The following is a 275,368-nucleotide window of genomic DNA, read 5'->3' as shown; positions in this document are numbered from 1 at the left end:
ATGTCGAAGTCGAGCAGCCTCAATTAGAGTTTACTTGTTTATATTCTTTTCAAATATTCTCTCCAATTTGATTTAGGTTTCTGTTATGCCAATCGATATCACAATATCATAGAAATTCAGAGTCATCGGAGATCAAACTGCATTAAACCTAGTTACATTCCATCAAAAGTCAGAGCTGCTGCTGCTCCATCAGTTCGTCTTGTTGTTGTTGTTGTTTTCGCCTTTGTCTTGCCACACTCGGTGGTGGTGCCACATTGTGAAGCGGGTCGAGTAAATCTCTTTGGCTTTTAGCCGATAAAACGCCGCGTGTCGATTGTTCCATTTATCCGTGTCACTGCTAAAAATAATAAATGAAAATCGAGAAATGCAGTTAATACCATTTATTTGTTCGCTTCTCTCTTCGCTCTGCTTTGCTTTATTTACGTAGTCTTCTTGATCTTCCTCTTCTTTGTGGACTACAAACATTTCATTAGGTTTTACAGCTTTTTTGTTTTTTGGTGGGGCATTGCAACATTTTCATCTTTCATGGCATTTGGCAGCTGCCTCCGCTGCCTCCGTTGCCTCTGTGTGCCAATATTTAATTTAAATATTGTTCTTAACCAGCCTCACGCACTGTGTTGCAATGGACGACGTCTAATTTGTTTGGATTTGTTCAAGGTTAGCCGTGCGCTGGAGCTGAAGTGGCTCGCCTCAAATATTGCGCATACGCATTAAGTATACGCAACATAGTCGTGCCTAGTTTATACTATTCTCTATTCTATTCTATTCGATTCTTTGTTGATGCGATGAACCAGGCTGCTGAAAGGCATTTGAAGCGTTTCAAGTTTGTTGTGCTTATGGCCCTTCCTCAAGTGGATTCGATTCGCATACGAAATTTATGGCGAGCAGTAAAAATGAGTTTTAGATCTTTGGCTGCCTAAAGATTTATTGGGCAAACTTCTGTGCATTATTCTGATTTCTATTGAGCAGCTTTTTTTGCACCTCAAATATGCCGCCAAAAAGCTTGACAAACTTTTGTTTAAATTTAGCCACAAAAATGTATTCAAGAAAAGTTTTGCCCAGGCGTTGCCAGCCGCGAAATCAGAAAATTGCGACGAAAACAAAGCAAAGCGAAAAGAACAAGTTGAAACGAACGTGAGAATTATAAATAAAATTGCGAGATTCAGACGCAACTGGGCGAGGAAATTGCGAAAAAAAATCTAAAGTGTGGAAAAGTGCGTGCCAGATAAAGAATGAGAAAATCCTAAGTAAATTAAGCAGTGGCAGATCTTTCTATATATCTATCTACATTTATTTATATTTACAAATGTGCCCACCGACAGTTGACGATGGTGCTGCTCCTGATTCACCTGCGTCGCCTCATTCTGCTGCTGAGCGTTGTCTATCTGAGCGGCGCCGTGTTTCGCCGCCTGCTCACCGAACGGCACCATGCCCATGTGCTGCAGCCCAACGGACTGGGCGGCCTGATGGCTGGCGGTGGCCGTTGGGCCAAAGATCCGTTGCACTTTCAGTGGTGGGCCTACATTTACACCTGCTATGCGTACGTGGTGCTGGTCAACTATGTGAGCATGCGACGTTTGACCAATCTAATTGAGTTTTTCTTCACCTAATATAAGTTAAATATATTAAATTGTTATGTTTATGCAATTAAAATGATTAGTAGACCATGTTAATCTTAAGAGAAAGACATGTTTATTAAGATATTGTCAGATTTTTTTGATAATAAAGATCTGCGTCACAATAACTTGTTGCCTCACACAGCGCCACCTATGTGTCAATGCTTGAACTGCGCTAGGCTGTTGTCTTAGCTGCGAGACAACAGCCGCGCTGGTTTGTGTCTTTGCTAAAGCTGCAATGCTAAAGTTTTTGAAAATGAATTAAAATAAATGCGGCAAAACACCGAATTTGAAATACGCTATATAAATATATGATATTCAAATGAGCAATATAATTCTGTATTTAATTAAGCAATAACTTATAATAGTTATTTTTAGAATAGCTTTTTATAGCATAAATAAACAAAAGATTCATTCGAATTGCTTATTTATAGACAGACAGATTCAGACATATACGATATATATCCTTCCTATTCTCAAGCAATGCAAATCCAAATATATATGTGCCATAGTCTATTTAAGAGTCCAATGACGCAAAAGCTAATGTCCAATCGAAAAAATAAAAATAAAATCAAACTCTTTGGGCAAGTTTTTTTGCATTTTGATTCAAATCGACAGAGAAAAATATGCAAACCGCTGACATTAATTAAATTCCCATTGCATTTATCGCTGACAATCGCAAATATGTTTTGATGATTAATCAGGCTGTCCGAAAATGTGTGCAGCGCCCAAGAAAATTCGAATTGCATAAAATTATAATTTATAATCCAACATGTGTGCAGCTGAGATCCAACATCGATACGACAGATATTATATAAATATAGAATTATAGAGCTGTAGCGAAGCATATTTTTTATTTAGTGTAGAAACACAAGCAGATTCGCAGGTAGATAACAAAAAAATAATGTTTACATAAGTTGAATAATTTTTATACATATTTATGAGCTGAAAAGATTTGAAATTTTGTTGGTGAGAAGTTCGTCTTGTTCTTCTTTCGTCTATCTCAGCAGGAGCTACCAATTTGTTGAATTGATTCTTATATACAAAAATTTAGAAATTCTGAGTTAGCAGTTGAGACTATTTAAGTTAAATCACCTACAGTTCCCAGGTGTGAGCAGGTGCTTTAAGTAAATCTCCCAGATTGTGCAATGGTAATTTCTTTTGCTTAAATCTTATTAACTTTGCTATAATTATTGTATACATAATTTTAAAATATATCATAATATTTTTATATGTATCAATAAAAATCATATATTATATCATATGCAAGAAATTTCAATTGCAAAACGAATTTATTTATACGCAAATTTTCAATAAACGCTGTAAATTTGTTTATTGCATTTTCATGTGCTTTTGGCCAAGTTTGTAGCAGCAGCACCCACATAGACATTAGATATTTATACCAAGCCACTAAACCATATAGTATCTGAACCATATAGACACGACTATACGGGCAAGTGAGTCACAGGCTTTTGCCTTGGCAGGGCACACGTCACAATGTGTTGAAAAATCAAATAAACAAATATACAGACGTAAGTATATATATATTTGGTATAGACTACATGTGTATCTATATGCGTGTGAATCATCTAGAATTCGGATTTGAAGTTGTCAACGCTGCGAGAGAAGAGCAACACAAATTGTTCGCGAAAACGGGAAAATGCATTAAGGTGCGTTTGGGAAAATGCTCTTCGTTTGTTTTCCCAAATGCATTAAGTGGCATTTATTTATGGCATCTCTGTTGGAATTTCGAGTGGAGCACGCCCCCACTTGAGCTTAGCTGGTTAGCTGGCTGGCACTTAGCACACGGCTCGATGGGGCATGCCCCAAGTGTGATCTTGGTGCGGCAGCCGAGGTGAGTGAGTGAGACTTCAAGTGAGCCATGCGAAAAGTCGAAAGTCGAGTAAATAAATAGAATATAAAAGCGAAGCGCGGTGCAGCACTCGTCAAATGGGCACACACACACTCACGCACACACACACACTCTGTAAAGCAGGAAAACACCTCATAGAGGCTGTTCGCTATATATAACTGCATAGCAGGCGTGCCTGTGCGTGTGCGTGTGTGTGTGTGATCATAACAATTTTGACCCAATTTTGACGAAACATGAAACACGAAGAAGATCAAGCGAGCCAGTGTGAGTGTGAGTGTGAGTGAGAAGACAGCTACGCTCCCTCTACTCCTGCTGTTACTTCACCTCCTGCCCGACTCATCTCCTGCTGCTGCGATGCAACCATCGGCTCTCCTGCTCAGCACTGACCTCAGCGCATCTGTAAAATGCTGAGCAATGAGCCGGATACCCGAAGACAGGTGTGCGCTATCAAAACTTATTGTATTTACCTGTAATTTCCCTCAAAATTCACGTTATTCTCACCTCAATTTTTCAATTTTTCTGATAAAGCATTCAGCTATATTTAGCCGACTTATTTATCTTTTTTTTGTTTCTTCTAGTGCTTTGCTACATATTCGCCATGTTATTTTTAAATTATTACACATTCCAAAATGTGGCAAGCGCACAAAATCTTAAATATTATTCGAGAGCCCAGAAAAGTATATACACACATGCATAAAATAAATAAAATTATGGCCAGCGCTAAGTATCTAGAAGATACGAAATGGCCAGCCAACTCTATATACACACACACACATACCTACATCATGTGTGTGTGAGTGTAGTCGTGTCTATATGGCCTCTGCTGCTGTGTATCTATACACTCAGGTAAAATGTGTGTGGAAAATGTAGATGATTATGAGCCGAAAGCCGAAAAGCGGGAGGAAAAAAAAAACATTTGAAAATAACGCTAAATTCAAGTGCTAAAAATAAGCGAAAAATCATTTTTAAGTATAGCGTGTGTGTGTGTGTGTGTGAGTGTAGCACACTTTGCACAGGTGTGCGAGTTTGCTCATTGAGTCGAATTCGTTTTCAACTCAAAAGAAAAGCTCTTTTTGGAAAACTGAGCCAACAAACGCGTCTATTAGATACACATATAGATAAATCTGTACATTTATCTATATCTTGTCGGCTGGCCATTAAATAACAATTGTAAATATGACAGCCAGTTGTCTGCTTGGCAATATTGGCCAATAAAAGCAGCTAATGAGCCAAGCCAAACAGATCGCATGGCATGGCCAAGGATTCGCTCAATGCGAGCATGCCAGCATGTCTTATGCCCGCTCACAGAGTGATGATGGGAGTGTATTGGTTGAAGATATATGAGGCACAAACAAGTTGGACTTTAATGTAGAAGAAGTAGAAATCCGTTGATCAACTGAGCGTATAACGTATAACGTATAACGTATAACGTATAACGTATAACGTATAACGTATAACGTATAACGTATAACGTATAACGTATAACGTATAACGTATAACGTATAACGTATAACGTATAACGTATAACGTATAACGTATAACGTATAACGTATAACGTATAACGTATAACGTATAACGTATAACGTATAACGTATAACGTATAACGTATAACGTATAACGTATAACGTATAACGTATAACGTATAACGTATAACGTATAACGTATAACGTTAGAAATCCGTTGATCAACTGAGCGTATAACGTATAACGTATAACGTATAACGTATAACGTATAACGTATAACGTATAACGTATAACGTATAACGTATAACGTATAACGTATAACGTATAACGCAATTACGCCATTACGTAAGACGTATTACGTAAGACGTATTACGTAAGACGTATAACGTAATTACGTAAGACGTATAACGTAATTACGTAAGACGTATAACGTAATTACGTAAGACGTAATTACGTAATTACGTAATGCGAATAACGGTATACGTTATAACGTAAGACGTATTACGTAATTACGTAAGACGTATTACGTAATTACGTAATGCGAATAACGTAATAACGTAAGGCGAATAAGACGTATTACGTAAGGCGTATAACGTAAGGCGAATAACGTAAGACGTATTACGTAATTACGTAAGACGTATTACGTAATTACGTAATGCGAATAACGTAATAACGTAAGGCGAATAAGACGTATTACGTAAGGCGTATAACGTAAGGCGAATAACGTAAGGCGAATAACGTAAGGCGAATAACGTAAGGCGTGTAACGTAAGGCGAATAACGTAAGGCGAATAACGTAAGGCGTATAACGTAAGGCGAATAACGTGAGCGAGCATTCTGCAGTCAATAAAACTTTTGAGTTCGGTTTTTTATCTGATATTTATAAGCACACAACATAATGTAATTGCTGCCAAATGTTTTTTAACAGACCTTGCAATAAGAGAATAGAAATTTTGCAAATGAAAAATTTTAATTTAAAACAAAAAGAAAACATGTCGAAATTTATTAATAGTAAATGAAATGTGCGATACTAAATTGAATAATTATAAATTATATGTATGCATGCCAGCAAAAGTTAAGTAAACTTATGGAAAATTAAAACAACAAGTTTATGATAAAAAGTCAATCAAATTTCTAAAAAATAATTATGGAAATAAAATCAGAGAATGTAAAAATATGAAATAAAAATATAAGAATAAAGGAATATAAAAAAAAACAAAATAAAATAAAATGAAATGAAAAAAAAAAAAAAAACAACTTATTGAAAAATATTTATTAATAATTTACTATTTCTATATTTCAGTTGCAAAATATGCTGCCTTAATGGTAAAGTATATAATTATCTGAATATAAATATATACATTTGTTATATTATTTTTAAATATATATAAATTAGTATTTCACCTGTAAGTTATAACTAGAAAAAGAAAATGTATAAACTTAGAGAAAAATTCAAAAATATATATGTATATATAAATAAAATAAAAGAATTTGTTCGATATTTCTATCATGTAGGAAGCACACAATTGGAAAGGCAGATACACAAAATGAAAGCCGCAAAGCCCAAACACACGCACTCACACATGTGTACAGGTAGAGGTGTGTGCGTGTGTGTGTGTGTGTGTATGACATCGGCTAATTACAGGTAAGCAAAAATAAGAAAACAAAAACAACATTGGAGTTTATTTTGGTTGCTCCGCCAACTGACGTGAAAATGCGTTCACACTCGGGCGGCAGGCAGCCAAAAAACAACAAAAACAAAAAGCCGAAAAGAAAATTCAAAATCAAAGAATTTTCCACACAACTGAGCAATTAACACGCGCATAGCGCAGAGCAGAAAAAACTCACTCGACAGAGATTCACTCAAAAGGAAAATACTGCCGAAAATAAGCGCGTCGAGCAAAAGGCAAAAAGCACACTCAGGAAAAAAAAAATAAAGAAACGAGCAGAAAATTAGAAAATCGTCGAGCCGAGCGGCCAAAGCTGTTCGGATTCGTTGAAATAGACGAATCCACTAGCGACCCGCGACCAAATAAACGAAATACTCTTTATTCGAACGACAACGGGATCTCTTGTTCAGTAGATCACCAGCCTTACTCCGACGTTAATTACGAATTTATTCGGTGACTCGGTGACAACTACACAACTGCGTGCGGTGCTGTAGAGATTTTCATTTGAAGCAACCAGAAATCAATCCATTGAATTGAGAGAAGCGCGTAACGCATCCAAATCAAATATCTCGATTAACGCAATTTTGAAAAATCTGACATAAAATGTCGTCATCGCAAGCTGTACGCTCCTCGAAATACTCCTACCGGGCCACATCCACCGGACCCGGTGCGGCCGATGTGAACATCGAATACATTACCGACACGAGCTCGCTCTCCCGCTTGGAGGTAAGGATCGAGGCAACAAACCAGGAAGAAAACTACTAAAAAAACATATAACAAAAAATAAATAGAGAAAAAAAAAAGAAGAAAAATTCAAGTGTGCAATAAAACTAGCATCTCGAAAAGTTGAAAAGTATCTGTGACTGCAAAATCTATCCAAGATATGTACAAATGTGTATCTGAGTATGCATGTGTATGTATCTGTATCTGTGTGTGTGTGTGTGACTGTGCCGTGGAAAAATAAAATTCGTGCGAACAAAAATATCTAGATATACATACCTATATATACATATATATATGCGTCGGTGAAAATTATGTAACAAGCACCTCGAGATACACATTGAAAAATGCGATAAAAAAAAAATACACATATATACATATATATACGTAAATTTTGTGCGAAAAACTCTGCAAATTTGTGTGAAAATATGTCAAGAAAATTGCTGCAAAATATTGAAATTGAATATAAAAATTGAAGCTAAAACTGAATACAAAATATGAATTTTCTTGCAGGATAAGATCCGTTTGCTCCAAGATGATCTTGAAGTTGAACGTGAGCTGCGTCAAAGGGTAAGTGTTAATTACTAAGCTATAGTTGGTATAAGCTAAACATAAGCTAAGACAACAAAACCAACAACAACAACAACAACAACTGTCTATTGGTACTGCTCTCACCTGCTTTGGAAGGCGGCAAGTTGGAAATTCCTAACTGCGTCTAGCAAGCGCCATGCTAACGAAATTTCACTTTTGTCGCTCTGCGCAAATGTCACCCTAAAAACAGCAAAATATGTGGAAAAGCAAAAGGCAGAGAAAACAAGAGTAGAAAAAAAAGAGACGGCCAAATAGAAAAGCGGGCAAAAACAATAGAAACGAACCGCAAATTGTTGCACTTAGAGAGAGGCTAAGAATAAATTACCCTTCGAGAGTTTTGTGCGTCGAACCGAATGATAATGATGTGCATTGAACTTCAATCGCTGCTTGGCTCTATAACATTTGATAAATGGTTTTTATTTGCTTTTGCCTCGTTGCGTCTGTGTTTTGGCTGTCTTTGCAAAGGCAGAAAGAAGCAAGAAGCAAAAGCAAATGCAATTGCATTTTGATTTTTGCTTTTCACTTTTCACTCTTTTCTAACTTTTGCATTTTTGCATTTGCCGCGCGCACTTCATTCAGCTGCAGGCGACGCGTTCCTCTTGTTGTTGTTGTTGTTGTTGTTGTGGGGCACCTAGTCTGTTCCTGTTTGGGTCTTTACAAATTTAGAAAATGCGGCCCGGCCCGGCCTGGCAGAGGCGGGGCCAGAGACAGAGGCATGGCCAGGGCAAAAGTATTTGTAAATATCTCTCACTCACTCACTCTCCCTCTCTCTGTCTCTCTCTCTGTATGCATATATTTTGTGGAAATAATTTTAATTACTTTTGCTTTATGGATCAGCAAGCCTACACACACACACTCACACACACTTCAACACATACTCTCACTCACTCACACACTCACAATATGGAACAAAATGGCTAAAATTAGCGCACGACATTCAATACACAAGCAATGATTAACTTGAAGCAAAACAACAAAAATATGAACCACGGCAGCAACAACAACAACAACAGCAAAAAGAATAGAAAATAAAGTAGCCACAAAAACATGATAATCATGAGCAGCAATGCTCATTATGATGACGATGATGATGATCATCCTGCTCATCAGCAAAAGCAAAAGAAAATTCGCTGGCACAGCTGAACATTTTTCTATGTGGGCTGCCTTCATACATGTGTGAGTGTGTGTGTTTGTGTGTGTTGCCTTTAAATGTGTGGGAAAATTAAATAATTTTCTTGCACATTAAAAGTTTTCACAGCGCAGACAGAGTCTGCCACACACACATACACACAAATGTATCTATGCGGCAAATGTATCTACAAGATACATATGGCGCAAATGGATTTACGTTTGTACTTACGTGGCCTTTGGCCAGCCTTCTTTTTGTTATTATAATAAAAAAAAAACACCCCATTATACACACACTTTGCTTAAAGCAAACGAAACTATATAACTTTAGTTTTTACCTTAGCTGGAAGCACCTGGAAATTCTATTTGAGTTTCAGCTGAAAGCAACGAAAATTCTTTTCAAAAGTTTTTCGCCAAGGAAAGAAATGCGCTCATCCGCCCGTCCAGCTATACGAAATTGCATCTGACAGCACCCAATTTCGTTTTGCCCGAGAAAAGCACTGAAAATATATCAAATTCTTTTTAATTACCTAGAAGAAGCAGATGCAAACTATTCGCAAATTTGCAGATCTTAAATTGGGTCAGCGCAAAGGAACGGTTTTTGTTGTTCTTGTCTCTCAGTTTTGGAAATATATTTAGAGTTCGACTGAAAAGCGTCTAATAAAAATTCCTTAATGCAATTCTTATTTGGAAATGCAATGCATATATATATATATATATATATAGATATAGATAGGTATATATTTATATCCATATATCCATGTCTGCACTCAGTTATAGGTAGCTGCTCGCTTACCTATGGCGATCTTTTGGCATTTTGCCATTGTTATTTTGGGTGTTACATGCGCATAATTATTTCTGACTGATTAATTTGATTTATATATTTTATGGGCCGTTTGAATTAGCTGCAATGCATCATGGTCTATGCACTGCGTGTGGGATGGCTGCAAATGCCATCAGAAATAGATGCAAATTAAAATTATGAAAAAAAGCAGAGAGAGATAGACAGAGAGAGAGAGAAATAGAGAGAAAATTATGAAAAATTATGAAAGGTGTGTCTATAAATTACGTCCAAATCAATTACACAATAAGTCTAAAAAATAACGTAAATATATATTATTATATATATCTCTATAAATCTCTTACCCCTTTGCAGATCGAGCGCGAGAAAGCCGACCTCAGCGTTCAGGTCATACAGATGTCCGAACGTCTCGAGGAAGCTGAGGGTGGTGCTGAACATCAAGTGAGTTGAGCATATACATTGATATACTATAATAACTCTACTCTAGAGCACGTTTCGCCATTGCAGTTTGAAGCGAATCGCAAGCGCGATGCCGAGCTGTTGAAGCTGCGCAAGCTGCTTGAGGATGTTCATCTTGAATCGGAGGAGACCGCCACGCTTTTGAAGAAAAAGCACAACGAAATTATTACGGATTTCCAGGAACAAATTGAAATCCTAACGAAAAATAAGGCTAGGTAGGCAAACACACACAGATACACACACACACACACACACACAATCGCACATGCATATGCACTTCATCTTGAACGACCTCATTCTCTCATGCTTTGACCTTGTTTTGGCCATACATAAACATTGCATATACATACGTACATACATACATACATACATACATCTATCCATGTTTGATTGTTTATCGTTCTGATGCTGTGTTTGATGAAGTGCCATCAGCTGGCGCTGACTCTTCAATGTCTCTCACAATAGTAATATGTTAAATACCAAACAACAACAACAACAGCAACAACAATAAGAGCAACAGCAACCTTGCTTGCCCCGCTGACACCAAAACTGAAATCAGATCATAAACAATTCATCAAAATGCCATGACAAGCAGAAAAGCTGAAAAGCCGCAAAAGCCGCTACGGAAAATATTCCAACTTGCATCGCTTGCAAGTTCTATTGACACAAATTTCTCAGACGAATGTAAAATAAGCAAAAGCAAAAAAATATAGTCAAACACACAAACACACACACGCACATACACTGACAGAGAGAGAGAGATTTTTTGCTTGCTTTTGCTTTTGCTACTCATATTTCCAAATCAAATATCCAAAAATAAATTGCAAAGGAATTTTCGTATTTCAAAATCAAATCAAATTCAAGGCTGTCGCACGATCAAAGCCAATGCGGCGCACGCGGCGTATGCGTAATGTCAACCGCTTATTTATCCCTTCTGGCTAAGCCAGTTAGCCCTTATGGGCTTAGCTAAACAGTTCGTTGTGCTCAGGTAGACGAAAATTCGGAATATTCACATCAAATGTTGCTGGTGCTTCTTCTTCTTGTTCTTGTTCTTCTAGTAGTTGAGGTGCGCCCGAGTTTGCGCAGTTTTCGCCCATAGACAAAGCAGTTTTCTCGCTCGCTCGTCGCGAAGCTTAAAGGAAGCTTTTTTTGAGAACTGAACAAATTGAGAAATAAAAGAAAAGTTTTCAACGTTTTCCGCACGCACGCAACCATATGTTATTCCACAGCAACAACAACAACAACAGCCACTACAACAACTTAGAAGAGTAGCGCATATTTCGGCATTTATTTTTAGAAGAACAAAATTTTTAATTTTCATCTACATTCTTGAGCGTTAAGTAGAAGAGAGCCGCATTGCTCTTACCTCGTTGTCGTTGTTGTTGTTGTTATTGCTCTCTCATTTGCACCAACGCCCGATCCAAATATGTCTTTGATTGAATCATATTCAAAATGTGATGATTGTTGTTGTTGCTGTCTCTTTTCGTCCAATTGAATTTTATGGAAATTCGATACGTTTTTCGCTTTTGCAACTTGTAGCTGGTTCAATATGTATACATATGTATATATACATATTCAATATATGTATATATGTATATTGTTTTCTGCTAATTAATCTAATTACTTAAATTCCTCCTCCTCACAAGCGAAAAGTGAAAAATGTTTGGAATTTCTTCAGCTACTATAAAATCAAATTATTTTATTGAAATTAAAACTAGCTTGCTTCCAGGCACATGCACTTAACCTTAAACCTTTCCAGAGCTTTTGCAAGTCGATCGAAAAGCTTTCTGTACTTGTTGCCAGCAAAAGCTTTGGCTCCAGCCTGTGCTTTCGCCTGCCAACAACCGGCAAAACGGCCACAGATCGCTTTCATCGATCGGCTAGCAAAAGCTTTCTTTCTGTGAGCTTGGACCGATCTCTGCCTTAGCTTGCTCCTAGCAAAAGATTTTCAGCTTGGCTATGCGCTAAACGCAATCAATATCTACATATATACATAAATATAATGAAATCACAGCTTGGTCGATCACCAATGCCGATCTCACAAAACCATGCCTAAGTATTGACAGTATCAGTGAACTGAGCTTGTATTGAATACGAAAACAAACAAAAATTTGATCGAATGCTTACAGAGCCGAAAAGGACAAGGCCAAATTCCAGGCCGAAGTCTACGAGCTGCTCTCCCAAATCGAATCCTACAACAAGGAGAAAATCGTATCGGAGAAACATATCCAGAAATTGGAAGTCTCCATTACTGAGCTGAATGTGAAGATCGAGGAGCTGAATCGCACCGTCATCGATATCACTTCGCACAAATCTCGCCTCTCGCAGGAGAACATTGAGCTGATCAAGGACGTCCAAGATCTCAAAGTTCAATTGGACACAGTCTCGTTTTCCAAGAGCCAAGTCATCTCTCAGCTGGAAGATGCACGCCGCCGCCTGGAAGACGAAGACCGTCGTCGCTCAATGCTCGAATCTTCGCTGCATCAGGTTGAGATCGAATTGGATTCAACTCGTTCTCAACTCGAGGAAGAGTCTGAGGCGCGCATTGACTTGGAACGTCAGTTGGTCAAGGCCAATGCCGATGCCACTTCGTGGCAAAACAAATGGAATGCCGAAGTGGCAGCCCGTGCCGAAGAGGTTGAGGAGATTCGTCGCAAGTACCAAGTGCGCATCACCGAACTGGAGGAGCACATCGAAACCCTCATTGTCAAGGTCAACAATCTGGAGAAGACCAAGACCCGCCTCGCCAGCGAAGTGGAGGTGCTCATCATCGATCTGGAGAAGTCCAACAACAGCTGCCGCGAACTGCAGAAGGCCGTCAACACCCTCGAGAAGCACAATGTCGAACTGAAGAGCCGTCTAGATGAGACCATCGTACTGTACGAGACCAGCCAGCGCGATCTGAAGAACAAGCAAGCCGATCTGCAGCGCACCGTCCACGAACTGGACAAGGTCAAGGATGCCAACGGTCAGCTGGGCCGCGAGAACAAGAAGCTGGGCGGTAAGTGGAATAAAAGCAGATCTACTTGAAGTGCTCAGCCCATTGAACTTTTCCCCTTCCCTTCGCTAGATGATCTGCATGAGGCCAAGAGCGTCATTAACGAGCTGAACCGTCGTCTGCACGAACTGGAACTGGAGCTGCGTCGCTTGGAGAACGAGCGTGATGAGCTGACCTCTGCCTACAAGGAAGCCGAGGCTGTAAGTACTCGAGGAATTTTATCTTCCTACACCATATATTACTGATCCTCTCCATGTCCATCTACTCTATAGGGTCGCAAGGCTGAGGAGCAGCGCGGACAGCGTCTGGCCGCTGACTTCAACCAGTACCGTCACGACGCCGAGCGTCGTCTGTCCGAGAAGGACGAAGAGATTGAGGCTATTCGGTAAGTGTGCCAAGCAGCTATTAATTCACTGGGCTCGATCGTCTCGCCCCCTGGGGAAGTTGCCTCTGCGAACGACGCCGCTGGCACAAACCTTGCGGCTAGCTCTGCCAAAACGGAAGTGATTCGATTCAATGTGCAAGTCAATCGATTGATTTGCAATCGTCGGCTAGCCGTTGCCAACAATTGATATCAAATTGACCCATTTAGCCAGTCAGTACGAATTCAATAGTCGCGCCCAAAGCAACGGCATTAGTTTCTCGTCACAGACCGTTGCCTTAAGTCCTTAAGTCCTGTCCAGCCGCTTGAAGTCGAAGTTGGTTCGCATACGAAAAGCCAAACCGAATGAGGTACTCAAAGACCTCGCTTTCTTTAATCATAAAAAATCAAAGAAATTTTCAACAGAAAATTGCGCAGTTGTTGTGATTACATAATCGGAAGTACTTAGTGTCCGAGTGAGAGCTGCCAGTCCTAGGACTGGTCGAGTGCCAGCTAGGTAGGTGAGTCTGGACCTCCGTGCAGCATTCGTTGAGCTTGGCAGGTGTTTTGCGGGCTTTGACTGATCGCCCAACATGCGGCTATTGCGTAAAAAGTGTGTGACATTTTGTCATAGTCTATGCGCTGGCTGCCAAAATGGATCAATCATAGCCCGAGAAAAGAACACACAAAAAAAAAAAAAAAAAGAAATCATTGACTGCCAACGCCAGCGATGCTCATGATGATGTTTTGCACGTACATTGTCGTCATTATGTTGATACCTTTTTGCCGCAACAACAGCTGAACAAGAAATTGCAATCTTTTTATAGATTTCGACAAATTTGAAAATTTATTTGCGAGGCAGCAGAGCCGCAGCCGCAGCAGCAGCAGCAGCAGCAACTGTTGCCAAAACTGAGGAAGCCAAAAGCAGCAGCAGCAGCAGCAGCAGCAGCAGCAGCTACAAAGCGACAAAGCGACGGGCCATATTCCTTTACTATCTTTAATAAGAGATATTTATAGACTAAGAAGTAGCAGAGCAAACTCATCTATCATAAGCCCTACCTTCATAATCCATACTCCATAGTTGATTCTCCCATCCCACTCACTTTGATATAAGCGAAAATGTCGCTCGCCTTGAAGCAGCGTCCATCGCGCTTCCGTCATGGCACCACATACGATGATAATTATGGCTATACGATGAATTTCTATCAGCCAATGCTGGACTATTTGGACGCCAAGGCGAAAGGGCTGAAGGTGGAGCAGCCGCATCTGCCGTGGGTGAGCGAGCGGGGCCTCAAGCAGTATCGCTCCTCGAACGCCGTCCGGCAGTATAATGCCGATGAGATCGTGCGCCTATCGCGCACCTGCGCCGCGAGGGCTGATGAAATTCTGCTTAGCTTTCGGGCGCAGAAACGATCGCCGTTCAGTGTGCAGAAGCTCGTCGACGCAACGCGTGTGGCCAAGCACATTGAACCGGACACAGTCGTTGAGAGATCGCGCCAGCGTCGTCGTCGCCGTCAGGAAGAGCTCGAGGATTTAATCAAGCGCGATACGTTAAAGATATTGCAGCGCATACGTAAAATCGAGCTAGATAACGAATACGATAAAATGTCCGACGATTTCAAGCGTTCGATACGCGGCAAGTCCGCCAGTGCCATTGCCCAGGCGCTGCTCTCCGAATCGGAGCGCAATATCAAAACTGCCAAAAAGGAGGAGGAGGACTTTATAGCCCAAACTCTGGTTCGTTCAAGTCGTGCCGCGTCTCGTGCTCGTTCCACCTCACCGTTCGATGGTACCGCCGGCGGTTCGTTGCGTGCCCATGCCGTGCACATGGAGCTGATGGACGAGCGCCTGGTCGACAAGCTCGACCATCGTGTCTCCTCCTCGCTGCACAATGTCAAGCGTCAGCTGTCGACCCTCAATCAGCGCACCGTCGAGTTCTATGCGGATAGCAGGTGCGGTATAGAGGATAAGTGCTGGATCTGTCGCAAAGTGATGCGCACACATCCCAAGCTCAAGGACTATACCTATGTCTATTGGCAGCACTAAACTCGCAAGTCCCAAAGCCCCAAGCCCCAAATAGATCCCACATAAATCCCACTGAATAACATACGACCTGATCGAGTCTCTAGTCGAACCATACAAATCCTGCATCTCAGCATCTCATAGATTTCGCATCATTAATAAGTTTGCTACGAACGAATCTCGGGTGAATTTCAATTGAGATTCTGCCCCAGACAAATTTCTGAATAAATGCGAATATTTTCTTTTCATTTTTTACTTTTCATTTTGAACGTTTAGCTCAATTTTCTTCTTTAATTTGTTCTTTTTCTAATGCCCACACAAATCTTATGTCTATCTCTCTCTCTCACTCTCACTTGGGACGATGTTGTCTGGTTTTTGCAACAAAATTTATTTTCGTTTCTAGACGCTTCTTTTCGCTTATTTCCCTTGGCTTTTTGGCTTGAATTATTGTCTAATGTTTTCTGCGTTCGCCGATGATCAACTCTGGCATTGTGTCCATTGTTTCTTGCTCGTGTCGAAATTATTTTCTGCCACAAATTTTCGTCTTGGCTAATTGCAATGCAACGCTGACTATTTGGCTAATGCCATTTGCAGCTGACCATCATAATTGTCACAATCCGATGGGTAAATGGGAATTGAGAATTTTTTAATTTATGAACGATTGACTAAATATTGGATAATATGTTTTGGCAAAGAATTGCCATTGATAGAATTCATATGAAGAAGTAAGAAGAACTCTTAAGCTGATTAGATGGGAAATGAAAACTTAAACTAAACTCACTTATTCTATATACAAATCATACAAAACTTCATGATATAAACTGCTTTTTGTGCTACAAAATAATCCCATATTCATAGATTCTTAGGAGACTCCAATTTGAATGAATTTCATACATGATGTAAGCAGTTCAGCTAACAAATGACTATCATATGTTCCCCATTCGATTCATTTCAATTCAATTCACTTGGACAGTTGACATATGTAGTTTCCATCAGATTAGACGTTTGCCAACTGCTGGCTCTTTCAATTGGATTTCCAATCCCAAATGAAATTGTCTTGGCATCAACATGAAGACACAAGTGTTCTATATGTTCGTCTGCATTTCATATAGACACATTTAGTGCACTTTATAATTCACTTAGTGTAAGATCCATTAAACTATTCCCACCCGCACACACATAGTGAAATACCTTTCAGGTATTTCTGTTGGCTGCGTTTGGCAAAGTGTTTGGCCATTGTTTGACGTGTCCTTCACGAACAAATATCTCACTTTGTTTTTCTCGCACTGAAAATTGATGTGCATGACAGCAAAAAGCCAGAAAAAAAACTATATATATATAAATGAAAAGAAAAAAATTCATCACATATTTCTGCGTAGACAATAAACATTGCAAAATGAGGCAAACAAAAAAAATAAATAAAAAGAAGAAAGAAATGAAAAAGAATTAAAATTAAAATGAAAAAATACTTACGTTCGCAAGCGAAACTCAAGCTAAATACCTTGGCAAAGCGACAACAATGAGCACACATAGATTAAGTAACTAAGAAATGGGCTAGTACACAGCGAGAAAAATGAGCAGAGAATATAAATAAAGACAGCGAAATAAAGATGATGAACTATTGATGCGTAGCAAAGGTGGCAGGAGGTGGAATCACATGAAACACCAATGTTATGTATAAATGGGGTTTCATTTAAGAACTGTGGAGAGATACTATGGGAGATATAACAGTTAGAGCTTGGCTAGCAGCTGGCCAGATATGTAGCTGAAAATGTTCATACGAAACTTTGAATGGAGAGCTGTGAAGAGCTCGCCATAGAGTGAACATAATATCATGCTTGTTGCTTTGGTATGATAGGTATATTCATTAGGTATTCATTAGATAATATAATATTATAATATATAATTCATAGCTGCTGAATAAAATGTGTAAGAATATAGCTAATTAGTAAAGTGAGCTGAATATAGAAATAGTATAATATATAGAGGTTTAAATGCATATATTGATTCATAATTTATATGAAAATCAGCTATATGATTTATATATGAACTAAATAATTTATGATTCGGCAACTTTGACTTAACCCTTACAAATTCCAGAATTGGAAACATAAGAGCTAAAGTGAGAGCATATTGAGCATTTAAAAAGAGTCCTTAGAGACTTACAGAAGGTGAAGAGTAAAAATAGATTAAAATAGATAGTTTATATAGATATATTTAAACTAACATAGCCTTACTTACACAAGTCTTACGTTTTTAATTGAGCAACAGCTAAAGAGTAAGACTAAAATTTAGGTTTCAAAAACTACTAAAAGATGAACAACATACATAACTGCAGATCTAAGTTTTAATTCTTTCATTACACAATGTTTAAAGTAGTATAGAATTTGAAAAGAACAATATGTAGAATATGTACAGTATAGTATGATAATATGGAATCTATATAGTAACTCAGTTAAAAGAATTAACTAATGATCCAAAGTTCTTATTAGAGTAAAAGCAAGAGTTTTGGTTCAACTGAGAGTTATTCCATTTATATAGGTGAGCAGTTCATAGCAGCTCATAAATCATGTTTAAGCACTGTAGAAGTATAAACTAGAGTTTAATTCAGATGTACAATTGTTAGCCCAGTAAAAATAAGATCACTTCAGATCTACAGCCCTCACTTAATCTGCTCTACAGCTCTCAGTCGTCCACAAAACCCCGTTAGATGAATCAACAGTTTGATTACAATTAGTTGGCAGCCCTCAGCGACATAGCAAATGCATTCGCAAGCCGATTTTAAATAGATGTATGCATGTATATTTATATACATATGTGTGTATTAGGTTAGCATAAACCAAAGTAGAATTCACCTACGCCTAAAATTAGACGCATGATGCGAGTGGCGGATTCTGTGTGCCCCACGATGGGGCACTCAGGCAGCAATGCTAGGCATGTAAACGCGCTATTTGTGACAAGTTCGATGTCTTTATCAAGCGTATAAATAAATTTAAAAATTTTCGCCGAACAATGCGATTTTTGACAATGCCACAGAACAGCGGCCAGCGAGCTGTACGCTGAATGCTGAGTGCTGGGAAAAATGCAATTTTGTGGGTCAGAGCATTGGGGCCAAAAATAAAGCGCAGACTGAAGCAAGCGAATGAAAGCGACGTCGAGGTGACGGCTTTAAGCTAAACTTACGCGACTTTTGTGGGGGCAACTTCCAAGCAGAGACCAGCTAAATGAATGATATGTAACTCTATTGAGCGAATGTTCTATATGATTTCCTTAGCAAGCAGACCAGCATTGAGATCGAGCAGCTGAATGCTCGCGTCGTGGAGGCCGAGACCCGGCTGAAGACCGAGGTGACACGCATCAAGAAGAAGCTGCAGATCCAGATCACCGAGCTGGAGATGTCCCTGGATGTGGCCAACAAGACCAACATCGATCTGCAGAAGGTGATCAAGAAGCAGTCGCTGCAGCTGACCGAACTCCAGGCCCACTACGAAGATGTTCAGCGCCAGCTGCAGGCCACCCTCGATCAGTACGGCGTTGCCCAGCGTCGTCTGGCCGGCCTCAACGGTGAGCTGGAGGAGGTGCGCTCGCATCTGGATAGCGCCAACCGTGCCAAGCGCACCGTCGAGATCCAGTACGAGGAGGCCAACACACGCATCAACGAGCTGACCAGCGCCAACGTGAACCTGGTGTCGCTCAAGTCGAAGCTGGAACAGGAATTGAGCGTTGTTGCTTCCGACTACGAGGAGGTGTCCAAGGAGCTGCGCATCAGCGACGAGCGCTACCAGAAGATCCAGGTCGAGCTGAAGCATGTCGTCGAGCAGGTGCATGAGGAGCAGGAGCGCTGCGTCAAGCTGGAGACCATCAAGAAGTCTTTGGAAGTCGAAGTCAAGGTAGGCGCCAGAGTAGAGCTCTTAGATATTCTCTTACTATATACAATATATCGTTATCTTTCGCACAGAACTTGTCCATTCGCCTGGAGGAAGTTGAGCTGAACGCCGTTGCCGGTAGCAAGCGCATCATCAGCAAACTGGAGGCACGCATTCGTGATCTGGAGCTGGAGCTGGAGGAGGAGAAGCGCCGTCATGCCGAGACCATCAAGATCTTGCGCAAGAAGGAGCGCACCGTCAAGGAGGTGATGGTACAGTGCGAGGAGGACCAGAAGAACATCATCCTGCTGCAGGATGCCCTGGACAAGACCACTGCCAAGATCAACATCTACAGACGCCAGCTGTCCGAGCAGGAGGGCGTCTCCCAGCAGACGACCACCCGTGTCCGCCGTTTCCAGCGCGAACTGGAGGCTGCCGAGGATCGTGCCGATGTTGCCGAATCCAATTTGAATCTGATCCGCGCCAAGCACCGCACATTCGTCACCACTTCCACCGTGCCCGGCTCTCAGGTGTACATTCAGGAGACAACAAGAACGATCACCGAATAGATCAATCTCACTGATCCACACACTCAAACACGCACACAGCACACACACCCACACAAATACACACACACACACATTACACATTACAGAGACACACATAAACACAATCCCAGCAGAAACATTTTATAATTTATGAAAAAGGCAACAAGAACAGTCTTCAGTATGCGGAAAATGAAAATGTAGAAGAAGAAGAAGAAGATCTTGAGATTGAATTGAATATTTGCTTGAGAGAAACTTTTATAATTTAAATTTTTTTCAGAGCTTGCGAGAGTTCGTATAGGTTATACATTATAAATACATAACACTACACATCTCCTGTCTATTTTATAATAATAATAATATTTTGAAGTTCATGTAATTTAATTAAAATAATGAACCGAAAACCTAAAAAAAAACCAATAAAATTACAAATGGAAAACTACAGCGGTTTTGCAGCGAAAGAGAGAGAGAGAGAGAGAGAAAGAGAGAGAGAGAGTGTTTGCTTATAGAGTTTGGCTGAACTAAAACAAATCAATGATCGACCCCAAAAATATATAAAAATAAAATAAAAATAATTTCAAAACACTATAAAAACGAGTTACCCGAGTTACAACCGCTTCTACTTGTTTTTAGTTCATTTTATGTTTAGTAGGTAAATATCTGTGTGCTCGTAACGAATTCATTTTCAATGATTAAAACAAAAACGATTAAGAAAAACTGAGCAATTTTCATATTTTTACTTTGTATTTTGCAATAAAAACTGAATTTTACTTATATAATAATAACTAAAAAGAAAACTCAATTCATTCTAGATGAGTTTTTTACTAATTGGGGTATGTTAGAGAATCGGTAGCGATAAAGAAGTTGGTTTGAGAAACCAAATAGTATGTTTTGTTTCCAATCAGAAACGAGGTATATCAATTCCAATCAACCAAAATTTTTAATAATAATGTGAATAAGAATAGAAGTCTAGTTATGAGAAAGAAAACTAAGTTCAAAACAAACTTTTTTCTGTATAGAAACAAAGCAGAAAGAGTTCCCATAAACTTGAGCTCTACATAAGCTATTCAGCTCTAGTAAAAAGTAGATCTTTTAAAGAAATCTAGTATGACTTAGAGTTGAGTTGAGATCAAAATATTGTGCAAATTTCATTCATGTATCATTTCGTGATTAAAGCTTAGCTCAATGTTTTTATAAGAACATTTCGTTATCTCAGCTCGAATTATCGCAGACAGAAAGATTTTTAGATCTGTAGGGGAAACTTCCAGAAACAAACTTAGACTTGAAACTGTTTTAGCCCCATTTCCCTTCATAAACAAAGCACACACAAATGAAAACTGGTTTTTGTTTAAACTAATCACTATTTATTAAGACTTTCAACTGGTTGGGGACAAGTTGAGTGTCCAAACAAATTAGGCAGCAGAGACTGCCAGCTTGGAGCCAGTGTTCAGGATGACAGTCTTATCGCCGTAGAGACCGCCGTAGCTGCTCTTCTTGAAGACTGCAAAGAGAATAGGAAGAGAGATCTTTAGCGAGCACAGATGGATAGAGACTTCGCAGTGTTAACTAACCTGGATCGATCTCGGCAACGAAGGAACGTGGTGGCAGAGCAGCAGCGTAGAGCTTGTCCAGTGGGCCGTAGGGCTTGACCAGCAGAGGCTTGCCCTGCTCCCAGCCATAACGGTTCAGGGCATACCAGTCGGTGCCGTCCAATTTGGCGGAGGCGGCGGCGGCGCCAGCGGCATTGGTCAGAGCAGCGGCCTGAGCCTCGGCGGTATCGGAGGGCTTGACGTAGTCGGCATAGCTGCCATGGCTGTAGTCGTTGCTGCGGTAGGCCAGGTTGGGTCTGTGGGCCAAGCAGACGCTGATGCAGCAGGCCATCAGGCAGAGCAAACGCATTGAGCTGGCGGACATTTTGTTGGTTCGATGGTGCGAGGAAGCGACTGTATTCCAAACTAATTAACAATTGCGCATGGCCAAATTGCTTTTATAGCCATGTTATTTGTGTTCGCCAGCGATTTGTGTGTGCGCTTTACGTGACCAAATGCCCAGTCAGACCGACGACTCATGACGAAACTTTAGGGGGGCCGGCTAGCTAGCCCAGAGTAGTGGCTGCATCGCTGCACCCAAATCCCACTGCCGTGTGCCACAGATAAGGTGGCAGCGAGAGAGAAAGAGGCAGAGAAAGACAGAGAGAGAGAGAGAGAGATGCAGTCTTCGGGTTACAGTTTGGGGCAGTCGGTGTCAGTTTACGCTTGAAATTGCGCGCCAAAAGTAAATTCAACTCAACCACAACCACAACCACAACCACAGCCACGACTACGACAATGGCAATGACAATGGCAATGACGACAAGCCAAAGAGCAAGTAGCTCCCATTGATATCTAATTGGTTGCACCCCTCTGCTTGGCACGCTCGGCCCGCTTTTCGCGTGTGCGGTATCAGGTCTTTGACTTGGCTACCTGCTGCCGCAGCAGCATCTCCCATTGCTGCTCAATGAAGCAGCATCATATGGGCTCTGTGGATGCATTCGAGCGCGCATTCATCACCTCTGTGTCATGTGGCCGCATACGTAGTCAACAGCTCTAATGGCGCATTGATAGTCTGCACTTGGTATGCGCAAGACTCTGCTGCATTTGGACTCCAGCAAAGTCTAACCATGTCCATGGGTCTAGCTCTGGTTACCTATAATCTGGCTGCATGCAAAGCAGTTGAACTGATAAGCGAACTTGGCTTGGGATGAGTAGAGTAAGAGAGAGTGTGTGAGAAAAGGGGGATGAGTAATGAGAGGAAGAGTGAGAGAGGGAGAGGGAGAGAGTTCTATGTGTGTGTGATCCACACAACGAATGGCTTTTTGTGGCTCAACTTGAGCTGCCATGAAATATGAGAGCTTTAAGCTTGCTTTAATCAATGTACAGTGGGTACTCGTATGACAGCAACTGACACAGTTTATGGAGTTTGTGGTATGTAGTGCATGATGTCACACGTACCGAATGATATGAAGCTTAGAAACTTGTGTATGATGATCTAAATTTGGTTCTCAATGAGAAGAAAAATATTTGATTGATATTTGATAGATATTGGTATATTTTCATTAGAATTATTATATTTCCCGGATTAAACATTTGAGTGCCAAACCTGTATATAATAAGAACCGAATATACTCGGTTTGCTTTGTGAATGAGTACAAAATGATTTGTTTTCTAGCTAGAATATATGCACTCTGACTTAACTTACGGTAGGACAGTATAACATCTACAATATATGTAGTATAGTATAGCATAGTAATAGTAATATATATAGTATAGTAATATATATAGTATAGTATAGTATATATTACAGTATTTTGTATCGGTGTCGAATACTATACTATAGTGCACATACACTACTTAATAGAGTACTACATGAGAGACTTAATATTAATACCAAACAAGTAAACCTACTCCATGAACAAATTACTTTGTTATACAATAAAGTTCCCAACAAAACTCTGCAACTTATTGATTATTCTGCCAAAAACAATAATAATAATAATAATAATAATAATAAATAAATACACAATATATATGATTCTTCTTCTGTCAAAGCAACGATTGGCTTTCTACGTTGGCATAGGCATTAAGCACGCACGGCATTCCCGGCCGTCGTTTTGGCTACAATCAAAGCCAAGCTTCAAGTCAAGAACAGCAGCAGCTGCAGCTGCCAAACATTGGCGGCGACCGGAACCACTTATCAGGCACACTCATACACACACACACTGAGACTCAGACAACCCACTCAAGGCCACACACTTCAGTATGACCGTATTATCAGTAAAAACATTTTTCTGGTTTTCTGTTTGGCACAATTTTATTTAGCGCTTTTGGCACTACGAACTCAACCAGCTTTGAGATTCGAACGGATGTTGAGGGAAGAGTTCTCGGATGGGAGGATCAAGCTCTTAGTACTTGAGTCCCTCGTTGTAGCTGCCGTAGTTGTTCTCGGGCAAGTACAGCTTGGCAACTGGGGGAGCGGCGCGCACGGGCAGGATCACCTTCGAGTACTCGACGGGCGAGACGATGCGGCGGTAGTGGTTGCGGCCGGGGTACAGCAGAGTGGCGCCAGCGGGCTCCACGGAGTAGCGCGGCTGGTTGTAGCCGCGGTTGTGGTGGCCGCTGGACCAGCCGCCCAGACCAGCCAGACCACCCAGACCGCCCAAACCGCCCAGGCCGAGACCGCCAATGTTTCCGATCTTGCCGTGTCCACGGCCGTGTCCGCTGATGCCGCCATGGCCATAGCCGGAGTCGATCAGGATGGGGCGCAGTTGCTCGCTGGCGCCATAGCGGGGACCGGCAATGATCTCAACGGGACTGTCATTGCCACCGGCAGCAGCGGCGCTGGATGCGGCCGCGGCGCCACCCTCCGAGCGTTGAGCGTAGTTGGAGATTTTGCGGAGTCCGCCGTAGACGGGGCCGCTGCCATAGCTGGGGCCGCTGCCGTAGCTGCAGGTGCCGACGGCCAAGGCGCAGATGAATACCGCAAGGGTCTGTGAGATGAAGATGCAACGGGTCAGAAATGGTTGCCCATGGGTAACGGGAACGGGAGCGGGAAGTGATCTTCGTCATGGTACTTACGGCGAACTTGTTCATGGCTGTACTTTCGTGTTGTATTTGGGGGGCGCTCGCTGCTCGAAACAGTTGGCACAATTAACAAACCAAATGCCAAGCACACTTCTTTATATAAGCAAAAGAATTGAAGCACTCGAAACGTGATCTCGCTGCGAATTTATCACGCCGCTGGCTGCAGCTCGCCCCAGCCCAGCTCAGCTTGGCTCAGCTCAGCTCAGCTTGGCTTGGCTCAGCTCAGCTTGGCTCAGCTCAGCTCAGGTTCAACGGCGTCGTCTCGCATCTCGTCAGCGTTGAGGGCGGCTCAGTCCAGCAAGCGGCAGCCGCTGCTTGTCCAAATCGTGGCTCGATATCGCCACTCGAGCAGCTTCACACTTGAAGCTGCTGCTGGCGCTGATATCGCCCGCATTTGAATGCTGCAGCCGCCCACAATGTGGGGTGGATGCTGCTCACACTTTAGGGTGGCTCAAAACGCACAGCTTCGTAGTTTCGTGTGAGCATGCAGCTGGATAAGCAACAGCAGCAGCAGCGGCAGCGGCAGCGGCAGCATCAACAGCTGTTGCTAACTAGACCTCACTCTCTCGCTCTCTCTCTCTCTCTCGCTCTCTCTCTTGAAAAGTTGTTTACTATTTAAAGATTGGCTAATGTTTTATATATAGAAGATATATGTATATTATATATGGACGTATGTGGAAAGAACTTTGATTGATTTCATATTCGGCTGTCTTCTATAACAGCTATCTATAGGACTTTGCCTAGAGCACTTGAGTGGGATAAACCCTAGACCTAAACATAAATAGTGCACTCAGGAAAAGTCCTGAAAATGGATGAAAGATAGGGAAAATATATCTAACCTATAGTATCTATATAAATACGGTACTTAAATCAACATGTTTAACATAATTTAAGATCTATTATAATTATTTAAATGTATTTTAGTACTATACTTTCTATACAATGTACATACATACACAGTAACTAAAGAATATAATATTCTGCCTCTGCATTTACTAAAATTCTTAGACCATACGCCACGGCACATAACCCATCCGAGCCAGTTCCAAAGTCAGGCCAAAAATTTTCTGCACTTATGTGAACTTGAACTTTGAACTTGATGCTAGTTCCATGGAACAATGGCCACCCATCTTGGCCTAGTCACTGCTGCATAATCCCAGCTATATTTAAGACCCACGCTCAAAAGTATGCCACACATTCTGCACACCCATTCAGCCAACTAGACCTGAGTCAATAAAAGAATTTCGTATTTTTTTGTTTTGCTCAACATTCTCCGCGGCTTTCGGCGGGTTTTCTCTTTTTATTCACTGATTCAACTGGTGTTGGTTCAATTGGAATTAGTAGCCACGGCCGAGACCGCCACGACCAAGACCGCGTCCGTAGCTGTCGCCGTGCCAGCTGGCGTCCAGATCGTAGCCGATAACGGCAGCCTGACGGTAGTTGCCAGGACGGATGCCAGCGGAGGCAGCGGAAGCGGCAGCAGCAGCCGAGGGATTCGATGAGCGCGAGATCAGGGGCTGGCGATATCCACCATGGCCGCCGATCAGACCACCACGGCCGCCGCCGATGCCACGGCCATAGCCGCCGCCATAGCCAATATCCTGAACATAGGCAACTTGGCCAAGATCGCTGCCATAGCCGATGTTGCCATAGGGATTGGCATTGATGCAGGCCGCCAGAGCGCACAGAGCGAATGCAATCTGATGAAACGGAACAGTTCAAGGATTAGTCAGCTGATCGGGTCTAGAGCACTGGTCAAGGATCACTTACCAGGAACTTCATGTTGAGTTATTTGGCTTTGCTAGTTGTAGAAATCAATCAAACTATGATTTGCTTGGCGCAAGCGTTCGCTTTTATATGCGAAAATTAGACTGGATATAGTTACGTGACAGCCCCGACACACATACATATCTACATAAATATATTGTATATATGTATGTACATATTCATATTTAATAAATGTTCTATTGCTGTGATATTTCATAAGTGTCTCGTGTACATAAGACAACATTATGTACATACTCGCATTTCGCATTTCGTTGTCGTGTCTACGACAAATTATAAAATCGTTCGGTTACGCGATGTTCCATTGTTTCCGACTTCTGATAGTGCCTGGCCCCGCCCCTTTTGCCACGATTCGACTTGGACACATGTGCAAAAACAACGAGCACTTCGTGAGCTCTCAATGAAAACCCCTCCGAGGCGAAGGCGCGCGACATTCGTAGCCCCAGTTTAAAAATAAGTTCATTTTTATATATTTTATTTCCTATATGTGAATATGCATTCCTCGCGTTGAAATACAACAAAATCAACAGTCTATAACTGTAAATGGAGCTGTTAGCATGAGCTCTACTAGCATAAGCTTTAAGCTGGCCAAAGCTAAGGACTACCAAAGAATGGGGCATACTATAAGGGTAAAGCTAAAGAAAATGATATATTTTCATGGTACAGAATTAAAAGAGCATTGTCTCGAAATTTGTAATATTTATACAATATTATATAATGTACAAATATTTTATATATAATACAATACGAATATAGATACCATAAGCTCAGTCAAAGCGCTAAAGAATATATGTCTACAATTCACGTTCTTCAGCTCATTCAGCTTTTAAGCCAAACGTAGCTGGAAAATGTCGAAAGTTTGCAGTTTTTCACGGAACCCTCAAAATCCAGTTAATAATAAATATTCACGTTATTTTTTAAGTTTCTTAAGTTTTTGGTGGCATTTATTACTTCCTAGTTTTCTCTTATTCGCCTATAAGTCTCAAGCTTTGGTAGCTCTCGTTTCACTGTAGTTGAACTCGCTTAGTAGCCGGAGCTCTTGTAGCCGGAGTTCTTGTAGCCATTGTTCTGGCCAGCCACGGAGCTGGCGGCGGCGGCAGCAGAGCCACCCTGCGCCTCCTCGCCGTAGCCGTAGCTGGACTGCTGGTTGTAGCTCTGGCGGGGGCCGTACGAGCGCTCCACCAGGCGCTGTGGCTCCTTCCAGAGGAGAGGAGCACCAGCCTTGGGTGCGGCCAGACCAAGCTTGGCCAGCGAGACAGCCTGACGATCGACGGGTGCGGCACCATAGCCATAGTTGCGGCTGGACGTGTAGTGGGCAGAGACTGGGACCTCGATGCTCTTGCCGTAGCCGCCGCCATAGCCGCCACCATAGCCGCCGCTGCCATAACCGCCAGCGGGGACGATGGCCTTCACGGTGAGAGCGGGCTGCACCTGGTAGGCATAGCCGCCGACGGGTGCACTGCCGTAGCCACGATTGTACGAGCTGGCCGAGACAGCGGCGAGGGCGCAGACGAAAATGCACTGCAGAATAAGAATAGTGGGAAGATGAGCCAATGGCCAGGAGGGATACTGGGGCAGGATGCGCAGACACTTACCATGAACTTCATCATTTTGATGGCTTAGTTGGGTTTGGGTTTAGTTGGGCTGCTAACTAATGTCTGACTGGAGCGACCCGTTTTGCTTATATACTAAAAATCCAGGCAATGCCAACAAATTTCTCGCTTACGTGACGAATATGATGCAAGTTGGGCTCTAGACGATCGTCTGTTCCATGTAGCCGAGTTCTTTGTGTTTCAGCCGCAATCTGAAGACGTCGCTCGCCGCTCACCGCTCACCACTCGCCGCTCGTCGCTCGATTCGACGTGCATGCTAACAACATTGCACTGGCCGCTGCCCCACCCCAATGGGGCGGTCGTCCAAAGCTGAACCTCAATTCGGCGCGGGTCCAGATAGCAGGCGTCTGTGCTTACGCCATCGTCTACTGGAGAGTGCTCCCCCACGGCCATGGCCTCGGCCACGGCCACGACCACGACCACGGCCACGGCCACCACACACTCATTACGCAAGCCAGCTGACTCGTGCGTGCCCAGCTGTGAGTCTCTGATGCGCCCGTGCGGGCGTCATTTTGATCCACGATTCGTCACCGCTTGCACCACTGTGGCTAGCGAGCTTGACACAGTTTTTCAGCCAAGGCATTGACTGCCACTTTCTGCTGCGTTGGTACAATTTATATACAAAAGCAAAAAAAGTTACGATAAAATTACAATAAAATAATAAACTATAAACAGTTTTTCAAAATTGCAATGCCAAGCACTTTAAATAACTCAAATAAAATAATAATACTTTGCATCCGCTACACACATTCGCACAGGGCACATTGGTTAGCATAAAGAGTTGGAGCTACACTCATTATTATGATGATTATTATATATATTATACTAGTAACTCCTCACATACAGTCTATTAGTTCAGTTCTTTATTATTCACTCAACATTCAAACAAGTACAAATTTAATTGCGACTAACTTCGCGTCGTAAACTTCAGCATATCATATTTGGAAATAACATTAGGATAGCAATTAATAAGCTTGTGTAAAGCTTGTGGAGCATTGTATCAATATTGTCGCATATACATACACGTATGTATGCAGGTAAAAGCAATTATTGAAATCAACATTTTCATTAAGTATTATCCACCATTTTTGTTGGCTTGCGCTCTCGATCTGGCCCAGCTTGTTCAACAACATATTTAACAGAAGCTGACCAAGATTGGCGCACCCAACAGTGTGGAGCTAAGCCTAATCTTGATGAGCGACACGTCTGGCTGGCGGCCACGCGACTTTATAAGAGACGCGCGCCCGTCAGCCCGTACAGAAAACTAGTTCACAACAAACACACACACAGAGCTCCAAAATGCTTCGTAGTCTGTGCTTTAAGGTGAGTAGATTCAGATTTGTGTGTGAGGTGATGTTAATGTGTATGTGTGGTGTGTGTGTGTGTGTGATCCTTTTACAGATCTTGCAGTTTGCCCTGCTCTTCGCCGTGGTCGTCTATCAGAAGCACATTGGAAGCGTTGCCGATGCCAAGCAGTTCGAGAGCGATTGTCGCTGCCAGAGGCGGGGCTAAGCTTTGGTTAGCTGAGCTGCAGTGTAATTGAGACGAATACATCAATAAACAGGGCAGGTCGATGTCGATGCATATATACAAAATTTGAACTGTTTTTATAAACTCGTAGACGACACGTACTGGCCAGCTAGCTAGTCGACTAGTTGCTAGCAAGCTGAGCGCCGCACATGGCTTTCAGCCGGGTAAGCAGCGTGTGCAAATGGTGTGAGCGCGCTACAAACTCTGCTGTCGATTGCTGTGCGCCTATGCCATGTTTCCCAGTCAAGGTTTCCATATACATGCGCTTGTACAAGGCCGACAGCTGTTTTGGATCCTTGCCGGTGGTTAACAGCAGTTTGATGAGTGTTTTCAATGCATTCTGCAATCGACTCTCGTAGAGCGTCAAATGTGCTTTGAATTCGTCATCGTCGTCGACGTTCACGCTGCTGTTGCTATCGATGACGTGCCCGAAAATGAGCTGGCACTGGAAACAAATGTCTAAAGCTGCTTGCATATGCTTCACCTTCTGCGCTGCATGACTGGAAACTGCAATAGCAAAAGAAAACCATAAGTTATATAGATATAATTACTAGGTTGTTCCCCTGACACCCACCCTCCGATAGAAACTCGTGCAACGATATGCGCTCCAGTTGCACCACCAGCAGATCGCGCACCTCCTTCAGGCTTTCCAAGATGTGCGTTGCCTTCTCATAGTGGTATTTGCATAGCTGCAGCGTCGCTTTCGGCAGCTGAGATGCATCTGATACGCCATAGCTGCGCAGCTGAGCATAGTGGAAGGACGCAATGCTGCAGATGGAATGTTCTTTATCAGTTATAAGATCTATTTATAAGTCAAGGCGATATGCTGTTACCGTTTGTGTATAAGGCCCGAGCGAAAGCTGTAGAGCACTTGGCGTGCGCCTGCGTGTTCCACATCGCAAAGCTTTAGAGATTTCTGCAGCAGGTCCAGCACCTCCTTGGACGCCTCGACCAGGCTGCTCTTATCGGCTACGCTGTAATCCTGTAGCTGCTTGGCCAACGTAAACGTGGCTGTCGACAGCTCCCAGTGCACAAGATCCCACAGTTCGGGATTGGCTTTTCTGGTATCCAGGCAATCCTTAGCCTTCTCATAGTAGTCAAAGGCTTCGTTATAAAATGTTTTCTGAATGTCCAGGCCAATGTTGCTGCTGATTATATAAGATTAATGCCTACAAATGGAGTAAAATATGAATACTCAGCATACCTCTCATTTGGCATAGTCAGATGAGCACGCAGCCGCATGAATCTGCCCATGTTGCAGTAGAGGAATGCAAGATTAACGTTATCCTTCACCGCTGTAAAGGCTGCGATGCCACGGCGCAGGCATTCATATGAATTGATTGTCAGCTTCACATAAAGAGGCTCTGCTACTTTTTCAGTTGCATTATCTAGTTCAGCTTTCGATTGCTCTGAAGACCCATTGGCGGCTTCTTCCTTCTTGCGCTTCATCTGGCTGTACTCCTCTGCAAGGCAAGAGAAATGTTAAGAGTAATACGAAAGAGAGAGAGAGAGAGAGAGAGAGAAAACTTACCTTGAGCGGAATACATATACTTGAGGCCCAGCTCGTTGCGCACATTGCCCAGGCGACGCAGCAGTTCGTTGCTCTCATCGGTCTGCGCGTGCTCCAGTGCATCTTCGTAGCATTTGCAGCTGTGCAGCATCACCTGCTCCACATTCTTAATGGGCTTTAAAGTGAGCAGATCAACATCCTCCAGTTCCTGTGTCAACTCAACGTTAATCAAGCTCGAGTGCTCATCCAGCTGCTCATATTGCTGCACATACTCATCGATGGCGCTCCAGTGCTTCGAGATTTGAAAGAAACAATCCCCGGCGCGTCCCAGCAGACAGCTCTGCTGGCTCACCACGTTGGCCATATACTTGTTGAGCACCTGCTGGCAGCGGCAGGCCAGCTCGATGGCGCGCAGCGTGCTGCCATAGGCCTGGGCCTCGTAGTAGTACTCCGCTAGAGTGGCATATGTCAGGCACGCCTTCTCCAGCAGCAGCAGCTTTAGATGCACATTCCACGAGCCAAAGTTTTGGGTATTAAACTTGGCACTGAGTTTCTGAGTAGCCACGGTTGCCGGCTTAGTGTTTTTGTTGTTGTTGGTCAACTCTTTGGATTTGCTGCGTTTAGTCTTTGTCTTTGTGGAACGTTTCTTGGACTGCTGTGCCTGCGCCTGGGCCTGCGGCTGAGCAATCTTTAGCTGCTCGTAGGGCAGTGGTATAGCATTGCAGGGCTTCGCCATGTTGGGATTCTGCTCTTCGTGAAGTATGCGCTGCTTCTCCTCCTCCTTGGCGTGCATTTCCGACTCCTTCAGCTTCTCCTCCTGGTTGCCATTGAAGTACTGCAGGCAAGAGAGGCCCGCACTGATGTGCTGCAGCGATATTTTGCAGCGATCAAGAGTGCTGGCGATCAGAGGCGCCGGCTTGGGTTGCTTAGCATGCGACTTAAAGTCTCGCAAAGCATCGCAGATGTGACGCACTGCTACATTCGCTTTGCCACCGCTTTCTGCAGCACTCTGGTAGTACTTGTCGCGCCCAAAGTTATGTGAGGGATCGTCATTGTAGTTCTCCTCCTCCTCATCTTCATCCTCAATTTCGTCTTCGTCGTCATCGTTAAAAAGCGCTGGCGATTCATTGAATTTGGGCGCCTTCGGGTCTATGCCAGCGGGAACATGCAAATCTGAGAGTATATAATGGGAGGAGCTGACAATCTGTGGATACTGCTCCTTCGGCAACAGCTTAATGCAGTTGTCCAATAATGCGCGTATATTGCCCGCTGTCTTCGGAGTTATGTGCTCCAGCGTGTTCTTCATGTTGCGCGCCACAGAGTAGAGCAACATGCCGACAGGCACCGTAAACGGATTCATTTCCTTTTCCTGCTGTTGCTGAGGATGCTCCGGTTCCTCAGCTGCTTTGTTTTGATTCTGATATAGGGTGGTCAAGTCGTAGAGCTTGACCACATCATCGTTGCGACCCTTGAACAACCAATAGGTGTGACCCGCTTTGGTCGCATTCGCTTTCAGAAATGCTAAAATATTTTGAGCCACATTGCGCACCACCTGTGGTGAGAACTGTGAGTTCTCCAGATAGGGCAGATCCTCAGTCTTAATTATCTCGTATTTCTGCACAATGCCGTCCAAATGGTAGCACATCACTACCTCTGGCACATTGCACATTAGATTGTCCAGCCAGTAGTCAATGCCAGTTAGGACATTGATAGGCTGTGCAGCATCACGTAGTCGTAGACTAATACAGGGTCTATTCGGACCACCGAAGATGGGCATATCAGTGCCAATTAGCATGCGAATATCCTCGAAAGTCCACACAACATTGCGATTGAAGGCATGGCTCGATTTGGGATCTGGCACATTCTCTTCGATCTTTGGTTCCGGCAGCACAGGTCCGATAATGGGCAGACTTGCTCGCCTGCTGGTCAGTAATGGAGGTTCATTGGCATCGTAGTCCGTGTCGTTACTTGGCTTCAAACTGTGGTACAGAAACTTCGAGAGCAAATTCTTTGTCTGCAGCGCCTCGCGGGATCGTTCCTTAAGGCAGAAATTGTGCTGCTCATCGCCGTAGGCCAGAATGTGCTCGAGTATGAAGCTGCGCAACCATTTCCAGTCATCGTCCGACTTGCGTAGCAAATACTTCTGTATATCGAACTCATCCAGCAGCAACGTGTTGCCAACCTTATGCACAACCATGCTGATGGCGCTCTTTGCACTGTATGGCAGTTTTAGTAGCTGTTTGATATTCTCGGCATCCGAGACAACGTCCACCTCGCCCACACAATCGGGAAACATTTGCCCCAGACGAAAGCTGGCAAAACCGCCGCTCTGATACAACGCCTGATGCAGTCCATGGCTGCTGTGCGAGGTGGTCAGCCAGTTGAGAGGCGGTAGATTGAGATTTGTGTTGCATTCTAAGCGCTTAAAGTGCGCAGGCACTTGAACGGGCGAAAGTTTAATTATGGCTTGGCTTTTCACAGCCTCCAGCTCATGCGGGCCAATGCTGCGGCAGGGTTCAATCTGTAAGGCAGGCATATTCATTTTTTTTTTGCTTTACAAATCACTTACACTTACCTCTTCGTTGCTATCTTCCATTGCGTTCTTTAGTCATTTCAGTTTTCACACTGATACAAATTGTTCACGAATATTCCACAAGGTAGGCTTTTGTTATGCCGGCAAACAGCTGTGGACTCGTAGCCATCCCTGGTAATGACAGGGCTGCCCGTATTCGTCAAAGAGTACAAAAATCACACGCAGCCATCAGCTGTTGGCTGCATTTAGTTTTTTTTTTTCCATCAGCAAAGGAAAACAAATTATTGGATTAGTTTTATTAAACTAACTAACCCCAAATATGGACTTGTTCGTGCTAATAGCGCTGATGTGCCTGATCAACACAATCCTTCCAGACTTCGTTCGCAACTACGTAAGTCGAACATCTTATTCACCAGAGAGCTGCCATAGTCAAAAACACATTTTCTCCTCAGATTAAAATATCCCGGTTTTGGAAAGGACCCAAAGTAAAGCCAGAGGATCAAGCAGAGCTGCAAGCAGCCCGCGAAGAGCTTATTCAAGTACAAAATGCAGAGCATTCCGGGGAATATGCAAGGAAAATCAAGACCATGCGTGCCGAGCGCAAAGTCGCCGATGCTGAGAGCAAAATATTGATGGCCAACCAAATGGTGAAGCTTAAGCAGTCAACTATTGATACAGTGGCGTACTATGTGACGAAGGTTGTCTTCTCGCTGATCGTCATCATTGTGTGTGCCCGCCATCGATACTCAGCTGTGATGATCTTCGACGATAGTTTTAGTCTGCAGCCGCTGACCGGACTGCTCAGCTTTCCCACTGGCATTTACAACGCGATTTCTGTGCCCACCTGGGCCTTTTCATGCAATTTCACATTTCGACTGTTGTACGATCTGGTAAAAAACTAAGGTGTCACAAATTGAATTGTAATTTTGTAATTTATTGCAATAAGATTTAATTGTAAAAAGTGCTCGATGTAGTTTACATAGCTTTATCACCGTTTTAACAACTAACGCATCAACAGAATAATTGTGTTTTTTCATATAAGAAAAGAGTAAATATTATATGGAAATATAATTTAAAAGCACGCGCTTCTTATAGTCGATTAATAATTATCGAACACCATCAATATTGTTACACATTGATGATGATAGTTGAAGATGAAATTTACAATCAGAGAAAGGAAAGCAAAGGCTGTACTATTTTATAAATTTTCTTTACAAATGCAAAATGTATAAATAATGCAAAATTATAAATTTTCAGCAAACCATTTTTTGTTTTTGTTTGTAATTTGCGTTCCATCCCTGGTATAAGAAATCGAGTAAGTGTATATCGATTTGTTTATCATCCCTAGTTAAAAGTTATTTGAGTTTTAGTTGAGCTGTGGAAAATTGTAAATTTTTCCAAACAGCTACAAAATGGACAAACTAAATGAAAATACACGCGAAAAAAAGGAAATTAAGTTGGATAATATCGACGTGACGCCTATATTAGCGGCACTCATAGTTGGATTCATTGCAGTTGGTAGGAGCGAGAGCACGCCACGTCGATAAACAACAACAGTTGGTGATCATGCTAAAAAATCAATTTAAATTTCAGCACTTTTTGTAATTTTCCGACGACGCTCGGCTGGCCGACGTGATTTTCTGCTAACCGGTCTGACCGAGGCAGGTAAAAGCGCCATATTCATGCAGCTTGTGCATAACAAGTTTCCCGACACATTCACATCCATGAAAGAGAATGTCGGTGAATACCGCTCGGGACATGTTTCTGGACGACTTGTGGACATACCTGGACATTATCGCGTGAGAGACAAATGCTTTGAGCAGTACAAACGCAATGCGAAGGGAATAATATTCGTGGTGGACTCAGTGACCATCCAAAAGGACATTCGTGACGTGGCTGAGTAAGTGGAAATCTCATAATCATGATATACATTCTCCTAACCAACTGCTCTTACAGTACCTTGTACACCATTCTGGCAGACACTGCCACTCAGCCATGCTCAGTGCTGATACTGTGCAACAAGCAGGATCTGACGACTGCCAAGAGCTCACAGGTTATAAAGAGCTTGCTAGAGAAGGAACTGTAAGTTACCGAACATCTTCCTTGTCCTCATCTAATGTTCAATGTTTAATATCAATAGCAACACAGTGCGTGACACGAGGAGTCGCAAACTCCAGTCCGTAGGCGACGATGAAGTAAACAAACCCATTACACTGGGCAAAGTGGGACGCGATTTCGAGTTTTCGCACATTTCACAAAATGTACAGTTCTTCGAAAGCTCAGCCAAGGAAAAGCAATTAAGTGATCTTACAGATTGGATAGATCGCATGCTATAGAAATACTAGCTGACTGACTAGCTATGAGCACTGATATATCATCAAATATGTAATTGATATTGACATTTATAATATGTAATTTTTCTACTTAGTCTCAAGACTCAACGCTCACAACCTGTTAAATCCTTTCCAAATAGACCCTGCCTTGTTCCTGCTTATCGTGCAAATCCACATTTTAGGCTTATAATGCATTTTTTACAATAAGATTTTAACATGCGAAATAAAATGTTTTATTGTTTATAATTGAGTTTTGAATAGGCAATGGAATTTAGGGGTAACAGGGGTTGCTTATCTATCAAAGTCTATTAAATATTTCAAATTTATGCGCATTTGTTAAAAACGAAATTGTTTATGGGCCGCGGCTACATTAACTGCTTGTCACTGCTTGCTGCACTGCCTTCTGGCATCTAGAAATTGAATTGCAGCCCGAAAGTATGCTACAAAAAGTATGAAAAATATATAAAATATAAACTGAACTAAAGCTGTTTTTAAAAGCGTAGGAAGGCGTGGCTAAGGCCGTTTAACTTAACACTTGTTCCATAATATACTCCTGCTGCTATAATATTCTGTTCTCCTATCTTCATATCTATCTATCTTCATCTTATATTACTATCCTACTTTTCTAATTTTATATATTACTTCTTGCCTACTACTATTAATATTAAAACTACTAAACTACTTTTCTACTACTATATTACAGCTAGCAACTTTTCTACTAATCTACAAATCTTTAGCCATTCTACTCCAATGATGCTTTTGTCAACTTAACTATTATTTTACTACCCAACCTAAAGTCAACCTCTTTCTAATTCTCATTCATCTGAAAATGAGCTATTAATTCAATTCCAGCAAAAGTCACAGCCAACTGGCCCATTAACGTATTAGCCAAATGTTTGGCGCATGCGCAAGCTTTCAAACCTTTTTAGCGATTTGAAACCTTTTGTGAACGTAGCAGCAGCAGCAGCTGTCGATAAGCAGCCTGATCCATCGATCAATTGACCGGCCAAAGATCAAACAGCCGCCCTAAAAAATAAAAAATGAAGAAATCAATGAACTCGTCTTCGCTGACTAGATAGAATTTCTAGGCTAAGAGAAATTCTAAGAATTGTTAGCTTTTAAGATTTGCCGAACAAAGATCCGGGGCGGATGCTTAACACAGGCCAGGCCCAAGTCTCGTGTTGGCTGCCAGCTGCCATCCATCCCATGATGTTCGTAGGCAACGTTGGTGGCAGCTCGACTTGATGGATCGAAGCCATGAATTTCGAGGAAAAGCGCGAGGACTCAGCGAGGACACAAGCGCCATGACTGCTCACTGGCTGACTGATCACCAAACGGGACTAAATTGTTTTATTTGACATACAAAGTATACATTTCCCTTGAGAGCTGACTTTGTTCAAGGGAAATATATATAAGTCCCTTGTCTAACACATTAAACTGGAGCTCACTTAGATGACTTAATGATTTTTGCATAAGGGAAATATATATACACTCAGTAATTACAATTAGAGAAATTAAGAGATCAATTTCCCTTTCTCTAGCTGCCATTGATGCTGCACTTCCTTTGAAGAGGTAAGTGAAATTTAACTCTTTTTATAATGCTTTCAGCTCTCTAGCTTCTATTATTCAAATACACTACGTCTACTTTGTGCCACTTGTTGCCTCTCTTACAGCCGCCTCCCCATCTTGCAGCATGCTTCAGTTTCGACACTTCCTGGCATTGTTGCCGCCTCCTCTTTTTCTCTATAGCTGCAACATGTGGCTGCTGTGATTCGGTGTCATGTGCATTGGAGCACGTGCTACACACATATACAAAAGACAAGAAGAACAAATTTAAGAGAGGCATAAGGTACTTTTTACAGCTGCAGACAGACCCATATGTTTCAGACACGCTTTAGCCAAGCGGAAGAACCGATTGCTCGACGGTTCGGCTGGTCGGCTGCTCGTCTGGTCGAATGGTCGACTGGTCGGTCGACTGCTCGGCTGGTCGTCGCGTACACAGTAGCTGTTGTTAATTATGCACAGCTGATTAGGCAGACAAATGCAACAGGCGACGTTCTCTACTCTCTTCTCTTTTCTTTTATTTTTTGCTCTCGTGTTTTGTGGGGCGAAGAGTTTGCCCAAAAAAATACGATACGCCCGTCTCCGATTACCCAGAAAAAAAAAATAAATAAATGACAATAAAAATGAGACGATTGCTGCCAACAAATTCATTGGAAGAGCAGACAAGCCGAGTTTAAGCTATGTTGGGCGATTGAATTACGAGCGTAGTAGACCGACCGTTAGTGGACTAAATCTTAGTTAACTGAAATTGACTGGCCAATAAATTTGTCTTATTATAGAAAGCATATAAATATGTTATATATGTACAAACAAATCTACTACGAATATACATACATATGTATATGCATTTATAAGTATGCGCATGCATGTAAATAATGCACACATATAAACATATATGTATGTATGTATTGAGTTTCCCTTCTCACTTTGATACTTTAATAAGGCGCAGACCGCAATTACGCAGAGCTTGGAGCTTGTTGGAGCGGGCGCCCGTTAAAAGTATTTTCTGTTGTTTCTGCTTTTTATGTACACAGAGTGCGACGTTTTGTGGGTTTTGAGATGGCAAACGAGATGAGTGCCGGCGCAGTAGCAGGGGCAGGGGCAGCGGCCAGGAGCAGAGACTGCAGCAGGGGGTGTGGCTGGCAGGGCCGAAGTGGACAACGCTGTGTTGCACATATGCAATTTATTTTAACACATCGTTAAAGCTCACAAAAATAAATCTTGACGCGTCGGACACTGCAATTATCACCTCTGCATAATCAGCGGTGCAACATCAGCAGCAACATCAGCGGCAAATTGAGCAACAAGGCAGGAGGCAAGCATCGAACAACGAGAGCAACGCATGCCCCACGGGCGTGCGACAAGGTACCGAAACCGCTTCGAAGCTGCAACTGAAGGCAGCAGCAACAGCAGCAGCAGCAGCAGCAGCAGCAGCGACAGCTGCCACAACAGCCGCCTCCTGTTAGCTTTCCTTTCCATTTTTTGGGGCTCGACCCACGCGGCCCAAGTGTGAGGTGTATGTGGAGCTGCATATACTCTCTCTGTATGTGTGTGTGTGTGTGAGTGTGTGTATAATGGCAGTCCATTTAGCACCTTGTTGACGCGCGGCATCTAATTAAATGCAGCTTCGCTTCTTCTTCTTCCACTTCTGCCTCGCCTCCTGCTCATCTTTTTCAGCTGAATTTTCATGTAATGCCAAAAATTATAGCGCCTGCTGGCAGCTGATGGAGGCTGTTGTTGCCCGCAAGAAGATTGGCAGCCTCCATTGGACTTTCTCATCGGGGCGTTCGCTTTAAGCCAACATTTTTGATTTTTATGCATACAATTCCTGATTAATTATAATGCGGCTCCGATCCGAGCAGCCAGCGGCAGCTGTGCGCCTTTGTGGCCACAAAGTAGAAGCTTTTGTTGGCCATAAACGTTTCACGTGACACCGAACCGAACCTGACGCGAACCGCATCGAACCCAACTAAGGGATCGTCTCAGCTCCAATTCCTAATTATGGGTTTAGGCCAAAGCAGAAGCTGCAACAGCAGCAGCAGCAGCAGCAGCAGCGCATCTTTGCCAAACTCTTGGCTGTGCGTGCTCAGCGCCCATGGTGAGTTTTTGTTTGCATTTGGGCCTGGGAATGCAGGCAGGCCATGTGGTAGCTGTTGGTAAATCTGCTTCTTGCGCTTCATGTCAATAGCACATCTCGCGCTGTTTCATTAACTTTAATTTTATATGCGAAATTATATTTAAATACAATAATTTGTGCTCCACAATGAAACCTTGGCGCGCACTGCAGTAGCCAGTAGCAAATGATATAAAGTTATTTCAAGGTTAAACTTTGCCTTACTCAGCTGCAGACTATGAGATTTGGCAGTTGAATGAGTTTCTTATATTGTCCAATTGGAATACATATGTCGTAATAAGAGTGCTAGTTCACAGCGCAGAGAGAGAGCGAGAGAGAGACAGATGAATGCATGACGAAAGCTCTCTTAAACGCGCTTAGTCCAACTAAGACGTGTTCTGATTGGATTTCGAGCAGAAGCTGAAGCTGCAGTAGAGTATAAATAGAAGAGTTGCTACTAGAAAGGGAGGGGAATTTGAAACGCACTCGGACGAAGTCGAACACATTTGCTCTGAGTTATTATCAATGATAAATAAAATTATTGATAAAATCCTCCTCTGTCTCTCTCTCTCTCTCTTTCTTTCTAATACTACTACATAATCGCTGGCATTTAGTTGGAACCACCTTAGGCTAAAAACGCTGATCTCTCTGCTAACGTGTGGGCCATAAACAAGTGCGGCCTCCGTCATCTAAATGCAAATGCGCAACAAAATTACTTAAACACGCTTCACAGTCAGCTGAAGCGGGGGAGGAAGCGGTGACGGGGAGCGGTCTAAACGGGTACGATATGGTTATGTTAGAGGTCCAACGTTGCGGCACGCTACTGACTATCAAAAGGCTTTTGACTTTGGCAAATTAATCGACGGACTGTCGAGAGGGAAGAGTAGGAGGGAGAGGAAGTTCGAGACGAGCTGGTTGGCTATTGGGGTAATTCGTATGTCCAAAGCGCCGGCGCGCAAGTACATTTTGTGTGTGTTTGTGTGTGTGTCGGTCACACTTTTGATTTTCTATAATTTGAGGCTTGGCTTGGATCGTTGCTCTACCAGCCGAAAACATGCGCGGTCAGTCGTGTGCGGCGTAAGGCAACCAAATGTATCGAAATGCAACCGACCGATATAATTGCGTTTTTCGTGAATATATTCACATATATACACACACACACACATACACACAGAGTCTATATCTAAACATGGTTGGCCGAGCGACACGCGCAACAGCCTTTTTTCATATGTAAAGCACATGATTTTCCAATTGGAAAATTAGTCATGTGTATGCAATTGTATATGAGTGTGCGTGTGTGTGTGTGTGTGTGTAATAGTCAGCAAATAGGGTTGCTTGGTGGGGGTTGGCAAGCAGCGGCTTCAATAGCAGCGCACGCGTGGCCAGCTTGCCATAAAGGAGGCGACAAGCGAGGCGCAACCAAAAGCAAATGCCAAACCATTGAGACGAACGTTTTGCCTCAGCAAATTTTACAGCAAAGCGAACGAAAAACCTCGAAAATTCAGTTGGGAGCACCCAAAACTGAAAACAGTAAGAATTAGCAGCGACCACACGCTGAAAAAAGCTGAAGAGAGAATGAGAGAGTCCTTAACAGGCTGACACAGTATGTGTGTAAAGAGAATAGAAATCTAGCATAGCACAACAACTCTAAAGACTACAGAATGGGAGCGAGAATGTGAGAGAGCGTTGATTGGAATAGCTAGTCGACTACCTGCCTGTATACAAACATGTGTGGGTGAAAAAGAGAGCGAAAGTAATGTGGGCAGCATCAATAGCAATTTGAGAGAGGACATCCCAACTACTTCTAACTGTTACCCTAAGAGAGCAATTACCCAATTACTATGGGATATTAACAATGTGTGTGTGTGTGTGTGTAAGAGAGAGAGAGGGCTAGTCTCATGTTTGCCTTAACAAAGTCAAAGCAAATCATTTTAAAAACTTTAAAAATTTCAGCTGGCAGTGCCAAAAACAATTTGCAGCGACCACACACACTGAAAGCGACATTGGGAGTCCTGTTGCTTCTAGTCGGGCTTCGGCTAATTGGGGCTACGGTTTTTTGTTTACTTTTTGAAAGCCACGTCCACCGTCCATGATTAATGCGCCCGCGACAACGTGTGAGTTCCGTATGAAGGGCAGCCGCAGCAGAAGACGCGGCAGCAACAGCCGCAACGACAGCAAACATTAAAATGAAAACGAAACTCATGCCCACCCAGGTAAACACGGCTTTTGGCATTGGCTGACCAGGCGGCCGACGCAGGGCACGGAGACAGGTAGTCGAGTCGCACGCCAGACACAGCCGCAGCAGCAGCCGAGGCCGCAGCTACAGCCACAGCCACAGACAACACGATTGATGGACTTCACACGTTGCTCGCTGGCCAAGCAAATGATGGCTATCTGTGGCACACATCTACGAGCGACTGACAGCCTGCGGCGCTGTTGTGTGGGTCGCTCGCTCATCAGTCAAATTGACTGCAATCGCAATCACTCTCTCTCTCGCTACGTGGCACAGACGTCTTCAGTTGCGACCGCTATGCAATCTTATCGACCAAGGGAATTGGCTACTCTTAGCTGACCACGGAATACCCTTTCCAAAGAATTGAATCGATTTAGCAGGCAATGTAGTAGCTGCTCTGAGAGTGAGAGAAGGAGGGAGAGAGAGGAGAAAGAAAGACAGATCTTTCTTTGAAAATGTATTCCAACATATTTGTATACCTCTAACTTAACTCTTATAACTCAAACAAAAGAGAGAAAGGGACAGAGCATGGCTTAGACAGTGATATACAGTGATAAGGAGTGGGAGAGGGAGAGAGGAAGATCACTTCACTTGCCTCAGTCAACTTGCTTAGCTCGCCTAATGAACTATGCCCAAGTTAGAGTATATTTGATTTAATATATACGTATATTTCTTTTCCAGTCTCTCTTGGTGATCCAGCCCTGGCATTTTCGCCGCTGACACTTGCCCAAAATGATGTGTGGCACTCGTCATCAGCGTCGGACATTTGGCGTCCTGCAGTTAGTTGCGCCGATTTCCGTTTGTCTCGCCCTGCGTACAACATGACACTAATTAAGTTCTGCGGTTTCTGTGTGCCGCATGTGCCCGGCTCTGCCCCTGCCCCTGCCCCTCTGCTTGGGCCACTGTTGCCATTTGCTATGGCTCGTCTTGTCACTGGCTTTGCGTGTGATTTGTGTCGTCTCTCTGGCCCTTTGCAACTTTGCCGACATTGAGACATGAGACGTGAGTGGAGGTTCATTTTTTGGCTTTTTATGTGGCATATTTGTTCTCTTAATATGTAAAAATCATTCTTTCATTTATTCTTCTTCTCCATCAGCTTTGCCTCTGCTGCCTCTGCTGCTTCTTCGTCTTGTAGCATATTCACTCAATTGCAACTGAACGCCAAGTCTGGCAGACCTTAATTCCTTTTTACGGTCATTTTAATATCCATCAAATCGCATCGCTGATTCGCATTTCGTTCTACGCCCGTTGGCTGCTTCTTTGGCTCTCTGTCGATGTTTCATTCGGCTGATTTGTGTATGTTTCGGCTTTAAGGTTTTTGTACCTAAATACACATACACAAATGTGTGTGTGTGTGTGTGTGTGTAGAGTGCTGCGTGTTTTGCTGCTGTCAGTGGAGCGTTAATAGTAGCACGTTGTATGTAGTTAGCTTCTCTTCAGCTGCTTCTTCTTCTTCTTTTTTGGTCTATACTTTTGCCTTCTGCCGACAGCGCGCAGCGAGGTTGAGCCCAGCGTTCGAGCCAATTGCATAAGGCAAGCGGCAGACGATGCTACCTAATGATATGACTAAAGCCGCGAGAGCCAACGACTGAGGCCATAGCCACACAGGCATTACGATCTGTAAGTCTTAGGTAATCTCTGTAAAGAGAGGGAATATGGAAATGTGGGCATGCTCCAAAGTTGGTTAGCTAAACTGAGAGAAAACAGATATATCATATATAAATAGTATATAGAAATTATATATATTATTATTCTTCCGCATTTGCACAAACTCCTTTTCCTGCTCATTCATAAATAGTTCAATCCTAACAACACAATTTGATAAAGTATAACAAATACATCCTGTTTCCATATGCAAAAGGAATTCAATGCAAATAGCTATAGTATTCCTAGCCTAAAATCCAATTGGATTTGCCCCAATAAGTATGCTAAGGTCAATTGTCATAATCGATTGAAGCAGATGAACTCTGCTGATGATCATCATGTGCGCACTCTGCCTCTCCATATGAATATATACTAGATACACGTCCATGGCAATTACCAATTTATGGCTCAGCCTTGTTTACAGAGCGTGCCGTGCCACGCTTCGCTAATTATCACTTGCAGCGCGACTTATCAAACCCACACGATCAACGCAGAGTGGAATTTTTAGGCGCTGACTAATTCAAGTCTCAATTTAATTGACAGACTGCTGCGGCTGTTCGGACACATATATTTATAATAAAGCAAATACATATACTATAATATCTATGTGCTATTAGGCAAAGGTCAACAAAATATCTGAGCACGTTTGTTTACCACATTTTAACGCATTTGCTTAGAGCCACAAGCCAGCTGGCAGCCAAGCATGAAAGACGCGCTGCGTCGCGTCGCGTCGCGTCGCTAACCAAATTTGTGATTCAGAAAAACCAAAAACCCGCTAAAAACCCGCCAAAACGCTGGAAGGCTAAATGCGGATTTATTTTTTGGGCAGTTGATCTTGAGTGAATTGGGAAGTGAATTTTTGTGTGAATAACAATTAGCTGTTAGGCTTAACAGACAGCTGTTAATAACAGCTGTTAACCAATCACTTCCCCCAATTGGATTTAATGAATTTATTGAATTTTTTTAGCCACTTTTTTTATTGATTCCACGTAGCAAATGGTCTTGAGCAAACCCTATTTTGTATTACCATTTAATAGATATTTTCTGTTAGGCATAACAGACAGCTGTTAACATTTCTAGGGCACGCACTCTCTTTTAATGTTTCTAATGAAAACTTATGGATTTCTTATAGCTATTTTTAAGTGATGGAGCAACTCTTTGCTTAACCCAAATATAGTCATGGCCATTTCTTGGTCAGGTTTACTAAGACAGCTGTTATTAACAGCACGTCATAGCTGTTAGCTAAACACTCCCTTTTTCTGTCTCCATTAATTTGATTGTATTTACTTGGGTGAATCTTCGTTCAGCAGAATAGGTTGAACAACTCTTTTGATACTAAATATAGTCTTGAGTATTTATAGAAATGTACTATTATACGTATTATACAGCTGTTATTAAAAGTCGCCCAGAGCTGTTAAAATGTTTTTCCTGTATTTGTGCATACATTAAAATAATTTGCAGATCTTTTCTAGATTTATATTTGATTGATGACCCAAGAGATATTGAGGTATGTCTTATTTAAAGCTGTTAACTATATGAAGATGCTGTTATTAACAGCTGTTAAGCATCTGCTGATTACTTGATGTTTGTGCAAAGGTTTTAAGACTTCTCTCTCATAAAACTCCGCTGCCTCGCAATATCACACTGAATGCATGAATGAATCATATGCATACATACACATATATCTATATATGTATGTCGACATGCTAACAAAGTTGCCCAAGTGCCGCTCGTCGACTGACTGCAGTCGGCGCAGTCAACCAATCCGAATTCCAACCAACTCTCATTCCCACACTATTGAAAATATTTCGCATAAATGCAGTTAAGAGCGAACAAAAAAAAATTAAAATTTTTGCGAAAAAAAATAAATACTGATTTGCTGTTTGTGTGTGTGTGGAAACCGACAAACAGAAAAAAATTAGCTACAATATGCGAAAAACGCTACAAATGCACTTGCGGTTGCCATTTACGAGCTTCAAAGGGTTTCCTCCTGCCCCCGCCTCCTGCCGGCAGGCACACATCTCGCGGATTGCGTCTGGAGCGTGTGTCCAAGTAATGGGAGTAGCTTTGGCTCCGCATCCGCGTCTGTTCGCCATGTGCACACAGCCAAATGCCAATGTATGCAAATGAATGAGAAAAAACCGCGTCAAAGCAAAACCGCCGCCAAAAAATAACAAAAAAAAAAAAAACAAATTTCGAGGCGCATGCGGAACAACAACTTTATAAAGTCTTTTACTCTGTTTGTTTGTGTGTGTGTGACTCCTTTCTCGCCGGCCGTCGCTGTCTGCGGCGTGAGCGGCTTGTTAGCTGATTAGCCGCTGCCTCTAACAAATAAATTCCATATAACGCCAGACTCTCAGATATATGTATATGTATATCCCGAAAAGCAAGTCGCCAGTCGCCAAGCGCCGATTGCCGATTGCCAGCCGCCGGTTGCCAGATTTGGCTTCATGCATTAATTAATAACATCCGGCGCCCCGAAATCAGGGAAAACATTAAGGATTAGCTTATAATATGGATGGTCTCAAAAGGGATACTCTGCTAATGTGCTAATCTGTTATATTGGATGAATATACTAAAATATTATACGGTGTAATACTACTAATCTCCTGTTCATTCATTCAATAGTAAAACTCAATAAACTGATAATAGTAAACTGTTCTACTAGACTACTAAACTAAATAGTAATCTCTTATACCAGATCAAACTATTGGACTATACTGTAAACTTAAACTCTATGCAATTATAATGATACAAAACTGTTATACTATAACATTAGTATAAAATTGTTATACTATACCATATAATGAATGGTTTTACTAGACTATAACACTTAGACTACGACACTATACCACTAAACTGTTATACTATAATGCTAATGCTTATTATATATTAAACTAATATGAATTTTATAATAAAATATTATACTAGACTATTTTATTAACTGTTATACTATACTAATATGAGATATTATGTTACTGAACTGTTATATTACAACACACTACTACTCTTTTAAAAATTATTTGTCCTACCTTTGTATAGCGAATAGAAAACTTGATCAGGAACAGAAAAAACTCTTAGCTCGAACCCTATTTCTATAACTTCCTGCAGTTGCCAACTCTAACCGAACGTTAATATGCCCACTCGGGCAGAGTATCTAGAGCTGGCAGCTTTCTGCCAGATAAGAGCAACATTTTTTGGGTCCCTGTTTAATTACCCAGAGCATAGCGCGCGAGCGAGACAGGGAGAGGGAGCGTACGCAAGATATGTGAATGCTGGATGCTGGATGCTGGATGCTGGGCTGACATGGTGGTCGCCGGCGCTGGCGCTGGCGGATGCCGCAGGAACAAACAGTTTATCGCTGGAATAACATAATTTCGCTTTTTGGGAACGAAGATGGCCGGCAAATCTGTGCGGCCGAAAAATTGAGCAATTTGAAATTCAATCAGTAGCTGCAAGCGAGCGCCTCAAACATGGCCCAGTCCACAGAGCGGCCACAGAGACTCTCCGAAGACTCTCCTCGCAGGCAAATTATAGTAATTGAGTGCGCCGCGGCGATGGGAAGCTGCAAACTGCAAGCTGCAACTGCCAAGCGCGGCACATGAAATGGGGAACAAGTGCTGGGTGGCTGACTGGCAGCGGTTGCCGGTTGCCGGTTGCCGAGTTCGACTGGATCTGCAGCTGAGGCTGTTGGCGGTCGCCGCACACGAGGTCGCCAACGGAATGGTCCAAATATGGAAATGAGCAGCAGTTCAAAGCGAAAGCTCACACAGAGTTTCGATTGGCCCACCAGCGTTGGGCTCCAGCCAGCAAACGTGCAACAGTCACGCAATCGAGACGCTGATGATCCTGGTTTTAGTTTTAAGTTAAGTATCTGGAATACCAGGAAGGTGTTGACAATGCGAGCATCAATAAATGTTTAGAGTAGATCTTAGACAGAAAGTATGAAAAACATTGAGAAACGGTTAGGATAGGACAGAAGACAAGTTCGCATAAGAGGAAGAAAGAAACGTATATGATCTTATTAAGTATGCTATGATTAGGTCTATTCTCTCTCTCTATTTCACTCTCTCTCTCTCGCTCTCTGTCTCTCTCTCTCTCTCGCTCTCTCTCTCTCTCTTTCTCTCTCTCTCTCTCTCTCTCTCTCTCTCTCTCTGCCTGCATTTCTTTCCCCTTGTGTCTGGGCCTATGATTGTCCAATAATATCAATATATGATATAGCTTAGGGTATCTGCTAGTCACGCACCCCCAGCGATCAGTCTGTCGTGTTCTTCTATATATACCATTTCCAGCGCCAAGGTCGCTTGTTGCCAAGTTGTCTAACTAGGTCAAGTTTATCAATAGAATTTGTCAGAGATAGCGATATATCTATCTATTAACGACGAATGGTTTCATTTTCAATTTCAATTTCAATTTCGATTCAGTTTCTATTGTGTTTTAGGGCTCGCCTTTCTGCTGTTTTTATCAGCACTATATGATATTTGTGACCTTGTCGCCATGCCGGCCCACCTGCCCCACCCCCGCCCCTGTCAAGCCCTACCCTGCTGCAACTAACGCGCAAATTGTTATTGTTTCTCTGCTTCTTCCAGTTTTAATTTACTTTTTTTCTGTGCGTCAAAAGGCAAATATTTTTGTAATTTTGCCTCAGCTCCAATTGGCAGCTTTTTGTGTAATTTGGAATTTTTGCTGCATGGAATTTTTCATTTGTTTATGATCATATTTATTAGCTCATCTTCCTCTGTCTCTCTCCCTCCCTCCCTCTGTTTGCTTGTGTGTATTTGTATACGAGTGGGATGTCCGCTGTGATGCAACAACAAACATTTTGGCACGGAATTTACACAACATTATTTATGTGTGTATATAAAGAAACTATGAATGGAAAGCAGGAATGGAACTCAGCGGCATCAATTGTGAATAACAAAAGAAATATGCAGCAGCAGCAGTAGATAGGTATAGCTAGGGGCTTACTTTCAGTTGATATGAAATTGTCGCATGATTTTAAGCGAGGTACGATGCATATACACATACTCTATTATCAGTTGAGTTTGAGTTATTTACAAGTAATATCTATATTAGGTACTATCAAGCTGACAACCAGGTCGTTCGTACAATTGATTTGTGGTACTGAGGTTCATCACTCGATTTAAATGCGATATCATGAAGAATAAAGCCCCTTGCAAAAGGGGAAAAATTAATATTTTGTTGTTAAAATGTATGATAGCATAAATAAAAGCTTATATGATATGCGCTATAAGTGCTTTATCGAGATCTAAAAGCGATTCAAACTGCACTACCGACCTATGTACTCAGTCATCCCTTTGTCTATCCGTACGAATTTCTGTTTATCTGTCTCTTCTCGTCAATGGATTATATTCACCTTTAGAAAGTAAATAGAATCCAATTTCATATCACTCTTAAATTTGAATTTCTTTTTATTCATGAATAAATCTAAATGTTTGCAAATTTCTAAAGAACTAAACTCAACATATTTGGTATCCAAAACGAAAAATTCTTCATAATTCGTGGGATTCCAAACAATTCCTAAAAAAAAGTTCTTGATAAAAACCCAGCAAGCAAAATTTCGGGCATTACCTATTAAACTCTTGCCTACGAGAAAAGCACAAATTTGTTTAACAAACAAACAAGCGCCATAGACTTGGGGATTGTTCACTTACACACAATATATGAAGTATAGCTCTTTCATGAATAAGTAAATTTTAATAAAATATCATATTAATACCCTTATAAACATATTAATCGATTATTTTTCTGGAATTTTGCAAGCTCAATCATATCTGGCGCCCATATTATAAATGGTAAATGCCCATTAGTCAGATGTCGATTAGCTATGTATATAAGCCACAAAATATTCATTACGGCCAAATGCAATAACAATTAAGCAAAACTTTTACTTGGCAGGCAGCCGCCGCAGTTGACTTTCGGACTTCACACCAAATAGGGGGGAGACAGCAAACAGAAAGTGGAGAGATAAGGAGAGAGAGGAGAGCTACACTCCATATAGAGGAGCCGTCGGACTTGAAGTTAGCTTTGGAGCCGTTGAAGTTTTGGGGCGTGAAAATTGACAACGTAAATTGCAAAAGCCAACGTTCGAGACAGCGGGCGTTGGCAGGTGCGAAAGGGAGAGCCATGGAGCATGAAGATCGGACTGAAGTGCGGACTGCAACTTCACACTTTCAAAGTAATTTTAACACATTTCAATTAAAAAGGCCGAACATGTAAAATTTAATTAAAAAGCAACCTTAAAGGATACCGAAGGCATGGGCAGGCAACGGTACCTGGCTCCCTTGCCCAGCATTAATTGCGAAGGTCCAAGACGCAGAGCCCGCAGACTCCGCGAGAGAGCGGGGTAAGGGAGACAGGTGGAGCTGCACTGCGCCATGCCTGTGCCTGTAATGGAAAAGCTATTAACGGCTTGTCATAACAAGCTACTCGTTGTGTATCGCTGCCTATACCGGGTTGCCCACTTTGCTGTTATTGTTTTCGATTTACGGCACATAAATCATTAGCTTAATTGATAACCCAGCGCTATTTACGATGACACAAATTAGAATTTGTGCGAACAGTTTATGGGGCCCGTTCGACCGCTGACATACCGAGTGCGGCGCGCCGAGAGAGACTCGCGGCTGGATGTGCTAATGGGGGCAGCATCAAAAGGCCTACAACGTTTACAGAAATTTTCCATCATCGCGGTAACGTTTTTGGAAGCTTTCCGAAAGATCTCGCACAATTTTCATAGCCGTTGTGTTTATCACGTTTTCCAATTCTACAATGGAAGATTTTCAATTCAGCGAGAACCCAACCACGCACTATCTCAAACAAATGAATTTTATATATTTATAAATATATATATATATGTATATATGTATATACATATGTATTGTATGTGTTGCTGGGCGATCATTAATGTACAAAAAGCGACAAATAATAAAAAGAAAGAAAATAAACAGAATTTATAATCAGCGTTCACAAATTGCCTTTATCAAACACTCAACCAAGCAGCCAAGCCAACCGCAATGCACATTTTTAGTGGAGCTCGGCCGACTTTGTGGATCACGCGCAGATCGTGTGGCAAATGGCAGCACGTGAAGCAAACACAGACGAAGGTCGCGTGACAATAACATAATTCGTATGAGCACTCACACACACGCACACCCACACAGACAGGCACACGCAGACACCCGCACACACACACACACAGACACACACACATAGTCACATACTATCATCAGTTGAGGTTGAGTTTAGTGATAAGCGAGCGAGCGACTAGCGCAATATCACAATTTGCTTTTTATAGCCACCAATCAGGCAGCGCGTTCGCTTTGGGACCTGCGATCGGGCGTACGCTCTGATAACAAGGTCCAATTCTACTCTAATCAAGCAGCAGTACAGCCAAGCGATGGTGAAGGCTGCTTTAAATAATAATACGACTATTGTAGAAGAAAATCATGGAAAAGTTGAACGCATGAGAAACGTCATTATAGGGAATAGCAAAGCAACTTGAGCTGAGGCTAGATATATGTAGGTATGGAAGATGGGCTATAAGAATAAAGCTGAGAGAATAAACGAAAGATCTTAAAAATTTATATATGTTGAAACTAAGGAGTAGTATAATATTATACAAAACATAGAAAGCAGAGGAAAGGATAAGGTATATCAAGAAATGAACATGGAAAATTTGTGATGAACTCAACAAGATGATAAATATGACAATAAGTAAAATGAGTAAACAAGTCTAGCTTAATGCTAATTTATTTTTTTTAAATCTGACATGGCAAAGCAATAGCAAACTTAGCTTAAGGATAAATATAAATATTCTAGAAGATCGTCGAACGAACTAAGAAAATATTATTGTTATAGTAAAAATAAACTAAAGCTCAGCTTGAGGATAAATATGAATATTATAGCAAATAAAGTTGAACTATAATATTAGCACTGTATTACTAATATAAATATGAGTATTATAGCACAGTAGTCTGACTATTTTCTATATTATATTTCTATAAATATGGATATAGCAAGTGCTGCTAGTCGTGGCCATAATATTAATATTTATACTTCTGTTAAAACAAAGCTCTCAGTTTGCAAGCTAAATTCAAAGTTAAATAATTGACGATGACTGTAGATAAATGAAATTTATTTACCGTTCAATGCAATCTAGCTGATCTAGAACCAAAATAGGCTGAGGATGATCAAAATTACCAGAGTTGTGCTGAACGATTTCAGCAGCCGCTTACATAGTTCCAATGTTCAGAGAGTAACTAGGTTTCGTTGTCGCACAGATAGGTCTATCTCACAGAGTCTCTGGCACATTAAGTGCGCCTGCACGTATATACACAACTATATACATATATACAGTGCCTGCAAACGAACCAACAAACAAACAAATAAAATTTTTGACGCTATGGAAATTTACCCAAACGAAACGCTGACAGAAATCGCGTCGCCAGAGCAATCAAATCAAGCAAACAAGTGCGATACTCTGTATATATATACATATAAATAGTTCGCATAGTCGCATCTAGTCACATGGACCGATTGCCCCCCATCCGAGAATTTAGTTGTAGTTGTAGATGCAACAATTCGTGCTGTAAACAATGTCACGATTCTCATTCCTCATTAGCTGCCGATCTCAACAGATCTCACAGATCTCTTAACTAAGGTCTGGAATTTGAACTAGGATTGAGTTGAATAGAACCAGAACCAGTTTATCTATTATATGGTCTGGTTGTATTTGTTTTTATAATGCCATTGACGTCAAACCAAAATGGTTCATCCAAAGCAATTGAAACGGAATTCGCGAAAACAAAACAACAACAACGAAAGTCTCGAGATTTGAAGTCGCCTGTCTGGCAGCCCGTTTAGCCAGGTGATCAACGGGCGAACTGGAAGAGCACTCCTATAAACTATATAGCATTTTATAACCTTTATATATCCCATGAATATTTATGATATTACACAAATTGGTTACTATTCTACAATATATACTAGGTAGTGCGCTAGAAATGAGAGCATATCGGTTTTACTGACTGTTTGATCGTCTCTATGGAAGCTAACTTCTTGATATGGGATATAGGTAATCCTGTGTAGCTAAATATTCTTCGATACTTCAACTGAGGGCGTGGCAGATCAGTAAAAACTTATTATGTCGTGGTTTTCAGAGCGAGGATCGACTAGCTTAGATCTAGGTAAATAATACGATACTTTAGATATAATCTCTGTAATCAATCCTGCTCTCTTTTTCGCCCCTGAGCGAGTATCGTGTAGTTGATAAGAGCTCTCTTACATCGCTTTGACTAGTTTCATTTACATATTTATGATAAATACCGTACAATATTTGAAGTCTCTAAACGTAAAGCGAAGGGCGTCGATTTGTCGCTTCAAAGTGAGGAATAAATTCAATTCAAATCCATATGCAAACATATACATTTATAAATCCATATAGTATATGTATGTATGTATGTATGTATGTATGTGCTGTGATTTTAAAACCAAATGAAAAACTTGATGAGTGTTTATGAATATTCATTGGCGCCTCAAAATACTTGTTGTATTCGCTTAGCAGTTCATGTTGTTGTTGTTGTTGTTGGCTTTACCTGCGTCATTCAGTTTGGTGTTACTGGCCTACATTTTCGATCAAAATGATAATTGTTGTTGAAGAATTCAGGGAATGTACGCGACAATTTTATAGATTAAATTAGATTTAGAACTAGAAACAATTAGATATGTAGAAATATGGGAGTGAATATTGGATGAATAGTCAGAGGATATATTAGATATGTGAATTGAGTTATATTATAGTAACTATAAATATGTATTACGTTAGATGTGGACTATATATGATCTTTAGTTAAGGTAGAAGAGTTACCAATCGCTTCTTGACTTGAATTTAGCCGTAAGCCCAATTGAAAGAACCAACCCTATACGAGTCCAAGTAAGTAGGAAACTTCGAGAAACCATTTCTATTGCCCGATTCCAATTTATTTGCGATTGTAAACCAAAACCTAGCAAAGCAGCGAAGCTCAAGGCCGGAAGTTTTTGGTAAACTAAAAACAGAATTTGTTTTGAATTTGCAGTCTAAATTAGCCTATATCGAATACTCAGCAGATATAATCGCAGCGAACCCGAGTTAAGGGAATTAGAGAATCCGATTTTGGGTCAGGAAGTTGATAAGAATTGTAAACTGAATTTGTTTTGCCTCTGCTGCGGAAGGTTGACTATATGAACAGCAAAACAAAAATCGAATTGATTAAATAGTTTTATATATATATGGTTTCCAAATGAGATCAATAACTGTAAATAGATAAGAAATTCAGTTCAAGCATAAATTAAGCAAAATACGTAAAGTCTTCCCGATTGCCGTACATGTTATACATATATACATACATTGTATATATGTATAGGTACACCTCATTCAATTCACCTGAAGTTAACCAACTAATGCTAAATATTCGCCAGTATTCAATGCCCGAAAACTCCATAAAATTGCCTTTTCGCAACGAAATAAATAACCCACACAGAAATTTGTCTGGCGCATATTAAAATCGAGACGAGAACCAGTTGGGCCGTGCAAATGTGGACAACAACAACAACAACAACAACAAATTTGTGCTTTATGGGGTATGTCGCGTGCATTTTTAAAAATATATATAATAATATAATATATATTTTAGGCGAGCGAGCGTATTTGTGTGTAAATATTTGCCAGAGCTTCGGTAGACAGAAGGAACAGGGAACACAAATTGTATATATGTATATATATGAGTATATATAAGTATATATATATATATGTATGTATATATCTGAAACTCGTTTCGTGCCGTTGCGTTTATTAATCTTAATGAATGTTAAACACTTTTATCAGAGAGGAATAGCAAGAGGCGTCGGTGGTGCTGGCGGTGCTGTTGGCGGCACAGCACGCGTCATTTGAAATATGCCTGTGTAAAAGAAGCGCACAGCATTTACGTCAATAGCAGCATATCGTAGTGCGCAGAGAAGAAGGCGTTGCCCAGGCCGCCAGGTGAGCTAAAGAAACTTTATTAATTTGATATAAATACATACAGGCACACACACAGACACACACACACACTGGCACATATAGATGCACGTTTCAGCTGCTGCCTGTCGTCTGCCAGGTCTTTATCACACACACACACACACACACACACACACGATCTTGTCAATATTTGCTAGTCACTTGCCTGTTTGCCTTATTGCAAAACATCGGAGCAGCGCACTTGTTTAGGAGTCGTTGACGCTGACATCGTTGACACGCACCGCTGCTCGAAGACCCCTGGGCACAAATCGTACCCCTATATATAGAAGATATACCATACATATATCTCTATATGTCAATATTGACTTTGAGACTAGGTGAGATATTACTCATACGCCTGGCTGGCGCGCCTTTGCATTAGATATTGCAGCTAATTAGTGAGCTCTGCTGTGCAAACAGTCGGGACAGTAGTTGGAAAGTAGTTCACACCTGCCGCAATGGCCAGCCGTGTAGACTTACGTGGAAATCAAGGCCATTTGCATAAATGGCCACTGAAAATAAGTCTGACTGAGGAGGCAGAGGCAGAGGCAGAGCCACTGCAACTGCAACTGCAGCCAGTGTCAGTCTCTGCTCTCTCTCTCTCTGTCTCTGTCTCTGTCTCTGTCTGTGGCTGGGCTGGGGCTGGCCTGTGTCTGACAACGATCCCAATCGCGCACATCTTGCCTGGCCACTGCCTTGTATTGAGTTGTTATGGCCAACGCCTTTGTTTGCCCTGCTTTGTCGTTGCCAGCGTCGTGTGCGGCTGACGCTGCTGCTGCTGGAAGAAGCCGGTTGGGCCTAAATAAACAACAGGCCCAGACACTGGAACTGAAAGTGGATGCACAGTGATGCCAAAACAGACTAAAAACGGCGTGATTGATAAATCAGAAGATCACGAAATGCATTGAAAGGATTATAGAGAGAAAATATATAGAAAAATTTATGGAATATGCCAAAAATTCAATTAGATATATAACGAAAACTTAAGCTACACTACGGATGTCAATAAATATCTTTTAAAAAGTATACACATATAAGTATATAAATCTATTTAAAAAAAAAAAAAAAAAAAATATATATATATATATATATATAACAAAAATCAGTTTAAATGTGAGCTAAACACTAATTTAAATATTATACATATTTCCATATTTTTATAATTTTCTTGATTTACAAAATGAACATCAAGTTGTTTATTCAGCACATCAAATGAAATTCTTATCGTACAGCAGCTCAAATACATTTGTATGCAATCCTCGTTAAGTCAACTGAACGCAATTGCTTTGATATCAAAACGAGGATCCGGCTCTGATGCCCAAGCATTATAATTCGTTTTGTTATTGTTTCTTAGCCGCATTGCGGAAAAGCCCAACAAATTTAACAAAAATTCAGCAAGGCCATCTAAGCCTTTTAAGATTTTAAATTAAATTTTTAAATAAAAAAAATAAATAAATAAAGTAAATAAATTCTTTTAATTGATTTGCAAGAAAATAAAATAATTTTGCTTAAAAAAATATATGTATATATTTATATTTATTTATATTTATTTATATACTTCTCAAGCTAAAAATGAATTAAAGAAAAATTCATTTCGTTGCTTAGTTCAACTAAATTAATTCATGATCATTTCTGAGCATTAAATATGCAACTTTGGCTACGGTAAACTTTCGCTCTGGCGACACGGTACTTAGAGACGCCATTGCTGATGCTGCAGCAGCTTCAGCTATTGTTGTTCTTGTTGCACGAGCAGCTGCCTGGTCCGGCGCAGCAAATTGTTCAATTACAAAAGGCTGCTTGGACTGTTGCTGTCGCTGCTTGTAGTTGCTGTTGCTGCTGTAGGTTGCTGCAATTTGCATTCATGGCGAATCAAAGCGAGGCCCTGGCCCTACATCCTGGCTTGAAAATGCTCAAAGCTCGCCTTGCAACTCATAATTGCCAGCGACTTGTTGCACGTTAAGCAAGTTAACACCCCACAGATGTTGCAGCTGCTGTTGCTGCTGCTGCTGCTGCTGCGGTTGCTGCTGCTGCTGTTGTTGCAGCGAGTTTAATTATTTTGCAAGTTGAATAATGGCCGCTGCATTAAAATTGCATTAAATTTCACATTGATTTCTGTCGCTGCCTTTAAGCATGGCTGCCAGCAAAATGGCCAGCGATATATATAGATATAGCTAGACCTATATAAGTATATAGTATATATATTAGGCGTACTTAGTGCACCTGGACAATCATCATCATCATTGATAAGTTGGCTGCGTCAATCAATTAGCGCACTAGGCAATTGCTATAGTTAGTTCTGTGACGACTTCAGCTGGCATAGAGTATATCGAACAGTTAGGTAGGGTATGGTTAATATTTGGGTTGGCAACAGACGGCAGACGGCAGACGGCAGACGGCAGACGATCGATCGATCGATGATAGCCTTGCCTTTGTTGCTGTCGCTGTCGCTGCAATTGTTACAATCGCTGTAATTGTTATTGTTGTTGTTGTTGTGACTTTTGTTTGCCTCGCGCCTTAAGCTAATTATAGATGGAGCACGGCACAAGCTTTGCCCCCAACACACACACACATACGACTACGTACGATCGTTCCGGCGGCCTACGTGATTGTGTCTGTGTCACACGACTAACCGCTTGTCGCCCGCCCACCGCAAGCAACCCACCCACCACTCTCTAGGCTGATAAGCACACAGCAACAACAGCAACAACAACAGCACTTGACTCGCTGCGAGCACAACAAAATAATTATTGATAAAAGCAAAAACAGGCAACCCGAACGCTGTTGTACAGTGTACACACTGTACATGTTGCAAACAACAGGCGGCGAAAAATATACAACAAATTCATGGAAAATTTTTTCAACAACGCATGTTCATGTGTGTGTGCGTGTGTGTGTGTGTGTGGGTGTATGAATAGCAGCCACTGTTGCCGTAGCCGTGCATTCGTCATGGCACACGCAAAATGTCATGCCCCAGCTAGATAAAACTAACAGAAAACAACACCAATAATCAACACCCCCGCCCCCACAGCCCTTAGCTGATAAGCGTTACGTTCCGCTGTCGCCATATAATCATGAGCACGAGTTTTGAATCTTATGATTAGGGTGGGTAGGCAACAGGTGGGGCTGTTGGCTGAATTTCAACCGAAAGAAGGAGTTGACGGTCACGCATTCACATTTTGCTACTTTTCGTTTTATTTGATTTGTTGTACCATTTAATTGTCGTTGTTGTTGTTGTTGTTATGGCACTCGTGCTTATCGTGCTCAATTTTCGCAAGTGTTATTGACTTTGGGCTATGGTCGAGTGGGCTCGGCTCTGAATGCGATAGATAGATAACCAAGCGATGGCACCAACTGTTGGCTTAGCACTCAACTCTAACGAGCTAACGGAGTGAGAAAATGCAAATGATCTCCAGATTGAACACATATGTATGTACATATATGAATGCATGTTAGCCATATAGGAAACGGAGAATATCTGAAAATATATCCAAATATTTACACATACATATAGTTCAATTTTATTTGGTATACTGAAGGAGCTGATGGGTAAATAATATTATTATTATCTTTGGCATTGTGATTTTTTATAGTCATTGGCATTGTGTGGCTGTTATTGTCATTTTTATTATCATTATCATTGTCATTGTCATTGGTATTTATCATTGCCATTGTTATTGCCATTTTGATTGTTTTTATGTCAATATTCGATATTTACATTGGCATTACCATTGTCATTATCATTATCATCATCATTGTCATTGTCATCATCACTTAAACTTTTATTTACTTTATCATTGTGTAATTATAATTTTTATTATTATTATAAGAAATGATGAACACATATTTCCTCTCTTATAGAGTTCAGCTTCCATGTATTGCTAGCTATTAATTATTGCTAGTCATTAATGAGGAAAAAACAAGTTGTTTACTAACAAATATCTTAACTTTCCATAGAATCTGCCACAAGAAATGATTGACTCACAATGCCGACTATCTTTTCCTGTCTTTCGCACTTCCACAAAGAGATAAATGGAACCCCATTTAGACCTTAACTAGACCTTGGCTAAGACGCAATATACAAGGCGACAAACTGTCAGGTAGCAGCGTAGTAACTGTTATCATTAATTTCCTATCAATAAGTAGCCAAGTAGCTGGTATACCACTCAGCTAGATGATAAACCCCCCAAAGAATCAACATGGACAGCGAAAAGCCCGCTAAGGCCCAAAGTTCAATCATGTACATGTACATATGTATGCCAATAAAATAAATAATAATTGATACATAAGAACGGAAAACTGCCAGAGGCCTTACGATTGTGTTGATTAGCGAGCCGCAATATAAAATATTAATAATCCAAATTAGCTAAAAATAAACCATCAATCATAATAGTAAAATGCGACTTAATCTAATCACATCACATCACAGCGAGGCGTCTAGGTAAACAAACTACTCAGTCTGATCATTGACCAGGCGCTGCCCATAAAGATCCGTGTGTCGTGCCCACATGTATACTTAATAGCGCCCAATAATAGCCAAATACAAATTTTCAGAGCTGCGAAAAAAACACACACACTTGAACACTTTAAAGCCTTATCGCAATGAAATTGACATGTTGACCTTAATAGAGCACATGGCATAAGCGCTTTGGGGTTCAGACTGGCCCAGTGCCAAAATGTCAGACCCATAACCTTGCTAGGCTAGGTTCCGCTATTGTAAGGTGCCGCACAGTGAGGCAAACAGTCAGACAAGCTAATGGAATATTCATTCCTAATATTAACATATGATTCACTTAAAATGCTTCTACTAGAGATTCACCATAGAACAGCTGAACATCAATCTTAGAATATTCCAGAAGCCAAACTGAGAATTAAATACGAATTTCAAGTGCCCACGCTTCACTGTACGTCGTTCAAGCTGAATGCTTCCGCATAGAGAACCAGGCGCTGATAAGTAGCCAATGGGTAAATAGGGAAGTTGACCCTTGCGTCTAGCGGTCGGACATCTCGCGGCATAGGAAGTTGGGGTGACAAAGCTCGAGGCACGAGTGCTTTCGACGGCGGCCCATTGCCATAGAGCTGAGATAAGTTTATTATTATTCCGAGAATACGACTGGGCTACTCTACACTTGCCGCATGGAGCTTAGTCAGATAAATATAGAACAAACAGCTGTCTGAAACCAGTTAGCGTACTGATCAGTCTGAATGGATTCACGCGAATTGCTTTTCCTGCTAAACGGAAATGCTTTTCCAGCTGTTGAAAATGTCTTGAAGTAAGTGAATGCAGTCGCCGTTCCGGCGTCAGACCCTGGGGGTACCGACGGCGGCGACGACACTAACAAATAATTATGAAAGAAAAAAATCATTAAGAAAACTGAAATAGGTGGATTCAACTGACTGAGAAATACTTGTTTGATTCGGATCTCTGTAGTCTCTAGTCTCTAGTCTCTAGTCTCTAGTCTCTAGTCTCTAGTCTCTAGTCTCTAGTCTCTAGTCTCTAGTCTCTAGTCTCTAGTCTCTAGTCTCTAGTCTCTAGTCTCTAGTCTCTAGTCTCTAGTCTCTAGTCTCTAGTCTCTAGTCTCTAGTCTCTAGTCTCTAGTCTCTAGTCTCTAGTCTCTAGTCTCTAGTCTCTAGTCTCTAGTCCTCTAGTCTCTAGTCTCTAGTCTCTAGTCTCTAGTCTCTAGTCTCTAGTCTCTAGTCTCTAGTCTCTAGTCTCTAGTCTCTAGTCTCTAGTCTCTAGTCTCTAGTCTCTAGTCTCTAGTCTCTAGTCTCTAGTCTCTAGTCTCTAGTCCTCTAGTCTCTAGTCTCTAGTCTCTAGTCTCTAGTCTCTAGTCTCTAGTCTCTAGTCTCTAGTCTCTAGTCTCTAGTCTCTAGTCTCTAGTCTCTAGTCTCTAGTCTCTAGTCTCTAGTCTCTAGTCTCTAGTCTCTAGTCTCTAGTCTCTAGTCTCTAGTCTCTAGTCTCTAGTCTCTAGTCTCTAGTCTCTAGTCTCTAGTCTCTAGTCTCTAGTCTCTAGTCTCTAGTCTCTAGTCTCTAGTCTCTAGTCTCTAGTCTCTAGTCTCTAGTCTCTAGTCTCTAGTCTCTAGTCTCTAGTCTCTAGTCTCTAGTCTCTAGTCTCTAGTCTCTAGTCTCTAGTCTCTAGTCTCTAGTCTATAGTCTCTAGTCTATAGTCTCTAGTCTCTAGTCTCTAGTCTCTAGTCATCTCCTGCTTCAAGTCACGTTTCACATTCATCCAGCAGACTGATCGATTGTTTAGGAATCTAGACATTGCACCAAGCCAATATACTCTGCTGTCAATTCGTATGAACAGCAGCCGTCGAAATGCGCAGACGCTTTGATTTATGGTGTGCTGTGAATGCGAGTTGTATTTTTGGATTTCGATGGGTTTCTATCGATGCTGCGCTTGACCTTTGGCTAAAATAAGCCGCGTCTGGCCCGGCACATGCACACACGCGCACACACCGACACACACTCACACACAGAGACAATCGAACAGCTAAAGCTGTTAATAATGATTACTTTAACGAATCTCGAATCACCGACTGACTGATTGACTCATTGACTGATTGACGGACTGCCGGACTGACCGTCACAATCGGCACGAGCTGGCAGCACGAGCAACATGCTCAATTGCCACTACGGCTCCTCGTGTTGCCCGCTGATTGCAGGCACGCCTCTGTCGCCCCGTTTGATAATCATCTCGTGCGTCAGCAAAGCCCCAACGTTCGACACGTTAGACGCTGGACAGGGGCACGGGAATGGGCCTGTGCTTGGGGCCAGAGACCCATCAACTGCCTATAGGATGTACTTTTTGCATGGCTCACCCAATGCCACAGCAAATGCCTCGCAATGAAAAACATATTTACACTTTGAATACACTAAACAACAAAATATGTAGAAATTAATGCCAAAATATAAAGAAGAACTAAGACTGTCAAATGGGAACTTGACATTAATTGCACTGCCGATGATAGAGTTATCTCTATATCAACTAAATCCAAACTGATTACTATAATGAATATTTTTAAATGTTTTACCACTTTTGCTCCCCCCTTCATTGCCAAGAACAATGTCATTAGGACTAGTTCTTGAACACAATCTCTGGATGGGTTTCAAAGATATTTATCAACATAGGAAATTAAAGACGATTATAAACTATCGACATGCTGTTTGACCTTATGTTTTAGTACACAAGTACTTGAAATAATTCGCAAATACTCGATTAGATTATGGTGTATGGAGGTAATTTACTTCGTTCCATTGCAAACTAAATCATTCCAATAGAATGTTAACAACTTTACATAAAAAGTGTTTTTTGCATTTTGTATCAGTCTGTCAATCAATCTATCACTCAGTTAGTCAGCCAGTCATACAGTCAACTCTGTCTATTGTTCCCTCTTTCACTCCATCCATCGGTTAGTCAATCACAGAGTCAGTTCATCAATCGGGCAGTTAGACCATCATTTAATACATCAGTAATTCAGTCAATCTATCGATCAAGAAGTCAAGCAATCAGTTCCGCATTCCGATTATTAATCCATAAGTTCGTCATTCAGTCAGTGCATCATTCAGTCATACAATCAGTTCCTCAATGCGTCAGTCAATCCGCTCTTCAGTTCTCCCATAGGTTAGTCAGTCCATCAATCCATTCTTTTGGTCATTCAGATCATGCGCCACTCAGTCAGTCAAGCAAATCGTCAATTCGTCAATCACTTACTCACTCTATCAGTCATTCAGTAATAGGCAGTCAGTTCATGCAATCGATTAGTCGATCAATCTATTAAACACCCACTATCGTAACCCACTATGGAAACCCACAAGCTTTTCTATATATAGAAAGTTACCTAGTTATGTTGGACACTGCCATCACATGCTCACATGATTCTCACTTGAGTTTACCATCCGAAATTTCTTGGTATGCGAGCTGTTTCTAATATATAGGCGCACTGCCACTGGGCGCTGATAATTTGTATTCTCTTTTCTTTTAATTTTTTTTCCTTTTCAGCATTTGAATTTGTTCTTCTTCTTTTCTGTTGATGTTATTGTTGAACGGCGCTCGCTTTGTGGCTACATTCGTACATTCTAATTAAGCACGCCATTATGCTCCATTAACCCCCGGGGGCCAGCCGGAATCCAAGCAGAAGCCAACGAGCCACACACAAATCCATCGGATCGATCGAGTCAAAGCAAAGCGAAGCAACGAGACGTTGAGTTGCGTTTTCGCGATCAACTGCACGTCGCCCTGTTTTGCAAATAAGTCACAATTGTTGTTGTTGTTGTTCGCTGTTTACTATTGGCTACCCATATTGGCGCTGACGCTGACCGCCGGCACGTGCCGTTCAATCTGTGAACGACTTCGCAGTCGCCGCCCCCGCCGCAGACGCTTCGCTATTGACTTTTGCTCAGCCTCACACAGGCTGTATGAATATATGTATGTATGTATGTATGTGTATGTATGTATGTATGTGTATGTATGTATGTATGTATGTATGTAGATGCCGAATATACACAATTTTAATTGGACAATCTGCAATTGCTGGCTCTTTTATAAATAATTTAAGTGTTTTTATTTATAACTAATTTCCAATCAATTCTGAGCGCGTGTCAGTTGTTGTGAAATTTCTTTTTCCTGCTCGGGTTTTCTTTCTTTTTTCTTGCACTGCTGTTTATCGTCGTTTCGCGCTTTCAATTTACGTAAGTTCGAATAGTGTTTCACACACGTGAACGTGTCTGTGTGTGCAAGTGTGTGTGTGTGTGTGTGTGAGTTATGTAAGCGTTGCATTGACTTTGAATCCCGCATTGCGCATAAGTTGACAGTCTGCAATTTCGCTCAAAAAAAACTTTTGCGTGTGTGAAGCAGTTATCGATCCCAATGAATATGCCCTACGTTGCGTCGGGCTAAAACGAAAACGAAATTACTGGAAACTAACGGAGCCACAATATATAGCATGGGGCAGCTAATGAAAGCAATCACAATTAGATTGAAAACAAGTTAGGAAATAATTCATTGGAATTTAATTTATATATTAATTGCTCATAATGCTGATTCTAGATACTAATATACTAATAATAATATTAATAATAATAATAATAATAATAATAATAATAATAATAATAATAATAATAATAATAATAATAATAATAATAATAATAATAATAATAATAATAATAATAATAATAATAATAATAATAATAATAATAATAATAATAATAATAATAATAATAATAATAATAATAATAATAATAATAATAATAATAATAATAATAATAATAATAACAAGAATAATAATACTAATAATAATAATAATACTAATTAGTAAGTCATACAAACTACACCAATTGCTAATGATATTTAATACTCATACTACCAATAATAATAATGATGACAATACTAATGATATATAGTATAATAATATATAATTATAGATATTAGTATAATAAAAATGCATTCTAATGCCATTTTCAATTGTAATGAGAACAAAACATCTGCCACTGATGACTAATACTAATGCCACTCAAAGTACTATTTACAATTTAATTTTGCTAAATTATTTGCTGGCACCTGTTTAATCCCCTATATTGACAGGCCCCTCAAGGCATGGTAAGAGCTTTCAAATTCGTCATTGTACGGTTATCCCCAACTGAAAAAGTCGCTTCATATTTCCAGTCGCATGACGGGTTCAATAAATTCTTTACGTAAAAAAAAAAAAGTGTAAATGAAACATATTTAGAACAGCGTGACACACTCCTATGCTTATGTAAGAAAGTCAACTGAATCTGCACATTATAACATTTAAGAGGTATGGGGTTTAAAAAAAAAAGAAGTATGTGGGTTACGCAAGCAAACCTAAATAAAAAAAAAAAAAAAAAATTAAAAAAATATATCGATATATATATATCTATATTGAACAGTTGATTTGTTGAAAAAATTTGCTTTTGTTTACGTTTTTTTGCACTGCAGTGTTTGCGCAAGAACGTGCTGCGTTTTGTGTATAGGTGTATAGGTGTGTGTGTGTGAGTGGGCACAACAACGACAACACCTTCAACACTGACAGCAATAACAAATGGCCAATGACTTGGGATGGGTAATGAATCGTAATGACCAAAACGTGCCACGATTTAAGTCTTCGGCGAATTTTTATTTTATTTTTTATTTTTTGCATTTATTTTTATTGTAGCGTATTCTAACTGAAAATCATCATCCTAAGCTCTGATACATTGGGCTATATAAAATAGAGCACACACACACGCACACACACTTACACATAGATAGACTGCTACATGTGTCTCTATATCCAACGTAAATATATTGTATTTAGTTTGATTTATGAGGCTTTTTATCACAGAACCGCCAGGGGGAAAACCTAATCAGAGCGTGTGCAAATAGCAACACGGACACCTGTTGCCGGACGGACGTGGACGGAGTGGCGGCGGTAAGGTCGATTGGCGGTAGCTTTGACTCCAACATCAATCAGACACCCACGCGAGCCACATGCTGCACTAATTGACAGAACGTAAGCGTCAAATTGGAGCCCAGCGTGACAGTCGTGCGGTATTTGCTTGAAGTACAGTGGAGATTGGCTACAGAGGACTGACCTATACTCGTAGCAAAGGATTTGGGCTAGGGTGTACTTTAATCTTTCATAATTTTACTGATGTAAGAAAGGCTTGCATAGCTGGACACTAGAGCTTGGCTAGAGATTACATATAGACATATCGATTTAGAAGTTTTATGTTCTATTCATAAAGTTTTATAGCTTGACTGACATCTACTTACGTACAGTTCGCACTGACTGGGAACCACCTTTACATAACACAAAGTTTAATTAATGAAACATAATTGCATTAAACTTGATTTGATTTTAGTGAAAACCCAGATAAAAGAGCTAATTCACTTAGCTTCCATAATACTAATCGTCGTCTAGCTCCAAATGGAACAGGTCTCAGGCGATACACAAATCAAATTCCAATCTCAACCCGGATCCACTTTACTCAATCGCTTAAAGAGTAGAACTAATCTCTCCCTCTCTCTTTCTCTGTTCTCCTTACATTTCAAAAGACCTTGCAAACATACATACATACATATGTATAACAATTTATTATAAGAGCTGAAATTTATACTAATTTCCCCACAGTCTGCAAAGAAGTCTCATATATGTATGTTTGAGAACATTCTAAATGGAATCCTAAAACAAAAAGAGTTAAAACGGTAGCTGGGTTAGTTTAGTGACTCGCATTTACATTCAGCATTTGCATAATGTCTAATAGAACACACACATTTGCCATCCAGTCAAGTACAACTGTATCTACACACATACATAGATACATATAGCTAACGCCAAATAGATATAATATATGGCGCTTGCTGGGAATGTCGCCGCGAATTCCGCGGAATATCAAAAACCACAATGAGCCGTGTGAATTCAGCTGCTGCTGCTGCAGTCGCGTGGACAATGACAATCTATGACAAAAGCGCCGACGCTACGCGACGCGACGCGAGGCGACGACCAAAGCGCCGACTGCGCTGCCGGCGGCTCACGCGCTGCCAATTGCTCCCAATGGCGCGTGTGTGGCTTAAAGTGCTCTGTCGCCGCCCGCTGTCGCTGACGCTAACTGGTTTTGTTGTTGTTGTTGTTGTTGCTGCTGCTTTTTTTTCAATTCATCGTGTGCTCTCAGTTGGTTTTATTTTATTTTCTTTTTTTTTCTTATTGCTACCTTCCATTTTATACACTATGCAGGGTATTATATATTGATCGTAAAGTGTGCCGGGCATTAAAAGCTGACATATCCAAATTCATTTAGTATATATCACAGCTTGAGTAGACATGCGCGTCTAATTGTTGCTCCAGAGTCCAGTCATACGATTTTGTGTAGGCTCGTCTCTTTGTGCAGCAAATGTGTCAGTGGGCATTGGGATATATGTATATGGTATATCTCTATTGTGAATCACTCTGTAATGTAGTTCTTCTGTGTAAAAAAAAAATCATTTTTATTATTAATTTATGAGTCTAACCACGCTCCCAGCACACAGTGTCCAAAGTTTCTTTTACTCTATAGCAGGCATTAGATTACGAAAGAGTAGCTTTTACTTAGCATCACGAATTAGCAAAGTTTCTAGAAGGTTTCATCATACTCATGCGTGGTTCGAGATCTTCTGCCGATATACCAAACACCCTTTATGTAGAAGATTATAGCTGAGATGTTTGACTGCAGCGAAGCTTTAAGATTGAGAGAGAGAGAGAGAGAGATGTATATAGATTTTCTTTTATTTGCATTAAATGCAATAGACAATAGTTTATAGAAATCTAATACCTATCAACATATTTCAAAGTAAAAATGTTTACCTAACACATTTACATATATATGCTGACTAAATTGGGAATTTCTGGGCTGTTTATAACTAAGCACTGGATAGTATATAAACAATCTTAATGATGAGCAGACACACAAGTAAATTCCAAGGTCTAGGATCTTAAGGATCTTCAGGATCTTCAGGATCTTCTACTTAGACTGAAAACGACTAAACTTCATAATCATTGCTTGAGCAGATATAAAAATTAGTTATTCTATAACAGCAAATATTAGAGTACCAAAATTGAGTTTGTTTTAAGCCTTAACTTTTCTTCCATCTCAGAACTTCTCTTCCCTTAAGACAAGTTTAAAGTGAACTTCACTAGCCCCCATAAAGCTGCATTCAACAGAGCATCTAGAGTTCGTCTAGCTTGGCTAGACTAAGTCTTTCTCGTTTTATAATCTTTAGCTTTTAACTCTTTGTTGTTATTGTTTTTTGCACACGCGCGAGACGCGTCTGCCGTCTAGCCGAGGTACAAAAACAAATTTAGCTATTTATGCTTGTTGTTGCTGCTGTTGTTGTATTTGGCTTTCTTTTCATTATGGGAATTTCCAGACAGCGTCTAGCGCACTTTATGTGGTTTCTAAGCTTTGCTTTTTCGAATGTTTCGCCAGACGAAAACCTCAAACTAAGTTTCGAATTAATTCGAGTTAGAATTCCATTGACAAATGGCGCCACATTTTGACAAAAATTAATTTGTTTTCAGTGTTTTTTTTTTTTTCTTTCTGCCAAATTTATTTGCTGATTTACTGTTCTTGAATAAATTATAGACTAAATGCGAATCGAGCTAATCTGTTAGCCAGACATATTCATAGATGTAAATAGCTCTCAGTGCCCCTCTCTCTCGCTCACTCTCACTCTTTCTCAGAAATTCCTGTTTAGCCATTCGTACCTCTTATATAGCAAACTGCATCGGATCCACTTGTTGTCATGATTCACTGTAGAGTGCATAGTTCCATTGCTGACAGGCAACAATTAGCATTGAGTTTGTTTAAAGTTCAGCGCGGAGCAACCTATTTAAGACACATTTCCCTGTGACGGGGCCGTGACTCAGCGTTTGTCTGTGATTACTATTGTGGTATAAAATCCTGAAGTGACATTCACAAACAAATTGAAACGCAGATTTCTGACGAAACGCTGTTCGCAGTGAGTGGATGAGTCATGCGGCTCATCTATTTAGTTATCCCCGGAATTTTAGCCAATTTCGTTAATATGAAAAAGTGTGAAGGTGAAATTTCTTTGATTGCGTCAACGTTTTGCGCCATAAATGACGTCGTCAATGTACTTTGGCACCTTGATACACGAGCCGTGGCCGTTGCTTCAACATCGATGACGATGCCTCTATGGGGTTGATAAGCAGCCTCAGACGGTGCCAGACAATCAGTCATAACGAGCGGGCGTCTTATCAAAAACTATGTATATATGAACATATATATACATACATATTTACACATGTGCAAAGACCTGGATCGCATGGTGAAATAATGCAGCGCACGTAGACGCCTTTGCCTTTGACTTTGCCTTCGCTCTTCGTTCTGCGTTCTTCGTTCTGCGTTCTTCAATTCTGCTTTCTGTCGTGCTGTAGGAGTACGTGTTTTTTTGGTTATCATCAGGCATGGGCTCTCCGTTATCAGCTGTTTAGTCAACCTAGCAGTAGCCGCTGCTGCTGCCGCCGCTGCTGCTGCTGTTGTTACCCCGCCTTGGCCCTTAGCCAGGGCTGGTAAGTGTAGCGAATATCTCTATATGGGTCAGCGAGACTTTCGATTAGAATATTTTTACTTTGACGTCAGCCGGCGTGCCGGAACTTCTGGACATCATACGATGCATGCATACGAGCTATATGTATATATGTATGTATGTCTATATGTATTCATATATAGTTCTATTAATTGTATTAAATGCGTCGAGTTGCCTGCTTAGTTTCTAGATAAGATCTGATGACCGATTGTATGGCATGTTGCGAAATTTCTCAGGGGCTCGACTCATTTCCTGATGCACATGTATTTCATATAATTCATATGTATATATATATACCAATGGATAGCGTTACGCATTCCATTATTAATTTCCACGTATATATTATAATTATAGCACTGCACGAGACTGCGCTGCTGTTGTGATTTAAAGGAATTTCCGTTGCAACTCGCGGGACTGTTGTGGTATGGACCCTGTACTATATATAAGGTAATTTGATTTAAATATTGAAGCTCGCTGCAAATTTCTTGGAACAAGAATCAATTGCTGATTGACGCAATCTCATTTACACAATAAAAGCATTTGTTCTTTTGCTTGCGCAGCTGTCCAAGCACTCGACTAGAAGATACCCTGTTCAAAATTATGTTGACAAAATTGAAGAGTTTTATTTAATTTTGCATTTATTTTTAATATACCCTTTTTTATATATTATTTTAAAATGTTTATATTTTATAATTTAATTTTAATAGTTTTTATTTGCATTTGGTTTTCTTTAAGTTTTTTATTTAATGTTTTTTTTTTCATTTCTTGATTTGATAATTTATTGCAATTTTGAATACATTTTTTTTATGAGTTTTTTTTTTTTTATATATTTCTTTCTCTTTTTTTATATTTCTATTATCTTTCTTTTATATTACAAACAAGTTAGATTATAATTTTATTGTCCTCATCCAATCGAAACTCATATCAAAGCTGATTCAATTTTAATATCTGATGTCATTTTGGTGAATGGCATTTCCTTCAGACCTGCTGACGTTAACAAAGAACTTATCACTTGATTACGTATGCCTTTCCATTGATATCATAGAAGAATTACTGATCGATCATTGTAATTAGGCCTGCAAAATGAGCATTAGCAGATGACTTTAAATGTCATTGAAGCGCCCAAGTGTCTAAATATAGAAACAAAAGCCAAAAAAGCCAAAAATAAATTGCAATTTCCAAGGAAACGAACCGAACAAGTTGAGCTAGGTTAAAAATAGGTAAATAATAATGCCCCGATATGAATAGACACCTATGCGTGCGTAGCTCGATATCATAATGAAATCTTATCAGGTGTTAAGAGATCTTAATGTGTTTAACGCTATGCGAGATCCGAAAGGTAACTAATGACGGCTAATGGTCTGGAAGCTTGGAAACTTTTATTTTTGTACTTTTCCATGGGTCTAACGAAATTAGATCAAGTATTAAATGCTTTCTGGTCTCATTTCCAGAGCTAAAACTTCCATTGTGAGCCAGCTAAGCAGACTTGATCACGACTAATCGACCATGGTGAGTCGGGGATCTTGAGAGACCTCTTGAATTGCTGAAGAGGCTGACCGCAGGTCTCTAGATTTGCTGCTGCTGTTGCTGCTGCATAAATATTATTTTTGGCTTTTGAGCCGGAGACAATGAATACGGCGACGTTTGCTATATAAATAAACAGTGCCAAAAATATAACAAATAACAAAGAGATTGGGCAAGATTGATGTCGTTGTTGTTCTTGCTTCAATTTTTTTTTCTAAACTTTTTTTCCGTTACTTTTTTTCAAATTTATTTTAGAACTCACTTATTTAAGTAAAGAGGAGTATATAGGTTTTTGGTATATTCATATTATATTATTGGTCCTATATCAGAAGCTAGTAGAGCTGCATGGATTATAATATATTCCATAACTTCGATCGATTGGAAGAAATATATCGATTAATTTGGCACTCGAGCGAGTATTATCCAGTCAGTGTTGTCGAACTGTAGCGTTCTGACTTGTTTTCTTTATGAAATAACACCAAAGCGTGCCCCCAGTCAAGTTTTCGTTTTTGTTAATTAATATCTTTTATTTGTATGTGCTGAAATAAGCCATATTGTTGTCAGATATATGTATGTATGTACATATATACCAGATACATATCTATGTGCATGAATAGTCACTATTTTGATCATCAAAATCGAATGGCCATAGCGAGACGCAGACACAAAAACAAAAAAACGAAAAAAAAAAAAAGGAAAAAATTTGCATTACAAATTTGCACCCAGAAAGCTGTTGATATATAAAGAAAAAAGTCACCTTGCATGGAATTTCGCTGTGGCGCGAGAAAAGGAATAAAAAGTGGTTGGCGTGATAACTCACAAAACAATAAAACCGAGATTTAAATAAATATGTATGTATGTATATCCACACACGCACACACATGCACAATACATAAATAAATAAACAAATATGTTTGCGTGAATGCTGAATAGATTGAACCACTGTTTGTCATTTCTGTTAGCTCTCTGGCATTTTTTCTGGCGAAACGAATTCGACAAACAGTAGAGGAGTCGTTCAGGAGGGGGGAAGGGGGGGAGTTGGCGAGTGGCTGACGCACAGAAAATGAAAAAATAAAAAAAAAAATACCCCGTAAATCAGTTGAAAATAACTGGAATCTCTTGTTTGTTTGCATTCTGTCCGGGGCCAGAGAATTAAACAGTAGCCCTAACGCCAAATCAAACAAAATTGCGACTGTCAAAAAAAAAAAAAATAAATAAATAGATAAATATGTATATGTTGAAAAATAAACAAAATTTATAGATAAAGAGGAATTTGACTAGCAAAACAAGTTAACACGGAGATCCCCAAAAAAAGACAGCCTGAGAAACTATTTTGTATTGTTTTTGTTTCATATAATTGGTGAAAGAACCAAGCAAAGGCTGCCAATTAATCTATCTAGCTGTCTATCTGTCCATATTTATGCGATACGAAAGCATTCTACCTCTTGCTTGACCAGATATCACAAACAAGTTGATTAGACATCAGCTGATCAGTGCTCAAGTGACTGGAGATCGCTGGACTACGGATAACCTAAATAGGGATAGTCCTATTGGAGATCAGATAGGTAGGGATCACCGTAGATCTAGGCTGATATGGTATGGCCTCAAAGACGGCTAACCGGATCACCTAAGTCGAGCTCGATCTTTATAGAGATCAGCTGAGTCGAGATCGCTTGACTAGGGATAGTCTGATTTGAGATCACACAAGAAAACATCATAATCTCTCTACTTTTCTTATATAATATATACATATATATGGCCATATTATTTGGCATTCCTCAACAGACGCAACTTTAGCCTTTTGTTAAAGATAATCGAAATGAAAGTATTCATTTGAATGTCATTCGATATTAGGAATGTGAATAAATTTCTTAAGATACGCTATATTGATGACTGTATATAGAATTTGAATTCAATTTCGAGAAAGTATAGAATATAGTCAAGAGATTATACATTAGCTGGCCAAAACTTCGAGTCATCGAAATTAAGAGATTTCTGTCAATCTCAAACAGCATCTGTTTGAAATGTAAGTAAAGCAATTGCATTCAATGAATTATACGATCATTCCAGTATAAAAATGGCTCATGTGAGACGCAATTCATTATTTTTTTGGCAAAAATAAACGTGATGTAAGCTCACATCGTTTTTGACAATGTTTTAGATATATTGACTGTTTCAAGATCTGAGCTCATTTGTTCTCTTTGGGCGCATTTGAAACCTATAAATTATAAATTTCATTATTAAGAAGAATTTCCAGCCTCAAGAGATAGAAGATCTTCGAAAGTATATGAATTTAGGTAACTTGATTAGATTTAGCTTGGTCTTATAGCAATGGGTAGTTGAATTCCAAATCAATTCAAGCTGAAAGTAAAACTGTTTTTATATCAATCAAAAAATCTCATCTCTCTCTTTCTCCTGCTCCTCCAAAAGTCCTTAGTAACAATTTATTCTCGAGACAAATTTTTGATATATTCTCATCTATAATTTCCTTTGCCTTATGTATGCTAGACTTTAGTTCTTTTTTATTGTAAACAGAAAATAAAGTACAAAAAAGTTGTATATACATATGTATATACATATATATATATCTATATAGCAACCATAGCATCTGCTGAACTAACGATATTTGTTTTGCTAACTGCGTACGCTTCAAGGTCTCGCAAGGTCGTTATATTGACAAATACCTGGTATATATGTACGTACGTATATGTATGCATACACAAATACATGTACGTATGTGTAGACAGATATATTTATATAGTGTGTAATTTTCGTTTCGCGTCCAGTGACCCAGTTGATGGATGTGCTGGCTGTTGTTGTCGCTCTTTTGTATCGGCTTAGCTGGTTAGTCGACTCCCCCTGGGAGTGCCCCAGCGCAGACGTACAAATGTAACGGCGCACGCGGCGTATGCGCAACGCAGCCGACCAACCCACAAGGCGCGCTCATTGTGAACCAGCAGCAGCAGCAGCGACAACAAAAAAGAGCTCAGCCGGAACTTTGAGAGCAACAACAACAACAGCAAGCGAGCAGACATTGAACGCTATCTGGAACTGTAGCTGTGACTGTGACTCGGACTGTGGCTGTGTGGCTGTGTGGCTGGCGCTGCCAGCGTCTGTGTTTAGCGTGTGGTGCGGGTGGTGCGACGCTCGCTGGCTGCAGCTACCTTTGAAAGCGAAACAGCTTTGTTTTTGTTTCACTGTATTGTGCTTGTGTGCATGATGCCGCTGAACTTGAACCGGCCGCGTTCAAGGCCAGACACGTATGTGTGTGTGTGTGTGTGTGTGTGTGTGTGTGTGTGTGCGATACATGTGAGTGCACACTGTGTAGTACAACAATTGGGGTATGCTGAGCTATTCACGTTAGCTTCTTAGCCAAGAGCGTAAAGCTGTTTTGTTTATAGTCCAAATTTACATCTAAATTTGATTTGTTTATAGTTATCGAAGAATTTCTTATTGAATGAAATCAAAAATTGATATTTAATAGCTTCGAACTAGACTATAGCACATGGGGTATGATGAGCTATCAAGACAGCTGGTGAATAACTGTGTTTTGTTGGTATTTGTCAATATGATTCAAAAACAAAAATATATATAATCTATGCATTTTTATATTTTTAGAAAATATTGCTTTGAGCAACACAAAATGCCAAATGGGGTACGAAGAGCTATTATAACAGTTTGCTCGGTAGTTTTTTATCAAGTCAAGATACAAAACAAATAGTAGATGAATGCTGCATCTAAGTTTAACTTATCTAAATTTAGTAAAATATATCTTAATATATATAAAAATATATATACAATCAACTTGTTAGACAACGCCAAAGACAACTATTGTTAAATGCCATTGAAAATGGGAATTCAGGGTATGATGATTTTTTTTTTTTAATGTATGCAACAGACAGAAGTAGGCGTGGCATAGCTCACAAAGTATATATATTCTTGATCAGGGCGACGAACTGAGTCAATTTGGCCCTGTCCGTCTGTCCGTATGTTTGAACGCGTCGATCTCAGAAGATATAAGAGCTAGTTTTTTACTTACTTTATAATGTCAAAAACAAGACATTGCTTTATCAGCATAAAAATCTAAAATCCACAAGTCACGCTTACACACTTACACCACCAGCCCACAATTCAATACACTTTGCATCAGCTCTGGCACCACTGTGCACTGTGCACTCCGCACTGTGTTGTTAGTTAGTACAATGAGGTTAGCGATGATATTTATGATTAGGCGCACATATTGCAGCGCGCATACAAATTGCGACTAATTAGCATTTTTAGCTCGCCCAATCAATCACAGCCAGTTCCACACAAAATTCAAAGCAATGCAAAAGCAAATGTTGTTTCTACTTCATTTGTTGTTGTTGATTTTTGTTTTTGGCCAAAGAGCAGGTAGAAATGCGAATGATGCAACGACATGCGGCCTAAAGGTACTCGAAACTTTTGCGACTTAGGCCTAAAAGCCTAAAAGCCTAATCCTCAGACATTGACGCAATCGACATGGCCTGACCTGTTGCATCTAACACCTAGACAACAATAAATGCTCTGTGCGAAGGTAAGCCAGACAAAGGTGTGCTAATTGAGCTTAAGCCAAAAACACACACACACAGACACAAATCTCTGTCTGACGCATATATTTGGGTTTTGTTTTTTTTTCTTTCCTTTTCTTTTTGCTATCATTGCAAAATGTTGCCGCATCATCATCATCGACGTCGAGGACGGATCATAAAATCCAAATCCGTTGCCAGGCGGCGAAAATATTCTCCGTGGCTTTATCTTGAAATAACAGAAGAGATTTGCCCGTGCATTGAGCAAGTGGAATCAGACAGATGGCTGGCTGGCGATGGCTCTCGAAGCAGCAGCAGGAGGAGGAGGAGGAGGAGGAGCAGGCGGATTGTCTTTTCGCTAAGCAGCATGTGCGACTCATTAGATTTGGTCTTGGTCTTCGGCGCAGACGCGTCGTCATTTATAAAATCGATGCTAATCGATTTATAATGCATTTCATTATCATATGCTCCGCTCGCTCGCTCTCTCGCTCGCTCGCTCGTATTTTCTGTAGGAGCAACAAAATTTTCCACTCAATAACTCGGACGGTGCGGCGCGTGCGATCCGCTGGCTCGTTCGCTTGTCGCCGATACGAGATTGCGTGAAAATTTACACACACACACACACACACACACTCTCACACTTTTGTCAAGTGACGTCACAAGCAGTCTAGGTTTTTTTTTTTTTTTTGGCACACGCTAATTTTTGGTGTTAATCAAGCATTTAGAGATGTCGTTAGCGTGTTTACGTGTCGACTGGCAGGCAATATTACCTGGTAACACTAGTCGGGCTGACTAGTGGGTATCGCTAGTGGGTTAGTGGTATGCGCTCATTTCCGGCTGCTGTCATTGCCAATTGGACATTTGATTGATTGCCCAAAACTAAAAAAAAAAAAAACAACAACAACCGTGCGATTCGATGAGGTTGCTGTTAGCCACGCGGCTGGCGTCATTCGTCATGTATTCTCTGATATTACTCAGACTTACATTTACTCGAATATTCGCTATGCACCTTTGCCGCCCAGTGCGCAGTCTCACCTGTATAGGACAAGCAGGTTAATGCTTCGGTATTTCCCCAAATATTTTCTAAAACTCAAAATGGGCTTTTGACCCTGCAAAAATGAGACTTTTAAACTTTGCCAGTTGTTTATATACCGAATTTTGTATACCCTTTCCAATTATGAAGCCTAGAACATATCGATTTACTGGGTTTACTTCATGCATTGAGAATCGCATAGTAAGGCTCTCTTTGAAGAAACCTTAAATCCCCCGTAAAAGTAGTTCAGCTAATGCAACTAACCCTTGCAGGCTTATCTAGGCTATATATAGCCTCTTGTTATTTTTAGCTAATTCGCCTTATTTATTGCTTTGGTTTTTGTCAATTCATCTTTCAATTTATTCTATTTTTCTATTGATCTACAGAGCCCCATAAATTTTACCGAACTGTTTCTAGAGTTTATGGGAATTTCCTAGCTTTAATTTAAATGAAGTCAAACGACCAAGTCAATCCCTCATACTGGATATGACAATGTGATCTAGGGGGGCTTGCTGGCACATTAGACTGCCAAACAGCACAAATGGAAATAAATGTTTAATTAGCTGATAAAGACTAAAAGATACCCTGTAGACTGTAGCACAATAGATTAACCAATTCGTTAGATGATGAATTTAATTACTTATAAAATCATAGATAAGTGCACGCATGTCTTAGCCAGGCTGCCAGCCCTAGTATATCGGTACAGGGTATCGCACAACTCACCTGTTGCCAAGAGCAGACGTAAGCAAGAAATGTTTTAATTGATTGCAGCGAAAAAAAAAATGCCACGTGCCTGATTTTATATAATATATATAATATGCTGGAATAACGTCAAACAAAATTTAATGACAATTTAATACACTGCAAATGCTGAGGCACTACACTAACGCATATACAGTAAAGCCTAACTAAAGTTGTTAACAAATCTTTTTATATAGATTTATTTTTCAGAAATTTTAGGCAGGCTCTACTGTACTCTATAATAATACATACATTGCCTTGATATGCTCCTCGCTAGCTAAGGTTGTGAAAATATATACATACATATATATTAAAAATATATATAAAAGCAGTACAAAGTTGGGCCAGTCACGTTTTAACGCAACGCGAGCCTAGTCATATGGCATATGCGATTTATAAAATACATATACTCATACATACATATATGTATCTGTATGTATAGATATCAGTTTGTGCTGGGGATGCGTCAAAACTTGTGCGATCGCCGATCGGGTCCGGCCTTTCGCACGCTCTAAAAACCAGAGTCAACAAAGAGCCAATTCATGGAAACCCGAATTGGCTGGATTTAACTGCGAGCTTACACCGCCGCCCAACAGATGGCGCTGGCACGACGCGGCACGGCTTGACACGGGCCGGCTGACGCTGATTAGAATCGTATTCGAATGTCGGTGGGCCGAAGCCCTAATGAACAAGCGGACTGAGGCTTGGGGAAGCTGGGGTCGATTGCCAAAATAATTTACAGATTTGCACTCCCCCAAAGTAAAATAAAACCGCAACTGTTTGATCCATTAACACATTTCGGAAATACCCGGGGGCGCCAAGGGGAGCAGCCAGTTGGTTGGGTAAACAGCTATGGAATATTCCCACAGTTCCGACAAACACAAATAAATCACAAACAGCGAGAAATGTGCCAAGTCAACAATAACAAACAAAAACCGAAACAGAAACAATTTTTGCAAAAGTGTGGACCATGTTTTTTTTTTTTCTTCTTTTTGCAGAATTGAAAGATACGTAAGAGAATCCGAAGCGTAAGCCACGTCCGAGTGGGCGTGACTGGAGTTCAGTCGAGCCAACAACTGTTGCAGTCAGGGGTGCTAATTAGATATACAGACACACACACACATTCATACATATTCATATGTACATTTATTTATATAATTCATTGTCAGCGCTTAATTGATTTGGTGTAAATTATGGAAAATTTTCCACTTATTCAGCCAAAGTTTTCTGCAGATGAGTTGCCCAAATCTTATCACTGATAACTACTATTACACTACCATTTTCTAGTCTCTTTTCTAATTAATTGATCAGCTGCGCACTTAATGCGCCGCATTGCGGCAAAAACTAAAATTTCCCTTATCTGGCGCACCCGCTGCAATTGCAGTTTGATAAGCGCATTAACTAAATATAAATGGCAATATTTGCCAAAGCACGACAATGAAAAGCATTGTTAGTTTAAGCAGCTCAAATAACATTTCGGTGGCAATAAGAAACTATCTTCGCCAAATGCTGTAGATTTTCAGCAAGCCCAACAGCTGGTCACTCTGTAAATACTGCAAATGGAATCAACAAGTCTTTACACAAACAAACAACAAGCTTGTCCTGTAAATGTGGAATGTGGAGTGTGGAATGTGGAACTTTGCCAATTTGAGCTGCAATTAAATAAAAAATGTGGGAATAGGGACACGCTTGACAGCTGGTCACACTGCCCCGTCCTAGCTGCACATTTTTGCCAATTCGAGCTGCAATTAACTAATTTGTAAAAAGCTGCGCATACTAAACAAATTAACATTTTAAACTATTCTGCTCAGTTAACAGAAACACACGAGACTGTTGTGCAAATTGCAATTTTCACGCCATTGTCTGCATACCAGGGCTGCCAGTCAGCGTGTCGTCTGGCTCTGCCACTGCTTCTGATTCTGCCAATTGGTGCCGCCAAAAAAATTAGTTCCAGTTGCGCACAAATGAAATTGAAACTTCATATAAACAAGGCACACACACACATACATACATACATGTGTGTGTGTGTGTGGCTATTTAGGTTCTCTCTGAGCTGAGGGTCTTTGCACAGTTTTGAAATGCCGGCAACGCAGTTTGTCACGTTTTGCTCTGCCAAATGACCCCAGTGAAGGGGCGGGCGCTGTGGCAGGGCGGGCGTGGCGTCGCATGACATTCACTGGAAATGGCTTCCAATGTTTTCATTCATAGAAGCACAAGACGCAGCACTCACATGATTGGACCAACTGAATTCCTTGGAAATACACACACCAAAACTCTGATAAGGAAACGAATATTTTGTTGCTTCCAATTTGAAAACAACTCAACTGCAAGTTGAATGAACTATCGCATATCGAACAAAAAGCAAAGTTTATATTTTTGTCTATTTTACGTTTGCTAATCGAACGAAAATGCTTGTCTATGCCAAAGTCTATCCGTCTGTCTATTCACTTCCAGCTGGCAATGTCAAATGCGAGCCAAGTTTAATGACTTTTGATGCCAAAATAAAAACAAAAGCCATGTTTGACTGCTCTTGACTCCCGCAACCAGTAAATAAACAAAAATCAAAATAATAACAACAACAACAACAACAACAACCGAGCAACAATAACAATTACTTGACTCAAACGTTGCGTTTGGCTTGTTTGCGTTTTGGTTTATTGAACTCGTTTTCTGACTCTTGATTAGAGGCATCTAACTGTTGGTCTGCGCTATACACTAGCTGAAGGTGCTACAAATTTTGAGATCAGGTGTGGAGCGCGTGAGAGTAGACATGGAGATTTTCCAGTTTTCCATGGAAAGTTTATATGAGAATAGTTACAAATCGTGAGAATGGAAAATGAAATGAAATAGTAAAGAAAAGCTAAAAATTTAAATGAAAAATAAATTTGTTTGAATTCACTTTTCATTTCCTACAAATCTTATTTTACTATCCACCAGAGCATTTCATATTCGTACTGAGATTCTAATTGGATTTCATACTAGACTTTTTTTTTTTGCATATGAATGGAGGAGGAAATGTGAGCTGCGATTAAAAGCACTGTGAATAGTTCACGGGTTCTAGCTAAACAGCTCTACTGGTTCCAGTCAAATGTTGTTTCAAGCTGTATAAACCCAGATATGAAACAAATAAATAACGAATAAAAAAAAAACTAGGTTCAAACACAAATAACAAACCCGAAAAGCCAGCAGCTGCCCGCACCCAAGGTCTAAACACACACATATATACACATATACAATTATATACATATAGAGATATAGCTATAGATATAGACGTGCTTAGCATAGCGTTAAAGTCGGGGCTGTGGCTGACTTTGACATTCAACTTGCTGTCGGGCAGTTCAAGTGGCACTCGAGGCGTTGGCAAGGTCATTCGATTAGCTCGATTCTATAGCACTAACCTAAGCCATTTGTTCACCCAGTTACAGTTTTTACTACTCTATTTTTTTTTTGTTCTACCATTTGACTGCGCCATATATAATGTGAATATATATATTTACACAGCCTATCGCTGGAGAGTGGTGCGCTGATAGCAGTAGCTGCTGAGTCTCCCTAGTTTGTTTTTGGAAATGCTTGCGAGCACATATCACCTGTGCGCGGCACGTGAGCAGCGGGCGCTACAGGTGAGTCGGGCAGGTCGTGTAGGAGTGCGGGGAGTGGTGGCCACACGATTGGAGCAACTTGAGCTCTGTGTTTTTCTTTACTTTTTTTTTTTGGGACTATGGCGTTGTTATTTTAACATTTCATTTCACTGGAATAGCTGCGATACCAGCGCACATATCAACGGTACACTGACATATATACAAGCTATATATACATATGTATGCATATATATATATATATATGTATATCTATATATATATATCTTTGCGTATCTTGCATCCGTTGGCAGCCGTGCGCCCTGTCCCGTTAACATATTTTATTTTTGCAATTTGATTTGCATTGTATTTCAATTTGTTTTTTATTAAATTTTTAATTTTTTTATATTTATTGACATATTTTGAATTTTTTTTTTTTTTTTTAATATTTATTATTATTATTATTTTTTTTTTTTGTGTTCCGTTTCAACGCATCTACTTACAAAGCCAAAAAATGCAGCGCAGCTTTTAAATATAGTAATTTATTTTGGGAGAGTTAATAAAAAAATAATAATGAAAAATAAAAAATGTTTTATCACGTTTTTTGTCACGCGCAAAATGCAAAATTGGAATTGGTAAATAAATGCGACGCAGTTAGGCAAAACTCTGTTGCTTTAACCCTTATCAGTTGCAGATATTTAGATATATGTATATATAAATAGTTAAAATATATCATAGCAGTTTAGTTTGTTCATATTGTTTAAGCAAAATCGAAAATACTTCCAAAAGAAACGGATTCTTATTGGAAACGCCATTCTAATTAGCATTATATGCTCTCTGCGAATCTGTTTAAGACTAGAACCATGCTCCTGCATTATAAATTCCATAAATAAATTGAAGTGCTGCCACATCATATTGGCATATCTTATTAGCAAATTACACCATTTCCCGTTAACTGATCAATCACAATGACTTGTCATTCTCATTATTAATAACTATGCTATATCGAGCATAATTAATGAATCACATTTTACAATTGATGTCTCATGTTTTCTCTGGTTTTGGTGTGATTTTTATCAAGTTCTTCTGTTTGAACTACTTGTGAAATATATACTTCTATACATACATACATGTATTTATAAATATACATATATGATACATATGTATGAGACTGACGCACTTTTAGGAGAGCGAATAAAACGCAGTTTTGCTTTTGGAATTCTCGTATGACTAATTCGCACCATTGCAGCTGTTTTTTCTTTTTCTAGACAAGACTAGTGATGATACAATGAATACAAATTTAGTATAAGAACATAGCTTAAGAATTTCAGATCAATATTCAGAACTCTGTCTGACTCCCAAATATTATATCCACTCTAATCAAGTTAAGCACTTTATTCGCGCGCCAGTTTTTATGAGCTCATCATCTGAATGCATATCTCAGACCCGGTGACGCGCTTTTCAGCACGATCTGAATGTATAAACATTTGTATGTGTGTATCTGATATAAGTATTGCGCTGCATTTAGCTGTAGCCTTGGCGCTTGTTTATTTTCCTTGTGTATTTGAGTCATGTAGAAAGAAACCCAAATTCCTTTTTATCAAAACAACTCCCCATGAAAATAGATAAGCTGTGTCTCATGTGTTTGGCACAGAGTCTGTGAAAGGCAGCGGGATAACGTCGTAGAAAATATAAACTGCAGTCGAGCTGAACTATCTCTATTAATCTGGAGTCCAATGTCCGATATAGAGATCTAAAAGGCCTATAAAGATAGTTTCTAATTTTAGATACCTAATATAAAAAATAAAATGTTTTTCAGCTCACATTCAGCAGCTCGATGCTCGATGCGTGGTATTTCCTAGCCCAGCATTCCCACCCCCATTAGAGTCTCACTATACATATATATACTCTATTTATATATCTCCCATACTTCGTCTCAGATTATCAGTATGACTTAGCATGAATTCAAAGGTATTTTTGTTGCAACAGACTTTGCGGAAACTTTTACGTCCATGTCTTATTGCAGGGTGTTAGCAATAGATTATATTTTGTTATTTGAACCACTCGGCTGCCACGTCCCCTATAATTCCAGTAACCAAGTTTATTGCACATTGTACCTGATTACGGAATATTACAGTGGCTGTCCCTGATTGTCTTACAGCGTCACACTTTATGTGTCTCATGACGCGAACAGCTTAATTAAAGCTGATACGAGCAGAGACGCTGTAAGATCTATGTATCTAATTATCTCTAGAAAAAAGTATGTAATTATATATAGCTTGTATAAGATTCTATCCTTATCCTTCTAGAACTCAAGCGCCTTATGACTAACTCAAATGTGAAGTAGACTTTAAGTATAATCCAATCAGATGAAACCTAACAAGAATAGCGCATCAACTACTATGAATGATTCGCCCAGCTAAAATTGGATGCCTGCATATTAATATCAAAAAGTAGTTCTATGTGAGTCATTCATGAAACGAAAGGTGTAGTAAGCTTGGGTGGTTTCTGGTATATTAGAATAAATATATTATCCAATTAGATAAGCTTTGTACATTCCAATCAGATTCTAGTATATAAACTAAAATATCAATTTGTCATATTTGTTATTAGATTCCCAAGCAGACTTAAATCTTTGTCAGACTAGGGATCTATCCTTATATACTCCTCCTTAGTTTCTCGGCTTCCAATGCCGACTCTTTCGCTTCACATGACTTTGTGATAACGAATTTTCTGCTGAATCGTTTGCTAACTGAAGTAGGGGAAGCAACAGTAGAAGATATTTTTAAAAAATTCTTTAGACTGCAGTAAACATATCGTCAGGTTTCAAAAGTATTTCACATATATTTTGTATGTGAAGCATATACGTACGTATATAATTATATGAATGTATATGAATATATATGTATATTTACAATTCTGGGGAAATACATATATAAAATGCTGAAACTCAAGACACGCCTGATTAAATTGCAAAATATTTTGAAATTTTAGATATAGTAGTGCTTAGATATATGCCCAAATAGAAACATATATATATGTATATGAATAGAACTATTTTTTCGGTATATTAGTTGAAGGCTATAGAGTCTAGAGTCAATACACCAAAACGAGGCCTAATACTCTCTCGCCCGTCCGCCCTTTCTCTCCATCTCCTTCTCTTCTTCCTTCACTCTTTTATCAGCTTTATATTCGTATTTTATTGGCCTTTCACCAGTTCTAGACAATATCCCGTAGACCTTTCCAAAACCCCAACCCAAAAATAAATAATACTTTTTGTGCTTAATTTTTAGTAAAATTTTTTCAGATTTTATTCTTTTTAGTAGCCGTTTTTTTAGCTCAACTGTTTTTTGTTTCTTTTTTTTCTGTTGGTTTTTTTTTTTTTCTTTAAAAATTCTTTTTCTCTTAGATTTCTCATTATGTTCACTATATCACGTGGTCTTACAAATAGTTTGCTATATACATAGCTTACAATAGATATAGATAGATATATATGCATATATACGTATAGAGGTGAGACTATATTTAAATGGAGAGATATTAGGTATTATATTATTATTATTATTATGCATTAGAGTTAAGTTTTTGTTGTCAAACAAACTTGGATAGTTTGTGTGGAAGACTTTGAAGATTTCATTGCTGTTCACATATATATATATATATATATATATATATGTATCTATGCATGTGTATGTGTGTGTGTGTGTGCGAAACTCTAATATATTATTCTAATACATGATTCATGAGGCAATTTTACACCAAGTACTTGGATTGAGGTAGTTTGGCGACATGCAAAATACCATTTTGAGAAATGAATTCACAATAATAATAATAATAATAATATATAATAATAAATAAATTATAACAATATGTGTGTGTGTTTGTGTGTGTGTGTGGATGGGGTTGGGTATGGATGCTCTTCATCTCGCTGAACATTTCTCCTTTAGAGAAATGCCCAAGTGAAACGTCGAGCCGATTAGGAGTTTCGCTTGCTCGCAACACTTCGATCGCAACATTTGCGTTATCCTGGCGAAATGTGATGAAATGTTTATGTGTGAGTGTGCGTGTGTGTGTGTGTGTGCGTGTATGTGTGCGACGCCCATCAGTCTTTAAAAGCGGTTTGCATTGTTTTTTTTGGGGGAGCAGTTGCAATGCGAGCGCCTGGCTCATTTCTGTACATCTTCTTCTTCTTCTCCTGCAGTTTGCATATTTTTACCAGGGCCGCCAGGGCTGCTCCTCCTCCACTTTGATCTGCTTTTTGATGACCAGCGACAGGGGCTGCTGCTCCGCCAAATTGGAGCTGGGCACGCGCTGAATGACGGAGGGCTTCACATCTATTGGCTCGTAGACCGAGTTGGCGGGACTGGGCGGGGCATAGCTGCCGTGGCTGCTGCTGCTGCTCGGCGCCGACTCGTAGCCGGCCGATGAGTGCGAGCTGGCGGAGCCGGTGCTGGCCGTACGCTGTGGCATGGACACCAGTTGATGGTGATGCTGCTGCAGCTGTTGCTGTTGAGCAGCGGCGGCGGCAGCGGCAGCGGCAGCTGCTGCAGCTAGTTGTTGCTGTTGCTGCTGCTGCTGCTGTTGCAGCAACTGTTGCTGCTGCTGCTGTGGCAAGCTCTGGGGCAGCACCAGGGCGATGCTACCGTTGGGCAGCTTGGTGGGTATCACCTGCATGCCGTTGGGCAGAAAGTAGCCATTGGCATTGTGCTGGATCTGGCCGAAGAGATAGGGCGCCGCTGCTGAGACCATGTTGTTGCTGCTGCCGCTGCTGCCGTTCGTTGCTGTTGCCGGCTCCTGTTCGGGCGAGCTGGGCGGCGAGGGCAAGACGACCTGGGCGTGCAACGATTGGGCCTGGGCAGCCGCCTGCTGGCGCTGCTGATGGTGCAGCTCGCTCTTGACGCCATTGATACAGTTGCTCAGATGCTGCAGCAGACGGCGACGCTGGGCAGCATCCAGACCGGGGAAGCGGCTCACCTCATTCGCACAGTCGGCAAAGCCGGCCTTGAATTTGTTGATGATCTTTGGATCGGCGGCCTGTTGCATGGCTGCTTGCTGACGCTGCAGCTCCTGGAGATGCTTCACTGTCTTCTCCAATATGTCGGCCTTTTCCAGCTTTGAGTGACGCGCAGGCTGCAAGAAGAGAGAGCAGAGAAAATGTGAGGGTTAGTTATGGGTTTATAACAACTGTGAAGGGTTGAGATAGGGCAGCTAGATAGATATAGATCTATAGAGCGAGAGGATAGATCTATAACTGTCTATATATCTATCGATCTATACAGAGGTAAGGAGCTTGTAGTTGGATAGTTTAAGATACTTACGTCTTTTTTGGTCGCATCTAGTATGAGAGTCTTCAGCTCGTTGAGGCAATTGTTGATGCGTGCACGACGACGTTTTTCCATAATTGGTTTGTTCGACTGCAAGAAAGAGAGAGAGGGAAAGATTTCAGATTAGTCACGAGTTACAAAACATGAGTAAAATTTTTTTTTCTTTTCTTTTTTTTGGAACTCTTTGACCTCATGCAGCGTTCGACAACAACAGAAATAAAATCATATGCGTGCGGCTTTAATTGGACACGGGGACTCTCAACATTGTCATCAGCATTGAGTCGAGCCATTCTGGCTGGGGGCCAAAACACAGAAGCATGGCGCGTGCTCTATTTATATATACATATATATAATATACTTATATATATCTATCTGTTGCACTCGCAAGTGCTGGCCAAAAATAGTTTCTTGCGGTTATAAATTACGATAAGCAACGAGCCGATGCGGCCAAAAATAAATAACCAATACGCAGGTATTTCGAGCAACAACAATAACAACAAGGTCGTCGTGGGAAATTCGAAGACGCAAAACAATAAATTGTTGTTGTTTTTTCTTATTTTTTTGCAACAGTGAAAAAATTAAGAAATACAAACAGAATGAAATTATTTTTGGTGCTGGCCAAATTTGGCGCAGCTCAAACGCCCGCACTGTATGAAGTCAGCGGGCACAAGCCAAAAACGGCCAAAAGCATAGCCATAGGGCGAGCAGCTTTCAAGCAGCCAAAAGAAGCTGATGAGCGACAATTGCAGCGACCACGCGCCAAATGGAAGCCGCTCAAGTGGGCAGCCGCAACCAATTTTGGGTGGCACTCATGAATGGACCGGCCAGCTGTCCGTCCGTTCGTCCGCCTGGCCGCTGTCTGTCTCCATGAATGAAGCCCAAACGTAAATGCCGCCAACGCCAGACGCCGCTTTGTGTTGGCGAGCCGACGGCTTATTTTTTTCACTCTTGATAAACAGTTTTTTTTTCTATATGGTTACAGTTGCTGGCATGTGGGAGCCGACGACGACGAAATGTGGCCAAAAAGGAAATGCATTTGGGCAGCAGAATTGGCAAACTGTGTGTGGGACACGAACAGTGCGTGTGTGTTTGTACAAAGTGGGAGACAAGAGCTAACTTGTATGTGATTTAAAAATTTACACAAGAGAAAAAATGTTTATCGTGTAAACATTTATAAATTTCCTAAGAAATATGCCCAAATACGCAGCTGAATAAATAAATATTTATTCGAAATAAAAAGCTAAGGCGAATAAACACTCTATTTAGCTAGCGCATCTCTAATCATATGCAAAAATAGCTCAAGCTAATTTCAAATGCCAAAAAAGCTAGCGACAGCTTTTTAGCACGCGCACCTCTAGTTCGCTCGCTGGCTCGATTTTTTAATCCAAGTCTTTGCAATGCAACGGTACTTTTTTTTTTTTTTTTGCTACAGAATTGACACTTACCCTTCGGTCACTTTTGATGGGTGTCTCCTTCAGCTGCGTGGGCACCACAGCCGCGCCCACTAAGTTGGGACTCATGCTTGTTGTTACGCCGGTAACCATCTCGATATCGGCTATATATTGTTTATGCAGTTTAAGACACAGTTTGATTTTGTTATTTGTCTCTGTTTTTTTCACTGGCGGCAAATGCAGAAATTTGCTGCGCACTTGATTTAGTTAAAGTTTGTTGCTCTGCTTCGATTTGTTTGTTTTAATGCAGTTCTTTGATTTGTTTAGTTTTCAGTTTTCAGTTTCAAGATCACTTTTCACTTTTCATTCGCGCAACGACGAATCTACGTAAAATACGCTATAGTCTTTGCTTAGAGAGTGTTTCTTCTTTTCTTTATATTTGTATTCTTCCGCTTTAGAGGGAGAGGCAACCGCACGCTACGAGTTACGGCAAGCGAATGGCTGTCTGGTTCTGAATGCAGCCCGATTAAACGTTTCTCGAAGTACGAACGAGGCGAGCGAGCGAGCAACGATCGTCACGATGGCGAATCGGCAAAGTGTGAGTGTTTTTGTACGTTTGCTCGTATTTAAGTATTTTTGCGTGTGTGCGTTTTTGCTGGCGACCACCACCTTATCGCTAGGCTTACAGCAGACGACTGACGATTGATCGACAGGTTCGTTGGCTAAATCGAAATCGCCGCAGCGCGGCGCGGGCAGCGCGAGCCACACGACCAGTCGACGGCATATTTACACACACACATACTGCCAGTGCTGCCAACTTTTTACCAGAATAAAAAGCTGTTTTTAGATGGAAGAAACGGAAAAAAAAGCTGAAAATTTTTACAAAAAAGCCTAAAAAAAAGCGGTTATTATAGTTTGATTGTTTTTTTTTTTTTTTTTTTTAATTTACAAGATTTTTAGCATGTTATCTAATTCTTCGCGACTAGCATCGGTTTCAGAATCGTACGACCTGTTAGTACCTATCATGCGAAGATAATTTGAAGGAACTTTGTATTCATAGCAGCATTTGCCCAGTCTTCGCAAACCATATCTGTGTGTTATATTAAATAAAAAAGTAATATATATATCGGTATCATCTTTTCACTCTCAATAAAATATTACCTTATGCTAAGAATACTGTTTATTGTGCTTAGGCTCATTGAGTTCCTTAACATGGACTTTACCAAGTTAAGCTGGCTAAATACGCGTTCCACCTCCGCGTTGGACCATGGTAATGAAAACATTTGCAGGGCAACAGCTGCCAAGTCAAGGAATCGGCGGTTGCCGCCAGAATCCTTGTAATTGGAGACTTCATTCCAAAATTCGGAGCTGTCATTAACGTTTTCCCACGTAACTAGATTAATATCATAGTACTGCCGCTCAATGTCGGCTATTCTGTCTACTTGGAGGTGCTCCAACAATTCTGTAATTACTTTTTTTTTAGTTGACACAATTTTATCAACGGAAAAAACGTCAATGTTTTTTAAGATTTTAAAATTGTCGGGGAGACTGCAGATAAAATCAAAATTATTTAACGGTCGGTAGAAGATAAGTTCAATAACAAAAGAAGAGCAGCGAGCACGAATTTCTTGTTCGAGGCCTGCATCGATATTTAAAGACTTGATTTTCTTTTCAAAATCATACCCTTTGTACATATCGGATTCTACATGCTCTTTTCTTACAAGTGGCAACCGCCATGTTAACCATGGTGCGCGCAGAGGTTTGTGCAAGACTTAGCTTAAGTGTGTGTTAGTGCTACATATCCGAACGATATACATATTAGGCTAAGGCAATTAGCATTCGATATATACAAAAAATATATACAATATTTATTACAAAGTACATGTTTTCAGTATTAAAAAAAATCGAAGTATTAAAAAAAATCGAAAAAAGCCTAATTCATTTTCAAAAAAAGCCAGAATTCCCGCTTCCCGCAATTCTTAAATATTTCCCGCAATTTGTCTTCGGAAAGAGCCAGATTTGACGGGAAAAAAGCTGAATTGGCAGCAGTGCATACTGCCTGTGTGCGACTGCATACATTTCTGCTCGCATGTGTAGGTAGCCACGATGTCGGCTCTACCTGTGTGCGCAGTCATTGTTGTTGTTGTTTTTGTTGCTTCTGCTGCTGCCGTCAGTTTACCTAAGCCGCAGCCCGCGGCCTTTGCGAGAGAGCAGCACACAGTTACTCATACGCCCCCCTCTCCGAACGAGCAAGAAAAAAGCACTGCAAGTTCTATTGGGCATTTCTTCCTTTTTGGAAATATTAAAACCCCCAGTGAGCGTGCGAGCGGGATTCACAATATGCGCGAGAGTGTGTTAGATAGAGATAACCGATAGCGAGAGCGAGAGCGTTCGCCGTGCTGATTCATGCGGCCAACGCGACGACGCGTCGACGACGTCGTCCCATAGAAGGTGAAAATAGCAAGCGGCAGCAGCTCACCCAGAGACTTAATGTTGATATGACGCCACCCCAGCGCCGACAGGTGTGGATGTGTGTTTGTGTGGCGATTGAGTGAATGTGTGCATGTGTATGTGTTATGATGTCGTGATCAGTGGGGTCGCTAAACAGTAAACAAGATCACAAGGTTGCTCACGCTGTTGGGGCTGTGCGCACGCCAAGCGGAAGCGGGCGACAGCGCAACACCTGCGTCACCCACTATCTAACCAAACGCACGCACACACGCACCAATGTTCCAAATTATGTGTAGTAATTCTGTTTTGGCTGTGTAACTGTAACCTATTCCATTCGCCTCAATTAGGCTAGGGAAGGTCACTTACACTAAAGCGCATGCGTATGAGTGAATGTGTGTGTGTGACTGTGTTAAATCAATCGGCAAGGCTGATGAGCACGTTACACGTGCGTCGGGCAATGCTTAGTTTCGATTTTATGGCGTCTACGTGCAGGGTGGACTTTCACGTTTGGACTTATCAGTTTTTTCGACGGTTGGCGCTTAAGTCACATCAGGCAAGAGAGTAAAAAATGTATTCCAGTTTCGCTCTTAAATATACATACATACATGTATGCACGTGTGAGAGTGGGCAAAGTAATGAGCCAATGACCAAACAGAATAGCAGAAACAGAACATCTCCATGCACATCGACAGACACACATGCGCAAACGAGAGCGAAAGTGAGCAAGCGTATAGTAACGTTCTTCCAAGCTAAGCTTGCAAAAGCTTCCAGTTGCTAAGAGAACTTATGATTGTGCAATGGAAGCTTTCGAAGCTCTTATAAAATGTTAGTTATTGCATTGTTTATGCATTTGACAATGTGGGTCAATTTTCTGCGTGTGTGTGCGTGCAGTATAAGTCACGAGTTTTATGCGTTTTATGGCTGATGTTTAGAAGGTTGCCACGTCGAACAAACCCCCGGCCAGAGTCCGCCAGTCGAGCAACACCTTCGCGTTCCAATTACAATTTGGCAGCCGATCAAAAGGCTGCCGCCCGCGGCTGGCGTCGCTGGCAGCGTTGCTGGCGGCACTTGTGCATGCCAATTTAATTGCACACGGGCAGCGTTTACATCATGTGGCTGCTGTTGCTGCTGCTGTGCTGCTGATGCTGCTGACGCTGATTCTGGCCAAAAACAGCAACTGGCAGCTAAGGTGTAGGATGTGGGCACACACAGATATATATACACCCATACACAAGCAAATACAGTTGTTTGGCACGCCTGATCGCATGCAGCGTCTAAAATAAACTGTGGCAAAAATTTATAGTCCACACACACATGCACACAGATACAGATACGCACGCAAAAATGTGCGCATTGCTAATTGCGTCTAAATTTAAACGTAGCAGCCCAGCGGGAGCAGCGGTACAGAGCGCCAGAGGCGGCGGCGTTACAACAACGAACAGCAGCAACAGCGACGCTAGCAGCGACGCCCACGCGCCAGACGCTGCCCTGCTGGCCACAGCGCAGCAATAACAGCAGCAGCCCCATGTAACTAAAAATAACAGCGTGAGAGAGGCCAAGCGAGAGAGAGAGAGAGAGAGAGAGAGAGCGTAGGCGAGCGCGAGCTTAGATCTGCCTCGTAGCTGAGAGAGTGATGAGCAGCCTTCATGGCCACCCGCCATGCTAAATACATTTGCCTACCACATTTCTCGCGATTAAAATGCCATAAAAATAGCCAAAGCGTGTGAATGCGCTAAACGCACTGCACTATTATTTTGCGACGCCATTGTCGTTGTTGTTTGGCGTTGCCATTGGTTGCCATGCACTTAATGGCGCTCTGCTCTTTTTTTTTTTTTTTTTTTTTTTGGCAATGTAGCTGCAGAGACACAAATCTTTGCCCAATTGCCGCCGTTGTTGTTGTGCAAGTATTTTATTACTCATTAACGTAACGACGCATTTTGGGCCAACGGGCCGTAGCCTCTGCCAACGGCGCCGCTGACGTCGCACAGAGTTCAATATGGTTTGCTTAAGAGACTGGGAGAGGAAGAGGAGAGAGAGAGAGCGGGGGTGGGGATGGGTGTCTGCTTGTTTTTTGTATTTGCGGCAGCAGCGTCAGCAAAAAAAAAGAAGAATATCGAGAAAAAATACATTAAACAACGGTAGACGTTCTAAATTTAGCAACAGGTAAAAAGCTCAAAACAAACGGTTTGTTTTTATTTTTGGTATATATTTTGTTGTTATTTTTCTGGGGTGGGGTATCGGCTATATAAGGGCAAAGGCAGATCGCGTGATGCGGAAAAGTTAGCTGCGAATGGGCAGGGTAAAGTGAGGGGATGAGAGATGGCTGAGGGGTTTGTTTAAAATACAGTTATATGGAGGCACGCAAAATGTTCCGTTAATTTGAGCACGTATAACATATACGCATATATATACATTTAGGCATGATCGGCAAAGTCAAGAGTTGTGAAGTATCGTTATTAAAGCTCGGATTGGGGATTGCCTAAGAAATTATAAATAAAACAAGACTAAAGCTGGAAATTATGTTTATTAAAATTTTAGACGGAGACTTTTTTGAATGAATTCCCAAGAACTGCAAAACAAAGTCGAGACTAATGGAATGCGGAGAATTTGAGATGTTCTACCCGGCAACTGAATAAAAGGGAAAAAATTTCATGTAATGCTAGTAGTAGCCTTCTCTATGTATCCAACTTCATTAGATCTACCATCTCGGACTTCCAGTAATTTCTTCCTAATGAGTCAATCAAACTTTCAGTCACTACCAACATCAACATCTATGGGATCATCCTTTAAGGATCCCCTCATATAGCAGCTCAGTCTACCATTTTGCATAGTCTAAGCATAGCTTGACTTTTCGACTTTTCGCTCGATACGGCATCAAAAGTCAGGTCTTATGAAGTCAACTGCTTGGCTGTTTGGTAAATATTCAAGAAAATTTCCATGCAAGTCAAATGCAAATCCTTTCGCTGGAAAAGTCAGTCCAACCCTTTGGCCAGGATGTTCGGAAGGCTCTGCTTGGCTGGAACAGTAGCTGATGGGCGTTGAGGACTTCGGATTTAGGCGAAGCTACGATGATACGGAGCTTAGTTTCGAAAACCGCGTTAATTAAATCAGTTTGGACACGCTCTGATGATCGGACGAAAGGGTTTGGCGAAAGGATTAAGTGTGCGTGGCACAGTGGCACTGCCAGTGGCAGTGGTGCACAGGTACCCTGGGTTTCTATTAACAGGATGATCATGCACATCAAAGGGCTAAAACCACACACCCATAAAACTGAACGTGCAACAATGGGAAGGAACGCGTGTGCAAAGGCCGCACAACCCATCCACCACAGCCGCGGCCAGTTCATCAAGGAACAACTCTTCTGTTTATTGCACCCTTTGAGCGAGCTGCTTTTTACCTAGTCAAGGGTTGTTGGCCAAAGGATTCGCTCACTCGGCCTCAGTCTCGGCCAGAGCCGTGACGGTGTTTGTTTATTTGCCATAAAAGGATTATGAACGTCCGAACAGGTAAGCGGCAAAGGTTTAAGGCAACGCTAAAGGCTTCGGCTGCTGTAGGGTTAGACGAACGCACGCCCCTTTTCTTAACCCGTTGAACCAGAGAGCTAGAAGTTTCCTATGAGTGCTATGAGCACTATTCTAATGCTCTCTAGTGAGAGAGACGCGTCTAGGCTCGCCTTTCCCTTCACTCAGTCTCCTTCGCCTTCCAAGAGCTTCCTTTCCTTTCCTCTGTTGTTCTTTTCTTCATGCCGCACAATCTCGCCTCATCATTTCCACTAAAAAAGTCAACTTTCGGCCCATAAAAAATCATCGTTTTTTAACTGCCGTTGCGTCTAGTTGCGTAAAAAACGAACGCACTTCCGAGTAAAAATTCGCCGTTCGCAAATTCTCTGGCGAATTCCAACATTTTGTTGACGACAAATTGCATAAAAAATGCAACTGCATTTACGAGTTCGCTAAAAAAAAAAAAGGAAAGAAAACAGAAAACGAAAATCGACGTATCTAAAAAATGGCAAAGATCCGATCCGATCCGATCCGCGCCTAGGCACACTCAAGGTGAGGATGGGTTTGATGGGCCAACACAAAAGCGCAACATGCAGAAGGATTTTATGGTTTTATTTAGGGTTATTTACGCTCTACGCCTCAATGCCAAATCAATTGGCGTGCAAACGTCAACTCCTCACCCGCTCTCGCTTCGTCTCCCTCTTGCACACTCACTCAGCATAGCGCTGGCTCTGTCTGGCTCTACCTGCCGGCACGAAGGAGTAAACGACGGAGGAAAGAGTTCTCTTACCTACGCGTTAGACTCGCGCCGAAAGAGGTTTTTCGGCATAGGGTAGAGTTTAGGGTTTCCACGGATTAGCTGACTGCTTTGGCTGTCTCTATCGGGGTTTTGGCTTTATGAGCGGCTCGCTAATGTGCCGTATGTCCTTGATGCATAGCTGCTGCTGCTGCTGCTGCTGAGAGTCTCTGCCTCTGCCTCTGCTGCTGCTGTCCGATTCGCAAAGAGTTTTTACGACACGCAACAACAACAACCGCAACAACAACAACAACAACTCGTCTCTTTCAAATCCTTGCCAATTTCCGGGAATATTATTTGCGTGGCTCATGCATGCTTTTGCACTGCCGCCAACCAACGCCAGAGGGCGCTGCGCATACAAATTTTTTAATCGCTTTTTGGGGTTCGCTTCGACTCCTAATTGAGGGAGTCGAAAATTTGTAGCAAATGCACCGTTAGACGCGCAGCTGGCGATTCGTCTGCGTTTCGTTAATCTACATAAATAGTTTGCCTAATGACAGGATGTTTTTTGTTGTTGTTGTTGTTGTTTTCGCTTTGATTTGCGCCACGAACGATTCGACGATCGACAGACACTTTTTCCCACACAGCCAAGAACGCGTTCGAGTGGGCGTCGTGTTTTGGTAGCCACAGCAAAAATGCAAAAATGCCATTAAAAAAAAAATATATATAAAGAGAAAACAACAACAACAACAACCAGTTGAAATTGTGGTGCATTCATGTACGTATATAGATCGTTGAGGTGCTAAAAATGTTTTACGAGTCTTCACAAATCGTGACCAGACTTTGACTCAGACCCTGACTGGGAGACTCGAGACTCGAGACACAGATCCAGACCCAGACCCAGACCCAGGCCCAGACCCTGAGAGTGCAATCCAAGCGTAGACAGCAAAAGGTGTTGAGCACATAAAATGATGCAAAAACGAAGAAGAAGAAGAAGCAGCAAAAACAAGAAAACAGTTAAATTGTGAATAGTTAGGGTATCAGCAGAGAGGTATATATAGCATATTATATAATCATGAAATGATTAACTAGAGTTAACTAAATATATGTAAATATAAATACATATTTTCTTTCTTAGATAGACAGATCCATAAAAAAAAAACTGAAATATGTATAAATATAAGTAAATTTATTAGAACAGGTGTTATGTAACCCATGGAATAATTATATAGTACAATAGATTATTTGCTATAGGTATAAATATTGTATAGATATCATGCAATTATTTGCCAGAACTTTTCGAAATACCCGAAAACCTTGTAAAGGGCATCAAAGCGCGACAAGGGAATCACGTGCAAAAGGAGAAGCTGCCGCTCCAGCGACAAGCGCCCTAGTCAGGCCAAAGAAATCCACTGTGGCATCGATCATAAATGGCAAAGAAACGAAAAAAGGAATTGGGCATTGGGCATCGGGAATGAGAATGGGAATAAAAAGAAACGAAATCAGCAGCAGAAGAACTCGAGTGGAGTTGGCCAATGGAAAGCATTGCATGCACTATTGAACTTGCTGAATGAAAACCGACAGGCAGCAGCAGCAGCGACTGAGGCGACGGCAGCGGCAGCTGAGGCAGAGCCAGAGGGCCAGAGGGCAGTGGCGGCAACCGTAACCAGTTGGGGCAACAAACATGCCCAGTCAGGCGTTTGTTGCGCCAACGGCAGAGCTGTAATTTACACTCCTCAGCGCTGGGGTGGCGTTGCCCCAAACATCTTCTCAGCCAGCCAAGCAGCCACACAGCATCCCAATGCCGCAGCGTCACAGCGGGCAGCTTGTCACGATAGGAGCCGCAGTTGGAGTTGGAGTTGGAGTTGGAGTCGGAGTTGGAGATCATGCCCGACGATTACCTAAACGCACGCGGCCTGTGTGAGGTGAGAGGCGGGGCGAGGTAGCTCTCTTGCCGAGATCCTTGAGCTGCGGCTGCATAAATTATAATGTGAGGGGCTGACCGGTTGCTGCTGCTGCCTCAACTGATGCTGCTGCTGCTGCTGGCACACTTATTGCGCAAAAACGAAAAAAAGCGCGCTTCACGAAGCATGGCCAGAGCGCTGGTCGCGTATTCGAATTGCCACTGTAGCGGGGCGTGCTGCTTGGCTGGGGGAGGCTGCTGCTGGGAGGGGCGCGGGGCTTAGCTGGCTCTGTGGCCCTCGATGCTGATCGGTCGTCGCGCCGGCGCATTGTTTTCATTTTATGGAGATTAACATTTTGCGTCTGCCAACGCCGTCGCCGCCGTCGCCGCCGTCGCCGCCGACGCCGCCACCGCCTTCGACTGATATCAGCATCTGACAAGCATCCAAGCATCCAAGCATCCGCTGTCCGCTGCAATACTTCGGCTGCAGTTTAACTTGAATACCCTACAACCAAAAGGGCATGCCGAATAGCTGGGCAGCTTTGGAGAGAGTTGTTGGTAAGGAAAGTGAAGTAGATATTATTTTATTTTATTAGTCTATGATTAACTTTGGAGAGAGTTCATACTATTTGCTTATTAAACCATAAAACTTGTGGAGATTCCATAGTTTAAATGAGTACCATGACTTAGAGGTCTGTGAATAGTTTTATAATCTTAGGAACAGTTAAAAGCTGGTAGAAAAGAAAGAAGAAGAAAGATCTTCAGTTCCTCAAAGAAACTGATATGAATATAAAGAATATAAATCAATTTCTCAATAGCTCTTAACCCTAATTATTTCAAGTCACTCTTCTCATCTACCCATAAAAGGGTATTCGCAGTGTCATTTGGTATATCATCGAATGGTAAACTCGAGTTTTTTATTGTTGTTGCGTTCTCCCTTACAGATTTGACTTGTTTTTCATTTTGGCAAGTCACGACCCGCGTAATGAGCCAACTGCAGCTCCATGGACCGGGACTGAGGCTTATGATCTTCTCTTTGTCTGTTGCAAAAGGAAGTCGTCGCATTGCCGTCGACTGCCTGACTGCCTGACTGCCCAACTGACTGACTGACTCAGAAGAAGAAGAAGACGATGACGAAGAGGGGGAAAAAAATGTTAATTTTTTTTTTCTTCACATTGGGCAATGCGACGATTATTAACCTCGTTGGTGTTACGGCATGCAAATCGATCCAGTTGCTGAAAAATTGAAATTGAATTTATGAATGTGAGTGAGACACGCCTGAAAATTGTTTAAGATGTGTGCACGAGTGAGTATATATAAGGTAGAGTCGGAACTAATCAGTTTTGACACGGTCAAAAGAAAGAAAAAGTGAAAAGAAAAGGGTAGAGGCTGAAGGGAAAGAGTGTGAGGGAAACATTGTTTGTTTAGCTAGTCAATGGAATGCTATGGTTAGGGAATGCGGTCTAGATAATCTAGAGTTTAATTGAATATGCAAAGGAAAGTCTTTAAAAGTGTTTTACTTACAATGTAAATTGAGATAGTAGAAAAAATGAAAATGATCTCTTTCTTATTCTTATTATAATTGATATATAATAGATAGAAAAATGAATAAAATTTGAATGAAATTTTTTTTCATATATAAAACAATTTTTCAGCAGTATAAAACATATTTTGTATTTAAATTATGAATATTATATTCAAGCAATATTATTATTCTTCCCTAGCTAGTTTTTCCTGCCTCTGCCATTCTTCATAATTTTACTTTCTCTAGAAATTTTGCTTGGTTAAAAAATTAACTTCTAGCCCTTTCAAAACCATTTCATTTACGATTCTAAGCCTTTAACTTTTAGCCACAATTTGTGTTTTGTTTTTTGTGCAAATCAATTTTTTCACGCTCTCACCGAAGCCTTGAGCATTTTGTTTTATACCAATCCACAGGCTACTTTTGACTTTTTGGCTTTTCGACTTAAAAAAAAAACAAACTAAAGGAAAAACTCAAGGCTGCGTTTTTTAAGCCTTTGCTTGTAAAAAATAAAAATAAACTAAATTAGAAAACACTTTCTGCGCTGCTTATCAAAGCGGGATTCCGCGAAGTTCAGTTACAGAATTCCAGAAAAGTTCCAGCAAAAAATCGCGATGCATAAAAAACCGGGTAAAAAAGTAACTTCCTTCTGAGAAGTGTGTAACATAAAAAACACACGGCTCGCCCTGAACTCTGGGCGAAAAGAGTTGACAGCAGAGCAGAGCAGAGCAGAAAGGCTTAAAAAACAAGCGAAGGTCCTGCAGGACATCGAGCATGTCAACCGATTTGCCACAAAGGATTGCAGCCCATAAAAAATGCGACCGCAACAAAAGGCTGCAGGCGAAAGGCTTTGGGCAAGGACACGAGCTAAAAAATGTGAGCAAAAAAGGATAAACAAGGATGAAAAAGGATGAAAAAACGAAAGTCAACTAAAAGTGCAACAAAGGCAGCGTGCGCATTGCACATTATTAGCCAGGACGAAGGTGGCAGGAGGAAGACATAGTTAGCTGTGTGGCATGCGGCATGTGGCAGCAACTTTTGCCAATGAAATGCCATAAACGCAGCGAGCGTGTGTCAAGGTTGTGTCAAGGCGAAAGGATGCGTCTTAATCCTTGCAATTGACGACGCCTACCACTCCCTCTTCCGCGGCCCGGTTCTAGGTTATTCGCAGTGTTTGCAAATATTTTGATTTCGAAAATAAACAATACGCCCACACAGCGCTGGCGAGTCCAGGTCAGCAGCAGGCGGGCGTAGTTTGGTTGAAGGATGCTGCTGCAAGGATTGCTGTTCGTGGCAAAAGGATTAGTCACATTTAACCATGAATTCTGGCGAAACGAGGCGTTGCACGTTTAGCTAAAGGATTACGGCCCATTTCGACCATAATTAGAGACAACAAGTTGTAAAGTTGCCGAGGCAAAGCTATGGCTACAGCTAAATACAAACATACATACATACATATGTACGTCCACATAGAACGATTTTCCCAAAAATCCTTAAACACGTCGTCAACATGCCAAATCAAAAGTTAAATGAAATGTCAAATGGACTCAGTTACCCGCGTCGCCCTTGGCCAAGGTCACTTCTACGTAAATGCACCAATTTTTTGTTACAATTTCTTGAGATAAAACTCAAATTCCGAAAGGGTTTTTAAGCCACGCACACAAAACACGCACAAAGTCTCAGCACGTAGCGCTCTCCTTTTTTAACGATCGCGCTTTGTTCACTTTTTTGTTCGGGCGATCTAGTTCGGGTGTAGCCTTTATTCTCGGAACCAATGGGCCATGCTCTGTATTTTATTTTTTTCTTTCTTCTTCTTATATTCTTTTCTTCGCTCAACTCACTTTTTGTACGCGGAAATTCGTCAGCTTCTTTTTGCCCAAAAATGTTCTCTGTTTTTCGAATTTTATGATATTTTTACTGTTTAACATTTTAATTGTAGCAACGCGAACACATTTTATGACGCTTCACAGAAAGAGCGAGAGCGCTCGGTGAGTGGGTGAGCGAGAGGGCGATTGAGCTGTTGCCTGTCGCCATAGACAGGGAAAGTGTTGACATTTTTGGTCGATCGGGTTAGACACCAAATTGGCTTCACTTCAATTGCGTTAAGGGTTTTGTCAAGGCTGTTACGAATTGTCATTAGCTAAGGTTAAGAGCAGCTCATTAGGCTCATTCGGCTAAAAGGCAAAAAGAGCGGACCGAGAGTGAAATGAGAGTAAAAGTGGAATTACAGTTTGAGCAGCACTGAACTAGAGAAGAGTTGGGCTAAGAAATTGAAGTGAAGTATTGAAGCATTGAAATTTTTTGTTTATCTTTTATCTGATGTATGTATATACATATGTATATAAGATGGACATTTAAGGAATAGAAACGTTCATATGAAAACTACATATGTATATTTAAAGATTTACAAGATAGGCATTCCAGTTGTTTTTAGGATTAATATTGTATCGGGGTGTTAGCTTATAAATGCCTTTTAGGAACTAATGCTAATTCAATTAGATCAATCTCCTGTAATACAGTAGCTGCTCACCTCAAACGATACTCACATAAACACAGAGAGCAACACAAAAGATACATTTGATTCATGAAAAAAGTATCTCAGAGATACACAAAGCAGCACAAGTTCCATTATATCCACTGGCCACAAAAAAAGAAGCAAACCACTCGGACAGAACCCTGCGCCAAGCTGACCACAATAAGTAGAACAATTATTAGCTAAAAATTAGGTCGCATGTCGCACGTAAACAATGAAAATCTGTGACAAAAACCGAGGGAAAAAGAACAGCAGGCCAAAGCCAAAGCCAAGACAAAGTAAAAAATTAAGAGCAGAACAAAAAGATGCAGACCTATATATCCTTGTTTACGCATATTTAGGTCAGTCAATGAGCCACTGATATATATGGGAGAGAGGGAGAGAGAGGAGCGATTGCTGCGGCTGGCCGCAGCGAAGTGTGCGACAATTTTTGCACGTGGATTGCACTCATAAAAAATAATTAGACCAAAAAAAAGCAGAAACTGGGAAATCACGAAGCTGGCAAAAATGTTGCCAATAAACGCTGTTGTGGCCAGGCCAAGGCGCAGGACCTTGCGAAATTCGAGCTAAAAATATTGAGCGCAGGTCAGCAGAATATTTATTTTTTTCTATTGTTTTTGCGAAATTTCTGCAATTTTTTTGTTCGATTGTTCAGTGCTTCTTCTTCTCCTAGTCGCTGTCACGTGCTGCGTGATCCTGGCGAGGTCCTTGGAATGTTTTGGTAAATTAGGCAAAATTATGTCACGCCGCGCGACGATTCTGGAACGAGATCAGAACATTGAGAGCGTGTTCTCATTCTTCAAAAAAACAAGTCACAATTTTATGACTGCCGCTCATAAAACATATATTTTTGCCCACTTACGTAAGAATTTTGTGCGTGTCCTTTTTAGTGTGCAAGTGTGTGTGTGTGTGCGTGCGACTCTGACTCTGTGTGTGTGTGTGTGTGTGTGTGTGTGTGTGTGTGAGGCCTTGAGACCTTACGCAAAAATCGGCCTGACTGTGCGCAAAAATTTTGAAATAGTTTTGCGACTCACTTTTTCTTTTCTTCTTTTTTGGTTTTGTTTTCTTTGGTTTTATTTTTGGGCTCATTAGAGCAGACGGATTTTTGTGCAAAAGAAGAACCCAAGGACATGCCAAGTAATTAAAAGTTTTTAATAATAACAGCCTCATTAATTATTGTCCAGAGTCGGCGAGAGTAAGAGTCGCCCCAATCGAGAGTTGATGCTGACTCGGCTGGACCCGGCGTCTCCCCAGTGTCCGGCAAATCGTTTTGCACATACTCGTAAACAACATTATCAAGGGGCCCGTCCAAATGCGATTAAGTTGGCAACATTAACTGGCGACAGCAAAACCCAAGAAGATGTACAACAACAACAACAACAAGAAAAACAACAACCAGTTCGCCAAGACTTACAATTGCAATTAATCAAAGGCAGAGCTGCCCTGCAGGCTGGCAGCCCGCCAACCCGGCAGGTAGCCGGCCAGGTAAAGAACCTGATAAACGATATGATATTTGCTAAAAGATTTCTTATCAATGGCATCGGTCGTTTCATCTGCCTTTTGCTTTTAATTGATGATAATGTGTGTGCGCAGCCAGCAAAAGTTATGCTGAAATTGATTTGCATTTAATCTGTCATTATTTGCATTTCACATTCAGCTTAATTGAGCCATATCGATAAGCGGATATCGATAAGGCTTTAGAAGTGTGTCACGCTGACCAGTGCTGCCAGATAGTTGTTGGCGACAAAAACACATTAAGTAGCAAAAGCTATCGCAAGGGCTTCTTCTGTGTGTCAGCCAGCGTTGCCAGATTGCTTTACAGCACTTTAGCTGCCCTTTCCATTTTCCATTCAGCTTTTTGTCGTGCTCCACTCTTTTTTTGCCATTGCCACTGCAAATGAGCTAAATTCCCAGGCAAAGTTTCTTCACTTTTTTACCAAACCTAATTATCACAGCTTTTTTTTCGGCTGCTGCTCCTTATAAATGGGCTGCAACTGTAAACATGGAGCATGGGCACAATCAAACCCAGCAAACGTACAATTGTCGCCAATTAACATGAATGTTTCGCTCTTATTAGTTGTTCACTTCGCATTGAAGTCTCCCCGTTGTTCAGTTTCTCAGTCTTTTATTTTCGCTGTTATTAAGTCCTGCTGTTGAAAGGGCGCATTAATCAGCTGGGACAAATCGGGTTGCAGTTGCGTGAAACGAGTAGCGCATTGATTACGCAAACTGCGTACAATATGTAAATGATAGGGCCATCTCTCTCGCACCCTTGCCCTCTTTGTTGTCAATTTGCGGCGATAGCGATATGAGTATTCCAATTCCGATTCCAAGGTTTCCAATGCAAGCAAAAATAAACACAGTCGTCGAATCTTCCAATCATTTATTATTGTTTTTAATGACATGAGACATACACACACACACACACAGTCACTCACACGCTCCCATGCAAGGAGCTAATGACAAGCGACAAGTCAGCGATTCAGGTGTGCGTCAGTTGTGTGTGTGTGTGTGTGTGTGTAAAGAATCCACGTCATTCTCTCTCTCGCTCTCTCACTCTCGCTGCCACGCTTCTGCCCAATGTCAGTTGCATGCGCACGCTTTGCTTTTGGCTGTAACCGAAACGCGACGCCCTCGTGCATGCACTCTGACGCTCGCTCGCCCCACTTCTTATCGCTTGCTAAAAACTTATACAACACAAAAAGAAGCGAAAATACAACCCAGAAAAAAACAAGTGACACAGAAACAACAACAACAACAACAAAATAATTCTTTCAATGCACATTGCGGCACGTATGCACCGAGTCGAGCGACTTACTTCAAGTACTTCAAGTGCAGTGTAACCGAAGCGGGGTTAATGCCGCTTTTATATAACTGGAAAGTGGAGAGGCCGTTAGGTAATAGAGCTCAATATATCTAGGTGTATCTGTGCAAAGTCAACTCTGATATATGAAACGCAGATAAGCTTCCTTATCAACAATTATGTAAATACAAATTTGACTAAGGAATGCCGATATTTCGGTGCAATCAAAGCGAGGGGTTACTGGAGTGTGGAGAGGGTTTTTGATGATAGATAATGTTATATCGAACTATGTGGAATACAAGCTGAGCTGCTAAATCACAGATAGGTAAATAACTGAACTGTGACTTTATTGAAAGCGAAGTTGAGTTTAAGGACTTAAGGATTAATGTGATTGAATAGAGCATACTTTATCTGAGAATGTTTATAGAAAGCAGTCAAGCAATTTAGATTTTCTCCTCGAAAAGTAGTCAAAGGACAAAGTAAAAGTCTGAAGATATATGTTATAGCTTATAAGGACCTGTCCCAAAAGAGATCTAGGGACGGATAGTTCACCCAGCTGTTTCGCTCCTCAGTTTCTTTTATAGATCGGAGACTGAACATTTTCCATTGCTCACTGCTCACCTATATAGAGTCAAAATCCAGCTAAAAGCCCTCTTGATCTATAAACACACTGAGTCATTCCTTTATTAAACCACAGAGAGCAGCTTTCTCAGCCGAGGCTCACCGGTTTAGGAACGAACTTCTAACAGTCTCGACTCTTTCGACATGCAACCTTCTGCTGCCCGCTGACCACAAGCCAAACGAAACATTTAACCACATTTAAGCAATTCGCTGGACTTAGGAGCCGACCTAATAGCCGTCCAATTATAGTCTCTATGCCAGAAGAAAAAAAAAAACAATATCCAGTTCGCTACAGATTTTCCTTGGCAGGCGGCGAGTGCTAAAAAGGGTTTCACCACGAAGCAGCAGGAGCTGGAGCAGGAGCAGCAGGAGCAGGAGGATCAGTAGTAGCAGCTGTTTGCAGTCCATAATTGAAGCATTCCGTTGGGTAATTGCTGGCGATTTTTTATGGCCAACGCATAAATTAACACCAGATGAAGGAATCGAGAAACTCGGGAAGATGCTGCCCTAAACAGATTTGTGTAATTGCACAATGAATGAGGACTTACAGACATCCCATCCTCTTGCTCTTGCTCCTGCTCCTGCTCCTCTTCTTGGGTAATCGGAATCTTTGAGCTTTTGGTATCCTAAGTTTGGGATCTGATTATAAGTTGCCGACGCTGGCAATTTAATTTTGGGGTCAGCCTGAGCCACGTTTATATGTTAATTTTGTGCGGAGTTTTTTCGGCGGCAGCGTTTTGTACCTCATTAGAGCGGCGAAAGCGCGTTTACAAGTGTTAAATTGGCCAAATTACGGGTTGTTAACAGGATATAAAAGTAAAAGTGTCGGCCCAAATGCAGAATGCAACAGCAACAGCAACAGCAAGGGCAACAGCAACAGATTGCTGCAGCAACAGCAGCAGCAGCAGCAGCAGGTGCCACAATTCAATTTTTTTTATTCAAGCGAAACCACAAAGAATTCAAAGAACATAAAGCAAATGAATTGGCTCTCATCTTGATGATATTTTAACTGTTTTATTGATGTTAAAATTAAGCTGTTATTATATTTTCATTTTTAGTAAGAGCTGAAACATGTGAGGCATGTGCACTTGACATATAAGTTTAGATAAATGACATATCATTTAGGGAAATTTGTGTTGATTATAAGCCAGTAAACAGCTCGTACATAGGTCTATCGTGTAGTATTATTAAAAGAACAATAATGTAACATAATTTATTTTTAGATAAACTATAGTCAAGAAGTGTTTTCCTAGCTCATTCAAATGAAAGAACTGAGATCGTGCTACGAAAGCTAGATAATAATGTAGCTCTGCAAACTAACTCTAGTTCTGATCTGAGTGATTTAAGGATATGTCATGGTCAAATTTAGGTGAGCTTTACATTTAGATTATGCATTCCATAGATTTATGACAAATGGTTTCTTTTTGCGTACTTCTAACAGGATGTAAAAGTAAAAGTGTGCAAATTAGCAGGTGGCAACAGTGGCCAGTGGCCAATGGAGAATTGGCTGCGGGTGCGTCAGTGCCACTGCCCATCATGGTGGCAGGCAGAAGGCAAGTCGTCAAGGCTGGCTGTTTACGGAGACCGTCAACTGATTTATGCGCAAATGCAAATGCAAATGCAACTTCAAATGCTAATTGCGGCGACGGTCAAAGACACGATCACGACTCCGACGGCTACTTCGGCTCGTCTGCGCGATGGCAGTTCGTCACAAATCAATGGAGCTCACTGGAGGGACGACTGGATGGATGGATGGCTGGAGCATGTGCAGAGCACATAGCACTCGGTGGCTCATTCATATGCAAATGCTGTGGTGCTGCGGTGCTGTGGTGCTGTGGTGCTGCCACAAATGAAATGCCAACACGCAGAAATGCAAAGAGAGCATCGAATTGCAAATTATGGCTGAGCTGCGCCTGAATAATTCCCCAGTTAGATACAAAGTAGTTTGTTTTCTGTTTTTTTGTTGTTGTTTCTTTCTTATTTCTGTGTGCTGTATTTGTGTGTGTTTGTGTTTGTCAGCGCTGAGCCAATGCCAGAGCGCGTGCCCGCGACTTCAACTTCCGCTGCGTGACTTTATCTACGAAAGCGTGGCCCTGGCTTTCGCAACAACAACAACAACAACAACAAATGCCTAATGCCTGACGACTTGTGCTTTTTTTCGCCTTCCAGGAATCGCGTTGGCTCTGCCTCGACTCTGGTGACAAACTCGTCGCTCCATTAGCATAACATTCATACACATACATACATATACACAGATGCTCGGCCCTGGAACTTGGAGCGGATGTACGCTTGATTATGTTGTTTGCTGCTGTGGCGGGGGCTGCTGTGAATTGCAACTGGGATTGTGACTGGCTCGCGCCTCTCACTCTGGAGTGTGGCTCTGATTGTGGATCCAGATTCTGGACTCTGATTTTCAGCTCTCTACTCCGGCAGTCGTCTCTGGTTCTAGCTGTAGTTCTTGCTGAAGTCACTCTCTCTGTCTCTATCCCTCTCTTTCCTCCATCTCTCTCTCTCTCTCTCTTGCCGCTGGCTCCAGTCTCTCTGGCTCTGGTCTCCTCAGTTAAACCTCTCGTTAGGACTATTCTTTTGCTCTAGTCTCTATACCAAGGGTCTGAACTCTAGCTCTCCTCAGAGACAATCGAAGTCAGAGCCGAAGCTAAGCCAGATCTAACTTCGGCTTCCTCTTAGCAATCTCTGGTCCCTCGCTCTAGATTCCAGTTTCGTCTTCAGCTTCGGCTCTGACTCTGGCTCCAGGTCTAACTCTCTCTGCTCTCAGACTCTGTAGTTCCAGCTCTTTTCTTCTGTTGTCTAGCTCTAGCTGTCGTTTCTGATCCAGTCGGACTGCACTCTCTATACTGCTCGCCCTGCCTCTCCCTGGCATTAATCACTTTTCTGTGTAAGTTGCAAGCAAACAGCGCGCGACTGACGCCAGTTTTTCCGACCGGCAATACGGTGGCTATCAAAACAGTTTTCTACACGTACCAGCCCACCCAAATGGACAGCTGCCGGACTACCGTCGCGCTCGTCTGTTGGCTTTGTGCGACGATCACGATCACACGCTTCGTCTAAGGCTTTGTCCTAATGCCGTGCCCGCTGCAAATGTTTACTCAAGACGTAGTAGCTGGCGATCCTAAGTAGCCAAAAAGGATTTGTCTGTCGCCGACTTCACCAACGTCGTCATCGTCGTCGTCGTCGTCGTCGTCGTCTTTAATGTGCATGCAAACAAGCGTGATGTGGCAATTGTCTGGGGAGCGTCTTTAAGCAGCGGCATCTGGCTTAAGTAGCCCTGAAGTCGAGTCGAATCGCGTCGAGTTGAGCTGAGACGAGTCGACTTGAGTCGAGGTGTAGATCCATTAGCTACCAACCGAGACAAGTGTTCCTGTGTGGCCCGCCCCTTTGTCAGCAGTCGTGTGGGTGTGCCAAAATACACACAAGAGCTCTCCCTCTCTCTCTCTCTCTCTCTGCATCTCTCTGTTTCGCTCCTTCTCTCTATTTGGTCTTTTTATTTGTAGTAGCAATTGCACCTCCAGGAATTGATAAGTCAGGTTTGCTTCCACACGGCCTCGTCGTCTATTTGGCACTTGAGTGAGATGTTCAAATTTACTTTTTAGCTGAGCCCATTGCCTACCCAAAAGGGTATTCAGATTTTCAGATTTTGTTAACGACAGCTGGGAGGTCATTAGCTGGACATATTAGACTATTTGTTTTTAAGGATTATTGAGAGCCTGAGTTGCATAGCAAATTAGGCATAGAGCTCATTTGAAGCAACCCATGGAGTGAGACTGGCATGAATAGATAGTCTACTAAAGCGTAGAGCAATTAGAAATATAAGTCTGAAAGCTGGCTGTATATTAGTTGAAAAATATGAATAAATGATCATAAAACCAATTTATGCAAAAAACTTGTTTGAAACATTTTATGCATACTAGAAACAAAAAGCAAAATACGAAAAATTTCTGATATTCGTTTAGCTGGCAACTTGTCGCTCATCGAATGCCTTTACTATTTTCTAGTTAAAAGTTGCAAATACTTACAATCATAATCAATCAGTAATCCATCTACCCTTGTTCTTATTCACCCAATATGGAACCATTTTCTTTGAGCTAGTTTCTTTCGCTAAATCTTATTCTCCTAATAAAATGCACAAATTTTCTTGATGCTGAATAATTCTTTGCCAGTTTACGCTTATAAAGAAAAAAATTTTTTAAAGCCACATCAAGTCTTTAGCTGCCTCTACTCCCAGTATATATATCTCATTAAACCAAGTCTTAATTTACATTTTTCCTACAATAAAGAATAATTTTCTATATAGCCAAGTATTTAAATTGCCTTTATGCCTGCGTAAAATGTGCTTATTTCATTCATTAAAATAGAACTGAATGAAAATTTTTAGAAATACAAAAATTATAAAAATATTGTCCATGAAAAAGCGAATATTTTATAGATATATTCATGCAAAATATTTAATAAATTTCTAAATAAATTTCATAAACTTCTAAATAGCTAAAATCATATTTAGTATAAAGCATAAACTCCGATTTGAATAGCTAAAATTATAATTGTATATTCATGGAATGCCTTATAAGGCTAATTAGCCATATCAAATGTGACAAAACAGAGAGATAAACTAAACTGTGAGCTCCGTCGACTGCGTGTGCTAAATGCTAGAGGAAACCAGTTTAAGCTTAAGCCCCATTATATAAACGCCATTCGTACCAAAAGGAAGATTTATTGGTAGGCATTCCGGCAAACGGTTTCTCCGAATGTGCGAAATTTGTACTCGAAATCCATTTCCGCTGCGGTTCGCTTCCCATATTTGGTCACGTTTCTAGCCCGCCAAATACAACAAGAAAAGTTTAACAAATTAGATGCGAATGGGTTTGCTTGTAGTAGGTGTGTATGCATGCGTGTGCGTGTGAGTGTGTGTGTGAGTTTCTTCCCAGAAGTTCCTCAACACTGACGTCAATTATTGGCGTAGTCGTAGTTGCTAATTTCTTCTGCTTGTCCATTGATTAACCGAGTGCGCTCCATGTGTGTGCGTCTGTGTGAGCGTGTGTGTGTGTGTGTGTGTGTGAGTGTGCGCTGTGTGAATAGGTTGAATTTTGCTCAATGAATACGAGACGACGGCACTACTACCAGATTCCACATACATACAAAATGCCAAAAAGTGAGTAGGAATATTGCAAGCGGGTGCGAACGACTGCACAATACTCGCTCAAACTAGATAAAAATGGGTAAATTCTTATTATAATGAATTTGTTGAAATCGATGTACTAAATAATCAGGTAAATGAATTTCCTGAGAAGATATTTAGGAATTTTGAGCTATAAGAATCAGGAGAGCTTCTATCAAAAATATATGTACTTTATCAGCCTAGGCGAGATAAAAGAAAGAGATAGAGAGAGAGAGACAGAGAGAGAGAGAAAGAGAGAGCGAGAGAGAGAGAGAGAGTAAACGCACTTAAAAATAACATTTATTTATAACAACTGTATAGCCCCGTTCACTCCTTCATTCCCGACCACTAATATACTCTCTTCCCATTTCGTGAGCGTGTATCGAAAATGAGAATCAAATGAAATGCGTGCGGAGGCGTCGACGGTTGGAGATCTTTATGAATTCTTTCAGTCACATGGGCACATGAGGCGCACTCATTAACTTGAACGTAGGAACGTGGAACGGAAACGTGCGTCAAGCTGACGATGCGTTGCGATGCGGCGCGACGCGACGCGTGGCCTCTGCTGACGTTGACATGCAGAGCAGATTGCCACATACATACATTTATAACATATAGAGTACATATACATACATGTATGTATGTATGTATGTATATAATGCTTTACACTAATTCCACTTATGCACGAAATGGCGTTTAACCTTCGCACAGGATTAACGCATCGCGGCTCGCAGCGCCCGAAGCGCGGCTTAACAGTAGTTAAGCGATCGTTTAAGAGGCTCAAGCTTTTGTTTCTCTCTCTCTCTCTCTGGCGATTGGCAATTTTTCAATGCGAACAGCGCTTAAAATGCGATCAGCGAAGTCAGATAATGTCGGCCTCATAATGTCCGCGATAAGGCACACTTGGCTGGCTGCCTCGATCAACGGACGATCGCTGTATGAAAGCACCTGTTTCTGTCTCTGTCGCGGCTGCCCTCTCTCTCTCGCTCTCTCTTTGCCACACTCAGATGAGCTGCCAGATAAAAAGGAGCGGGCAGCGCGCAGTCAAGGTTGGCCAACAAGTCGTTGCCTTTGGACACAACACGCGACAATGAATTTCGCATATGTCACAGACAGACAGACGGACGGACGGACAGATGGATGGTTGCATGGACGGACGCACGACAGTCGAAGGAGGCTGCTACGTTGGAGGCGTCCCATGTAAACAGACAGCCCAGCAGCAGCAGCGGCAGCAGCTGAAAAGTCTCGTAAATGTGCTTGCACTGCTTTTTGGATAAATAAGTATATATACATATATACATATATACATAAAAAAAATATATATATATATACATACATACATATATACGATATTTCTCTTTTATATTATTTTTATGTATTTTTCGAATTTTTTTTGGTGGCTACACAATCACTTTTATTTGGGCATTGTCGCGCTACAACGGAGCGAACAGAGCATATGAGAATGGTTGGGATATTAAGGGAGGTTAGAGTTTAAAGAGATAATAAGTAGAAGTAAGAATGGTAAAAATTGAAAATTTAATTTATTTTATTTTAATAAAAAGCAGAGAACTTAAATTTATGTAAATATATACATATATTTTTATATTGGGAAACTCATGCTTAGAAGGCAGACAATCAGTTGTTGGTTGGAAATGAGCTTTCAATTATTTTTCATAGATTTTTGGGGTTATTAATTTATTAAAAAAAAAACTAAAAATAAAAAATAAAAAATTTAAATAAAAAAAATAGAGAAATGAAAAATAAATAGAAAAATTCACTTTTAAAAAAGTTGTAATATTTTATGAAAATTATAATAATAATAATAATAATAATAATAATAATAATAATAATAAAATAATAATAATAATAATAACAATAATAATAATAATAATAATAATAATAATAATAAGAATAATAATAAGATACTAAGAAGATCATAAAATAAATAATAATAATAATAATATAAAATAATAAAAATAATAATAAAAAAATAATAACAACACAATCATACAATTTCATCCCACATATAAAAATATAAATAGAAAATGCAAAATAATAGAAAAATTCACATTTAAAAATAATTTTTCTTAATTTAATATAAAATAATAATAATAATAATCTCCTAATAATCTATATAATACAATCATACTATAATAATAATAATAATATAATAATATTAATCATAATAATAATAATAATAATAATAATAATAATAATAATAATAATAATAATAATAATAAATGAAATAAATGAAAGTAAAAGAAATTATTGGTAAACTGACTCTGAAACTATTGATCTGAATTATTATAATAAGACTTTAAGTACATTTAGAGGCAGCACTGTTGCCTTATATAATTCTGATTCTGCTAAGCTTTGTACTCTTTTATTTAATATTTAACATTTATATTAAATATAATCAAAAGCGCGATTGTAGCTCATTGAGATTACGCCATGGCCGTCTGGGTGGGTGATTGCAATTTTTGTGGCTATCCTTGGCTGTTCGAGTGTGCGACTGTGCGACTGCCCGTATGGGATGCTGGAGCTGATGCAGTGTTTCCCTTGCAGCGACGATCACAATAAATGCCAAGCATCGATGGCTTTTACAACATTGGGCATTGGGCACAGATATTGGATAATTTTTTGGCATGTCTGTGCAATTACCTTTATGTTTATGCGATTTCTTTATATAGTATATATAAATATGTACACACATATAAAGGTGTGTCTGTGTGTGTGTGGCAACAGGTGGTCACTCACTTAGGCATAAGCCGCCTTTATGGCTATATAAGCCCCGAACAGAAAAAAGGAATGAAAAAAGAGAGATTTCGGTCAAGTGGCAAACAGGCAATTGGCGGCATTAGCCAAATTGGATGCTGATTGCGAGCGATTCAGCTGTGGACGATAATGCCTAATGATGCCTCATTTGTGGCAGGATCAGGGGAAGCAGCAGCAGCAGCAGCACCTAGCACGTGCTTGCAACACAGAGAAGCTGCTGCTTATGGGGGCATCGTCAGCCAATTAGCCACTAGCCACCCACAGCTCTGGCTCGAAGGAGCTGGAGGGGGCAACAATAATAATTACATTGGCCACCAAAAGCAGGCAAAACAATAACAAAATGCTGGCCTCTGTTATTTTTGGCCAACTTTCGAGTTGCCCAGATTGCGAACGGCAAAGCGAGAAACAAATCAAAGGCAAGTTCACGCGTCATCGCTAGAGAAACAGGCAGAGAGGGGGAGAGGGAGAGAGAGGGAAAGTGAGAGATAGAGAGAGAGGGAGAGAGAGAGAGGGAGGAAGCAGAAGAAAGAGAGAGGGTGTAATGCAGATACACCACACACACACACACACACTCACAGAACGGCACACCTACACACACACACACACACACACACACACCTACGTCTGACTTAAGTGAGGCGCCTTGGACGTACGAATTTTCAGGCCTCTGCTACGGCTGCGGCTGTTTTTGTTCTTTCCTTAGTTTTTCCTTTTTTATTTAAATTTTCTCTTTTTTTTCTTGTTTTTTTTTTTTTTTGTATTAATTTTTGTTTCATTAAATTTTGTTGACGGCCCCCGTCGCATTGACGTCATTGACGTGCCGCAAAAGAATTTGTTTTTCGTGAAAAATATTTGTGGTGCTCGCGTCTCTTTTTATTTGTATTTTATAATACTTTCGGGCTGATTGCAGAGCAATTCGGGTCTTTATAGTTTGTTAACAATGTTTGCCCAAGCAACGAGTACACCTGACGTACTTGGCCGTCAATAGAGCTATCTAATTATCTATATATCTGCGTATATATATTCATCATATATTATATTCTATATATATTCATTCGACCTTTGACTTGTTTTGAATATAAATTTAACTATCTGTTTTATAGTATAATATATACTATCATATATCTAGTTAGACTATATATTTGTCAATGAATATCTCTATCTGTATAAAGCTGTGCACCTGCGTCTATCATATAGATAGACATGACATACATATCTGTGTACCTAACTAAATTTATATATGTATATTCTCTCATCTCTATGATCTTTTTATCTATTTATCCTTCCAATTATCTAGCATTCGCAGCATCTAGGTAATATATGTATATATGTATATATTTGTGTTATATATATGTATATGCATTTTCAATCCTTCCATTGATCATTCTATGAATCTCTCTATACATCCATCCATTTCTATATCTATCGATTTAACGATCTATACTATATATTTCTAATATACATGTCCATCTTTCTCTCTATCTACCCATCCACAAGCCAGCTCCATAAAAACCCCATACTCAATTAGATCGAGTGCAAAGAGAGCGTCTTCAGCTTTCGTTCTACATTTTATTTGCCAAACATATTCTTATCGTTCTATAGAACATCATTTGTGTGTATTTATGCATGTGGGCAGCCATAACGAAAGATCATATTTGAAGCACAAATTTCGCTTTTGCTGCCGTTCTTGTTGTTATTGTTGTTGTTGGCTTGTCTGCTGACGCCTTTTTGGCATTGTGTCTGGGTGCCAGATCTTGTGGGCCCCGCAATTGTTCTCATTATTATTTACTGGCCATTTGCGCCTCTGTTTATTGCCAATCTTAGCTGCCCAGCCCTGCCTTGCCCAGCCGTTGCCTCGCCCAGTTCAGTCCCTGCCTTGCACACGATCGTCATCACCTGGTTCTGGAGCTTGCTCCCCGCCTGCTGTTTGCCTGTTTAGAATCAGTTGGGCCCAAGCGCGTCATCGGGCGCACGTCAGTCGATTTAATGTAGAGTATGGAAGGGGAGGGGATTGGAGCAGGTGAGTAGATCGCGCACGGCATTTGGGGAGGCGGAGTGCCAACTATTTTTAGCCATGAGACGAGCCGCTAAAGTATTTTGGTCATCAGTTCAAAAACAAAAACAACACACACAGAAAAAAAAAAGCAAGACGGACAGTTTTATTTTTCCAACAAATTATTTAGACGCAAAAATCGCATGGAATTATTTATAAACGGCTGTGAGACGACCTTGTTGTTGTTGTTCTAGTTGTACTTGTTGTTGTTGTTGTAGATGTTGCTCTTGTTCTGGTTGTTGCTGTCGTTTTTGTTGTTGTTGTTTTAGCTGTTACGACTTGGAGCACGCCAAAGCCAAAAACGTCCTTCACCCTCAATTATTTGTACGGCCATAAATGCCAGCGAAATATGCGCATACCAAAGGAAACCAGCCAAAAATTTTATTGATTCAAATGGAATGGAGCCGAATGCCAGCCGATTGTCACAGCGAGTGGCAAAAACAAAATGAATAACAATTTCCATTTAAATGCGGAATCAGAAGACAAGAAGACAAGAGAAAATCGAATTACAAAATCTAATTGAAGATGAGCTTGAAATAAAGGGGAAAATAGAGATAAAAGGTATTGAATAGAACGCAAGTCAAGGAGACTTTACACATATTGCAAAGCTGAATATCGTAAAGGTAGTATCAGTAATTTAGAAGCTAAAGAGAAGATCGTTATTGAAGAGGTAAGCTAAGATATCATAAGTAGAAATAAATATTAAAATTTAGAGAGATGAATGCATGATGAATGAACTAAATCGTAACTATTATAAGAGTTTGTTAAATCTGAATATCGTAAATGTTATTAGGGCATGCAGAAGGTAAATATCGCAAATGTAGCAAAGTTAAATCGAAGCTGAATGTCGTAAATGCTGCACTAGTCTATATTGCCTCGTTATACATACATATATAAAATATATACATATATAGCAGCTAAATATGGACAATGCTCCAGAGTTATGCCCAATTTAAATATCGTAAATATAGCAAATGTATATTATAGGAGATAGAATAAAAATACATTTCTAGCAGCTGAAATGCAAAAATTTACTTAAATAATATAGAAAAGCTGCAAATAGATGCGAACCAAAAATGTGAAAAACATTGTAAATATTCAATCTATTTTTCGACATTTTGAGAGCCGCCCTCGCAATATCAATCAGCATTTCAAAGACTCAGAATGCTGTTCATAATAATATGGCCGAATTACTCATCTCATGTAAATAAAAATGTTGTTGAAAACAACTTGTTTCTTCTTCCTCTTCTTCTTCTTCTAATTTTAAATATAAATCAAAGATTTATTTATTGTTAAAAATGTGTTTGGCCCTGTCCAGCTGAAAAACAAATAAATAAATACATATAAAAAGTTTTATTTACTTTTTTTTTCTTTTTGCGCTTTAGGCAATTCGGTTTGACCCTGAAAAACTGGTGCAGTGGCCATTTTATGGCCACTCTAGATCTAGGGCCCTAGATTACTCTGTGAGAGGTTTCTCTGTCTCGCTGTCTGACTGCCTGCGTTACGATTTTTATGATCCTGGCAGCTATTGCATAACATTGCGTTTGGCCTGGTCTACGGGGATTTTCGAGGTATGGCTTACCAAGTAGCTCGCCGTTGACCTTACGCAAAATTATATCATAAGCGAGAGCAGGGCTGAGGACAATGGACGGACGAGAGTTTAGGGCTAGAGGATCACGCTTATGCATATATGTATGTATGTATGTATGTAGGTAAATCGACTAAAAATCTATTTCTCTTTCTCCCTCTGTCCTCTGCTGTCTCTGTCTTGGCACATTCATGATAATCGACTAAAGCATTCAACACCTTTTGACAGTTTCCTGTATTGTATCATGCATTTATGCAAAAGGCAGGTGATTAAATTCACACTATGCTCTCACTCTTGCTGTTGCTCTTGCTCTGGCTGTCCGTCTCTAACGGTAGCTACATCCGACAGCTCCACACGAACGCATTTTAATTGCCAGGATAATAATAAATAGAGATTCTCGCTTCATTAGTTCAAATGCCAAACAGGTAGCTCTCGACGAGCCGTGCCAGCCCCTTGACAATTATTTCCGGCGTTTGTGTTTTTTTTTGTCCTCCTACTTTTTTTTTCTCTCTTCTCTCTTTTCTGTTTTCAAACGAAATGCCTGCTTATCAAGATTGCCAGCAATGCACGCCCACTCTGTGAAATCTGTGTGTGACCAAACGATCATTTCGTTGGCATCCTAGTTAGGCGTCCTCAGTTGCGGTATGTCCTCTGTGATGCCTCAGACAGCCGCCAGCTGTGCAGCTCGTTGGGGGGTGTGCAACGGCAGCAGCAGCAGCAGCGGCAGCAGCAACTCCTCTGAGCCGCTACACGTGTTGAGCTGACCACCAGAGCGTCCAATGGGCATGATTCACACACACTCACGATCTTAGCGCGTCGCTTGTCGGCACAAAAGTGACGATTAAAGTGAAGCCAGGCCAAGGCAAAAAACAGCAACAACAACAATGCACGAAAAAAAAAAAACAAGAACAACAACAGCAACAGCAACAGGAACTACAACAAAACGTTAAAACAAAATTAATACCAAAGGCAGGCAGTCGTAAAAACTGGCCAAAGCTGTGATCCTTTATGGCCCCGCACGATGGCAGCCGCAAAGGCAGATTGAGTACCAAGATTTCAAAGGGGCGCGTGATCGCCATCAAAATGCTCGTGGAGGCAATTTAAATTGTTAAGGCTGATGCTGATGCTGAAGCTGAAGCTGAGCCGAGGCTGACGTTGAAGCTGCGGCTGCACTTGGAGCAGAAGCAGAAGCGCGGCAAGGCGCGTGCAGCGACAGAACCTGCTGCTAAAACAGACAGAAAGAGCACGTATATATGAGAGAGAGAGAGAGAGAGAGAGAGAGCGAAGCAGAGCTAGAGTGTGGCTGTCACTCGCGTGCTGGGTGTTGAAAAATTTGGCATTCGTCTGTTATTTATAACAAGAGCTGTCTGCCCATGGACACAAACAACAGCAGCAGCGATGCGCCACGGGCAGCGAAAAGAAGTCAAGGTTATGTCTAGGCTGCAACTATGTAAGATGCTACAACACATTGCAACTTTGTTCGGTGTTAATTTATAGTTCGTTGTACGGAATTAGCGAAAAATTGCTGCGGGTAATTTTAAGTAATTTGTTCATAAATCAAAATGATGGCAGTATTAAGTCAAGTAGAGGGTAGAAAACTTTGATTTGATATGTTAACTAAAATTTACGCTTGTGCATATTAGTTACTTTATATATTTTTTATGAAGAAAACAATATTAAAATAAAAAGCCACGCATATTTGCCGCTGCTTACAAATTCAAAAACTGGCGCGCAATTCAATTCTGTCTTCTACAGCACTAATTGCTAAGCAGCGCAAGCTGAATGCTATGCGACTCGCGCAGTTTCATACGTGAGTAAAAACCAATCTGGCAACTCCGTCAGAGTATGCTGCTGTCGTCTAACAGCTGCGCGCTATGCGATTTCAACAATTCGCATTTACGTGGTTGAAAAATTAACTCAAATTGCTTTTGTAAGAAAATTGTGAAGATCACACGTATATTTTTGAGAAATTTACCAAACGGTGCTTTTTAGCAGAACAAACAGCACAAACATATTGCTGCTTAAAATCGCCTCGTTTTCTCAGTATCAAATTATATGTGTTTCGCGGTGCGATTTTTATTAACACAAACAAGGCATTAATATCTGATTTATTTTCACTTGACTCGATATACATTTATATAATTACAGTGGCTGCAGCTGTTGCCCGGCTCTGACTGATGGGCTGGCTGTCCAAAGGAATCAGCGCAAATTGGCATCAAAACAAATATTTGCCCGAGGTGGCAGCCAAAGCTCACAAGCTTCAAGCCTAATGACAGGATGAGCAATGTGATCCTCAGCTAACAAAGGCAGACACATTGGACACGGGCAGTGGCATTGGAGATGGGCACTGGCTCTGACAGTGGCTCTGGCTGCGGGCTCCTTTTCACACCATCAGCAGAGCTGTCGACGTGCGACGGTGCGATGTGGACACACCTTTTGCCACAGCAGCTCGTTGACTGTGTCAATTCTGGGAATGCCAGTTGTTCTTGGCTCGAAGACGTCCGACAGCCGGGGCAATAAAACGTTGCAGCAAATTAGCGCTTTATTGCATGTTTGTTTGGCTTGCCTCGGCTGAAGTGGCAGCAACGTCTGCTGCTTACCAGCTAAGCGAATGCCGTTAAGTTCTGGTTAAAGTCCAAAGCCAAAAAGCAGAGAGAAGCACAATCAAATTATAGCCTGCAGCTAGTTAAACAAATATATATCATATATGTATGTATATATAATCTGTAAGCATTTTATTGACATTTAAAGCACCTGCTAATTTTTGGATATTCGTTTTCTTTTTTCGTGTTTTTGTTCTCCTCTTCATACATATATCTTTCATATAGGTATATCACAACTATTTACAGTTCATTTCCGTTTCCTTAGAGGTTATTTTTCTTCTTTTTTGTATAGCTCAGCTATCCAGGTCCAGGTGTCCTGTCCACCATGTAGTTTGGCTATTTATCACATTCGTTCGGTTTTTGGAGATACCGGTTCCTGTTCCAGTTCCAGTTCTAGTTTCCAGTTGGGTGTAAGGCCAGCAGCATAACGGCATCTGAAGCGGCTGTGTCAGCTCTCTAAGTAAGGCACTTGGGTGTATAGACATTCACCACGGAATCCCAACCACAGTCGGCCAGCTCATGAGCACGCTGTGGATTCCAGTCCAAGCCGCAGACAAACTCTGTGTGCTGAGCATTAATTTCCTGTGCGGATACGCCGGTTGCCAAGTCCCAAATGCTGTGGAGTAGAGAAACAACTCTTAGGCGAATCCTTTGCTATCCCTATGCACCTTAGCTTACCGCGTTGTAAAGTCATAATTGGCTGAAGCGAGCACCGTTGCCGAGTGCGGGGAGCAGGCCAAACGTCTGACCGCAAATTCTCCAGAGTACAGCTCGAAGATGTGTGTGCGCATCTTGCGCAGATCCCAGCCACGTATCAGACCATCCGATCCTCCCGTCAGCAGCACGTTGCGATCGAAGTGACTCCAGTCACAGGAGAGGGCCTCGCTGGCATGCGCCTCGATGCTCATCAGGGGTTTACCTGCAAAATCAAGAGAATTCCATAAGTTTAAGTGTCCATCTGTACTTACGCTGGCAAAGAGATTCGCAATGAGCGGCGAATACTTTGCACAATATATCAAATCATTGTGTCCCACAAACGTCGTGATGGAGTTCTGCCTGTTGCAATCCCACAGTTTGAGCGTACAATCCCAACTGGCCGAGAGGAGTGTGTGATAATTCCATTTCTCGCCCCAATCCAGACTGTAGATCTCATTCTTGTGCTCCTGCAGGCAGATCAACGGCTCTTTGGGTGTTTGCTCTGTCACCACCGATTCGACATCCAGGCCGGACCAAATCTGTAGCGAGCCATCGCCGGAGGCAGTGGCTGCTATATCAGCGGCATATGGACACCAGGCGACATCGAACAACCCATCCGACCACTCCAGCCGACACAATTCTGTAATATTCTGTTCGTTGATGCTCAACTGAGCGTCTTTTGTGGAGTTTTTGGCAAGTAAAAAGAGCGAACCGCCACCAGCAAGACCGTACAATTGGCTAGGGAAGAACATAGATTAGTTAGGGGTAAAAATGAGGGCTGTCTCTGGAGCTTACCTAGTAGCGAGCAGCATGTGATTTGCCTCGAAAGGCGAGAAGCGCAAGCTATAGCCATGACGATCGGTTGTGGTGTGGCTCTGTGTTTGCATTGCTAGGCTGAAAGAGATAGATAGATGGATGAAGATTAAAGTGAATTATAGTAGATACAGATATGTGGATATATGTATATTGAGTTATTATATGTATATATAGTTTAGTTCACTAACAGGAAGACCAGGATTACATTAAGTTTGCTGTAGAGCTATAAGAGTAATTCCTACAATGATCTATCACACTCTAGACTACACGCTCGTAATCAAGTCCGCTTAGTTTTTGTACTTTAACAGCTGTCATACATAGAATATGCACAATCTTAACTTTTCCACTTTAAATAGATAATAATCAATATATTGATATTTGATTTACTCTAACACATTGCCTGAGTGCTCCACTACCTTCTAGGGTTTCTCAATGCAAAAATAAATAGAGAAGAGCCCTCGCCACAAAGACTGGCGTGAGTTTTACGCAAAAGGTTTTCACGCACGGGCTTGAGCTTTCGCTCTGTGGTAATAGCTAATCAAATGCTAATCCTCCTGCCGAACTTACGACGAGCAAACATTTGGCTGACCTCGCACGAGGTCGCGAACGCGAACGCGAACGCTACTTGACATTAGCCAATTTGGCTGGTCAAACGGAATGGCGTGGAAAACTGCGCAAAAGAACGTTGCTATTGTTGTTTTGTTTATACAAGTCGAATGCATAACGGGCAAATCCATTTAGTGAACGCAGTGAAACCCCACGGGCAGGGCCAGTAGAAAGGTATATAAGCAGGTACGGCCGTAGCTCAGTTTTGCATTTTCCTCGACCAGCGGCGAATTGCAGAACGTCTCCAGCTCCGGGCGCAAGAAAGGGAATATTATTATTATTTTAGTGGACATCTTTTAATAGGATTAGTGCAAGATGGTTGTATCCGTGAAGGTATTTAAGAAGGCCACGCCTAACGGCAAGGTGACCTTCTATTTGGGCCGTCGCGACTTCATCGATCACTTGGATTACTGTGATCCCGTCGATGGCGTTATCGTTGTGGAGCCGGACTATCTGAAGAATCGCAAAGTATTTGGCCAGCTGGCCACCACCTATCGCTATGGCCGCGAGGAGGACGAGGTCATGGGCGTCAAGTTCTCCAAGGAGCTGATCCTGTCGCGGGAGCAAATCGTGCCCATGACCAATCCCAACATGGAAATGACGCCCATGCAAGAGAAACTGGTGCGCAAATTGGGCAGCAATGCCCATCCTTTCACCTTCCACTTCCCACCCAACTCGCCCAGCTCTGTGACGCTGCAGCAGGAGGGCGACGACCTGGGCAAGCCACTGGGCGTGGAGTACACCATTCGCGCCTTCGTCGGTGACTCTGAGGACGATCGCCAGCACAAGCGCAGCATGGTCAGCCTGGTGATCAAGAAGCTGCAGTATGCGCCGCTGAATCGTGGCCAGCGCTTGCCCAGCTCGCTGGTCAGCAAGGGCTTCACCTTCTCCAATGGCAAAATCAGTCTGGAGGTGACACTGGACCGCGAGATCTACTATCACGGCGAGAAGGTGGCGGCCACGGTGCAAGTGTCCAACAACTCGAAGAAATCGGTGAAGAGCATCAAGTGCTTCATTGTGCAGCACACCGAGATCACCATGGTGAATGCGCAGTTCAGCAAGCATGTGGCACAGCTGGAGACCAAGGAGGGCTGCCCCATCACACCGGGCGCCAATCTGACCAAGACCTTCTACCTGATTCCACTGGCGGCCAACAACAAGGATCGTCATGGTGTGTGCAAGAGGTGAACTAGGCGTTGCCTGGCCGCGATTTAACTAACATACACTCCTCAGGTATCGCTCTGGATGGCCATTTGAAGGATGAGGATGTCAACCTGGCCTCCTCCACCATGGTCCAGGAGGGCAAGTCCACGGGCGATGCTTGCGGTATTGTCATCTCATACTCGGTGCGCATCAAGCTGAACTGTGGCACGCTCGGAGGAGAGATGCAGACGGATGTGCCCTTCAAGCTGCTCCAGCCGGCACCTGGTAGGTCATAAGCACAATCCGCAGCCACTTTTCATGCTCACTCCATTGGGTTTCTCTCGCCAGGCACCATCGAGAAGAAGCGTTCGAATGCCATGAAGAAAATGAAGTCCATTGAGCAGCATCGCAATGTCAAGGGCTATTACCAGGACGACGACGACAATATTGTATTCGAGGACTTTGCCAAGATGCGCATGAACAATGTCAACATGGCCGATTAGTTCCGATGAACCACATATAGATATATACATATATGTATAATGATATAACCGATCGAAAGCACTGAAAACTTGTTGCAGCAGTCTCATAGAGGCCACAATCTTTGTATTATAATCGTATCGTGTAGCGCGCTCTCCTATTCTCTATTCTCTACAAACTTTGGTAGATCTGGAGTTTTTAATGTTGAAATGTTGAAACGACCTCGTGTCCTTATATATTTTAATTAAATGTTAATTGTCTTATGGCTATCTACAACACTTACGGCTCTTTTAGTTTGTCAATTCAGAGAGTCTTTCGTATTGGCTTCTGGCGGAGTTCAAGGAGGCTCTAAGGAGTTCTCGATGTGCTGTTGCTGAGGCTTTCAACTTCAGAAGTCGAATGAGCTGCTGTCCTTCGGCGCGCCACGAGGAAGGCTTCTGGGGTTGCTCGCAAGGGGGTTGCAATGAGCTCTCTGTGCCATAGGTCAGCCAAAGCACAAGCAACCCTTAAGGCCAGGGCAACAGGCGGCTGAACAGCCAATCAGCAGGGCTTTGCCTGGACATGGCCGTTATAAACGGTTACAAAGGAAGTGCGAAAAACTTTTGATATGCTAAATAGTTAAGCTTTGAACTTGCCTAGGCAGCCGTTGCTCTGACCTTGATAATGGCTAATGGGCAGCTGCTGCTCTATTTGACAGAGCTTTGGGTCTGATCTCGCGCGCGCTCTCTCTCTCTCTTTGTCTGTGCCTGGGCTCACCTTATATAATGCGACGTAACGTTCGCCGATCGTTCGAGCATTGCACAATTGTGATATGGAGGGACTGGGGCAGCGCTGAATCGATTTCACACTCCGCTGACTCCTGGGCAGCGGCGACAGCAGCAGCAGCAGCATCGACTCAACTTCCGGCATTGGGCCTGACCGTAGCCAAGCCCCAATGCCCAAAGTCGTGCCACTTGCCCCAGCTATAAATGCCAATGTTGTTGTCAAAATCCAGCCACAAATTTGACGAGCGTGCCACGAGATGGAGCTGCTAACCACCACGAATCTGCCCGCTGCTTTGCTGGCCCTGCTGCAACTGTTGCTGGTGCTGCCTTCGGCTCAGCCGCAACATTATTTTCCGCACAGGCAGCTGCATTACTACGATGCGCCGCCTCGCCTGCGCCGCTTGGAGTATGTGGCCGCGCCCTATGTGGGCGGCTATGTGGCGCCACCTGCCGCACACTATCAGCAGCAGACGCCCAACTTCCAGTTGCTCAACTATCGGCCCAGCTACCAGCCCCTGGCCTTGGAGTACCAGCAACAGCAGCCACCTGCACCACAGCCAGCAGCTGCACTCCCCGCCCTGTACCCACAGCCGAGTGTGCAGTACTTGCAGCGTTCTGCGGCACCGCCTGCCGAGCTGGCCAAATACCGCTACGAGGGCAACTATATGCCCGTGCAGCAGCGCGTGCCTGTGGCGCCTGCACCGCAACGACAGCCCCAGCCACAGGCACAGCCACAACCACAACCGCAGCAACGCCTGGAGGAGCAGTTGTACAATGTGCCGCCAGTTCTGTTCACCAGCGATGTGCTGCATGTGGTGCCCTCTCGAGCGGCGACAGCGCTGCAGCAGCAACAACAGCAGCAGCAACATCTGCAGCAACAGCAACAGCAACAGCAACTGGGCGCTCAACGTTCACGTCGCTTTGCGTCCAGGCAGGATGCGGATGCAGTGGCTGCCGAGTCCAGAATGGATAGTGAGCGACCCACAAAGGAGACCAAATATTTTCAGTAAGTGTGATACTCTCTCCACAATCTCCACACACACCATCTATAAGCCTCTTACAATAAGTAATCATACAGGAGTCTCCTGCTTAGTCCCATTTTTAATCCCATTTAATGCAGAAATATTATTATAATAAAATGTAGTCTAAATTAGCTTTCTCTCTCTTCTTCACTTATTTCTCACTCTATAATATTCCATATACTTATGTACTATAACTATGCTCTTTTATCCCAACTCTTCATCTCTTTAGTGACATCTTCATGAGATTCGATGGACCCAATGCGCGCAGTCATGGACATGTGCTGGATCATCCGAAAGCCCGCGAGCGACGTTTCGAGTCTCAGCGCGGCACAAATCGTTACAAGGGCGAGGTAAGTAAAATATCCAGCCGAATCCTAGACAGCTTTTAAAATGCATGCTTTCAGGTCATATGGACGGATCGTCGTGGTGCTCATGGCGAGCATCGCTGGGACTTGGCGCAGGGCAAACTCTGAGCTGTACTTCAAATGCCTTAACTCCTCTTTACTTCTCTCTCCCTCCCTCTTTCTCTCATTATTTCTATCTCTGCTCTGGCAACTGCTCAGTAAATCGTGACTTTTCATAATTTTGGCGTATTATTTATTTAAGGGCAATGATTTGGCGTGAAATTCGAAAGGTCCTGCAAAAGATTTGCATAAGAAAGCAACCTCAACATATTCTTATCATAGGTCAGCGCCGGGTAAGCCTTTGCAGTATTTTCTCACGGGCCGCACAGCCGGGCGAGAAAAAGTGGACTGTCCGGTTACACGACTTTCCGCTGCTGTCGCCAGCACTGGCCCATGGAAAAAGGTCAACTTAAGCAACTATCCTTTCGATCAGGAACTGGTTCTAAGCAATGACCCGAAATGTCCTGCAGTTACTTAGTTACAACAGAACAGGACAGAGCAGAGCAGAGCAGAACAGATCAGACAGTCGCCAGACAGTCCATCAGTCGACGAATGCGGGTCATATGCAAATGGGCTGAGCTCTGGCAGGAGAGGGTTGAGCGTGCTGCAGGCGGGTCGAGCGTCTTGTAAGTCGGTGACCTCAAGGGTTGCAGCTCATTTGCATTTACAGCCGCTTGAGGCGCCGTTCAAGTGACACAAATGCCTCGGGCCGGCAATGTCCAGTTATTATTATTTGTTGTAGGTCTGACATGTAGCCTTTAGTTGCAACAGCTGACCAACTTACATGGGCCGGCGATATGCAGCCAGGGATCAGCTTAAGATCAATTCTCGAGTCGGGCATACAGGTACAGATAGGGCAAGCGGCCCATTTGCCGATGTAGCCATGCGGGTCTGTCAGTCAGCGACTGTCCAGAACCGGTTACAGTTCGGTTCTTCTGGCCGATAAGGTCATCATCAGCAGCAGCAGCAGCAGCGCCTTGATCTACAGTGATAATCCTTGGCTCTCGCCTGGTTCTCACACTCTTTACTTGCTGCTTCTAATTTATGCAAGGACATTGCGAAAGGACACTATTGCCAGAGCAACTGCTCGATTGATGTGGCGCGACTTGCACACAGTGAGAGAGTTCCCAGATCACATAGACCAACCGGTTTGACCGGCCCGAGCTTTGTCTGGCGAGCATCTTCGGTGACCACGCACGATCGCTGTGAGAACTTCTTCCGCATTTACGCTGGCCTTTGTCAGCACCCAACAACTGGACGAACGGGTTGTCATATGGCCGCTACACTTGGATCTTGTCTGCGCCCAATGCACAGCGCCTTAAGGGTTAGCACATTGATTTATGCGCAATTAAATTCTGTTTACACGCCAACCATGTGGCCCAACAATTATTAAACAGTCGAAAATGGCCAGAGTGAGGCAGCAATACTGGGCTATGAGAGCAGTACGAACGTAAATGGATATCAGTACGAAGCGGAGATTGGCCAGGCAACGTTCAGCACAGTAGCTGAAGACTATGTATACTTGAAATTTAAATTAAATAAAGTTGAAATATAATTAAATATCATTTTTTAAATTTGAAATATAAATAAAATATTTTTTCCAAAATATATTCATATTAAAAAAAAAATCCATTTATAAAATAAAATAGATCTTTAAATAAATTCGTTGATAAAGATCCAGATTTTAAATTTCTATGAGAAAATAAAAGATCAAATCTCAAGCAAAACTCCATCAAAAAAGAAAATAGATTTCAATCAATTCACATACCCATTTCCATCAAAATCAAACGCAATATAATTAAATTTTATTATGTCTTTTTTTATAAAAAATGTTTAATTAAATAATCTAGATCAGAAAATCAATAAAATATATATCGAGTACAGCAAGGAATTTCGATTGCTTGAGCCATACGCAAACATGGGCAAATGCACTACAAACTAAGGTCGAGAGTCGTGTGTTCAGATGCATTGATGAATAATATTATGAACGCCTCTATAAACTACATGGACTTGCGGAACTTTCAAGAGAGGATACACCGCGTGCAGCAGCATCCTTATTGGTATTGATGGTACTGCGGCTGCTGCTGGTGCTGCTGTGGCTGGTACTGCTGCTTGGCCTGGCCATAATCCTGCTGGGCCTTGTGGCCGCCGGCACGCAGCAGCTGTGTTGCTGGTGGCGGTGTTGGTATCTTGACGACAATGTCGGTGGGCTCGCGAATGACCTCTGCCTTGAAGCCCTCCTTGGGATCCGCTGTGTACTTGACGGTGCGTATGAAGCCATCCGAATCGACCACCGAGTAGCTGCCCTTAATCACCGAACCGTCGCGGACTTCTTTGCGATTCTGATAGTTGGTGAACTCATCGTCTTTCACATCGAAGCCAAACTGATACGAGGAGTTTTGCTATGAAGAGAGAGAAGGAGAGAGAGAGAGAGAGAGAGAGAGAGAGTTGTATTTGCATATCAAGTTGAGCATTTCAAATGCGTAGCGCCATGTGACCCAGTTTTACTTCAATTACAACACACTCGGTGACTGCGCATGCGTGTGGGCGTATGGGCGTGTATCTATGCGTGTGTGTGTGTGTGTATCCCCGACTGGAATATTCAAGCCCAGATCGAGTTGCTCAACACGCACAAGTGAAAGTAATTTGAAGTCGACTTGCATATTTTTAATGACACGAACAACTGCAACCGATCGCTGGGGCATGCAGCGATCGCATGTTGTCTTATGCAACCGGCCACTCAAATCCCCAGAAATCTTTTTGCACGTAATGCCCAACGAGGCCTGCCCCCAGATATACATCAAATTATACATTCATTGATAGCTTGTGCACAATTCATGCACAAGGTTGCATTGCCCCCTTCACAGTTGACGAGGAAGCGACCAGAGAGTAAGGCTAAGCTCTGCTAACTGGGTTAAGGTAAACCAAAGCCAAAACGTGCCCAATAGGCGTGTTCGCATTGGCCAGCAATTGTTCTTAGCCTGACGTGGCCCAAAAGCGAAGAAAAAATAAACGAGCCAGCCCAAAATTTATTGGAATTGCTGCATTGCTGCAAAATTGGAAAGGCAATTGGCCAAAAGAGCTAGTTTCTTGAAGCCGGTTCTAATGCGTGCACTGTCCACTCGGAACTGATCGTGTTTTGGGTGTCTTTTGGTTAGCTTTACTAAATGGGTCGCATTTGAAAGTGATTGTAACTGTGGCGTGACATGCAGCTTGACATTTTTTTGCTCTCTATGTAAGTATGTGTAGTGTGTGTGTGTATGTGTGTGTGTGACACCATTTTTGTAGATTTGGCTAACGAGAAATGAATGCATTGGGCAGCACTGGCCAGTTGACAGCAGAACAAGATTTGGTCACTCTTTTGGGTACTTAAGATTCTTATCTTTTGACACATTTTGATGCACAAAACTGTCCAAAGATAAGGCAGCAATGCAGTCAGGTAATGGCATTTGGTAACCTGACTTAGTTTTTGAGTATGTGCTAGGATAGTCTGCATGTTATATATATACTCTATTACTCTATCTCTATCTATTACTCTATTGGTTTATCAGGCAATAGTGGAACTGCTTTACATGCAAATAATCTCACATAACTGTCAACATATTCTTTTCCCTTCCGTTGCACGATTGATTTCACAGCTTTCACCCAGAAGAGGCCATACAACTATTTTTGCGTCCCACTTTGCATCATACACAGCTCATATATGTATGCAAAGCAGTTTGGCTTGGGCTGGGGATTAATGCGAATTTTTCCATCGGATACATTTGGCTAACGAGCATCCGCAGCTTCCGCATGAGTGGGCCATAAATAAATGTTAGCCAGGAGTTGAGTTTTGGTCACGGCTATGGCCAAGTGGCTGCAGTTAGAGCTGCATTGTATTCGATGGTTAATGAACTCTATGGCTAAATCTCTCTCATGCTTCAATTGTAATTATGCACTGACTGGCTGGATGGCTGTCTGTCTGTCTGCCCGTCTGTCTGTCTGTCGGCCTGTCTGCCTGGCTGGCAACATTGTTTAGTTGGTTGCGAAAACGAAAACGAAAGTGCGCGAAAGCGGAGTTCGAACCCGTTATGGTCAACTTACATCATCGTACTCCTCCTCCTCCGCCTGCTGCTGCTGCTGCTGGTGCGATTGCAGCTTGAGTTGTCCTTTGCCGAGCAGCGGAGCGGACGACGCCTGATAGCTGGGGCGACGCGGGGCTGGGGCAGGCGCTGCCTGTGGCTGGCGATAGACGCTCTGCTGCGGCTGCGACTGATACTGCAAAGGAGAGCAAGAAGTGAAGGTGAGTCGTCGCAGCTTTGCATTACCTCTAGCCTCTGCCCACCTGTGGCTGCAAATAGTCTCTGACCGCTGGCGCCACATAGCCCTGCGGCTGCTGCTGCTGCTGCTGAGCGCGTATCTGCTCGGCGACCGTGTCCTTCAGCCTGATCTGCTGTCCAGCGCTCACATATTGCTGCGTCTGCTCGGAGTTCTGCTCGTAAATGGGCGTGCCATCGGAGGGCCGCTGCTGTTGCTGCTGCTGCTGCAGCTGTTGATAATACTGACGCAAGTAGGCGGGATCGACGCCCTGTTGCGCTTGGACGGCTCCGCAAATCGCGACCGTGGCCATAACGAGCAATAGCTGCATTATAATACGAGTTTGTTTCTCTGCTGTTGCCGTTGCTGCTGCTGAACTACACTTCCACTTTATTGCCGATCGATACAAAACGCGCACGTCCCACTCCAAGTCACAAAACTATCTGCGTTCACTGCAAACTCCCATTGCACTTTTATATCGAATACCTCTCACGATCACCAGAGCCGCAGCCAGACTCGGAGCTAGAGCCGCATTCGGTTGTCTCTCCGGCTCTCTAACGGTCGTTGGTGCCGCGCTTTGTTGGTAGCCTCTTTTTTGATTTACTACAGCTGTTGGCTTGCATAGCTGGCACTTCCGTTGCCATTATATCATGGACAGTATTGTCTCTCTGTGTACGTACCGCCTGCGCGCTCGCCCCCGTCATCGGCTCAGCTGATTTTGAGAGCTCGCCTCGACCTGTGTGTCATTGTTGCTTTAGTGAAAATTGCTGCTCCAGTTTACGTTTGCTTCATTTGCATTCATAAACATTACGTGCGATCCTCCAACTGGGTTAGCACTAGCCAGAGCTGTTAATGCAAGTCTGCTAACTTTTGCTGCACTGTTATTTAACATTTTTTGATCAGCTTCAGTTTCATAAATAGTCAGCCGTAATGGACAGCCTTCTGTTATCTAATTTATGGTGTCAGCCTGCAGCTAATTAACATTTATACCAAATGTTAACATCTAACATTGATCTCTGACATTTGCACTCTATTCCTCTGTTAACTGATATTCGGCTAACAGTTAGCAGCTGTACCTAGCTGTTAGCTAACATTTGTTATTAAGCTTTAATTTGATTGCCCATTATAAAGGCTGTTAACTAACATCTGACAACCACTTAGCAACCTTACCCAACTGTTAGTTAGCATTTAGGGGCTCTTTAGCTGCAATTGTCGTTAGATTATCTACTTAAGCCATTTGTCAGGTCAATTGCTTGAGTTCAATGCGTTTAGGGCTCCGCCTCAGTCACAATTTATTGAATTTAATCCGACAAGTGCAAAAGACTATTGTTCATAGAGTTTGACCCAAATTGTTAAATCACAGCAAACTCGATATCGAAAACGTTTCGCTGCCTGTGTATGCATGTGTGTGTATGTGTGTGTGTGTGTGTTTGTTTATCTGTATCTGTTGCGACCACGTTGCGGTTGAATAGCTTCAAGTATGCCAGCGATCTTTTGATGTGATTGCCAAATCTTTTGCATTTGAAGACCTTTACACCAGATGCAGGTACCACAAAGCTGTTGCCAAGCGATAGCACGTAGCATACGCAGTCATTAAATCTCAATAAAGCCACCGCCTGCCCCACCCAACGTACGCCCACCCACCCAATAATGTACGATTATTTGTAAGCGTCTCTGATGCGATTACTTAAGAGCAACAATTTCTGCGATCCATTGCAGAGAAATAACTGCGTTACGCTCTAGGGTTTTTTGATTTTGATTTTGATTTTAGTTTCAATTTCGATTTAGTTTCGTTTGATGACACACATGAAGGATTTTATTCGCCAAGGTCGTTGAAGTCTATTCAAAGTCTGTTTCTTAATGGAGCTTGTGCGATTTTCGTCAGCCGTTGACCGTTTAATGGGGGCGAGCGCAATGTGGCTTGTCCAAATCGTGGATTACTAAAGCGATGAAGTGAAAGTACATTATGTATAACAGACAATGGTTAGAGTCGAAAAATGTATGTGATGTCCGTGTGTTTGCGTTTGAGTTTCAGTTTGAGTTTGCATACACATAATTTCAATAAAAATGTGTTTAATTGCGTGCGTGATTGATGGACTTCAAATGTGGTAAATAGATTTATTTAAATATATATCTAGAGATCTGCCGAGTCATGTTATGCAAAGTTTTTGGAAGTATCGGATTACGGCACAGAAAACCAGGGAAATTGAAAGTCACTTAGCTCTAATTAAATGCAATTATAAATGGGGTGTGCCCACTCTCAAGAAAAGTCTGTTTGCATTCATGGAGCGGGATATATTTGAATATAAATAATATGTATGCGACTCATTGAATCTCTTTATAAATTTAAATAACCGCTTGCATACCCTACTTATTTCTCTTTTATATTATAAATGAAAAATCATTAAAAACAGCAACTCTGCACAGATAATTCAGGGTATCTGCAAGTCGGGCACACCCGACTCCAGCACTCTTACTTGCTTTGCTTTATTCGGTTTCATACATTTGTAAGGACTAGAACCACTCGCTGTTGATTTCGAACGAAGTCAACTTGAAATGAACATAAATAATATATTTAATAAAAATCTTTAACTAAAATTAAATTTCTCTTCTCTTTTTGGTTTTTTTTTTATTGACTATTGCGCTGGGAGGCTGACAAAAAGGCTGACAAAAAAAACAATTGCACTCAGCAAAGAGTGAGTTAATTTTGGTTGTTGTTTGTTTAAATTTATAATAATATTTAGATCAGCTCCTTTGAATTTCTGTTCCGATTCGTAATATGTATATATGTATATATATTAGGGGTATTCCTTTGGTTAGTTGCTTCTCTTGTCGTTGTTTTTTTGCTTTATAAATTATTTTTAAATAAGTTAAACAGAATTTCATAAAAATCCGCTAAATTGGTTAAGTAACGCTTAACTAGCAACTGTTGTTTGTTTGTTGTTATTTTAATTGTCGCCGGTTGCTGCTGCTGTTGTTGTTGTTGTCGACTGTTGCTGCTGCTGCTGCTGCTGTTGTTGCTCTAGTAGTCAGTGGCACCAATAACGCTGTACATCAGACGATTGAACGAGCCGCTCTGGCGTATGTTTTCATCGTGCGTGTTTACCACCTGTTAAGTAGAGAGCATATGTTAACTGATAACAGCGCTGTTAATATGACCTTCTGTTACTTACATTGTACGGCGGCCGGGATACTGGCGCTGATACTGGCTTCTGTAAAGGCATTTATAAGGAATGTAGAAATAAAGATAAAATTTGCTTAATGGAGAGAAATATTCCAGCTAAATTGATTTCTTTTTTTTTTTTTTTTTCATAAGTTATGAGCGTGCTTTCTGTTAGTTAGTCCGTTATGTTATGCCAAAAATAAGAAGCTGATTGTGACTCGGAAGAATATACACAGAGATGTGATTAATGATGATGCTGTACGACTTGCAGATTCCATGACAAGTTATCCAAAATCAAAAATAATAATGTTAGTATGCGGCATAGGGTTAGTTAACATTGCATTGCCTGACAGCACATCAAACATACGAGCGCCGCTTAACATTCTGCTAGGCATACGAGTATATAGCATTGGACAGAGGACACACAGAGAGAGGACAATAGAAAGAAACAAAAAATGCTGTGACGGTACTATAAACAAAATTTTGATTTGACTGTACGTGAGACGGCGAGATACATTTAGAGATAATAGTAGACAGAAATAGAAAGATATTCAAATAGTGCGCAATGAACTGGACAATTGATTTATATATGTATATATCGTGTCTATCACACCGATATATATCTCACATATAAGTTTTTGTTTTGAGCTGAGAACAATTTCGATTTGATTTCGATTTGACAGTTGACGCGATCTTACCTTTCCTGGAACCAATCTATTCGGCTGGTAGACCTTTGTCTGCACAGGTATGGTTACTTCCTGTGGCGAGGATTGACCATAGCTGCTGTAGCCGCCCTCCTCTTGAATGGCTCTGTAGGTTTCGCTATTCCTTGGATCGTAAACAACAGTTTTCTTATAACTGTTACGTCGATTCGATTTATCGAGTTTGCATATTTATCGATTGTTTTTGTTTTGATTGAGATCGTTGAAAGCGCCATATTGTGGTAAATATTATATGTCAAAATATTTAAGGTTATGCATTTGTTTTAAAGAATTTTTTAACGTTATGTCATTTTTATTGTTGTTGGTTAAGTTCATATATGTATACAGGTGTATATACATATATGAATTGTTTTTGTACATCGGTTGAGTAGCGTGAGACAGAGTAGTGAGAGAATAGAAAGAGAAAACAGGATGTGCACAAAATACGTTAGAATTATTTTTGTTGTTTTGTGATTTTTAATTCTTTTTTTTTTAGTTGTTTTCCAATCAAATAGCCGTTGTCTTAAAACTCGACATTTTCTCAAAAAACTTTAATTAATAAGTAAAGAAAAATTCAACAAATCTCTTACAGCTAATTATTAAATGTAAATTGTATAACAGAACTGCATAACAAAAAGTTGAAAGTTAATATTTAAGAAAAAAATTGTATTAAATAGTTGATTAATTGTAGGATTCGTGTTAGTCAGGTACTACTGTTAATACTTAGTGGGAATTTAGGAACTTTGTTGTTGTTGTGTTGTCTTTGACACTTTCAGTTGGATAAATTCAGCAAACGTCTTTTTTAGGAACTTTTGTTTTGGGGTTGGTTTTTGTGTTTTGTTTAGGGGCAATTCTTGGACTAAGGGACTTTGGGGGTATGTCATTGCTCTAGTTAAAAATTGTTGCTAATTTTGTCATTAATATCAAAAAACAATTTATATTGTTCATAGTTATTTTTGTTGATAGAGCTGCTGCAGTTGCTGTTGCCGCTGTTGACGTTGTTGCTCGGCAAGTAGATCTTTTTGCTTTTGTTGCTCCAGGATTTTACGTTTTTGTTCCAGGAAAGATAGATCGATGAAAATTCTAACATTAATCGTGCAGCTAAGTTCTAAGTTTGATAATATTTATTGGCTAGAGTATTGTGTTTTGTTGGTATAAAATATAAATATTTATATACTTATATATAGAGATTGGTTTGGTTAGGCATCTTATCCAATTAGAAGAATTGATCAATTCTTATTAAGAGTACATCATCTAACATATTTACAGCATCTGTCCTAATTGCTTTTCACCTTTCACAATTGCGCCTCATATGCCATTCTAATAGATATTCGGTCAAAGAACAACAAGGAATAGGACTTGAGGAACTTTAAACTCTGACTTCGAGAGGTTTTGATTTTCTTTGTTGTCTCCAGATTGCGTTAGGAATTGGAATCAAACAATCAGACTCATACATGTAACATATAGACAGCACATGCACTCATGACCTTGGGTCTAGCTGTACGTATATATATGCATATATATAGGACATACATGTAGGTATGTGTGTATATATACTTGATATGGGATTAGGACTATACACAGGTTGCAGCTTGTTGTGGCTGGGTGTACAACAATTCGGTTAATCGTTCGTTGGCAGGCAGAATAATATGTGAACATATACATATGGTAAACTAGTACATCCATACGGTGTACGTGTAGGAAAATTTTGTAATATTTGTAAAATTTGTGTACGTAGCAAACATTCAAGTTTCCAATTAAGCCTAATAATCAATCAAGTTTCTAGAAGACCGAATGCTTGGCCTCTGTTTGTTTACGATCTTCAAGGAAATGCAAGTCAATCAATCAATTCAGTAAAGTGTATGTATATATAAATATATGGGTGTATATATACGTGTTTATATATATATCAGGCTGTGCTCAAAATATGTTTACTTTTACCCGTCAAGTTTTGTTGGCAAAGGACGATGCAAAGGACTTTCCTTCAAGCGATTGCTATCGCTTGTGGCAAAGCTACAACAATATACATAGAATATATTTAAAGATATATGTATGTGGTGTATATATATAGAGAGAGCATTTGTATGTATGTATATGTACGTGTGTATATAGAGAAACATTGAGCAAGTAGTAGACATACAACATCTATAGACTCCCTGGTCTAATGGGTCTTATATGTGTGTGTCTTATTGTAGTTTTAGTAAATTTTGTTTTGTTTTTATTTTTATAAATAATGGTTTAGGTCTTAACTAGGCACGGACTTTCGACTAATCAAAATAATAGATCTATATATATATTAGTTGAAAGCTTACTAAGGCGCATCTTAAGAGCTGCATACAAATTGTTGACAAAAAACTACGCAAACCAAAGTATTTTATTCAAAATTTGATTTTTTTTTTTTCGGTTTCCAAAAAATATTTCAATTTGTTGGTTGTTAACAGAGTTTCAAAAAGTTTGCTGGTTAGTGTATTTGTCTTTTGTAACTAAGCATTTGATATTGTCAGTTGAGGAGCTTTAAAGAGGAATCCAAATGAGTGGTAAACTTACGGAACTGTTGTTCTGATGGTGTCCTCAATATTGTTGCTGGAGTAGAGACCAATTGGCGAGTTGAATTGCTTGTGGAAAACCTAAATAAAAATGGTTAATAATATTGAGTGTTTTCGCTAGAAATTTGAGGTTTTTGTAGCTTACTCTGCCAGTGTCGGCATCCTGGCCAACAACCTTGTGCAACATGGTATCGGCAACGCGTTGCTTCATGATACTGTCATGGTAGTCGTGTCCGGGATGAGCGCGCACAGCTGGATTTGGATAATGTCTCAGATATGATTCTGTTGTGGGCGCATCCTTTTTCACTTTTGCACCGGGCAGCACCAGTGGAGTTGTTCGGTATGGCTATGGGAACACATATACAAAATTGATGATTAAATTTATTGATTTGTTTATGCCACACAGCTTGCAAACATTTGCCAATGCCTTTCAAGCTAGTGCAATCTAAATAAATAATAAAATACTATGTACAAAGTCCGTTGGGGCAGCATCCAAATGTATTGAAAACAATTCGATATGCTTTATTTAACAGACAGCTAAACAATTTCAGTGTATTTTGCATTTGTGTGTGTGTGTGCGATTTCTGTATAAACTTTATTTACGAAAATTCCATTTTATGTACGAGAGTGTGATTGCCGCAGTCTATACACATACATATATTTTAAAAATATCTCAGCGTTGCGAGGCTAGACTAATATTTATAGGTGCTTACGTAAGCGTTTTCGCCTTCGTCCAGCAAAATTTTCATTTTCTGCTTGCTGTTTTATTTTTGAAAATCAACGGTCACACGCAGTCGCACAAGCGCGTAAGTAATTTAATATTCAGTGCGACAAAATTCAAATTTTCAAATTTTTGCGCCAATTATCGAGTGCAATGTTTCGTGCAGTGCTGTAAAGTACCGTGAAGTGCTTTACAGCGCTGCCAGACTGCGACAGCTGCAGCTGATCGTGAAGCGCAGCTGAGTCGCCTTTCGCGCCTTTTGCTTACATTTTCATTGTCACACATCGCTGAAAACTTAAACCTAGCTTAGATTGAAATAAATCCTCATTGCATACTAAGTGATCAATAAGATCAATAAACTTAACAAAGCTTAACAAATGGCTGCCGTACGCCGCTCCACGCGCTTGAGTAGCATTAGCAAGTCTGCCGTAGCAGCAACTGCGACGGCAGCGCTGCCACAGTCGTCGTTGCCCTCAACGCCACGACGCTCAGAAATTTGGCGCTTGAGGCAGACGAAACGGATCGAAGACAGCGACGACGAAGATCAGGATGATACTATTAGTGTAATTTCAGAGAATAACGAAAACAGCAACCTGTTGAATCAAATGGACAAAGCGGGCAAACGTAAGACAGCCACTGCGGCAAAAATCAAAGAAGCGCAACTAAAGACGCCACGCAGCAATAAGAAAACGACGACAAAAACTTCGGTTGCAGCTTTGACGAGCAGAGCCAAACAGATTGAGGCTAATATACGTGCTACAAAATTGATGGATGAAAGCAGCAGTAGCAGTAGCAGCGAAGAGGATGAGCAAGATGATACTGCACATGTGTCGCCGCCAAAGCAGCGGAAGACGCATCCGTTGCCACAACATTTGATCAGCCCATCGCGACTGCTGGACAGACTGAGCATAGATGAGCGCGTTGAGGAGGTAGAGAAAGTGGACAAGGAACAAACAAGCAAGACTGAAACGGAATCCAAAGAGGCAGAGAAGGAGGCGAAGCCATCACCTCCACGTAACAAGTATCAGAATGCGCGCCGGGTGCTAAACAGCGCGGAGACTCTCAATCTGCCTGGAAGAGAGCCACAACTGCAGGAGCTCCGGGAGTTTTTCACGTCTCACCTAGAGTCGCAGACCTCGGGTAGTCTCTATGTCTCGGGCCAGCCAGGCACGGGCAAGACAGCCTGTCTCTCGCTGCTTTTGAGAGCGCCCGAGTTCGCCCAGAGATTGCAACGTGTCTACATCAACTGCACGAGCATTGCCAGCGTGGGTGCTGTCTATAAGAAGCTGTGCACAGAGCTGCAGCTGAAGCCAGCGGGGCGTACTGAGCGAGACCATCTGGCGGCCATCCAACGTCATCTACGCACAGCCAAACGTATGTTGCTCTTGGTGCTGGATGAGATCGATCAGCTGTGCACATCAAGACAGGAGGTTTTATATACGATCTTCGAGTGGCCCGCTATGCCAGGTGCTCGCATCTTGCTCGTTGGCATTGCCAACAGCTTGGATCTCACAGATCGTGCGCTGATGCGTTTGAATGCGCGCTGCGAACTGAAACCAAGACTGATGCACTTCCCACCCTATACCAAACCACAGATTGTAGAAATCTTTAAGTCCCGTCTAGCCGAAGCTGAAGTCTTGGACGTCTTTCCACCTGTGACGCTACAGTTGCTCGCGGCGAAGGTGAGCGCTATTAGTGGCGATGTGAGACGCGCTTTGGACATTGGCCGACGCGTTGTGGAGATTGCCGAGCAGCAGAAGAGGGCGGGCGAAAAGGAGTTCAACATGAAGGCGCTTGAGCTGGACGGGAACAGCGCACAGGTTGAAGGTAAAGAAATAGTATGGAATGGTATGGACAGCTAAAATAATATATATTTAATTTACAGACACCCTCAAGCCCGTACAAGTGAGTCAAGTGGCTGCTGTGCTCAACAAGGTCTACGGCGCCTCACAGAATCTAGAGGAGGATATCGAAGCTGCCTTTCCACTGCAACAGAAGCTAATGCTCTGCTCTCTCGTGCTAATGCTGCGCAATGAGCGCAACAAAGACATCAGCATGGGACGCCTGCATGAGGTGTATAGAAGGGTGTGCGCGAAGAGGAACATACTCGCACTCGATCAGGCAGAGTTTGCTGGCACTGTGGATCTGGTGGAGACGAGAGGCATTCTGCGTATTATGCGCAAGAAGGAACCACGACTCAACAAAGTGGTGCTGCAGTGGGATGAGGAGGAGGTGCACGCAGCACTGAGTGACAAACAGTTGATTGCTTCCATCCTCAGCGACACGGCCTGCCTGGCCAAGTGACGGATCATGATCTTCATCATAATAGATTACCTTTAAGAAAATTAGCTTTTAGCCCATTTCACTGCTGCCGTTTTTATTTAATTGCGCATTTCTCACAATTTATTCATTCACCTTGGCCACAAAAAAGAATCGAACAATTTTTGAGAGGAATACAAAAATAAATTAGAATTTCTGTTCATGCTAAATTTAAAATTGTGTTGCTAGCGCAAGCACGAAGAATATTTCGAAATATACATTTGAGGGTCACTTTCGAATGTTTTTAATTGAAATTATGATTTTTATAAATTTAAGTCAAATATCGTTCATATTGGAAAAATTCACACAAATTGTTGACAAACTCTCACACATTGATTTCATATAGCTCTTAACTAAATAGTGTTAAATTAAATAAATAAATTAGTTTTGCAATATATAAATATATATATGTATGTATATATGTAAATATCTATCTTATGCTAGCAAACATTGTTTAGCAACAATTGTTCACTTTCGCTGCGCATTTATCCGACATTATTTGAGGCAATGCCAAAAATCAAGTCTAAGCTCTTTTGCTTTTGGGCATTAAACTAATTATCGCCCATGCCGTTTGCTATATAGTCATTTTTAGATTAATTTCATTTCGAATAATTTTGTTTATTATTCTCGCTCAACGCTTTTCTTTTCTTTTTTGTTTTTTGTCCATCTAAAAATATCTATCGAGTTGGTTTGAATTACATTCGAGAAAGAGCTTTGAAAAATATGTTTCAGCAAAAATGTTCAATTTGTTTTTGTTGCTTTCAACGCACAAATATGTTTAAATAATAAGCTAAATGGTGGGTGTATACATAGAAGAAGCAGAGCAGAGAGACCGCGAGAGAGCACATCTTAGATATATATTTATATGTACATATATATAGTATAACATTTTTAGGAAAATTTCAGAAATAATTGAAAAACGTTTTCCAACTGTTGCTTTCGTTGACATTTGTATTTGAACTTGAATTATACAATTTTTTTTCTTTTGACAGTAAAGGTGACGTCTTTCAAGTGGCCAAATGTTTTGAGCACTGAACTTAAATGTATTTTTTTATTGTTATTCATATTTTGGCTTGTTCCATTGCTGCACTTTTTGTAAATCTTTCAGAATTATTTTCAGTATTATTCTTATTTCCAAAAACATATTAAGGATAGATTTACTTCTCCAAGAAATTATAAAAAATTATTATATTATTTTCCCTTTCGGAAAAAATATTAGTTATTTATTTATTTTTAATTGTAGTATGTCTTGAGCTTGCACTTTTTTGAAGAAGCTTCTTTGGTAGGTTATTAATTTGGGCTCTTTCCGTTTTTGCTAGGTGAGTTCGTAATGCTTACTTGATATTGAATGCACTCATTGAGGTCTGGCTGCTCCTTGTAGTAGACGGGAGATCCATTTTTGAACTGAACGTACTCCATTTTAATATGTGTGTGTTTTTATGTAGTTTTTTGGTATTTAAACTTTAAACTCCTTTATTTTTATCAGCAAAATTTGGAATGGAATAAAAACGGGAAAAATTATAGAAAAACTCTTACGTAACGTTAAAAAGCAATTGCTAAATAACACTATTTAAATTTTATATGAAAATTATTATTTATTTATTCTCTTTCTCTTTCTCTTTTCTTTTCTTTTCTTTTTTTTCTTTTTATGAATTGGGAAACTTGCTTTTATGGCACGTTTAAAATAACGCTTCTTCTTCTACTTCTTCTTCTTGTACACCACTCTTGCGGAGATCGCTTCACTAGGCTTTGGATGGATCTTGTATCTTGTTGTTTATTTTTCAATATTCCGAACGCAACTGATTTGAAAATTTTCAGATGCTGGCGAATTATTGCTATTTCGACTGCGCGGAATTCCAATCCATCTATATAGAGTCTCTATATATGAGTTGTAGCTGTCTATGTGTATGTATGAATTTCTCTATGTGTGTGTGTGTGTATGGTCATATAGCACAGCCAGAGTGCGAGTGCTGACGGTCAGAGGCCGTTCAAACCCACGCACACCACCGCACCACCAGCACACATTGCCACATCCTCTCACTCACCCATACATTCTCTCTCAATTTGTTAAAGATACATATTCTTACGCTAAATGTTTTTGTGCAAATAGATTATTCACCGAGCGTAACATTCAAATACAACAACAACTTACATATAAACTTGGACTTGGATGCTGCCGTGAGCGCTTTTCACAATCGCCCACGCGCCGTAAGAAAAACCCCGCCCCGACATCACCCTATAACGGCATGCATATATAAAATATACATACATGCATACATATATGTATATCTATATAATAGATACATATGTGCTGTCAGTTGTTTGTCCTGCCTATTCACAAAACAAAATTGTATATCATCCATATAATTTAATTGACGATTTTTGGAGCAATTTATTTTTTCAAAACGAGGTTATTTGTTTTCATCATAAAATCTAAATAATTCCACAAAAATGTTGCTCTATAGCACAATATTGATGTGTTTCAGTTTGTTTCAAATATTATATACAATATCGATATTTATAGATATAACATTGGCATTTTGTGCTGCAACTAATTGCTGTCAAAGAATCAATTGGCACTGGATTCATCATGGGGACAGGTGTAATTAACCTTCATTAGGCTAGACGAGGCGTCAAAGAACTTTCAAATTTCAAGGTACTCATAATTTACATGAAATTATGTTTATTTTTCTGCCTCCAAAACTGAAGGTTATTTGTTTAACATTAGGTATTTTTACAGAAGAACATTCATTGAGTGGGTTGATCAAAAAGTTTTTCGGAAAAGAATAACAAACTGATCTTGGCAGCTTAAGAAAAATCTATTTTTATATATATGACAAGTTTTTTTATTTTAATTTGGGCTATTTTTATTTGACTTTAGCATATCTTACAATCATATTTTTTGACGAGAAATCCTAAAAAATAGATAGACAAGCACCTTGATTTAAATTTATGTTACATTGACAAACAATATGGCAACCTTGACAGGTGGCAGCACCCGCCGGTGAGGTGGGCTGGGCGAAACACTTTCATTGGCATTGCCTGAAGAATATCACAAGGTAGCATCCGACAACAGGCAATGCACATGCCCACGTAGACTGATATACTTGGCACATGTTTGATTCATATACATACATAAGTACCACAGATATATATATGAGGATACGTATGTATGTGTATGTTTCAGTATAATTACGCTGCTCACCTGCCTGCAGCTGAGTGAAAATGTTCAGATTCATGTTTTTGTTTATTTGCGCCGATGTTATTTTCATTTTGCTCATAAAAAAGGGCGTTCGTTTGCCTTTTTGTTTATTTTGTTGCCAATTTTTCCACCTGCAGACTGCGTCACAAGACTTTCCTGTTTAGCGTACAAATTTTCGCAGCTAATACTTGTGTGTGTATATATATCTATTTTGGCTATATTTAGATTGTGTAAACAGTCAAACCTTGACCACAAAATGTCTATCCTCTGATGTCAGCAGATGGCAGACGGACTTTACAAAATTCATATCTATTTCATAGCAAAATTTATTGCCTCCATCAGGGAGTCAGATTTGTACAGAAAATCATTTTTTCGTAGCATACTTTTAAGCGCAAATTAAATAGAATTGCCTGCCAAATATGGTGGATATTCATGTAAATTGTAAAGGAAATGCGACTGATATTTTTCATTGCATAATTTTATGCGCCGAAATAAATAAAAATATTTCCCCAATGAGAAAAGTGTACACGTAAATTATGCACAGGGTAAGAAGGTATTGATTGCTAACTTTAAGAAGTAAACAAGTGAGTAAAGCGAAAATATTATTGATATTTGAAAAAAAAGTAAACAATGTAGTAAAAGCAAACAATTTTATATTGAACTTTATGTGAAGCGGAAGTGTTAATTGTAGCCAGCCCTCGGCGCTCCGCCACTCACCTGATTAACAATGAGCGCTTGCTCCTCGGCAACATCCTGTTGATGATCGCGAGTGGCCTTTGGAGCAAACACATTGGCGGGTGTCACATAGCCACCCGAGGCATTTAGCTGCGGAAATACCGTTTGGGGCAAGGTATCTACGGGCAGCTGCAGCGCACGTTCGAAATGACTGGGCCCGGGTAGGAAAGGTGATGGACCGCGGTGCGGATGCTGCGATAATTCCGGACTGGCTGGCGGCAACTTTGAACTGTTGCCCGCACCAGCTTCCTGATTGACGCCCTGCGTGTAGGCAATTGTGTTGTCTCTGCAAGAGTTGTTAATCAATAAAAGTGCTGCTTGCATTCAAAGATGTGTCATCAGCTCACCTGTGCACCACTAAACGTATTTCGTTGCCAGCTCCGCGGAACAGCTGCTGGGCATCGGCGTGACTCAAGTCGCGTGCATCATACTCGCCAATCTTGGCTATAATATCGCCGCGCAGCAGCTCCCCATACGATGGGCTGCCCACTTGCACCTGTGGGCGAAGGTTAGGCACATGAGATGCTTGTTAAGGCACTTGAACAGACCTACGACGCCCTTGACATAGATGCACAGACATCATATTTATGACGGGGGCCTTTTCTATTCCCCCACACCCTTTGCATTGTTTACATGCGTCGTCTTCTATCCGCTGCTGCGCCTCAATTAGTTTTACTGGCGTCTCAGAATATGCAAATCTTTGGCAACGATGCCATTGCAACATTCTCCTAGCGCTCTAGTGTGAGTGCGTGCCAGTTTCGCTATTAATACCCTACATTTGCGAAAAGGGTTAAAGGGTGTGCTAGATAGAGTAGAAAGTCGAACGCTAAGGCTTCTTAATAATCTCTATTCTAGCTGAAGAGCTTTGCTGTCAGTAAGGTAATAGATTTCTGTTTCTATCTCTTTTTTTTGTCGCTGCAGAGTATTTGACAGTCGTACAGTGCCATCTTGTGATACCTTTACTGTTTTGATTTGTTGTTGTGGTTTGTTTTGTCACTAAGTAGTGCAGAACCCAAAGGCCAAAACAGTTTGGCAACGATAATGGACAGTTCTCTGCCGCGCCGCTCTGTGCAACAATTGTGATGAATGGGCCGTTGAGACGACATTCAACCACAAAGCGACAGGCGACCAGCAGAACAGCGAGCAGCGAGCAGCGGGAGGAGCATCAGTGCCAGCTCTTCAGTTCTTCAGTTCTTCAGTTCTTCAGCTGCTGCTGCTCTAGTTACATAACGCACAAATCCCACACTCTACACATTACCCTGGTGATGATTAACGGCGTATCCAAATCGTTGCCACCGACCAAACGAATGCCCCAGGGCGTGGCCTGGCCATCGCGCTGGAGCTGCACGGCAAACTCATGGAGCTTGGGGCTCATGTTAGACTCCGATATTGATAGAAATTTGAATTAAATACGTTTTCACAGCAGGCAACTCAATTGAGCATAGTTAGAGACGAATTGCCTTCTTCACACTTGATGCGCGAATTTTGTATTGTTTGTATTGGCTCAAAGTGCTCAGCCCGAGGCGGAGGTAGCGCGTGCAGCGCGATTTTTTCGCGTATTATTCGATCGCAATGCTGCTCAAGTACTAATTTTAAAATACAATTTGTATTCCTTTTTGCAGCGATGGCAGCGAATGATCGTGGTATACTACGAATACATTGCGCTACAATCATGTAGTCAGCAGCTGAGAAACATGAACTCAATCCAAATGCCAATAATTTTCATCATGCTGTACAAGCAAGAGCATTTCGGTTCGCTCGCTGCCATTGCAGGCAATTGAGATATTATTGAGAAATTTCATACTCAACAGCAATATACATATGTATATGTGTATTCCAGCTAGAGCAACAACGTTCTCTGGTCAGCTCTTTCATCCAGGTTGCATAGGCAAACTGACCCTGAATATCGGACGCCACATGTCGCCTCATCTGGGCGCATACAACACGATAATCACTCTAGAGATGATGACGAACGTTGGGGCATATGTTTTGCTTGCTTCTTTTTTCGACATTTTTATTATTTTGTTGCTCAGCGTCTAGATCGCATTCAAGCGAATGAGAGGCTGTAATTAAATTTATTTACTGGCACGCTTCAAATGGCGGCACTAGCAACAATAACAGTCGCTCATTCAAAACAAACAAATCAAAATGTTTGCGGCATTAGTCAATGAAACGTACAACGCGTCGTATGCGCAACATGCACAGAATATTTCTTGGCCCTTTCCAGAAGGCCAAGTTGAAATGGTAGGGCATTAACATATATACAGCTATATAACGCTGAATATATATTCAAACAAAAATTTCATTTGCCTTTGTTTTTGGCATCGCCGTTTTTACTTCTTACAACGGAAAAGACGGAAATTTTTGTGCTTCCCGTCGTTTTTCGAATTATATACATACAATATATATGGACAGGCATTTATTTTTGCAACCTATTTATTCGATTTGGTCTTCTTTCATTTTAGCCGAAAATTCTGAAATGTTTTTACTATTTACAGCCTGAATTTCTTGAAATGAAAATTCTTTCATTGCAGACCAAGAGACAAAAGTCTAATCAATTTTGCAATTGTCCACTCAAGTCAGTGATTAGCAAACGTCATAAATTTTTCAAAGCTTGTCAGTAAATGCATAAGCATTTAATTCAAAAAATCATTTGATTTTTGGCAACCGCAGCTAAAAGCATTTGCGTCGATTTCACGCTTTGTGCAAACATTTATGAAATATATGTAGATACATATCTAAATGCAGTTTGGGAATATCGAAAGTTGTATGTTGTTTTATTAAAGAGAAACTGCATCCGTGGCTAATTAATTAAATTGTGGCCAAGTTATTTACGAGCCGCCAAGTGCAAAATGTTATTGAACTGATTTCTGATGCGCTGACCGAGAGGGTATTGGGGCCAAAGCAGCGACGATTGACAAGCCATATGCCATATGCCAACAGCAGAGCATAGTCAGAGTGTGGGTGCGGGTGCGAGGGGCTGGTGTCGTCACTTACCCCATTATATAGCTCATCGGCAAAGTGGACACGCTTCTTGTGGCCGCAGCTGCCGCGACGGCGCAAGGTGGAAATCGGAAATGTGCTCGTTGGTTTAGAGACTATGTCATGTCCATTGTAACTAGGCACCTTCCAAAAAGCCGGTCGAACGTATGACGATCTGTTGGTCGTCATTGCTGGCCAACGACTAGCGTAAACAAATGGAATGCGCCACAAAAACCATATAAACAATTTAGAATTGCTCTCGCTCTTCTATTATACGGCCATACGTCTGCTCACGCCGACGCGTACGAGTAATATAGACGGCCCAAGCAAACAAAAAAATGAGAATAAACTATCGTTCGCCTAATGAGCACAAAATAACATGGTAATTATACAATCGGCTGAATTGGTGAAGAGTAACAAGTGCAATTGAAGCAATGAAAGAATTATTCCAATAGAACTGCAGATTTATACATTTGAAATTTAGCGCGCAGACGACTTCATGTGAGCTCAAAACTGCGTGCAGCCAACTTCACGTCACAACTAAACAGCGTTGCCAGATAGCTGAGGTGCCAATTCATTCATTATTAGCATACTGCACATGCAGTCGTACGTCCCTGCTATTATCTACAATAAATAACAACAAAGCAATTGAAAAGAAAACGTCAACAATCACGTACAACTTTATGGAGAGAGTACGGACTTCCGAGCAGCATGGCAATTTTTAAAGCACGGTATGTAGCTGTGATGCGCCAATGTAAACAGTCTTGTCTAAGGGAATGTGTTTCACTCTTTGTGCAGCGTAAAGGAATTCGAAGATATTTTTGCACAGGACGTGATTGAGCTGAAGCAGCTGCGCCAGCATACATTCAATGGTTAGTATGATGTAGGTAGTAGAAAAACAAGTAATAACACCCAATCCACAGGTGTCCCCGATGTGCTCAGCTTTCGTGCGCTCAGCTGGAAAATGCTGTTAGGCTATCTAGGACCCAAGCGTAGCACCTGGTCTACGACGCTGGCACAGAAACGTGCGCTCTATAAACAATTCATTATGGAGCTTGTGCTACCCCCTGGTCATACACATAATGGCGAAGGTGACAGCGATGATGGTAATGAATCAAGGGGCGTTGGCCTAAAAGATCACCCGCTCAGCGAGGGGCCGGAAAGCGCTTGGAATACATTTTTCAACGATAACGAATTTTTGCTACAAATTGATAAAGATGTGAGACGATTATGCCCAGACATATCGTTCTTTCAGCAGCCCACAGAGTATCCGTGCGAGATTGTTGTCCACAGCAAGGGAGAGCAGGGCCGAAGGCTACACGAACGAGTTGTGCCCTCCGTTTTAAGTTCGGCAAACGTTGAGCGTAAAGGTCTAGGCGTGACGAAGGTGAGTTTGTATAGGATGAAGACTTTGTTGGTCATTAAAAAATAAAAGATTAAGAAACATTCCATTATGCATTCAATACGGAATTTAGCAGCAAGTAAGTTGGCTGAACTTTAAAAGTAAATGACTAACATGATATTTTCTCCCGACCAGATAAACTTGATTACAAAGCGCTCGGCGGAAAACTACGCCGCCATGGAAGAAGGTCAAGAAGCTCATTGGGAGGTTGTGCAACGAATATTATTTATCTATGCCAAACTGAATCCCGGCCAGGGTTATGTACAAGGCATGAACGAAATAGTTGGACCTATATATTATGTTATGGCCTCGGATCCTGATCTCTCAAATCGCGCACATGCCGAGGCGGATTGTTTCTTTTGCTTTACTGCGTTAATGAGTGAGATACGAGACTTTTTCATCAAAACATTGGACGATGCAGAAGGTGGTATAAAGTGCATGATGTCTAGGCTGTCGAATATGTTAAAAGCAAAGGATATAAGCATCTACAATCATCTCAAAAGCCAGGAGTTACATCCACAGTACTATAGTTTCCGATGGATCAATTTATTACTCTCACAAGAATTTCCACTGCCAGATGTGTTACGTATATGGGATTCAATATTCTCGGATGAGAATCGCTTCGATTTCCTTATTAAAATATGCTGCTCGATGATATTGTAAGTCAGAGAAGCCATAATTCAAATGTAGATAATTATTGCATCTTTCCATTTGCTTATAGAATTCAACGGGAGGCCATACTAGAGAATGATTTCGCGTCGAATGTAAAGCTGTTGCAGAACTATCCACCCATTGATATTAACGTTGTTCTGACGCATGCCGTTTCACTGGCGTAGCAGTCGACGTACTCAAATTCGAATTTATGCCACAGCTTGCAATTTTTATGTTATGACCTGAATGATCTATATTCTGATGAGCAATACGTAAAGCAATTATTGACGAATGTATCAAAACGCACGTTCCATATGCTAAGAACTGTCTGTATTTATACACATGTTTTTGATAAAACATTTAATTTTTTAAACCTGATTAAACCACTGAATTTTAACATCTCTCTGTCCAAATTAAAACTCACAAACTTAAAAGTCGCAGGTCTACCGTTTGTAAAATAACTTCGCTTCATGTGAAAAACTTTTGATAACTTAAACTGTAAGACAACGTCTGCTTACTTGCTCATCTTTGGAGCAGTATCCTTGCAAATAGTCTGTGCAATAAATTCTATTAACGTGCGAGTTGGACGACCAGCCATGCCTCTTCTCAAATACTCGTACTCCTCACCTACTGTTACCATAACATTGGAAGCATCCTAGATAGATAAAGGAACATGGTAAGTTATATACATACACATACAAGTATAAAAATTACTTACAATGTGCATCCATTGACCACAAGGCACAAACTCCCTCAGGAAAGCAGCGGCCTTACAGGGACGGCCACCACGTCCGATACCATAATTCTGAACATCACTGCGTCCACCAGAGCGCACAGTCTTACTATAGTAGTTCCATAGAGGGAAACGCCAGACGCGATCGCCGGTATGCATGCTGGCATGCTTGATCTGTTGCCACAGGATTTCAGAATTGGTGAAGACACCACACGCAGCCTCATCCAAAGCTTGGCGCATGTAGCCCGAGCAGGTGCCAATGTCAATGATGCACTTGGGGCAGAAGTTCTGGCCATAGAGCAATGCATCAGCTAGAACTAGAACATCCTCGTGGTCGGTACACTGGACTTCAATGGTCTTGCCATTCATCGACTTGACCATGTCTCCGGGACGGAACGAATTGCAACCAATGACGTTTTCACAAAGTGGAATGAGGCCGCGAATGTTGACTGGCAAACGCAGCCCTGCTACGGCGCGACAGGTGGCCACCACAACAGCAGCTCCCGTCATATCACCACGCATGTGATAAAGTTCCTGACGTTCCTTGAGGCACAAGCCACCGGCGTCAAAGGTTACACCTTGTCCGACCAACACAATGGGACGCTCCTCCGCACAAGTGCCGTAGTAGCTCAGTTCGAGGAAAATGGGCGGTTCACAGGAGGCTTTGCCCACTGCAAGGAAGGCATGCATCGACTGACTCTCGGCCCATCCCTCTACCTTGACTTCCACGTTCACACCTGATTTACATAGAACCTCCACAACATTCTGGGCGAATGCTGTTGGTGTCAGAAGGTTCGAAGGCATTTCCTGAAGCTGGCGCGTAAGGTTCTGTGCAGCAGCTTTCTGCAGTCCAATACGCCAGCCTTCAATATCGCATATCTCATCCTTGGTGGTGTACAAGTCGATGGATGGCACTGACATACGTTTCTTGGGATCTCGCAGCTCCTGGTACACCCAGATGCCCAGAGCTGCGCCCTCAGCTGCCGACTCGGCATGACCACAGTTCTCGACTTCGATTCGGTCTGTATCCAGTTCAGCCAGAATCCGGCAAGCATCGGCCACCGAGCGGCGGATGGCCTCTTTCTGCTCATCCAGAACCTCGTAGGGGTTATAGCCGAGGCATTCTTTTCCCAGACCGATGACAGCCACCGCCGAGTAGTAAGGCACTCGCTCTGGCTCTATCGCGAAGAGCAGACGCGTTTCTCCACGCTTTGGCATGGGTCCAGACATACGTAGGACCTCCAGCAATCGCCCATGCGTCTTCTGCACGTTATATCGCCAGCCAGCCTGCGTTAGGATGCCGGCATCATTTTTGTCCTCTTCATCCGCGTACACACCGATAATGAGGCCCCGAGAGGGGGGATCTGCACAGATTTCCATTTGCTGAATCTGCAGCATCTGATTTATCATCTGCGAATAGTTTCGCTTGATGATTGCTTTTGCATTACGCATCTGCATAACCCGCGAGGCAAAGCGTTGCGTTACACGAAACATTTCGATTTATTTTTTTAGGAAAGAAAAAAAAACCTATGAAAACTTTTTGTAAAATATATCTGTACTTTGAAGGCACAAAAGAGAAAGATTTTTTCCGGAATAGTTGAAATTATTGCGTGTTCTGTCGCCAAAGAATTGAAAATCTGAATGAGGAGATGAGTTAACAAACAATAGCACATAAACTTCAATACTTACTAGATCTGGATATTTGGTGTACATGTATATAAGTTTCAATTTACTCCGACTAGCAGATACCCTAAGCTCTAGCTGCCAAGGCAAAAACTATGCCTGCATACATTCGGCATAAATATCTCAATTTACTCCGAATAGAAAATACCCTAAATTCAATGTCAAGGGAGAACGATTATTTGTATATTTCGGCTTACTCCGACTAGGACATACCCTAAGCTCTGTGACACGTATATCCAAAGCATGTCCAGCATCTGCTTATGTCTGTTGCTGCGATCTACTCTATTTCTGTGACGTGATTCATCTATTAGAAAAACTGCAATATATTTAACCGAAGATTAGATGGGCTTGCTTAAGTTCTTGAAGTCAGCTTTTTGAACTGCAGTTGATTACGCAGCATTCGTACTTTATAAATTGATCGAGCTCAATCCTATTTACCCGAAGGTAGTATACCGTCATAACCTAGGTATAGGTATACAGCTTCGCTGTCACAACAAATATCTTTCCACAATAGAATTCCCATAAATAAATAAACAGCAATTCAGATCTTGTCACAACAGTATGAAAGTTTAATTATGTGTCAACGAAGTGCAAGTGTTGTTTACAATATAATTTAACTAGTAATTTATGAACATATCGGAAAACGGAGAACGAAATACAAAACATATCCATTAAGAAAACACTTTCGTCCACCACCTTGTGATTAATTTGGTAACCACAACCTACGATCTGGAACATGGCGTACAATTGAATTTCACAAACAATGAGAAATTTTCTATTTTCCCATCTTCGGAGCAGTATCCTTGCAGATGGTCTGGGCAATGAACTCAATTAACGTCCGGGTTGGTCGACCAGCCATGCCACGACGCAAGTATTCGAAATCTATGCCATTTGTCACCATCACATTGGTCGCATCCTAAAAAATAGGGATTTAAGCTTTAGTAAGAACTTCCGATAGTATTTCGATGTGTACTCACGATATGCATCCACTGTCCGCAAGGCACGAATTCACGCAGGAAAGCAGCCGCCTTGCAGGGGCGTCCGCCACGTCCAATGCCGTAGTTCTGCACATCGCTGCGCTGGCCGGCACGGACGGCTTTGCTGTAGTAATTCCATAGAGGGAAACGCCAGACGCGATCGCCGGTATGCATGCTGGCATGCTTGATCTGTTGCCACAGGATTTCAGAATTGGTGAAGACACCACACGCAGCCTCATCTAAAGCTTGGCGCATGTAGCCCGAGCAGGTGCCAATGTCAATGATGCACTTGGGGCAGAAGTTCTGGCCATAGAGCAATGCATCAGCTAGAACTAGAACATCCTCATGGTCGGTACACTGAACTTCAATGGTCTTGCCATTCATCGACTTGACCATGTCTCCGGGACGGAACGAATTGCAACCAACCACATTTTCACAAAGTGGAATGAGGCCGCGAATGTTGACTGGCAAACGCAACCCCGCCACGGCACGACAGGTGGCCACCACAACAGCAGCTCCCGTCATATCACCACGCATGTGATAAAGTTCCTCACGTTCCTTGAGGCACAAGCCACCGGCATCAAAGGTGATGCCTTGTCCGACCAACACAATGGGACGCTCCTCGGCACAAGTGCCATAGTAGCTCAGTTCGAGGAAAATGGGCGGTTCACAGGAGGCTTTGCCCACTGCAAGGAAGGCATGCATCGACTGACTCTCGGCCCATCCCTCTACCTTGACTTCCACATTCACACCTGATTTACACAGAACCTCCACAACATTTTGGGCGAATGCTGTTGGCGTCAGTAGATTGGAAGGCATTTCTTGAAGCTGCCGGGTCAGATTCTGTGCAGCTGCTTTCTGCAGTCCGATGCGCCAGCCTTCTATATCGCAGGGTTCATCTTTGAGCGCGTAGAGATCGATTGAAGGCACATAGATTCGAGTCTTGGGGTCGCGCATTTCCTGATAGGCCCAAATACCTAAAGCAGCTCCTTCTGCTGCAGACTCTGCATGTCCACAATTCTCAACTTCAATTCTGTCTGTATCGAGCTCAGCCAAAGTCTGGCAGGCCTTTGCCACAGAGCGTCGGATAGCTTCCTTTTGCTCATCCAGAACCTCATAGGGATTGTATCCCAGACACTCCTTGCCCAAGCCAACAACAGCTACGACGGAATAGTAGGGAACTCGCTCCGGCTCAATGGCGAACAGGAGGCGAGCCTCTCCGCGCTTCGGCATCGGTCCAGACATACGCAGCACCTCAATCAAGCGACCGTTTGTCTTCTGGACATTGTATCGCCAACCAGCTGCGGTCAGGATGCCCGCATCGTTCTTGTCTTCCTCGTCGGCGTAGACGCCGATGACCAGACCGCGCGAGGGCTGATCCGCACAGATGTCCATCTGCTGGAGCATCAGCATCTGGTTGATGGCTTGCGAGGCAAACTGACGACATATCGTCTTCGGCCTTAAGACACGAAAGAATACGCGACGGGTGAGCCCAAACATGATTCTCTCAAACGGGAATGTGCTAACTACGAATTCTTTTAAAAGGATTTCACCAAAATTTTGTTTTTTTTTTTATTGGGGGTAAAAAAAAAAATAACTATATAAATATTTTTTTCCGAAAAAAGAGGAACTAAGAATTTGTGTAAATACTATAAATTTTTTTTTGTTGACCGATATGTACTTAACAATACATTAACAGAGACTGATCTAAATCTGGGTTTCGACTAAAGCATAAACTGCTTTTGAATTTCCAGGGCCATCTACGATTCAGGTGAGCCTAACTCCACGCCCAGCCTACTCTTATCGAATGATTACATATTCCAAATTTTAAGAGTCTAGCTTCCATATCGACAAAGCGGACAGCAAGACGGGCATTTCACTTACGCGAATGAGTATAAATGTAAATAAAGTCATTTCATTTAGTTAAGCATTGCATTTCATTTCAATTTATTTTTATAAGCACTTGCTTTCTTTAATTAGTAGAGCTCGTTAAATTGTTAATTAGGTACAATGTTTGAATTCACTTAATAATACTGCTTTATATTTATTAGAAATTCATTTGATAACAGTTTCAACCAGAAATATGCGTATACTTAATATATATATATATACATATACATATATAATAAATATGTCGATTTATATTTATGCATCTATTATGTCGTACAAATATAAAATTAAATAATTAAAGCTTATGAATCAGTTGTCCATATTATTTAACAAGTTTCTTGTACTTTACGAGTTGTTATTGTATATTTAAGAGAAAAAATATAAATCTATGTATGTATATATTGTATTGAACGTAGGTTTGGCTTGGGATATGTTTCTGTTTAGATCGATTCGATTTGCTACCTGTTGGTGGGGCGTTTTTCTTCTTCTTCTGTTTTATTTGATATAGTTGATAAAGTTTTCGTTTGCTTTTAATAGGAATTCGACCAATTTACAAAGTGACTAATAAACGTTGAGGACGTGCAACATTCTAAGAGGAAACATTTAGAAGAGGCACATATTTTTTTCAATTTTGAGCAAATAAATAGTAGAATTAGTTAATTTTTGAAATTCAGCGATCTCTTTGTTAGTTAGTTTCTGCATTAAGTTTGGCACTGGCTTTTAGTTTTTGATTTTGTTTTATTTTATTTATTTCTTTTTTTTTTTGTTCGGCAAGCATATTCGATTCAAGCACGCTTGGAGAGCGATTTGAGCTACAGCGAAAGGGGTTGAATCACAATCACAGGATTGTTGTCACTGTCACGGGCATGCCCTCGGCATTTAGGGATTGCTCGGTGGCTATTTGCACCCGATTGGTAAAGCTCTCGACGCTGTTCTCTTTGCTCAGATCGATGGGTGGTATATCCTCGTCGTAGTCCGAGGCCAGCTCCTCCTCGGCGAGGTAGCTGCACTTCGGACGCTCATCCATGTCGAGAGCTTGAAAGTAGTGGGTCTTGGCCTTGCTGCCCGAGTGACTTGCCACATAGATAATACCATCATCCGTGTCCTCAGCGTCCAGCTGATGACCACCATAATTGCCATAGCCCGCCTCGCATTGATACGGATTCGACTTCACGTGCACGTTCCGGCAGCTGCCACCACAATTATGATGGCTCTCAGCTAAACCACCATCGGCGCCATAGCAGTGACCGCGGTGCTGATGCTGCTGATGGTGCTGCGACTGACTCGACGAGTGGGTGTGCGAGTGCGTGTGCACCTGTTGGCCCACGCCAGCGGCTGCGCTGCTGGAGTGAGCCACTGACTGCTATATGTGCGACTGAGAGCGAGCTATGGACAGCGAGTAGGGACTCGTGTCCTTATGCAATCGCATCGTATCGTAGATGGGAAACTCGCAACAGAGTATGAACTTCAGGGCCCCAGGCACCTCCTCATAAATGGCCGGCGGCACAGGTATTAGTGGCGACGTGGTTGCCTTGTATTTGCGGTAATCCACCTGGCTGTAAGTTGGAAAATGATTTAAGTAATGGTTGGCTAACACAAGAGTGATTTATAGTAGTGCACTTACTTTTTGTACTTCTCATCTGCACTGCGTTCACGCAGCGGTATGCCGGACAAGAAGAGAATAATCAGGGTGGTAAAGATGGGCGATGCTATGGCCACCCACTCATGGCCAGTGATCACGTTTAGGGAGATGACAAAGATGCCCCACCAGACAATCACCTCGCCAAAGTAATTCGGATGCCGCGACAGACCCCAAAGACCTACGATGACAGCTATATGCATGGAGCAGCTAGTTGATTTCCCGCATGCACTTACCATCATTGCAAAACTTGCCATGGTTAGCCGGATCCTGGCGAAAGGAGAACTTCTGCAGGTCCGCATACGTCTCGGCCAGCAGGCCGACAATAAACATGCCCGTGCCCGTGGAATCCAATGTGGTCATGCCTTTAACAGCCTGTGGCTGGGTGTGACGCGAATTGATTATTATGACCGGCAGCGAGACGACAAACACCCAAATGGCCTGCAGGCGTAGAAAAAGGAATGAAAAAAGTGCAATCAAGTGAAAAGGTAATAACAGTTTGGCTGCAGTCTCGGTGGCATCGCTCTAAGCAATATAGACAATATACTTATATCAGTATAGACTATCCCATCCACTCGGTTATTAAATCATGCAGGCGCATTAAGAGCACAGTTATGTTCGGTAAACGGCTAAATTGACAGCACTGCTGAGCAGAGCCAACAAGTGCTGGCAATCAAATCGTTGCGACACGCCACAAATGTGGAAGGACAGCCACAGCCACAGCCCCAACCACAGCCACACACACTCCCACACAGAGATACAGATATACATTTAGTGAGAGACCGAGTGGCACTTGCATTTGCATAGCCCAGCGTCAACGACAAGCCATTGAAATATTAATAAAAACATCATGGGAAATTGGCATGCGCTGGCAGATTCATTGATTACCAACAGCTACAGTGGTCCATGGTCCACGGTCCATGGCTCATGGTTCAGTCTGTCACTCGTATCGCTAGCACTTTTAATATTCATTTCATTTGCATGGCAACTCACCTGAAAGGTCCAGAAGATAGCATAGCGTATGATATTGCGTCGCGTATCCTCAAATTGTTTGTCGCGGCCCAGTTTGATGATGCGATACAGCAAATAGCCAGAGAGTCTAGCGCCCCACAGGCAGACGAAGACAGTTACCATAAGCTGACGACTCTCATATGCCTAGGCAGCAGGAATGGGATACAAATTTATTGTTATTGCTAAGGTAAATATACAAAATATATAATATATAATAATAAATATGTATAACACTTTATTGAAGAGTAAAGTCAAACAGCTGGTCTAAAGAGACCTCAATTAACTTTGTTGCCTTAAGTCAACATTTTGCATTGCATCACAAAAATCACACAGAATGGCGAAACATATTTAAAATGCAAAAGAAAAACTTTTAGTTGCGCTCGCCTTCGTGTCCTTTGCAATGCTGAAGCACAGAACTCCCCCATGAATTTATCGCCCAGCTGTTTCCTGCAAAATTGAATTGGTTTTCTAAAGTTGTTATTTTTGCTAGCTTTGCTTGGTAAAAAATTGCAATGCAATTCCCGGTTAACCGCATGCAATTCAGTATATTTTTGGTTTTTATTTCTCCTATTATTTGTTTATTTATTTATTTTTTCGCCCGTTTGTGCCTCCAAATGGTTTTTTATTTATATTTTCATTTACGACTAAGCCACCGCAGCAATGGTCATCCATTGCGAAGTGCCGCATCGCTGACCCGGGCGCTGGCTGTGCACAGCTTTTATGCCGTGATAAATGTGCGCCGGTCCCAGAGGTATCAACGCAATTCATTTATTTATTGTGGCACGATTGGCAGCTGGCGTATGCAATAAATCAGAGTGCTTATAAAAACTGCAAAAGGATTCCAAGAGGCGAACGTAAATTCGCATTCAAGTGTGAACAGAGTCAGGTCAATATGATGAAGAAAGAGCTCACTTAAATAGATGCTGGCAAGCGTGGCGCCGCGTTTGCTCTGCACTTGAACTTGTTTAACAGCTTTAAAATGCACAATTGCAAACAGTTCAGCAGACGGGACGACAAACAACTTGGCCGAAGGACCATGGCCGCAGTTGCCTGCACCAGACAAGGTCAAACTAACAACAATAACAACAGCAGCAACAGCAGAGGCACAGAGTGTGGGCCTGTTGGGCGTTTACCTATTGTTACCACAAATGCAACTACAGATGCTCCCTGCGCACACACACACACACTCACAGACTCGTATCGTATAATGCTGTGTGTGTGTGCAGGAGCGTGTGCATGTCGCTTTTCAATGTCAGCTACTAAATACCGACAAATCCCAAACACACACAAAAAAAAGAACAAGCTTTAAACCATTTAATTTGTAGCTCAGCTTAACAGCCAGTTTTACACTCACCTTGGAGGGACGATCCAATTGGCCTATGAAAAAGGTCAGCAATGCTATGACAATGAAATTAACGCCGCCAGCAAAGTCCGAGAGTTTATCCAAGTGTAACAAAGCATTCAATAGGAAGAATATTAGCTGCATTGTGGTTATCACAATCGCGCTAATGGCAAAGTGATTCAGACCCCAAATATTGATGGCCATTTTCACGGACTTGGCCTCAGCACGATTTCGATTCGATTGGGGTTTCTGCTTCTAATTGCTACAGCTTCCTGTTCATTCTCTTCCTCCTCTGTTCCGGTTCATTTTGTGTTTGTTTGTGTGCGTGTGTTTTTTTTTTTTTTTTTTTTTTTTTTTTGCTTACATTTCGTTTTTGGGGCAATTGGCACTTTGCCAGGCTGTCAGCACTTTACCTATAATTGCAATTTATTGATTGCGTCTGTTTGATTTTTTATTTATTTTTTATCAGGTAGATCAGAATAAACCAGCTGATGATCGTGTATTTAAATGGTTGTAAATGAAATGTAAAGTGGAGTTCAATATTTATTATATATTTTTAAAATTATTTTACTTAATTTTTCTTCTATTAATAAACAAATTTATCATATATGTATATTTTATTAATAAATTATGCACATATATAAAAAGATGATGATTTTGTTATGAATATTTTCTTATATATAATTTATTTTTTTAAGCCCTCAACTGTCCAGACTCTTTTTGCACAATTGTAAATTAAACTCATCTCAGCCGGATAATAATTATACGCGTCCCTGCACACATTCTGTAATTAATCTCTACAGACGCAGCCTTTGGCCTCTGAAAGCCTTGTATATGCGTACGCATGTAAGTGCAAGGATATATGCACATTAATTAAAACAAGACCCGCGGCCTTAGACATGAATATCTTAAAGAGAAATGCAGCTGCACACACACAGGGACACCTGTGCGACTAGGCGTTTGTAATTTGCAGCCGCAAGACATTGACAAAGTGTCAGAGCAGCATCGCTTATATCCTTTGTCAAATAGTTTCTGCAACTTTGGCACGCTGAAGTAGACTTTTGCATATTTAGCATGCAAGCCGCTGTCACCTCTCGGAAATGTATGCGAAAGTTAATGAAATACTTGTTTAACAGCTGCTTACTAGAAAAACTTTACGAATTTTAATATATTTATATATATAGGTGTATATGGAATAGTTCAAATAGCTAGATCTTATTCTGCTCCGTGTAACGGTCACGCACTTAAGCCAATACAATTTACGAAATTGAATTTGTGCAGGTCCACGCAACGTGCCAGTTCGCTAAGGCTATTTATAGCTCTTGTTGTTTCTATTTGAGTAAGGGCTGTTTCAAGTTTACTTTTGAGTTGGCTTCAATTGCAGGGCAAACAAACAAATGGTTGAAGTTTCGGGCACACACTTCGTATACTTAACAAGTGTAAATAGTGTAACAGAAGCCATGCTAGAGATGACTAGCCGTAGAGAGTGTAGCCTAGACTAGTAGCCGCATTTGCCGCAGCAATGAATTCGATATTAGAATACAGCTCAAACACCTACGCATATTCATAAAGGATGCTGCCGCTCGGCGCTTGCACAAGTGAAAGTAAGTTTCTTACATATTTCTTTTTGAAGGTCTTTACACACAAACACACACACAAACAGACACATACACCTACAAGCTCAAAAGCACATGCACACGCACACGTGCGTAGGACTCGCGCGTCAAATCTCCTTTGATACCCATCAACATCAGACACTTTATTTCAGTTTCCGTTTTCGCTCTAGCAACAAGGCAACCAGCTTAATTCTGCACTAATTACATTTTTATTGTTTACAAGTTTTAATTAAAAAAAGTTTTTGTAGCGTAAAGTAACTAACACGAAAAGCTGCGTGGCCGCATGAAATGCGTGCAAGCGACTGTTGCCACGAAATGCTGCGGATAAACTGAAGGAAAAAGTAGCTAGAAAACAAGCTAGAATGAAATTTCTGAGGTAATGCCATGCGCAGCAGCATGCAGTAGAGGTCTCTTAGCACAAATTGTGACGACAAACTCGAAAAATTTAAAATTCGCGCCAAAACAAAAGTTATTACCAAACTAATAAACTGACATATCTATTTAAAAAATATATAATTTTTCTTTTTTTTTTACCTTACCGCCTAAAGATATGCTGCGAAAATGAACCAATGTGGCAACGCTAGCTTTGCCTCACTCGACTTATCGACATTATCAAATACGTGTATCGCAACATTTAACTTGAAGCAGCATGTTGATAATAAATTGAACACCGTGAAGTTGGCTGTGGCCACTCACCTAAAAAAAGAAATAAAAGTTATAGATTAATATAATTAAGTGCAACATTATAGGCTGGCTCCTGCATCGGAGTTGCACTCGTTGCGTAATTACGCACGCTTGTGGGTGGTGTGCTAGGTTGGGACTGTAACATAAAAATGGCATTGGCATTGCGGGTGTTATGCTTAGCCCACAGCAGTGGCAGTTTGGGAAGGTGGCCACAAGAGCGCCGCCGATTGCTACGATTATGTTGCAGGTCTAGGCTGCAAAGCGGGTGAGTGTAATTACATGATTAGCCCGATTGACGACCGGCATTAAAAACCCATTTAAAACATCATTATCAGGCAGACAACGAATTACAGTACACAAGAGCAGGAATCAACGTCGACGGCAACGAAAGCTCCGCCGCAAATTAAGCGAAATGTTGCGTCCGAGATAACAAGTGTTGGAAAGGTCATTTATGAGGCTAGCTGGGATGCCAAGAATTCCAAAAATCTAGGTTCGCAAGTAAAAACTGGCACAACCGGCGAAATAGTAGTTAGAACTGCAACTACTCCGAGCAGCGGGACACCGAAAGAGAACCAAAATAAAGATAAGGACGACGAGAAGGACAAAGAGCAGGAGCAGCCCAAGTCAAAGCGCGAACAGATGCGCGACAATGTGCAGGAATATATCTTCACGCGTTACTTTAACTATGTAAAAAATTATGACAAAGTTCTGGAGAAGAATTTTCCGAAGGCTATGCAGCTCTATAGAGTGTTCTTCGAGGGAGTTAAGGACTTCTTTGCAGACATGAAGCGTTTCTTGAAGATTTCGCGCATTGCCAACCATGCGCCGCAGGGCATACGGGCACTGAATCGTCAAGAACTCGAGCTGTATATGCAAATGCCGCGGGATATGATGAAAGTAGCGCCTGCCTTAATTGGCTGCTCCTTGCCAATGGTAGGCTATGCCTTCTTTCCGCTTGTGTAAGTGTATTGATACACAGAACATTTCAAAAACTAATTGTGCATAATCTCATGCAGCTTTTGGTACCCACGCATTTTCCTAACACCGCACTTCTGGACGGAACCGCAGCGTATCGAGTTCCAGAAATACTATACGAAACGCCGGCTTCAGTGCAACAAATCGGTGCTCCGTTGCCTCCAGGCCAAACTCAAGCAGGTTGAGGGTCACCACAAGTATGCAGAGTTCGAGGCGATTCTGGGTCAACTTGGCAGCGGCACACATCCTACACCGGAGGCGCTCATCTCAGTCAAAGACATTTTCGCCGAGGGACCCTACTCTCTGTTGGGCATGTCGCGAAAACACGTCGTAAACACAAATGCTTCCCACTCAATATCTTGGTTTTGTTTAAGCTGAAGATTGTTTTGCTTGCAGAAATGTCTAGTCAAGATGCATGGCCTACCTAACAGCCTATTCAAGCGTCACCGGCTGCACGAGCACGCCTTCTTGGTGCACTTTATGGACATGGCTATTACACGTGAGGGTGGCGTTCACAATCTGAGCTTGGCTTCATTGCGGTACTCCTGCTGTCTGCGGGGCCTAAATCCGGATGGTCTGAGCGCGGAGGAGATGATTGACTGGCTACGCAAGTGGGTGAAAGTATCCACGTCGATACAAGGCGAACATATCACTCTCTTTCTGCATCTGCCTGTCCTGCTGGGCTACAACCATCCCAACAACTGGAAAACCATCTATTGTAATAAGACTCCATAGTGAACTGGTGCTAGTTGCTCAAAAATTGTTTTTTGTTTTACAAAAGCAAATAAAACTGTTATATAAAATCTAGATATACTGCTTCGATGTAGGATTAGATTAAACAAGGGGTCTTCGTGTTTTTCCTAAAAATAACACTTCTTTTATTCGCTCCTTTGATTTGGATGTTCATCAAGCAGTTACTTTCATTAAATTTATTTTCCATTTTATTTCTTGGCCTTGGGCTTGGCCTTCTCGGCGCGCAGACGTTCACGACGATCCTTCTTCAGGATGCGTGGTGTACCATCGGACTTGGTGCGCTTCTTCAATGTGTTGAAGGCGATGGTCAGCAACTTGTTGCGCTGACGCTTGGCATAGCGCAGCTTGAAACGGTCAAAGTCGTTCAATTGCGAGCGCTGCAATAGAATAAATCCAGAATTAGTAATCAGAAACATAAGCAACTTGTAGAGTTAATTAATTTTAAGCTGTTTTCAGTTTAAAACAAAAGCTAGCTTCATGTATGTATCAGCCGGCAATTCCTATCAAGAACTTTCAATTATCATCATGTGCAGCACACAAATAATGAATGTTCAGCTCTCAATTTTCCTCACCTTGCAGATGTTTTGTGCCTTAACGGACCAGGCGCTGGTTTTCCATTGTGCCTTCAGGTCGCTGTCCACCCAGGCTTTGCGCACAATGCTTGTGGGCGCGGTGTATGGGAACTTGATACGGTACTTGGTCAGATGCAGATTGTTCAATCTGTATTCCTGACGTGGAACACCAGTCAGAGGTCCATCAACCAAAACCTGTAAGAAGTATATAAATTAGTTTAACGGCAATACAATTATGGAGCAGCAACACTTGTGGGTATATCGCAGTTGGCTGTTGGCAGACAGTTTTTGCTTTCAGTTAAGTAACTTAGCTTCATTTATGTGTCAGTTGGCACTTCCTATCAAGAAGACAAATTATCATCATGTGCGAACGACTGCTGCCTCGAGCGAACACACATTTATTGTTGCTGCTATTCCTGCACTGGTCACTTACTCTGTTTTGATCAATGACGTCGACAATGGCGACCAGGCGACCCTTCAGGGGACCTGCGGAGGCCTTGGCGATGCGACCAGTTTGTACGAATCTCTCGAAAGGCTGCAAGCACACAATATAAAAAACTCATCAATAAAAATTATTTTCACATTGCAGGGTGTAAGTATGGACTGCGCGTTGGCTGCTAACTAAACCGTTCTGGTCACCACGTGAAATATTTTCATTGCACTTTATACAATCACAAAATCGATTGTTTGGCGATTTTTCGTTAGCAGCAACTCAACACAGTTTTCGCGAGAATTTCTTAATTCAGTAAGCGCACTTTAAACCTTTTTATTTTCACATTTTAAATCCAAATGAGGAAAATACTTTGTTGGATCTTACCATGACGCTAACCGGAAAGAAAGAGAAGGAACGTAACAATTTTGACAGCTCGGCATCAACATGGCGAAATGTGTGCACCAATACAGGGTTGCAATTTGAGTGTGTGTTACAGCACTGTTGTCAATATTACCAGTTTTAAATGAGTTGATTGCAGATGTATTACAAACTTTTGGGCTTTAAATTACTTGAAAATATACAAAATATTTGTATTATTTTGGTTTTAATAAACATATTAATAATTCTGTTATTTATTTATCATAATATCGCAAAAGAAAAATAAGTATTTTAAGCAATCTGGCAGCACTAATATGATGCCAGAAGTATCTATTAATTCACATTTGGCATGATCTGGCACTTTCAGAAATAGTGTTTATACTTTTGTGTGCTATTAGCATATTGTTGTTAAAGAGAAATAAAAGAATTGAAAAACACTAAAATATATATAAAAAATACTAAAATGGTTTATATACACTTTCCAAATAATCTAACAGAGGAAGAGCTGATGCTCCAAGCCAAATATCAAAAACTGAAGAAAAAGGTAAACACTGGCCAAGTGGCGTCTTGAAGTGAATTCCTTATATGCATTACTTATTATTACAGAAAAAAGCTTTACAAGCTCACAAAGCCCCCAAGCAGGAGCCAGAGAGCGCTCTTACATTGAAACGACCTACAGATGCGCGCGATGCGAGGGAAGTGGCTCGTAAGCTGATTAAAAGCGGCGCCATTCCCGCTATACAAAAGCAGCAAACAAAGCAGGACCAAACCTCATTTAAGCGGCCAAAGGGCCAGGAGCGTGCCAAACGTTCCACCTCAGAGACGACCGTGGCTGCGTATCAACCTTTCTCATCGACACAGAACGATGTTGCACAGGAGACCATTATCAGTGAAATTATAAAAGAGGAGCCACGCCGTCAGAATTTGTACCAACACTTTGCCACGGAGCGCGACCGTGAGGAACGTGGGCTGACAGAGAAAGTGACGCTAGATGCTACGCAGCCAGAGAAGCCACGCGCTGGCAACACGATATTCGTCTCGGGCAACAAAGTTACTGAAGAGTTTCTTAAGAAAACGTTCAACGATTATGGCACTATAGTCAATGTCTCTATGGAGATTGAGAAGAGGTGTGTGCCAAATTGTTTATAATGGTAAACTCATATCTATTAATAATCTATGTGATTTGCAGTCGCGGTTTTGTTTCGTTTGCTAAGCCGGAATCCGCAGACCGAGCCATAGCCGAAATGCACGGCAAGAACGTGAATGGAATTGTCTTGCAGGTGCAACTGGCTCGCCGGCAGCCACAAATTGAGCCCATCAATGATGCTTCATCTTCAGCAGTTTGGTCTTCTATAGGTAAGCGGCTTCAGTTTGAGTTATGCAAGTGTCGTTTTATAATTTCCTCTTTCGCTTGCAGCTGCCAGCAAATCGCAAAAGGGAAGTCACAAGGATTTGCGACAAATGGTGCAATATGATGATGATTTCCTAAAGTAAAGGATTTAGCCCAGTTTGCATATTTAATTTGTATCATAATTTTTTGTTTATTTCAATTCACACATTTGGTAAGTCAGTAAGTTCATAACTCTTCTCTATATAGTTTCTTGCTTTATTGAAAATACGTTTCTCTATAAGTTTATATAAAGAACTTACATATTTTTTTCCTCACGCGGTTCAAATCAATTGCTTCTTTGTAAATAAAAGAAAAACATGCATATATAATGAATTCATGAGAAGTAAAACAAAATTCATCATTTATATGTGTATTATACCTAACTCAGGTCTAAATAAAATTTATATATTTAAAATAAAATGTAAAAAAACAACAATCGATTCTTGAAGTATTGAACAATTCGAAAAATAGAAAAAAATGAGTGAACAATATTTAGATATTATTAAGTTGACTTCGTCTGTTCGCCAACAAACTTGAGCCCCATTCTGGATAGCTCACCATATATCAGGTAGCTAATAAATGATTTCTATTACTTAGTTTAAGTACATATTTAATACATGATCTTTAGTTATTGTTGTTGTTGCTGTTGCTGTTGTTGTTTTGGGAGTATTGTAGAAAAACATGATATTGTTCTTGTATTTCGGTTAATATGAGATATATGTTCTGTATAAGTCAGTGTGTTTGTTACTGAACTGGGATTGATTGACTGATTGACTGATTGTTGTTGTTCGATTGATTAGTTGTTAAGCTGCGACTAGAGTAGCACAGGCATCGCCTCTCACTCTGCATCCTTCCTAAAGTATTTATTTTGTTAGTATGTAGTATATATCATTAATGTTAAGGCCTTTGGTTTCGAGCGTTCGGCTTGTGCCCGACGCTTTCTAAATTCGTTTCATGCTCCAAAATGCAAAGAAAAATTGCCCAAGTATCGTTTGGCATACAAAATATCCAAGCCACAAAATGTCCAAAATCTGGGGAGCTCTTTAGGTTTCACGTTTGCCTGCCCTCGTTGCTCGGCGGATTGAAGTAGTCCCAATGGTGTGTGTGCACCTGGCGGCCCGTCAGCAGAAAGACGATTACAGCAAAGGTGATTAATATGAAGAGCACCATCAGCGAGGATATATTTCTGGGCTGCTGCACCGGCTCAACCTCTCCGCGAACAAAGTGGGTCAGGTGGTTGATTATGTTAATCAGCTCTAGGCTGCAAACGGAAAGGAACTGTCGACCGGCCTGCGCCACTGTCTTCGGCTGATCGTCATCGAAATCCTCCATTGCCTGTGTGGCGCTGCGCGTGCGCGAGCGACGGGAACGCGAACGAGAACGCGCCCTCTCGAGTTGTTCCTCCAGCTCAGAGTCGGAGTCGAGTTCCTGTTGCTGCTCGTGCACATGGCGACGTCGGCATTTGTGCGGCGCCTTGCGCTCCGTGCTGCCAGGAGCAGCAGCTGCTCCTGCCTGCTCCGCTTCAGCACTGCGCTGCAAGTTGTAGAAGGCCAATGGAGCTAGGGATTGCAAGTACTCGACACTGGGATACACAGCTGGCGGTGGTGGCAAGGGAAGCATGGCGGCTTCCGTTTGAGTCTGCTCGTCCAGGTTGCTCTGGGTGGCTGCAGGCGTTGACTCATTGATCTTGCCTTGGCGTGGCGGCTTGGTGGGTGGCTCCACATCGCTAGTGGCGGGTTCACTGCTGGCTTGGCGGCTCGTCTGTGTTTCGCTGGTCAGCAACGACGGACGCTGCTCCCTGACGCGTTCCACAATGTCGTCTATGAAACCTGGTGGCAGATTAATGTTCTGCACCACCAGCTGACCCGATTTGCAGCCCAGCTCATCAGCTGTGACTTGGCCGCCGTGCAGCTGTGACACCTGAATCTGTCCAGCCTGCAGCGCATGCACTCGCAGTCGCTCCACCTCCAGCTCCTGGATGTGGGTGGGCAGCTGCAGCGGTGGCGAGGCTCGCAGCGCCTGAATCGGCGTTAGCTCACGGCTCACCTGCTCGGCAATGGTCAATATTGAAGTAGCAGTCGGCTCGACGAATGTGGTGGATTTACGACGTGGCGGCGGCAAGGGCGTTGCCTCTGGCTCCGTTTCTGTTGCTTCCGCGGGCGGCTCTTGGCTGTAGGCCGTAGCAGGTTCGGTGGGTAAAGAGGCTACGGATTTGGCATCGACTTCAGCTTCAGTGGGCTCATGTGCAATGGTCTTCCTAATGGGTGCTTCTTCCACTGTAATTTGCTCCACCTGTGACTGTTCCTCTGGCTCTGCCTCGGATAGAGCAGGCTCAGCTTCGGGTAGAGCAGGCTCAGCATCGGATTGAGCTGGCTCAGCTTCAGATTGTACAGTTTCCACTTCTGATGGCGCCTGCTCCACTTCGGACAGCACCTGCTCTGTATCGGATAGAATGCGCTCTTCCTCTGATAGCACGTGCTCCTCTTCGGATGTGGGCTGCTCCTCGGCGAGCGCCTTTGCTCTCGACTCTGCAATCTCTGCTTGCCTGTATACGGCCAGCATCTTTTCCATTTCCTCTTGCAGCTCCTTTTCGAGTGCTTCGTCCAGCTCCTGGTCTGTCGTTTCTCCCTTCGGTTGCGAGCTTTCTTCCTCGTCAAAGTGGTCCGAGTACTTCTCCTCATCCTCTTCATCGTACTCGCTCTCTCGTAGCGTACGCTCCACTTCATCATCCTCCAGCTTGCTGTCGTAGTCACTCTCGAGCTGCGCCTGCTGCAGTTGCTCCACAGCTGCCTCCAGGTCAGCTGAGCTAGCTGCATAGTCGCTAAGGGCGACCTCGCCACGCTCATCCTCCTCACCGGCTGTTTCCACGTCAGATTTGCTCTGCACCGAGCTATCAGAGAGCAGTCCCTCGCGTCTTAGCTCCTCCTCCTCGCGACGCAGCTCGTCATCATCCAGGTCAGCAGCGCTTATGGGGCGCACAATCAGCGACGCTTGCACCGTGGCATCGCCTTCGATGCTCGGCGTGGGCACGCGTCGCTCTATGATTACAGCTGAGGAGGGAGTCTGTGGACGACTCAGCGACTTGGAGCGATCCGCTTGTGAAGATGCACGCGAGCGTTCCGATAAGCTGCGCTGATTGGCATCGCGGAAACGTTGCAATCCCTTGGCTAGCTGCTCATCCTCGGTGAGCACTGGAGCGCCATCCACCTCGTCCGGCTGCTGGGCCTCTGTGCTGCGCAGCAAATCCTCCAGCGTAGTCTTGCCACCTGCGGGACGACGTGGCTCGATGATTTTCATATCCTCCGTAATCTCAAACTCCTCGCAAATGAAATCATCTGGCAGTGGGTCCGTTTGTGTGGACACCTCCACCTCGAATTCGCCCTGCTCGGTGCTATCGGCCGTGGAGGAGCTAGCGATGCGCTCGCTATCCTCATAGCTGTCCAAACCGCTGCCGCCCCTCGTTGAGCGCTTCTCGCGCGGTGGGCGTGGCGGCGGTGGCAGCGGCCGGAACTTCATTTTGTTGATGACCTCGCCGGACTGCAGATTCGAGCGTGGCGACTCGGGTCGCTGTAGTGCGCCCGGCTCCTCGTAATCATCCTCCTCTTCCACCAGTTGCGCCTGCTGTCGCTCCCGATCCCGATCCGGCTGTGCGGATGGCAAGGTCGCGTAGCTAGGGAATAGGGTTTAAGGAGCATTAGAAACGCTTGGTCTCGGACTCGCGTGGAAGCAAGCGGCAAACGAAACAGAAGGATTAGGCAAATAAAAGCTGGGCAAACTCGTGTGAGTGCGTTTTTGGTTGTGTTTCATGTTTAGGTTTTATTTGTAAGTATGTGTGTGTGTGTGTGTGTGTGTGTGTGTGTGTGTGTGTGTGTCTACAAGGTATAGTTGTATTAATTAGCAGTATCTCTGGGTCTTAGCTTATGGCGCTTAAGCCTAATTGCTTAACAACAAAAACAAAACTTAACAAAAATGCATTCGAGACAATTTTCAAGAAAAAGGTCGCAAAAAGTCACAAATCAAATCAAGATCTAAATAATATTTCAATGCAAGCGTCGCAGCAGCAGCTGTTCTTACTTTGACTTGAGCAGCAGGCCGCTGGTCATCTCCTCCAGACTTGCGGCCGATCTGCGACGCGGCGGCAGTGGCGAATCCTCGCTAGGTACATACTGCTGCGGCGGCGGCGGGCGGGCCGGAGGCGGGGAGCCACGGGAGCCGCGAATGCTGGGCAGGGTGGCGAAACGCTCACCGGGCGAACGTGTGAACTTCTTGCGACGCGCCGGTGGCGTCGGCTTTGGCACGGGCTCCTTGCGCACCACCGCATAGCTAGATGGAGGGGGGAAAGCAGAGAGCGCACACCTAAGCAACAATTTGGCCAGCGGAGACCTGATGCGACCCCCGTTACTCACCCATCGCTCTCCAGTATGTCGATGACGAACTTCTCCTCGCTCTCAACTCTGGGCGCTGCATCCTTGCTGAGCAGCTCCGGCTTGGTGTGCACATCCAGGATCAGCGATTCGGCGCCACGCGAGGTGCGCTCATCCTCGGAGCGCTGGGTGCGGGCCGAGGTGCCGTCCGTAAAGGTGTCGGGCGTGGCTAGCGGTATGTTATGCTGATATTCGTGCTCAGTGCGATAAACAATTACCTGAGAAACGACACAAGTACAACTCGATATAGTATACATATAGAGAGAGGGAGAGAGAGAGACGGTGCTTTGCTAAATACCAAATTTAAATTTATTGGCATCGATCCATTCCACTGACAGAACATATATAATATAACAATGTGTGATAGAATGCTGTACATCGTAGTACCTCAATTTAGCAGCTACTACAATGCAAAATTCTTGAATGCATGCTAAGTAGAGCTAGGGTACTGCCCTATATTATATATGTACATAGCTGCCTTGGGCATTAGTTGTTAAAAATTAAAAATTTAATTTGAATTCTATCATATGATTGCATCTAGATATGTTTATACGCCAGACTGCTACTCTATATATATATAAAGAGTAGTACTACTATATAGAAATACCTAGTTGAGGATAGGTTTATACTAAAGAAACAATATTAAATTATCTGAAATACTTTTACTACCCTCTAGAGAAACAATCTATCTTTATATTATTTTATAAATTTCTCATTTTGTACTCACATCTTCGTGTGGCTGCAAAAAGGTGTTCGATACTGATCTACCACCAAAGCCATTGATGAACGAGTCCGCGTCCTTCTCCACAGATGCGTCGTCGCGTGTGCGTTTCTTTTGCCGCCTGGGTGCCTGGGGGCGGGTCTGTTGGGTGTTGGGCTGCTCCTGGTCAGCGTAGTTGAGATTGTTGAGGGCCGGCTCCGATTCCGTTGGCTGTTCGCGCATGGGCGGCCTCAGGTACTCCTCGTCGTCGTCGAAGTACTGGATGCTGCTGCCGCCGTCGGCCATCGGTATGTCCTGGCTGCCCTCCATGGAGTATTTGCTGCGACTGCGCGCCTTGCGCAATGGCCGCTTGGGCGTGAAGTCGCTGCCATTCTGTGACATGGACAGATCGTCGCCGTAGTCGCTGCGCTGGAACTCCTGCGAGTCCTCGAAGTCGGGGCGATAGTTGCGGTGCAGACGGCGGGGCTTGGGCGGCGGCACATCGTAATCGCCGTAGTCCTCAGTGCGCGCTCGCTCCTCCTGCCGCGCGGAGCGGCCGACGTGCTGCAGCGCATTGGGCGCATCGTAGCCCTCGCGTATGGCATCGCTGATGTATTGGCGCAGCTGGATGTTGTCCTCGGAGATGCCGCGCTTGCGCAAGAAGAACTCGTCGTCGTCGATCTGCTCCATGACGACCTTCTTGCCGGAGCTGGCCGTCGACTGAGCATCCTGCATCTCATGGTACTTATAGTAACTGGCCTCCGCATCCATTTCGGCCTTGCGCAGCAGCTTGTTCTTCTGTATATCCTTCTCCGTCCAGCCCTCCGCATCATGGCTGTCCTCAGAGCGCAGATCCGAGTCCTGGTGCACCATGGGTCGGCGCTTGAACTCTCTGGTGCGCTGGCTGGAGATCTCGTGTATCGCGCGATTCTCCTCATCGAACTCGGCAAACTGTTTGCTGTCCGTCACGCCGCCAAGGATGCCCATCTCGGTCTGTGGCTGCGCTTCGCTGGCCGTGTCGCCCTCCAAGTCCTCCTTCATGCGCCGCTCCAGCGAGGACTCCCTGTCAAAGCTTTCCAATTCGCTGCCATAGCGTCTGTAGCGCGAGCCTTCGCTGTCATTGTAGCTCACATCGGAGAACTTGTCCGCCCAGCGGGAGCGCACTGGGCCTGGTCCACGGTCGCCCTGCGGCGAGCTCGTGGAGGTCTGCGACGGCTGCGTCTCGGTGCTGGGTATGACGCTGACACTGAGGCGATCTGTGCCCAGCGAGGATTCTATGGGCGGCGGCGTCTCCTCGACGGGCTTCTTCTTGCGGAAGGCGCGTGGATAGGTGCCAAAGTTGAACTCGAACTTCTTCTTTGCAGGCCCCGGCGCCGGCGCCGCATCAGCCGTGGTGGCCGGCGACTCCGTGGACTCGGTGGGCAACTCGGACTCGTTCTCCTTGAAGCTCTTGCTGCGTCGCAGCTTCAGTGTCGAGAATTTCTCGGGCAGCTTGAACTTGGACATGTCGGGCTTGTTGAACTTGGTGAACTCCGGCCGCTTGATCTCCCTCAGCTTGGACATGTCGGGTCGCTTGATTTCGGGCATTTTGATTTTCGAGAACTCGGGCGCAAATCGCCGGCGCTCCTTGGCCTTGGGACTGCCCGAGACGGGCTTCGGCTTGGGCTGCGTGCGCAGCTTGGTGCGCAGCTTGCCCGCCTGATTGCGGAGGCCATCTTGCATCTTGCGCGTGCGATCTTGGGCGGATGCCATAAAACTCTTCTTGCGATTCTCCGGCTGCAGTGGCAGCTCCTCCAAGGCGCTCGAATCCACTTGGCTGGTGTGTATCTCGTAGTCCGTGCGAGACTCGGTGCGTGGCGTGGTTCCAGCCGAGCTCAGTTCAATGTCAACGTCCATGGGTATCTGGAGGCTGCTGCTGTTGGGGGCGGGCGCCGGTTCAGCTGCTGGCGCGGCTTCAATCTCCTGCGCCGGCGACACGCCCACGGGCTCGTATTCATGATCACTGCAAGAGGAGAGAGAAGAGGGGAAGAGACGGAAGAGATTAGATTACATTGGCTACATAGGGATGACAATCGACATATAGATGTTGCTCTGTTTGTGATTTGCTGCAAGCGAAGATTAGTTAAGCCGTCACCCTGTTCTCATTGCTTTGGTTTTTGGAGTTTCTGGGTGGCTGTGTGTGTCTGGGGGGGTTTTCGGGTTGTCTATGCCGACGGTGGGGTAGCTGTTGCTTACCGAGAGAAATAGGTCCGGTCGAGGAAGTCGATGTGATCTTTTTGCTTTTGGGTTAGGGGCGAATCGGACTCAAATTCCGCTAGACGCGATCTACGCTCATCAAAATTGAAACTAACCGTCTTTGTCATGCGAGCCGGCGACCCATACAGCTGCTCATGGGAGCCGGCCAATCGGCCACGGTGATCTTGCGACTGTGTGCGTGGCTCCCTAACAGAAAGCTTGCTGCTCCGCAGGCCGAAGCGCTGCTCGGACGGCCGATATACGTGGCTGCCACTGCCCGTGATGTGTATGGGCACGGATATCAGCGGGCGACTGCCAGTCGATGGCTCCTTGCTGACCGAGTGCCGAAACTCCGACTCACTCTGCGACCAGCTCATGCCCGGCATCTCAATCTCGCTGGAATAGAGATTCCGATTGCCGGCCATGAAGCTGACGCCCCCAATGCTGCTGGCGCCCCCAATGCTGCTGAGCGTGCCCCGCGGCACAGACGAGACGACAACCGGGGCGAATGCCTCGCTGATGTCCACCGAGGCGCGCTCCGAGGCGGCAAAGTCCTCCCGGCTGCTGTACATGGTCTGGGCATGGGGAGGTGGCACCAGAGGCTTTGGTGGATGCGAGCTGTACTGGTCCATCTCATCGACCTTCAGCGAGAAGGTCTCCGTCACCCGCACGGACAGCGGCTCGGCGTCCTGGCGCTTCATCACGTTCGACGTGCTGCTGACTATCGACATGGGCTGGGGCTTGCTCTTGGCGAATACAGAGGTCAGCCTGCTGGGCGAGGGCGACTTCTCGCGTGTGATCGACTTCGACTTGTCCACGAACGGCGAGGGTGAGCGCGAGCGCTGTGGAGTGGGCGACTTCTGCCGCTGCTCCTGACCCTTGGAGCTGAACATGGACTTGAAGCGCGAGGCATAGGAACTCTTTACCTCCGGTGAGGCCGCCTGCACGTTGATGGCACCGGCAATCGTAGCAGGAGCAGAGCTGGACATGGGCTGCCACTTGGAGGCTCTCTCCGGCGAGAGCTGGCGCTCGGGCGTGTGTTGGCGCTTCAGCTGCGAGGCGGCAGCTGGCGTCGCTGTCGGCTGTGCAGGACTGCTGGGTCGACTCGAGGGCAGCTGCAGCGTGTCCATCGGCGGCGGAGCTGCAGCAGAGGTCGTTGGCGGGGGCTGCGGCGACTTTGGCCGCCTGGATGGTCTGGGACTGCGGCTGCGATGCTCGACGGCCTTCAGCTCCTCATCCCGCACGAGTGCATCAATGTCCACAACGGGTATTTCATTCACAATCTCAATTTGGGTCAGCTCATCCACCTGCAAAGGCTTGACACTTAACTCGCTGGCTATGGACGGCGGACGTCTGGTCTGCGTCTGTATGTTGTCCCGGATATTCACGAGATTGTGCTCCTGGGCAATCTGCTCCAGCTCCGCCACAGTTTTGGCCAGCGGGTCGATGGGCGTGACTGTGGGCTTGTATGGACTTTCCTGCTGCCGCAAGTCGGATTCCAGCAAGAACGTCGGACGCACTGCATCACAGCCGAAGCGAGAAACATCAATGGGTCGATTCTGTGGCAGCGTTGCGTCTGGCGACTGGTTCTCCTTGTTGTCAGCGCTGGGACGCATGTAGTCCGGAGACAAGGGCGGCTTGGCATTGCGAAAGTCGAGGGCTCCTGGCGCTGGCGAGGATTGGTGCGATGCGAATTGAGGCGGGCTGTCTGACATGCCCGGACTGGGCGTGGCAGCAATCAGATTCAACTGCGGCGGCTGCAGCGAGCCCGGCACGATGCTGGCCTGAAACAGATCCGCATTGGAGGTACGACGACTGGCGCTGGCCGAGCGCTGTCCGCCATGTCCTGCCCGACCCAGGGAAGTGGGTATGTTAATGTCCGCACAGTAGAGGTCCGTCTTGGAGTTGCCCGCCGAGATGCGACGCAGGGAGGTGCCACTGCGCATGGACACGGTGTCGCCGAAACGTCCAACGCTGCCCGAGGAGAATCCGCCCACCGACAGCTGGCGCCGTCGCCCCGCCATCAGAGCGCCATGTGTGCCCGGCATGTCCGGCTCCGTGGCATCCGAGATGCTGCGCACGACCAGGCCACGCGAACGCGCCGTTTGCTCCAGCTCCGGATAGCGCTCCATGAAGCTCAGATCCACCGAGGGCGCCACATCCGCATGGCTAATCACCTCAAAGCTGTGCATGGACAAATCGTCCGGCTGCACGTGATAGTGGTCATCGCTGTGGTGGCCCTGCCTGGAGCCAGGTCGCGAGTCGACGGGATTCACGCGCTCCGGCAGCAGCGAATCGCACTGAAAGAACTGACAGGCGCAGCGCACATCCAACGAGGCGCCGCTAGCGCTCTCCACGCGCGACACAAAGTGTTTCTTCTCAGCGGGCAGAGCGCCCACCGAGGCGGAGCGCCTCGAATTGAGCATCGTTCAGTCGACGAGCTGCTGGCCCGTGGAGTGATGTAGCGATGTTGAGATGAGCGGATGAACAGCTGAACAGCTGTCGCGGCAGCTTTGCCTATTTACTTGGCCCTGGTCCGTAATCCGCTAGATGTAGCTATTGTTGTTGTTGTTGTTATTTTCGCTTTTGTTCGTCTTAGTTTCGTTGTCGTTTTGGGGTTCGTGGTCGTTGTCTATTTTTAAGCATCACCAAAGCAGCCGCCGCCGTCGCCGTCGCCGTCGCCTTTGGACATTGAATTTAGAATTTTCTTTAGATTTTCAGCTTTTGCTTTTACTGCTATTTTTTGCACTATTGAAAATTTGATGGCGAAACGAGCTTTTGCTGCTCTTCAATCCCTATTCGAACTGGGCGCTTCCAGCACAGATGTCTATTTTATTATGTTATGTATTTCAGATTCTTCTTGATCTAGATTTTCCTTTTATGTGTTTTCTTTTCCTTTCTTTTTCTTTTTTGCACTGCGGCCCGTTCGTGGCGAGCGTCTACATCGTTGCGATTTTCGGCCAGGACTGAGAGCTTTTCACATTTTGCGCGACACAAAAAAATTGTACGAAATTTTTCGTTTTTGAATATGTTGTTCTTTAAAATTAGCAAAAAGCACACACACACACACACACACACACACATGCATGTGGCGACAAATACATTGCCAATGGGCAGCATGAATTGAATTTGTAGTTGTCTTTAATTTCCTCGTTTGAAATCCCCATTTCAACAGCGACGTCCACTGCGACTGCGACTGCGACTGCGATGCCGACGGCGACGCCGACTGCGCTGCTTGTTCATAATTGGGATGTGGCCGAGCAGCAGGAGTAACAATTTGTTGGCCTGCACTTAGTGGTTCTATTTTGAGCAATGCGCCGCTGCCGCCTGCCGGAAATCTTCTTGTCATTCGTTGACCTTTAAGGCGTTTGAATTATTCGTGTTTCAATGTAAGTTCATGTCACAGCAGCGTTCATTCAAATAAAATAATACCCAAGTAAATATACATATACATAGTTGGGGAGTATAGAAATTACAAAATTTACTGGTTCCGATGGGTGTTGCGAACTATTTTCAGAATTAGCTCATCAATTTATGCAGCCAATCATATAATTATTTGTTCGAATGAACTAGTTCCACCTTTTCCACATATACATACATATTTGTTGTTCCCTTGTCTAGTTCCAGCAAGTTAAACAATGAACATTTACAAACATATATTTCATATTCAATAATAAAATGATCTAGTTCCGCACTTAGTTCATATATTCCATTTGCACTCATGCTGTAGATTATTGTTAGATTTTAGGCGAATTTATTCCATACCAATGACATGCTTACTTTTGGTGAACTAGTTCCACGAGTAGCTCACCAATGCAGTTAACCTATATTTGTTTATTATTTAGACTAGCTGCCCAGCTCATCAGTAATTAGTTTGCCTAGTGTTCATATGAACTAGTTTGAACTAGTTCCATAATTGAACAATGCAGTATAAACACTATTTTTGATCCTTTAACTAGCTTTACAGTTTACCACTCATTAGTTCGTCTTAACTTCAATTTGTTCAATTGAACCAGTTGCTGTTCACCAATGATTTGTGAGATTTACCAACACCAGTTTCGAATCGGGGGGGAAACACAGACGCTTACAAACTTCCTCTTGCTTATCGCATTTCTTACCTTGGGTCTATATCATGTTAAGAGTTAAGAGCCGTCTCCATAGTGTTACCCATTACCAATACTTCTTGGTTGCCCCACTGCTGCTGCAGCAGCAGCAGAGCGTCCAAGTGTTGCTTAGCTTCAGTCGCCAGGTTCTGTGAGTGGGCGTGGGCGTGCGGGTGGGCGTGTAGGTTGTGGTGTTGTCTGTGTGGTTGTTGTCGGTGTAGTGGTAGTCGCGATAGTAGGGCTTGGGTTGCTTGTACCGGAGACTGTGCAGACGACGTCGCAGGCCGTCGCCATCGACACCCGGCACGAGGGTTAGTAACAATTTCATAAACAAGTCAATTAGGTTAGAGTTTCTGCAAGACGGCGTTGTGTTGTGCTCCGTGTTAGTGTTGTGCAAAGAATACTTAATAGAGAGAGAGAGAGAGAGAAGGCCCCAACCCCGCACTTACCTATCGCTCTTCAGTTTGGCCGCCGTTGTGGCCGCCTCCAGCACATCCTCGGGCAGCTCGATGTCCTCGCGATGCGGCTCGGCCTCATCCTCGACGTGGGAGAAGGTCACCTTCTTGTCCGACGGCGCCGGCGAGGCCTCCTTCTTCAGCACGGGTCGCAGCTCGGTAATCTCGGTTGGCTCGTCGCTCTCCTCGACAACGGGCGACAGCTGTGCGAGACGCGCACGATCCTCATCCGAGGACGTGGAGTCTATGGACGAGATGGGCGCCAGAAGACCCACAGATTTCTCGGCAGCAGCCACGGCCACCTGATCCTCCTCGCTGCTGCCCATGCGATCGAGGGGCACAGGCTTGGCTGCCTCGATGTCATCCACAGTGAGATTATCTTGACGAATTAGCGACTTCTTCAGTGCATCGAGCTCCACAATGGGCTGCTCCAGCGGCAGCTGTGACTCCGCGTGGCCAATCTCCTCGTAAACATGATCACGACGCAGCCGTGGTGTTTTTTTGGGCGGCGTCTCCACCTCCAGCTCCACCTTCACCTCTGCCTCTGCCTCGATGGGCTCCTCAACAGCCTCTGGTGTTGGCTCGCTGACTTCCTGGGCTGGCGTTTCAGTCTTGGTCTGCTCCACGGGCAGCTCAATGATCTCGTCCGGCTGTGGCACGCTGGCTGCTGCACTGGTGCTGGGCAGCTCATCCTGCTGCTCCTCCTCTTTGGTGCGCTTCCTGCAGGGCGACTCGTCGTACTCCACCAGCTCGAGCACATCGTCCGAGTCCTGCTTCTCTATAAAGTGCGGTATCTCGCCGCGGGTCGACTTGGGCGAGGCTTTCAGCTTCATAATCTTCTGCTGCTCGCCCAGGACGATTTTCTCGTCCTTCTTGAGCGTAATGCGCTTGATGTTCAAGCGCTTCTTCTGGCGCTCCGCCAAGCTCCTGAGCTTCTTCATAATGTCGAAGCTCTTCTTTGGCTTCTGCGGCTGCCTCTTGGGCGGCTTGTCTGTATTCGGAACTAACGATCCTGGCGGCGGCGCTAGTTCGTGCAGACTGCCCTGTCTACTGGGATTTGCCGAGCTGCCGGGCAGCGACTGAGCGTCGGCCTGAGTGCGTCCGCTGCGCCTGCGCTTGATGATGTCACGTATTTGCGCTAGGCGATTCGTTTTCCTTGGCCTCGCGTGGCCTCCGACGGCGAGCACCGAGTCGGAGACACAGGAGATGCACTCGCTGAGCGTGTCCTCGTTGTGGGAGCGGCGCTCTGAATCGTCCGAATCCTCGGACTCCTCGCTGCTCTCGTCGTCGTCTGTGTTGCCCAGGATCTCGTCCTCGGACAGATCCTGTATGTAGCGCTCGGTTTCCTTGACCAGCACCTGCTCGTCGTAGCGCACCTTCTTCAGCGACTTGGGTGATTCGGACTTAAAGCGCAGCTCCTGCGACTTGCGCAGCAGCAAAACAATCTCCGGCTCCTCGTCGGGTCCCAGGGGACGCTTGTACAGATGTGTCCAAGGATAGCCGCCCTGCAAGCAGAAAAATATATGTTAGTTAAGTTTTATGGGCTTTATGGTGCTTTTGACTTACCCGCTCTCTGGCCCTTCGGAGATCCTCCCAGCGATAGGTCTGCAGCGGCACAGGCGGCTTGTCTAGGCTGCTCTGCAACAGATACTTCTTCAGCGACTGGTAGTACTCTCGCTTGCAGTCGGCGGACAGACGCTTGGCCGCATCCGCATCCGTGTGAGTATCCAGGCGATCCTGTTCGAATTGTGGCAGTGAATCGATGAACTCCTTGCGTTGCTGTTCCTCTGCCTCCGATTTGGGTGTTGGCACCTCGACAAGCTTCAGCTCGTTGGCAGCGATTTTCGTTGGGATTGCTTCTGCTCGCGTTGGCTCCGCGGCAATCTTTGGCTGCACCTTGGTCTTGAGTATGCTGGTCAGCTCATTCAGTTGCGCGTCCACCTGCTGTGAGAGCGAATTCACTGCGGTTAGCTCTGACTTGAGCTGCTCTTCCTGCTGCGCCTTGGCCTGTGCTACATCTTTGCTGAAGCTCTCAATTAGCTCGCGCTCGATATCATTCACCAGCTGCTCGGCAGTCTGACGCACTGCCTCCGATGCTTCCGTTGCTGCAGCTGCTGCAGTTGCCGTTGCCGTCTCGACTACCTCGGCGATTTGATGCGACGGTGCGAGAGTCTCTATTGGCTGCTTTGTCTTGGCGCCCGCTGGCTCCACCTCAATGGCATGCGAGACTCCCTCAGCCTCGACCTTGGATGTGCCCGTCTGCAGTTCCTGCTCGATGGGCGGCAGCTCGTTGATGCCAACGCCGCCCTGCTCTGCTCTGTTCACGTCCTCAATGAGGTGAGATTCAAGGTCCAGCAAGTGCGAACCACCCGGCGTGGTGGGCACCTGTGTGGGTTGATTCGAACCGCTGACTGGCAGTTCGTTGTTATTCTCAAGGGCTAGCTTCAGTGTCGCCTTGCTCTGTTTCTGTATCGGTGTCTCTTCCTCTGCCTCTTCCTCTTCTTCTTCCCTCTTCTCTTGCAGCGGAGCGTCGTCGCTGATGCCGTTGATCAGCAATATGGTTGGCTGCTCACTTGGGCCAGTTCCAGCGCCAGGTAGCGACACTGCAAGAGGCCAGCGCAGAAACAGAATTAGAGATTTATTTACTTACGCTGCGAATGCAAAACAGTTTCACAGGTGCTAAAAATAATATTGTATGAACAGATTTGTTTTCCTTCGAGACGACAACAACAACAACAATTCGCAAGAATCGACAATTACATAAGACAGCGAGAATCGTACATAGGCAGAGACAAAGAGCGTGAGAGTGTGAGAGAGACAGATAGACGGAGACAGACAAAGAGCGTGAGATCATGAGAGACATTTGCGAGAGCCACAATGCATTCGAAAATGTTGCAATTACGAAATTCGCCAAATTCCTTTGCTTAATATTTACCAAAAATGGTTTTCACTTAACACTTTTCGAAAATTTCGTTTGGTTTTTTATCTCGATTCGTTTTCGTTTTTTCCAAAAATTTTTTACACACACACATAAAAAATAGTTCGAATTTGCATACAGTTAGAGTTTAATTATAGTCTATGTATGAATTTGTTCTTAATTTATTTCTTGCACTATCCTCGAATTGTTTTGCAGCGCCGCGAGCCGTGCACTGAAATTGTCCGGGGCCAACTGGCATCGAGCGCCAAGCAGCAGCAGCAGAGAGACGCCAGCCCAACCTGGCAGCCAACGACTGAGCCGAACCACATTTTGCTGCGCTCCTCAACAATTGCTCGCCTTTAGAATACAATACTAAACAGCAAAAATTTGCTTTTGAAATTGAAATTGTTTTAGTTGTGCTTATTTTTTGTTGTTTTTGTTTTTGTTTTCTTTTTTTTTTCGCTTTCGTATTTTGTATTTTGAATTTGGCCTGGCTGCCCGCTCTTTGCCTTCGCTTTGCTTTGGCGTTTGTGCTCAATTCGAATTTGGCTTTTTGTGGTGCTGCGATTTGTTTTGTTTTGCTTCTATGTGTGTGTGTGAGTGTGTTTTTTTTTTTTTTTTTTGGCCGCGTTAAAGAACTTGCTGCAGACACAAACTGGAAAATCGGCAACGAGCTCAACTCGTAAACAAATTGCTCAGTTTACTTTTTAAATACACACACACACACACACACACACACTCGGATTATGGCTAATTTAGCTGTGCTCCATAAAACACCAAGAGATTTAAAGCCACTAGTTGCAGTGGAGCAGCCAAGCAGCCTCCAATTGCTGCACACTATATAGTACCTTCAATATACCCTGTAATTCTAGGCAGAGATTTACTAGAAGATAAGCAACAAAGCTATTTAAACTGAGCCAAAAGATTTTTTTTTTTTTTAATTTTATCTAAATATTAATAAACAAAAGTACAAAATACATCAATTTTAATGCAAAATATTTAAAAAAAATTTTATTTAATTTATATTATTATATACAAAATTTAAAATATTTTGCATTAAAATTGTTGTATTTGTACTTTTGTTTATTAACAATTTTTTTTAGCAGTCCCTCAGCTCCACAAGGCAAATCTTTCGATTCATAAATATATAATATTTATATTTATCTATTTCCAGTTATTCTTTTTTTTTCCCCAATATATACTGACCATTTATATGGCTTTCAAATACTACCCTATATATCATATTTAGTTCCTTGCCAAGCATCTTTATCTGATCGCCTGAGCTACCCCTTTGCCAGCAGCTCAAGTGCTCGGCATGCATTAAACATTTGATGTGCCTAATTTTCATTGATGAGCCGTCCGACTACATTTTATGGCTAACAGACACAAGACTTGGCTGTTTGTTTGTATTTTGCCCAAATATACATATCGTATAGATACACATATATTATATACCAACTGTATACACTTGTAGCTATTGGACTCATATGTTTTCGGCTGACGTCTAACGTAATTACGAAAAAAAAAAAAAAAAAATTATTATTACAGAGCCGCAAAATTAAAATGTTAAATTATTTCGTTACGCCTTTCAGATTTTTGTTGCTATTTGTTTTGCTATTGCGCTCACTCTCTCTCTCTCTCTATCCCTCTCTCTCTCTCTCTCTCTCACACAATGACGTAGAGAGTGAGTAATTAATTTGCTTTTGCCTGGCTGATTGACTCAATATGATCTATCCCTAGATATATTAGCAATATATTATGCACTGCTCATGAGTTGTCTGAAAATCTAAAGGAGCGCCATGATATCATCTTGAAACTGACTTAAGAGCTAAATATAAATACTTGAGATTTACAGTCTTACGTTGCCCACTTGGCCAACCTCTGCTGTACTTATGTCAAAGTCTATGTCTATATACGTAGCCATATCTCATAGCTGTGTAAGTTTCAACACAATTCGAGCGTAACTGACATGCTTGGCTTGCATGGTCGCCAGACAAACATACATACACATATGTATATGTTGACTGGTTTGGCTTTTGCTTTTTCCCATAGTAAGATATCCAACTCAATTTCCCGTACATGAGAATTGACAATTTTGGTCTTTGCATGCAAGTTCAAGGGCTCTTTGAACTGAACGCTGAACGTGGCGTATACTTAACACGTGCGTTTAATGGTGCCCAGCTTGTAGCTTGAGCTAAATATAGGCGCACTCGCACTTCAATTACACACGAGTACAACGAACAACAACAAAACTAAAATAGAAACGCTACACAATTACAGTTTGTCCACTTATTTGATTAATTCGCCGTACGCTGAACTTTTTCGCATTGCATAACAAAGCACGCGAATCGATGGCAAGCCGGATCAGGCCGAGCCGGTCCGGGCCAGTCCGGGCCATGCCGGGCAACCATCTACTCACCGTAGTAGCCAGCCACGCTTAGAAAGACGTAAACCATAATCAAATTATATAAATAAATATAATTGTAAATTAAAATGTGAAAAACACAACAAATAAATAAATAAAATATAACAAAAAAGTTGAAAACAATAAAATCGAGAGGCGTCTCTCGAGCTTCACATGTTCGACGTCTAATCGCGCTTGGAATACTACGCTAAGCAAAGCAACGCAACGACAATGATTGCGACGGCGACAACGACAACGACTTTTCACGTTTGACGTTGTCATTAACGTAGACGAGTTGCTCTCACTGAAGAGCGTATGTGCAACCCCTTTCCCTCCACACACACACACACACACACACACAGGTAGAGCAGGCCAAGCTGAACGAAATTTGCATTGCGGATCAAAGCGATAGCCAAGGTCGCCCTTATCTACTTTTCACTCACTCTCTCTCTCTCTCTCTCTCTAAACATATGTATAGAATCACTTAAGCAGCAAGACTTCCAAACAGCGGATGCCCAATATTAATTACATATAATTTATATGCCATAGCCAGCAGTTGTTGCCAGAAGTCAACAATTTTCGTCTGGCATACATTGCGTATGCTTTATGCTGCGAGCCAGCGAATTGTTGTTTGAAAATAAATCTGTGACACAGATTGCAATTGCTGTGTGTGTGTGTGTGTGTTTCTGTGTCGCTCTTAGACACCCTAATTATTGTAATTATTGTTGCTCATTTTACTTTGGACTCAAATCAATTTGAAGTGCATTTTAATAAATGGTTTGGGGTTGCTTGGTATACAATGACCTTGACTGGACTTGTTGGCATTTTAAATTTATATGCCTATAAATATAGTTCAGGGCAAGCACACACGCACACACACACACACACACCCACTCACGCACACACTTCAATAAATTTCCTTTACGTCATATTTGACGATTGCTTCCAAAACAGAAGAGCAACACGCGACGGCAGTTGACAGACGACAACGACAAGAACACACACACACACACACACACACACACACACACACAGAGAAAGAGAGAGAAACTAGACGTGGGAGCAGAGAACACAAGACAAAATAGAATCAAAAATCAAACAAGCACAGACAAAAAAAAAAATAAAGGAAATATACAAAACATATACAGATATATATATTTATAACGTATACGCTCCGTATGCCGCACATATGTAGATGAAAATTACGCTGAAGACTGGCAAAAACTCAAGACAAAAACACACGCTGAATGTGTATAAATAAATGATATGTGTGTACACAAATATATATCCATATAGATATACATATATGTATGTATATATGCAGGTATTGGAACGGATATTCAACTATATATAATGCATTCAATGACAAGACACCGATAAAAATGCTTTCTTAATGTTCTTGTTGATGGTGTGGTTTGGTTCGGTTTGGTTGGCAGAAAGTCTGAGCCTCATGAATGAAAACGTCCACAAAACGGAAATGGGCCAAAAAGTAAGGTAGTGCATTACCCAGTACAGGTGCCATGCAAACCAGAAAACGCGTCAAAGCGGTGCCCGTGCACGCGGCGCGATTTACTGTTGTTGTTGCAGATGTTGCTACAGATGTTGCTGCTGCTGCTGCTGCTGCTGCTGCTGTGTTGCCTGCAATTAGGTCAATGCTTGTGATTAGAATTTTGGATTGAGCTCATGTGATGCTGCTGCCGCTAATTGCAAATCAATCAAATTTCCATTAGACGTAGTTGAACTGCTGTTGCCTGGCATCTCGGCCAAGTTGTGCCGTGGAGACGCTGACTCACTCGAGCTTCGGTGCGAGAGTATGCTAATCAGCGAAGAGCATGATTGATTAGTAGCATTGCGTTGGTTCGTTCATTTTAGCACATTTTGTTAGCGCTGAATTAGCTTCGGCACATAAGTAATAAGATATGTGAATGGAGGCAGAGCAGACATATGTAGATATATAGTAAATATATCCATGAGTTGATAATGAAGTTTTGCCTGCTAACTCATCACATACATATATGATAGATTTTTCATTTCTGTTGCCTGGCTTAAAGCATTTTGAACCTTGTCACATAGTTTTGCGCGACATTCCCGCTGTCATAAATACCCAAAAAAAAAAACACAAAAATGTTGCGCAATCATAAAATTTCAATTGTACTCGCAGACACACCTTATCGCCGCAAGACAAAGCCATTCGGCTGATAAGATAAGGCTGAAAGTGATCATATGCCTGGCTGCCAATGGGCTGGTCTACGTGCTGTACTCCCAGTGTGCAGCCTGAACTTGGACCGGACTCGTGAATTAAGTCATGCAATGGAATAGAACTCAGTTATATACTATATACATTCATATACTCAAGCAGCTGACTTCTTATCTCTTTGATTCAAGTGGCAATCGGCATGAATCTGCGCCATTCAAGTGCCTAAATTGAAATGGGAAATGCTTTGTTATCAGTGCAACGCGCTTGCGGCATCTGCCACTTGCTTCTGGGGCAGCTGCATTTCACTTTCGTTTAGCTAATGCCCAGCCATATACAATACATATACCACAGCTGCTGGCACAGCCTCTGCCTCTGCTTCTGCTTCTGCTTCTTCTGTTTCCTCGTATTTTGCTTTTCTCTGGCTCATTTGCATTTTGATTGATGTAACGGCAAATAGTGAGAAAAACCCGTTTCTTAGTTCACACAGCGTGAAACACGCCCCTGGGTGCAGAGCAGCTGCCAGCAGCTCAAACGAAACCTGAAAGCCAAATCGTATGCATGCTCTAAAGATAACTCTAAAATATGGGCGCTATAATGAGAAATTATTAGGGCTCTAACTGTTTACACTCTGTGCAGTTGGAATAGCTGAATAGGAATGCAGCTGCTGAGGCAAAGAATATTGAGTGGAAGAATGATGGAAGTTAAAGGAAGGCAGAGACTATTGTGGGGGGAATGAAAGAAGTGAAATAATAGTTAGGAAATTGATTTAAATTTTTATGTTATACTTTTTCTTGTAGAATCTCTTTTTAGAGATAAAAAAAAACAACCAAACGGCAATAAATTCTTCTTCAATATACTGCAGCTGTGAATTAATATAAGTTTTTCTAATTTATGTAGACTCTTAATGAAGTATAGAGCATAGGTGAAGCCATTTTTTAGACTACATAAATGACTTATATGTATGTATATTTATATATATAGTGATAAATCAGTTTCAAAAAAGATTTAACTATATTCTATACTTCCTTATAGTATGTAGCTAGTATATATGTATGTATATACTCTAAGGCTCGTGGCAAATTGCAAATGATTATATATTTTACAGTATGAACAGCATTATTGACGTCATTATTGATGACTTGAGGTTTGCGATTCGAAAGGTATTTTAGAATAGATTACAGCAGATTACATAAGTAGCCACGCCCAATGGGGCGTATGGGTTGAAACCTATATGCTCTACAGCTGCATGACTAGTATATGAAAGTTTTTACAATCTCACTCTAGAACTATATAGCTCTACACTTTTACTAAGTTTACTACGCTTATCGATAGAACTATGGACCTATAAATTATATGATTCCCACCTAGAGTCATGTCAAATAGTAAAAAATCTTTTGCTGTCTATAAATCAAGTCGCGAGGCATCTTTACGCAGTCGGCTATGCCCGATAGTAAAAACTTTATTTGTTTTATAATCACAGATCTCTCGCTTCAGATGCTAAAACAATAAGCAACTTTGTTGCAGTTCATGTGTAAATATATATATGTGTACATATGTACATCTATGTGTTATGTGTACCCTATACAAATTCCGTTTTTACTGTGGTTAAAGATGATTTACAGTTCTCGTTAGATATTGCTGAGAATATTGAAGAAGATGCGCTGCATTGTCGGCGCCAACTAGCGACTGACATATTTTGGCAGCTGTTCAAGTTGAGCACAGCTGAGCAATAGAGCGACGACGACGACGACGACGACGACGGGGAGGAGGAGGAGGAGGAGGCATGGCAGCCACATAGTAAGTAATGTGCTCTATATATATGTATATAGAGGCGAGAGCAGCAAAGGCAACATTACTCGCACCGAAGGCTGTCGCCCATGCGGCGTATACGCAACGTCTGCCAACTAATCATGTGGATTGGCCCAAAGTCGGGCGCGCTGCCTACCTTCGTCCCACGGATGATGCTGTGCGGATGCCGTATTGCGCGCTTTGCGTCCTTTTTTGTTGCGTTTGCCATGGCCGTTGCCGTTGCCGTTTGATTCCATTCTGTGGCTTGTTTCGGTTGACTCGATTTTTACTTCAGCTACAAAATACACGCGCGCAAATTATTATATATTTATATACATATATCTTTTTATATAATTAATATATATGTTTTATAGTCCGACACACACAGACATATGCACTGCAATGACGCACAGTGGCCACAAGTGACAAGCTAACACACACACACACGCACGCACACACACAGAGAGATAGTCATACACCCGCCGCGTTTTTTGTCGCTTTGATTACTTGGCGCAGAATATGTGTACATATATATATGTATGTATGTATATACATCTACTTATATCTGCATATATAGATATATATATATTGAAAATTAAGATTTTCTCAAGTTATTTTTAATGCGGTGATTTAATTTTTGTCACACTCACACACGCACACACACAGGCAAATAAACACTTGTGGCACTTTTTACTTTCGTTTCGGCAAAGATTTTTCATTTCATCAAAAAAACTTTATAGGTTTTCACATTTGGTTTAGTAACTTTTTTATGCAAAACTTGCGCGAGTTTTAATATAAAAATATTTTTATTTTTTTAAATTTTCATTTCTTTACTGACTTTTTTGTTGGTATAGTTTTATCAGGCTGCTGCTCGTCGTCAACTGTATTTGGAAACCGGCCTTCGGCGGGGCACCCGTTGTCGTTTGCTTAAAGGTTTTTCGTTTTGTGTTAGATTTGTTGCTGTTGTTGCTGCCGTAGAGTATTTAGAACTCGATCGAGTTGAGAATTGAATGAAAATCGCGCACGGTAAACCGTCGCGTCCATGCGTTGTCGTTAGCTATCTGCCGTCGTCGATTGTCGTCGATCGTTTGCCGTGCCGAGCGCGACTAATGGCTAAATGGCTGGCTGCCTGGCTGGCTGGCTGAGTGACTGAATGGGCGGCACACTGGCAACGAGAGCTTTTACTTTTTGGACTGTCACTCTGGCTGGGTCACACGCTCGTTGGACATACACACACACAGCTATTGGAGAATATGTATATGTATATGTATATGTGTGTGTGTGTTTAGCTTAGCTAGTCCGTCTATATAATTGCCTTTTATTTTGTTGCCCCAGTCGTGTGCGCAATTCGCAATTTCAGTTTTTATTTTGGAGAGCTATTGCATTCGCTTATCACATAAAGCTTGCATATATATACACATATATATTTATACATACAAGCAGACAGCAGGCATTGTCTCTATGGCTGCTGCCTCCCTTGGCAATGTTTTCTATAACAAAAGTTCATCAAAAGTTTTTTTTTACTCTAGTCGCCGATTATGATGGCACTCGACAAGTTCAAGTTCTGAGCGTTGCATGTTTTGCATGTCAGACATGTTTGCTGGCAGAGTTCAATTGCCTGCCTCATCAAATGCCCTTTGTATGCGCTCAAGTTGCAGCAGGCAGCAGGCAGCAGTCATCAGGCAGACCGCTGCTGCTGCTGCGGCTCATCAAGTTCATTCCACTTGGCATTAAGCAGCGCGCGCCAAGGAAACATCTCAAGAATGCAGCAGCACACGGCACTGACAGTGAGATGTGATCTGTTTATAGCTAGCCGGCATTTAAGTGTCTGCCCAAAGAGCACTAGCTGCCAGCCAGCCGAGGTGTTGGACTGCCAACTGCCTAGGCTTGCCTCACATAATTAGGCGCTAATTACGCATACGACCCGTAGGCCGCTGCCCCAGCCTAGCCCCGATTGCAATTTTATGTAAACTTGTGCTTGGGCCCGAAATGTCATTAAAACTAGAATTAATCGAACATTAAGTATATGGCAGCTCTATCGGCCGCTTATCATAAATCGAGCTGCGAACATTGATATTTGACCTTTGATGGGGTGCGTGTGGATGATTGTATGAGTGGGCGGTAAGGCTGTAATTACAGCAACATGGCAACAACAAATACAAAAGCGTGCTTAACAACAACAACAACAACAACTAAAACTGGGTAACAATAGTTTCTGTCGATGGAACGTGACACACGAAAATAGTATAAAAAGTAACACAGAAACAAACACACACACGTAAATACATCTACACAGACACGAGGCATTGTAAACGAGCAGGTGTAGTCGGAGTCGGAGAGGTACCTACAATACAAACGGCTTCCAAGTCGAGTTGATTGACAGGATATAGTAGTTGTGGAGCAGCAGCTCAGTGGCATGCAATGGTTGGGGTACGGATGGTCAGAGCGTTAATCGAAGCGCACACACACGTGCGTGCGCGGATGGGTGTATATATGCATGTATGTGTTCATTAAATTCCATTACACTATAACCATTTAAGGAGGCATTTATCGATTTGCCCTGCCGAATTGTATAAAAATGGTTTTATGCATATTCCATTAAATACGCATTTGAATCTCACTTATTGATTGTATAGCACTCCAAGACGCAGCAGCTTCAATTTGCATCCACATTTAACACACAGACAGGGAGAGGCACTAATAACAAATATGCATATATATAGATATATTTTTGGATTTGATAGCAATCAAAATCCTTTTACACTCAAGGACACGCTCCGCGCGTACGAGCGGCAACAACAGGACTGATTTGATGGGTCTGTCTGGGTATTTTACTTTTTTAATTCCCATTACAGGAGCCCGTAGCACTGTTTTTGTTTATCGCTGCGTTGCGTCCTCATTCCAATTGTTGTTGTTGTTGCTGCTGTTATTGTTGTTGCTCTTGTTGATGTCGGCATTTTTCGTCGCCAGGATGCGGTCGGCGTGCGGCAAAGCAGCAAACCTCAATGCACTGCCGAAGCGAATCGTTGGCCATTGTAGAGACATGCGCATTCCTCCATTTGGTTGCTGTACATGATAAGTAACGGAAAAGTTGAATTCAAATATTTAAATAATAGCGGGTTTCGCTTTCTATGTTTCTATAATATAATTGAATTCAAGTTCAATGTATTCCAATTCGATAGTTGGCTAATCGATAGTTCGTTTTAAATGGGAAAGCGATCAGGCTAGCGTTGCCACTTGTTGCGCCATTGTGGGCAGCCCTCCCTCACACAGCTGATCAAAGGTTAGGTAACACTTGTTACATTCTTTTACATTCTCCCTGAAATGGCTTTGCGTTTCGTTGCCCAAAGGTTGTTGCAACATAGTGGACGTCGTCTGCAGACTGCCGCGCCATGGATACGCACACTTACACATTACCCCATAAATGACGCCTTGTTTGGCCTCAATGAGGAGCAACAGAAGTTGCGTGAAATTGCTTTCAATTTCTTTCAAAAGGAATTGGCACCATATGCCAAGGAAATCGATAAGCTAGACAGTTTCAAGTGAGTCAGGCTGAAGACCTACAAAGTCAACTTTACTTACTCCAGTTTTAATCAGGAATCTACGATCATTCTGGAAGCAGATGGGCGAGCTTGGTTTCCTCGGCATTACGGCGGAGCCGGAGTATGGTGGTACTGGCGGCACCTATTTGGATCACTGCATCATTATGGAAGAGATTTCAAGGTAACTAAGATTAAGATTTTACTCCAGGACTGCAGCCATTACGCCTCTCACTTCTTACAGAGCTGCTGGAGGCGTAGCACTTTCCTACGGAGCACATTCCAATCTATGCATCAATCAATTGACCAAGAACGGCACGCCGGAGCAGAAGGAAAAATATCTGCCCAAGTTGTGCAGTGGCGAACATATTGGCGGTCTGGCTATGTCGGAGCCTGGAGCCGGCTCGGATGTCGTCTCCATGAAGCTACGCGCGGAACGCAAAGGCGACTACTATGTACTAAATGGCAGCAAATTCTGGATTACTAATGGCTCAGATGCCGAAACACTGATCGTGTATGCTAAGACTGGAGCAAGCGGTGTTCCAGACAGACATGCAATTACAGCTTTCATCATAGAGACAGGCTGGGAAGGATTTAGTGTAGCCCAGAAACTGGACAAACTAGGTATGCGTGGCAGCAGCACCTGCGAGCTCGTCTTTCAGGATCTCAAGGTGCCAGCAAAGAACATACTGGGCCAGGAGAACAAAGGCGTTTACGTGCTGATGTCGGGTCTGGATTACGAGCGTTTGGTTCTAGCTGCCGGACCAGTAGGCCTCATGCAGGCCGCCTGCGATGTCTCCTTCGACTATGCCCATCAGCGCAAGCAAATGGGCAAGCTAATTGGCGAGTTCCAGCTGCTGCAAGGCAAGATGGCAGATATGTACACGACTCTGGGTGCCTGCCGCAGCTATTTGTATGCAGTGGCCCGAGCCTGCGATGCGGGCATTCGTAGCAGCAAGGACTGTGCCGGCGTCATCTTGTACAGCGCCGAGAAAGCTACACAGGTGGCCTTGGATGCCATTCAGATTCTGGGCGGCAATGGCTACATCAATGACAATCCAACTGGACGCATTTTGCGGGATGCAAAGCTTTATGAGATTGGAGCTGGCACCTCGGAGATCAGACGTTGGCTGATTGGTCGTCAATTGAACCAGGAGTACAAGTAATTGGTGGAGGTTTATCTAGAGGACCATCTTAACGGAAAGACTATTTGTTGCATTTATTTTTTGTAGAAATTTGCTGTAAAAAATTGTAGATATTGTATGTGAAATAATTGATGGATTGTGAATATTGATGTAAAATATTTGGATTGTTTTATTTAATAGAGGTTTTGTCTATATATATGCAAATAACTCAAGGGACGTTGAATTCGGTTATGGCCAAACTTTAACCCCAATAAATCATTCATTCATATATTGTTAAAATATTTTATTTTTTTTATTAATTTACAAAACATACACAATTATAAAATATGCAATTACGTATACACGACGGCTCACATATACATACATATGTACTCGTATATACAAAAAACCAAATGATGAGAGCATAGACTCCGTTTTTATAGAAGAACATAGAACAATTATTACATACATATATGGTTTACGAACTAAACGTTATGTGAACAACATTTGAATTAACTAAAGTCGCGTTAAATATAGATTACTCGATTACATGGTTTGTAGTATATAGCTGTTTGTTTTTATGTGCACAGTAATAAATTGCATTGAACTAACATTTAAATCGTTGAACTCAATTTGCATTAAGTTCTGGTTACAGATTAAGGGCAATTGTGTTGCGTTTTGATTAGTATAAAGAATTGTATGTAATATAGATTCGACGGATTTTCAGAAGGAGTGTGTCTGTGTGTGTGTGTGAGTGTGTATAAACAATTGGCAATATAAATGGCAGAGAAATAAGCACAACAAATATACACAAGAAACGCATAAATGGAAATTATGAAAAGAAATCCAAACCGTGTGTATATAGGGTATGTGTGTAGTGTGTGTGTGGCTGCGTGTGTTTCTGTGTGTATTATATATATAGACATTTTAACGCTAGTTGCTAATTATAATTAATTGTTAAATTATTGCTATTAGTATGTATGTAAATGTTAAAAGCACATTTGGCAAACATTATCGTTTAGTTTCAATCGCAGCTGCTGCTCCTGCTGCTCCAGCTTAGGCTATCTACTCCAGGCGAAAACTGTGCTTCTCCGTTTTCGTTTCGGACCGCGACTCTGTTGTGGTTGTAAACGATTTGCGCTCCATGACGCGCTGCGTCATTGAGGTTAGCCGCTCGGAGCCCTGATCCACAATGCTGATCTTGCCGCCGTCCGTGTTGAGCGTCATCTGCGAAAAGCTCGACTCGAGCGGCTTCACCAGGCCCGATTCGCTGTTGCTGCTGGTGTTGGCTGTCTTGTCGAAGTTGCGCGTCTCGTATCTGCTGAAGGGCGTGGCTAAAGGTTAGCATTTGAGCACCTCACATCTGTATGTGGACTCACCTGGATGTGTAGCCCTCGTAGTTCTGACCGGGATAGGCATTGCCGCCAGTTATCTCCACCACACCGCCCTGGCCGAACGTTTTGTCATGCAGATCCTGTACACAGGCCTCCAGATTGCGATTGCCAGTGGGCTTCTGTGGTGGCGGTGGTGGCACAGTTGGGGGCGCGCCCGATGTGGATGAGTTCTGAGTTTTAATGCTGGACGATTCAAAGCTTTGCTGGTAGTTGTTGGCGTTAGTGGGTGTGCTTGCGGATATGGTTGTGAAGCCATTGCTGCCCGCGCCGCCCACTGGACTGCCTGGGTAGGGGCGGGGCACAGCATTGGCTGTTAGTTTGGGATTAGAGCGAAAACTGTGAGTCGACGTCGCGGTCTGCATATTAGAAATGGTCGTCGACAACGGCGGCGGCGGTGGCGGAAAGTCCCCATTGACATCATCCATGACCGCATAGTTGGATGGCGGCGGCGACACGGCGCCCGGATGATGGAAATGCTGGGGCTGCGGACTGGCATAGTTATAATGATGCTTCTGTTGACTGCCCGCGCCCGAGCCCGTATAATAGCTCGGCGAGCTGGGCAGATCGCCCGACTGCGAGCCATAGTAGGCACCTCCTCCACGACCCAGAGTCTGTTAAAGGTTAGCAAGAGAAAGAGACATTTGGTTGGTTAGAGAGATTAGGGTTAGATTCAGTTACAACTACAACAACTACACCGACACCAAGTGAGAGTCTTAACAAGGCCAATTCATTGGTGCAGTCTAATGTCTAAGATCTAAGTCCAAGTCGGAAAAGGAAACCTGTTCATACATTGTTCTGGCTCCTGTTGAGCGTGCCATAGGCATATTCCGTGTCGCTCTCGTCTGTGGTGAATCCCTGGGTATTCTTGGCATAGCGCTGCGCCTGGCGCACATGCTTGAGGCGCTGACGCGCCTCCTCCAGCTCTTTCTCCTTGCGCAGCACAGCGGAGCGTGCATTGATCTCCTGCGCCATGCCATCCACCATCGATGTGTTGATCTTCAGCGAATGCTCCTCCTCGGCCTCCAGGCCCTGCTGTGCAGCGTGCACCAAATTGTCTGTGGACTTGATGACTGCATTGCCCGCAGCCTGCAGACGGCGACCCGCCTCCGAATTGGGATTCGATTTCACCTTGCAGGCAATTAGCAATTGTGCAGTCGAGGCAGCCACCTGCTTGGCCGTGGAGATCAGCATCTCCTCCGTGCCCACGCCGCGCACCAAATTCTGCGCAGCCTCCACCAAGCTGTGCGTCGCTGCAGCCACCAGGCGAGCGGCTGAGATGAGACCCTCCGACCACTGGCCGTCGTCGGAGCTGGTGAGTGGACGTCGAGCCACCTTGCCCTGGTCAATCAGCTCGCGCTGCGCCGCATTGGCCGCACGCACCAGGGCAGCCGAAGCGCCCATAATGCCCTTGGCAGCCTCCAGAATCATCTCGTCGAACTTCATGTTCTCATCCAGCTCGATCTGTGAATGGGTATGAAATGAGTTAGCTCAGGAAATACAGTCCAATTGGCATCCAATTGGAAGTCACTTAGATATATTTGGATTATAGATAAGCAAACACCATTTGAGTTTTAGTTTAGTTATTTGAATTTTGTTTTGGTTTCAATTTGTATTTTCGTTTTAGTTTCGTTTTAGTAGAGTTTCAGCGATCACAGTAATAATATGTTTGATTCCTGGGTGAACTTTTGAATGTAACAACCAAGAATATCAAACATATCTCACTGGAATCGTTAGATGAGGTAGTGGATAGGTAGTTTGGTTGATTTTGGTGGCTGGTTAAACAGATGACAGCTGATTGTGGAGACGAGCGAGCGGTAGTTCAGTTAGTTTCAATTCACCATAGCACATTCACCATTAAAACTAGAGTTATATGCCGTTATAAGCCGAATAGAGATCATGGGGGACTCACCTTAACATCCGCCTGACGGCGTGGCCGCAGCGATGCCAACTTCTTGGCAGCTGCATCAATGGAGGCTGCGGCGCCGAGCAGCTCATTCTCAGCTATGACCGTGGGATCCTCTGGATCGATCCAGTCGGAGCCCTTCAGCAAACGGGCCATGGCCACCAGATCTGTGACACACTTGGCCACGCGACGCGACAGATGCATGCGATCGTCGGCGCTGCAGTTGTGCAGAATGCCATTCAAGAGCTCCCGGTAGGACTCGGCCACGGAGGTGCCCGCCTCCAGGGTGCGCACGCGCAGCTCATCCGTCTCGGCACAGTTCCAGGCGACGGAGCGGCAGACCATCAACATGTCTGATATGGCACGGCGACCCAGATTGGCGGCAGCCACAATATCCGCCTGCAGATTGGAGGTGCCGGCGGCAACAGCCTTTGCCGTGGCCGCAGTCACGTTCATGGTGACGCGTATCAAGTCCTCGGGTCCCACTTGGGCGCTGCCCACTGGCGGAGGTGTCTGCATGGCCTATTTATAAAGAAAATTCGAGATTAAAGGCGGTTTTCTTTTTTTTACTAGGCTTTCATCATGGTACTTACGCGCATCTCCTGGGAGATGGCCTCCACGGTGGCCTCCATGGCGCGGGTGCCGCGCGTGTGCTCATCCTCCACAGCTTTGACGGTCTTCAGCAACGAGGAAACATTCAGCACCATCACCTAAATGCCAATAACAAAGTGTTTTTGTTGTTTTTTGAGCAGAAATGTTTTGTGATTAATGTTAGGTTTTATAGAAAAATATTGTAATGTAATATAGTAGAAATAACTATAATCTCTAGAGGCTACAAAATACAAAATAGATCTACAAATTATAAAACTACTTCTACATGGCTTTGACACTACTCTAATTATTATTCTAAGAAACAATTTGATGATTGATTTGACACGTAATAAAAGACTTTATTTGATAAATTAGACATGGTATAAAAAAGGACATCCTTCTAGGCAACAATTATTTATTAAGGGACTATAACAATCGACACAAAAGGTAAAGAACCTGCAGATGCTATGGAGAGCAAGAAATATGAATGGATATGCAGATATATGTAAGAATAGGGTTTCTAGAATTGATATGAGTACAAATTTACTTTTTGAGGTAAAGCTAAACCACAATGACTTTTGCAAAAGGCTAGAAAGTTCTTTCTATTTCATGTACGACAGAACAACTTCACACATACATACAAGATAAATAAATGTATATCAATTGATGCTGGCCCCAATTGACTCTCCAAGTGCATCTACAAGTTTTACAAAGTTTTAAATGTTTTGGAATAATGTTGGCTTTTTGCTTGTGCAATGATTAATGTTTATAATGTTGCAGAAAGAATTTCGTTCAAGTTTCCAAATTGATGTGGGTGGCGCCCCCTATCAGCAGCCCACTTAATGACTCGTGATTCCGTTTGCTGTCGCTGCTGTTGCTAGTGCTGCTGCTGCCGCTGCCGACGCTGGCTGCTGAGGGGGGCGTGTGTGTGTGTTAGTTTCTGTTTGGGCGCTGGCAGCTGATTGGCAAACATCTTGAAGCGTCTGCATTGTAGTTGTGTGTGTGTATGTTCGATATCGATAGCGACAAATCGAATTTGAATATAGATGCATGTTCAAATCGATAGATGGCGTATATATATTTATATACATTCCACAACGAGCGCAGCGCATGAAGAGAGCAATTTTTGTTTTGAGTACGATTTGCGTATTTTGTACAGTTCATGAGGAATTGTTGTTTTTTTTTTTTTGTATGTGTATGTGTATGCGTATATGTGTGTGTATGGGAAGAGAGAGAAGAGCAGAGACGTCGAACGCGCACAAATTAGCATAAAACGAAAACGAAAATATACAAAATTTTATGGATTTTTTGTTTTTTGTTTGCTTTTTACAATGTGGGTGGTTGTTTGACTGGTGAGTGGGTGTCGGTGGTGGTGGATCGACAAAGAGAGACACAATTGTAGTGAGAGCGAGAGCACGGCAAATACATGCAGAGCAGCAGGCAGAAAGGGTGGCTGGGCTGGGTGTTTGTTGAATGCTTTTTGACCAAGAAGTTAGAGCTGGACACAACGCCGGGATGAGAAAATGGTGCGAAACATGTTGTTGAAGGGGCGGTTTGTACCCATGTGTGTGTAAGAGAGAATCGGAGAGAGTATGTGTGTGTTTGTGTGGTTAGACATTGAAAGTAATTAATAACATTTAAGAGATATGCAAAAAGAGACAGCCAACAGCAGCAGCGGCAAGAGCAGCAGGTGATTCACATTTAGATTGAGATTGAGTTGGAGTTGGAGTTGAAGCAGCCGCGACGAGTTGCCTTCAAAAGCTCGTTTGGTGCAGTGAAACATCAGCGGCGACAGTAACAGCAAAATGGTATTAAATAGTACATTTATATAGGGTATTTCTTAAAAGTAGTTTTTGTGGTATTTTATATGTAAGTGCCAAAGCCAGTTAAATATTTTACTTGTGTAAATAATGGAATTAATAATTATATCATATCGTTTTGCTTTTCTGTACTTTAAATGCCACAAACAACATTTATGTATGCTTATATGTCTGTGTGGGTGTACGGGCAGCCTTTTATTTAAATAAATAACTTAAGGATAATAAAACAAAAAAATTTGAATACTAATGGGATGTGTGCTACTCGAATTGCAACCAGTTGAGGGCAATTTTACATTATTTTCTCATTTGCTTAGTTTTATTCAACTTTTTCTAAACTTTCATTCTTTTTTTAAACTTCAAACTTCTCTGACAATGTTTTTTAATCAGGCCATAACCACATTAAAGTCAGTTACAGTTTAAAAAAATACCAAAAATAAATAATCACTATAAATATTATACACTATTAAAAAAGCCACAACAACGAAAGCTTTACAGCAAAGTGAAAGTATTAAAAAAAAAAAACACTAGAGAGAGATGAAAAGACAGAGAGGGTAGATCCAAGGGGAAGGTACAAAAGACTTACCCTGGCGCTTTCCTTGAGGCCCTGCATCGACGGATCGTGTATGGGCTTGCCTGAAGCCAATTTCGTGCAGTTGATCAAATCTCCTAGAGCCGAGGCCACATCCTTGACAGCATTGATGACCATGACCTGCGAGTCGGGCTGCGAGGAACCCAAGGAGCAGGCGCCGCGCTTTACGGCCTCCGCCAGTTGGGCTAGAGATAAAGAATAATTAATATTTGCAAGTAACGATTGGTGGAATCTTCTCAGTGTGTACTCACTTATGGTTGAAACAGCATTCTGTGCCGCATTCGCCAGCTGATCCTGAGTGCCAGCTGCTCCAGTGACCAACACCTTGGTGTCCTCCACCAGCGCCTTGGCCGTTTGCAGAATATGCTCGCGATGATCGGCAAAGCTGCCATCGCCATCCGAGTGCAGCGTACCGGCCGTGGCAAACATAATGGTCGTGTCCAGATCTCCGATAATGCCCGAGACAGTGTGGGCCGCATTGATGCAGGCCTGGGTGCCGCGAGAGCCAGCTTGGAGAGCGGCCAAGACTTGGGCCACCTTCTCGGACACCTCGCGAGCATTGCGTGCAATCTCCTTCTGGGCACTGGCATCATTGGGACTAGCGCCGCCCGCCGACGATTGAATCATCGAGCTGATGGAACGGCCCAAATCAATGACGGTGCTGCGTATGCGCATCGCCACATCCGGCGAGGTGGTCGTGGTGCTCGCACCTACCGAATCCTGGGTGAGCAGCTGGTAGTGCTGGGTCATTTCGACGGCCAGCTGTGGCAGAACGGCTGGCTCCACACTGCTCTTGGCATTCATTTCGTTGCCCAGGCGCGCGATCTCCTTGGCCGTGGCCACCATGCGCGTCTGATAGTCCACAAAGCTGTCCGAGTAGGAGGCGTTCAGCAACGACTGGCGCTTGTCTGTCAGTCGAGTGATCGCACGGTTCACCTGCTCCATCAGGCCCGTCACAATGCCCGTCTCAGCGTTGATCTTCTCCACAGCCTGCTGCAATTCCTGAATGGCCTCTCGTGTGCCATCGATGGCCTCGTCGAGGCGTGGATGAGCGTGAGTGGCGCGCGGATTGCCCGCCGAATCCTTGGCCGATTGCACCAGTGTAATGGCGCTCTCCACCACCGACTTGGTCTGGTTGATCAGCGACATCTGCTGCTGGCTGTGCACGATGTGAGTGCAGGCGCCAATGGCACCATTCACCATGGGCACAACATAGCGCGAGATCTCGCCCACAGCATGGCCCAGTTGCTCCGCATTGTTCTTTCCAGCTACGCGAATCGGTTCCAATTTATCCAAGAGCTCCGCAGCAGCGTTCATTGTTTGGCCACTGAAGCCATGCAAATTGTTGTCCCGACGGCGGCTCAAGCCCTGAGCATTGGCAGCCAAGGCGCAGCTGTCCAGCTCACGTGTGCAGGTGCCCAAGGTGTGGAGCACCTGCTCGCATTGCGCCTGTCCTGGTGCCTTGTCCCGGATGTTATCGACGAGTCGCTTCACGGACTCGGAGACTGGGGTGGAGTGCATGGACAGCTGCTGCCACACTGGCGGATTATCCGGAGTCAAGGCCAGCGATTTGGCGGCCTTGACCATCTCGACGACACCATCGATGACACCGCGTCCCGCCTGAATGACCGGCTCCTGGGCCTTGCGACCCTCGGCTGAGATTTTCGCTGGTATCGATATAAACTCTGGACTGGAGGCATATTGACGCACTGCCTTGACAGCCTCCAGCAGCGGTTCAACAAGTCGATCCCGATTGCCACCCGTAGGATTTTCCTCAATGGCCTTGATGTCCTGCACCAGATCCGATGTGGCCGTTGCCACCTGCTTGGCCAGCACAATGAACTCATTCTTGGCCACCGGATTGTTGGTGTTCATGCTCGCCTGCCGGCAAATGGAGCACAGGTAGCTCGTGTGCTTGGCTATCACGGTCAGGGCCGAGATCATCTGCGGCTTGCCCGACTGGGGGCTGCTCACAATGTCGCAATGCTGGCGAATGCCCTGATAGGCCCACGTCAGCTGCGCCTGGTCAATGATTCCTGGACGCCCGGCCACACTGCTGGGATGCGAGACACCGATAAGATAGGCCGCCTGCGAAGAGCTCTCCATCAGTCCCTGAATCGATTCATTCACATTGTTCACCGACTGACTGAACTCCACGTGCTGCGACTGTTTCGCATTGTTGATCATCTCGGAGATGGCATAGCCCAGGTTGCGTGACTTGGCCGTCGCCTGCTCCACGCAATCAAAGTAGCCCATCTCGTTGATCGGCTCGTGCGGATAGTCGAGCATCCGACGCAATGCATCAATGTTGCGTATGGCATTATCGCATTCCTTCTGCCCCGGAGCGGACTGAATGCTGGCATCCACCAGCTGATTGATGCTCTCCGTCACGCTGCGTGCGGCGGCAAGCAACAGATTCTTGGCGTTCGGCTGGCCGGGATCGGCGGCAATGGACTTGGCCGTGGAGAGCAGCGAGCACGACTGCGTCGATACATTGCGCAGGCTGTCGATCATCTGGGAGCGCACGGGCTCATCCGTCTGGGCTTGTCCGGCCATTTGCATGCTCACGGACAACAGATCCCTGTAGTTGGCCGCGAATTGTTGACTGCTGTCAGCCAGCAGAGCCGGACTGGCATACGATTGGACGATCTGCCCGCCGGCGGTGCTCAGCTGCTCGGCGACCTGCTTCAGCTCCGATTGCAGCTCGGCGTATGGCCGATTCGATGGTGGGAATTCGCTCACAGACAAGATCTCGCTGAGATCGCTCACGTTGCGCAGGGCGGCATCCACCTCACGCTGTCCAGGTATGCAGTCCACGGTGCGGGACAGGGCGCCCGTAACATCGCGTCCCGCCTGGGTCAATGCCTGCGGATCAGAGACGCCCTTCAGCGTGCGCTGTGCCTGCTCAATCAGCTGTGCAGAGCTGGTCACCACATCGTCGGCGCAGTCAATGATGGTCGGATTCTGTGTAGTCGCCGCCACGCCGTGCACGCTCTTCGTGAACTCGCCCAGAGCCAAAGCCGTGTCACGGCCAGCGGCGCCTGCATACTGGCGTTGTCCCTGCAGCACCGAGCTCAACAGCTGGCTGAGGGCAATGCCCACATTCTTGGCGGACTTGCGCAGCTCGTCGGCTGTGTTCTCCACCGTCTCGCCGGGCAGTGGACGCAGCTGACCCGCTAGCGCCGCTTGGCGAGTGTCGTCCAGCACATGATGCAGCTTGCGTACAGCCTCCAAGGCTGACTCCAGCTCCTGGCCGCCGCAGGCATCGCGCGCACGCTGAGCCACCGAATGCAGCTCCGAGACAGCCTGGCCCAGGTGCAAGGCACTCTTGGACAGCTGAGTAGCCGAGGGTATATCCGTGACAGTCGGCCGCAGGGCACGTGAAGATTTGGACACCTGGAGAGCTGGTTCGATGAACTGCTCGGCGGCCTCAATCAAATTCAGCTGTGCATGCGCATCGTCTGGCTGAGCACGCGTCGTCTTCACCGATGTGACCAATCGTGGTATGGTGTCCGCCACGCGTTTGCAATCCTGCAGCAGCGACTCCTTGGTCTGATGGTCCTGGCTGTGCTGCACCGCATTCTGGGCCGCCGAGATGCACTGGGTAGCCGCAGAGGCGGCCAGCTTCGAGTGGTACTCCAAGCGCTGAATGAGTCCTCGCTTCATGGCCGGCGTATTGGCCGTGCTGGTCGTAATCTCACGCAGCTCCTCAGCGGCACGGCGCAGCGCATTCTGATTGTCCGAGTCGTGGGGATTGGAGGAGCACAGACGGGCGGCCTCAACCAGCTTGGCTGTGGCATCGGCCAGCTGCTTGGCGGCCGACAGCAAACGTCGCTGCATGTCCGCATCCTCTTGCTGATCCGCCTCGCCCTTGATGCTCTGGATGAGCTGTGCTGTGGTCTGGCCCAGAGTGCGGGCATGACGCACCATTTCCTGTGGATCATTGGTGGACACCAAGACGTCGGTGCCAATGATGACATTCTCGACGGGACTCAGCTCCTGGCTGGTGCGATGCGCATGCTCCCGTGTGCTCAGCTTGACATGCTCCAGCATGTCCAGCAGGCTCTTGGAGACATCGCGTGCCGCATCCATCAGATCCGCCTTCAACTTGGGATCGGTGCTCGCCTCGTTGCAGACCTCGCAGAGCGAGTTCACGGCGCGAGCCACGTTACGGGCCGCCGCCTCCAGTTGCTCGCGACAGGCCGCATTATGCAGAGTGGGTGCCACCACCTTGGCGCAGGCCACCAGCTGACTGGTGGCCAGTGCACACTGGCTAGCCGCGGCAATGACGCGATTGCGCGCCTGATCATCCTCACAGCTGGCGGCAATGTTCTTGGCGCGCAGCACCAAGGCGGCTGTGGTGTTGGCCACCGCCTTGCCCAGGTCCACCAGCATATCGTGCAGATCCCGATTCTCAGGCGCCTCCTCCTCGGCAATGGTGCTCAGCACATGCGTGGTGGCTTCGCCCACACGGGTGGCGGCATTTATCAGATGCTGCGGTGGCTCCTTGCTCTCCGGCTCGGCAGCCTTCAGCAGGTCACTGAAGGCATTGCACAGATTGCGTGCTGCCTCCAGCAGCTGATCGCCATTTGTGTCGTTCTCCATGAGCGCAGCAATCAGACGCACCTCCTTGGTCACCTCCGGTATGGTCTGCGCGATTTGGGACACCGATGCGGAAATGGCCTCCGTGTCCACTTCATCCGGCTGCGAAGCGGTTATAATCTGAGCCGTGGCGGCACTCATTGTGGCCACATGAGAGCTGACGGCCTGCTTGGAGGTGTCCAGCGTATTCTCACGCCACTCAATCGAACGCAAATCACTGCCCAGCTCTTGAATGGGTGCCTGCGAATAGATTCAGAGATTCGTAACGAGATCTAATCACATATTCCTTAACTCAAAATTCACCTTGGTGCGCAGCTCCTCGTCGGCGCGAATTAAGACATCCTGTCCGGCAGATATATAGCCAATAAGCGCACGCTGCGGCTCGGTTAGATTCACAGAACTAATGCGTACCTCCTTAGTCTAATAACCATAGATAATACGAGAGTAAAGTCAGTTAGATATAGATAAATTTATCTGGAATCTAAGGCTTTGCCACATACTTTGTGAAACTGGGCATGACCGTTTTCTAAATGGTTTGCAGCATGTTAAGAGATGAAAGAATTTATTTTCTAGTTAGTTTCAGTTAAGATGTCAAAAGTTTGGCGCTTTGAGGTTATGTATTTGGTTAAGAGGTGCAATGGCAACTTAGACAAAATGGCAGGAAATGAAAGTTGGATGAAATTGACTAGATTCATATCTCTCTAGTTTACTTACCGTCGGCGGTTGATGCGCATGATTCACCTGGCCAACAAAGGCGCCATACTGCACGGTCTGCATTTCGTTCTGCGTAAAGGTGCGTTCACCTGTCAGCCACATCGATAGAGAGAAACGAAAAGTGTACGAAAAATAAGAAATTATAAATTATCAGAAGCATACACAAAAACTAAAAGGCAAAAAGCAATCAGGCAGATAGTCTATAAAGAAGTTCTTTTCTATTTAACTATCTTTTTGTGGACTAGCAATACTTGATAGCCTGAATAGAATAGAATAGAATAGTTAGCTAAAGCATATTTTACATATATAAAAAATAAGCAAAAGCCTTTGTGCAAATATCTCACATATATCAAATGGAACTCAGTGGACTTACCGTCATAGGGCCGCATAATGCCCGGATGCGCTAGACTTTCCAAGTTCAGCTTCTCCACGCGATTCGTTTCATGCTGCAAGAAGGTGGCCCTGAAATTAAAGAAAGCAAACATTAGAATCAAAGACTATAGCTCCTCTTATTTGTTTCTAACTCACTTAGATGGCGCTACGGACTCCTCCACCATGGTGGAGCCCTCGTCACCCTCAATGCCAAAGTGATCCTTGGTCTGTTTCTTCTTCAATATGATATCAATATAACCCGCAATGAGCTGCACAATCTGCTCGGCTTCGGTCGTTTGCACCGAATAGTATTGATTCGCATAGTCGCCAAAGTCCAAAGTGAACGTGTTCGGTGAGGCGCCCCAGCGACGAACTGTTGTCAGTGGCCAGGAGACCAAGATCTCCTTGGTGCGCTCATCCAGACGCAGCACAGAATCTTTGGTAACGCCCAGGAGGCGCGGCACTAGCTTGTTCTTGCCATTCATCTTCTCCTTGACCAGGAAGAAGGTGACGCCGTATGTGGGCAACTCCCGAGCGGTCTTGGTGTACAGAACTTTGGCGTCGATTTCCGTTAGATCGTAATGCTTTTTATGCTCCGCAAAGATTTTCTTCTCAATGCTCTTGACGCGCACATACGACTGGGGCAGGAAGTCCTTCAAGCTGAGTAGAGGAGGAAAATAGTTGAATATATTGAATGATAATTAGAGAGCCGATTCAAGCGCTGCACTTACTCCAAGAAGCCGGGCTTATGCTTGGCCTCGTTGTGCGGTCCGAATTGTATGTGCACCTGAATGCCAGCGAATTCACAAGCTAATGGAAAGAACAAAAAATCGGAATTCAAAAAGATAAACATATAATTTTCAAGCGAAACTCACCTTTATCCTGTGTAACAGGATGAGTGCCATCGAGAATGGCATCCCTGGCCTGCACATAGAGCAGATTCAGCTGCACTGGATCACGCGAATCGATGTTCTGATCCGAGAAGAAGAAACGACGACGCAACAGCACCGTCTCCGACTCATCGATGCCCTGTTCGCGCAGTGTGCGACCCACATCCACCCAGTTCACTGCAAGCACAACAAACATTTCAATTTTAGTCAAGTTGCCAGTCAATAGATGGCGCCATCAACTCACTTTCATCGTCGGTTTTCAGCTTCTTGCGCAAACTTTCCATTTTGGCATCGCGATCCTTCTCGGTAAACTTCCGCTTCAGCGTCAGCGTGGCAAACTTATTATCGGGCAGATTCTCATTCTGCGCCTCATTGTCCTCGCGCACCAGCCCATACTCCTCATGATTGGTAATGCCAATCTTGGTGCAAATGACCACCATCAATTGGGAAACGGGCTGAGAGTCATCGACCAGTATGGTCTTCACGGCGCCATCCAGCATGCGAACACGCAGAGTGCGCAGCTTTCGCCGATACTCGAGCGTGTCCTGATTATGCAGTATATAGTAGCCCAATGTGCGTCCGGCCTCTAGCCAAACGCCCTGCTGGTTCTGCTCATCCGAAATGAAGAGTCCATATTCGCTAGCTGTAAGGATAATATATAATATATAGATAAATAGAAATTGATTGAGGACTTCATCGAGCGTCTACTCACGTTGTCCCTGCACTGCTTCGGCAAATTTATCGCGTATGATTTTGCATGCATCGAAGACTGTTGTATTTGGTTGGAATTGTATGGTCTTCGTCACTCGACCACCCTCCAGCTGTATGCGCAGCGACAAAGTGGACATATTTGCGTCGTCTACGTTTCAGTCGACGTTCGAGTCTTAATCGTTGGCTTAAACTTAATATATTAGGTGTAGTAGAAAAGGTTGTCAAAGGCACTGCAATGAAGAGAGGCAATACGAAATTATGAAATAAATGGCCATTCAAGTGTTATAAATAGCAAAGACCAAAAACCAAGAACCAAAAACCAAAAACCGAAACGGCAACCGAAAACAGCAAAACCTTCAGCCAAAGACCAAAACCAACCCCCAAAAGAGGGCAAAAGAGATAGCCGGAACGGGACAGCAATCAGGCAGCACAGGACCGGGGGCCCAGCCACCACCCAAAAAGCAGACAATCTCGCTGCGCTGCTGCTGATGAAAATCTTCTATACACACACTCACACACACATGCACACTCACTCACACACAGACAACGTGTGCCCACTTCAGTGTTCAAATCAAAGCCTGGTCACTGTAGCTGGGGGTTGACTTGCTTACAGAGCCTGCCCCGCCGCCTCCGCCTCCGCCTCCGACGCCGCTGCTGCTGCTGCTGCTGCTGCTGCTGTCATTATGTCAAGCAACGACGTCTGCGGCGACGCCAACGTCGACAGCGACGTCTGCTGCGCCATTTTATGCGACATTAATGCCTGGATTTTTAGCTAAATTCACTTAATGCTCGACTGGCTACACCCACGGCCCCGCCACTAATTGATTTTCTATCCTGCTGTGGGGCAATGTGTGTCAGTCAGTGTACTGCCCCGCCCCCAGCTCTGGTGGCTGGTCTATCCGGTGCACCATATATCATTCATTGTTCATTATTTTTTTCAGCTTTTTTCTTCTTATGTAAAAATCGATATTTTGCACAGCTTATGTTTTGGTTGTCGCATCCCCCGGCATACGGAAGCACTTGAAATATCCGGCAAAAACTGTCAGCCGTACACAAGAGGCAAGCACACACACAGACACAGAGAGAGAGACAATATATATACATATATATATCGGAAGCACACACACACACAGATACTAGTTTAAACAAAACTTTACTTTTGGCCCGTTGGCAGAACATCAACTGCTCCATATGGCGGGGCTTTATAGAAAATGTTGACTTGACTTGACTTGACTCTGACTCTGACTCTGGTATGTTTTGTTGTGGAGCTCTGGTGAAGGATGCACGTCTGCTGCCCACGAAATCTGGCACGTAACTGAAAAAGGTTACCTCAAAAGTGGACCAGCCTAGGGGATGCTGCGACGTCGACGTCGCTGCCGAGCGCATTTTCGCTGTCTGCCTGGGGTGACAAAGAGATAGATAACCAGAGTGAGAGCGAGAGAGAGAGAGCGCCGCCTGCGCATTGAGTGCCTCAGTTTACTCAAAGGGTGCAGCAGCTGAAGCAACCCCAAAAGAGCGGCGCGTGGAGAGTTTGCTCTCTCGCTCTCTCTCTCACTCTCTGCAGCTACTCTCCAATTGTAGACTCTGTGCCCGTGCGCTCGCCCGAGTGGCGCCAGCCGGCAAAATGCCAGTGTTTTGCGCAGCTTAAGCGGCGCTGCTGCAGTGACAGCGGCAGAGGGCAGCGAACTGCAAAAAGCCACAAAGGGCGTAATCTGATCGAACTGAGAAACGCGCTCGCTGCGCAGAGGGAATCCCTTTGTAGGCAGGCAACCGTCAATAGAGCGTGCGCAGGGCCTGGCCACAGGATACATGAAATATTTTGCTGTTTAGCGGTTGGAGATAAAAAATAGAGAAACGTGCTGATAAGGGAGTTGCAAGTGGATGGGACAGCTGTGGCAATAAAAGCAACTAATGATAAATCTAACAAAAAGCGATTGATTAAAGAAATTGCGAATATCAAAAATAATAATATGGGGTTCAATTTAAAGAACTAATTTGATCGAAAAATATACAAATACTGATATGGGTACTACAAAAGGGGAATAATTCAGCTAAGCAAATGAGGATAGATCACATTAAAAATGATATAAGACAAATGAAAAATGCTGTATATTCATATATTAATAATATGGGAATTGCAATGACAATAATTTTATAAAAGAAATTATCTATTAATACAAAAGTGTTTAAAAAATATATGGTAAACACTTTTTGGCTTCTCTCGAACAGAGTTACCAACAATTGAAATACTTATACACACATTGTATTATATGTATATATTCCCTTGTCACTTGTCGCCGTTGCCAGCTTTTTGTGAATGAATGAAGTACTTGATGTGTAATACAATACCCTCCATTAATTCAATTAACTGATGTCTACCCCAAAAAGAGACATAACCTCAAAATAAACACACAGAGAGAGAGAGAGAGAGAGAGAGAGAGGGAGAGAGACAGAGATGGATTGGGTAAAACTAACAGTGTGCCATAAAATAGATAAAAGGACAGCGCGTTGAATAAGGATGTGACAGTAGAGTAGATGGATGCTATAAAGCTGAAAGGCAAACAACAGAGGGACGCAGCTGGGCAATAGCTATACATACACATACATACACATATGTATATATTTATAGCTATTATTAGAAAGGGAAAGAGAAATGCATCTAAAATTACAGCTAACTAAGGTTTCAATTGCAGAACCATTTTTATGGCAGCTCATAAAATAGCGCTAGCATCAAAAGACTTGCGATTTCCCGCAGATTTTCATAGCTGGCGCATGCAAATGCCACTTGACCAACTACAATTCCTCACTCTTTTTCTTCTTCTTCTTCTTCTCTGGCTCACACTAATTGGCAAGCACTTTTCGCTGCGGGGAAGTCCCACTGTGCGACTAATGGATGAAATTTACGGCCAGCCAAGTTTTCTATGGGTCCACTAATTAATTGCCCCAATGCGGAGCCAAATGCACTTTGGAATGCCTGTTTATTGGAATTCACACATAAACCTAGGGCTTGTTATGTTGCTTTCTTCGTTTGCTGATGATAAAAGTTTTGAAATTCAATAAAAGGGTCTATGATTTTGTGTCTTGGCTCGTTTATAGGGGCTCTGGATATAACAAATTTATGTTTCTTCTTTATGATTCAATTTTGAATTATTAAGTGCTGCCATTAAGCAATATAATGCTGCCATTTACTATTAATATTGATGGGTTTTAATGAAACTTTAATATATATTATATATCATATTAAAGTTTATATATTTATTTATTTTTTTATTTTTTCTCATTTTTCATTTCTTATAGATTTTTGTAAGGACAAGAATAATTGCAAAATAATTCCCAATCAATTAGCTTGACTACTCGACTAGCTTATGACTGAGTGACGTAGCAGTCAGCTTTGATAATCGAAGCTTGCACACGCAGTGAGTGCTGTAGCAGACAGCTTTTGTGCTGCAACGTGGCTTTAATAATTAAAATATATCAAAGTTTAAACAAATTTTTTTTTATTAAATAAAATAAAATCAATTGATAAATATTATATAACAGTATAGAACAAAAAATATATTATATTTTATGTATAGTGTTCTTAAATTTGTATATTTTCTACTTACTCGTCGTGCACATTTTGAAGCTCATTAAAGGAATTTCGTTTAAAATTACGTAATATTTTATGTTCTGTTTTTTTCCTTTTCGGTTTTTTTTTTCGAAAGGCACTCAGGACTTGTGTATTGTGTTGTGTTGTGTGTGAGTGTGTGTGTTGTTTGTTTAATATTTTTAAAATATAACTGTTTTTGTTTATCTTTTTTTAATTTTTTTGGCACGGGTGTGAAGGGATTTTAAAAATCGTTGACTACGACGGGCAGCGCACGACGATCGGAGGGCCCGACTGACACCACTTAATGCGGCGGCAACTGCTGCTCATCGAGCTGAGGCACGTTTGTGGTGTTGAAACGGCGGCACGGATACCCGTTCAGCACGTTTTTGTACAAGAAATTGTACGGAACCGATAAGTTAAGAGCGAAAACTAAAACACAAAATGGAAAACGACTAACACGAGAGCCTAACTCCCTATAACTATATAAATCTGTTTAAAAAGTAGCTTTAAAAAACGCGACTACTACGAATCTCAATATATTCATCTCTATGTATAACAAATAACGGCTAAAAACTGTTTGTATACGGTATATATCTATATCTATATATATAGGGTTAAAAACGTTCTGTGTATATATTATCTTAACGAATTTCGTGTATTTGGTGTTTGTTTCTTTAGTTAAGGCAAATTATTGGCAGAGTTCGAGCCTAGGGCCTAAATATCTACAGAGCTACAAAAAATGTTGCATAAAATTTCTAAGGCACACGACGACAAATGCAACCAAAAAACGCGACTAAATTTAATAGTTAATAATTTTTTGTTTTTATATATATAACTTTTAAGGCACTTTGATGTTAGAGACTAAAACGAAAAGGCACGCGTAAAGGCAACAATAACAATAACTTAACGTTTTCTTTTCTATTTCAGTTTGAAGAACAAAAGGCACAAAACGGTGACGCGTGACAACTGCTTGAAGCAACACTTGAACTTGAACTGAAGGAACAGATGCAGAGTTGAATGCTGGCCTGGCTAGCTGACTGGCTGACTGGCTGGCTAGCTGGCTGTTGTTGTCTGACTCGATGATGATGTCAGCGCCTGGCGTTGTGTCCTGCCCGGATCGGAGGCTAGGCCTAGAATGATGTGCTACGCCGGCGACACATCGTGCGCTTCTGATGCAAACATCATTCATGCCACAAGTCGTAAGCAATATGAAAATCAACGGGCGTACAAAAACGCACCGACAAGCACCAACTGGGATGCTGAGCTCTGCTGCGCATGCTCCAAGCCAAAAAATGTTCAAGCTGAAACCGAATTATGGGCAACGACTGCACGTGCAAGAGGGATGGGCGCAGAGATCAACAGCTTTGGGGGTTGGAGTTGCTAGCTGCCACTTTGTCGACTATTTTTTTTCCTTTGCATACAAATATATGTATATTTTTTTTGGGCAACTGCGACAACAACCACCAACTGTGCGCTCAATGGGTGGGCCAGGACCACCAATGGCTGCGCTGCTCTGCTTATATACAACAACAAGCAGCAGCAGAAGCAGCCACAGCATCCTCCTGCTAAGTTGTATAAATGGCAAGACTAACTATTTTTTTTTTCTATTATATACAGAAATATATATATTTGTATATTATGCAAAATGGTATGCTTGCTTGATTAATTACAGTCAGCTAGATTAAGTATACGTCACTTGGGCAGCGTCTGCACTGAGCAAATGCAGCTAAAGTAGAGTAGGAAAAACTAACTAGAGTTGGCAACTTAACTAAAGACCCTTTTAATCATATGTATATATAGATATCTATATGCATGTATGTATGTATATATCTATATGGTATTCATAGCCCCAGCTAACAAAGCCAAGTCAAGTCAACTCAGCAAACGCTGCCGCCATGAAAAAACTCAACTGGCGCGACTTTCTGGCGCCACAGCCTCCATTTTGTCTGGCCATATAAAAGTTCATGTATGTGTGTGTGTGTTGACGCGTGTGCGTAGGAGTCCTGCGCCAGCAAGGAATCTGCACAGCTAACACTTTGCTGTGCTTGACGACAACGGCGATTCGATTCAGCATAAAGTAAAAACTTGCCAGAGAGACTGAGCATGGGGTATGCCCGACTAACAAGCAGCAGCAGACCAGAAAGAAAACTAGAAATGCCCAAGCCTATGAACTATTTATATGTACATACTATATCTACTATATTTATATAACTTTCAATCTCTCATTTAGCTTGCAAATCTTATCAGACTTCATATCACAGTCGTCTACATAGGGCATTGTGTCGCCTATCATGCGAGATGCCCATGGGCACCCTCTGATTGCTTTGCTTTGCTTCCACTCCCGTTTATTTGCGTGGGCGGCCAAAGGATAACAGAATGTCATGTAGACTGCGCCAATGTGGAGCCTTTTATGTAATTTCCACAATTTTTATTTTGTGTTTGTGAGCAAATGAAAAGAAATAAAATGGAGGAAAGAAAGAATTTCGCTCGCATAAATAGTCTGAGCCAGCAGAGAGCCAGAGGCAGAGGCATTAAAATTTCTAGAAGAAGAAGAAGAACACAACAATATCAAATCCATAAAAACCATGGAGAGGCACTGCGAGGCCTATTCAAAGTTCGTGCAGTCAAATTTGCTGAATCACAATTCCCCCCACAGAAAAAGAAAAGCAGAGAAAAGAAAAAGTTATCTCTATGAAAATTATATTGTTTCAATATCTAACGAAACTGTAGGGTATTCAAAGTTGGGCAGTCGTTAAACGAAACTACTTCTGAGGTAGTTGGAGCGGGCCACTACTGAAGGAGAGTGGCTCGTAAACCTATTTTTTACCATCACTTAGTTATGTTTTATAGCAGTTCGGTAGCACTTTGTAATCAGCTAAAATGAAATGTTTGTGAAGCGGGGGAGTTTGACTGGAATATACCCTGTAGTAGCTTCATTAGTAGATAACTAAATACACAAGTTATATATGTATATATAGCACAAAATCAATCTGCAAATAATCTATAATCTCTGGTAGCCTGTCGTTCTATAAACACTCTCGCTCTCCCTGTCTCTCCCACTCTCCCTCTCCTTCTCTAGCTTTTGCCTTGCTATATTCGCATTTCGTTATTCTATAGCTTAGTCTTAATTTGGTAAGTTTCAATGGGATAGATAATGTATATAACAAGAAAAGGGCGTGGCAAAGCCCATTCCTGATGAGAAGTCGATCTAGCCCTGTTCGATTCTATCTATCCATATTTCGAAGTTGTCGATCTCTAAACTTAAAATACTAAGAAAAACCTCAAACTAATTGTTGAGTAAATATAAATATAAATCAATATATATGTAAATATATAAATAAATATATAATTACTATAATATTAATTATATAATATTATAAATATATATTAATGTACATTATATATGTGATAAACATGCATTATTATATTTTATCAATATATATTTATGATTGTGATTCTTGAGCCCTTTAATAAATATATATTTCAATACACATAAGTATATTATTATGCCTTACGGCTATATATTTATATATATATATGTATTTATTCAATCGAAAAACTCACCTCAATTCTCATTAGCCGAGATGCGTGCCAGGTTTCGGTAGTAGTAAAAATGAGATGAAGTTAATGTTTCTTTTTTTTAAAAAGTTTCGTGCTAATTGTTGTCGTTGTTGCGTTTGCTTCGTTGTGGTTGTTGTTTCTTATTGTTTCTGCTACCTCTGTTTCTTCTGCTTCTTCTTCGTCTTCTAGTTGCTGTCGTTAAAATATTTGCTTAAGAAATCTGCAAGTAAAAAAGTGAGTTATAGACGTAAGTGCGATAAGTGCTTGATGTAATATAAATCTCTCAACAGTTTTCGCGGAGGGGTGAAAATGGAAAATGGAAAATGGAATTGCATGCCACGGCAGAACTTGCTGCACGCATCTGAAACGCATTTTTCCTGTTTTCATTTTCCATATTAGCGAAGCGCGACCTCACCAGCAGTGGATGCCACATGCTGCACGTAGGCACATATATGGGCAAATGCCGCCAAGTTGCTGCAGACAGCAGCCGGGTTTATCAGCTAGCAACAGCAGCAGCCACAGCAGCAGCCACAGCATCAGCTAAAGAATGTTGCACCCGACTTTTCCATTAGCGTTGTTTTGTTTATAAAAATCAATCAACACCCAAAAGCCCAAAAGCTGAACAAAGCGTGACTAAAAATGGGCTAAGACCGAGGCCGAGTCCAACTGAGAAACAAGGCGTTTGCTGCAGTTGCTACGGCCCGGCCAAGAATGCGGCAAGAGTGCAGCAAGAGTCAAGAAACCATTAACAAGCCAGCGGCCGACTTGCCGCAATGAAATAGAAAATGAGCCGAGCTGACCCAGCGCTGTGGCAGGTGCAATCAGCCAGGCGGCTCGTTGACACCCGCAGCGGCTGTAAAACAAAAGTTGCCGCATTTCGGTTGTCAACTATTTGTGGCGTGGGCCAACGATTGTGTGGCATCGGTGTGGGCGCTGCAGCACTTGACAGCTTGTTTGGCTCTATCTGTCTGGCTGATTGTAGGCCGATTGTGTTTGGCCAGCGGTTCGAGTTGGAGCTGTTGCTGCAGCGCTTGATAACGAGGCACGTAGTTAAAGCGAACACAATCTGAGACCTTGGCACGATTCTCACAATCATCACTAAACGATACTCAATAGCTGCTTGGGCGCTGTGGCACGTACGATCCGTGGGCGTGGCCGGTGATTGGATATGCTCAAGTTAACTAACTACTCGTCTCTAAATCGTTAAAGTGCTTAATTCATAAGAAGAAGAAGAAGAAGAAGAAGAAGGTCGGGGGAGGGATATAGCCAAGAGATGCAATACATTTCGATGCATTAACTATATAGTTCAGAATTATAATCTCAAGAGCTGAGAAGGGAGAGATAAAGGATACTCAAAACAACAAAAACTTGTAAAATAAAATAATATTATTTATTAAATTTATTATATGAGTAAAGAAAATGTTAGAAATTAAGTTTATTTCTGCTTCCATGCAAATAAATTTCCTTAGCTCGAATTATTTATATTTTCCAAGCCAATTTTATTGCGCACATCCAATGAAAATTGATTTTTTCGCAGTCTCTAAATAAAATATAGCCGTTGACTGATATATCTTATAAATCACATAACGCAAGATATATATAAATCATAAATATAAAAAAGTCGTTTTTATAAATAACACAAAAATTAACGAAATAGAAAGCAGAGAACCTAAATTCAAATGCGCAAAAGTTTGGCCAACGAATAAAAGCCAAAAGCCCACAGATTTTAATTAAGCCAAAAGAACATAGCTACAGCAGCTAGACTAGCTAGCATCGTCTGTGTGATATAGGGGCAACTAAAAATAGAGAAAAATCAACGATGAAACGTTTTCAAGGTAAACAAAGCATAATTCGGAGAGTGGCATAAATCTCTCACTGAGAGATCCAATGGATTTTCCATGCCCAATATGCTGGTTGGGCTCTGCTTTGCTCTGCCCTGCTCTAATGCCTCCCTCTGCGAGATGCCTGGGCTCATCAATGAAAGAAAACAGCCTACTGATCCACCTTCCCCGCCTGCTGCTGCCCAGTTCTTGTCACAAATTTCATGGCAGACTGAAAATAGAACGAGATCTATGAGGCGGAGGAGAGCCTGTACAAGATCAGAGCAACCATAAAATGCCGGCTAAAGTTGACGTCAAAAAAACAACAAGGTGTGACAAACATTTCTGTTGATCTTTGTGTGTAAGACCAGGGGCCACATAATGATCACTGATGATCATCACTTAACACAGATGATGATTGTTGGTCATTGATGATCATTGAACACTGCTACTAATCATGGAACAGAGATGATGATCAGTGGAGCCCCATGAGCTGGCCTATCTGGAGCTCCTTTCAAAGAATTACATATTCATGTATGCGTATTCTTTGTCTATGATCACAAATGATTACAAATGATCGCTGGTCATCTCTGATGATCGCTAATGATCATCAGCTCTTGCGCTGATGTGTATTCATTTCGGCTGACTAATTTGTAATGATCACTGATGATCATTAGTGGTAGCTAATGCTCATTAGTTCCCCAGTGATGCTGGCAAATCTTGAACGCCCCCCAAAATTGTGTATTCAGACGATTGGCTGGCACTGGGTCTGCGCCTTTGTGTATTTGGGGTCTTTTCATTTGATTTTTACGCGAATGACTCATCGTTGAATTTTTAGATATTTCATTCTATGCATTTTAGGTGTACGACCAGATGGTATAGTGAATAGAATCGTATTTGTATTAGCTGAAGCTATAATTGATGTCAGCGGAAATTCTGAGGCATTGACTAACATCTAAAATAATGAGAGTTGAATGTGTGTGTAAATCTAGAACTCAAACACAATTTGTTGAATTATCAACGGAATAAATATTAAGAATATAAATATGTATAGAAAGTTATATTAAAAATTTTAAAAAGTCGGACGAAATATTAACAATATAAATACATATGTATGTATAGAAATTTATTAAGGAAATTTTAACAAGTCTTCGTCATGTAATGCTTAACACAAAAGTATGGGGTATAGTTTAGTTTTAGTTTATTACTACTAATACATATAACTGTACATTACGAGAGTTTCCGCAGCTGAAAAACTTGGGCTTTATGCTCTTCAAAGTTTCCGCGTAATTTAGATAAAATCTTTTCAAACGCTTTTTACTATCATAACTCTTATACGCTTAATACGTTTCTTTACCACCCAATCTTGGCGATATAATCATAAGCTTCTTTTGCTTTCATAGATACATATATTTAACCTATTTAGGAAGTCATTCAACTTTAACTTTATACATATAGTATCGCACAGCTGATCGCTGGCTAGCAATTTATAATATTTAGTAAACATTTCGCGTTGGGCAGCTGCGATAAGATTTCGCTAGAGTTTCTAAATGCAAATTGTAAACGCAAAGTAGAGCGAGATTAACAAAGCAGCTGTCTAAAGCAAATAAACGCTGTAGCTAAAAAGAGGAAGACAGAGAATGTGAGAGTGAGTGAGAGAGAGACAGCATGAGATTGAGTGTATGAGAGAGCTGGGAGTCTATTGGGTCAACTAGACAACTAGACAAGAGCGAACTTTGACTCGCCAGCTCCGACTGAGACTTGGGAAATGGCACTCTGGATGTAACTGCAGATAACCCCGGCTGTAATTTGAGTAAACAAGACTTTGAGACGCAGACGTCGTCACTCGGGCAACTCTTCGCCGCGCACACAATGCCGCACAAATTTTGTATCACTATCAACAGCACTAACAACAACAACAACAACAACAACAATGAGCATTCACTCTCTGGCTTATTGATGGCAAAATCCAGATAAAAGATGCATTAAAAGTAACAAAATACACAATAAATAAACACAAACAATAGCAAACAAACAAATCAAATCGAATGACGTTCCAAGCCACTGAGAAGGGTAGAGGGTTTGCTTTGCTTCAAAAAGTGGGCGTGCCATGCATTGGGTGGGTGGATTGTGGTTGAGTGGCTGAGTGGCCCTGTAATTTTCAATTGGACTGCATCAAGGTGGAAAAGGGGGCAGAAGCCACACACACACGCGCTCTCTCACACACACCCACCCACACACACACACACCCATTCATAATGACAACAAATTATGTCAACAGATAAACATCAGTGAAGCTAATTAAAAGGCCTTGTGACTCTTTGCTTACAGCTTAGCTCTAATTAAGTTTCACTTATGCTGTTCAAAGATTATCAATTGAGTCACGTTGCGAATATCCTTTCAGTGCGAGCTGTCGCTGCTCAGTCTACGCATCCTCCAGCAGGCAGCACTTGAGGCCAATGCCAAGAAAACATTTTATGATTGGCTGCCAACCAAAAAAAAAATAAAATAAAATGTGTTTAGACAACTTCTCATTCCCAGCTACTTTAAGCTGAAGCAAATGCTACAACTGCTGCTGCTGCTGCTGCTGCTTCTTCTTCTTCTTCTTCCTCTTTTGCTAGTGGCGCTGCTTCTCCTTTTGCAGGGGTCGCAAAAAATTAGGCTCCCGCCAGTCGGGCTCCAATGTGATTTTCGCACAAGTGAGTGCCAAAAGAGACAAACACAAATATATATACACATATACACACACAGAGAAGCATGCACTAAGAGCAAAAATGGGTAACTATCTTTTATTTATATTATATTTTCATTATATTATATGTTTAATTATAAAGTCTACTGAACATTTGCATGATATATAAATATATATTCAGTTAAGAGATAACCAAATATAGTTAAATTAATTTCATTTTTATCAAAATTTTATCTATTTTGAGATAAGTTGCAAACTTTTCATATTATATATATATTTTTTATGGATAAATATATTTTTTTTATTATTATTTTTTTTTATCAATACCAAATTTTGTCATTTTCATGATAGTCTATGGTCTTCCCTATAAGAAACTTCTCTTTCACACTCAAAGAATCTCTGCTTAAAGTTGGTTACATGATTTTACTATGGAATAGCTAGTTAATTTCGCTCAGTGCACATACATACATATATATATTACTACAGACTGATACTTATATATGCTATATATATAGCACTTGGGCGACTCCCGTTGCTACGTTGACTTTGGCATGCGATTTGCGTACTTGAATGCCACATTGCATCCATAAACTAACTGAGAATAAGACGTAAAATGAGATATACGAGGGAGGGCGAGGGGTACGAAACTGTCGAACGGACTGGCACAAAGGCTTTCATTGATTAAAGCCTGCGCCCTGGCCCCTGCCACGCCCATCAAGGCCAGGCGAGAAAACTCGCGATAACTGCCAATGGACACGCCACACGCCCAAACAGACGGAAAAGGGGTTTTATTTTATTTTATTTGTTTTTTTTTCGTATTTTGTTGATTTTTTTTATTTATTTTATTTTTTTTGCAGCAGCAGCAGCATATCAAATCACTTAGGGGAATGAAGATTTAATTGGGTGGTGCGACGGTGCAGTGGTGCAAGCAGCGAGGTATGTGAGCATTGACAGTTTATGAGTGGAGCACGCAAATTTATTTTTTTTTTTCGCATTTATTTTTTATATTTTTTGTAGCCATTTAAACTTTGGGGTTGGGCCAAGAGACGGAGCTAGGTCAAACGGACTACTGAAAGGGAGCTCTTTTAAGTAAATTAATGCTTAGCTTGGAACTTAAAAGAGCAAAGAGGAAGAGGATATAAGAGGGGGACCTATGTATATCTGTGTATATACAATCGATGGAAATACAATTTAGATAGTAGCAGAAATTTGATATGAAAATACAGATAGACACACCTACATATGTATATGTGTTTTATTGAATATGTATATAGAAATATGTTGATCAATAATTATATACGATATCAAAAAATTCGGATCTGATCTGATATCATATGATTTTACGTCAGATCTTACAAAGTAACTCTGCATTCCAAAGATATTTGATCTTTATTCATTTCATTAAAATTCGCAGACAGTTTAATCAACACAAATATACACTACAAAAAGCAATTACAAGGAACTGCATAATAAAAACATTTGACAGATGTTTTAAATGCTTAATTAATATCAAGAAAAATGGAAATAAAAGAATTTACAGCTATATCTAGTTACAAATCAAGTATTGAATGACTGATTGTATACATATGTATAATCATATATATAGTATTTGCTCACAATATAAACTCTTGCTGTGAACGCGTGACGTAATTAGGCAAAAGGTTTTATGATAGTAGCCCTACCCTGAAGCGTCTCAGATTAAATGCGGTAAGCATAAGGAATGTAAACAGTTATGGGAATTTATATAGGTATTCATATAGACGAGTAAACAAATACATACAAACATATACATATATACAGTGAGTAGATAAAGCGAATGTGAGTAGCGAATTCCAGTTTGCATATTTAAAATCTTTTCATAATTTCAACAAGGCGACAGACTTGAGTCTCAAGACCGCGAGTCTTGTCTATATATAGACAAGATATAAATATACATACATATATTTAAATGCATATGCAAAGAGAAGAACGCACACACACACACACACACACACCGAGTTGCAATCAATGCATATTAAAATTATTATAATAAATCCTTATCAGGCCGCTCAGAGTCAACAATGAGACTTCCTTCGATGACTAAGCGCCTGGCTGACGCAAAGCTGAAAAAAAGTGGGCTGTCAGCCAACGGGGCGTGACCAGCAGCAGCAAAAAGGGAAATACTCGAAATTCCAATGAGTTAGCCCCCCACACTCGAATCCGATTGCGCTTTGGTTTCAGTTTTGCTCGTTCTCCATCTCTCTCCCTCTCTGTCTCTCTGTGAGTCTGTTTAAGTGTCTTGGAGCAGCTTCACCTCCACCATTTGCCACTTGCCACTTGAGTTCCGCGTAATTAAGAAACATTCCAAAACAATAAACCATATATATACAAAAATATCTATATATACGTATGTATATGCCGGAATATGGCCAAAGCCTATCAAACTCAATAGAAATACTGAATTTCTAGTTCTTGCTCAAAACGTAAACTTGTATTTTTGGTTTATTTTGCGCTTTTTCAAAATACCCTGTAGTTGTAAAGGGGCATGCTACTACTGTGCCGAGCTGTGAAACAGACTAGAGAGAGTAGACTTTGATTTTCATATTCAGATATATATATGGTAAAATATATGCTGACCAAAAAAATGCTGACATAAGAGAGAATATCGAAGATATATATAATAGTTTTATACATTTTACAGGGTAACTATTAGGTCTCACATGCTTCATTCGCTCATATCTAAACAGATTCCTGACCTAGATTGTTGGATCTCTAGCTACTTTTATTAATATTTACCAATTCAAAGGGTATCTGTTAGTCTTACACTCTTGTTTTAGACACCTTGTTTTGTATTTATTTTCTTGCTTGTGCTTTTCTGTAGATTTGTGTTTGGGTTGTTGTTTCTGAAACATGTGTGCGGCAGCAGTTTGAAAGGCGGCATAAACGAAACAGAAGTATCTGTATCTGTATCGACATACATATATTGCCACACTCACACACACACACACACACACACTGTGTGTACTTAGATATGTGTGAATGCATGTATTTTGTTGTTTCTGTGTGCAGTGCACAAATAAAAATGCTGAGGCGTTAAAAAAATAGAGCACACACAGTTGTTATTTTTATAAATTTTTAATTGTTATTGCTGTCTACATTGTTGTTGTTGCTGCAGTTGTTGTTGTTGTAGCTGTTGCCCATTTGGAGCAGTGAATTTTGATACGATACAAAATTTTCAATTTTCTTGCTTAATTTGTTTCAATTGAGCTTGAAACATGAGGCAAACATTTGCTTTTCGGCGTTTTTACTTTGCTTTCTTTCGTCTGAGAAGCTTTTGGAGAGGCTAACAACGATTTTAAATGGAACAACATAATTTCTGTATGTTTTAGCTACAGGTAACAAAGAGCTACAAAAATTTATAAACTGTAAGAAAATGTGAACAGATTTTGAAAATTACTTTTTACCGACTTCATGGAGTTTTCACAGGTATTTAGCCTAGCTATTTAATAATGATAGTAATTTCAAAGCCAAGTTAGTTTTATATTTCCATATATCAGTATATCATCTGAGTTTAGATTTATCTCCCTAGAGCTTTAGAAAAGAAGTCACGTAATTGCAAAAAAAAAAAAAATCAATGTTAAACTATAGAGAAGAGACATACAAGAGACAGACAATAGCAGATCGTAAAATAAAGTACGTCTTGAGCTATATAAGAGGCTATATATAGCATATAGGCTTTATAGAGAAAACGCGTAAACGCAATTCGAAAGTTGTGCGACAACAAATCAATTTTTTTTTTGGTAGCTGCGATGCCATTTGGACATGGAACACAGAGACAGGAAAACAAGTGTAGTAAATATTTAGTAAATGCAAAACGAATGCGGACTCAATTAATAAAGCATGCGAAAACTATTTAAGCCAGAAATTAAAAGCGAACGAAAATCGAGCTGGGACGCCCACAAATGCCAACAAAACTGGCCCAGATACAAATTCGAATCGAGTTAAGTTTTTCATTTGCATTTTTTACTCAATGAAATTTTGTAGTGTGTATGCAAGCTTGTGTGTATGTATGTGTGTGTGTGTGAGTGTACACGCAGCGGATGCATAAGTCGGACAAATCCAATTGGAAGCCCACACAGCGACAACAACAGCTACAGCAACATGAACAACAACAACAACAAAATGGAGAACGCGACAATTTGAGAGCGTTGACATGGAGTGAAAATGAGCTTTGATTTCTTTATATGTGATTTGTTTATGTGGCCAGGCCAGACCATAACTGCGGCTTATAAATAAGGTCAAAAGCAATGTGTGTAGCGCGAAAGACAAACGAAACGAGCATTGATATATTCGTAAAGAGATAATGGAGAGTATACAAGAAACGCCCACAAAAGCCGCAGCAGCGAAATTTGCCAAACGATCCAAAAAACAGACGGCTGCAACTGAGGCGCTGACTGCGACGCCGACTGAGATGCCAACGCCGACTGCGAATGGCTAATGACAGATGACAAAAATAAAAATAAAAAAAAAAAACAAAAACTGAAAAAGCTGAGCGCACAGAGATTGAAATGCAAATAAAAAGCGAACAAACGAAATAAAAACAAAAACGACAAATGGCGCGCACGTATCTCAAAGATACACAGATACATACATACATAATATACGAACAAAATAAATAAATAAAGTAGCACAGGCAGTGGAGGAGGACGCGCAGTAGCAGCTGCCTAGGCAAACTAGCTGGCTGCGCAGCATACAAACACGCACACACACTCACAAACGCTGGGAAACATTTATACAAATCATATGTATGTATAAAACAAAATATAGAATTGAACAAGAACAAAAAACACACTAATAAAATAAAGTCAGGGGCAGCGGCTACGTCAGCGGCAGCGCGATGAGGTAATACGCCTGCCTGTGCTTGTTTTTAACTTTATGAACAGCATCAAATAAACCGAAAGAAAGAACGAAAAAATAAAATAAAACACTTATACGCTGCTGTTGGCTAATTTATAAGAGTCAAGGATACTTATTGGCTGCAGTCTGATTAGTTTTTCTTTGATTTTCACGCGCTGCGCAGGCGCCGAGCACAACGTAGGCGCGTGGGCGTGTTTCAAGATTACACAATTAATTTGCTTGTTTGTGCTCAGGTTCGTTGTTGGTGTTGTCTTTTAGTATGTTATCCGTGGAAATAGCGCCATATGTCACGCACTAATACGCGCAAGACACATTCGCACATGCACACATACACATGTACAGCAGCCGAAAAATTCGGCGATAACTACTGCATAAGTATGTATGTATTTATATAAAGCTGTATATATTTATATACCTTCTGCTGAATTTCTGGCGTTTTAAATTTGTATTTATTGCCTTTTGATATTTGAACTTGAATATCGCACATATGCACACACACACAGAGAACACACAAAAATATATGTATGATAATATTTTTCTTTTTTATATAGAGAATTTATCGATATCGGCGACGGCACGTATCGGCACCGACGACAGCCAAAACAGAACTGAGGAGCGCCTACAGCTGCGCGCCGAACGCAAGCGGCTCAAGAGAGCGAGAGTGAACACAAATGAAGAAATGAGCACCAACGCGGCACCTGCTACGCTCTCTACGCTCTTTAGCGCTCGATCGTCAAGACAGTGGGAATGTAAACAAACCAAAAACTGACAAAGAGACGAAGAGCTAGCCAGTGAGTGAGTGGGAGAGTAAGCTGTTAAAAGAAGAGCTGAGGACGCTTGCCAGTGGGTGCATAACAAACGCAAAAACAATGACAACAACAACAATAATGTGGATGACTAATTTCTGTTAGTGATGGCAAATTTCTGTTGCTGTTGTTATTTTTTGCAAGACGCAAAGAGGAAGCGGTAAAGTGGAAGTGGAAGTGAATTAATAGTCAAGACGCTCAAAAGTGTTACTCACTTTCCAATTAGCTGGAACACTTAATAGACGACAATAGCCATTGTGCGTAAAGAACAACAAAATTTGTCACACGTTTCAAAGGGCCGTAAATTGAATTCAATTGCAAGCTGCAATTTGTATAAATAGCTATATATGTATGTATATATACAGACAAAAAAGTGTGTAAACAAATGAGGCGAGCTTCGGTGGATGATGATGAGTCGTGAGTCGTTCGTCCCCTTGTTTTTCAATTATGCTCTATTATTGACACAGTCATTAGGCAATTGATGCAGCGACGCGCCGCTTCTTACTCTCTGTCTCCCTCTCCCTCTGACAAACAACAGAGAATTGAAAGAGATTTCACATCTTTAAGTCAGCGGGAGATCCACACGCGCCTCCGATTCTGACTTTATCGCTCACTCCGGGCTCTTAAGGGTTGCAATTGCATTTAATTAAGCCAATTCGCCAACTGTCTGATTGACTGGCTGCCAGCTGAGACTCTAAACACTACTCAGAATCTGTTACTGCATTCTTTAAATTTCTTGTTCTTTTATTGTTGTAGCTGAAGTATGTGTACTATAGTAGAAGACCGTCGTTAACTTATCTTATCTCTAACTGAGCGCCGTAATCGTACGTTTGTATGTTTTGGTCTGTATTGTTCACAGTTGATTTTTCAATCACAACACATACGGACGATAAGGCTGTCATCAAGCACTAATAATATAGAAATTGCCTACTTGGAAAGCCGTACAGAAAGCCGTATTACAAATGAAATTATTTAGTTATAAGCAATGCTGCCTTAATAGAGTATTTGATCACAAGTCAAATAAAAGAGTTCATTTAAATATTTTCGACATTTTTCAACACTTCACTCCTTGTGGTCAAGCTTGTTAAGGCGTAGTTCGGGCTCTTGTGTTAATTGAATTACATGTTGGATATATTCTTGCTGTTGTTGTCGGTCTCAACTGTGCGTGGGGACGAATGAAGTGTGCTGCAAACAAGGCTCGCGCTGTTTGGTGGCAAATAAAGTTGCACTTAATTAGCATAAACACACACACACTCACACAAACAGCATGCGGGTGATGACAGTAGCGGCAGCCGCTATAAACTCCAGCTGGTCGCTTAAACGCATTAAATTTGCTAGCGGCGCCACAGAAACGGGTCAGAATTCGCGTGACCATCATAACAAATGTGTAAAGGGCAACCAACTGGGGCGCTGCCGCTGACCACCCCAAAGGAGGGAGCACCATGAGCAGCCACACTAACATCAACAACAACACAAGTTTGCAGCTGAATTTGCATTGGCTTTGTTTGCCCGCACACAACACCAAAACTGTACATCCTTGAATTGCACATGAATGTTGGTTTGTTTAATTATTAGAAACTTACAGAATTATGTGGAAAATCAGGTGCGAAGATAGTTAAAAATGTATAAATAAAACAACACAATAAAACGGGACGATAGAGTGGGTCGCGCTTTTCGATACTTGCGGTGCAACACTGTAGCCAACTATCGATATAAGTCTTAAGTCGTGGGCGATAAGCACCAGTGCAATGTGACGATAGTTGTGCATGAATGCGCGCGCAGGTGCCTACTAGGCGCCAATATTTAAATTTTCCCTATAACTCGTGTAATGAAATTTGTATATAACTTTAAGATATTTAAGTTTGGATACTGAATATACTGAATATACAACAACAACATGATTAATGATAGCACAGATGCTTGCGCACACCCCCACATGGATGTTTGATAAATTTGTCTGCCTTTCCTGCGATCAGCGCTTCCGGCGTGAGTTTGTGCTTTTATTTTATTTCTATGTTTTTTTTGTTAGCGACTGCCTTGTCAGACGTTCAATTCAACCCCAAGATAGAAATCTCGACTGTGTTGCCAAAAACACAACAAAACTAAAATCTTGGCTAGCGAAAAATAACATGTAATAGAAATCATAAAAATAAGGAAAATTCATGACTTTGGCGAAAAACTCAACGGACCGCATATCGTGCGACATTCGCAGCGGGCAGAAATCGGAGTGCGAGGCTGGGTTAAGTCAAAAACTTGACTAAGCGCTTAACGCTGTTGTATGTCCTTCTGCTCATTTGGGGTTGTAAGCCAGTGAAATAAAAATAAATTTAATGTTCCTGTTTTTCGACGACGCCGACGACAGCCACCCATATCATATGCGTAATTTATGCTACAAAAATATCTCGAGCATAAACAGGAAGCAACCTACTCCGATGCACGCTTCATCATCCAATTCCAATTCCATTCCCAAGTCAAAGTCAAAGTCAAGTTGTAGTCGCGCTTCATGTTGGGCGGCAAATTCAATTAATTTCAATCGAACGCCTGTCGTTTCTGTGCATCCGGCATCGATGCCCATTTCGATCCCTTCCGAAGATGCTGCAGACAGATAGAGAGAAGGCTCGCACGCGCCCCAGCACTATGGGAAATCTATAAATCTGCCTTTCCTATTATGACTCTAGAGCTGATATATAGCATGTATGTATCTCCCATTGAGCGCCCGCTGCGTCATTGCCTTTCGTTCCGGTTGAGTTTTCACCAAAAAAAAAAAAAAAAGAACAAAAAGAGATTTATGTCACTTTGTTGGCACAACAAAAACCGTAAGCCTTTTCCTATACCACGGACGTGGAGTGACCCACTTGGGACTTGGCGTCTTGTGTTGACCAGCAGCCGCGCTAATTGAGCGATCTTCCGGTTGGCTAATGGGTTAAAAGTGCTCGGACTTCAGCTCATATATCATCATGCACTATGTCCAAGAGCTGTGATAATTTCGGCATTTTATCAACCAAAATTTAAGGGGTTTTCTCGCCAGATTTATTCTCCGTTGTTGAGATTTATTGCACTCTAATTGCATGACCAGTTCTCAATTGCTGGCGAGACTGCCAAATGGCACTTGGGGGGCACATTAAACATGTTAATTTTCCTAGAGTATTAGGTTTATGTTGAACATGAGATATTTGGAGAGATGAGATTTTAGTAAAGTTGTGTCAGCTGGAAGTCTTGGGAATATCTTTAATATATAATAAATCGGAGACTCGGCATTTCCGATTCTAAAATTACAAATGCTTTGAGTTCAATACCTAAACTGGAAGATATAATATCGAGATAATCTTCTTTAACTTTTATAGTTCTTAATAAAGCTTTCTTAGACACATTTGCAAATTTTTTTACTGATTTGTCATTTAGAAGAGTCTCTAAATTTTCAAATATTCTCAATCAACCATAAGTATACGTATTTTAACTTGTTAAGTTTTCTGTAGTTGCCTTATAGCATCCCAAGTTCTATTGATCTAAAATCCAGCTGCTCTCTGGACTTCACTACCTCGAGTCCCTTTTGCCCCCTGACACTAGTCTAAATACATTTTCTATTTGTCAGGCTCACTCAACGCTGGCAGTCGTAAAAATCTGTTTGAATACGGACTCGGACTCAGTTCGAGACCTCAACAAGCATTAGGCCATGTCGGCGCATGCCATGGCTGGGATAAATAGACTGTTGAGTCATTAAACAATTTACGCAGCTATAAATTTACGCAATTTACTTATTGCGCTTGGGTCGAGGCAAGTGCACAAAGGCGAGGCTATAAAAAAAAACCCTATATACATATATATGTTTATATATACATGTCTAGAGAGAGAGACATTAACACATCTGTCTAGAATGCTGCTACAAAGTGTGGCCGCCTGTGCGATTAACTTTTTGCATCCTTCACGCTCGGCTGCACGACGGAAATCCCGCAGCATCATCATCCTGCGGCTGTGGCTGGCAGGACATCGCCCACGCTGCTCGCTTGTTTACTTAACTTTTTATTGCCCTCGAACGACAATTTTAATGAATTTGTCATCAATTAAAATTTTTGCTTCTTCGCTCGCTCAGACAGTGAGTTTGCATAAGTTGTTCCATCTTTTACGAGGCGCACGTTCCTCTGGCTGGCTTCAAGGGTTTATTATTTATATCATCATCATCAACTTCCTCCTCAGCGTCATGATCATAATGCGCATAACTGAACGGGCTCAAGCGCAGCTATAAAAATAATTTGTGGCCTTAGCTCGACAAACCCCTGCGACACGAAAGCCAACATCAAAATTTCACTTTCTAAACGCATTTAAGGGGTAAAGCGATGAGAGGCCAACGGCTGCCAGCAATTTGTAGTCATTGCCTTGTTATGCCCGTCCGGGAAATAAAGAACGAGTATATTGGTTTGTTGACATGCTCAGCTGTATCTTTTTCTGTCTGCCGATGGGGTCCTAACTGCTTAGTTATAATTGCTAAAGAGAGAGAAAAAGGGAGATTTTGTGTTTATATAATTTTGTAGACTATCTTTATAAATATATATTATTGACTGCATTATTTTAAAGTTTTATTTTAGTTGACCTATGCTAAAGTTGGAAGGTGTAAAATATAAAGCAAAAATACAAAATTATTCACATAAATAAAGTTATTTTCAAAGCTTGAACGCGCATTCGTCAATCAGTTATGCCCGACTGCAACGCTCTAATTTCTATATTTAATGGGTTTTCATAAATGTTTATTGTCTTCAATATAATGTTTTATATGCAAATCTGCATGCGTTTCAAGTGCTCAACAAATTTGTCGCACATCCAGTTTATTGCGGTAGTTTTTTTTGGGTGAATATTTTTGAGATATATTTTTGGGGGGTTTGAATCAAGAATTTTAATAATAAACTGCATTTTTTGAGACCATAAATAGATAGTACAGAAAATTCTGATATTTACAAAGGAAAGAATTGAGGAAAAGTTAAAAACTGACCCAAGTATTAATACTGCGTTTCAGAATTTCTCAGGAAAAAGCTTAAGTTTTAGCCCTTCATGGGACGAATAATACTTAAGTCCCTTACCAATATAATTTTACAAAATCTAATGGGAGAATTAAACAGGAAAAAGGGCACAACAGCTCGTAGTACCTGAAAATTCGGAATAAGTTCTAGACCTTAAGAAAGTCAGGCTTCAAGGGAACAAAAACTAACTTGAAAATCAAAATTTAAATAGAGAATATGTATATCAGCTTAAACAGCAAAATACTACAACACTTTTCCTATGGATAATCCTAGTCTGCTCTATCACATATAGTACATCGAAATAAACTGATTGCAATGTCAGCTCATGCCATCTATATAATGAAATGAAAATGAGAGTGGATATATTTATTTTTGTTATCACAGAGTCATTTATCAGCTCGGTCAGCTCTAAAACAAGAGACAAAACAGCAATTAAGCAAGCATTTAACATGTAACTGCTCGCAACGCCCCAGCGATGAGATGAGCTGAGATGAGAGCTGCTTAAAGGAGGAGGAGGAGCAGCAGCAGGGGGTGGAGAAGTAGGAGTAGCTGCCAGTAGATGTGATGAGTCGCGACAATGTCGCCCGTGTGTATGTGTGTGTGTGTGTGCTCGTGTGGATAGTACACCCTCATTACCTTAGGGATTGGGTGTGGGGGGTCTGGAAAACAGTTTCCAATTCGCTGACTTGTCGCACCCAGTGAAAAGGTCCCTTGGACGATAAACGTCGCTGATAGCGCAACATTTATCAACGAATAACAACTTGTAACAGCAACAACAACAACAACAACAAGTTGAGGCCCAAGCTCAATTGAGTCTCAAATTGATGTCAGCATTATCGCTAGCTGTCATCTAGAACAGGGAGTTGGGGTTGACTTGGCAGTCGGGGAGTTACTCGCATTTATTCTTAATTTTTGTCAGCATTTAGCAGCGGGCGAGCGCTGTTCAGAATTTCACATGGCCGCAATTGCATATTTATGTAGATGCAAAATGCAATTTTAGTTTGCGCTTCGATTTAAGTGCTCATAAATAAAAATGCCACCCCAAAGCGTAGCGATTGTTGAGCCACCCTAAGCCAGAGGGCTGGCTGTCAAAAAGGCAACCGGAAAAGTTTGTAAACAAAACTAATGCCGACATGGGTGTTGATAAAGTTCTCCAAGAGAAGAGACACAGAAAAAGAGGGAGAGAGAGAGCGTGAGTGAGTGAGAGGTTGGGGGTAGTAGCATCTCTAACCCAGCCAGCATCCGCTTATTGAATTGCACTACACGCTTGATTGCCCGCTAAACGGATGTGCAGAAACAGGAGCAGGAGCAGGAGCAGGAGCAGGAGCCGGATGAGTAGTTGTCCTGGCATTCGATTCGAGTGTGACATGTGAATTCGTCATACCAAAAAGCGCAAAATATTATCCAGCTACGAAAAATTTTGTTCTGGTTTTTCGCAAACATCACAAAGGGCTGCTGCTTGGGGTGGAGCTGAACTGCGCCCTTCACATATCTAATGGACTAGCCCTTTGTCATTGGCTTTTCCGGCAGTCGAATCTAATGGCATGAGATACATTAAACAAGCTCTAGGCTTTTCACACAAATGTCTTGTGGAAAGGAGAGTGGGGTATATAGATTGATTAAGTTTTAAATGAGCTACATACTTGGGAGGAGCTCTAGACAAAGCCTTTCATGCAACTAAATGTGATGTTGGAAGCCGAAGAGAAATTTTGTTAATGTGTATATATTATTGAGATTAGCTAAGAACTAGCTACCCTACCCTGACAGTAGATCACTTAAACACATATACATATGTTTACATTTTGAGACTAAGTATGAATACTCTGAAGACTCTGTTAAAGAAACCTCTTCATATTCTTAGCCAACCAATACTTTTGCCACACTTCATGAGAACTTCAGATTTTACTATTCCTTGCCTTATAAGCCTTCCATCCACAACTTCCATAAACTAATTATTAATTTACACAGCCCAGACTTAACACTAAAAGGTTTTTGGCTAATTACAAAAAATTTTAAACAGTCCATTTCACTTTAACAAATTGCAACAAATAATCCGGAATTCTAGCTATATATCCCTAACCGTCCTCCACATCGGTTTCGTTTGACAGTTATGGAAATTTATGATTCATTGCCAGAGATTTGAGCTGGAACTGGGGAAAAAAGAACTTTTCGCGACCCGAAACCCATTGGCAATGCAATATCCATTTGTTTGCGCAACATTTGTCACGCAAAGGCTGGATGGCTGTGGATGTGGATATGGATGTGGATGAGTATGAGAAGTATAAGCATCTATGGAGGAGTATCACTCAGCAGCCAGCCACCCCGTAACATTGTAATAACATAACTTTGACTTTGATTTTATATCCCGGCAAATGTTGCAAAAACCGTCCTCGCTTTCTGGCTGGCGGCGAATTTATGAATTTCATTTACTAATGGATTGTGGTAAGCGCCCGAAAATACCACAGATGTCCAAATATGCTCGTTCCCTGGATTATTAAAGTTATGTCTAGAGATTGTAGAGCAGTGAAAAGTTAAATCAGTGGAATTACAAATAGTTATTAATAAATTTATGTTTGCGATAATACAAAGGGTCTAAAAGCTACGTTTTTAAGTATATTTGAGAATATAATCGATTCCGAAGTTTAATTCCTTATCAAAGTAAAGGATAAGTTATCATAAGGCAATGAATCCTTTGAGAAAGTGGGCTCAGTTTTAACAATTAAGGTTTAATAATTAATATAAAAGCTAGGATATCAACAGTTCAATTTCTTAGGAAAAAATATTTACAAAAAATGAATGGGAAGATAATTTATTTTACAATGAAAGTTATAAAAATGGAGATTCAATGAAATTTTTATGCTCCAACCTATTCCAACAAATATAAAAAAATAATCTGACCCTTAACAATAATTCAAACTATAAGCAAAACTTAATTCCAAATGAAAGTTTATTAACTTTTTACTGCATAAATTAATGCTTAAACAATTTTATAGAATCATGAATATTATTATTAGTTTTTCGGGAAAACATTCAGTCCACAGCGCGTGGCCATTTTGTGCGCCCGTTTGGCCAGCTGCGATTGGCTGTTACGAAAACATAATAGCTATGTGTATGGCTCCCCGCCTCCTGTTCATACGCTCTACTGGTCCTGCGCAATGTCTTGCTATTTCTGCTGCTGCTGCTGCTGCGTGTACATAATATGCGCAGGACTTACATAAGCGCCTGTCTCTATATACCCGGCAACCGCAGCTGCCATCCAACCAGACTCGCACTCCAACCATGGGGATAGCAAAAATAAGAAAAAATTACTACATATTTATAACATGGAAGCTGCCGACTGCCGGCTGCTGTTGGCTTCTGTCCATTTATCTTTGGATCTGGGGTTTTTTCGCTCGGTTGGGTAGAACCTCAAGCCTCGAGATGCGACCAATGGCAGTCAAATTTTATGGGCAAACTTTTTCTGCTACTCTTGCCTCTTCTCCCTGCTGGGCAGCAAATGCGCCAAAGTGGCGCCATTTTTGCCGCAGTGTCAAAACTTTTTACAATAGAACAACTTTGAATACCCTATTTAAGCATAACAAGAAGATTTATGGAGGCGGGAGTGCACGACTAGAATATACCAAGAACTGAATGCGGGGTAGCTGTAGCGAGTCTTATGTTGAATATGAATAATTAACCTTCAATTTTTAATTAATAATTTACCCATACTTCATTAATTTACATCTAAATTCCTCTACAATGAAAAATATCTATTTATATATATTTACGTACAGTTTTTCTATAAATTTATTTTCATTTTTCACTGTAAACATTGAGACTGGAATGGAACATATACAAAAAAAAAAAACACGTTGCTCATTTCGATTATAATTTATAATTATTATATAATATTCAGTATAAAAAACACGTCTAATGCAAGGTAAACAAAAATTGTGATAAATTCATTCATCACATTCGATAATATTCAGGTTCGTAACAAAAGAGCTGAAAAAACTCGTTTGCTAAGTCGCACTAAATGGATAATTTTTGAATGTCTGGAAGAACTTGAAGCCAATTTCAACTTGAAGACTCAGACGCTCTAAGCACAAAGTAATGTATACAAAAAACATATAAAGTATTTATTGGCTAAATTTATGGAATTCATTATGTATATTATTTTCATAGAGGTTTTACAATTTATATTCTTTTTCTTATATAATTTTCTTTTTGCTTTTCAAATGCGGCTGCACACGTTTGATATGCACAGTTATTGAGAAGAGACTGAATAGACTTTAGACTTGGCTAAATTAAAAAACAAACAGATTGGTTACAAACACAATATAAATGGAAGAGGATAGATAGATTTTTAGATATGGTTAGCTCCACTAGATGCTGTACTAGAAGTGCATGAAATTTGTCTTGTGGCTTTTGTCATGAGGCTTCTTCATTGTTCTAATTTTCTTGTTCAGTTTTTCTTGTTTTGTATTGTTATCAAATTAAGTCACATATAATTATTATTTGTTTTTGTTTCTTTTTGTTATTTTTTTTTTGGGACCTTGGCGCTATTCAATCAATTAGGTCTACGTAAAACGAACAATTATATAATATTGTGTAGAACAATCTACGCTGAAGTCTTAAGTATTTCATTTCAACTAAATTTAGTTGCCGCCTAGTCAGGTGTGTGTGTGTGTGTGTGCTGAGTGTGTGTGAGTTCGTTTTAGATATTGTTTTGGTTAGCTGAGCCGAAAGCCTAATAGAACTTTTTCGCTTGCGCCTCGCTTCGATTTCTGTGAACGAATAGAATTTGAATTTAGATAAGACAGTTCGAGTGTATAATTGATTGACTTACTTGAATATATTGTAGAGAAATACTAGCAGCAATTGCACAGCTGTAACGCTTAGGAACAACGTAACACCCACGCAGCTGCCGGTGGGACAAGGCGCTGTCTGTGCCCCAGCCTGCGGCATACCCAATCTGTAATAGAAACGCAGCATTAGCAATATCATAAACAAGATTAAATTGAGTAGATGACAAACCTCTGTCCCACATGGGAGATGCCCTGCTTGACTTGATTCATGCCATCGCGCATTTCGGTTATCAATGACTGCACATCGTAGCCAGTGGACTGAATTTGCGCCGTGGGCGCGTTCTTCTGATTTATTTGTATATTATCAGTGCGCACATTGATATCGCCAGCTAGTTGACGTATCTCCCGTATGGTGGTTAGAAGAATGTTCTGATTAGCAATCAGCAAGTCCACATCCTGCCGTGTGACTGCGACGCCAGCGGTTACCTGAGGCAGTGGCGCTTGGCCAGCTGCTGGAGGAGGTAACGCTTGGCCGGCATTGGCCGCCAGGCCACGCGAGACTAGAGAGAGTGTATTCTCCTGACGTCCAATGATCTCGTCCACCTTGCGCGACAGTTCGCGCAAATGCTCGTTTATCTGGCTTTGTCCCTGCCAAATTTGACGCAGCTCTCGCTGATTCTCCGACTCGTAGAACTCTTCCCATTCCTCCTCGTCTTTGTGCTGTAAAAAGAAAAGCCTTGTTAGCTCAACACGCATTATCAGCGGCGCAGATAGCGCCTGTCTATCACACAATTGAGTGTCAACGTGGATTAGGCAGACAATTTACGGCATTATAGCCACACGCCTTGAGTGGCGCGCACTGATTAGATAACTTACCGCTTCGTCTGGATGTTCCTTTTTGTATTCCTGCTTTTGTTTCTCAAGCTTATCCTGGTACTCCTTGTACTCCTGCGTCAGCTTCTCCTGATTGTCGACCTTCGGGGGCTCTTGCACCTGGCCGGCAGCATGCAGTGACGTGGTCAAAAAGTGGAACACATCGTGATCGTCGGCCAGGCCACCAGTTGCCGCCGAAATGCCAAAGTAACCATGCTTGGGCAGTTGCACGCCATCGGCGCGCAAGCACAGCTCGTAGTCATCGTTGTTGTTCGTCATGCCGTTGTGGATGAGCACGGTGAGCACATTGTTATAGTACTCGATGCGAGCACGCGTGGGGAAGGGCTTATTACGGAAATCTCTTAAGCATCCGCTGAGCAACTGCGTTGCACCATCATTGGTGTGATCGTACTGCTTGGTGCCATCGTTGACGACGGCACTGATGTAGGGATTGTTGTGCTTGTTGTCGTTGTCGAACGAATCAAAGATGATGGCCAGACCGTTCCAACGGTCGGAGGAGCCAAACACAGGACCATTGTAGTCACCCTTCTCTGTTGTATACCAGAAGGCCAGACCATCGGCACCAATGCGTCCACGTCCAGTCACACGAAACACGATCTCCACATCCCACCAATCAAAGTTTGTCTGTGATTTCGTCCAGATGGCGCCCTTTTGTGAACGCAACGAGGGCGCCACGCGTACGCTTTCGGCACTGGCGATGGCATCTGAAATGTAGAGGCAACAGGTGACGTTTAGTTTATACACAAATTCCAATTTAACCAAAGTGCCTGCGTGTACACTTTGTTGCTTTGGCGTTGCGTTGTCGTTCGTAGTTTCTTGTCTGATGCTGGCCGTTTTGCTGTCTCGCTCGCACACACGACAAGCTGCGCAAGTGGTCAAAACAACTGACGTGGAGCTGAGACCCCCTTTCGTTTACTTACTTCCCCCGTATTCCCAAAACGGCACCGTTCCATCTTTTTGAGCCAAGTATGGCGGCTTAAACGAGTACTTGTACTCAAACCGCCTATGCACGCCGATGGCGGTGGGGTTCAGGTTGCCAGCCACATTGTTCTGTGTAATAATTATGCAGAAAATAGCCAGAAATTTGCAAATCGTTGGCAGCAGTAATTCCGACCCGGTCGCTAGCATCTTTCACAGTTTGACAGCGCCACTATTGTTGGCCTGCTCTACCAATAACATTCAAAGAGTTGCCAAGCTCTCGGCACACGAAATAATAGATAGTCGCCTATCGGCAGCTATCGATTGCAGCACTGATGCAACTTTCGATACATTGCGCGCCCGATTTTAATTAGAGAAAACTTGAGTGATGTTTGTATGATGCGGAAAACATTTATTTGGAAATTTTAAAGAGTGGAAGTGTGGAAGTGCATTGCTAGAACATTGTATATATCTAAAAATGTTCGTAAATAATGCTGTTTCATTATATCGACTTAAGTTTATTATTATACTCGTATGTTTATTTCGTTTCAATTGCCTTTTGCTGATATCACCAAAGAATGTTATTTTTTAATTTTTAGAAAAATGTTATCATATATATATAGTATTGTTTAATTTTGAGCTTATAACTAGTATATATATATAAATATAGGTTTTACTGCCTCAATAGCATTTAGTGTGGGCTTATTGTTTGCTCAGCTAATTAGGATGTCATACTTAGCTGTGTGTGTAAATGTTGTGGGTTTTTGCTTCTCAGAGTCCTCTATACGAGATTTACGCTTCATTTTACAAATGTTAGTTACTCAATTCAATATTCAATCACAATCACTTACGTTTAGTTATGTGTGGGTGTGTGTGTTTGTGCAATTAAATCAAAAATAAAACACAAAATTCAATTAGAGAAACATAAGTCTAAACATATTTTAAACTTTGTTTATTTCAACATAAAAAATAAACGAACATAAATTTCGATGCCAAAAAAGAAGGTAATATGATCATGCCCTATTAAGTCCTATTACGATAGCAATAAATTAACTTTAAATAATTTTGTGGATTTCAAAAAGTAGTACGAAACAAAACGTTAAGTACTGCTAAATATAATTTGTAATTATATGTATATATACCGTTGTATATATACACATACATAAAGGGTATACAAAATTATTTTGCTTAGTCGAATGTGTTTTTTTTTTTTTAACGTGCGTTCCCTAAAGACTACAGAATACAAAAAATCTATGTGTATATAATTGTTTGCCTTAAAAAATATACACGCTACAATATTGAATCGCAATTTCGTAAATTAAGATTAGGTTTCATTTCAAAGACTTAACGTCTATAGCGTTTACATGCATTTTGTAGGCTCTATCATATTCATCAGTGCTCGCCTTTGTTTCAATTCAATTATTGTTTCTCATCTGAACATATTTTGATGTTTTTCTGTTTTCACATTTAACTTTTTTAAGCAAGTGTTGTTTTGCTTTTTATCGTTTTTTTAAATTCATAATCACTTTATAGCTTATGCACATTGAAAGTTTCTTACATTAAATGTGGGTGTGTATGTTATGTATGTATGTTGAGTGTATGTGCTGATTGTATGTGCATGTGTATGTGTGTATAAATCAATACAAACTGATTCGAAAACGAACGCAAATTGGCTTATGAGACTTTTAGGAACGAAATTCAATTTGCGGACAACGCTTCAGTGGCAGTTAACAAATGTCCATCTGTGTGTGTTTCATAAACTGTTTAACAAATGCGAATATTATGGGATTAATTACTTAATGATTTGCAATGTCTCTTTTGTATGCATGTGTGTGTGTCAAACTGTGTGCTTGAGTGTGGACTGAGGTAAATAATATATATATATAACATAGAGTACTACAATTATACAAAAACTAAAAAAACCTATGCTCGAAAAATACACATAATACGCTACAAGATTCTCTGCTTGGCTCTGAAGACAGTGGATCCTTTTCTCTCCGTGGCTCTCGCTCTCGCTCTCGCTCTCGTTTTCCATCTCTCATCCTCCTTAGCTCCATTAGTGCACATGCTGATGATGAACTGAGCTAGTCGGCGTTGTTCCAAATGCGTTCATCAATTGTCCTTCATAGATGGCAATGAAGAGCATAATAACCACACCACTGAGCATGCCCAGAATTTGCAACAAAAACTGTGTCAGCGACTTGTGAGCAGCCGAGATCTCCGGCATCTGTAAATGAAATCGAAGATCCAAAATTTAGCATAGAGATTAGCCGACTAAAGCCACAAATCATACTCACCATATCGACCAGCGCAATGTAGATGAAGAGTCCCGCAGCCACGGCAAACATCCATTGGGCCACTTCCTGTGATTGTCCAAACACAATGCCAAAGATCATGCCAATAAAACTGAGCACACCCGTCAACAGATTATAGTACACAGCCGACTTGACCGACATTCCGGCCTTCATCAGGATGGCAAAGTCGCCCAGTTCATGCGGCAGCTCATGACAGAAGACAGCTAACGAGGTTGAGAAGCCACCGGCAATATTCTCAGCAAAAGCAGCACCAATTGCCATACCGTCGGTAAAATTATGGAGACCATCGCCCATAATGATCATCCAGGCAACAGCGCTCAGCGTCTCCGGTGGCGAGTGCACGTGTCCATGGCGATGACTGTGTCCATGATGGGAGGATTCATGTTCGCGCAATATAACAGTCACATGATCGTTCTTGTCCTTCGCGCCATTTACGGAGCTAGCGTTGGTGTCCAATTCAGTTGTTGCCGTATTGCTGCTGTCCTGGTGCTGCTGATGATTGTTGTGATTGTGATTGTGATAATGATGGTTCATTTCGGCATAGTTATTGTGCGAGGTAGAGAGCAGCGATTGAGCGGCCGCTGCCGCTTCACTCGACCCTTCTTGTTCAGTCTTGTCACAGTGCCGATTGCTGCACTCGCCGCTGGAAGCATCGCCGCCAGCACCCGCAGCTGCAGCAGCTGAGGAACCAGCAGGCCCTGAGCCCTCGTCCGGCAAATGCATCCACACATCCTGCTTATTATTCACTGTGATCTCGTCATAGCAGTACGGATATGAGCTATACTTTTGTTTGCACATTTTGTCGCCAGCCACTGAATTGTTAACTGATGAGTCCGGATCGCGCATCACCTTGGCGCGTGATGGTTTCTTTGTTTCCTTCTTCTCAACGCTTTTGCGCCACTCCGATATCATGGTCAGCGCATGTTCCGTGACATAGAAGAATATAATGCCACCAAGACAGCCCAAGCCCTTCATGATCATGCCGCGCTCGTCCTGGCCAGCCAGCGACTAGACCGACATAGATAATCAACTATTAGTAAAGTTTATTTGGTAGTTTTTCTACTATCTAAACTTACGTGTGGCAGCAAGTGAAGCAGCGCATCTCCGGTCATCGTGCCCACGGCCAGCGACACGAGATATTGTATGATGTGCTTGTAGTAGCGGGAGCCCATGAATGGTATTATGGCCACGCCCACAAGACCCAATATACCACAAGCAAACACCGATGAAAAGGCATAAATCCATACTGTAAGAAAAATAGAAATATTAATATGATTAATCTATAAATAGTTATACATATATATATTCTTTAAGGAAAAGGAATATTTTATACACATATATACATTTTTTGTATAGATAAGGCATCATTGATTATGCTACAGACGCTCAGCTAAAATCTTATCATATTAAATATAATATATGTAATAGACACACCTTATACAAGTGTAGATAGTCTACACTATTAAATTGATAACATTTCCCATAAATGTGATTTATATTAAATATATATATAAGTATGTATTTCTTGAAAGTGTTTGCTCTATGTATTCACTCCAAGAATTCCCTTCAAGTATTTTCTCTGTATTCAATGCTTAGCTGAACGACCTTGAATATTCACACACACTCCACTTCGCTTCACTTTACTGCAGCACTAGGCTGTCGACACCCACCGGGCCTGGGCAACTGAAGAAATGCTGCAGCTGCTGCCCTTTATATAGGTCGACTTGCTTGTAAGTTGCGCTCAAAATTGGGCGCGACGCAAGGTCACGATCGTTACAGCCGAGCATTAGGGAAGGCTCGCTGCTGCTTCGTTTTACTCAACTATAAATACCGAATGAATACTAATGCACGCATAGAGAGTTGAATTGATCTTCCTCTGTGGTTCTTCTTTGGCTCTTGCTCTTCTTAGGCAGACAGACATGCGAGCATATTTATAGGCAGCCAAACACTCAAAGTTAACTCGGATTGCTCAAGAGTATATATGTATGTATAATAACAGCTACATAGTGTACGGACTCATATATCTACATATTTATAGTTATTAGACGGCATAGAGAGTAGTTTCTTCCGTTTTATAATTCTCTTAGGGACGACTATTGAACCCATACTCTATAGATTACTTTCCTACATCTAGTCTGAAATAGGCTAAGCTAACGTCTCTCTCCAAACTTACCATATAAAATGTCGTCTTTCTGTTGCGCCTCGAATTTATCAATATCAGCCAGCACTTCGGGCGCAATGCAACCGCCGCTGCTCGTCGCCAATTCGTGCAGCAGCACTGGACACAGATACATCAATTCCCTTTCATTTAGCTCATAGTCCGGCTGTGATGGTGCAGTGGCTTCGAGTGGGCTGCAGGCAATGCTGGTGCTCGTGCCGTTGGGTGTCAGCGTGCAGTTGGTCAACAGCAGTGGGTGCTCCGCAGCTTTATCGCCGATATGGCTGAGATCATGCGGCTGCACATGATGCACCAGGCGATCAACTGGCACACACTGCAATGTATTACAAAGAGGACGTTAGTCAAACTTGGAATTGGAAAGAACTGCAGCTACTTACGCTATCGTTGCTGCTGACCAGATGCTGCAGTCCGAGCTGCTGCATCAGGGTACGCAGACTGCTGGCATTGAGAGCCTCGTGCAGTTGCATCAACTGCTGCAGGTAGTATTGCGTAATCTGCGGGACGTGTTTCAGTGGCGCGCCGTGCCCGTGCTCGGCCTCATGGTCGTGACCTGCGTGTCGTCTGTGTCTCTTGTAGGGCGGACTTGTGCTATAGTTCTGGGTATCATTCTCATCGGCCAGCTGCCTCTGTTCGGTGGATATCTCACTGGATGGACTTAGATTGCCATTGGCTAACTGTGCATTCAGACTGATCGTTGTGCGCTGTGTCGCCCACAGCTTCTCGGCATCGTGATCCTGGCAATGCAGCCGCTGTGCACAGAGCAGGCACACCACACACACGGCCATTATGTGTCGTGCCATCGTGGACCGTCAATGCTTGCTGCTAATTGTTGTTGAATCTTCTGATGCCCCTGAACCCGCTGCGGATCCAGCTTCTGTTCCCGTTCCCCTTCTCTCCACTGACTTCTGTTACTGATTTATTCTCGTTTGTTGTGGCCCAATCTGCTCATTATATATTCCGAAATTCCAGCGCTTTGTTGATTCTGCAAGCAGGTAAAAAAAAATATTTATAGTTGGAATTGGCTAACGGCTGGCCGGCTCAGTGAAGCGTGTTGGACGACACTGTGAATACCCCCACACTCATTACGCATGTGTCGATCACAAATTACAAAAAACCATTGCATAAGCCGACAACAACAACAGCAAACAGTCCCAACAAATTAGCGGAAGTTCAAGTTCATTTGGCGGCCACTTGATGAGGACTCCAAATATGGCCACGTATTGTTACGCCACACACACGCACACGCACACTCAACCACTTTGCCTGCAGCCTTAAATGGAACATTGTGGCTGCATTTCTTGCTGCCAAGTCAATCGACTCAGCTTTGGCAGCATATTCAGCGAATCAATCATTTCACAGTAGGTGTGAAAATGCTTTTAAAACGTGTTTTCTAATCGCTGCTTATAAATGTTCTCTGTGTAGGATCACTTAATATTTGCACTCTTTATATAGTTATATCTAGTGTCAGTAGTCCGAAGGAGTCTTAACCACAGTTATCTGCTAGATCAGTGACAAGAGACAAGTTGAGCCAGCCATATGTGTTTGGTAGATCAACAAGAACTTTAAAGGAAATCGTATATACATATACATACATATGTATGTGTATCAGTATCTAATTTGTTTGTATAGAAATGTAAAATTGTAATGTATTCATAACTATTGGTTAATCTAAAAAACAAATAAGGTATATACAAACTTGGAGCTCATCTATTACTAGTCCATAAACACAGGGTATTTGTTAGCTAACCAGATGAAAATCCCAAAATTCTGCGCATTTTTTTCCAGCTTTTACTCACAAGTTATTCACAAGTTATCACTTTACATTGTTGTTCGCTGAGATAAGCTCTTTATGTGACAATTTTAACTTATTTACATTCATTTTAGATTTTAGAGTCTTAACTATACTTATTTCAAACTCACTCAAGTCAAGTTCTGTTCTGTTCTTGCTAGCTAAGCGGCTTTCGCCTTAATGCATTGCCTGTGATTGCCAAACAACACGAGCAGTCGAGTTAATTAGCTTCGAGCCGTGATTATATAAAGTGTGGGAGTCATAGACAGCTCCCCCCCCCCAAAGGCGACGTCATCAATAGCTGCAACAAGGCAAAATGCAAACCACATTTGGCGCGTGGCAAAAGTGAAAGACATGGCAATAGCAATAGAAAATATTGCCGCAACGCCAGCATACCAAAATAACGCAACTGTTTAAGGGGGGAGATGATCGACTTAGAAATACCCTGAAAGTGTTAAAAGTGAATTTGCTGAAAAATTGTGAATTTAATGTAGAGGACTATGAAATATACAATATAATCCGATTCTAGCTCTAAAATTCTATATGTACTCAAATAGCTAAGCCCATAAACGATTTTCATCTCTACTATATGATTTATTATATACATACTTATAGTATGTATATAATATAAAATCGATCGCCAAATCACATTTATACCCTTAATTAATAACTATCACGAGTATCAAATTCTCATGCTGTTATCTAGCTGTTACAAAAACTTTTGCAAAATCAATATACCCTCAATTTTGCTATGCAGTTGCAATGGGTTAGGGGTATAAAATACGTTAACACAATACAGAAAATTGCTGTGTTATTGCTTTAACTAGCTGCAGTAGTTGTTGTTATTGTTTATGATGTTTGTTGTTGTCATTTAAACAATTTCGCAATTGCGCACTGAATGGGCTACCAGACAATTAGTTTGATTTCCTGCAAACCAGCTGGAAGGCGGTAGGGCGATAGGGCGATCGGGCGATAGGGCGGGTGAGCAGCCCAATTATTGATAAAACTTTAGTCAAAAAATATATTTACGACCTAGCATGCTGCCTGGAGCGACGCTACGTAGGGCGGCTGAAGTTAGCGTGGGTAGGCGTATTTTGCACCTACGCAATTTCTATCAACTATCATCGACCTAATAAAAGGGAAACGTCACCGTTTTCCGCTGCCGCTGTTGCTGCACTAAAGTTGCTGGCGTGAAGGTCATGGGGGTGGCCGGTGGGCGTGGCATTGCACTTGGGCAATGACAAGGACGCACGAGCGACACAGGCAGGCGACGCTGAAGGTGAAAGGTTGAAGTCAAACGTACACTTGTTGCCAGGCAAAAAAAAAAAAAAAAAAACAAAAAAACAACTCTGCAACAACTTGATTATATGTCAATAAAAATCAATTAAACAAAATACAATAACAAAATGCAGAAAAAAGAAATTTAAAATAGAAGCCACGCTTCAATAAATGACGGACTTTTCTCACACACAAGTTTTTTTTGTTCCTTTTTTTTATATTATTAAAATTGAATTTGTTTCTGATGTTTCTTTTTTTTTAGTTTTTTGTTGTTGTTGCAATTTGTCAATTTGTCAATTTGCCGTTGCCAATCAATTCGACTACTCAGTCAATTGGTCAAGTGCTGACCGCCAATCGTTGTTGTTTTTGTTGTATTTTCTGTTTATTTGTAATCAAAGCTCATTTAAATTCAGTTTGCATGTTTTGCATGAAATCACAGACACATACTCAACGAAACACTGAGAGAAATTACAGTGCAGCCAATTGAAAATATTGTAAATTGCTGAAAGTTAATTTAAAAATATAATTAAAGAACTCTGAGAAGTTAAGTTTCACAGTTGCACTGAGAGAAATTGAAGTTTAGTAAGAGTTTCTGAGATTTATTTGCTTCATTGAAAACAACAAACAGTAGCTAAGAGCATTTTAAAACACTGAGAGAAATTATTGTGCGAGTTATATTTAGTAAGGTTTTGCAATATCCTTTAGAACTTTATGACTGTAATATTCCATATTCAAATCTCTTGCACCACTGTCACCCACACATACACACATACACACACACAGTAAAACACTGAGAGAAATTAAAGAGCTCTTCGTTCTTGAGCATGGAATTCACGTTTAGGTCAAACAGACTTGTTTAGCTTTGCCTGCAATTTCTATATATATATATATATATATTCCATATATTTTTACTATAACCCGCACACCCACCAGCCACTGGGCCAAGCTCTGGACGCGCTTTCAAACGAAACTTAACTGAGTAGCGCGCGACGCTTTCAGCTGGTTTTTATAGTAAACTCGTGTGAATTACTTTTCATTATATACATATGTATATGTGTGTGGGTCGGGTCTCTCTGTTGATCTGTTGCATTGATGTCGCGCCCAGTTTCCGTCTGGTTGGTAATCTTTTGGAGCACTCTATTATCAAAACAAGGGAATGGGGCGTGCTCCAGTCGACCAGAGTGTCGAATTAGCTTGTAGTTGAACAAAAAATACTAGATGTATATATACATAAATGAGCTCAATAATATCGATCGTAAACTAGAAGGTCTGTATGTAAAATATTTCGTTATTACTTGAATATTAAGTACGTTTATAATGCTTGGTGAAAGTAAATTTCAGTTTTTAGCACTGATGACCATAAATTAGGCTAGGACACTATCAGAAAAATTGATTTATCGAAATGGAGATATGATTAATATAGACTGAATAGTAGCACAAATGATGTAACTATTAATAATACTTGAAACTCTTCGTCAAACTTCAGTAGAAACCAGTGGAAAATTTAACTCTTATAATTATACCCTTACGATTTGCTCCCTCAATTTATAAATAAGCTCAAGGAAATTGCTATCTAATAAATAAATAAATACTCTGTTCTGAATAAGCTTTCCCTTTCGTTCATATAAACTAAATTATTAAATGGTCAGCAGCTATCTCAGATCGCCTCGTTTCATATAATATAAACTTCTACTTCAGGTCTCAAGAGCTCCAAATTCCAAAATCTTCAAATATCAAAGAGAAAAAACAAACTGCTGATCGTAATTGCTAAGCTGGCATAAATAATAAATAATTTCCACGAAGTCACTTAAATCTTCAGGGCCAATAAACTTGTGAGCCTGAGTCATGTGCTTTTTTTTTATCGTTGAATCTCCATTTTAGCACTTTTGAAAACTGAAATTTCATACCTAAAGCCGCACGACGATAGCAAATCACATACACAGCATAAACGAACGAAAAGTTGGGCTGGTCGTATTATTACCGGTTGTCGAGCCCGCGAAACGAACGAAGCGTCGACTCAGCTCGTTGCACGTTATCTCCAAGTCTCCAATTCTCCACTCAGCAGGGAGCACAACATGAAATTTCAGCCGCCAGCTAATAATATTGTTGGGTAGATATGGACCGACTCATATGACTGAACAAACAAACTGTGAGTGGTTTTTTTAGGCAATGCCCGCCGTCGCGATACCCTCCTGAACACAGCACAAACTAAAATCAACAAGAATACATAATTTTTATCTCTTTTTCAAAATTCAGAACAGAAAACTAAACGAATATTTGATTAAACGAGTACTAGGATTCGAAAAAAAAGTTTCCACTAATAAAAAGGCTAAATGGAAACCAATTGAGAGACCTTAAATGAAGCAGAATACAAAAATTCTGTAAAATTTATATTTAACTTAAATTATAATACATCTAGGTTCCCTAAGCGGCAGCTGAGTTGGTCACAAATACTTGCACAATCTGTACAGGGTATGTATATTAATTTTATGGGTGAGCTTAAAGTTCTGAGTAGCAGCTAACTTGAAGATTTACAAGTTGATATACATACTATATACATATATATATATATGTTTATAGTAAATATGCTTAGAGTGCCGCTCACGTTGGCTTTAGTCGCTGCCGCTGTCACCGACTTGGCCTGCCGCTATCGTAGTCATTTGTCGCATGTGGATTGACCTTCCCATGTCCATTGACTACGCCGCACTCATAGTAAATAGTGTATTACGAGGGTCCAAGTTTAGCACGACATATGCCACTCTGATAAACCTACACATGGGCTGTACCTATACCTGTACCTCATACCTATTTACGGCTACAACCTAAACTTATTGAAGGGCTGCTCATTACGATAAATAATTCATTTGCGATCTATATCGAGAATCATGCGGTAATCGCATTGTAATGTCCCAGTGCTTCCTGATAAAATGCGAGGGCCGATCAGGTGGTGCTAAAATGGGTTCGTTAAAATGCATTGCATGAACTATGTAATTCACTTCGTTGCACTCTCAATTCGATTGCTAGCGAAATTGTTAATATGCAGCCGCATGCTGCAAGCGATTCCAATTGTTCTGTTCTGTTCCATGACCATTGCCAATTGATAAACCTCAATCAACTCTATAATTGTGCCATATATATGTACATATAAACAATTATTGAAGAGTTTACTCAGTTTGTATTACCAGCTTTTAGATACTCTTTATGAAGGAAGATGTTCTTGAAATGTCTTTCAAGCGGATGAACTAAAATTCTTGGAACTTTCTGTTTCACTCTAGTTACATTTATCTTTAGTAGCTTAAGTATTAGAGATAGTAAAGATTTCTAGATAGTATTTAACTAAATTGCCTATTAATTCCCTTTATACTACTTCTATACAAACTTGTCAGCAAACAGGTGAACGTGCTGCGAGTATGAAATAAGCTGTAGGCTATACAAGAACTTTATTAAATATATACATATTACAAAGTCCACAGCATTTTTAACCGTTTACCAATTTGAACTACAAGTAGAGCATTAAAAAGTGCTTTCCAAAGAGTTGGTAAGCGTAAAACACATGTTGATATGATAAATGTGTCATTGCCGATAGGCGACTATGCTCCATATACGGCCCCACACACATACACATCCATATGTACATATATGTATGTCTGAATATTCATTAAACACCCACGCAGCAAATAGTATTACCAAATTAGACAACTAATCTAATGATAAGATACTACTAAATACATATATTTATGCAAAAATTTGTTATCTTGCAATAAACGAAGCATTTCAGATGCCCCAAATAGTTAAATAAAAATCAAATTTAGAACTGCAAAACAAATACCAAAAAATAACATTAAATTACTCATATAAAGTAGCATATATACATATGCACTTATATATATTCTGAATACACACATACACAAGTGTCAAAATAAAAAAAAAATCCAACGCACATGGACTGCTCTATAAATACATGCATATAAGTGATGAATGGAAGAGTGGGGCGGATTTGGGCATTGGTGGAGTGGTCGCTGCTGATGCACACACGCACACATGCACACAACTGTCGTTATTGGTGTGAATAGAAAGAGAATCACTGCGTAATCTAAGCATAGGAACAAATCAAAAGTTGGTTATAAGCCGCGTATCAACAAGCAAGCATTCACACGGCCCACACATAACAGACACTCACGCACACACACTCCCACTCACACACATATGTTTCGCAGAAAAATGCGGTCGTTTTGCAGTATGGTTTATAAACTTACCTGTCTGCATACAATGTATATCTTTGACTACAGCCGATTTTATATGTACTTCACATGTGTCAATTACGAATTTGATTTGAATCGCTGCTGCATTTAAAGCGTAGTGATTGCATTCATTGAGTGCTGTTCACAAGTTGGAGCTAAATGATGTTGCAATCTGTTAAACTGAGTGAAATGAGGAGATAACGGCATTTGTTGATTGCGCTGCACAAATCTTCTTTAATGCAATATTTGTATGTAGCATCAGCTTGCGGCAGCGGCGGCGTCGCTATCCGAGCGGCAATGGTATGAATTGGTTGCGTTAAAACCACGCACGAAAATGGCACCAACACGTCACGCGCACAATTCTTTAGTGTTTGGGCTAACTGATGGCGTTACGAGTGCCGCAGCAAATTTATTTCTGATGTTTAAATAAATGCCGATTCACATTGCACGCACGCTCCCAGAAATTTGCAATTAAAAAAAATATTACTGCTTCTTCTTATATAATGTCATTCACATGACAAATGAGAACCGAATGCGTGAGTGCTGTGATATTAAGCCAACGTTATGTTACGTTACTGTTAACTGAATTTGTCTGTTAAAGTGTGCGCCAAAATATGAATCAAAATGCCTTTATAAATTTCATTGCATTGTGAAATAATAAAGATAAGATATTAAAAAAAAAAATTATTAAATTCACTGATAATATGCTTTGTAATTTGAATGACAGACAGACGTTTAATAGTATTTTTGACTTTGCAACATTCTTGTATTTTTACCATTGTTTGATAGGGCAACACTGTTTAATTGCTAAACAAAGGCGTAGGTGCAGATGAGTAAATAAATTGTACCTTTTGCGCTGTTTGTTTGTAAGATGAGCTCCTGGCGTGAGAGTATAACCAGTTTACCAACAGCAGTTGCACAATTTGTCAACGACAGTGCATCAACAGCTTCTAGTTATCTAAATTCGTCACATTCAAGCTCCTCTGTTTCCGAGGAGAGTGCTCCACAGCATACGGACTACAAGGCGTTGCCCATTCCCGCATCTCTGGTGAAGGAACAGTGGCGTTTGATATTCACCTCAGATGCCAACAGCCAGGACTTACAGGCAGCCATTGCGCATTGCCGCGATCTTGTCCTGCTGAGTGATGAATGTAGTGAGGAGCGTCGTTGGCTAGTGCGTCATTTGGTGGACTTGCGCTATTCCCTGCAGGAGCTGGAAGAGGCGCAGGCGGTGGCCAACACGGATGTAGTGGTATTGAATGCTATAAAGTCGGTGGTGGGACACCATTTTGTGCCACATCATCCAAACGCACGTAACCGCCTACAAGCAGCTGCCAAAAGATACTATTGTGATCATTGCGCCGGGATTATTTGGCGAGTCGTGCAGGCGGCCTACATCTGCAGCGATTGCAGCTACCTGGTTCACCAAAAATGTATTGACAGTGTGCAGCGTGTGTGTGCTCATGTGCTGGCCTCCGATCGTCAATATCCGATTGCCGATATTTGCCCAGAGATTGGCTTAGCCGCCCAACGCTATAAATGTGCAGAGTGCTCGACTCTGCTTAATTTCAGTAAGTAACAAGGCATCGTTATCTGTAGCCTACCAGCTAATCACAAATATTTCTTGCAGAGAATTCCTGGATTGAGCCACGCCTCTGCGATTATCGCGGTCTCTACTACTGTCCCTCGTGCCACTGGAATGATAGCTTTATTGTGCCTGCTCGTATTGTGCACAACTGGGACTTTACGCCGAGAAAAGTCTCACGAACCGGTCTCCAGGAGATCAAGTTGTTTCTTGATAAGCCGCTCATCCGTCTGGAGGAGGAGAACCCCAAGTTGTTTGTCTTCTTAGAGAAGCTCTGTACTGTTAAGAAATTACGTCAGAACCTGGCGCATATGCGACACTATCTAGCTGCATGTAAGGATGCTGCTGAACAGAAGCTCATGGATCAACAGTTGGGCAGACGCCGACATTTGGCGCAGTCCAATGAGTTCTACTCAATTGGTGATCTCGTGCAGGTTGAATCGGGTGCCTTAGCTGAATTCCTGCAAAGCGTCTTCAAGGTCTTTGGCAGCCATATACGTAGTTGTGAAATGTGCCTAGCGAAGGCGTACATCTGTGAGATCTGCAGCAACAACGAGGTGATATTCCCCTTCGACGATGGCTGCATCAAGTGTGATCAATGCAATTCCATTTACCATCGTGCGTGCTTCACCCGGAAGAACATGATATGCCCGAAATGTGTGCGCATCCAGGAGCGTCGCCTACAATTGCAACGTAATGTTAGTAAGAAGTCGAATAAGGAAGAGGATGATAATGCGGAAGACTCTGACTCCGCCTTGGAACCAGTGGACACCACGTAACCCAACCGCTTTAAAATTTATTGTTTTTAATTTGTATCTGTTTTATCTTTTTTTTTTTTAATATGTTTTTATGTACATAATGATAAGACTACACCGCAGTAGCGAGTGCCCAATATATATATATAGTATATACAATATATGAAATATACGCAGTCTTCCTCTACAGATTGCTCACTGCGCTTTCTTTCCATACTTTTGCCGATTGTGAAACTTGCGCGGATTAATGCCGTAGGCCTTGAGCCGATCATCGCTGATGCCGTTAGGATTAGAATTATTCGCTTTGCCTTTGGTTTTAAAGTCTCGCTTAGACCGCGGTGCCTCGCCTTTATTGCCTGCCTTCTTGAACGGATTTGGGCCTGTTGATTGAGCTGGTTGCTGTCCTGGAGCTTGTTGCTTCCTTGGGGCTTGCTGCTTTCTTTGAGCTTTTTGCTGTCCTGGACCTTGTTTTTGCCTTGGACCTTTTTGAGGCCTTGAGGCTTGTTGCGGTCTCTGAGTTTGTGGAGGCCTTGGAGCTTGTTGCTTTTTGAAAGGATTGCTGTTTGCATCATTTGTTTTGGCATCATTTTTGTTAGGCATTTGCTTTTTAGCAAATGGATTTTTCGAGTTTTCCTTGTTGGCAACCTGTTTCTCTATTTGCGGCTTTTGTTTTTCGAACTTCTTCTTCTTTGCTGGTGGTGTCCCATTGGTTGCAGCCGGCGCTCCATTCCTTTCATCCGAAGTCTTCATTGTCTGTTCAACTTCTTCAATCTTCTGTTTTTTGGCAGGTTTTTCACTAGATGCTGCGTCTTCTTTCTTCACAAGATCTGAACTCTCTTGCTCGTCATTCTTAACTGGAGCTGGAGTTGTTGCACTTGTTGTTGCCGCTGCAGCTGCAGCTGCCGCTTTTCTTTTTAGTCGTTTTCGCTTGGACTTTGATAGTGTCTCTGTGGGCACTTGTTCTGCAACTGGCGCAGCAGGCTGCTCATTGGGGTCCGCTTTAACAACTAGTTCGGTTCCAGCTTGTGCACCACTTTCCTCTTCATCATCAGAGCTGCAAATATTCGTTATCTTAGCACAAGATATTATTTATAGTCCATAATCTTACCCATCGCCGTATAAACTTTTGAAAATCTTTCGCTTAAGGTCCTCGTTCTTGGCTTTCATCTTGTACAAGCGCTGCTCTCTTTTCTCCACATGCTCAGGACGGTTTTGCACAGCCTTCTTAAGACTAGCCCATTGGTTGAGCTCCTTGTTCTTAGCCAACAAGATCTGAACGTATAAAAAAATTACAATCCTTCTTTCAAGACATTGTTATTCTTCACTAACCTCCTCGATTGTTAAACCAAAATCATTCGGCGTCGTCTCCACGTACTTGAATCGACAAGGTTGGTCGCCCACTATGTCCTCATAGTCCAGTTTGTAGTATTCATCAATATAGTCACCATATGTCTGTTCGTCATCTGGATTAAACGGCGGCTTCTCTGCTTGAATCATTTCCATGAAACGATTGCGACGTCCCTTGCGACCTTTTCGACTCCGCGTATTTTCGATCAGCTCCTGTTGCAGTTGTTGCTTGGCGGTGACTGGATCATAATCACAGTCCATATTAAAGTCATCGTCTTCGCAATGGCCCTCGTCATCTTGCTCATTGTATTGCTTTGGATCGTAGTTATCCCAATCCTCAATTGCCAATTCTTCAATATCTGAAGGACACTCAGGTTTTTCTTCGCCCTCATCCACTTCGTAGTACTCATCATTGAAAATTTCCTGCATGCGTCGATCGTGTGCTTCCGGATCGAAATCCTCCTCCAGTTCCTCATCCTTAAAGCCCAGCTCATCGTTGCCCGTAACTGCTTTTAGCTTGCGTATTTTCTCTTCAATCTCTTTGCGTTTCATTTCCTTAATCAAATCCAATTCCTTCATCTTTTGCAATTTCTCCTGCTCCTTGCGCTGCTTTATCTCTTTACGTTTTTCCTTACGTGTGTCGTCCTTGCGACGAAGCGACTGCTCAATAGTTCTTGGATAACGCTTAATAAATTCTGCATCTGGCTCCTCGAAACGAAAATTGTATTTTTGCTCAAACTCTGCCTGTTTCTCCAGCTCCTTTTCGTCATCTGACAATGGAGCGCTCTCTCCCACGATTTCATCGTAGGTAGGGATTTCGGATTCATTAGTGTTGGCATAGCCCTTATTGAGTATGTAGTCACGCAGAAAACTCTCTCCTTGAGTTAACTTGTTGCTACTCCAGTATTGCTTGAGTGGAGCCAACTGTTGCTTTGCATTTGCGTCGATCTCTGCATCCGCCTGCTTGCCGGCCAGCCATTTAGCAAAGTCTGCCTCCTCAGCATCGGTTTGCGCCTGAGTTTTGGTGCGCTTCTTAAAGATGCCACCAAATTCCTCATCTTCTTCGTCATCATCTTCACGGTTCATAACGCTCTTGAACTCTGCCTTGAGACGTCTCTCCTCTTCCACGGCTGTGGGCGACTGCGCCCGCTCGAATTGTTTTTCCGTCAGTGCCTCATCGTCCGAGCTCTCAAATTTTCCGTTGTGTTCCAAGATAACCTTACGCTCGTAATCTTTCAAGGTTACCGGTTTACTCTTGCTGGATTTCTTTTTGGGTGCATCTTCATCGTCGTCGCTGTCGCTGTCCGCCTTTTCATTGAAGAAACGTGTTTCCTTGTCGTATATGCGAGGATCTTTGCTTTTCAGCGAAGCAAGAGTTTTGAAAAACTCTTGATCAAACTTAACATCCACCTCATCTTCATCAGAGGACTCGCTATCGCTATCCAGCTCTGACTCTGAGATATCTAGACCCCGATCCTTATCTGAAATAAGTAACAATATTTGAAATTTCTAAAGAGATCTTCATATGAAAGATCAATAGGTAGCTTACACTTCTGTAACAGCTCCTTTTTGCGCAAAACATTATACGAGTTGGCATAGTCCTGATTAGTTGATAATTGTAGATCGTCCGCATCATCGTCGGAGCCATCAAACAGTTTGTTACTCATAATAAACGGTAATTCTTTAATGTTTATTAGTAAAAAGCCAGCACGTGTGTTAGTTGAGTAAACTAAACTGGTTCTATTGAATCATATGAGCTAGTATTTTTTAACTGCCGAAAGTACCTAGTTCCGGCATAGTTCCCGTTGCAGCCCTGGCTAAAATATTTCTAAAACAAAGAGCACTAAATGCAGAGCTGATTAAAATACAAAATATAAAACTAAATAGCGTGATTTACAACATTCCAAACAATGACGGACACGGAGGAAACACAAGCTCCCACAACAACATCAACGACATCGGTTGCAGCACCCCCCGACAAGGATTCAGCAAAAAGTAAGATGCAGGCCATTGCTTCCTCGAACACCTGCTCAATGCACAATGTTTTGTTTTTCTTATCGCTTATAGTTTGCATTCTGCTGAATGCAACTGGCAACGTGCCCATTATAAAGAAACGCACATGGACCGTTGATCCCAACAAGACTGTCAGTTGGATACAAAAGTTTATACACAAATTCCTCAAACTCGACGCCAGCGAACAAATTGTACGTATACGAACGGATCTTTATAAATTTCCCAATCTTTAATTCATATTTCGATTTCATCAGTTTTTATATGTAAATCAAACATTTGCACCTGCGCCTGACCAGATCATCAAAAACCTGTACGAATGCCATGGCGCCAATGGTAAATTGGTTTTATACTATTGCAAGAATCAAGCATGGGGCTAAACTTGGATTTGCGACTGGCTACTTAAATAAGTATTTATTTGCTTACTTTTATGTTTATGTTATGTTAATTGTATAGGAATTGACGCTGGAAAAATCTTATAAATTTCACATTTTTATTTCCCTCAAAGAGAGGTCTTAATTACGTCTATTAAAGGACCACATTTGAAAACAATTTCTCGTAATCAATAAGATTTAAATAGGCTAATGGCTTAGTCGCCACGCAGTGCTTCCAGCTCATCGGCTGCCTCCTTGGATATTCTGTGATATTTGGCTACAGATGGGCGATAATAGTAGGCTTGGTAGTCGTTGCGTTCGGACATCTTTTTGCGAATCTTTTCCTCGAGCAGGCTGTGGAGAGAATTGTTAGCATTGCAAGTTGTATTGGGGATCTATAGTCTTACCGGATTTGCGCCTTTTCGTTCTCCTCAAAGATGTTGTGCAGCGCTTTCTCGTATTCCTGTTGCTGCGAGGTTAAAATATACCGAGCAATAAACCGGGAAATAGGATTCTAAAAAAGCAAAACACACGTTAATATAAACTAGTACGATAAAGATCACGTTCACGGCACCTTCTCGTATTCCCAATGCTTGGGTTCGTAGTCTTCGGGTATTTCGGCCAACTGTGAGGGTCCCACGAAGATGTTTGCATATAACACCAGGGCGGTGATCGGCAGTACGCCAATCATTACGTAAAAGTGCAATAGATCCTTGAACTTATCCCACTGGAAGCGTGAGGGCTTAATAGTCATGTGATGGTGTCCATGATCACTTCCCATTCGGCGCAATTGCTGCTGCAGGGCTAAAATGGAGATCCATGGAAACATATTTGTGGTTGCGTAATGCAGGCTGTGTTTACACCCTCATCTGATGCATTAGCAGATGTGCTTACCATTCCTTGTGGCAGGTGTAAGCAGTACAGCCCCATTCTTTGCGAATTGTGCCGCTGGCAGCAGCAAACGGCTCCAACCAACCATTTTTATGAAATTTTACGCTATTGTGCTTTATACCAAAATAACGTGAACGTCGGTCAGTCAAAACAAGGGCTGCCGTAGCAGATATGTTTTATATATCGATACTATCGATTGCAAGCAACTTGACGAAAGTGTAATTTATTTGTAATCTTAAATAATAGAATAAATAATATTTAATTCGAAATTTATTATCTTATCGTACGTTATGTTTAATAACATGATATATTAAATTAATAAGCTCTATAATTACCATTTATGCTGCAGCCCTGACATAAGATATTGCCACTAACCAGCTCTCTGGTTAGTGATATTGCTTTATTACTTGCCAGCCCTGCTCTGGCGCAGAGTTAAACCACAAACTTTTTGTCTGGACTCGAATTATTGTTGCGATTTTGTTTTTGGAATATTTTGAAGATTAAAAATTAAAATAGGTAAATATTCAAGTGTCAATATAAGCAATAGAAAGCGAAGCAAGGTCAGATATTCAAATTTTAAAATTGTGTATTGTGAAGTACGTTTACATCTAATTTTGCCGTTGCGCTGTTGCTGATAAAAAGCTCTTTGACAATAATAGAGTAAATAATACTATATGTGTCAGTCTGTGGTAGCATCAAATGCGCAATTCCCAAATGATAAGTGATTTTTAATGCTCACATTGTTCAGTACTTATTAAATTTACGCAAAAACGAAAAACTGCAAATTGTAACATTTGCATACATACACACACATATATGCACATAATATGTGTATGTTTCTAATGTCTCTTATGCAGATACAGTGACGCACAAAATAGTATGCATGGTACAAGCTTTTGATAAAGATTTAAGCAAATCTGAAGAAATACGTGTTTGTTTTTAAGCTTGAAGTAAAAATAATGACTATTTAAATGCTTGCGTCGAAGCAAGTTTAGGTATGTATGTGCCTGCATTTGTATGTATATATGTACATGCAAATACTGTAGTTTATTTTGGTGGTGGGCGTAGGCGTCGCCGCCATTCTCCCTCTTTCCACTTTGCGTGCTTAGCTTTGGCCTCGGCTCGACTTGAACTTTACCGAAGCAAGAATAACCTATTGGCAGTAAGCGTAAATCAATTGTTTTTGATGTTGCTGCTGTTTTTGTATTGGTGATAAAGTTGAATATGAATCAGCGCTCAACATTATCATCATCAGCAGCTCAGCAGCAGTGGAGACTGTGTAAGAGGTGTGGACAGCGTGCGATAAGAGCAAGAAACAAGTTTATTAACATGTAGTTGTAGTTGTTGCTGTAGTTATTACGACTTCGACAGAGTCGCGGCAAACTATGACGTCATCTGAGTAGTTTTTATGCACCCAATTTTGGCTAATGTATTCGAATTGTACTTTCTGCAACACACTGTTATAATGTGCCAGTATATAAGTATTTTATTACTCTATTTACAACATAGCAAATAATTGCAGTTGTTCCCGTAGCACAAACTCTTATCTTATCAGAAAAAACTGAACTTATCCATCCTAAACTGTATATATAAACGGTATATAGACTAACAGATATTCCATTATATACCCGACTAGCTACGAGGCTTAACTACTTAAACTATACGATCGAATCTTAAGGGTTAGTAGCTATTACTTTGAGAGTAGCTATTACTTCTGTTAACAGTGTACCCAACACTCTAATATACCCAACGTCTATTTGTTTTCTTTAATTTTGCCAGGTGTCGCCGTTTATTCATCAGTAAATTCCTCACAACGACAAAAACCTCTCACTGAGGCAATGGATGTCAATTCACGTTTCCCAGCGCGATTACCAGGTAAGACCCGCTGCCTAACAGTCTGTAGGCACCCTATTTTTTTAAATTTCAGTTTGTAATTATATAAACATAAATCTGTTAACAATTTGTTTACGTTTTTACCTTTGCTTTTTTCTGGCTTTCTAAAAAAAAAAATAAAATGAGTCTCGAATGCTTTGGCGCTCGCTTAAGATTTAAACGTTAGCTGTAACTGTAAACCAAAAAGTAAAGAATGCGTTGCTTTAGACTAACCTTATACTCCCCGCCCCCCAAACATTGTTTGTGCTACTAACCTAAATAGAGCATTTACTATATCTCATGCCTATTCCGAGTGATGTCTCACTGTATATAGAACGTACATTAAACAAAACATAAAAAACATGCATCAAATCGTACAGTTTTACTACTAGTTGTTTTTTGTAGCTGCGCTGTTTGCTATTTGTTTACTGTTGTACTTTGTGTGTGGCTTAGTCTTCTTCTCTTTGTAAATAACCGAAATTGAAACTAAGAAACGTTTTGAAGCCCCCTCCGAAATAACTCATGAAATTCTTTCTGATTCATATTTATTCACTTACACAAATCCGAACTAACTTCTTGCCTAAGGCCGACAAAATACTTAAGTGAAAAGCATTAACTTGTAAGATTACATCTCTGAAATTTGTAACCACTCCAAAAGTAACCCTAAGAGATTAATAAATTCTTTTTATCTCTTATCGAAAAACGCGAAGGGCCCGCCATTAGCTCAATTGTGGGTAACTCTGACGAGCCGCTGCCCAGTCTATCCGATCTGCATGACTGCGAGCCCAAGCTGGAGTTTGATGATACCGAGCTGTTGACCCCAGCGCCCCTAGAGAGTAAGAACTATTTGCACATAATGTGCGCTCACAGACAATGAGTAAAGGAATGACTAAACACTTGCTTTTTATTCACAGAAGATGTTATGGTCGGTGATTTTGTGCTAGCCGATGGTAAGTTAAGCTCGGTGTAATTGAGCGTGACGTTGTAAACGTTTGCAGATCCGTTTCCAGATCCCGAACTTGAGACAGAAGAGGCACCAAATCCCCTAGAGGACGACTTTGAAGATCAGCTGCGTGAGCAGTCCGAGAACTTTCAGGGCAACAAGAATAAATGCGACTTCCTGGGCACTGATAAACAAGGCCGTCACATTTTTGGCATTTACGCCTCGCGCTTTCCCGAAAAGTCGCAACTCGAAGGTTTTGTGCGGTAAATTTAGGTAATATCTTATCTTTAAATAATTAACTAATATTTTACTTTAATTCACCAGACAAGTCATCAAAGAGATTGAACCGTTTGTGGAGAACGATTATATACTCGTCTACTTTCATCAGGGTCTCAAGGAGGACAATAAGCCCTCGGCGCAATTCCTGTGGAACTCATACAAGGAGCTGGATCGTAATTTTCGCAAAAACTTAAAGACTTTGTATGTGGTGCATCCGACGTGGTTTATACGCGTCATCTGGAACTTCTTCAGTCCATTCATCAGCGATAAGTTTCGCAAAAAGCTAGTCTATATCTCCAGCCTCGATGAGCTACGTCAGGCTTTGGGCCTGAACAAGCTCAAGTTGCCGGACACCATTTGCGACTTCGACCATAAACTGAATCCGAGTCGTGGCCGCGTATCGCAGCCAGCAGCACCCAATGGGCGGCCAACGATGCAGTTTGGCGTGACCTTGAAGTTCATCGTTATGCACAGTCCATGCCTGAATTCCATACCGCCGATAGTGCGGAAGTGTGTGGACTCGCTCTCGATCACGGGCGTCATCGACACGGAAGGTATTTTCCGGCGTTCCGGCAATCATAGTGAGATTATGGCTCTCAAGGAGCGCGTCAATCGTGGCGAGGACGTGGACTTAAGCAACGTCAATGTGCATGTCATAGCGGGTCTGCTCAAGAGTTTCCTACGGGATCTCGCCGAACCACTGCTTACCTTCGAGCTGTACGATGATGTCACCAAGTTCCTAGACTGGCCCAAGGAGGAGCGTTCGAGGAACGTTACCCAGCTGATACGTGAAAAACTGCCCGAAGAGAATTACGAGCTATTTAAATACCTGGTGGACTTTCTGGTGCGAGTTGTGGACTGTGCGGATCTCAACAAGATGACATCATCGAATCTGGCCATTGTATTCGGTCCGAATTTCTTGTGGTCCGGTCGCACGAACACTTCCCTCGAGGAGATAGCACCGATCAATGCATTTGTTGACTTTGTGCTGCAGAATCACAAGGCTATCTATCTGATCGATGTTAACCAGCGCACGGTCAGTGTCGATTAGCGGAATAGCTGACGAACCCACACAAAAGAAGTCCGTAATTTGTAAATTGTTTCATTAAGTGTTTAGCCTATAAGCCCGTCAAGGGAAGCACAGTGAAAAACGCAAGCGTTGTTTCGTGTATAAAGTGTGTTAAATCTTAAGTTGAAAATATTTTAACCCCTCTTTTTATCTATAATTATTGTAATTGTGTGTAAATGCGGAAGCTATTTTCTCGTGTTATGCGCCTATTTTAATCAAACTCTTAACTATATACTCTCTCCCCTTAATTACTTATTTAACATATTAAAATCAAGCATAGTTAATTTACCAAAGAAATTTGTACGGTGTTTTATAAAACAAAAGCAGATGCGGAACGAAATATAAAAAAAAATCTAATTTTATACAGCAATACGCACATTCCAAACTAAAAATTTAAGCAGCTGAATTTGCAAATATTGCGAGCACCTGGCGGAGAGATCTGTCGGAAATTGTAGAAAACTCACAAAACTTAATAGCAGTAGATCATTGAATTTCCTTATTATAGTAATACAAATTTTATATAAAAAAAAGGTATTGTTAAAGAAAATAAACTAAATGTTAAAATTTAAAAGCTGTTTCGATTTCAGAAAAACTATGCGGAATAATATAAACATAATGCTTTGTTTTGACCTTTCGCTGCGCCGCTGCGCATTTGAAGTTTCTGTTTTTTTTATTGGTACCAAAACTGAATCAATCCAAATGGAATATATATAGTTATATAGTTGACGTGCGATTACAATGTAATTGGGCTTCAGTGTTTAAATGTTGATGCTCTTCAGCTTGCGATTCAGGTCGTTAAATTTCATTATCTTACGCACAAAGAAATCGCCGTAGCGATGTGAGACCTTTGTATCAGCAATATGAATCATATCATCGTCAATGTAAAAATCGAGCTGTAATGAAGATGACGTGTTGTAAATATAGTTCGATCTAGAGGGTTTCTTTTATTACTCACCTCCGAGCCGGATTTGAAGGTGCCCTCAAGTCCACTGGGACCTTTACTCCAGACCAAATTGCGCATCTTGTGCTTGAAGCAGAGCAAACGTATCAGCAGCTTAGACACATCATCCTCGCTTGCATTTGGATCGATGAAGGAAGCCAGTTTGGTCAGTGGCAAAGTGGTGTAGAGCTTCAGATAAGAGCGGGTAGTGGGCAGATCCTTTTGCTGGCGCACCTCATCCATGAAAACCAGCAATTGATGTTCCATGGGATCCTTTACATAGTCCTCCATTGGCGCATCGGCTGCCGGTGGGCAGGGGCTTACAAAACGTGGGCATGCAAAAACAAAGAACGATTTGAAGACCTCGAGGTCGCCGCACTGCATCTTGAACATGGCATCATGGTAGTTCTTCTCGCGCAAAACTTGCTGAATGGATTCATCAATGCACTGGGGATGCAGAACCAGACAAATAGCCAACAGATGATACATCTGCTCTGCCTGCTTGTTGATTTGATCGTTCTGGTAGCTGCGCGTGCTATACAGCTGCTTGGTACGCTGAATATATAGCAGGATGTCGGAGAACGTGCGTATGGCATCCGCATAGCGACGCATCATCATATAGGCGAAGCCCACATAATAGGACGTGGATATCTGGCAGGCGGGTATATGCGAGTAGGCCGATTTCTTGTGGATTTCAATGGGCTCCAGCACCTTAATAGCCTGATAGTAATCACCCAACAAAGAGTGCACACGCAACAGACCAACAAGCGAGAAGTAGCCCAGCATCTTGTAAAAGCCAAGCTTGCCGAAGTCGCCGGCCACAGTTTGTGGATCGATGCCCTGAGAGATGGCCTCCAATTGCTTCTTGATGTTGGAGATATCGACCAGCGAGTGCAGCACATTCAGAATACACAAAATGCTCCACACGTTGCTATGATTCACGCACAGCTGCTGAATCTCATCCTGCGACTTGTCCGTCAAACGTGCACTGTAGAGAGCAATTTATAGATTACATTTCCTCTGAAAAACTATCAATGACCAACTTACCGATATTGCGCAAAGTTCTGGAACTGGTACACAAACTCATCCACCAACTCCCACAGCCAGATGTCGGGCAGTTCCAGCATGACAGGATTTTGAGCAGAAATGATTAGATTGAAGAAATCGCAGTAGTTGAAGAAAGAGTTAATGCGTTGCTCCAGCTTCGGGCCACCCGGAATGCGAGCGTGGATGTGACGATAGTAAAGCTCCTTGTACAGTATGAGAAAAACCTTGTCGTTGTCCACAATCGCACCCACTTCCTGCTCATCTGGCCAGGCACTCTTATCGAAATGATGATCGCTGATCTGCGGGAATGTGTTCTCATACATATTCTGTATGTCATAGAGATTCCCCTCTTTGATCGCCTGGCAGAAGTTCATGAGAAAGAATTTCACATTATCCGGCATGCGGTTGGCGTAAAAAGTACGCTCGTACTCCATATCCAGCTGTGGATCGCCGGTGTGCGCATAATCATCGTAGAAGTCCTGTAAGATAAGTTTATTTTCTTAGTTTTGTATTTCGCTTTTATTTTTGTTGACGGTGGCGGGTCGCAAAAAGTTGGGTTATGTTATTCCATATCTTTGTTGATTTGTACATATTGAAAATACACCGCATGCAGTTCGGTGTATGTAGCAATCACTTACCGCGTTACCAAAGTCGTCACCGCCGTACATTTTTGCTTTTTAACTATCTACTGTTTGACACAAAAACCAAAATACTTTGCAACGTCTGACAAACACGCCAACAAATTTTTCTGGCGTAGCAGAAAGGGAGCGTAACGTAATGCGATTCGCTTTACGTAACGCATAAATGAGTAACAAAACGCAAAAATACGCTCGATAAATTTCTGTTCAGAGAATTATTATCGACTTAAAAGTTGTTGTACTCGATAAGGTTTAGAATTGTCGGTGTATCGATATTATTAAGTCATTGTGAATCTAGCGAGACGTGTGTGTCATCTAGTCGCAGCGTTAATTATTATTTTCTAATCAAACGACGGAGCGCTGTGTACGTTTGGGCTGGGCGCACGCACAATCACAACAGAGAGTTCGAAGTAATATAAAAATAGTGCATTCATTAAATAAAACAAAACAAATCACACCACATTTTGTTTGTTCACGTTGACGACGCTAGAGCCGCGGGGTTGGCCAAACAAATTGTCCCGCTGGCTGCACCAATAAAAGTGTAGATTAACTGTGAACAGTTTCAGTGAAACATTATTAAATAATTCAGTATAAATGTGTTTTTAAAGCGTGGCTTGGTGATTCTCAATAGTACAAACGCCAAAATGAGGCAACCAGCTCTAAAACAGGCAACAATTTCAATTGGTTGCTGCTTTTTGCTGCTGTGCAGCAACAGCGTGGGAATCGCATTTGCAGGTAAAATATGTGCATATTTAACATATGTATATAAAAGCTATAGATTTCTGGAAATATAAGCATTACATGATGTGAAAAACTCTAATTTCGACTAAGCCAAGTTTTGGGCGTGTTCCCCAAACGCTGAAGACTCGTCATTTTCCATTTTTCTTTTTGTTTGTGCTTCGCTTTCAACTCGCTCTTCAAAACGTAACGATCGTGCACTCTCTGAGCTCTACTCTCTATCTCTCTCCCACCTCATGAGATCCAAAACGCTGCTTACGAAGAGCGGTAACAAAACAAAAGCAACAAACAACGCCTTTTTTTTTGTATTTTAACTCGTTGTGCTTATTGGAGCATTGTAAAATCTAATTGGACGCGTATTTTATGCCGGCTTTTTGTTGCAATTGCAACTGCAATGCGCATGCCACAAGGTAAACACGTGGCTGCTGCAACCATATGTCAACCTGGCCAAGATTTTTAGAGCGGAGAGATCGGCCATTTAGTGTTTCCCATTAGTAATTAATTGTACGCTAACAACAACAATAAACATTTAAAGTTAATGTGCAAACATTTTATGACTAAAAATAAACATTTCTCCGCATTCTCATTGGTAATTTATTTCGATGCTTATAATTATATGCCGGCCAAGGCTTGCATCATACTCACTTCCAAAAATTTTCGACAGGCGGAAATTACTTTTCAATATATCGGTCGCGTCATATTTATATATCATTGAGAACATTAGCCAGATTCTTTTTATTGCTATCGTACACAAATATCTATGTGTATAAAAACATGCTGGAATTACTACTAAACTGATTTGTCTAAGAATCATAATAAACATACGAAATGAAATGGCATGTAGTTAGGTCATAATGTAAGAAACTAACTCAAGTTAGTTGAGTTATCAAAAAGTAGTTCAAATTGAATTCGCTCTATTGATTATTTTCGACAAAATGTGCGTGTTCTAGTTGGCTGCTTGGCTGGTTGCTAACTTCCTTGTCACGACCTGTCACGGATATTCCTAACTGGGCTGGGCATATGTTTGTAATCGTATACAACTTTACTGTGTACATATATCAAGATTGACTGTAGCTAATCTGCTGCATGGTTCTGCTCTGCTCTGCTTTGCTCCAACCCCGATTTTCGACAATTTAAGCTGAAAGTCCTTGGCATGCGTTTCGTGCGCTCTATGCTTATTTTTATAAGACTTGCTGCATAGGGTTGCTTAAGGAGCTTAGAGACTTGCAAGTTTTCTATGCGAAAAATGTTTCCGTCAACTTGTTAGACTTATTTGATAAATAAAATAAATAAACTATGAATATATCTTTTGCAAATTTCTAGCTATGATAATAAATCAACATATGAAAAATTCAAAAATCAAGATAAAGTAAACAAAGATAGATGGGTGTAAAAAGCATGAAGCGTCAGCTTTAAAGTCAAACACTAAGTGCACACGTGAACTCTTTTAGCCTTCTTCTGCCACAGTCAGCTAAGGGTTGTTTTTCTTTGTGGTTGTGGCGCTGTTTAAACAGGAACTGCACCCACAAAGGCGACGCCACCTTTGGGGGTTGTCGGGGAACGCAGACAGAGACAATTGTCGAGGCTAGGATTTCCGTGCCCTGTTATCACGGGTGCCACACGTCTAAGTGGGCACTTTTCTATTGCAGTCAAGCTTTCCAGTCGAGTCATGGCAACCAAATATTTACACAAATAAGAGATAACAGAGGAGTCAACAAATTGCACTGCAATAAATAAATTGCATTATATATGCATTTACGCTTTTGCTCGACTTTCTCCGGCTATATTTATGGCTCATAAAAATAAGCACCAAAAAGCCGCATGATGCTATAGCCAAGGACCTAAAAAGAGAAAATGAAAACGAATATACATACATATATATGGGCAAATTATAATTGAATATATTCTTGAACTCAAATTGTATTGGCCTCTGTCCAAGCGAGTATTACTTACTTTTCTTTCTGGGAAATTTTGCAATCTTATTTACGCTAGTGACAGTTTATATATGTAAGAGCATTTATCCAATAAGACTATTTAGGTCAGACAGCCAATTTTTCGAACTTTTCAAGAAAAACAATCAAGTGTGCTCGACTGGAAGATAGCCTGGCACGTGTTTACTTAAAGAATTGTGCTTGAATTAATGAAAATCGCCTAGAGTGGGGGTGGAAAGTTGTAAATTGAGCGGATAAAGAGATCGCGCCAGTAAGGGAGCCAAATGGAGAGAACGTAGGAAAGACAGGGTGGGAGGGGAAGACAGGAGAGAGAGAGAGAGAGCGAGAGACAGAGAGAGAGAGACAGAGAGAGAGACAGAGAGAGAGAGACAGAGAGAGAGAGAGAGAGAGAGAGAGAGAGAGAGAGAGATAATATATACCATAAATTCTAATAATTCTCTTTGCTTCATAGATTCCTTCTCCGATTATTTCTCCGACTATGAGTGCAATCAGCCATTGCTGGAGCGTGCGGTTCTAACAGCAACATCATCTCTAACAGAACGCGGACCAGAAAAGGCGCGTTTAAACGGTAAGTCAGAGTACTTAATATATTCGTTTCGTATTTGTTTCTTTCGTTGCCGTTGATTATATCTTTGAGTTTTTTTTTTTTTACTGTTTTTAGTTTGCTTAGATTGATTGATTACTTTATGCTTTAGTATCGTTGTGTTTAGTTATTGTATTAATTATTTTTGAATTGAGCGCCTGCCAATCAGACGCGTTGGCAACTCTACTCGCTGCTCGGCGATGCTAACTCGCTCGTTGCGTGTCGGCGCGTTGGGCTGAATGCCCAAGAGGAGGAAGAGGAAGCAGCGCTTTGGCAAATTAGTTGATTAAGCGAAATAGGCGACAATGTTTTGTAATTTAATAGAATAATAAAAAGGCATTAGCACACGGTTTGCACCTCGAATCCAATGAACAAACACATCTGCTCGCGATGGGCGTTCGATTTAAGCACATGGACGCCCACGCTTCCGCAGCTGACTCACGCTGTGGCTGCCATACAGCCCGAGGAGCGGAAGCGTCTGATGAAATTTCATTTTATTGATGACTTTCTGTCCTCGCTAATTGGTCGGCTATTAATGCGTAAATTTGTGAGCACGTGCAGCAACGTGCCCTACCATCAAGTGCAATTCGCGAGGGATGTGCGCGGCAAGCCCTACTGGGTGCAGGATCAGCAATCTGAAAGCACGCCCCCTATCAGCTTCAATGTCTCCCATCAGGGCAAACTGGTGCTGCTGGCGGGCATTAAGGGCGACAGCAGAAACGACGCTGAATTCGGCATTGGAACGGATGTCATGAAGATCGAGTACAACGGCGGCAAACCTCTGTCGGAATTCTTTCGTCTTATGCAGAGCAAGTTCTCGCCACAGGAATGGAGCTACATCGGCAGGCCGCAGCACAATGAGCGGGCGCAGCTGAAGGCCTTCATGCGTCACTGGTGCCTGAAGGAAGCCTATGTCAAGGAGCTGGGCGTGGGCATTACAGTTGATCTGCAGAAGATAAGCTTTGCCATGGACACGACGCACCCCCTGGAGGAGGCCTCATCGCCGCTATGTGGCAGCACGCTCTGCTGCAACGGCACGCCCATGACTCAATGGCATTTCGAAGAGCATTTATTGACGCCCAAGTACTGTGCGGCCATTGCATTCCGTAACTGCCTGCCACTGGAGCATGCGAAATTTGAGTTTCTACCATTCGAAGAGCTGATCGAAGAAAGTTCCAAAGCCGACCAACCCGATGTGGTTGCCTACTGCCAGAAAGCGCTTCTCAAGCCGCATAAACAACATGAATAGCTAGTAATATTTGATTCCCAAATAAATGTATATACATATATATACGTGCGATTTTGATAATCATGCAGCAGCTGTTCTCATATATAGACTATATAGAAACAACACTGAAATAAGCCGGAAATGCGCTCAAAAGGCAATAAACCCAAATCGTCGGCACTCGCGATTTGCTTCTAATGGGCACCAGACATGGGCCAGACAACTTTGTTTGCTTTATATATATATACATACATATATATGCAAACAGGACGACGCTTGGCAAGGGTAGCGATTTGGTAGCTAGGTTCAGCGACTTTTGTTTTTTTTCCTCTTTTTTTTTATATACATATATATTTTTATTGTATTATACCCGAATTGTTAACCAAAGTTTTATCGATGGGGCAAGTTTTATGCGGCATTGAACCCAACCTGAGGGCAATTTAGCTCATATAAATCGCAGGCAATCGGATGCTCTATAGATGCTATATGCCCAGAGTGTTCACACAGTCTTTGGTCACGGCGTGCAGCCATTTAAAAACAAAAGCGAAATCTCCGCATGCAGCAATTGTTTTTGCCCATGTCCTTTTAGTGTTAACACCCCTATGCGAATGGTTTTGTTGTTGTACCTCTCCGCAGAGGGTTGGGCCCTTACCCTCGCCATGGCTGTGAAGGACCTTTGCTGGTTCTACATATAGTATTATAGTATAGGGTCGCAGCACTTGCAGCTGTCAAACGAAATCGGTCTAAATTATGTCCTCTTAATTGGCGGGCAACGTTTTGTCTATGGCTAATCGGAACCCCCTAACCCTGAATTGCATTTGTTTTCATTTTATTTTCATTTTTAAATTATGTATCGTTAATTTTTATTGCCCAACCTCCCACCCGCACCCAAACTCCACATATATAAAGCTGGCACCTCGTGGTCAGCCAAGAGCTCGGACTTTGATCAACGTCTGATTATTGATTTGGGTGTGGTGAAGAATGTCACGCACATTGCGCTGCAAGGACGCCCGCACAGCAATGAGTATGTGACCGAGTACACCATTAGCTACGGCATCACAGATCTCGAATTTGCCGACTATAAAGAACCCGGCGGCAATGTTAAGGTAAGCGCGAACCACCCGCCTCTTCATATGACACTAATCCAATCACTGAATGTGCGTGTGTGTGTGTGTTTGCTAAGTTACTTCTGGTGGCAATGGTGGTGCTGGCGGTGGTGGTGTCGGCTCGCTGGCTGGCAGCTGCACATTTTTACAGATTTTCATTAATATTTAACCTTTTTTTTTTTGTTATTTTGTTTGCATTTGTGCTGTATTATTTGCTTTTGCTTTGTTTGCATGTCTCTTAATTTAATGTGTTTATTTGTTGGTTTTGGCTCCTTTAGCTCTTCACACTCGTTGTCTAACTTAATCTTAATCTGAATCTTAACCCGCATTGCAAAACTGGTGCAGGTAACGCTGCTTGGACACCCGTCGAGAATACCTATAATCACTTTCTAACATTCGATCTGGGCGGGGCACACATGGTCCGCAAGATCGCGACCATGGGACGCATGCACACAGATGAGTTTGTCACGGAGTATATTGTTCAATATTCGGATGATGGTGAATACTGGCGCTCGTATGTGAATCCCACGAGCGAGCCGCAGGTACAGTGACTAACAACTAATTGCACAACTAACTACAGTAAAACTCACTCGTAACTAAATCTTAATTGATGAACAAATAAACTAAACTTAATATGTGCTGCCTCTCTGGCTGTTGGCTTTGTTGATATTCATTTCGATTCTCCTGCTTGTGTAGATGTTCAAGGGCAATACGGATGGCAACTCCATACACTACAACGTCTTCGAGGTGCCCATCATAGCACAGTGGGTGCGCATCAATCCCACACGCTGGCACGATCGCATCTCAATGCGTGTCGAGCTCTATGGCTGTGAATACAGTGAGTCTATCGCAGTTATGCAACTTATATCAAATAAAATCAGATTTAACCAATATGCCTTCCTCTAGTCTCTGAGAATCTTTACTTCAATGGCACTGGATTGGTGCGCTATGATCTGCGCCGTGAGCCCATTGCCTCGGCACAGGAGTCCATACGCTTCCGCTTCAAGACGGCCTATGCGAATGGTGTCATGATGTACTCGCGTGGCACTCAGGGCGATTATTATGCGCTGCAGCTGAAGGACAATAAGATGGTGCTGAATCTTGATCTGGGCTCGGGCATCATGACCTCTCTCTCTGTGGGCAGTCTGCTGGACGACAATGTGTGGCACGATGTTGTCATTTCTCGCAATCGTCGGGACATCATCTTCTCAGTGGATCGTGTCATCGTGCGTGGTCGCATTCAAGGCGAGTTCAGCCGCCTCAATCTCAATCGAGAGTTGTACTTGGGCGGCGTGCCCAACGTCCAGGAAGGTCTCATAGTGCAACAGAACTTCTCGGGTTGCTTGGAGAACATTTATCTGAACTCGACCAATTTTATAAGAACTATGAAGGAAAGCTATGAGCTGGGAGAGGCGTATCTGTATAACAAGGTCAACACAATATATGCCTGCCCCTCGCCGCCCATTTATCCCGTTACGTTCACGACCCGCGGCTCGTATGTTCGACTGAAGGGCTATGAGAACTCGCAGCGCCTGAATGTTTCGTTCTACTTCCGCACGTACGAGGAGAGCGGTGTGATGGTACATCACGACTTTTACTCTGGCGGCTACATCAAAGTCTTTCTGGAATTTGGCAAGGTTAAGATTGATCTCAAGGCCAAAGACAAGCCTCGCATCATTCTGGACAACTACGATGAGCAGTTCAACGATGGCAAATGGCATTCGTTTGTGCTATCCATTGAGCGCAATCGCCTGATCCTCAACATCGATCAACGCCCGATGACAACGACCAAGAATCTGCAGATAGCCACTGGACGTTTGTACTACATAGCTGGCGGTAAGGAGAAGAATGGCTTTGTGGGCTGCATGCGTCTCATCTCTGTGGATGGCAACTACAAGCTGCCTCAGGACTGGGTGCAGGGCGAGGAGGTTTGCTGTGGCGATGAGGTGGTTGTCGATGCCTGCCAAATGATTGATCGCTGCAATCCGAATCCCTGCCAGCACAAGGGCATCTGCCATCAGAACAGCATGGAGTTCTTCTGCGATTGTTCACAAACTGGATATGCGGGCGCCGTTTGCCATACCTGTAAGATCGGAAGGCCTTAGAAGTGTGCAGCAAACTCAATTAATTTTTCTTTACAGCCAACAATCCATTGTCCTGCCAGGCTCTGAAGAATGTGCAACATGTGCAGCAGCGCGTTAACCTGAATATCGATGTCGATGGCAGCGGTCCTCTAGAGCCCTTCCCCGTTACCTGCGAGTTCTATTGTGAGTGTGTGCGCTTTGCTTTATATAACACCTAATCTAATCCGTTCAATCCTCAGCCGACGGTCGCGTTATTACCACACTAAGTCACAGTCAGGAGCACACGACCACTGTGGATGGCTTCCAGGAGCCTGGTTCCTTTGCGCAGTCCATCATGTACGATGCCAATCAGCTGCAAATCGAAGCACTTCTCAATCGCTCGCACAGCTGCTGGCAGCGTCTGAGCTATTCCTGCCGTTCCTCGCGTCTCTTCAACTCGCCTTGTAAATACATTTTACTTAAATGTTAAGATCTCATATAGTTGTTAACTGTTACTATTTTGTATAGCTGAACCTGGTAACTTCCGTCCCTTCTCCTGGTGGATCTCACGTAACAATCAGCCCATGGATTACTGGGCTGGCGCTCTGCCTGGTTCGCGCAAGTGTGAGTGCGGCATTTTGGGCAAATGCCACGATCCTACCAAGTGGTGCAACTGCGATTCAAATAGCTTGGAGTGGATGGAGGATGGTGGCGATATCAGGGAAAAGGAACATCTACCTGTGCGTGCCGTTAAGTTTGGAGACACTGGCACGCCGCTGGACGAGAAGCATGGCCGCTACACACTGGGCCCCATGCGCTGTGAGGGCGACGATCTGTTCAGCAATGTTGTTACATTCCGCATAGCCGATGCTTCGATTAATTTGCCGCCCTTCGATATGGGCCATTCGGGCGACATTTACCTGGAATTCCGTACCACACAGGAGAACGCAGTGCTATTCCATGCCACTGGCCCCACCGACTACATCAAACTGAGTCTGATTGGCGGCAACAAGCTGCAGTTCCAGTATCAAGCAGGCAGCGGCCCACTGGGCGTCAACGTAGGCACCAGCTATCATCTGAACGACAACAACTGGCACACGGTGAGCGTGGAGCGCAACAGAAAGGAAGCTCGTCTAGTTGTTGATGGCTCTATAAAGGCCGAAGTGCGCGAGCCACCAGGCCCTGTGCGTGCTCTTCACTTGACCTCGGACCTGGTGATTGGCTCTACAACTGAGTATCGTGATGGTTACGTCGGCTGCATACGTGCGCTCCTACTCAATGGCAAGATGGTTGACTTGAAGCAGTACTCGATGCGCGGTCTCTACGGCATTAGCACTGGCTGCGTGGGTCGCTGTGAATCCAGTCCGTGTCTCAACAACGGCACCTGCATTGAACGCTACGATGGCTACAGCTGTGATTGCCGCTGGAGTGCATTCAAGGGACCCATTTGCGCAGATGGTACTCCAGTCTCCAATTTATGTATTGCTTTCTATACTAATATATTTGGATTACAGAGATTGGCGTCAATTTGCGTTCCAGTTCCATTATTCGCTACGAGTTCGAGGGCTCGTTCCGTTCCACAATTGCTGAGAACATTCGCGTGGGTTTCACAACCACCATACCCAAGGGCTTCTTGCTCGGCTTCTCTTCGAATTTGACTGGCGAATATCTGACTATACAAATCTCCAATTCCGGTACTTGTTTAATTATTCCTTTATAGATCGAACATGTTTTGACATGCCTTTGTTTCCCTTTGCAGGTCATTTGCGCTGTGTCTTCGACTTTGGCTTTGAGCGTCAGGAAATCATATTCCCCAAGAAACATTTCGGTTTGGGTCAGTATCATGACGTGCGCTTTATGCGCAAGAACAGCGGCTCGACGGTGGTGCTGCATGTGGATAACTACGAGCCTGTGGAGTATCACTTCGATATCAAGGAGTCAGCAGATGCCCAGTTCAATAACATTCAGTACATGTACATTGGCAAAAACACTTCCATGACCGACGGCTTTGTGGGCTGCGTATCGCGTGTGCAGTTCGATGATATTTATCCACTGAAACTGATGTTCCAGCAGAATCCGCCCAATAATGTCAAATCGCTTGGCAGTAAGTTTAGCTCAGCTTGGTCAACTTGGCCACAGTTTATAATATTCGATCTTTCTTACAGCTCAATTAACTGAAGACTTTTGCGGCGTTGAGCCGGTGACGCATCCGCCCATTGAAATTGAGACCAGACCGCCGCCGCTGGTGGATGAGGAGAAGTTGCGCAAGGCTTACAATGAAGTGAACGCTGTGTTGCTGGCATGTAAGTTCGAGGTGTTAAGCCGATGAGGATTCTCTTTTAATAGTTTGCTCTTCCCTTTCAGTCCTGCTCGTCATACTCTTCCTCTTGCTGCTCCTGATGTTCTTCCTCATTGGTCGCTATTTGCATCGGCACAAGGGCGATTACCTGACGCACGAGGATCAGGGCGCCGATGGTGCCGATGATCCGGATGATGCTGTACTGCACTCAACCACTGGCCATCAGGTCAGAAAGCGTACAGAGATTTTCATCTAATAACAGACAGTAAAGCAGGAATCTCTGAAAATCAATCGCCTTAAAAAGAAAACAAATACAACTGAGCACACAAAATATATACATAAAGGAGAAACCCACACACAAAATCAAACGAATTAGGAAACGAATATCATAATTACCAATGAGAATAGAACCCAAGGCTTTTCCCCCCTTCACACACTGCCAATTATTTTGAGCAATGCATTTGCTTTGAAATTGGTTAATAATTGGTTGCTGATTTTTGATTAGGTTTTGCTTTTGTTTGATGGCAAATCGAATATTATTTTAATTTTACTTTGTACTTTTGACCACTCAATAGTCATCACAAAACCGTCCATTTTTGTTTAGTTGACTTTATTTTACACAAATTGTTTATCAGATTAAGTTACAATTGTACTTTAAGTTATCAACCAGCCAATTACATTTATGCACTGTTTGCCCAGATATATATAAATGTTATCTACATATATATGTATCTCTCTGGACGGACGTGCACAACTACACCAACGACATTCCATTATATTTAATACGTTATAGTTTTCTCTGTCTCTCTAAATATTATGTAAATCATTTCAAATGTCTTCTAATTTACACAAAACGAATATGATGAAACATTTTTTGTGCTAAGTTTTAAACAAAATGAGAAAAACGAAATTGTATTTTAGGAAAATGCAATTGCATATTCGAAATATACTTTAGCATATATGGATATGTATATGTATATATGACTAGTACTATATACACTGTGTGTTTACACTGACATAATAAAGATTTTTCAAATTTCAATAAAATTAATTATATATATACATAGAAAATACTCTATGAACTTACCTTTTTTGTTTGATCTATGAAAACTAAAATGGATTTTTTTTTTCAGTCTCTTAATGTTTATTTAATATAATGTTGTATACTAAAATATATATATATATATTTGAGTGTATGTGTGTGTGTGTATGCTTGTGGGTGTATACATATTTAGAGGCTATTCGATATTTCGTATAATATATATATAGTCGTGTATGTTTAACAATATCGTTTAACGCTAGTTTTGATTACTACAGGATTTTGGTTTCTACTACGATGCTGGAATATTTCGTATTCACTTGTGTGAGTGTATGTGTGTGTATTTGTGTATATATATAATAATGCTATTTGTATTATCCAACAACAGTCTAAATTGCATCTAAATTTAAGATAGAGTAACACTGGGTGGGTAAATCTATATATGTATCTATATGTATATATGTATGTATGTATGTATATGCAATACTTGGCAATAAGTCGCTATTGAGGTCTTCATTAAACGCCCTCCGAATTGCCAACAGTTCGAACTTAGTCACAGATTATGCTAATTACACATTCGTTGTGTCTAGAATATCTAAACGTTATTGGGTTTATCGCAGCCGAATCGCTGACTAGTGATATTTTTTCTACTGCGGGATATGTTCCAACATTTCTAAATGGAAGTCAACAGATTGCTGTATTGATTATGTACTTGGATAAGTATTTAGTTGATACTCGTATGTGTATACATACATATGTATATATATATGCTTCGATATTCTCTGTGTGCCCCAATCCCAAAAAGTTCTCCCTCTCTATCTCCCCTCTTCTCTCTTCGAAAAACTATCACAAATCGTAAATTGCAAAACATAAAGCACAAAACTACAAGCCGAGGGGCGTGGCTGCGCCCGTCTCCCCCCCAAACACACTTACTGGCAAGTGCCGCATATTGTCCACAGTTCATCCCCGCCAAGCAGTCCAGCCGTCGCCGTCGTCCACTAGTTGTGCACATTGCTGTTGGCCAGCATGCGATAGCGATTCAGCAGCAAGACGGCAGCATCCTGAGCGGGCTTTATCTTGCCGTGCGCCTCTTCGTAGGCGCCCAACAGGATTCGTTCTCACAAAATCGTGCAGAGCACAAACAGCATCGAGACCAGGCACAGCATGGCCACAATATCCCGATGCAGCTTCCGATCCCGGTAGAAGGGACGCGTTGTGAAGCTCTCACTGCGCGCCCGGCGCAGCAGCCACAGCGGCACAATCAGATGCAACAGATCCGGCAGCATAAAGCCAATGTCGCGCACCACCTGATGGGCGGCACCCTCGCCGCGCACCACATTCATGAAGAACTGATCGAAACTGCCAGCCAAAATGTGCAGCAGCGCAATGCCCACAATGCAGAACACCTTCTTCGGCTTGACCACGTTCGTTGTGTTGGCCAGGTGCATCACCAGCACGGTGGAGAACAGCTCCGTTATCTGTGAAGGTAGGGGAAATTGAATATGTTAATCATTTGTGATATGCAGGAGTTGAAATGAAAAACTTTAATACGTAAGCTTTATTAGCATAGGAGGGCAACCTTCATAGTACCCATTCTAGTTGACATACAAAAAGGTGTAAAAGTTGAGCTTTGTGTACTTGTATTATATATCAAAGCTGTAGAGTAATTTCCCTTAGTTGGTATATTGAACATTGAACAAAAATTTAGATCATGTATGGAAAAAATCATATGAGTTGGCCTAGAACAAATTTAGATCATGTATGAAAAAACTTTAATGTACGTTAAAATTCATATGGTAAGCTATAAATTGATTTCTATTAGTTGAAATAGCGCAGCAAGATTTAGTTCATGTATGGAAAAGTCTCCCATGCATACAATTCAAATTGGCAAAGGTTTAGTACATGTATGAAGTAGTTTTCTATATAACACAATCATGGGTCAAGCTATCAGTGAAGCTCCTCTAGTTGGCATGCAAACTCTGATTTAGTTCATGTATGAATATGTATCATATGAAAAGTTCTATTTCTACGTTTTCTGGTTTATTCAGCCAATATTCAGCTAGAGCTTAGCTGCTGTATGCAAAAGTTTTCTATGTGTACAACTAATATGAAAAGTTGTAATCTTTAATGGAAATCTGAACTGTTTTGTGTCAAATTATTGTCCCCAGTCATTTGCGCCTTCTACTTGTTGCCTCTTATGCTTAACTTTACCTGGCCGATTGGCCGTGCTCATTAACCTAGGCAAACGCTTGCAAGTTGCCATTTTGCGGCACTCGAAAACTTGACGGCATTTAACAAATTTGTGTGTATATACATATATATGTATGCACCTATTGTATATATGTATATGTATAGAGTAGTGGCCATTCAGTGGCTGCGCTGGGCAACCTATAAAGTTTAGAAGTGGCGCACGTGAAGCACGGATAGAAAGTTCAGCTCAACACGAACACCGGCGCATATTGTGCAAGTTTTAAGCATCGCCATTTTGTTGATGTTGTTGTTGCTGTTGTTTTTGTTTTGTGTTTCTGAACTTTGGTAATAAATTATGAATAGCCCGGTGGCCGATGGACCCACTTGTCTGCCCAGCACAAGCACACATGGATGGCCGGACTGTGTGGTGAAGTGTGCTAATATTCGGATGGCTTACCGTGAAGAACAGTTGGTGATTCCATTGATTGTAGTAATCGTCGTTGTAGTAGTTGATGTACGCCCACCAGGCATAATAGTGCGAGAAGATGGAGAGCAGGAAGAGCAGCAGCATCGAGTAGCGCACACGCTGCTGCAGGATCAATGCGATGAGCCGCTTGATGCACTCGTAAAGTGCAATTACCGCAAAGACGGTAAGTATCCACATCTTGAAGCTGTTCGGCGTCGCATTGAAGTACATGTGCTTGTACGCGGCCACTCCCGACTCGTAGGGGCCCTTGAATACGGTGTCCCAGCAGGAGCACGTACAGAAGTGCCTATCCACATAGCGTGCATAATTCTCCCAAAAGTACCAAAGGATGACAATATGAGCCGGCGGTATCAATGCGGGCGCCAATGAGCCGCAAGCGGTGGGCAGCCAGGTGACATCAAACATGCTCTCCCGCCTACACACTCTCTCTCTCTCTCTCACTCTGTCAATGCCAATAAAAGCCGTTAAGCTGCTGCGTGCGTTCGACGGCGGCTTGACTGCGTGACAAGCTGAATCGCTGTCTGTCTGGCTGATTTTGTGCCTCTTTCTCTTTCTCTCCCTCTCTCACTCCGTCTCTCTGGCTTACTTGCACTCCCAGCGGGCTGCTCATTAGTCCATCGTCCAAGAGTTGAGCTGTAAGCAGAGTTTGTGTAACAAATTTTGGTTTCCACTCTTAATTGCTACGCACACACATTTACAACACACAAATTAAGTATTAGAGCACGACTCTTAGTCGCTCAGTTCTACAATATAAAGGGCAGCAGTCATATCAGCTTGCTGTTGAAGAAGAAGCAGATGCAGAAGAGATTTTCGCTTATAGTTTTTATGCAACTGTTCGCGTACACAGATTTTAATCAGCTTTCTGCTTTTGTGATTTTTATGTAAATGCAGAGCATATCCTTTAATAAAGCAGTGTAAATGTTTTGATTTCAAATGAAATGCATGAGCGAAAAGCAAAGGAAAATATTTACTCAGGGCTGTTAAGGCTATCTGCTGCACAGGCAACTCAATTTTCAACTGTATGATTCCAGAATAAACCTAGAAGAGAATTGTGCCTGAAAGAATTGCACCTTATCTATGTTAAGTTGTTTCATGGGTATAAATTGCTTTGTAAATATAAAACTTTTACTTTATTGAATCGAACTACAGGCACAACTTACTATAGACATTAGCTCAGCTTCTTTTAGAGTGCAATCGTACTTTAATTGTTTTATTCTTTTGTTGTTAAATTGAGTTTCCTATAGTATTAGTTACAGTTTTTTTATGATAAATAAATAATAAAATCAACTAACCATATTTTAGTATAGTTACACCCTAGTTTTAAACTTGTCGTACCCTAGTCATGTCCTATACACCAATCATATCCCAGTTATTCCCTAGCCAAGTTATACCCTACTTATACCCCAACATCTCATAGCTGTCTCCTATATATAGCTTCAATTTCTGTTTTGTATTCGTAAAAATACTCTCATATATTTTGCTAATATTTGCATTGCCAAATGATTTGTTCTATTTATGAAAATAAACACAACAGTCATGCCCAATTACACTGTAGAGCAAAGTGCACAGTTTTTGTTTGTGCTACGACCTAAATAAAATGAAATTTTGTTTGTAGATGCTCAGCAATAGAAAATTTCCTTAAAATAAACTCAATCAATTGAAATTCCAAGGCATTTGTTATAATAGTTGAAAGTAATACCTAGAGGTAGTCACATTCTTTTCTTAAAATTGTCAACTGAGCTTGGACTCTGAAAGAGTTGCCTTGTAGCACAGTGTTATCAATCAGCAATATTTCAATTGGTGCAGAATATCTTTATGCAGATGCAGATGCACATATAAATAGCTGAAGCGCCATATGCTCTAGGAGTCCCTTCATTATTATTATTATTTTTTTGGCACATGACAACGTGAATGGACGTAGCCGAGCCTGTTGCTGAGAATGAAGCTGTTGCTGAAATGAATTATAAATTCATGCGCTTGTCAGAGCAGGAAAGACAGCCAACTGGGCAGGCAGCCCATCAGACGCCCAGACGCAGTATCCAAATGCATCAGCCGACTCCTGGCACGGCTGCCAAAATACAAATGCAGAAAAAGAGAGCCAAAACGTGCGGTCATTAGTGCCTCACGCTGTGCCGAAGGAGGCGTGCGAGAGGCGTGCGGCAGCTAGTTGAGGCGGATAGAAAAAAAAGGAACCTCTGCTGGTTCTACTGCCCCTTTCAAGTGCTGCGTCTGTTTAATTAATGCCGTATCTGAATCTGCAGCTGCCAGTGAAAAAGTATTTCGATTTGATTTTTCATTCCTCTACTCTTTTATTTTGTCTTAATTTCGTTTCATTTTGCTCTGCCGATGTTGTTGTTGTTGTTGTTGCTGTTGCGCCACAGTTTAATAAAAACAAATAATGAAAACAAACGCAACGTGCACATTGACGTCATAGTTCTTCAATGAAAAGTTTTATGCGTGTTTAACTTGTATAGAAATCGGGAGAAAAAAAGAAAGAGAATTTAAATCAAGTACAAGAAGTTTGCCAAGCGTGAAAGTGAAGTAGAAGAAGAATATGAAATCAATGCAAACAGCATTAAAAACCAATTCGAATTTTATGCAGTTCGATAAGACTTGAAAGTGTTTTAATATGTAAATGAATGAAATGAAACGAATGAAGTTCATGGAGAAATGTATTGTATATACATATAGGTGTAGAGAGAGAGAGGGAAAGAGAGAGGGATTGTGTGGGGCTGGAGTTGAACTGGTTTTTGTTGGCAAGCAATTATCGATACGTATACTTGATTTTAATTGTTGCATTGAATTAGTTTGGCCACTGTTGATAACAAACTGCCAAGTGTTGTATTGATTGGAGGGCATGTGAATGAGTAAAGTTCAGATATTTATTTGATATGCCATTACTACATATATGATATGCTCACAATAGAAAGCCAAATTGAGGCATATACATACATATGTATGTACTTCATTAACAATAGCAACTAGTCTTGCTCCAAATTCATAGCTTTTGTAGTCGCTTTACAAAGACAGACAGACTCGGCCAGCCAAAACAAAAGTCATATAAATGTTTTATAACATTAACATTAACATTTATAATCATTACAATGTAAATGCAAATACTGCAATTATCTAAATGTGCATATACGAATATATATTTTTATACAATATATAGAAACAAACTTCTGGCCAACTGGCAACTGTTCAATCAGTTAAATATTTTTATCACAGTATTATTCTGAATAGAAATTGATATATATGAATGTACATATATATAAGTATATATAGATATAGCTATTAAAATGGGAATGTATTCAGCACAGCTATAGTTATTCATTAAATGCGTTCAGTATATAAAAAAATGCGAAAGTACATACTTATTATAGCTAGAGTATTAGAAAGTACAACACAAACAAAACGAATACGCTCTCAACTATGGATCAGCATATTAACTTGCTACATTTATTGTACTTATACCCACATATACCACACACACACACACACCCACCCACACGTACACACACACACACATGCATCCATGTATATCGTAGGGGAAGTGTAAGTAAAGCCACAATGACTTTCAGCTAGTTGTTGTCGTCAAAGGCTTGCCGGATATCAAGCTCGAGTGGTTATTCGCGCCTTTTTTTTTTTTTGTTTGCCAAGTCATCAAATTAAACTTTGTGCTACTTACGAAATGCACATAAAATCAAATGTCTACAGGGACAACAAGCACACACACACACACACACTGAGAGAGAGAGAGAGAGATAGGCAGGCAGCCCACCAAATATCGCGTGCAAAATGTCGCGATTCGTCTGAGGACTTGAGGCAAACAAACACCTACACTCGGAGCAGGAGCAGAAGGAGGAGTGGGAGCAACAGTAGCAGCAGCGGCAGCAGCGACAGCAGCAACAACTACAATTATGGCAGTGACAGTAAAACCGTCAACAGTGCTCGCACCTTCACTTGACTTGCATTGTCGCACAGGCAACGCGTCGTATGTGTAATGTGAGGCTAACACTCGGCAACCCGCTGGGCTTTAGACGTTGCCCCCCTGCTTGACTGCTCCAGCAGGGCTGTCTGGGTGTGTCGCTCTTTGCCATTGAGTTGGGTTCCTTGCATGCTCATTTGTGTCTACTTCAATTGTCGTTGCCAGCTGTTGTTGTTGTTGTTGTTGTTGCTGTTGTCGTTTACTTGAAGAGCGGCAGACGCTTTGTCTCGGCGCCAGAGCCGGCGGCTTGTTGCTGTTGCTGTTGTTGTTTACAGTAGCTTTTGGGCGGCCATAAAAGTGTTTTGATATATGCATATGCATAACAGTTAAGGGCGGACCTTGAAGTGACTTTCGATATGCAATCATCATGGAATACGCATACGCCGCGTGTCTCTGTGCTCAGTGCATGGCATAATAGCCGCTGAGCACGTTACCTTGCACGCACACCTAATGAGCATATATTTAACTGACAAACACACATGTGTGTGGGTGTGTGTATGCTGGGATAAGTCGTTAGCAATACCATATATATATATGTACATATATATATATCGAGCAATTGCCTATATTTGTTTGGTCAATATTTATTTTGGCTGCAAACACGATATGACGTTTCCTATCAGACACACACACACACACAGACACACACACCTGCATGCCTGCCTGCCTGCCTGCCTGCCTGTGCACACCCACTACAATTGGCTCTGTCAAGTCTGTGTTGTTGACTGCGAATTGCCTTCAGCTGCTCGTCGCTGCATCCTCGTTAGTTGCGCGCAAGTACAATGAACCAGCCGAGAGGACGCTCTGGCTGCTGCTGCTGCTGCTGCTGCTGCTGCTGCTGCTGCCACTGAGGCAGGCAACGTGGCCGGTTAAATGTCTACTAAACGGCACCCAAAGGTACAACAGCAACTGCGCTGGGTACATACAAGCGGTGAAAAATCGAAAGAAAATGAAGTAGCCATAATATTTAGTTGGGTTAAGTAAGGTCGCCACACGCAGCAGCAGCAGCAGCAGCAGCAGGAGCAGCTTACAGCTTAATCTTTGAATGAGAAACTGTGGCACCCACACACACTCACATACACTCAAGCAAACTCCCTTTTTAGCCTTACATTTTATACTCCTTTGCTTAGAGGTTTGCGCTGCAGCAACATGACTTGGTTTTTCTTTTTTTTTTTCACAGCTTAATTTAGATTGAAAATTAACAAAAATCAAATCAGATTTTCTTCTCTTCGTTTTTTTTTTTCAGCTAATGCACTTGGAAATCGGTGTAAAAATCTGCTGAAACAAACAAACCGCGAGCGCGTCGTGAAAAAGCCGACTGAAATTTTTGTTATGCTGGCTGCGTGTGAAATTCTGCTCTTCAGCAGCGACGTCAACGCCGACGACGCTGACGCTGACGACGCGACGCCGAAGAGGAGAACGTCGGCATCGGCATCGGCATTGCCAACGCTAACGCTAACGCCGGCGCTGGCGTCGTCGTTGTTGTTGTTGTTGCTGTCTTTGTCTGGCCCATGTATTCTAGCAACAAAATAACGGTTTGCAGCTCTCAGCTGTTGACACCCTTGCTAGGGCTATTCTGCTCGCGAGTGCACGACAAATACTGGGAATTTTGCGATGTGATGTTAAGGGAATTGCATGCGGCGGCTGTAGTTTGGGAAAATCAAGTATACGCACTGTTGCTGTCGGTCAAGCCGTGCTTCTCTCTCCACACACAGAGCGTGCGCTTGCTGAAGCCATATTAAAACTATATTATTTTTATTTATTGCCTCGGGGCAGTCTGTGCACCTGTTGCCGTTTATTATTATTGCGCGCGCCTCTGGTCAAATGCCTGGCAACTGCACTGGACTGGAGT

At 42.3% G+C, this 275,368-nt stretch overlaps 37 protein-coding genes and 4 long non-coding RNA genes across 84 annotated transcripts; 19 read left to right on the top strand and 22 right to left on the bottom strand.

Annotated features, from left to right (window-relative positions):
• Positions 1-929: 929 nt before the first annotated feature.
• LOC108651820 (uncharacterized) lies at positions 930-1,673 on the top strand. Of its 2 annotated transcripts, none has more exons than XM_018101717.3 (2): positions 930-1,214; positions 1,323-1,673. In XM_018101717.3, the coding sequence occupies exon 2, from the start codon at positions 1,329-1,331 to the stop codon at positions 1,608-1,610; it is 282 nt and encodes a 93-aa protein (XP_017957206.1). In that variant the 5' UTR covers positions 930-1,214; positions 1,323-1,328; the 3' UTR covers positions 1,611-1,673. The 2 variants fall into 2 exon arrangements, with proteins under 2 accessions (XP_017957206.1, XP_017957205.1); XM_018101716.3 differs by having other exon boundaries at positions 1,048-1,247.
• A 5,281-nt stretch (positions 1,674-6,954) lies between these two features.
• Positions 6,955-20,910, top strand: Prm (Paramyosin). 3 transcript variants are annotated; one of them, XM_018101711.3, is made up of 9 exons: positions 6,955-7,347; positions 7,855-7,911; positions 10,217-10,303; positions 10,370-10,536; positions 12,451-13,322; positions 13,392-13,519; positions 13,592-13,704; positions 18,977-19,592; positions 19,661-20,910. In XM_018101711.3, exons 1-9 carry the CDS (start codon positions 7,225-7,227, stop codon positions 20,135-20,137), a joined length of 2,640 nt encoding a protein of 879 aa, XP_017957200.1. In that variant the 5' UTR covers positions 6,955-7,224; the 3' UTR covers positions 20,138-20,910. The 3 variants fall into 3 exon arrangements, with proteins under 3 accessions (XP_017957200.1, XP_089116415.1, XP_017957201.1); XM_018101712.3 differs by lacking the exons at positions 6,955-7,347; positions 7,855-7,911; positions 10,217-10,303; ... (2 more) ...; positions 13,392-13,519; positions 13,592-13,704 and adding an exon at positions 14,764-15,632; XM_089260289.1 differs by lacking the exons at positions 6,955-7,347; positions 7,855-7,911; positions 10,217-10,303; ... (4 more) ...; positions 18,977-19,592; positions 19,661-20,910 and adding exons at positions 13,745-14,201; positions 14,508-15,950.
• A 544-nt stretch (positions 20,911-21,454) lies between these two features.
• Cp16 (Chorion protein 16) lies at positions 21,455-22,086 on the bottom strand. Its single transcript, XM_018102822.3, has 2 exons — positions 21,685-22,086; positions 21,455-21,614 (listed from the first exon to the last, which is right to left on the bottom strand). Exons 1-2 carry the CDS (start codon positions 22,025-22,027, stop codon positions 21,526-21,528), a joined length of 432 nt encoding a protein of 143 aa, XP_017958311.1. The 5' UTR covers positions 22,028-22,086; the 3' UTR covers positions 21,455-21,525.
• Positions 22,087-23,943: 1,857 nt separating this feature from the next.
• On the bottom strand, positions 23,944-24,890 carry Cp19 (Chorion protein 19). The gene is made up of 2 exons (XM_018102393.3): positions 24,727-24,890; positions 23,944-24,638 (listed from the first exon to the last, which is right to left on the bottom strand). Exons 1-2 carry the CDS (start codon positions 24,739-24,741, stop codon positions 24,054-24,056), a joined length of 600 nt encoding a protein of 199 aa, XP_017957882.1. The 5' UTR covers positions 24,742-24,890; the 3' UTR covers positions 23,944-24,053.
• A 1,084-nt stretch (positions 24,891-25,974) lies between these two features.
• Cp15 (Chorion protein 15) lies at positions 25,975-26,657 on the bottom strand. Its single transcript, XM_018102396.2, has 2 exons — positions 26,503-26,657; positions 25,975-26,432 (listed from the first exon to the last, which is right to left on the bottom strand). Exons 1-2 carry the CDS (start codon positions 26,512-26,514, stop codon positions 26,070-26,072), a joined length of 375 nt encoding a protein of 124 aa, XP_017957885.1. The 5' UTR covers positions 26,515-26,657; the 3' UTR covers positions 25,975-26,069.
• Positions 26,658-27,427: 770 nt separating this feature from the next.
• On the bottom strand, positions 27,428-28,329 carry Cp18 (Chorion protein 18). Its single transcript, XM_018102395.3, has 2 exons — positions 28,113-28,329; positions 27,428-28,038 (listed from the first exon to the last, which is right to left on the bottom strand). Exons 1-2 carry the CDS (start codon positions 28,125-28,127, stop codon positions 27,541-27,543), a joined length of 513 nt encoding a protein of 170 aa, XP_017957884.1. The 5' UTR covers positions 28,128-28,329; the 3' UTR covers positions 27,428-27,540.
• A 642-nt stretch (positions 28,330-28,971) lies between these two features.
• On the bottom strand, positions 28,972-33,889 carry LOC108652252 (erythroid differentiation-related factor 1). Of its 2 annotated transcripts, none has more exons than XM_030383124.2 (6): positions 33,746-33,889; positions 31,192-33,691; positions 30,865-31,123; positions 30,494-30,805; positions 30,235-30,428; positions 28,972-30,167 (listed from the first exon to the last, which is right to left on the bottom strand). In XM_030383124.2, the coding sequence occupies exons 1-6, from the start codon at positions 33,764-33,766 to the stop codon at positions 29,782-29,784; spliced, it is 3,672 nt and encodes a 1,223-aa protein (XP_030238984.1). In that variant the 5' UTR covers positions 33,767-33,889; the 3' UTR covers positions 28,972-29,781. The 2 variants fall into 2 exon arrangements, with proteins under 2 accessions (XP_030238984.1, XP_089116717.1); XM_089260591.1 differs by having other exon boundaries at positions 31,192-33,674; positions 33,746-33,877.
• A 14-nt stretch (positions 33,890-33,903) lies between these two features.
• LOC108652254 (uncharacterized) lies at positions 33,904-34,664 on the top strand. Its single transcript, XM_018102394.3, has 2 exons — positions 33,904-34,094; positions 34,156-34,664. Exons 1-2 carry the CDS (start codon positions 34,023-34,025, stop codon positions 34,603-34,605), a joined length of 522 nt encoding a protein of 173 aa, XP_017957883.1. The 5' UTR covers positions 33,904-34,022; the 3' UTR covers positions 34,606-34,664.
• Positions 34,665-35,024: 360 nt separating this feature from the next.
• SrpRbeta (signal recognition particle receptor beta) lies at positions 35,025-36,282 on the top strand. The gene is made up of 4 exons (XM_018102748.3): positions 35,025-35,221; positions 35,297-35,603; positions 35,660-35,785; positions 35,844-36,282. The coding sequence occupies exons 1-4, from the start codon at positions 35,116-35,118 to the stop codon at positions 36,037-36,039; spliced, it is 735 nt and encodes a 244-aa protein (XP_017958237.1). The 5' UTR covers positions 35,025-35,115; the 3' UTR covers positions 36,040-36,282.
• A 1,342-nt stretch (positions 36,283-37,624) lies between these two features.
• On the bottom strand, positions 37,625-38,393 carry LOC149091363 (uncharacterized). The gene is made up of 2 exons (XR_016196857.1): positions 37,911-38,393; positions 37,625-37,835 (listed from the first exon to the last, which is right to left on the bottom strand). It is a non-coding gene; the product is annotated as an uncharacterized LOC149091363 (long non-coding RNA).
• Positions 38,394-54,368: 15,975 nt separating this feature from the next.
• On the top strand, positions 54,369-69,359 carry LOC149091362 (uncharacterized). The gene is made up of 3 exons (XR_016196778.1): positions 54,369-54,627; positions 69,081-69,173; positions 69,287-69,359. It is a non-coding gene; the product is annotated as an uncharacterized LOC149091362 (long non-coding RNA).
• A 14,265-nt stretch (positions 69,360-83,624) lies between these two features.
• On the bottom strand, positions 83,625-87,568 carry hry (bHLH transcriptional repressor hairy). The gene is made up of 3 exons (XM_018102494.3): positions 86,916-87,568; positions 85,465-85,560; positions 83,625-85,276 (listed from the first exon to the last, which is right to left on the bottom strand). Exons 1-3 carry the CDS (start codon positions 87,012-87,014, stop codon positions 84,359-84,361), a joined length of 1,113 nt encoding a protein of 370 aa, XP_017957983.1. The 5' UTR covers positions 87,015-87,568; the 3' UTR covers positions 83,625-84,358.
• A 28,828-nt stretch (positions 87,569-116,396) lies between these two features.
• Positions 116,397-117,053, top strand: LOC149091361 (uncharacterized). Its single transcript, XR_016196646.1, has 2 exons — positions 116,397-116,586; positions 116,668-117,053. It is a non-coding gene; the product is annotated as an uncharacterized LOC149091361 (long non-coding RNA).
• On the bottom strand, positions 116,593-121,262 carry Pex7 (peroxisomal biogenesis factor 7). 4 transcript variants are annotated; one of them, XM_030383435.2, is made up of 4 exons: positions 121,147-121,262; positions 118,614-118,712; positions 117,801-118,556; positions 116,593-117,738 (listed from the first exon to the last, which is right to left on the bottom strand). In XM_030383435.2, the coding sequence occupies exons 2-4, from the start codon at positions 118,703-118,705 to the stop codon at positions 117,579-117,581; spliced, it is 1,008 nt and encodes a 335-aa protein (XP_030239295.1). In that variant the 5' UTR covers positions 118,706-118,712; positions 121,147-121,262; the 3' UTR covers positions 116,593-117,578. The 4 variants fall into 4 exon arrangements, with proteins under 4 accessions (XP_030239295.1, XP_017958043.2, XP_089115160.1 ...); XM_018102554.3 differs by lacking the exon at positions 121,147-121,262 and adding an exon at positions 119,202-119,221; XM_089259034.1 differs by lacking the exon at positions 121,147-121,262 and adding an exon at positions 119,051-119,173.
• Arr2 (arrestin 2) lies at positions 119,435-121,141 on the top strand. The gene is made up of 3 exons (XM_018102553.3): positions 119,435-120,411; positions 120,474-120,668; positions 120,732-121,141. Exons 1-3 carry the CDS (start codon positions 119,556-119,558, stop codon positions 120,884-120,886), a joined length of 1,206 nt encoding a protein of 401 aa, XP_017958042.1. The 5' UTR covers positions 119,435-119,555; the 3' UTR covers positions 120,887-121,141.
• Positions 121,263-121,318: 56 nt separating the features above from the next.
• LOC108650607 (uncharacterized) lies at positions 121,319-123,232 on the top strand. Its single transcript, XM_018099794.3, has 3 exons — positions 121,319-122,633; positions 122,879-122,999; positions 123,054-123,232. Exons 1-3 carry the CDS (start codon positions 121,885-121,887, stop codon positions 123,120-123,122), a joined length of 939 nt encoding a protein of 312 aa, XP_017955283.1. The 5' UTR covers positions 121,319-121,884; the 3' UTR covers positions 123,123-123,232.
• Positions 123,233-124,851: 1,619 nt separating this feature from the next.
• Cpr66D (Cuticular protein 66D) lies at positions 124,852-127,834 on the bottom strand. The gene is made up of 3 exons (XM_018099784.3): positions 127,378-127,834; positions 127,137-127,310; positions 124,852-125,455 (listed from the first exon to the last, which is right to left on the bottom strand). Exons 1-3 carry the CDS (start codon positions 127,678-127,680, stop codon positions 125,108-125,110), a joined length of 825 nt encoding a protein of 274 aa, XP_017955273.1. The 5' UTR covers positions 127,681-127,834; the 3' UTR covers positions 124,852-125,107.
• A 1,946-nt stretch (positions 127,835-129,780) lies between these two features.
• On the bottom strand, positions 129,781-143,935 carry Zasp66 (PDZ_signaling and DUF4749 domain-containing protein Zasp66). 8 transcript variants are annotated; one of them, XM_018099838.2, is made up of 9 exons: positions 143,734-143,925; positions 141,084-141,232; positions 140,719-141,022; positions 133,905-134,105; positions 133,761-133,840; positions 133,155-133,226; positions 131,211-131,370; positions 130,523-130,561; positions 129,781-130,458 (listed from the first exon to the last, which is right to left on the bottom strand). In XM_018099838.2, exons 1-9 carry the CDS (start codon positions 143,905-143,907, stop codon positions 130,372-130,374), a joined length of 1,266 nt encoding a protein of 421 aa, XP_017955327.1. In that variant the 5' UTR covers positions 143,908-143,925; the 3' UTR covers positions 129,781-130,371. The 8 variants fall into 8 exon arrangements, with proteins under 8 accessions (XP_017955327.1, XP_017955328.1, XP_030240623.1 ...); XM_018099839.3 differs by lacking the exon at positions 143,734-143,925 and adding an exon at positions 141,995-142,346; XM_030384763.2 differs by lacking the exon at positions 131,211-131,370 and having other exon boundaries at positions 143,734-143,931.
• Cdc6 (Cell division cycle 6) lies at positions 134,683-137,204 on the top strand. Its single transcript, XM_018099826.3, has 2 exons — positions 134,683-136,307; positions 136,366-137,204. The coding sequence occupies exons 1-2, from the start codon at positions 134,858-134,860 to the stop codon at positions 136,782-136,784; spliced, it is 1,869 nt and encodes a 622-aa protein (XP_017955315.1). The 5' UTR covers positions 134,683-134,857; the 3' UTR covers positions 136,785-137,204.
• A 345-nt stretch (positions 143,936-144,280) lies between the features above and the next one.
• Positions 144,281-146,168, top strand: LOC108650640 (TBC1 domain family member 13). The gene is made up of 5 exons (XM_018099847.3): positions 144,281-144,449; positions 144,517-144,590; positions 144,642-145,105; positions 145,256-145,779; positions 145,842-146,168. The coding sequence occupies exons 1-5, from the start codon at positions 144,430-144,432 to the stop codon at positions 145,954-145,956; spliced, it is 1,197 nt and encodes a 398-aa protein (XP_017955336.1). The 5' UTR covers positions 144,281-144,429; the 3' UTR covers positions 145,957-146,168.
• On the bottom strand, positions 146,089-148,194 carry LOC108650627 (crystallomitin S-Lap2). Its single transcript, XM_018099827.3, has 2 exons — positions 146,490-148,194; positions 146,089-146,426 (listed from the first exon to the last, which is right to left on the bottom strand). The coding sequence occupies exons 1-2, from the start codon at positions 147,996-147,998 to the stop codon at positions 146,286-146,288; spliced, it is 1,650 nt and encodes a 549-aa protein (XP_017955316.3). The 5' UTR covers positions 147,999-148,194; the 3' UTR covers positions 146,089-146,285.
• Positions 148,195-148,782: 588 nt separating this feature from the next.
• On the bottom strand, positions 148,783-150,664 carry LOC108650628 (crystallomitin S-Lap1). The gene is made up of 2 exons (XM_018099828.3): positions 149,165-150,664; positions 148,783-149,103 (listed from the first exon to the last, which is right to left on the bottom strand). Exons 1-2 carry the CDS (start codon positions 150,662-150,664, stop codon positions 148,963-148,965), a joined length of 1,641 nt encoding a protein of 546 aa, XP_017955317.3. The 3' UTR covers positions 148,783-148,962.
• Positions 150,569-157,022, bottom strand: LOC108650633 (uncharacterized). The gene is given in 6 exon segments (XM_018099834.3): positions 150,569-152,610; positions 152,679-152,874; positions 152,930-153,134; positions 153,687-153,848; positions 155,059-155,459; positions 156,926-157,022. Coding segments are annotated over 5 exon segments (1,473 nt in total). The 5' UTR covers positions 155,251-155,459; positions 156,926-157,022; the 3' UTR covers positions 150,569-151,892.
• A 280-nt stretch (positions 157,023-157,302) lies between these two features.
• Positions 157,303-159,128, top strand: LOC108650635 (LETM1 domain-containing protein 1). The gene is made up of 4 exons (XM_018099837.3): positions 157,303-157,611; positions 157,682-158,305; positions 158,363-158,651; positions 158,718-159,128. The coding sequence occupies exons 1-4, from the start codon at positions 157,496-157,498 to the stop codon at positions 159,054-159,056; spliced, it is 1,368 nt and encodes a 455-aa protein (XP_017955326.1). The 5' UTR covers positions 157,303-157,495; the 3' UTR covers positions 159,057-159,128.
• A 41-nt stretch (positions 159,129-159,169) lies between these two features.
• RpL14 (ribosomal protein L14) lies at positions 159,170-160,425 on the bottom strand (the record flags this gene model as incomplete). Its single annotated transcript, XM_089260283.1, has 4 exons — positions 159,170-159,451; positions 159,647-159,841; positions 160,080-160,181; positions 160,402-160,425. Coding segments are annotated over 4 exons (510 nt in total), but the record flags the coding sequence as incomplete, so codon positions are not given.
• A 369-nt stretch (positions 160,426-160,794) lies between these two features.
• Nelf-E (negative elongation factor E) lies at positions 160,795-162,180 on the top strand. The gene is made up of 4 exons (XM_018099852.3): positions 160,795-161,001; positions 161,064-161,584; positions 161,647-161,813; positions 161,875-162,180. The coding sequence occupies exons 1-4, from the start codon at positions 160,921-160,923 to the stop codon at positions 161,949-161,951; spliced, it is 846 nt and encodes a 281-aa protein (XP_017955341.1). The 5' UTR covers positions 160,795-160,920; the 3' UTR covers positions 161,952-162,180.
• LOC108650621 (uncharacterized) lies at positions 162,041-185,870 on the bottom strand. 13 transcript variants are annotated; one of them, XM_018099812.3, is made up of 9 exons: positions 185,692-185,870; positions 183,228-183,365; positions 180,592-180,723; positions 175,331-176,367; positions 173,759-175,269; positions 166,999-168,973; positions 166,254-166,489; positions 165,922-166,170; positions 162,041-165,517 (listed from the first exon to the last, which is right to left on the bottom strand). In XM_018099812.3, exons 1-9 carry the CDS (start codon positions 185,741-185,743, stop codon positions 162,898-162,900), a joined length of 7,950 nt encoding a protein of 2,649 aa, XP_017955301.2. In that variant the 5' UTR covers positions 185,744-185,870; the 3' UTR covers positions 162,041-162,897. The 13 variants fall into 13 exon arrangements, 9 of the variants coding, with proteins under 9 accessions (XP_017955301.2, XP_089116389.1, XP_089116390.1 ...); XM_089260263.1 differs by lacking the exon at positions 185,692-185,870 and adding an exon at positions 183,905-184,202 and having other exon boundaries at positions 183,228-183,359; XM_089260264.1 differs by lacking the exon at positions 180,592-180,723 and having other exon boundaries at positions 185,692-185,869.
• Positions 185,871-186,320: 450 nt separating this feature from the next.
• Positions 186,321-187,912, top strand: LOC108650639 (isovaleryl-CoA dehydrogenase, mitochondrial). Its single transcript, XM_018099846.3, has 3 exons — positions 186,321-186,612; positions 186,668-186,793; positions 186,854-187,912. The coding sequence occupies exons 1-3, from the start codon at positions 186,395-186,397 to the stop codon at positions 187,773-187,775; spliced, it is 1,266 nt and encodes a 421-aa protein (XP_017955335.1). The 5' UTR covers positions 186,321-186,394; the 3' UTR covers positions 187,776-187,912.
• A 254-nt stretch (positions 187,913-188,166) lies between these two features.
• Positions 188,167-220,409, bottom strand: rhea (Talin_middle and talin-RS domain-containing protein rhea). 7 transcript variants are annotated; one of them, XM_018099806.3, is made up of 17 exons: positions 220,267-220,409; positions 208,473-208,689; positions 201,321-201,549; positions 200,853-201,251; positions 200,594-200,785; positions 200,450-200,528; positions 199,875-200,378; positions 199,720-199,808; positions 199,347-199,435; positions 198,936-199,052; positions 194,282-198,872; positions 194,025-194,215; positions 191,624-191,740; positions 191,037-191,552; positions 189,917-190,588; positions 189,113-189,738; positions 188,167-189,054 (listed from the first exon to the last, which is right to left on the bottom strand). In XM_018099806.3, exons 3-17 carry the CDS (start codon positions 201,454-201,456, stop codon positions 188,799-188,801), a joined length of 8,574 nt encoding a protein of 2,857 aa, XP_017955295.1. In that variant the 5' UTR covers positions 201,457-201,549; positions 208,473-208,689; positions 220,267-220,409; the 3' UTR covers positions 188,167-188,798. The 7 variants fall into 7 exon arrangements, with proteins under 7 accessions (XP_017955295.1, XP_017955297.1, XP_030238880.1 ...); XM_018099808.3 differs by lacking the exon at positions 199,347-199,435 and adding an exon at positions 199,133-199,158; XM_030383020.2 differs by lacking the exon at positions 220,267-220,409 and adding an exon at positions 218,293-218,471.
• On the top strand, positions 218,613-219,724 carry LOC149091360 (uncharacterized). The gene is made up of 2 exons (XR_016196838.1): positions 218,613-219,100; positions 219,151-219,724. It is a non-coding gene; the product is annotated as an uncharacterized LOC149091360 (long non-coding RNA).
• A 7,144-nt stretch (positions 220,410-227,553) lies between the features above and the next one.
• ergic53 (lectin, mannose binding protein ergic53) lies at positions 227,554-230,553 on the bottom strand. Its single transcript, XM_018099830.3, has 5 exons — positions 230,297-230,553; positions 229,359-230,080; positions 228,712-229,202; positions 228,524-228,649; positions 227,554-228,461 (listed from the first exon to the last, which is right to left on the bottom strand). The coding sequence occupies exons 1-5, from the start codon at positions 230,502-230,504 to the stop codon at positions 228,425-228,427; spliced, it is 1,584 nt and encodes a 527-aa protein (XP_017955319.1). The 5' UTR covers positions 230,505-230,553; the 3' UTR covers positions 227,554-228,424.
• Positions 230,554-231,225: 672 nt separating this feature from the next.
• On the bottom strand, positions 231,226-242,593 carry foi (solute carrier family 39 fear-of-intimacy). Of its 5 annotated transcripts, none has more exons than XM_089259167.1 (6): positions 242,124-242,593; positions 235,166-235,770; positions 234,783-235,101; positions 233,686-233,855; positions 232,592-233,617; positions 231,226-232,521 (listed from the first exon to the last, which is right to left on the bottom strand). In XM_089259167.1, the coding sequence occupies exons 2-6, from the start codon at positions 235,586-235,588 to the stop codon at positions 232,351-232,353; spliced, it is 2,109 nt and encodes a 702-aa protein (XP_089115293.1). In that variant the 5' UTR covers positions 235,589-235,770; positions 242,124-242,593; the 3' UTR covers positions 231,226-232,350. The 5 variants fall into 5 exon arrangements, with proteins under 5 accessions (XP_089115293.1, XP_017955314.2, XP_089115292.1 ...); XM_018099825.3 differs by having other exon boundaries at positions 242,112-242,592; XM_089259166.1 differs by lacking the exon at positions 242,124-242,593 and adding an exon at positions 239,837-240,113.
• Positions 242,594-242,863: 270 nt separating this feature from the next.
• DEF8 (differentially expressed in FDCP 8 homolog) lies at positions 242,864-247,156 on the top strand. Its single transcript, XM_018099836.3, has 2 exons — positions 242,864-243,667; positions 243,727-247,156. The coding sequence occupies exons 1-2, from the start codon at positions 242,968-242,970 to the stop codon at positions 244,458-244,460; spliced, it is 1,434 nt and encodes a 477-aa protein (XP_017955325.1). The 5' UTR covers positions 242,864-242,967; the 3' UTR covers positions 244,461-247,156.
• On the bottom strand, positions 243,959-247,495 carry LOC108650624 (protein KRI1 homolog). Its single transcript, XM_018099823.3, has 4 exons — positions 247,333-247,495; positions 245,766-247,264; positions 245,545-245,708; positions 243,959-245,490 (listed from the first exon to the last, which is right to left on the bottom strand). The coding sequence occupies exons 1-4, from the start codon at positions 247,448-247,450 to the stop codon at positions 244,632-244,634; spliced, it is 2,640 nt and encodes an 879-aa protein (XP_017955312.1). The 5' UTR covers positions 247,451-247,495; the 3' UTR covers positions 243,959-244,631.
• A 100-nt stretch (positions 247,496-247,595) lies between these two features.
• On the top strand, positions 247,596-248,345 carry Atg12 (Autophagy-related 12). Its single transcript, XM_018099859.3, has 3 exons — positions 247,596-247,778; positions 247,851-247,987; positions 248,051-248,345. Exons 1-3 carry the CDS (start codon positions 247,694-247,696, stop codon positions 248,171-248,173), a joined length of 345 nt encoding a protein of 114 aa, XP_017955348.1. The 5' UTR covers positions 247,596-247,693; the 3' UTR covers positions 248,174-248,345.
• Positions 248,268-249,218, bottom strand: ND-SGDH (NADH dehydrogenase (ubiquinone) SGDH subunit). Its single transcript, XM_018099856.3, has 4 exons — positions 249,062-249,218; positions 248,742-248,971; positions 248,575-248,681; positions 248,268-248,521 (listed from the first exon to the last, which is right to left on the bottom strand). Exons 1-4 carry the CDS (start codon positions 249,144-249,146, stop codon positions 248,383-248,385), a joined length of 561 nt encoding a protein of 186 aa, XP_017955345.1. The 5' UTR covers positions 249,147-249,218; the 3' UTR covers positions 248,268-248,382.
• A 221-nt stretch (positions 249,219-249,439) lies between these two features.
• On the top strand, positions 249,440-253,518 carry RhoGAP68F (Rho GTPase activating protein at 68F). 5 transcript variants are annotated; one of them, XM_018099833.3, is made up of 6 exons: positions 249,440-249,574; positions 250,838-250,933; positions 251,641-251,766; positions 251,845-251,880; positions 251,929-252,136; positions 252,198-253,518. In XM_018099833.3, the coding sequence occupies exons 2-6, from the start codon at positions 250,897-250,899 to the stop codon at positions 253,201-253,203; spliced, it is 1,413 nt and encodes a 470-aa protein (XP_017955322.1). In that variant the 5' UTR covers positions 249,440-249,574; positions 250,838-250,896; the 3' UTR covers positions 253,204-253,518. The 5 variants fall into 5 exon arrangements, with proteins under 5 accessions (XP_017955322.1, XP_089115295.1, XP_089115296.1 ...); XM_089259169.1 differs by lacking the exon at positions 249,440-249,574 and adding an exon at positions 249,782-249,805; XM_089259170.1 differs by lacking the exon at positions 249,440-249,574 and adding an exon at positions 249,783-249,805 and having other exon boundaries at positions 251,941-252,136.
• Positions 253,519-253,840: 322 nt separating this feature from the next.
• On the bottom strand, positions 253,841-256,007 carry eIF3l (eukaryotic translation initiation factor 3 subunit l). Its single transcript, XM_018099829.2, has 4 exons — positions 255,847-256,007; positions 255,209-255,687; positions 254,177-255,149; positions 253,841-254,114 (listed from the first exon to the last, which is right to left on the bottom strand). Exons 1-4 carry the CDS (start codon positions 255,874-255,876, stop codon positions 253,980-253,982), a joined length of 1,617 nt encoding a protein of 538 aa, XP_017955318.1. The 5' UTR covers positions 255,877-256,007; the 3' UTR covers positions 253,841-253,979.
• A 105-nt stretch (positions 256,008-256,112) lies between these two features.
• On the top strand, positions 256,113-266,883 carry Nrx-IV (neurexin-4). Of its 4 annotated transcripts, XM_089259164.1 has the most exons (13): positions 256,113-256,249; positions 256,455-256,581; positions 258,988-259,104; positions 261,796-261,992; positions 262,147-262,288; positions 262,357-263,535; positions 263,592-263,717; positions 263,774-263,977; positions 264,042-264,971; positions 265,028-265,207; positions 265,273-265,617; positions 265,679-265,816; positions 265,878-266,883. In XM_089259164.1, the coding sequence occupies exons 2-13, from the start codon at positions 256,491-256,493 to the stop codon at positions 266,066-266,068; spliced, it is 3,840 nt and encodes a 1,279-aa protein (XP_089115290.1). In that variant the 5' UTR covers positions 256,113-256,249; positions 256,455-256,490; the 3' UTR covers positions 266,069-266,883. The 4 variants fall into 4 exon arrangements, with proteins under 4 accessions (XP_089115290.1, XP_017955311.1, XP_017955310.1 ...); XM_018099822.3 differs by having other exon boundaries at positions 256,113-256,581; XM_018099821.3 differs by lacking the exon at positions 261,796-261,992 and adding an exon at positions 261,254-261,450 and having other exon boundaries at positions 256,113-256,581.
• Positions 259,213-260,410, top strand: LOC108650642 (L-aminoadipate-semialdehyde dehydrogenase-phosphopantetheinyl transferase). Its single transcript, XM_018099851.3, has one exon. It carries the CDS (start codon positions 259,487-259,489, stop codon positions 260,366-260,368), a length of 882 nt encoding a protein of 293 aa, XP_017955340.1. The 5' UTR covers positions 259,213-259,486; the 3' UTR covers positions 260,369-260,410.
• Positions 266,241-270,323, bottom strand: LOC108650644 (uncharacterized). Its single transcript, XM_089259172.1, has 2 exons — positions 269,499-270,323; positions 266,241-268,329 (listed from the first exon to the last, which is right to left on the bottom strand). Exons 1-2 carry the CDS (start codon positions 269,931-269,933, stop codon positions 267,970-267,972), a joined length of 795 nt encoding a protein of 264 aa, XP_089115298.1. The 5' UTR covers positions 269,934-270,323; the 3' UTR covers positions 266,241-267,969.
• Between the last annotated feature and the right edge of the window lie 5,045 nt (positions 270,324-275,368).

Source organism: Drosophila navojoa, chromosome 4 (assembly GCF_054131105.1).
Source record: "Drosophila navojoa isolate 15081-1374.11 chromosome 4, UAZ_NAV_1.0, whole genome shotgun sequence".
NCBI lineage: Eukaryota > Metazoa > Arthropoda > Insecta > Diptera > Drosophilidae > Drosophila > Drosophila navojoa.
Note: the sequence above shows the minus strand (reverse complement) of the source record. Positions and strands in the feature narration are given on the sequence as shown.

What these genes read in the sequence shown, in the direction of transcription:
- LOC108651820 (XM_018101717.3), top strand. Translation starts at nt 1,329, where the DNA reads ATGGTGCTGCTCCTGATTCACCTGCGTCGCCTCATTCTGCTGCTGAGC.
- Prm (XM_018101711.3), top strand. Translation starts at nt 7,225, where the DNA reads ATGTCGTCATCGCAAGCTGTACGCTCCTCGAAATACTCCTACCGGGCC. An exon ending in CGAGAACAAGAAGCTGGGCG is followed by an intron (nt 13,323 to 13,391) that starts GTAAGTGGAATA and finishes TCCCTTCGCTAG; the next exon opens with ATGATCTGCATGAGGCCAAG. An exon ending in CCTACAAGGAAGCCGAGGCT is followed by an intron (nt 13,520 to 13,591) that starts GTAAGTACTCGA and finishes TCTACTCTATAG; the next exon opens with GGTCGCAAGGCTGAGGAGCA.
- Cp16 (XM_018102822.3), bottom strand. Translation starts at nt 22,027, where the DNA reads ATGTCCGCCAGCTCAATGCGTTTGCTCTGCCTGATGGCCTGCTGCATC. An exon ending in CGTTGCCGAGATCGATCCAG is followed by an intron (nt 21,615 to 21,684) that starts GTTAGTTAACAC and finishes TTCTCTTTGCAG; the next exon opens with TCTTCAAGAAGAGCAGCTAC.
- LOC108652252 (XM_030383124.2), bottom strand. Translation starts at nt 33,766, where the DNA reads ATGGAAGATAGCAACGAAGAG. An exon ending in TGGAAGATAGCAACGAAGAG is followed by an intron (nt 33,692 to 33,745) that starts GTAAGTGTAAGT and finishes CCTGCCTTACAG; the next exon opens with ATTGAACCCTGCCGCAGCAT. An exon ending in CTGACTATGCCAAATGAGAG is followed by an intron (nt 30,806 to 30,864) that starts GTATGCTGAGTA and finishes TATAATCAGCAG; the next exon opens with CAACATTGGCCTGGACATTC.
- LOC108652254 (XM_018102394.3), top strand. Translation starts at nt 34,023, where the DNA reads ATGGACTTGTTCGTGCTAATAGCGCTGATGTGCCTGATCAACACAATC. An exon ending in CAGACTTCGTTCGCAACTAC is followed by an intron (nt 34,095 to 34,155) that starts GTAAGTCGAACA and finishes TTTTCTCCTCAG; the next exon opens with ATTAAAATATCCCGGTTTTG.
- SrpRbeta (XM_018102748.3), top strand. Translation starts at nt 35,116, where the DNA reads ATGGACAAACTAAATGAAAATACACGCGAAAAAAAGGAAATTAAGTTG. An exon ending in AGTTGGATTCATTGCAGTTG is followed by an intron (nt 35,222 to 35,296) that starts GTAGGAGCGAGA and finishes TTTAAATTTCAG; the next exon opens with CACTTTTTGTAATTTTCCGA. An exon ending in AGCTTGCTAGAGAAGGAACT is followed by an intron (nt 35,786 to 35,843) that starts GTAAGTTACCGA and finishes TAATATCAATAG; the next exon opens with CAACACAGTGCGTGACACGA.
- hry (XM_018102494.3), bottom strand. Translation starts at nt 87,014, where the DNA reads ATGGTTACCGGCGTAACAACAAGCATGAGTCCCAACTTAGTGGGCGCG. An exon ending in CCATCAAAAGTGACCGAAGG is followed by an intron (nt 85,561 to 86,915) that starts GTAAGTGTCAAT and finishes TCTTTCTTGCAG; the next exon opens with TCGAACAAACCAATTATGGA. An exon ending in TAGATGCGACCAAAAAAGAC is followed by an intron (nt 85,277 to 85,464) that starts GTAAGTATCTTA and finishes CTCTTCTTGCAG; the next exon opens with CCTGCGCGTCACTCAAAGCT.
- Pex7 (XM_030383435.2), bottom strand. Translation starts at nt 118,705, where the DNA reads ATGCAAACACAGAGCCACACCACAACCGATCGTCATGGCTATAGCTTG. An exon ending in CACATGCTGCTCGCTACTAG is followed by an intron (nt 118,557 to 118,613) that starts GTAAGCTCCAGA and finishes GTTCTTCCCTAG; the next exon opens with CCAATTGTACGGTCTTGCTG. An exon ending in AATTATGACTTTACAACGCG is followed by an intron (nt 117,739 to 117,800) that starts GTAAGCTAAGGT and finishes TCTACTCCACAG; the next exon opens with CATTTGGGACTTGGCAACCG.
- Arr2 (XM_018102553.3), top strand. Translation starts at nt 119,556, where the DNA reads ATGGTTGTATCCGTGAAGGTATTTAAGAAGGCCACGCCTAACGGCAAG. An exon ending in CAACAACAAGGATCGTCATG is followed by an intron (nt 120,412 to 120,473) that starts GTGTGTGCAAGA and finishes TACACTCCTCAG; the next exon opens with GTATCGCTCTGGATGGCCAT. An exon ending in GCTGCTCCAGCCGGCACCTG is followed by an intron (nt 120,669 to 120,731) that starts GTAGGTCATAAG and finishes TTCTCTCGCCAG; the next exon opens with GCACCATCGAGAAGAAGCGT.
- LOC108650607 (XM_018099794.3), top strand. Translation starts at nt 121,885, where the DNA reads ATGGAGCTGCTAACCACCACGAATCTGCCCGCTGCTTTGCTGGCCCTG. An exon ending in AAGGAGACCAAATATTTTCA is followed by an intron (nt 122,634 to 122,878) that starts GTAAGTGTGATA and finishes TCATCTCTTTAG; the next exon opens with TGACATCTTCATGAGATTCG. An exon ending in CAAATCGTTACAAGGGCGAG is followed by an intron (nt 123,000 to 123,053) that starts GTAAGTAAAATA and finishes GCATGCTTTCAG; the next exon opens with GTCATATGGACGGATCGTCG.
- Cpr66D (XM_018099784.3), bottom strand. Translation starts at nt 127,680, where the DNA reads ATGCAGCTATTGCTCGTTATGGCCACGGTCGCGATTTGCGGAGCCGTC. An exon ending in GAGACTATTTGCAGCCACAG is followed by an intron (nt 127,311 to 127,377) that starts GTGGGCAGAGGC and finishes TCTCCTTTGCAG; the next exon opens with TATCAGTCGCAGCCGCAGCA. An exon ending in AGGAGGAGGAGTACGATGAT is followed by an intron (nt 125,456 to 127,136) that starts GTAAGTTGACCA and finishes CTCTCTTCATAG; the next exon opens with CAAAACTCCTCGTATCAGTT.
- Cdc6 (XM_018099826.3), top strand. Translation starts at nt 134,858, where the DNA reads ATGGCTGCCGTACGCCGCTCCACGCGCTTGAGTAGCATTAGCAAGTCT. An exon ending in GAACAGCGCACAGGTTGAAG is followed by an intron (nt 136,308 to 136,365) that starts GTAAAGAAATAG and finishes TTTAATTTACAG; the next exon opens with ACACCCTCAAGCCCGTACAA.
- Zasp66 (XM_018099838.2), bottom strand. Translation starts at nt 143,907, where the DNA reads ATGACGACCAACAGATCGTCATACGTTCGACCGGCTTTTTGGAAGGTG. An exon ending in TTGCCAACAAAACTTGACGG is followed by an intron (nt 131,371 to 133,154) that starts GTAAAAGTAAAC and finishes TCGACGTAACAG; the next exon opens with TTATAAGAAAACTGTTGTTT. An exon ending in ATAGATTGGTTCCAGGAAAG is followed by an intron (nt 130,562 to 131,210) that starts GTAAGATCGCGT and finishes ATGCCTTTACAG; the next exon opens with AAGCCAGTATCAGCGCCAGT.
- LOC108650640 (XM_018099847.3), top strand. Translation starts at nt 144,430, where the DNA reads ATGGCAATTTTTAAAGCACG. An exon ending in ATGGCAATTTTTAAAGCACG is followed by an intron (nt 144,450 to 144,516) that starts GTATGTAGCTGT and finishes CTCTTTGTGCAG; the next exon opens with CGTAAAGGAATTCGAAGATA. An exon ending in AAGGTCTAGGCGTGACGAAG is followed by an intron (nt 145,106 to 145,255) that starts GTGAGTTTGTAT and finishes TCTCCCGACCAG; the next exon opens with ATAAACTTGATTACAAAGCG.
- LOC108650627 (XM_018099827.3), bottom strand. Translation starts at nt 147,998, where the DNA reads ATGTTTCGTGTAACGCAACGCTTTGCCTCGCGGGTTATGCAGATGCGT. An exon ending in GTGGTCAATGGATGCACATT is followed by an intron (nt 146,427 to 146,489) that starts GTAAGTAATTTT and finishes TTATCTATCTAG; the next exon opens with GATGCTTCCAATGTTATGGT.
- LOC108650628 (XM_018099828.3), bottom strand. Translation starts at nt 150,664, where the DNA reads ATGTTTGGGCTCACCCGTCGCGTATTCTTTCGTGTCTTAAGGCCGAAG. An exon ending in GCGGACAGTGGATGCATATC is followed by an intron (nt 149,104 to 149,164) that starts GTGAGTACACAT and finishes CCTATTTTTTAG; the next exon opens with GATGCGACCAATGTGATGGT.
- LOC108650635 (XM_018099837.3), top strand. Translation starts at nt 157,496, where the DNA reads ATGGCATTGGCATTGCGGGTGTTATGCTTAGCCCACAGCAGTGGCAGT. An exon ending in AGGTCTAGGCTGCAAAGCGG is followed by an intron (nt 157,612 to 157,681) that starts GTGAGTGTAATT and finishes CATCATTATCAG; the next exon opens with GCAGACAACGAATTACAGTA. An exon ending in TATGCCTTCTTTCCGCTTGT is followed by an intron (nt 158,306 to 158,362) that starts GTAAGTGTATTG and finishes AATCTCATGCAG; the next exon opens with CTTTTGGTACCCACGCATTT.
- Nelf-E (XM_018099852.3), top strand. Translation starts at nt 160,921, where the DNA reads ATGGTTTATATACACTTTCCAAATAATCTAACAGAGGAAGAGCTGATG. An exon ending in ATCAAAAACTGAAGAAAAAG is followed by an intron (nt 161,002 to 161,063) that starts GTAAACACTGGC and finishes TTATTATTACAG; the next exon opens with AAAAAAGCTTTACAAGCTCA. An exon ending in AGCAGTTTGGTCTTCTATAG is followed by an intron (nt 161,814 to 161,874) that starts GTAAGCGGCTTC and finishes TTTCGCTTGCAG; the next exon opens with CTGCCAGCAAATCGCAAAAG.
- LOC108650621 (XM_018099812.3), bottom strand. Translation starts at nt 185,743, where the DNA reads ATGTGGATGCAAATTGAAGCTGCTGCGTCTTGGAGTGCTATACAATCA. An exon ending in GCCAAACTGAAGAGCGATAG is followed by an intron (nt 168,974 to 173,758) that starts GTAAGTGCGGGG and finishes CTCCTCTTGCAG; the next exon opens with TGATCATGAATACGAGCCCG. An exon ending in GGCCTGCTGCTCAAGTCAAA is followed by an intron (nt 165,518 to 165,921) that starts GTAAGAACAGCT and finishes CCTATTCCCTAG; the next exon opens with CTACGCGACCTTGCCATCCG.
- LOC108650639 (XM_018099846.3), top strand. Translation starts at nt 186,395, where the DNA reads ATGGCTTTGCGTTTCGTTGCCCAAAGGTTGTTGCAACATAGTGGACGT. An exon ending in GATAAGCTAGACAGTTTCAA is followed by an intron (nt 186,613 to 186,667) that starts GTGAGTCAGGCT and finishes AGTTTTAATCAG; the next exon opens with GAATCTACGATCATTCTGGA. An exon ending in ATTATGGAAGAGATTTCAAG is followed by an intron (nt 186,794 to 186,853) that starts GTAACTAAGATT and finishes CACTTCTTACAG; the next exon opens with AGCTGCTGGAGGCGTAGCAC.
- rhea (XM_018099806.3), bottom strand. Translation starts at nt 201,456, where the DNA reads ATGTCCACTTTGTCGCTGCGCATACAGCTGGAGGGTGGTCGAGTGACG. An exon ending in TCAACAGGAGCCAGAACAAT is followed by an intron (nt 189,739 to 189,916) that starts GTATGAACAGGT and finishes AACCTTTAACAG; the next exon opens with ACTCTGGGTCGTGGAGGAGG. An exon ending in TACGAGGGCTACACATCCAG is followed by an intron (nt 189,055 to 189,112) that starts GTGAGTCCACAT and finishes CACGCCCTTCAG; the next exon opens with CAGATACGAGACGCGCAACT.
- ergic53 (XM_018099830.3), bottom strand. Translation starts at nt 230,504, where the DNA reads ATGCTAGCGACCGGGTCGGAATTACTGCTGCCAACGATTTGCAAATTT. An exon ending in GTTTTGGGAATACGGGGGAA is followed by an intron (nt 230,081 to 230,296) that starts GTAAGTAAACGA and finishes TCTACATTTCAG; the next exon opens with ATGCCATCGCCAGTGCCGAA. An exon ending in TTTCTCTACAATATATTCAA is followed by an intron (nt 228,462 to 228,523) that starts GTAAGTCAATCA and finishes ATTCGTTCACAG; the next exon opens with AAATCGAAGCGAGGCGCAAG.
- foi (XM_089259167.1), bottom strand. Translation starts at nt 235,588, where the DNA reads ATGGCACGACACATAATGGCCGTGTGTGTGGTGTGCCTGCTCTGTGCA. An exon ending in GAAAGACGACATTTTATATG is followed by an intron (nt 233,856 to 234,782) that starts GTAAGTTTGGAG and finishes TTTTTCTTACAG; the next exon opens with TATGGATTTATGCCTTTTCA. An exon ending in TGCTTCACTTGCTGCCACAC is followed by an intron (nt 233,618 to 233,685) that starts GTAAGTTTAGAT and finishes ATGTCGGTCTAG; the next exon opens with TCGCTGGCTGGCCAGGACGA.
- DEF8 (XM_018099836.3), top strand. Translation starts at nt 242,968, where the DNA reads ATGAGCTCCTGGCGTGAGAGTATAACCAGTTTACCAACAGCAGTTGCA. An exon ending in CTCGACTCTGCTTAATTTCA is followed by an intron (nt 243,668 to 243,726) that starts GTAAGTAACAAG and finishes TATTTCTTGCAG; the next exon opens with AGAATTCCTGGATTGAGCCA.
- LOC108650624 (XM_018099823.3), bottom strand. Translation starts at nt 247,450, where the DNA reads ATGAGTAACAAACTGTTTGATGGCTCCGACGATGATGCGGACGATCTA. An exon ending in AAAGGAGCTGTTACAGAAGT is followed by an intron (nt 247,265 to 247,332) that starts GTAAGCTACCTA and finishes TACTTATTTCAG; the next exon opens with ATAAGGATCGGGGTCTAGAT. An exon ending in AAAAGTTTATACGGCGATGG is followed by an intron (nt 245,491 to 245,544) that starts GTAAGATTATGG and finishes GAATATTTGCAG; the next exon opens with CTCTGATGATGAAGAGGAAA.
- Atg12 (XM_018099859.3), top strand. Translation starts at nt 247,694, where the DNA reads ATGACGGACACGGAGGAAACACAAGCTCCCACAACAACATCAACGACA. An exon ending in CGACAAGGATTCAGCAAAAA is followed by an intron (nt 247,779 to 247,850) that starts GTAAGATGCAGG and finishes TATCGCTTATAG; the next exon opens with TTTGCATTCTGCTGAATGCA. An exon ending in TCGACGCCAGCGAACAAATT is followed by an intron (nt 247,988 to 248,050) that starts GTACGTATACGA and finishes CGATTTCATCAG; the next exon opens with TTTTTATATGTAAATCAAAC.
- ND-SGDH (XM_018099856.3), bottom strand. Translation starts at nt 249,146, where the DNA reads ATGGTTGGTTGGAGCCGTTTGCTGCTGCCAGCGGCACAATTCGCAAAG. An exon ending in TACACCTGCCACAAGGAATG is followed by an intron (nt 248,972 to 249,061) that starts GTAAGCACATCT and finishes TCTCCATTTTAG; the next exon opens with CCCTGCAGCAGCAATTGCGC. An exon ending in AACGAAAAGGCGCAAATCCG is followed by an intron (nt 248,522 to 248,574) that starts GTAAGACTATAG and finishes TTCTCTCCACAG; the next exon opens with CCTGCTCGAGGAAAAGATTC.
- RhoGAP68F (XM_089259169.1), top strand. An exon ending in TTTCCCAGCGCGATTACCAG is followed by an intron (nt 250,934 to 251,640) that starts GTAAGACCCGCT and finishes AAAAACGCGAAG; the next exon opens with GGCCCGCCATTAGCTCAATT. An exon ending in CAACTCGAAGGTTTTGTGCG is followed by an intron (nt 252,137 to 252,197) that starts GTAAATTTAGGT and finishes TTAATTCACCAG; the next exon opens with ACAAGTCATCAAAGAGATTG.
- eIF3l (XM_018099829.2), bottom strand. Translation starts at nt 255,876, where the DNA reads ATGTACGGCGGTGACGACTTTGGTAACGCG. An exon ending in CAGAACTTTGCGCAATATCG is followed by an intron (nt 255,150 to 255,208) that starts GTAAGTTGGTCA and finishes TGCTCTCTACAG; the next exon opens with TGCACGTTTGACGGACAAGT. An exon ending in CCTTCAAATCCGGCTCGGAG is followed by an intron (nt 254,115 to 254,176) that starts GTGAGTAATAAA and finishes TCTTCATTACAG; the next exon opens with CTCGATTTTTACATTGACGA.
- Nrx-IV (XM_089259164.1), top strand. Translation starts at nt 256,491, where the DNA reads ATGAGGCAACCAGCTCTAAAACAGGCAACAATTTCAATTGGTTGCTGC. An exon ending in CGTTACCTGCGAGTTCTATT is followed by an intron (nt 263,718 to 263,773) that starts GTGAGTGTGTGC and finishes TTCAATCCTCAG; the next exon opens with CCGACGGTCGCGTTATTACC. An exon ending in TAATGTCAAATCGCTTGGCA is followed by an intron (nt 265,618 to 265,678) that starts GTAAGTTTAGCT and finishes TCTTTCTTACAG; the next exon opens with CTCAATTAACTGAAGACTTT.
- LOC108650642 (XM_018099851.3), top strand. Translation starts at nt 259,487, where the DNA reads ATGAACAAACACATCTGCTCGCGATGGGCGTTCGATTTAAGCACATGG.
- LOC108650644 (XM_089259172.1), bottom strand. Translation starts at nt 269,933, where the DNA reads ATGTTTGATGTCACCTGGCTGCCCACCGCTTGCGGCTCATTGGCGCCC. An exon ending in ATCACCAACTGTTCTTCACG is followed by an intron (nt 268,330 to 269,498) that starts GTAAGCCATCCG and finishes CTACCTTCACAG; the next exon opens with ATAACGGAGCTGTTCTCCAC.